Here is a 260,050-nt window from a genome sequence, read left to right as displayed (position 1 = left end):
AGCCACTGAGATAAAAAAAAATTTATACCTGTCACCACCAAACACCATAAACTATTTTACGATCCATGGCAGCCCCCACCCCCGAGCCGTCCACACCGGACTATCCAGATTTCGGCGACCCTGCGGACCCAGCAACTTGGCTCGTTCGTGAGGGTGTTTCTCTTAGTGGTCTCGTCAGTAAACTAGCATTGACACCGAAGTCAGTGATGTCCTTGCACGGCCGTGTCGACCCTACATGTGTATACACCGCGGTTCCCAGCCCCCGGGGATTGACAAAATCCAAGTTCGAGGCGCAAATCGAAAGTAAATATCTTGAGTGGCTTGAGGCGAAGATAAGAACTGTTTCAGGTCTAGAGAAATTTCTCTCTGAATCAACTACTGATCCTAGTGAGAGATCTGACCTTGGGACGCAACAATTCCTTCTGAACCTGTTGAGTGCGGCACTGACCGTACAGGCGAATGGCATCTTCCTCTTGGCGCTGAGATCGGTGGGCCTTCGCTATGAGGCTGATATCTTTGCGGATCGCCTCGATCGCTTGGATTATTCTTGCCGGAAGGAAATCTGGAGCAAGGTGCAAGAACATCGTGAGCGCATGGACTTTCCTCTTAACCTGCTCCACGGTAAGCTTGTACAGGAGGATTCTTCCGCTGGCATTAGAGACTACCTCCAAACACGTTTTCCCGACCTATACAAGACCCCAGAACGAGACCAAGACGATGATGACTGTCCTATCTGCAGCTGCGACCTGGACACAATCCAGGCCATTATGCCTGTCACTCGTTACCTTGAGCCCGATCGGAGTATAGTGGTCTGGGAACTTGAGGATCTGGCGCACCGGGCAGTTGCCCTCGAGGGACCCTTAGACACCCAAACTGGCGCTTCCAGACTGGCCACGATCCTCCGAGAGAAGTCCAAGAAAATCGCGACAAATTGTTGGAAGTTTGCCCAGAGCTTCTCCGTCTGCGCCCAAATTGCAGGTTCGACCAAGTCACTACGGTCGGCGCAGGGATGGGGATCACTCGTCACATCTTTCAACACCGCCCAACTTCAAGCTCCACCGGCTCCGACATTGCAAGGAACCATCAAAGTTCCTCAGCAGGTCGTGTCCTGCGGAACCTGCAAGAAAGGCTTTCACAGCGAATGCCTCGGCTCATGGCTTGCAACTGGAGGTAACAGCTGCCCACATTGTCGCGCAGATATGACCCGTGACTCGTTCAGATCCTGGTTGAAGCTTACCAACACCCTTTGCGCGGCTGCGAGGAGACAAAGGGAAAGTGCATACGTGAAGGTGCTGAGGGAGCATGGAGACTTTTGAGATGATGATCGATTGATCAAGTTAATACAAGGTAAGTTGGACCGTTGCTCATGGGAGAATCACATCGCCATTCAGTCATAGAAGACATAACCTTGACCACAGTGGTCAGTACTACCAGTAAGTGTCAGCAGAGGTAAGTCGAGAAGACCAAGCAAGGTAAGAAAAGTATTCAATGATTAAACCCACTCCTTCCATCCCCTTCCCAACCGAGAACCCATGCCATTCCCCTCGAAAAAGGAACCCAGCAGCAGTCGTCGTGAGGCCAAAGCTTCATGATGCCTAAATATAGCGCCGGGACCATTGATGAACACTTGAACTCCATAACTTACGGCCTACTCTTACGAATAAATAGACATAGCAATCTTTTGATAAAGAAATACCCTATCTAGATTGCCTTACCCCTCCAAATTTAATATTCCAAGGTCCCAATGTATCCAATCAAGAGAAACTCCCAGAAACTCCCAATCACAAAATAAGCATAAAAATGACTAATCCCTCCAGCTTGACGTCACCTCAGCTGGAGAAGGGAAGTACATACATTTGGTAAATAACGTCCAATATCCAATATCCAGTATCTAGACAACCAAGAACAGCACATCATCTATACATTTCCATTTTTATGTCATATCCTTATACCATCCAGGTCCAGTAAGCCCTAAACCGCCCCCCCGAGAATGCCTCCAAAACCCTACGCCATCATCGCGGGCGTTGGCGCCGGCACTGGCGCAGCAGTCGCGAAACGTTTCGCAAAGGCATATTCAGTGGTACTACTATCTCGAAGTACTGACAGTTTCTCGGCATTGGAAAAAGAGATTAATGATTCGGGAGGTGATGCGGTTGGAATTGCGACTGATGTTGTAGATGAGAATGGAGTTGCGAATGCGTTGAAGATTGTGGATGAGAGGTTTGGGAGGGATGCGATTTGTACGGTGAGTTAGTATCTACCTCCTTTTATTCCTTCATACATCTAGATTCGATCCAGTTACTGTATATGTCTACCCTACCATGTTCTGTTCCTTTCTGCTAGACCAGTGTGTGGACCATACTCATTGACACCCCTCTGATACTATCTATAGGCCGCGATATTCAATGCTGCTGGCAAGCTTGCTGTCAAGCCCTTCCTCGAATTAACGACTGATGCTTTTCTCGCTCCTCTGGATGTTAATGTGTGAGTTACGATTTGTTCCGTTATGTGTCTCTTCCTTCAGAACATGCATCTTCCACACCTTAATCCCCCCGCCGTAACTAACCAATCTTGAATTCCCTTTCCACACAGTAAAGGTGGTTTTCACTTCTCGCAGGCCATCCTCCCACGCCTGCTCAGAACGGCCGAGTCCTCCAAAACAACAACCTACCCACCGACTTTGATCTTCACCGGCGCCACAGCGTCGCTTAAAGCATCGGCGAATTTCTCCTCTTTTGCCGTCAGCAAATTCGCTACACGTGCACTGGTCCAATCGCTGGCGCGCGAGTTTGGTCCAAAAGGTGTCCATGTTAGTCATGCGATCATCGACGGTATCATAGACACTCCGGCGACCAAGGACTATATGAAGGACGCTGGGCCGGATGCCAAGATTGATCCGGAGACGGTGAGTGTTTTTCCAATAGTGTGGTAATTAACCTTGCTGACAAGGGGTTTCAAGATCGCCGAGACGTACTGGTATCTACACACCCAGCCAAAGTCGGGATTCACACATGAATTGGAAATCAGACCTAGCAGTGAGAGGTGGTAGGAGTTTCGTCCATTGATCGAACGTGCGGTCCAGAACAACGATCAAGGCAGGATATCATGAAGGCGTCTAGCTTGTGACATGGAGCGAAGGGCTTGGAACTGTCAGAAGTGGTGACATTTCTACCATATCCAGGATCTTGGTGGCGATATTTTGCTGATAGGAGAATTGACTGCTTGATGTTCAATATGGTCTGTATCTTCCTTCTGTGTGTTTCTTTGATTTGGAAGTTTTGGATGGCGTAGACGAAGAAGCATCACCTTCAGAGGCACGGAATGCGGCAACTTGGCCATCCTCTCCGGCAGTGAAGACGACACCGGTCTGTAACAAGTCAGGGCTGTTTGAAACAATCGCGACAATGGCAATGGAATTATACCTGTTCATCCACATAGATGGATCGCACTATTTCTCCACCGTGGGCGCCGTGGAGGACGACTCGTCGGGTGAGGTCAAGCCCAATGCCACGTCTTACCTTGACCAGGTCGACCTGTGAATGACTAGTAGCATATGGTGAGTGGAGAAACCTCTCGTGCGGGAATACTCGGCATACCTGTGAGAGCCACAAGCCGTCACATAGTCTGGACCACTAGGAAAGACGTCAATGACGTATTCACATGGCACCTTGGGCCTAAGATCGCCTAATTGATCTGAGGCCGGCTTGTCAAGGTCCGAGTCGTCGAGGGTAAGAGAATGCAAGGCTAGATTCTGGTCTGAGCTTAGTGCGTATAATTCGTCTGGACCGAGAAATCCGGCCTTGTGAATAGGACCATGGTTGACTGCCTGGAGAAGACTATCATCTTCTTCGGTAATGAGGGTGTCGAAGATGCTGACTAGACCGTCGTCGCCTCCACTGAGTAGAATGTTGTTGCGAAGGGGGTGAAAGTCGAGTGCTGTGATTTCGTCGTTGTTCTCGGTATTTTGCCAACGGGGTTTAGATTGTCTTCGATCCCTTTTGGGAGAATGATCAGCATGAATGATAATTGAGAGAATTGTGGATGCCGAGGCGAGGCTCACCAGACTGAAACAACGGTTTCACTCCCCACCGCCAGATCGTTTCCTCGACACGCCAAGACATTGATAGGTTTACCTGAAGCCGGCAGTCAATATCAACTGGATCGTTTTGAGAATGAGGTAAAGATCTCGGTTGAGGTACCTGTTTGAAATTGACCGATTTGGGCTCGGGTGCGCACGTCAAAGATTGACACTAGGCCATCGACGCCTCCACATATGGCGGAACAACCATCATCAGCAACGACAAGAGAGGTTAGGTTCTTGGGGAGATTCTTGGGTGTGACGGCATGACTGGTTTGCAGGGTTGTGCTGTCCAAGAGGTAAAGGTGGTTGTTGGAGGTGATGGCAACGATGCCACGGTCGGCAGTTGGAAGAATGGTGAAGATGTAAACATCCGAGGCAGCAGGAGGACAACAACTAGCGACTTGACGATAGCTTAGTGACATGGTTGTAAAATCAGGTGGAGGCAACAGGATCAGGCTGCGGGGATAGGGTCAATGCCACCACGGGCCGCAAGAGAGACCAGTTAGATCAGAGATAGAGGCGGTGAGCCAATGTGTGTTTCAACGCAGGAGAAAGGAAGAGGTTCGTGTAGATGGTGCAACATCAGTACAGAGTCGAGTCACCGGGTTGTATGTTGTCATGTGTTTGGCAGTGTGGTCTACTGCAAGATGGAAAGGCTGTCGTGGGTGTCGACATTGAAGATTTGTGGGCCGAGCGGCGCAGAGAGTGCGTGAGTGTGGCAGTCTGCCAAGCCGGAGATGGGTTGAAGCTTAGACGTAGGTTGTGTTTTACCGTAGCACAAGTTAGGCACCTAAGCCGGCACTGGCCGGGCATGACATGGGGGCAGAGGGGCATGGCATGGGTTTGCTAGGGAAGAAGCACCCTACCCGTCTGCTGACCAACTGCACTTAAGTTAGGCGAGTACAAGGGCATGAAGGGCACCCGGGAATGGAAACGTCCGCGACCCAGATTGCTGGGACACTGCAGGCTGCAAGTTGGCTGCCTGTAGGCAGTTGGCTGTACACGTTGACCAGCCTGCAGGCCCAAGGATTGGAGAGGTTGTAACCCAGAGTACTGCCTGGTGCCCGTTCGGTTTTCTATAATGGTTCTCCAAGGGCTGTTAAAGAACTGGATGCAGCCATCCTCGTATCTTGTGTCGATCACCACTACCAAACACGATGCACATGGCCTGGGGAAAGTGATGGGCTTGATGCCGTGCAAATTCCGCGTAAATCCCCCATCGTTCCACTGGACTCAACCGAATTGTGACAGTTGCAGATGGTTCTTGCAGATCGCGACCTGAAACCACCACTTGCAGATTCCTACGTACTTAGTATATGCTGTATGCAACTTCCTATTGTCGCTTATCGGTTCTCGTCCGGGATACGGTCGGAAATTGACAGTTACCCTGCAGACATGTAAGTGGAAGTTGAATCGAGGGAGTGAAGTGAGGCCCTGCAACTAGTCAACGACCCAACACAGTACCAAGTACCTCCTATTTGGGTGTCCAACACCTAACCATCCTGTTGAATCAAACTTGTTGCATGTTAGAGGATGGGTCTGGTTGCCTCTTGTTCTCGCCAAGCCTGGATGATGTCGTCGTTTGCGGTTTCGTTTCGTGGCAATCCTAATCATGGCAACCACATGTTCAAACTTCAAAGTCAACATGCCTGCTTACAGTCATGGCTGCACACGTGGGGCCCTGGGGCGTAAGAGGGTCCAGCGCCAGTTTTTCTACTGGGAACTTTCCTTGGAGGTTTGGCATTTTGATTAATGAATCCATACCTTCCATGACTCGAATTCTGCAAATGCCTTTATCTGGAGGATTGGCTACTGCAGAGTGTTCGGACTGACATACGGAAAGTACCATGCGCAGGTCACTGCTACTGACTAAAAGATCATGCACGAAGTACTACAGACTCCAGGATCATGCTACTGCACATATACACACCAAAATTTAGGTACCTACGAAGGAGTACTTCCTGCAGCAGGCCTGAGATTAAACATCCTGCCCGTCCCGGTATTCTGGTCATGGCGTATTCAAGCTAATGGCACGGACCTTAAGCTTGGTCACCACCATCCAGTGGCATCCACCTAACTCCGTACTTGAACCGTAAACCTTGCCAACTAGTGACGATCTAGGGGAGTTATTGGATTGCCCTAACCGAACTAACACATCGAAGCGTTGATGCCTGTACGTATGCGTAGACGAGTTCGGGATTTTCACGCTCTCGTGTCAAGCGTTGGTTTTGTCTGTTGAAGCTTGTTCAACAACAGGCCTCGGAACCATCATCTCCCGAAGCTGTTATCGTCCACGGAGCAGCTGGATGACTTTCTAGTGTCGGTGGAGTGTCCAACAGTCGAGGTGATGGTTTGGGATAGGGATACTTTGGTGTGCTTGGGCTCTCGTGATTCCCAAACCCAAAGAGATGGCGGGGCCGACAGATTCTGTACTAATTACAGGCCCCCTCGGCCCTTCGGCCCACCTAAAAGATGTCAACTTAGTTAAGAAAACCATGCAAAAACATCTTTTTCAAGGTGTCAAATGCTTTGATTGGTGATACTGTAATTGTAGAACTCGCTGTATGCAACCTGGAACACGAGCCGCTAGCTAATTTTGTAGATCTTCAGCCTCTGCATTCGAGAGTGAGGCAGGCCGCAGCCTCAAGAATATCAGCCATTCAGGTTAGGTACCTGGCTACCTACCTACCTACATACCTTACCTACCTGGTACTTGACCATGCGTGTTACGTACATATCCAAGATGCAATGAATCATGCCAATGCCAATGCTACAGCAATAGAACAGTGTGCACCGAACGTGCTAAACTTGGGCATGCACAGGACGGAAGGTAACTACGGTAGTTGTGCTTGCACGTGTTGCATCGGTTGTGTAACTCTGCTTTTCTGTCGGCAAAAGTCCTTGTGTCAATCCTGTAGAATGCCACAATTGGCACAAATTAATCCTGACCAACCATGCACATGGCACGAGGTCTCGATCCAGGCCCGTTTGCTGTCACCCAAGTTGTTGGTAAATTGAACTCTGGAAGCAAGGATTGCAGGCTGCAGTCATCCGAAAGCAGTGTCTCTAGCCCAACAACTTGCAAGTTCAAACGGAGTGTGGGTGGCCTAGAGCCCCTCGGGCCTTTGGGCTTACGGAGTACTGGGTGCTTTACTACTACTTATTGCCGTGATTTAGGTTTGTCGCACGATCCCGCGCCCAGTAGAGAGCCTGTAACTCAACTCTCCGGGCATGGCGGGGCATCAGCAGTGGAAAGCAGTGGAACGAACAAGGTTAACCTAGTTGGTGTTGGCACGGGTCGTCCAGAGTCCCGACCCCTTTTTAGTCAACCAACTACTTGAACTCACCACCTGCAGACAAGGAATAGCGGACTCGCTTGCCTTCGGGACTTACGGAGTAGGGTTAAACTGAACCAGAGTTGGCCATGCCCACTGCTTGGAACCCAGTACTCTGTACCGTCAGTCTCCTTTGGCCCCAAGCCCAACCCCTCGGTTCTTAGGCTCAGGCTCAGGTGCCCCTCCCACCCTAACAATGCCCCTAATGCCAAATCCCGCCAGCCTTTCTGGGCGTTCGATGCCTCCACTTGCCGTGCACGATTAACATTGCACTATTGTTGTTGCATCGTTGTTTCCGCTATTTGGGCGACCCAAGGGTCTGGGGACTGCCTGTAGATTGTAAAAAGTAAGTTTCTAGGTATGAAGGTAAGGACGACCAAGTCTATGGCAGCCAATGCCCCAACTGCCCCCATTGCCACAACTAGTGAACGGCAGTAGCGAACTCCCACTGTCCATCCACCGTCTCCCTCCTCTTCCTCCCAACTTCGGTCCCCAGTAAAAAAGACGTGCATCTCAACTGCGGACGCCCATGATCTCTCACGCCGTCGCCTGACGTCGCATAAGCTTTGAATTTTCCTCCACTCACAACCCCTCGCACAGTGTCAAAATATATCCATACTTCCTGGCGTCCTTTTCCCAATGCAAAGCCCACTCACTTACTATTACCAGGCTCTCGTCTGTGTCTGTCTTTGACACGCCAACAGCTCCAGCGTCCATCTCCATTTTTCAGTCTCCGTTTTCAATTGTCCATTTGTCCATTGTCCATTTCGAGATTTTTGTGTCATTGCAAAAAGTCCTTTTCCGCTTTTCCTTATCTCCCTCGTTCTGCTATCGGCTGGCCGCACAATGGCCGTCTGTTGTTGTTGCTACTAGCAAACAAGAACCCACTTGACTTGACCGCTTCGCGTCCTGGTTCTGGCTAAGCAACTGGATATGCCTGACCACCTCACTAAAGCATAGTGGGACGAACTGAGTGGACTGCCGATCCGTGCTAACCGCACACGACCGTCCCGACGAACCAGGAAGGATCAATGTCGACATCGCCGGCGCATCAGACTCGCCTTGTCAAGAGTTCCTCCAGCTCTCCCGACATTTCTTTGTCTTCCATCCCAACTTCTATGCCTATGGCGGGAGCCTTCGTCGCCGGCACGGACACCGTCCGCGAGTATGGCAGAGAGTATGGCACCTTTAGAAGGTCCGCACTCCCCCTCCCACGTGCCCTCGTCCTGCTGACCTGGCAAACAGAGAACAATACATGATGCCTCACGATGACCGTGAACGAGATCGTCTAGACATTATGCACACCATGCTCAAGGTCATTAGACCCCCAGCCACCAGACTGACTTCATGCCCGACCGAAATGCTCGAACAGCCGGCGGATGGCCCTTTTGGTACTTCTCCACGAGTCCTCGATCTCGGCTGCGGCACTGGCATCTGGATGATTGATATGGCCAAGTTATTTCCTCAAGCTGAATTTGTCGGCGTCGATCTCCAACACATGGGACCTCCTAGTCTGCCTCCCAACGTCTCGGTGCGGGCCCATTGGGATTATGAGACCATCTGGTTGCTGGGAGAGCGGAGCTGGCATCTCATTCACCTTCAACTCAGTCTGGGCAGCGTTAGCGATTTGCTTGGTCTGTACCAGAAGATCCATCGCCACCTTATCCCCCGCGTCGGATGGTTCGAACACGTCGAGATCGATTTCCAACCCCGCTGTGACGATGGCACCCTCCAACCTGGCAGATTGACCGAGTGGTGGGATCTTTACATCAAGCCTGTCTACGAAGAAGGCAAGCGCCCCATTCACTATGACGAGGCTCGTATCCGCAACTCCTTCCACGCCGCTGGTTTCATCGATATCCAGCATGAAGAATACCGTCTTCCCCTCCGGGGTTGGACGAATCACCCGGACGAACAAAGGGCAAAAGCCGAGCAACGCGCAGGCTTATGGTGGAATATAGCTCAATCCTCCGGTCCTCAGAACACAAGTGGCGTTGGCATGGAAGCCATGAGTCTCGCACCGCTTTGTCGTTATGGTGGTGGTTGGACCGAAGAAACGGTTCGTCGACTATGCGACGAAGCCCAGCAGCAAGCCTCCGATCCAAATGTTCACGCCTACAATGTTGTCCATATCTGGAGAGGACGAGCCCCTTGAAACCGCTTGCGTGTGTGGGAAAAGTTAGTTTTGGCGGTACTTTGTTTACAACGGATGGGCATGGGCGGCATTTTCCATACAAAGTTCCACTCATAGCATGCCTACCGGTCTGGAAGACTGCGGAGCCTGCTCAACGTACCTGCCTTGGCGGATATGTGCTGGCGAAGACCTTGGAGGGCAGTGTCAATGCTCAAGCCAAGGCCTTGATCTTGCCGCCACATTACCAAGTCCATTGTCGACATAATTGGCCTTTCCGTTGCAATGTAAGGCCTGAGCCTCAGTCGATCGAAGAAAGACCTAGAGCACAATGATTGGACGAGAAGTAATGAGGATTGACCTCCTTGGGTGGGCAATTGGACAGTCTCCATGGACTTGGGCACCCGCAGAAAGGCTGGACCGGGTGCGCAGTTCATCCGCTTCGTCAATAAACCCAGAAGACCGGTCTGCACGATTCGTTACTGATCGAAGAAGACAGACACGTGTCCTAACATGTCCCAACACCAACATGGAGAACTCTCCCATGCTGTGACCGAGGAATGCCCTATGAAGGTGCAAACTCGAATAAGATAGCGAGGTCAGGCCAGGGAACCCCGTCAATTTGTCCCAACGGTCAAACGACCACCCGCACAAGGTTTATCCTCAACTCAGACACGCTGATCAAGACCACCATGTCAAGCACGCAAATCTCACTTATCCAATCTTTCTCGTATCAAGGAACGAAATTTAGTCCGCAGAATTGGCTACAAGGGATTTGGATGGGTTGGATTGAGTGGTCTCACCACATGACATATAGGAGTAGCCTTCTGCAGATGAGTAGCCAACTACCCCTGATCGAGGGTACGGTCAATCACTCCTTCGCTCGCAAAAAAAAAAATAGGAGCCACGATCTATGCAGGATTTCTTTCTTTAATGAGTCAAAATCAATTTCATTGATGATCATCTTGTCTGAATCCTGAGTTGATTGACTTGACTGACTGCTTGCATTGCATGATCTTAGCCGTGTGGTGGAGTACCTCTTCCTTGCTGGATCACCAGGTTAAGTGTACTTCATTTGCCTCGCATCGCATCCCCTTTTCTATCGTGAAACCTCTCTCTCCATCCACCCATCCATCCTCATTTCACCATCCAACATCCGCAAGATGTCAGATATTAAATCAGGTCAGGACAGACCCGATCAGATGAGATCAGATCAGACCATGGACACATGCTTCTTTCTTCAAGTCATTGTCAATTCACCCACTTTGGCCACCACCAATTTTCACACTCAGTCAACGACACCATCACACCAGTCCCAGTCACAAGTCACAACTGGCCAGATACCAAGGATTATTATCCATTTCTCGTCTTTTAAGCAAAGGTGCTGGGTCGGACAGGCGTGAACAGCTTCTTGTTGCTGGTGACACGGTGAGGAAGAGGGAATTTGAGGTTCTTGGAGATCAACTGCTTGATGTATGGTCGCTTGACATCGTTTTCCGAGGCGAGTTCGACAACCTTGAGGATCTGTTACAAATAGTCTTGTTAGTTCATGTCATTGGCCATAGCTGTGCGAATAGTTTTCTCCAAGAAAACAATCCATCCTTTTGTTTGTAGTTGACTTTAACTCCTCCTCCTCTTCCTCGACACATTGCGCAGCAACAAAGAAAAGAGAAAAAAATCATCTGATCTGGATCAACTTACGTGGACACTCCTGAATCGAGCACGATGTCTGGCGGCCATGTCCTGATACAAAGCCTCGACGGCATCGGTACGGCTGAGTTCTCGGTACTCCTTGTACATGTTGTGGGTGCCGGAGCGGGAATCATAACGAAGCCAGATACCAAAGTTCTTGACCTTGAGAGGGCGTTTCTCGTGGATGACGTTCAACGACACAATCTCGCCGGTGGTCTTCTTGACCTTTCGCAGCTTTTGCAGGAAATACCAGAATCGAGATTTGGCGACAACTTCATTGGGAGCGAAGATTCTCATCCGGTACAGTTTAGGGGTGGGGTTGCTGTCGGTGGGCAGGTGGCGGCCAATGACCTGGTATTCTTGGAAGCGACCTATAAGAAAAGAAAGGTGTTGTTAGTTTTCGTGGAAAATTGGAATGTTGTGTGCGTGACGGTAATCTCGTAGTGGTGATAGTGGTCGTCGTTTTGGTGTTGGATGTGCGATGTGAGAATTCCTCCTGGCTTCTTCTGTGGATGGGTTGTCGATGCGATAGAATTCCCTGGACACCACACCAGCAACAATAGCCTCCTCTTTTGCGGCGTAGCATCCATCGTTCCATGTCTCGTATATTCACTGATTCCTCAGGTCGATTCGCATTGCCGCACAAACCCCTTCAAAGCCTTCTCAAAGAAATCTCACATCGCACTCGGATCCAGACGAAAACGAAACAGGGATATCGGAAGGAGTGTAGCTTACCCATCTATAATCTTGTCAGCGGCTATACGAGTCATCAAATCGTAATAATCTTACCTTGACTGAATTGGTCGACCTCAAATGTGCTTGTCGTCGGAATGGTTAATCGCTTCCAAAGCGAAGGTTGTCTGCGCAAGATCAAAGATGGAGTCGCAGTTTTCGGTGCCAAGATTTTGAATTGTGTGTGCTTGGCAATCATCACTGATGCATGTTCGAGGGAAATTATGATTGGGTGATGGTTTGAGTGGGGCCCCCAGTCCTCTTCTGCGGATCAAATCATCTACATGTGCACCCAACGACATCAACTCTCTTCAACCTGGTTGGGCACATCACTGGTCCTTTCCAAAGCAGACCATCAGCATGAGACCGACTTGAACCCTTGTTCCCAATGAGTAGCATTTTCAGAGACTTCCATGAGGCCCAGCGGGTTGGAAATGGTCGTCTTCTCGCCTCGACTCTTGAACCTATCAACACAGCCCAAGACGTCGATCGCCTGGAATCGTTTGCCAACTTGTTCAACCACCAGTCCGTCACAGCGGATGTGAGACACTACCTAGTCCACGACAGAAATGCTGTCAAATTGCCCAAAGTTGAAATAAATGCATGGGTGGACATCTTCGTGGCATTCTGGAAAGCCGTCAGAGAAATCTCTGCCGGCAATGCGAGATATGACTCTCCGGATTTCTCGAAAGCTTTCGAAGCCTACAAAGAATTATGCAATCTCTTGATCCGAGGATATACCAACTTTGGCTTCCAGTCTTGGACAGTGCCATGCCTTTCAGCGGCAGGAAAGTACCTCAGAGTCATCGCCATAAAGGCGGACAGTCAGGGAAAGTCCAAAGACACCAATGGTGATGTATTTGCCAATGGGTTTTCCGACGACATTATGGGCGATACCAACAAAAACAAGAATCTGGAACAAGCAGCATGGATCATCAATCGAATGTTCACAGTCTGCCTGAGCGATCGATCAGAATTGGCCGAGTCACGGAAGTGGGGTATCTACAGCACCACGAATCTCCTCTTCAAGACGTACTTTAAGCTGAACTCGATTTCACTGACCAAGAATGTTCTGCGTGCTCTTGAAGCCACTGGTGGAGATCTCCCACCTCTGGAACTCTTCCCAAAGTCTCAAAGATGCACTTTCAAATACTATCGAGGTGTCATTGATTTTTTACAAGAGAACTACTCTGACGCGGAGGATAATTTGACCGAAGCGCTGAACTTGTGCCACCAGGATGCCTTGAAAAATCGAGAACGAATACTTACATATCTGATCCCAGCACATGTGGTGAATCATCATCAATTACCAACCAGCGAATTCCTTACACCATATCCAACACTGCAAAAGATGTTTATGCCACTGTTTGAAGCCATCAAAAAGGGCTCATTGGCCTCCTTCGATGAACACCTCGCAGCTTATGAGCCAGAACTGGTTAAGCGTCGGATATACTTGACGTTAGAGAGGACTCGAGACATCTGTTTACGAAATCTGTTTCGAAAGGTGTTTCTCGCAGCTGGGTGGGAGGAGACCAAAGACGTCTCGACCGGTGAAGTAACGAGCAAGATCAGAAGAACCAGAATCCGAATCGAAGAGTTTGAAGCTGGAATGCGAGTAGGCTACAAAGGTGCTACAGACGTCATGATTGATCGAGATGAAGTGGAGTGTTTTTTGGCGAACGCAATATACAAGGTAAGTCAATGGTTGAATTGTCTTTATGCAAGTTAGGTACAAGCCCTTGGCCTCATCACAGTCGTTGTGCCCGAAGGCAGCAGTCGCGACGATCTTGATGCCTGGTGCGGCTTCACATTCCGAACTCACCCGAAGGTTGTCAGGACGAGATGACTTATTCCATCTGCTGACACATTTCCTCTCTTTAGAACTTGATGAAGGGATACATTGCACGGGACAGGGGAATAGTGGTTCTGAGTAAAAGTGGCGCATTCCCCGGCACCAAACTTTGAACTATACCATCCTGGCATGAACAACGACTTCTCACATGACCACATGCGCTCCCATCCTCGCAGGCTAGATACATTGTAAGGCAAATACCAATTAGTGCCCAACAACAACGACGACGACTCAGCTTCGTCCCATGTCACACAATACCATCGGGACATGACAGGCATGAGAAACATATGTATGATACCTACATACTACAGCACACGTCTGTTTTATGGAGCTCAGCCGCATGTTGCCTCCCAAAACTCACCATCATACATACCAGAGCACACATGCTCGATGTTTGACACGATCTCGATCTCGATCTCGACCCGGCCTTGAGCACTAGAATTCAGTCACTGCCTGCGGACTCCTCAACATAAGCAGGCTACCATACGGAAGTAAGGCGGCATCTCGCATACAATAATACATCAGTGCACCGGCGCACAACACATGCGCAACCACAACTACAATCGTGTTCCACTGACTCATCCATGTGAGATGGTGAAGGAAGGGCTGTGGCTGAAATGATAGGTTATTATCCTCCGAACCGAGTACAGCGCTAGTAGCGAAACCCAAATTCGACACGAAGGAGAAGGAATCCCGGGGCGATAATGTACTGTAACATGGCACGCAGGGATGGACTGGCCCGGCTGGACAGTTTTTATTTTTGCCTTGCTTGGTCTATCTGCTGCTATCCATTTCTCAGTCTCAGTCTCTGGACGTGGATGTGGGTGTCCGGGTATCACACTCCAAATCGCCATTCATCATGTGCCTGACGTGCTTCTTTGCACGTGGACTAGATGCAAATCTCTACAGCCCTGGATCCCCTCTTCATTATTGACATGGATCCACATGTCAGGCCAGACTATGGAGTTTTCTTGATGTTGTGACCAGAGGAGCACACGAGTCAGCCAGTCACACACAAGACCTGGGAAGCTGGGTGAACGGGGGTGTCAAGGTCTCACCTTTCTATGATATTTCTTGTATGACGAGACATTATATAGCATACTACGGCATACTATAGGAGAATCCAAGCAATCCTTACTCTTCTTTCCTTTCAGGGACCTACTACCCTACCAATCAACCAGTGACAGGGTTCAGGCCACAGTGCTTTCTTTCGCCTTCGCCTTCGCCTTCGGTTTCTTGCTCCTCCCCCCCAGACCCACACACCTCTACACATATGTACTCCGTAAGGTAGGTATGTATGTATGTATGTACTCCGTACACCCGCGAGTACTCCCACACCACTTTCCGGTCCTGACAATCGTGCCATTTACTTAGTGTCCACGCCAGGCATACAAGCATCCAAGCCAGGCATCACGGTCGCAATGATGAAGCAGGCACCCAGCATGTACTGTAAAATATGTACTCGTGCATTACTTAGGTGCCTACCGTGCCTACCGTGCCTACCGTGCCTACCGTGCCTACCGTGCCTACTCAGTCCGTTCAGCCTTTTCTTGCCGTCTCTTCCGCTGCCGTGATACGTCTACTTACAGTTACTACTTACTTTGACCCTATCTACCCCATTATTCAGGTAGACAAGGATTCGAGACCATCCCTCATGAAATTGGTTGGTTGGCATTGACTGTCAAGATTACCTTTCCAAACTAGTGCCACTTTAAGTCTCTCTCCTGCCTGGCTCCGTCCTGTCCGGCGTCCGACTCATGGCTTAACGGCCTAGACAGACGAGAGCCACCGGGGAGGGGGAAGGGGGGGAGGGTGCCTACGATGGCTTGAGGGTGGGACGCAGCTCTTAGGTCGGGTAGAGGTGAAAACGACTCGTACCCAGATCGGATTTGTTACAGGGTGTGTAGCGCCTGGTCAGGTGCTCTGCTGCCTATCTCCAAACATGGCAGCTGACTATCCTGTAAGTAGTGTTATCATGTACTTATGTACTTATTAGGCTAACGACTGGCTGGCTCCAATACAAAGAACGGACTCTACGACCTTGGCAATTTCGTATGATATTGAGAAATAGGAATATACATATCTAGCAACAGGTATCATGATATCCAGGACGCCTTCCTATTCCCTTGAGACGTATCCAGATGACAAAGAAACAACCCGAAAGGTGGTTTACATTCTGTAATATAGCAGTACAAACCAATCAAGAGGCACGATGTGATGCCTTTGCCATGGAGCAGGTATGCCACGGCCAATCCCATGACAAGCTTTGGAGTCATGGGTGGGAAGGCGGATTCTCCCCGAGGTGAGTAGTGATACAAGCAAAAAGAGTCAGAGATCCAGTTTTGGACCCCGGTCCGCCATTGCGAAGAGTATGAGTAGATAGGTGAGAGTGAGGAGTTGAGGACATTGGGGACACTCCAGTGTAAAGGATTTCAAGCTCCACAAGCTAGATGTTGGCCTTGAACAAGGTGGTCTAGCGGGTGAATGGTGAGGTGAATGGTGATCGAACAGTTCGTAGATCGTCCTTGGCAAGTCAGTATCAATGTTCGAGTTTAAGATACGCAGAGAACAATAAACTTACAATATGGTTGCACATGGCCACAAACAGGTCAAAGAACATAGTTCCTCCTTGCTCCATTTCGAGTTTCATGGTCCCGCTCTTCTTAAAATTGTTGCGAGAACGGATTATGAGGGTGAGATATTGGGCTCGAAGTTTGGAATCCGTGTCCGGGGTATTCTGATATGCCCAGCGAGCAGAAGCAAGAATGGTTGAGATCTGCATGCCGTGTCGCAAGCCTTGTTTGCGGAGGGCTAGACGTTGGAGTTCTTCGAGGCCGTAGCGTTGGGCGGAGCAGCTGGGAGGGAGTCAGTGAAATGAACATAGATGAACATTAAGGGGGGTGCATACTAGATGAAGGTATCCTTCAAGACAGTCTGTTTAGTGGCATGGTGGTAGATGGTACTTTTTGGATCTTTCCCTTCGTCTTCAATCTCCCAGATGTCCCTCCTTTTATTGTGAAGCAGCTTGGGATAATAGTCTCCCTTGTATAGATACTCGAGAACCGCAGAGAGAACTTCTGGATGTTCGTCGGGTAGGGTGATTCTTCGTGTGTTGCCCTGGAAGAACTGCTCTCGGCATGCAGCTTCAAAGAATGGGGATCGAGTTATGATATCTTGATGGCCGGCAAAGAGTCGTTGCTCGTGACCAACGCAGATGGTGACAATGGGAGAGGTGAGGGAGCTTGACAATGAATCCATTAGCCATGGGAGTCTCGAGAGGGATAGCAGCACTTACTCGCTCACAGGAGGACCTGTGGTTGAATGATCTCCTCGTCTGGTTGACTCGGCAGAGTCAGATCGACGCAGGCCACGAGAGATAGAGTGCTCTCGATATGAAGATGGCGGTTTTCTGGACTTGCCAGCGCCATAGCGAGATGAGAAGCTGTCGGATGGACGATGGTTTCTGCTGGTACTGAACATAATGCAGAGATTGGGTCAGGTCGATCCAACAACTTTGGCTGTAGTTCAGTTGTCTACAGAAGAACGGTCGACCCTATATGTTAGTATCAAAAAGGAAGGGAAGCAGATCACAGCATCGAATGAGTTGGTTAAAAAGCCAAAAAACTGAAACTCAAAGGAAGCAACGTTGCCTGGCTAATGATGTTGGCCAGTCAATGTCAAATCACAACACAGAGAGAAGGCGAACGGCCACAGAGAGAGAGAGAGAGAGAGGAGAAAATGAAAGAAACAGGGAGAGCTCCTGGACGGGACATGGCAGCAGCCAGCAGTCGACGGACATGGGCATTTTGGCTGGCATCATTAGGCTGTAGGAGAGCTAAAATGTAACAGCTCCAACAGGACCAAAAAAGAGAACCGGATTGGGTTGGGATGAAGCCGGAAGACTGGGACGCGCCTCCCGCGTTGCCTTGAGACTCTCAGACTCGCGTAAGTGGTGCGTGAGCATGTGACCTTATGCAACCATTTCCGCCCCAAGGCCCCTTCGGCCCTCGTCTCCCCTCTTTACCTTGTCCTTAGCATCCAATTTCAACCCTCCATCTTGATCTGTGGACATTGTGACTGGACACATCTCCTCTTGTGAGTCAATGTTGTACCCCATGTCTCGCTGCCTAGGTCCTTGTCTTTGGACGCCAGGCATGACGGGGGTATATTTCTCTTGGTGTGCTTGGGCCCCCTCGGCCGATCATTTTGTAGCTCTTTCCCCTGCCTGGGGCCGAGAAACTACCTACTCCGTACTTAGATGAGCAAGTAGCATGTGAGGAAAGAGGAGGCACGGGAGGTTTTCTGGGTCGATCTTTCCACCTCTGACTCGTAAGTTGCTGACGCAATGCAAACTCGAGTTTGCGATTTGTGTACCTAACCATGAGTAGGTACCTAGGTAGGCAAACAGTCGTAATTGTCTACCTTTACAAGGCAACTAGAGCAGTCGTCGCATAGGCAGAAGTAACTACGACAGCAGCATTATTTTTTTGAGAGTCGTTCAAGCTAGTTGGCGAAGCGAGAGAAGATGGTGTGAAGGCCATGCATGTCAGTGGAGAAAACCAAAAGATGCAGGTACACCTTGCTGCCAATTTGGTGCCTGATGCATAGAGCTTCAATCATCGTTCGCTGTTGTAGTCTGTCATTGGGTCGTCTAAGAGGATCTCTGTGCCGTCAAATGAAAACTCCGAATGTCTTGTATAAATCTCGAATCATTGCAAGAGCTCAAGAAAACAATAAATTCAAGACAATTCAGTTGAGAGGCGAAACAGGATATAGCCATTTACTCCCACGATCAGGGCTGCCTGATATACCTGTGTCATTGCGAATGGATATCCATCTGCAAACCATCCTTAACGCCTGGCCGCCTAGATTCATCAGTCGCTAAGTTCAAATTCGCCAGGATCAGATATCTGTTCATGTAATCGGTACAAATGCCCATGGTTCCAATTGCAACTCCAATCCCATGCATTCATGTTCGTGATGAGCGCTTCAATTCTCTAGAGCAAACCATCACAAGAACACCCTTTTCGCATCCTTGGGGTGACTTTCGATTGGGCAATACGGACACTTGAACTTGGCGCCTTTGGATAGCCTTTGAAGCGACTCTTGGGCGATGACATGACAACAAGGTAACATCATCGGAGGGTTTTGGTCAGTGGTCTGTTCCTTCGATACCGGGCAGACAAAGATAGAGTGGAATCTGTAGTTTGGAGGGAGTGGTGTCTCGACTGGTAATTCGTCCTGCGATGTCCATTCCGTCCGTTTCTGCTTCTGGATGGTCTGCAGCTTCATCAGCGTGGGTAGAGCAATGGCTCCAGCCGTAGCGGCGACATAGAGAGGCGAGTCTGCCGACAATTTCAACAATGAACAAAACTCTCTGGTGAATGAGTTCGCGACATCCTTCCAATTTGTTACATTATTGAAACGCGTGTTGTACGGCGATTCTTCCAGGTTCGAGTAGAAGGGAATTGCTCCAAGTAGCTGTTGGATCTCAACCAAGTATCGCCCGCGAAAAGATTGAAAGTCGCCTTGCGCATATTCCAAAGCTCGCAGAGGGCCCGCAAAGTCATGTGTGTCTCCCTCACGCTGCTCCAGGAACAAGCTCACAAATTGTAACCGGCACAATTCAAACTCCAGATTACTGCCACGAGCCTCCAGCTCTGATGCGTTCGCCCTTGCCCATTCTATAGCGGGTTGTAAATTTCGATTCTCCTCCAGCTCTTTCAGGATGTGATACATGTTGGAGAACTGTTCCTGCCAGTGCATATTTTCTTCCGAGGTCTTGTCGAGGCCAAGTGGGTGATCCATGGGGACATCCAACCCCAGGTTTCTAGCAGCCTCTTGTTGAATGGTTTGGCGTGCCGTCGCTTCCTCGTGTAGAGTTGCGGCGACATCAAACAGACCTTCTCGGAGCAGGTGTAGGTAAATCGAACGGTTGATCAGGGTCGATTGAGAGGATAGAGCATCAATTTCGTTGCTAGGGACTTTCTCTTTGAACACCTTGTCCAATGCTCTTGTGTATTTATTATGCCCACCATGTGCATCTTTGAGGTTGGAAAACATGCCATCGAAGGACGCCTTGACTGGATTCTGAAGCGTGGCCAGAGTCATGGCTCTCGAACTTGGGTCATTGCCGATAGTATCACGCGCCTTCTGAAGCGCCTTGATAATGTCGTCAACATGTCCGATCGTCTTGTTCTGTTTACTGATGTTCCAAATCTTATCATGCTCCTTCTGGATGGCGTCCATGGTCTCGGTGCCAGCCGGAGGCGGTCAAGATATCGGATATCAACTGCAATGGCTGGTGGGGTGACTCATTCCGGCTCTCGCGAGGTAAGGGGTCCGAGTTGGCAGAAATGTTGGCTTGGATGGCTTGGTTTGGCGTTCTCGTCAAAGTCTCTCGTCCAAGATAGTCGTTGTTTAACTCTAGCTGGGTGGTTGTGGAACGAGGGGTCAATCAGAAGGTCATGCGTTGATTGATCTCGGTGGCAGGTTCAGCGTATAAGAGATTAAATGTTCACCGTATCAGCCTGACAGATGATGACGTGACATACTACGGTGAAACCTTATGCCACTAGCTGCAGGTCACCTGCCAACATCAAAGGCAACGATGGAATCACCAACATCGTGTTTGATTTGCAACTCTGCTATCTCGTCAATACTGGAAATGCATTTTGGAACATCATCTCACGCTGTATGTGCAGGCTTATGATGACTCTTTCACCTCTGTTGCATCTTTAGATTATTCCCAGCCCGCGCGTGGCTGGAAAGCCACCATGACATACTCTCCAGCAGGGCTAACTACCACATATCAACCTCCATCGTATTCATCTGCAATCCAGGAAGTCCCGACAAGAGCTAGCACTAAAGATGTTGAAGACGCACCCGACAGCGCTGCGACCAAAGAAAACAGTCCCCTCTCGGCTACGCTGAAGACCAAAGTCGGCCAAAACCGCAAGCGACTGGTTTTCCAAGATCCCGTGGCTTTCCGGTACCTGGAAGAGGATCCAGCTACAGATGTCATCGGAAGATGGAAAACTCTCCAAGGGTATGAAATGTATCTGGTAGAACAGTGGGCCTGTTCAAGGACGCATCCCACCTTTCTCATCTGTACATATACCGGTGATCCATCTCACACGATCCTGGTCAATGTCTTGTCGGCTCCAAGTGACGAAAGTTCATGGTCTCCAAGACTGCAGATATACTTCCAGGCAGTATCTCAATTCCATGCCAAGGAGAAGGATACGCCTTTGGGCACACTGATGGTCACGAACCTGAGCAATTTCCCATCCACCCTGACCGTCATTGCAATACCAGACGGAAATGTAAGGAAACATCGTGAAGATTTCATCGTCAATGAGAACTTGAAGCGGATGGGCTGTTCGGGCAGAGCTGCGATCAATGTGCAGCCACCGCAACCTAGTACGATAGCAAAGTACCATCATCTGTATCGAACGAGCGAAGCGGTGCCATTATATCAATCGGTTATGGAGTTGGTACGGATTTGCCAAACAGCATTGGTCATGTACGACAAGCTACAACCGACATATGCTGATGGCCTTCTGTGTGATGTTACAGAAAAGGCTATCAGTGATTGGTGGACTGACATTGGGACATATTTCTACAATGTCGAACCGAGCGACGGTGTGCTAGGTCCCACCACTGTAGCCGCTTTGCTCGGCTTGCTGCTTGGAGCCTACAACCGACTCAAAGTCTTTGGGTCTCCTGTGGGTAAAGAGGTCTTGGATACAGTCTCCATGAAGAGAGCGATCGGACATTTCCAAAAGGGACAAAAAGTGGAGAGGACCCGACGACTTGATCGTGAGACTCTTGACCGTTTGCATCGTGCCACAGCCAAAAGTGCAGCGGGAGAAGGGTGGAACGCGGCCAAAGCGGTAAAGTCCACCGTGGCAGAATTGTCGGGCAAGGGAGGTGAAATGGTGATGGGAATTGTGGGGTCTCGCGACAAGGTTGGGATCTCGGACGCGGAAACTATGGACATCGAGATATTTTCTCAGGTTGTGACGGGCCCAAGGATGAAATGGTTGTGGCAAGGCAAGCCAGTCAAGTCAGCCGACATGTTTAGCAAACCTACCGACGATCTAAATGGGAGGATCTTCAGCACCGACGACCAAGGTAACTTTCTTTGGACATCAAATCATCACGACTCGCTCGATGGGGGTGTTCTCGAGCGCACTGACACAAGCCTCACCACCCAAACTCAAGAGATAAAGTCGAGTCGCAACCGGATTCGAGGTGCTGTGCCCGGTCTGAAACCACATGTGCACCGCACGACCACCAATGAAGCCCATGCTGAGTGGGTTGAAAGCGCAACAGCGGCGGAACAAATGGCTCTGCGGGATCCATATTTTCACAACCGAGACCACTCTCTGCGGCCACCGTTGATCTCGCAGCCATCAGGACCCACGGCTCTCGACATGGCGCTACTCGAAGCGGAGGCAAAATCACCTAAAAAGACTCGCGAACAACTCCGACGAACGACCACCGACTATGAGAAACGTCTTCCCGGCCATCGCGAACAGCTCCGACCTGCTCTTCAAGGAGACTCGCCTCGACGGCGAAAGGTCAACAGCGAACTAGCAGACATACGCAATGAGTTCAAGGCCGACATTTACCGAAACTTCTCAGCGGATCTTCCTTACAAAGGGTTTACCAGTAAAGCACTCCGACGATCTGCCAGTGCAGTACATATACAAATGCGGCAAGGGCCCAATCCTCGAACAGAACGAATCAATCGCCAATTGTCATTCAGTCTAGTTGAGAATGCGGTGTCTGATTTTGGCGAGAAGGTGTTGGACGATAGAGTGCCAGCAGGGCCAATTGAAGGGGATTTGACCAATGCGCTGGCCGAACGGGATGCGGTGGTTGCAGGAGCAATCAGAAAAGCCAATCGCATTCAAAGGATTCAGCAAGGCCTGATCCCCTACACGGAAGATCGTGTGGCACACGTGGAACACCTAGACCACCTTGCGCATGAACATTTGAATCAACTGAACGAGATGTACTACCAGAGGCTGGATGACTACCAGGCCCATCAAGCTACGTCTTCAGATGTGGTCTCACACGAGAAATCCGGCTTGACTGAGAGTTTCCGCAGAGTTGAAATGCTTGGGGCTAAACTGGATTACGAGCTTGATGCTTTGCAGTCTCGCATGCAGGAGGCTGAGGATGGCGTGAATGATTTCGAAAGGAATGTCGTGGCGATCGAAGCCAAGATCAAGAAACTCATTGGCGATGAAAAGCCTTCTTCAGAGCCGTGGTATCAACGACTGCTCAGTTCATTGGCAACTCGAAAGGAGACCGCGACGTACGATGACAGTGAGCAAGTTATAACGGATGGATGATGAGGTGTTGGAATTGAGCATGGCGCTTGGAGTGAATTGTCTGTGTTGATTGTATCTGTGCCGACACATCTATGTACCTCAACCGCAAGCATCTTGTATGATGTTGGGAAATCAAACGAAGCGGCATTGTGGTCCTTGGTGACGAGTGTTTGTAAAATAATATACACATGGTTTTCCCAACGTCGAAAACCGGGGATAGTCCATTAACAAGACTGTCATCGAAGCTTTTTGATACCTCGTCATACAAAGACGGAATAATTTATCCATCTAGACGATTGATATTTCTCCGATATTGATTACATTCCAAACATTCCGCCGCCACCGCCACTGGCCTGGGCGCCAGCAGCAGCGTTTTGCATCTTCTCTGAAACCTTGATGTTGACCTCGAAGAACTTGGATACACAGCGGTCAAGGCAGACACTCTCGCCTTTGCTCAGGTCGGCTTCGCGATAGTCGGCGGGAACGCATTTCTGGAGGCATGATTGGGTCAATCTGATGGTGATGGATGGGTTAGTCTGAGAGCAGCAACTATGCGCTTGTATTTTTGTACCTGCTGAACATGTCTGAGACCATTTCCATCTCGGTTTCCACTGCAGCAATCTTTTCTGCTGATGATGGCTGCGGCCGTCCGCCTCCAAATAGGAACGACATGATGGGGTAGGTGGTAGATGGGAGGATGCGAGACAGGAAAGGGTGATAGCTACCCAAGAATGAATCCTAGTATATCGCAAAGACTGAGAGATAGAATGTCAATACTGTCGTCGTTGGTGATGATTGGAGCTGAGGTTGATCAACGTTGAAGTTGTGGAGAGATGAATGAAGATGAACGACGTTGGTTCTCAATTTCCATTTCCTATTTGGGAATTGACCGAAGTTACGCCGACGTTGTCCATCAATTTTTTGGAACTGCACCTCATCTCATGTTTCCATAGACACCTGAGTCTCACGTCTTTGGTCGACAAGCATTGTTCCTCGTGATCAATGTCGCATTCTCCATGTCCAGCAGGCTCATATGTCGGGCACTGCAACTCGGCCATGGCTCTCTGTGCCAAAGGTATGTCGCAGAATCTCATATCCAATCCTCCGTTCGTTACATGCATATTTTAAAATGAAGAGACAATGCAGAAGAACCGCTGCGAGTGATGCTGGTTTCGGCCTGTAATGATCACTACCACTCATATTGTCGGATACCCTCTCAATTCCTTACCATTCCAACGTTTTTGTCTGTGAGAAATTTTCAATTCACTAATACTGGAAGAACAGATCCTTGAGAGACCTCCCTTGGAAGCCTTCGAGCACAAACCCACCATGCCTTGCACAATCAAGATGTTACACGTGCACTCCACGCTTTGCAATTCCCAAATCAACTGATCAATCCCAATACTCGACCAAAGAAGTTCAGGAACGAGCTGAAGAGCTACACGCCTCTGGCAAGAACTTGTATCCTCGATATGCGCACACATCCAAGAGCAGGAGTGTCAAATCACTTGCTCTAGAAGTGGATACCGTCCCCACGAGCGATGGACCCCCACCAGTCAAAGAGGAGGATCTCATCCAAGTGTTTGGCCGAATTACCTCTATCCGAACCAGTGGATCCAAGCTTGTCTTTATTGACCTTGTTGAGGATCAAGTAAAGCTCCAAGTCATCCTCTCATATTCAGCCTTTGAGTCGCAAGGGATCTCCAAGGATGAATTCAAAAAGACCACTCACCTCGCTCGACGTGGTGATTGGATTGGTGAGCCTTCCTGCCATTGATCCCACTCTCCCATTTAAACTGATACATTCCCAGCTATCAACGCAAGTCCACCATATCGCGCCAAAAATGGCCAAGTCTCAGTCAAGGCCACCAGTCTTCCAGAGATCCAATCGCCATGTCTGAACCGATTCCCCGTCGAACAACGAGGGTTTGCGACGAGCGAAGCTGCAGAGGGACAGTTCCACCCTCGTCATCTCGAAATGCTCACCGATCCAGAAGTAATCGAGACATTCAAGCTTCGATCTCTCATCACCAAGACCATGCGCGACTTCTTTGTACAAAAGTCCTTTGTGGAAGTGCAGACACCTATCTTATCTGGCCTTGCAAGCGGAGCCGTTGCTCGACCATTCGAGACCTACGCGACCGAGTTTCCTGATCGTATCCTCAACCTCCGCATTGCACCTGAGCTCTGGCTTAAGAGGTTGATTGTAGGAGGGATGGATCGTGTCTTTGAGATTGGCCCCTCCTTTCGAAACGAAGGTCTTGACAAGACGCACAACCCTGAATTCTCAACCTGCGAATTCTACGCCGTGCGTCATGATCTGCCACAACTCATGGAATATACTCAAGATCTTCTCGCTGCAATGGCTCAGACAGTCCAATCTTCAGGATTTGTCCAGTCGCCAGAAACCCTATCTCTTCTAGGAACCATACAAGGAGAGTACCAAGTCATCGACTTCATCCCCGCCTTGAACGAAGCCCTCGACCAAACCCTCCCCGACCTCACTTCCCCCACAGCTCACGCTGAACTTCTCACTATATTCGAAACAAAATCTATTCCTCTACCATCTCATGCCAACATCCCACGCCTTCTCGACACTCTATCCTCCATCTATCTCGAACCTCGATCTCTGCACACTCCAACTTGGATCATCAATATTCCTGAATGTCTCTCCCCACTAGCCAAATCATTCAAACATCCCACCCTCTCAACCTTCACTTCGGTTGCCGCTCGTGCCGAACTATTCATCTCTGGAAAGGAAGTCGTCAATTGTTACGAAGAGGAGAATTCTCCGTTTGAACAGCGAAAGAAGTTCACTGATCAACAATTCTATGCTCGTCAACAACCACCCACATCACCCTCGTCCTCATCATCGCCTTCGAAAAACCCCGCTATCGACTCTGAAATAACTCCACCAGATGAATCATACCTTGAAGCTCTCGAATGGGGTCTCCCTCCGACAGGTGGATGGGGATGCGGTATCGATCGTCTCGTCATGCTGTTCTCAGGAAAACGCAGAATCGGCGATGTATTGACATTTGGGAATCTGAGAAGTGTTACTCGAGGAGCGAGTAATGTCAAGCAAGAGAAAGAGAAGAAGGGAATTGATATGACATAATCCCTTGAATACAGAACTATGTACTTTTAGCAAATGACCGAATGATGATATATACCTGATGGGCCCGGCCTGGTCTGATTTGATCTAATCTAGCCCACGATGTACTGTATTTTACGATCACCAGTTTAATTCACGGTTGAGACACTGGAATCCTCATGTGCGTGATTTCATGCATTAGATGTCATGCAATCGTATTAAGTTTACTTGAGTATCATCAATGCTCAAGTAGGTAGGTAGGTACTGTGCTCAAGGAACCATCATCCCGTAAAATGCATGCTATCCATATCGGGCTCGACACCCGCAACGTTCCATCATAACTTCATAAACATGACTTTCATAACCAAGAGAAAGGTAAAGAAAGACACCCAACTCCCACCCCCATAGGTAGTTTGTGTCAGGGTCAAGTCGTCATCCAAGTCCACCAAGTTAACCAAGAAAAAATCCCGCCAGTCAGCAAGTCGATCTCAAAGCCCGTGAGGCTGAGGATTGCTGTATGCACCCTTCCCGCTAACTCCAATGATGCCGCTCAAAGAGCACTCATCGAGAAAAGAAAGCTCTTCAAGCCAGTTCCCATCTAGCATGAAGAAATCATAAGGTCGATCAATCCAAGTTTCACCCATCCAACCATCCATCCCCAAGGTATTAAAATGTGTAAGTAGGGACATGCTGTCCAAGAAAATCCGCCCATTAGAAATAGGTCAGCTCGAAGGGTGTAAGATAGCCTGGAAGAAGTTAGAATAAGTGATAGACCCGAAGTCCAACTCCATCAATGACTTACCTTGACTTGTATGTTGTTGAAAACTATATTCTCAACCAAGATCCTCCCACTCACTCAGCCATAGTGATATGGTTTCGCACGCGCTTATCTTCGCGTCGCTCAGAACCCCAAGGGTTTGATGCGCGAGGGACTGGGGAGGGTGAATTGCCTTGAAATCTTCGTTTCTTGTCACGAACGCTCGAAACCTTTGGCGGTGGCATCGCATGTCGCAGTGGTCCTTGGGCGTACACCCCGGTTGTATCCTCGAGTCTCTTCAGAGTGAACTCGTAGATTTGGCGTTCTTTCTTGAGGAGGCGGAAACCAACCACTCGGTAGAGACCATCATATCGATAGCCTTCCGGTGGACGGAAAGGGTTGTTCTCGGGGAGTTGCGAACCTCGAAAAACCCGAACGGGACGACCAGTCGTGGATGATCGGATCATCGCTCTGGTGGAACTGGTAGGACCAGCTCCTGTGCTTGAAGCGATGACCTGACCGTCTGGGTATGTGACGGGATCCTTCACGTTGGTTGGTTCCTTGTCACAGTCCTCCCGTGGGAGGGCTGTACCCATGTAATAGATCGTAGATCCTGCGTCCCGATCTGCGTACGTATTATGTTCAGGTCCATAACACCCCATCACGATAGACCGCGCACCAATAAAGGCGGTGCCCGCGATACCTGCTACACGCGGTCCGTGGGCACCGTCGCGGTGCATTTCCGCTCGTGTTCTCCAGGTCTCGGCCGGGACTAAGTGTCCATGGCCGAAATAATCGTCACTGCGATTATGTGGCCATTCTGGATCGGTGGAGAACCCTCCATTGCCATCGTGGAGGAGGCCTCTGTTAGCTCTCACTCCAAGATCGCCAGACAGCCACTTTCGGTGGAGTCTGGTCAAGTCCTCGATGGTGGCCATCGGGACGAATCCAGTTCGTCTCTCCCTAAGGTTCTCATCGATGAGAAAGTGACCAATCTCATTGATGATGTGTGTATTGTCGAGAACCGGTTGTGTCATTTCTTTTTCTCTCATCCGATCCATTGATCGGTGTAGATTGACAAGAGCATTTCGGAGCGCTCTTGGGCTCTGGCCCGGGGCCAGTTGCACCGTGACTTTCTGGAGTAATTTTATAAATTCCACAGCGTCCGTCTCGCCGACAATCTCCTCCAGGTCTGAGGTTGTGGGAAGCCTGAGTGTAAAGGATATTTAGTGAGTGCTGTTCAAAATGGAGTAATTGAATAAAACTAACCAATGTTTGACTTTCCTGTTCTGTATGCGCATCCACTCCTGGTGTTCACGAACCAAAGAGCGGCAATCATATTGATTGTCGTTCTTTGCTGGACAAACTTTGTCGATGGGGCAAATACAGCTCCGTCGACGAAAGCTGCCCAGGTTGACCAGGGTACGGCCTTGCCTCGGCTCGAGAGCCAAGGAAGTCAATCGGGATTCGAGATTGATCTCGTCTCCCGTTGTTCCTGGTACGAACCCAGATGGTCTTGCTTCGATTGTATTCGAAGGGGAAGAGGCATCTGGGCTTGGAGCAGGAGATCGGGTTCGATCTTGCATACTCTGCTCACGTTCCCAAGAGCTGTTTCCTCCTGGCCCGCCTTGGACCTGGTCGTGACCAGGCTGATTGTGGAGGAGGATATTGTCAGCAGAGAGATAAGGCATGTCTCTGGTATTGAGAGGTATGTTGGGGTTGGAGGGCTGAAAGATAAGGAATGGAAGAGGCGGGAGGAATAGAGACCTCTGGAGATGAGGAGACCTGTGTGTATACGTTAGTTGAGGCTCTGATAGACAGAGGAAGAGTGCTCTGACTAAAGTCGACCTGGTCTCGAAAGATCAGACCAATAAGAAAAGGAATAAATGAGAGGAATTGAGACCTCTGGAGATGAGGAGAGCTGTGTGTATGTTAGTTGAGGCTCTAATAGAGAGAGGAAGGTTGCTCTGACCGAAGTCGACTGGGTCCCGAAGGATCAGACTATTGAGGAAAGGAAGAAATAAGAGCAATAGGGATCTCTAGAGATCTCTACAGATGGGGAGAGCTGTGTGTATGTTAGTTGAGGCTCTGATAGATAGAGGAAGATTGCTCTGACTTCGACCTGGTCTCGAAAGATCAGACCAGTAACGAAAGGAATGAATGAGAGCAATAGATATCTCTGGAGATGAGGAGAGCTGTGTGTATGTTAGTTGAGGCTCTAATATCGAGAGTAGGGTTGCTCTGACCGAAGTCGACTGGGTCCTGAGGGATCGAGGTCAATGCGTTGAGATCGCTGACCTGTTTGGACCGACCTTCAAGTCGCCTGCTTTATCAACAAGGCACCTTGACTTGGACTTGAATGAAGGTTGGACTGTGTATGGTAGAGGATGTAGTTGAATAGAGGAAGGAAGTGCTAAAGAATGAGGGAAGAGTGGAAGAAATGATGGACTTTGTGTGAGGGAGTTGTGAGGTGGAGGTGAAAATTTGTTTGAGAGAAGAGATGCAAAATGATCTTTTTATAGTCCAGGGATTCCGATGCCCTCAGATCTGCTTCCAGATCATAACTCCAGATCGTAACGACTCACGAGGCATATGAGTCGGTCACGTGGACCACGAGGCTGAGATATATGAGTCGATCACGTGGTGGTGGAGGATACGTGAAGCCACAGGATTCACAAAACATCCCAGACATGATGAGGAAGGGGTGTGATATATGCTGGACACAGAAACCAGGTGTTTCATTTGATTCACATAACCCTCTTGTGATGATGAGCAAAAAGCTGCAGGACTGTGATATGTTATAGACACCTGAGACATATGCCTCATTGTTCACATCATCTCCCTGTGAGGAGTGCCTCATGATGAGCAAATGGTTGTGGGGGATCGGATATATCAGCCCAATGATGATGAGAAGATGTTGTATAAGCATGATATGTGTTGGATAGTTCTTCATATGCTTCACATCATATCATGTGATGAGTATCTAATGATGAGCAGAGCCTGTGTGAGCATCATATGTGTTGGACAAGTGCTCCAGATGCTTCACATTATCTCCATGTGATGAGTGCCTGATGATGAGGAAAAGGTTGTATGAGCATGATATGTGTTGTACAAGTGCTTCATATGCTTTACAGCATCTCCATGCGATGAGTACCTAATGATGAGCAGTGGCTGTATCATCGTGATATGTGCCAGACATGAAACTCACGTGCTCCACGTGATCCATATTATCATCCAGAATGGTTGCAGGACACGTGATCTGTGAGATGTCTTCATCAGATTAGCCCGTGAGCTTTAGAAGGACTTCACCTCAACTTTATCCAACATCACTTACTTGTGGATCAGTTCACATGTAGCAAGCCAACCATCAATGCGATGCATCAAGAGATGGAGTTTCCATTCTCCATCACTATGCAGACAACTTCCATGTATCTCAGCAAGACCTGCATTGGCACCATGGCGAGTCCAGCAACCTTCAGGTCAAGGAACCATCAGCCAGAGACGGCATTTCAGCCTTGAATCCATTCCAGGTGTCTTACTGCCACCGCTGGTATTTTGTGGTCTTCTCACCTCACTCTGGACCTACAAATGTTTAATGATGGTCATCTTCCAGAACAAAATCATCTACATGCCATCGGTGCCTCCGTTTTCCCGCTCAGAAAAAGTCGAGGACTATGCCACTCAATGTGGTCCGGTCAGGTGGCAAGAGCACGACGTCAAGTCATCTGATGGCACCATCGTTAAGCTGCTGGAGGGATCAATGACGAGTGCAAGTCTGCCACTCAGTCCAGGGAAACGGCAGGTCGTAGTGTTGTATCTTCAAGGGTGAGACATAGATTACTGACCATGGTGTAATGCTGACCCATGACAGGAATGCCTCTTCACTCCCACCCAGACTGCCACATCTCTCCTCAGTCATTCGCAAGTTGTCATCGAATCGAGAAAACGACCGAGACTATCGCTTAGTGGCACTGTCATATCGTGGGTTTTGGAAATCCCAAGGAACGGCCTCCCAGCCAGGAATTGAGCTCGACGTGGACGCTGCATTCAAGTGGGTGCTGGATCGCTACGATGCCGACGCCGGTACCATTGTTGTTTGGGGCCAGTCTATAGGCGCAGGCGCCTCAACAGTTGGTGTTGACAACCTTGTTCGATCGAACCCGGACGCCATAAGGCGCATCTCTGGCCTGTTGCTTGAAACTCCATTTGTGGATCTCAAGGCTATGCTTATCGCACTGTATCCCCAGAAATTCTTGCCGTATCGATATCTTGCCCCATTTCTACGTTCGACGTGGGATAGCAAGACCGCTTTGAGCAACATTGGAAATATCAGGCCCAGGCTTCGAACGTTGATCCTGGAAGCAGGCGACGATGAGATTGTCCCAGCTGGCCAGGGTCAAATCTTGGAAGAGGTGTGTAAGGAGAAGGGACTCGAAGCCACTCGGCTGAGCGTGAGGGGCGCACTGCATACTGAAGTCACGGCCAAACCATCAGGTCGTAGTCGAATCGTGGAATTCGTTGGATCTTTTTGATAAATTGGCAGGGTCTTGGGTCAGGTCAAGGGGGGTTTGAGCACGAATACAACTTGATACAATCGGTTAGTCGTAGTGTCGTCTGGTGGCCAGCAACATTGGGCATCTGCAGCGATCAAGGCATCCAAAAACTCAGCCACCTGATGAACAACGGCCATTCGCTCAAGAGTGTCGCTTTGACGAACATCCCAGCGTGGATCCAAGATAGGATCGTGGTTTGTTCCCGATGAATAAAGGTAGCACTGCAGACGAGGCAACTGTAGCTGTTTGAGAATCCTCCTGAAATTGGCTGCACGAAAGATTTCCCATGTCGTCTGCTTGTAGCTTGAATGGATATACACAGTCCTCTCCACTGGCCGGGGATGGACCGTATTTGCGAGGGAGACAGCAGTGTGCAAATCCACTCTCTCAGCGCGCATAACCCTCGTCATCAAGCGTTGCGAAAGATGAATACTGCGCACGGCAGTACGATTGATGAGCCAACGAAGGAGAGTTTCATACGAGCACACATCAACGGCAGTAAGCTGGCCACTGAAGATATTGACCACAGCAATTTTTCTCAGATAATCAGGGTCGCACGACGCAAAAGTCAGATCGAGATCACCAGCACCATGGTCAAACAACGGACTCGACCATGCCCGGATGCCTGAAGACCCAGCATTGTCGGAGTGGCATATCGGGGCAACATTCAGAATGGCCTGTGAATAGAAGATGGGCGCTGCATGGCGGTAGACTTGCCTACTGACCAGGAACAGATTGGGGATTCCTGATGGTCGCTGGGCGTGTGAAAAGGAAGGATCCTTGAACTTCTGAACCGCTAGGAACTGGCTTGGAAGGGCAAATTGATAGATGCGATCGAGAATCTCAGGAGGAAGGGCCAGAAGTGGCGATGTCGAAGAATCCAGTGGCCCTACATTCATGGTGGAAGTTGTCAACCAACACCGTCGTGACTGCTTCCTCTACCAGGATTGACAGTGAGCCATTACCCACGAATGAAATGATCGTGGGACTGTATGTAATCATGTACAAGGGTACCTCGCATATGGACAATGCGTCAGAATTGGGGCTGCCGCATGGCACAGTACGGTCGCCTGATGGTGGTGGCTGACGAGTGATGCTTGGGGTGTTCGTGGCCTGAAGTCTTCGTGGATGATGGCGACGAGGGACAAACGCAGTCATTAGGCCGAGTAAGGTACTGGCTACCACTTGTCAATCTTTGATCTTTTTTGCGATCATTCGTGGTTGGCTAATAAATCAATTGATGCATGACTCCTGGCCTGGGAGAAATGTCCTATCACAACAAGATGCCAAATTGTGGAAGATTCTTTCAACCAGGTAGATGTCTTGGTGATCGTAAATGATTTGTTCAGTTGGTAGTAGGCAATTGGTGCTGTGGCCTGTAGCTTTTAAGGTGCATAAGTAAGGTAGGTACCTAGGTACTTGGGCTAGGTAGGTTCCCAGTTACCCCGCCAGCCAGCAAGGCACTTGAGGTAATGGTTGCGCCTGTCATCATCAGCTACCTAAGGTACCTAGGTAGGTAGGTATCTATAGGTAAGTACCATAGTCCCTAAATGCCTAGACTCTTAGGTATCCAGATATCCCAGGTCAAGCCATTTCTTATGCTCTGATACTGCGCATCCCACGTGATGGCCGGCGTGATGCCGACACGGTGATTCCGAATCATGTGTGACAACTTTGGACGGAGAATGAGTCGGCAACTGAAGGGCACGACCGGGCATGCAAATGCAATGCAGCGGTGAGCAGGGCACTAGGCCAGATTGTTGGTGTCACTGGCCATATCTCGAGTAACATGAGATATGGTTGGTAAAGGGTGGAAACAGTGGGGGCGTGGCATTTCGGTTGGGCCCGTGGATAGGCCAAAGAGGTGTGCCCTGGATCCCTCAGGGCCCATCCTACGGGTGGACTCAGCTGCCACGGGTGCCTACCATTAGCCTGTGTGCCTGGAGCCAACATCAAACAGCCCTATCAAGTGGCGGCGCCTTTATAAATGTAGTTACACAGCCCGCCACGGCCGAGGAGCCCTGCCCATGGGATCCCTGGCATCTCTAGAATCCTTGACTCTATTCCATCAATTGACTTTGACTTGGGCACTTGACTCCAACTTCCAAGCCAGTCACGCAGTCACTTGCAGTCACTCACACAGTCACGCCGCCAGTCGTGCCAGTCTTTATTCTCCCTCCACATCGTTGTTGCCGCATGTCAGGGAGCTGCTTCCCTATCTATCAGACATTAGAATTGCTTCTGCCCGCGCCCAGTTGCTCTCATTCCAACCAACTTTACACAGTCAACTTTTGCTTGTTTCGCTTGTCACTCCTAGCGATACTTGTTCTTTCGCTCACGGTCGTCTTGTATGACCATGAGAGCACCCTCAGCCGATCCAGCAGCCCATTGTACTGCTGCTGTAGTACACCGCATCTAAAGGTGGACTTGACCCCGCCAGGAATGAGATGGATCGCAGGCCGGCCTCAGATCCGTCCTTCTGGCATTATCTGATCAAAGACCAGAGGGCGACCGAACAACTTGATCAGCTATGTCATGGTCTTGCGCAAATCATTGTAAGTCAAACTTCATCGCCTATGCCGCTGCACCGCAGTCCAGTCAACCCCTTTGGACATCTTCTCACTACCCTGATTATCCCCCGCGACACATATTGACCATGACCACTATCACAGTCCAAGCTCGAACCTGGCACAGATGGAGAATTGAGCCCCCAAAGATTGGCCAACTTTTACCGCATTGCGGGATGCAACCTTGACTCAGTCTTCCTCGACCTCTCGCACGCTACCCTGTCTTTTATGTACGCGACACTGGGTTGTTTCCACAGCCTCCAGCCCAGCCCGTCGCCGTTTAAACCCCCTCAAATTCCCTGTTTGACTCCTGCGGGGTTCTCTCGATGGATCACCATCCAAATTATGCTTGTCCCGGAGACGCATGTCGGCTTGTTACAACAGGCGGTTCGGATATGGGATGTTCCAGGCCCAAATGGCACCGTCTTCCCCAAGTACATTCCCCAAGATGTCTTCCCGAACAAACCTGATGAAGAAATGGAACAGTGGTATAATTCTACCACGGAAAAACTGAAGCAGGGCCCTCAACAGCGACGCATCAAAAATTCGCCCTACCAATCTCCTCATCTGGATCCTCAGGATCGACGGGACGGCTACTTTTCTTCCTCCCTGGCTGGTCGGCCATCGAGGCTATCGCGAAGCAGTTCACGAGATGACAAGGACCAAATGGCTGCCTTGTACCGAAGACGAAGCAGCGTGCCGGATGTCCCATCTCCCCACGGCGACAGGGGCTCACGTTGGGATGGCAGGACCCAGGAAGCATTGAACAAGAGCAGAAGCCATTCCGCTCAACGTCCGACTTTCCCACCATCTCGTCATCGGTCACATACCACCACTGGTAGTCCCACGCAATCCAGATATTCTACGAACCCTCCCCCTAAAAGCCACTCTTCTAGAAGACACCACGCTGAGCCGTCAGGTCGGCCATTCTCTGACTACAACGGTCCCCACCGTTCGCCGGCCAGAACACCCTCGACCGTTGACGAGAACACGGGGAGTGAAGCGAGTTCCGAGAATTCGCAGCTCAATCGACGCTCCAGGAGACCCGACGAAGGACGTAAAAGTCGGCGGAGTTCGTTGTGGCCCCCGTCTTTTTTGCGATCACACAAAAGACGGCATTCTTCCGACGCAGGCTATCGAGGCTCTTCGAGGTACGATCCACCTCTGCGCCCAGAATATTATGCGCTACGACCCATCGAGTCTTCTAATCAGCCTGGCTACCGTGGATCGGGCCCGCCTCACTTCCGAGAGCCTACGTGGGATAGTGATCCCGCAAGATCCAACCCAGGCACGCTGAATCAGGTGCATTCTTATGTTGACCCTCGAAGCGCATCGACGCGCTACCAAGAGCAACCTGATTTTTATTCTCTGCGCAGAGAGAGCAGTAGCGGGAGTGGAACAGAGAATCGACATCGTGCTTCTGATATGGAGAGAAACGCGCATCGCAGACCAGGGGCCACGCCGTCGAGAGTGACGACCGTGTCTGGAGTGCATGGCAGGAAGTATCCTGATGCACTGGGCCCCATTGAGAGACACCGAGGACCGGGTCCTCCTCGAAGTGGTATCGCGGCAGCGGTTTGAACGCGGGTTTGACCAACCCAGGCGGCTGAGATGAAGTCAGACCGCCATTTCACAGAAATGCTAATTGGGCTTGGCACGAGACCAAGTGCTCAGTTTATATGCCTCCCAAGGTTCGCCAGGATACGAATCAATGACCTTGATGCCCGAAAACGGAATGATGAAATATACGGGATGATGATAACGACGTCGTGAAATGAAACGATAGAAATGCAATGGTTTAAGTCATGGAAACACGTGGTGGGTGGTTGAAAAGATTTGTGTCTACTGGGCGGGTTTTTGGATGGTCGAATTGGCACCGGAAATATAGGCATGGTTGGTGTCTCTGGTGGCAGACTTGAGGGGAAACCCGGGCGGCTTTGGAGAGGCACATGGGACGGGAGAAGAGGTTGCTGGGCGTCTTTGCCAGTGTTTTACCTACCACACATAGTTTCCATGTTCAGAGACTTACGACTACAGCCGATGAAACAATGTGCCATGTCAACAGCTCATGGCGCGCATGCAGATAACTTCTCAATTCAAAGCTCTTTACAAAGCGAGATGAGTGAACACTTGATATTGATCCAAATCTTTTCCACAATTGGGACTGCCCGTGGTTAGGTCACCTACTCTGTAATGCACCAAGTTACCTTGAGGTTCCGAGGCAGTTTGATTGCGCAGATGCCTTGGGCACTCATATCGGAGGCGGCACCTCTGCCCTCTGAATGATGCCTGACAGCACCTACCATATGAAGTGAGCTACCGTAATTAACCACTTTGCTGCCTACTTACTTCAGGTAGAAAGGAAGGTGGTGAGGTAGCCAGGAGGGTACCTACCTACTCAAGAGCTGCCATCATGCCACATGAGGCACTCGCAGCTGATCAAGTTGATCACACCTGCCACTTAACGTTCTTGCCCCTATCGCAATTGCTCTTTCTCTAACTGTTGCATTGCACCTGCTCTTCCCTAAAACCCAGGCAGCCATAGTAGCCTGCCTGCTGTCAGCCCTTCCACCTCGCTTCTTGAGCAAATCTCTGTCTGCATGAATTTCATACCCGCAGAGACGATCGTGAGAGACTCTGTCTACCAACAATATCCTCTCTACCAGATATTACGACGACTCAGGGACATATCACTCTACACTCTGCACTCGACTTTCGTACTCGTACTAACTCATGTGCGGCATATGGACACCTACATGCGTATCCTCCATACCTCCACAAAGCTCCTCCCTCCACAGCTCCTCTAAGTAGGTGGTGATGATTTCCCGGCTCCGTTGCCCCGTGTCCCCAGTGCCACCGGAAAACATCGTACCAAGTCTGCGGGGTCATCGCCCGCCTAGGCCTATTTTTCCGAGCATCCCAGTACTCTACCATCTAACTACATCCCTGCTGACCTAACCAGCAGATAGAGCATGCCAGCGTCCTTTCCTGCTCGAACCGGAATGAAATTCGACAGTCTGCGACCTTCGTTGAGTCTGTACCAATAACCAAAAGAAATTGAACGTCCTTGAGACGACACTGCCTCGCCCTCCTCATGTGGACCAATAGAGGCCGGCCAAAGAGCGCTTGTACTAGCTGCAAAACCCAGAAGGTACACTCTCTGTGCCAACAGCCAATATCTTGCTTAACAAATACCTTGACAGATACGCTGTTCAGGCGATCGACCGGTTTGTTACAGATGTGCAAGATTGAGAAGAAACTGTGAATACACGCCAACAGCTGCGGCGCGGTCGTTGCGCTTCGTTTCGTCTTCAGGCAAAGCGAATAAATCTACACCAGTTGCAGTCAATGACGATGTCCCGGAAAGCAAATCCACAACCTACAGCGATGCAGAACAGCCACTTTTAAATCCACATCCTCCCATAACACCACCAGCAAGACCTCCTATACACAAAGACACTCAGTATCTTGGCATATCAGAATCTCTGGTCTATACTTTGGTGGATGTCTACTTTGAGAATGCTTACAATGCGAACCTCCTTCTGAATAAAGGTCGCTTCCTCGAATCCCTCGTCGCAGGCACTGTTGCAGACCATCTCATCTTGAGTCTCTGTGCCTACGCAGCCAAGTACTCCACTCCTCATCCATCATCCAATATGAGCAAATGCCCTGACTATTCCCTTTAGTTTCTACCGTGACCGAAATGGCGAAGCACCTCTACGAGACCACGGCTTTATGATTGAATGGGCTAAGCGTGCCGGCTCTCTTGTTTTCCGGGACGCCGAATCGCTGTGTGGAGAGAATATTGTGACCTTCTGCATTTTGGCTACCTTTTGGTATGCCCAGGGCTCCTGGCGACTGTCTTATCTACATAAAGGTACCTAGCTTTGCCCTGGTCGACTACGGCTTGTCCAGACGATATGTTGACCTTTGCAGCCAATGCATGCAACCTTCTTCAAGTTGCAGGTATCTCCTTCGTCAAACATCATGCTCAAGATTCCCTCGAATCGGAGATTCAACGGCGACGTCTTTGGTCATGTTACTTTATGCACTGTGCCCTCATGGAAAATCCTGCTTCTTTTGAGCCTATAGCCAATCTTTCAGAGTTGCCCCTGCCCTCGGCTGATCCTGACTTTGAGGCTGGCTTTGTTCGCGGGCCTTTCGCCACTTTCGAGAATGGCAGATCTGGCGCGTCGATTCTTGCTGAGTTGATTCGAGGTTTCAGATTATGGTAAGGCAGTGCAACTTCCTGAATAGGCTCTGACGCTGACCCGCTATACAGGGGCAAGGTCTTTGCACTGGTCAAGCTTCCAGAGGCCAGTGTCGCCGATAGATTCACCAAGATTTATAGTCTCGATGACTCCTTGGTGGCCTGGTGGTCGGCATTGAAACCTGACTACAGATTAACTCCAGCAACATTGCCCAGCGTGCCATCACATCAGCTACCTGGCGCACTCTTGATGAACATAACATACCACCAGTCCATGTGTGCGTTGCATGCCTCCGTCGTGCCACTCTTTTCGTGGACCCCATCGGAGAATAACTGGGCCTCCGCGAGACAGGCCTCGGCCCAAAAGACGTATGAGCATGCCGTTGCGATCTCAGACTTGATCGCCGCCACTCTCGACGCTCATCCCAAGCTCGCCATGACGCATAGCTTTATAGCATATGCTGCGTACAGCGGATGTGCAGTGCAGATTCCCTTCACATGGAGTTCGAATCCGGTCATCAAGAAACGCGCAACCACAAATGTGAGTCAGAACATGAGGATGATTCACTTGATGACTCCATACTGGAAATTTGCTGCTCTACTCGTAAGACAATTCCTGTATCCCTTCAAAGCACAATATTAACCTTTCAGCAGGAAAGGCAGTTGGGCTGTCTATTCCGCATTCACGAGAAATTCTCGGTTGACCTAGAGGATGAACCAAGAAACGTTGACATCAGAAAGTTGATTGGCTTCAAGATCAATGCTGTCGATGCGCGCAAGTCTATTTTAGGATTCACTGATATCCTGCGATCCAGAGATCACGGCTATGTAAACTCGGGGGAAGAGAATAATGATCCCACAATTCAAGATCAGCCCGATGAAGATGTGCAACAACAGATTCCAGACAATACATCTATCGACCACGAAGCTCCAAATACAGATGTAACCAGAGTTAGGGACATGGATGGACGGGAAAGAAACTTGTCACTAGACTCTATCCTTTTACATCCAGCCGAATCCATGCCTCCTCTCAACTCGAATGAATGCGGTCCCGATCATCAACCACAAGCACAGGCTCCACCTTCGAGCTATACGGATCAACCAAGCCTATCTGGAATGGAACAGCAGTCATATGATGTATGGCCGCCATTTTTCCATCCAACCATGCTGGATGTTCTCCCTGATAGTGAGATGTTGAATCTTCCGCAAGTCGACTTGAGTTCAGTTGATCTAGACTATCTCGAGCCAGAGAACTGGTTCCTGTCTACAAATTCAATTCCTTGAGATCTAGTCAGAAGGAAGGCGGTCAAGTGAATTGAATTTTGTTTGGTGTTCATCGATAGGGTAGGCATATGTGTATCAAAAGTTCAACAACAGTATTTCCAAGTATAGTCGTTCCGATTTGAAGCCATGTGCTCTAGAGCTATGGCAAGACGTGCTTTCAAATTCTCAACCACCAAATCAAACCTTTGCCTCCCCAATGTCCTCCACCATGAGGCAATGGCCTTTTGGCGCAATCAAGAAAAAGTTCTCCATCTCCATTGATTCCGGGGTGGTGAGTTTGGAAAGCCGGAGATGACGACATTCGCGAACGAACTCCGCAATCCCGTGTCTCAATTCCATATAGGCAAGATGAATGCCTAGACAAACTCTTGTCCCTCCTCCAAAGGGCGTAAAGGCGTACTTCTGGTCAGGAGTCAGGCTTTTGTGATAGAACCGATCCGGATCGAACCTAGCGATACACAACAGCGATTAGTATCTCGACAGAGAAAACTAACGGCACAAGTGAACTGAACAGGGTGATTTGGCAAAACATACCTCTCCGGATCCTTAAAAACCATCGGATCTCTGTGCATTGTATACGCCTGCGTAGTCAAAGTAACCCCGGGAGGAATTTCATACTCCCCCACCCTTATTCCATGCGACGGCGTCGTCCGCGGCAAAGCACCGGGCGCCGACCCATATAAACGAAGAACCTCCGTAACAAACGCATCGAGATATGGTAGTTTCTCCAAAATAGCATCATCAAATCCTTCCTCTAGCCCCAATATTTCATCTTCAAGTTTACGCCGCACATCCGGATATGTCAGCATCGCCCAAGTCGCATATGTCAATGTCGTAGTCGTGGTCCCTGCACCGGCAATGATCAAAGCTGATGCTTGTGATCCCAGTGCGAAATCAGTCACGACGGTTCCTTCCTGACGACTGGATTCGATCATTCCACTGAGGATGTTGTGGCGTGTGAGTTTGCCTTCTTTGGCTTTCTGGGCTGAGGCGTTGGCTTTGGCGATGACGTTGGTGAGGGATTGTTCGATAGGGCCGTATGTTTTGGGACTGATGATTTTTAATAGTTTGTAGAGCCTGGGGAATTCGCCTTGTAAAGCGAAGCTGATTTCGGCTTGTTCAAGGTCGTTGATGTAGGCGTTTTTCTGGAGGTGGACTATTAGTATCCATATTTCATCCGGTGGATGATATGAATAGGATGAGGATGGTAGTTATGATGGTTGGGTTAGATACTCAACTCACCTCTCCAGCTTCAATAAGTCCCGCCTTCTCACCAAACGCCACCTCCATAATAACATCCGAAGTCATCAAAGTCCACCACTTCATGACATCGCAGACTCCGTTACTCGCCGCTTCTTGTTTAATACTCTGCACGGCAAGCTTCGCACGTTCAGTCACCAACTCCTGAAAGTTGGTCAAGAGAGAGGTTCGACTAAAAGGTCGTGCCAACAATCTTCTTCGGGCAGCATGTTCTTGCACATTGGTCATGACAAACACATTACTCTCCATCCCCGGCGTCGCCCTGTCATACCATGGCGATTTCACGAATCCGCTGCCAATGCGGTGGACTTCTCGATATGCAGCTAGATCAGAGACTTCGACTTCTTCGGGACTGATTCGGACAACGGAGCCGTATTTATGGTGCAGAGCGTGGATATAGTGCACTCGTTGACCGCTGAACACGTTGTATTTGAGGACGATGTCCGTGAAGCGAGTGTACCATGGTCCTGGCAGAGAGCTGAGTGGGCCGCTGAAACCTTTGTAGAGAATCTATTTCGATTGTTAGTCTTGGTTTGTGAACGTGGTCATCTAGCAAGGTATTATGACCGAGCCCTGGTTTTCACTTACCCATATGATTGCTGACACGGCAGTCAGTATTGCCATTGCGGCAACCCGCTGTCCACCCTGAAGGTCGAAGGTGAGCATTTTGGCGACCTGAGATGATTGATTTTGGAGATTGGTAGCTTGTGTTCTTCTCCAAGGTAGACAAGAAGGTAGCCTTTGATCACAGAGTGAAGATGGTGTAAATAGTGGTTTCAAATCGCTCGACCACAAAAGTATCGATCCAATCTCTTCTTTTCCTCCCGAGGAGTCTGTCTATCAAGAGTCGGATCCGAAAGCTTCAACAATTCGAATCTTTCAAAGTCGGGTCAAGGTCGTCCGATTTGTAATAATAGCTCACCTACTCGCAGCTTCAACTTTTACCGAACCCTAGTCGTGACCCGACCCTGTTCAATGCAAGTTTTGGGAACATATCAAACTCTCCAACGACCGTAGCAGACCACCAAACCAAAGTCGATATTTCCAAGCATTGTCTTGCCAGATAAATAAAACCCCAAGTTACCAGCTCCAGACCCATCAAATCAGTCATGGGTAATGCCCCCATGGGCTTGGATTCCCCGCTGTCGTTCAGCCCAGACGTTCTTTTAGCGTTGGGGGGCCCCACACGGTATAAAAATGTCAGTTGCCTATTTGGGAAGGATTATACCGTAGCCGAGGGGTTGTCTCGACCTCGACGTCCACTGGTCCGTTCTTCCCATAGGTGTTGATCATGTCTGGAGAGAGGTGGGAAGGATAGACACGTCGGAATAATATTCGAGGTTTGTAATATTGGCTGGTCGCGAAAGATTTGCCTAAGTAGAGAAGGAAAAGCGGAGGGCTCGTACGTGAGTGGAGTAATTGACTGGTCGGCCAGAGACCTAATCATGAAATTTTGTACGAACGGGAGTATATGTCGATTGGAAGTGCACAAAATCAACAGTCTGGGTGTTCCATAGGTTCCATAGGTACGATTACATTCACAGAATCTTCTCTAGACCCAGACCATCGAAAGAACCAACAGCAAAGTCTACTTCTTCCTCATAACCACCAAAGTCCAAACAGAAAATGGCTTCCTGGGTGAACATCCCTGAGGATTCAGACTTCTCGCTATACAACCTTCCATATGGAGTCTTCAGCATTTCTCAATCGTCTCCACGTGTTGGCGTCGCGATTGGAGATCAAGTACTGGACTTGAAAACCCTGTCTCAAGCTGGCGTTTTCAATGATCTCGGTTTCAACACAGATAGTCTGCAACAAGCCACTTTAAATGAGTATGCTAGCCAGGGCAATGCCGTACATCGAAAGGTTCGACAGAGACTTCAGGAATTGCTCAAGCATGACACTTCGCTTGGCAATGTCCTTCGAGATGATGCCCAACTTCGTGGCCGAAGCTTAGTGCCTATCGACCAGGTGACGATGCACCTACCGATGAATATCGGCGATTACACAGATCATTTTATCGGATTGCCTCATGCTCAGACTGTAAGTACTTCGATCCATCCAAGACTCTCGTGTGGGAATCAACTTTCTTCGTCAGCTCTGGCTCACGTTTCCTCGATCTACAAATTATAGTCAGCAGAGTTTCTCAGCCCTGGCAAAACAATCGAGCAACTAATTCCAAGTTTCTGGGACGCTCCAGCAGCGTATCACGGTCGATCTTCCACGGTCGTCGTTTCAGGAACGCCTGTCCGCCGACCAAAAGGCCAAACCCGTGTTGACGGCGTAACTATCTCCGGACTCTGTCAAAAACTCGATTTCGAAGTCGAATTTGCAGCGTTCATCTCGACCGGAAATGAATTTGGCTCTTCGATCCCCGTTGATGAAGCAGAGGATCATATCTTTGGTTTTGTGCTTTTGAATGATTGGTCAGCTCGAGATTTTCAGAAGAATGAAATTGCGTCGTTTACGAGTAAGAACTTTGCGACGAGTATTTCACCATGGATTGTCCCGTTGGATGCGTTGGAGCCGTTTCGTACTGCTCCAGTAAATGGCGATGTGAGTGGCTTGTTGAGATATGATGGTATCATGCTTTGAGTACTTACTGATGGATTTACAGCGCAAACTTCCAGATTATCTAGTCCAGAAGATGAAACAGTCAGCATATGATATTCCTGTAAAGGCGACGTTGAAAGGTAGGTTATAGACTCTACTCAACCGAATACTGAGAAACACTCACGCGAAATTTCACAGTCGACGACCAGAAGTACCATATTGCCGAATGCAACACCAACAACGTGGTCTTTTCGGTCGCCCAGATGATTGCCCATCACAGTCGCGGTGGCTGTGCTCTGAGACCAGGTGATCTCCTAGCAACAGGCACCATTTCAGGACCTGCGAAGGAAAAGGAAGGTTGTTTGATGGAGTTATCCTACTCTGGAACCAAAGCTTACACCATGTCTTCAATTGAGGAACCGTCGAAAACGACTCAACGCACTTATCTTGAGGATGGAGATGAAGTGATTTTCACAGCTCAACTTGCTCGTAAGGATGGATTGGGGAAAGTTGGATTTGGGTCTTGCTCTGGGAAGATCCTGCCGGGGAATTGAGAGGTAGAAGAAGTTTGGTACACAGAAGAGGGTCAGGCTGGTAGCTACTTGACGATTAGACGCTTATTCGTAGACAGAACATCATATAGGAGTGTTCAAATTACCTGCTCCGTATCTTCCTCAGGTGTGAATGTTGTATGCTGAACCGGCTACCAGGACCTCACGACATACATGGGTCACAAACGCAACAGGGGCTACCAGGCACAGCCAGGATGTCATCTTCCCATTCCTCCTCTTCTTCTTTCTTCACCCTCTTTAGCTAGAACGATTGGACAACATCCCGAAATTGTATTCTCTATGTCTAGATCCAAGCATCCCTAGTCGATCTGGCTATTCCGGCCTAGAACCTTACTTCCTGCATGAGCCAAATCCTCATCTAATTTCTGACCATTGACAGTCAAAGGTTGAATATCCTGCAAAATGAAGACAACTCTCGCCCATTCAGTCTGACTAGCATTATCCCATCTGTGCTGGGTAGCCCGCTGAACTGCGATATCACCTCGATTCATGACGGTCTCACTCCCATCATCCAGTCTCATGATCATGCTACCTTCAATGATAATACCGAAGTCGATGCTAGACGTGCGGTGCATGAAAGTCTGGCTTCCCGGTGCGAAGTCGGCAAACCGGAGTACTGTCCCTGAGGGGATGGCGATGGGTAGTTTGCCACTCCGGATCATTCGATCCGATGTCTGGAGGTCGACATCCTCGTTCAAGTCAACAGGCATTCCCTTGGTGACATATAGGTCGGTTGACCAGAAGCTGTCGTAGCTGCGAGGTTCATTTCGGCTGGTTCGCTCTATGATCGCTTGGTTCTTCTTGTTGTGACCGGTGATGTGGAGTGCCGGTTGAGGGTAGGATGACTTCTGGAGAGTGGTGCCGTTGGTGGTTGGTGCCATGGTGGATGATCTGGCGATGGATACTCGATTTGCTCAAGATGTCTAAGGTCTGTACCTGAAAGTGATTTGTTTACGACAATTTTGATGCTAATGGGATTCTCGAGCGCCAAATTTATGTTAACTCCAGGATTTATAGGAGGCATAGCGAGAAAGTGCGTCAGGGTATAAGGCATGAGGGAGGCCGAGGGGACCGCCATCTACCCAGCATTTTGATCCACCGTGCTCTTGCCAGACGGCTACCATTGTTCCTTTTTCCGAAGTGTCTTCATCAATTGGGGGAACTCTGTCATGGGATACAATACTAATCGAACGACTCGGCTCAACTGTCCGCCTTTTGGTGGATTCATTTTGCACCAAACCGTGTTCGGCAAGGGTTTGCCGTTGGTCGCCTGGCGGCCAAGATCCGCTCGGTAAATTCTCACTCCACGATTCTGACTCTGCCAATGACTGAAAGAATCGGTGGACAAGTCAAGAATGTGGTCGTACGGAAAATACTACCCCGGCCGGGGGACCATCTCCCCAGACTTGTCAAGAGACATGGGTACTGACCATTCCAATCCGTGGGGACAGACAGCTCAGCCCGCGCGGTTAATTCTCTCTCGAGGCTAGATTTTTGGAAACGAAAGGGGTTGATGGATGCATAGAATACCTCATTTCTCCTATGGCATAAGAAGGCCCTGGCCCCTCTTGTCGTACACTCACGATCCCCTCGTCCTGGTTTACATAGGCGCTGGTCTGAAGAAGCCATCGAGACAAGTGCAGAGACCTTATCTTTTCTCACCAACGACACAACATGGCACATACTTCCACCGAAAAGGGAGAGGAGCAGACTCTGGAGAGAGTTGACATAGACGAGGTCCGACCGCAACCGCCTGCTACCATGGGAAACGCTCTTGAGAAAGTTGATTCTCAAGATTCGCTACACCGCAAAAACTTCTTCACCGATGCCGAGGATCTCAAGGACACAGCGTATTGGCGGTCACCTCGATTCATCGGATCGTTGGCGGCGTCATTTCTCCTTGCGAACAGTCTGTTCTTTGCATTTGGAATGCCTATCAATCTCCTGACGGTGATCGACGCTGACATTGGACCCTCACCCAACATCTATCTCGTCACCCTGATATTCAACATCTTTCTTGGTGTGCTCCACTTGCTGGCCGGTCGACTGTCCGACATCTTAGGTCGGAGATACTTCTTGCTTGGAGGCACATTGTTCAATGTCGTTGGATCGGTCGTTTGTGCCACGGCCAACGATGTCAACACCGTGATTGGTGGCAGTGTGCTCACAGGCACAGGGGCTGCTGCGTCACTAATGTACCCGATCATCGTCCACGAAGTGCTCCCGAACAAGTATCGCCACTGGGGACACGCTGGCGTAACTTTGGCAGTTTTGCCCAGTCTGGGGTTCGGAAGCGCCATTGCCCGCAGTTTCGTGGCGTACACAGACCTGTCATGGAGGGGATCATACTGGCTCAACGTTGCCGTCTCTGGAGCTGCATTTGTCCTCTTTGCCGTGTGCTATTTTCCACCTGACTTCCGCATGATCAATAGCGAACTCACCAAATGGCAAGAAGTCAAGGAATTCGACTATGGCGGCTGCTTGCTATATTTCGCGTCTCTCCTCCTGATCATCTTGGGATTCTCATGGCCGTCAGGCACATATCCATGGAAGAGTGCCCAAGTCATCTGCGCCTTGGTAATTGGAGCGCTTCTCCTGATGGCGTTCTTTCTCTATGAGATCTACATGCCTCTGAAACAACCACTCTTCCCATTCCGTCTGATCAAGATGCGAAACATGTGGACGTGCATCATTATCGGGTCAACCATGCAAATGGTCTGGTTTGCCCTCAACGTCTTCTGGCCGATTCAGCTTGCCACACTTTACACGGATAACGACGCCACTATCGGTCTCTTGTCCAGTCTCAATGGCATTGCTCTGGTTGCTGGAGAGCTCTTTTCAGCGCCCTTCTTCAAACGGTTTGGTCATCTCAGAATCCAGTTGGTCATCGCAGGGGCTGTGACTGCTATCTTCGCCTCGCTGATGGCTGTCAACACGTACAAAACCCTGGGTCTGGGTATTGCTATCAACATAGTCACTGGATTGTCGGTCGGCTGGATTGAGTTGGTGACCATCGTCACTGTTGGTCTTGTAGCGCCACCGCACGATATCGGTGTTGCTCAAAGTTTCTTTTCTTCAACTCGACAGCTTTTCGGCACTGTTGCGAGTAAGTATTCTATCTTCTCCATCTTGAATTCCATTTCAATAGTGCAACGGTCCCACTGACTTCTGAACCAATAGTCAGCATCTACCTCGCCATCTACAGCGACAGAATAACGGCATTCCTACCCGCCGAAGTCGCATCAGCTGTCGAAAACGCTGGTCTTCCATCAAGCAGCATCTCCGATTTCTTCGCAGCGATGGCCAACGGCACCGCTGCAGCATTCGAAGCCGTACCTGGCATGAATGAGAACGTTTTGGAGGCGTTTGACATCGCCTCTAAGGTCGCTTATGGTCGCGCTTTCCGAGTTGTGTATCTATCGACCTTGGGATTCTTTGCTATGGGAATGGCTGCCTCGTTCTTCGTCAGGGATATTCCAGAGCTTCTGACCGGGTTTGTCAATAAGACTATTACCAGACCGGCTGGCTTGCAGCAGAAGAAAGAAGAGGATGTGTGAAAGCCACTATATGACTAAATAAGTACATAGTTAGGGTTTACAAACCTTTGGAAGAGGCGATCTGAAGAATACCAAGTATCGTTGTATCACTCTGTTTAAGGGTATGGCCACTACAACTTCAACTCTCTCCTAGACGTAGGTGGTCACCCATATGTCAAAACTTGTGTCAAGAAATGTCGGACACCGGTATAGCCCTGGGTTTGGTGATCGTTGAATAGCAAAGGCGTTGATATTCAGTACTTCTTGAGTAATTGAGGGAGACTCGACCTTCAACGCTCATGGCTAGGTACATTAGTTACATACAAGTCACCCACCTAAGTAGGATCTGCAGCCTACAGCCTCGTCAGGCACCGTGTTGCCCCCGGGGGGTTCACCTTAGAACCTTCATCCGTTAGGTACTGTGAACGGTAGGGACCTTGGGAGCACTGTAATAAGCGCCGGAGCCTGAAGCGCCCTAAAAACGGGTCGTGCAGTAGATCCCCCAACGGGAGTGGAGGAGATCGAGGGGCTGTTGACCTAAGAACTAGGTGCCTGAGGTAGGTAATTCAAAAGTCCCGTTGATTGTATTCTCCAATGTGCTCTCCGTATCATGGCTGTTGGATATCTGCTCCTTTGGTAGACGCTTATTTCATAGGTACTTATACTACCATGTAGCTACTAATAGTCAATGACTACAGTCGCAGATAGAACGAGTAAGTAGATAGAGGCTATGAAGCTAAAATACGAATCATATCAAATCAACTATAATCAACTCGCATCAATCATTCCAACATGACCATCGTCACATCATCACACTTCAACCAACCAACCCACCACCTCCCTCCTTACTCACCAATCTCAAATCTCCAATCTCCCTATCTGACCTACCCTTCACCTCACTTTCATCTTCACCTTCGCCCTCTTCAATAAACATAAGCCTCCTGCCCCAAACCGACTTTATCTGCAGGCTCGGCCTTCAACTCCACACCATCAGCCTCAACAATATATCTTTCTGGGTCGACCCTCATCTTGGGCTGAGCAGAGTTGAATTTCATGTCCGCCTTGCTGATACTGCGACAATTCTTGACTGGTTCGACGCGTTTCTTGAGATTATAACTTGCCACTCGCCCAGAGGCAATTGATGCGGCTGACACGAAGGTCACGCCAGTTGATGGGAGTAGTGCGCCGAACATGGGTCGTGATATAATGGGTTCGACGGTGGGGATTGATGCGTTGGGATCGCCCTTTATTCATAGAACGAGATCAGGTTAGTTGGACCACTTTTTTTCGATAGCATGGAGAGCTGAATTCAAATGGGGCGCAAGGACTTCCATAACTTACCATCATAGCACTGACAATCATACCACTCTTGACCACCATATTTGGCTTTGTGCCAAACAGTGCAGGTTTCCAAATAACCAAATCCGCCAACTTGCCCACTTCAACACTTCCAATGACATGACTCATGCCCTGAGCGATTGCCGGGTTGATGGTGTATTTACTGATATATCTCTTAACCCGGTAATTATCAGCACCGGTACCCTCATCCTCAGGCAAGTATCCACGTTGTTGTTTATTCTTGTGTGCGGTGTTCCAAGTTCGAAGAATAACCTCACCACAACGGCCCATGGCTTGGGAATCAGACGACATCATGGAAATGGCACCTAGGTCGTGGAGAACGTCTTCGGCGGCAATGGTTTCGGCGCGGATACGTGATTCGGCGAATGCGACGTCCTCAGGGATGTTCTTGGATAGATGGTGGCAAACCATTAACATATCAAGATGTTCATCCAGGGTGTTGCGAGTGTATGGCCGGGTTGGGTTAGTCGACGATGGGAGCACGTTAGAATGTTCGACCACACTGATAATATCAGGTGCGTGTCCGCCACCGGCACCTTCAGTGTGGTATGTATGGATGGTACGGTTCTTGAATGCTTGGATCGTTTGTTCCACAAACCCTGCTTCGTTCAATGTGTCGGTGTGGATCAGACATTGGATGTCATATTCGTCGCACACCGACAAGCACGCGTCAATGGCCGCGGGAGTTGAACCCCAATCTTCGTGAAGTTTCAAACCACAGGCTCCAGCTTCGCATGCTTCGCGTAGGGCTATCGGAGAGCTGTCGTTGCCTTTACCGGTGATGCCGTAGTTGATGGGGAGATGGTCGACTGCCTGGAGCATTTTTTCCATGTACCAAGAACCAGGTGTACAAGTCGTGGCGCTTGTGCCGGCGCAGGGGCCGGTTCCGCCTCCGAGATGAGTGGTGATTCCTGACGCCAGGGCTTCTTGTGCTTGCTGCGGACAGATGAAATGGATGTGAGTATCGAGTCCTCCAGCTGTGATGATTAAGCCCTCGCCGGCAATGACTTCGGTGCCATTCCCCGTGATCATGGTAGGGTCAATTCCATCCTGGATATCCGGGTTGCCTGCTTTGCCAATTCCAACAATATAACCGTTCTTGATACCGATATCCGCCTTGACAATGCCGGTCCAGTCGACGATCAAGGCATTGGTGATGACTGTATCAAGGACTTCAGTGTCGCTGCGTCCGGAAGCTTGAGCCATGCCTTCTCGAAGTGTTTTGCCACCACCAAACTTCGCTTCTTCGCCGTAAGTGGTATAGTCCTTTTCCACTTTGATCCACAGGTCGAGAGTCGCCAGTCGTACGAGGTCACCGGTAGTTGGACCGAACATGGTAGCATAATCTGATCTCGTCATGGAAAAGGAATCAATATGACCAAAATCGCCTGCTGGATCTGGAGCGTGGGAAAATCCCGCTTCCTGCAATTTCTGAATAATCTCATCGCTTCTGGACAAGTCCACTACTCCGGAAGCAAGGTTGTTTCCACCACGGATAGTCTTGTTACCGGCGATCTCGACTAGGGTGACGACTTTGGAATCGCCAGGCTCGAAACGTACCGCTGTGCCTGCAGGTATGTCCAGTCGATAACCGTATGCCTTGATGCGATCGAATTCGAGTTGAGGATTACTTTCGATGAAGTGATAATGTGAGCCGACCTAGATGACGGAGTAATTGTGAGTATAGCCAGAACATCAGTCAGACCAAGGAGCGGATGTGGTACCTGAATAGGTCTGTCGCCTTTGCTCGTAACCCTCAACTTGACCCTCTTCCTCCCTTCATTGAGAACAATCTTCCCTTCCTTGACTGGAATGACGGCGCCAGGTTGCTTCTCAATTTCATACTCACTCGGGTCTGGAAGAGCAAAAGTTTCGATCGAAGGGATGGGTAGAAAACTACCATATAAGGCCTTGGCCAAATCACCATCGTCTGAGCAGACCGGGTCATGAACCGTGACGAGATAGGTACCCGTGTGAAAGGTCCCTTCTACCTGAATGGTATGGAGTGTGCTGATGACACTGGGCAGAACGTGTCGTCGTCCAAGCATGGTCTTCCCAATAGACATGAGGTCTGCGACGGAGTGGTCGCCATCACGAATGAGCTGTTTGAATATTAGGAGATGTTCTGAATTCTGAATTCCAGATAGGCCAAACTAACCTCTTGTAGATTGTGCGAGATAAGTGCCTGGTCAAAATGTGAGAACGGGGCCAGGTCAGCATAACAATGGCGAGACAACATACACAAGCTTCAGAATGATTAAGTTTCAACCCTCTGGCAAGTCTCCTCTGCGCGAGAATCGCGAGTTGTGAGATCACGAGCTTATCGAGCTGTCATGAAGTAGTTTTCTTATCAGTTCAGGTGTAGAAATTTGTGGAGCTTTCTCCATTGATGAAGAATAACGCGTACCTCTTTCGGAACCAGCAACATGGTCAATGCTCAATGAGATGTATATGAAGAAGAGATTGACCAGATACCACAAACAAGCCTGGGCGAGGTTCACATTAAAAGTTGGGGCAAGGTTTGGTGTTCTGATATGCTTCGAATGGCCAAGATGGTTATCTCTGTCTCTTGGAGGAGGTGAGGTCCCCTGCCGGCGAATCAGATCAAGTCATGACGCCTAGTTCCGTTGATGCGGGGCATGCATCACAAAAGCTTGGATTGGGGCTCGAGAAGCAGTAACCAGACACGACTTGTACTCTTTTCACCCGAATACAAGTCTTCACCTTCTCAAGTGGTTATAGTCACTTGCAAGTCTACGTTGTAAAGGAATGAAATCATATCATATCAACATTTGTTTGCATGGTATACTCAAGTGGAATAAGCACCTCCATCCCACTCCCGACCGACACGCCGCGACAGGATGTTAACTCGATATTGATCAGTCGTAACCCAACCGGAAACAAAGCTCTGGTTTAGCAAGAACTAGCACATCAACTCGAAAGAACCCTGAATGAGGAGGTACAGTGACCCCTTGCCCTTAACCATTCCCATGCCTTCCAAGTAGACTCGTAATCATGTACAATTACAACATCAAGCATTCACTTTTTGGACTTTCTCTTAGTCTTGTCGGTCTTGGACACTGATGCTGGGGCAGGTGACGATTCCTTTTTACCCTTCTTGGACTTCTTTTCTGGCGATTTGGCGTCAGCCTTGGGTGTTGGCTTGCTGGGGGTGGCGTCCTTGGTCTTGCGACGCTTGGACTTTGGTGGGGAGGGCTCTTTAGCTGGTTCAGGGGATGAATCAGATGATTGAGCGGCAACTTCTTCTTCCGTCTCGGCTTCGGCATCGAGACCAGCAATGTGCTCAGGAGCCTTACCAGCTTCAACCAGTCTCGCAGCCTCATCATCACTGGGCACTGGTTGACCGGCCTTATAAGCGGCCATCTTGACACGATATGCGGCCAAGTTTCGTTGGTACTTGTCATCCCAGACCTGAGACATGTCAGTGAAAGACCATACTGCACCTAGGTGGGACACTTACGCTCTTCTCAGCTGGGCTCATCTCAGTCCACCGTCGAGTACCTTCATCAGCAACCTCCTTGGGCTTGGCTGAGTCACCAAGTTCTTTGGCGATAGTGGCACGAGCACTCTGCATGTAGAGGAAGTAGGGAGTGAGGGCGCGTTTGGGGGCATTGGGATCGTGAGGAGTTCGCTTGCGCTTCTTCTTGCCATCGCCTTCAAGGTCAAGGCCAGCTGCAGGTGCACCTTCGCCAGGTCGGCCTGCCAACAAACCAGACTCGGTAAGAATGCTGGTGAGGTTGCTGTCAATAGCGGACAAGCCATGCTTTCCTGGGGTCAAAACGGTGTTGGCATGCTGGATGTAGGCTCGCGAGAGATCCTGGACACTGGACTGAAGGGTTGCAAGTGCAACAATGACCTGTTAGGTGTGTTAGTCGCGCTGTGCTGATGGAATTGTGTTTGTGGTAGGGGCGTGCAATCAGGCTCTAGTGCATTTCAAACAAACGCGGTAGAGATAGGATTGTAGCAGGTCATGATTGTTGATGGGCAGCAATTACTAGACGTGTGGTGACGCGTAGTTGAATGGGAGTGATGATCGTGCATGGAAAAATTGATGACCTGCACAAGGTGGGGGATCAAGTGCAAAGTGCAGTCGCGTGGCTGCAACTGCGGCTGTAGTGCAGTTGATGTTGCGTGTGATCAACCAGGCGTGGGAAGTGTAAACAATGACGCAAAGTGCAGGGGAGCTTGGAGGCGCGGTGCAGGTCGATGAGGCGTCTAACTTACTGAGTCGCGGGTGCGCTGGAAGTCGGCGATGTTAACTTGAGTGGTGGCCGATTCGGCGTCAGCGGGTTGGGCAGTCTTCTTTGCCATTGTGGTGTGTTGGAGCGACAAGGTTTCGCAACGGTAGGAATAAGTGGTTGTAATGGGAGGCGAATGGGGAGACGCCGGTGGTGACGAGGCTTTGGATATTAGTTGAAGCAAGCCTAGGGCGCCGATGAGATAGGCAACAAGCGGGTGGATAAGAGTGTGGAGAGAGAGGCACAACAAGCGAAAAAGGTTGCGCCGACCAGCTTAAAAGATTGGTGTGGAAGAGGAGGTGGTCAGAGGTGTGGGAAAGAGGAGAAGAAAAAAATCGGGAGGTCAGCTGCAGGCGAGGGGGGCATGGGCGGTATAAGTGGCAGGGCGGCGAAAAGTTGGGTGCCTCAGATCAACCCAAGGCCTGAGAAGGAACCTGCAGAGACTTTCTGATCAAATCAAAAATGGGCATCACCTTCACCTGCAACTCCAATAATCCTGTGCATGGTCCTCGGCCTACTTGAGCAGTCCCCACCACACCTACCACGCTAAGTGTCTTTAGGCACCTCCAATTGGCTTTGGTCACTGCTTCTTGCTGCACTCTTCCGCCAGAACTGCCTTGAGAACCCGACCATTTTGGGGGTTGTTTACCTTCAACCCTGCCCATTGCAGCAAGCTAAAACACTCTAAGCCTGATATCCTGGAACTCCCCTCTATTTCTGGCGCTTCAAGCTCCCTCGGCCCTCCCCCCTCCTTCCGCAGCCTCCTTGACAGACCACTGATTTTCCTCCTCTACGGAGTAGGTACAATTGTCTATGGAGGTGAGCTTCGAGAATTTCAACATGCAGATACCCCTCCGCACCGTACGATTACTGTGATTTGCTCTGCCTTTGGCGTAGTATTATGCTTGGATATCTATATGTTGTCTGCAAATTCAGCATTGGATTGACGTGTTTGTGAAGTTTGCAAGCTTGAATTATGGCGACAGCATTCCTAAGACCAAGCATATACAGTGGTAATTCTGATGGTGCTTGTGCCACTGAAGGAAGAGAGAAAACAGAGCCTACAATTGATTACCCGCATGGCGGGAGTTTGGGAGTTGACAGGGAAATTGCGAGTGCCACAGCCGCCTGAAGCGTAATGCTAGTGAGCCTCTAAAAGGATGGCTGAGGACAACGGCCAGAGCGGACATTGAATCCACCAAGCAGCACAGCAAAAACAGAAAGTTGAACGAGAAAGAAAAACTTGGAGGGGGGTCCGCGGGGCCACCACTTGATCCCGGCAGGCAAGAACGGGACATTGGGGACTGAATGGGTTGCTGGAGCTTGTCAAACCCGTGAGTCAGACCACCATCATCACCCAAATGCATCACCCAAGGACAACGCCTTGAGTTGCGCCCCACGAGAACATTGCATAAGCGCCTCTGGGCATTGCCTAGCTTTTTCATTGTGTCAGATTTGTCCAGCTTGGGGGGAGGGGGGGTGCCGCCACGGACCAGTCAGGGACGCCGATCAGGGACACCTGGGAATTGAAGAGCTGCGAGGAGGGAGAGGTGGCAGAGGTGGCAGAGGCTTCCCACCAGAGGGGGGAGGGAGAGGAGAAAGCCGCCGATCCGTCTGGTGGTCGGGTCCAGCGCCACTGCCAGGACTTGGACTTGCCTCGACCCTTGATTCTTAGGCATGCCCATGGGTCTTCTGCCCATGGGTGGTGACAGTGATGATGGTGGTCGTGGCACAAAGGTCCGTTGTCGGCGTCACCTGTCCATTTTCGGCCAGGGATATCCTCAACATGCTCCCACCTCCTACCCAGAGTGGAGGTCTCGGTCAAGGATCAAGTCTCCCTCCTAGGCAGCCAGCTCCCTTGAGGTGTGCTGGAGACTGCCTTTGAAGGCGCTGTGATAACCCACCCACACCACAGGACTGCCTACCATCAACATCCTCTGTGAATTCTGTGTCCCTGTCAAGCTTCTATTTCAGGCCTGGACTCCCCTGAGGGCTTAGCAAGTACAGTAAGCGCCCACTTTGTGCTGCACCTTGCACCAGAAGTAGCATTAGCATTTGGTGATGCGTAATGCGTACTACCTACTGTAGGCGGACGTGTGGGTGCCTTTGTGTTGGTGTGTACGTGTTCTTGTCATTATTGTTGTTGGGCAGTCGTGGCAGTCAGTCCCACCTCTGCTTCCAGTCCTTCTGAAGAGAGCTCCATAAGGCCTCGAGCTGCTGCTCTCTGGTCTGGATGTCTAGGCTCCTGCCAGTGATCCTCTAAATTACTACCTACTTCATCATTGACCTCCTTGAAGCTCCTGCCGAAGAACCTCTTGCTCTCGTAACCCTGGGTTGGAGACCTCTTGCCAATTAATCGCCCTTATGACATTTTATGTCTCCCTCTTGTGCACTCGGGCCTTCCACCTCAGTGCCACGGATTTGTTGAGCTGTTAAGCCCTGTCTTCACACCCTGCGTGCCTGTCGGATAGGGCTATTTTAGGTACCTCAACTCCTCTCTTTGACCTCAGTGCCTAAGTTAGAGACAGAGCATCTATCGTTGTTGCCTTCTCACATCGTCCCATACTTCAAGACAACCTTTCGTCGCCCAACTATTGACTTACTTAGACTTTGGTATGAGTGCTCTCTGATCAGGACCGTCCCTAGATACTTAGTACCGACCTCAGGTACCTAGTATTCATCTACTTGCTTCTTAGTTATATTAGGTCGTCATGTCACCAACAGCTATCATAAAAATCCCAACCTCACTCTTACCCGGACCTTTCCTCCACTGTAAAGAGGCATAATAACTCTTAGACCCCAAGTCGTGACCCTTCTACTCTGCGTGGCCACATCCCCGCCCGCGTCTAAACACGGCAGCCCCGAAGACATCGACAAGGGCAAGTACCTGCTCTAAAAGTACCTAGTAATTCCAGATTGTATCTGTTTCGGGTATCTCAACTCCAGGACTACAATCTGTCTTCACGGTTCCCGCGGCCTCGCGGCTCGACGTCTAACCCATGCCCACCCGTTAACACTCACCGGGTAGCTCAACTCTGATGACCATCTTGCCGTGATCGAGCTTCAATGGGTAGATTCCACGTTTCCCAGTGTTGTTATCCTCCACCACCGCTGGCCTGCCGTCCAAACTTTACTCTTGGTAGATCACTGATCAAGGATATCGATATCGACATCAATATCAATGTCAAGCAGGTGCACCATGCCATTTAATCAGTTTCTTGTACTTCTCAAAAAAAAAAAGGCCAATTGAAGTTACTCCTAAGCTCGACGCCCAATGGTGGCGTTATCACAGCATGAATACGATGATTATCAAGAGCTATATCATAATACGAACAATTCTCCAGGCGTACCATTCAGACATATTTCTGTAGTGTCTACTTAGGTGATATGTTGACCTGAACTCTTTAACCCCATGTTTCATGCCTAAAGATCATTCCGGAGTATTTTTTCGTTCAGACTACTAAGTGCCCTATATCCGATGCTTTGTGCGTTTGCTGCTTGGGACGCGACGAGGCTCTGCAGTCACCCCCCACATTGAGCCTCACATCCGCAACTAGCTGGCTGGGTCTTAGCGTGCACGGCGGCGTGTCAGGCCTGGCGTGAACAAGGCTGTGGATTAGGTGCTTAAGTAACTCATGTCGATTACAATTTACTACAATGCAGCAATGCTTAACAAGTTGTTTTTTCTGAGTTTTCTACATTGTAAATATTGCCTGATCGCATCCTAATGACTTATTCTTGTGGTTCCGACAGGAAATCTCGACTAGATATCGACGAGTCGCCATCTCACGAGGAGCTAGCTAGAAATCGTTTACGTCACATTTATATTCTTCCAAAAATACTACTAATACAAGGTCTGAAGTCGGGCAGTCCACAACGTGACACTGTCTATTGTCTGTTGTCTTGGAGATATATAAGTATAACTACTATACATTCGGTCTTTTGTCTACAGGGACAACTTCCTCTCGCCTGGTTTTTCTTGTCCTTCTCTAGCAACACAACACGCGATTCTATGTATCGGTGTTGCACGTCTAAAATTTAAAGACTTGCTCTTTTGTATAGCCCAACTCTTTCAAAATGCCGCTCAAGTCGCCCTGATCGGTAGGAGAGACTTTAGGGCCGCTGATGGCCTTGTACAAGCCTGGGGGTCCACAGACAAAGACCTTGATGTTCTTGCTGTTGGGGTCGGGAATCACGGTCTTTAGCAACTCCTTGGTGATGACTCCGGATCCATGTTTCCAGCCAGAGGGAGGGGTATTGAGAGTGTAAAAGGCACGGAATCGATCGGGGAAATCTTTCTCGAGCTGAGCCAGCTCCTCTTTCAATAGAACATCCTTTTCCGTCAGGTTGCCAAATACCAGAGACACCTTTGTCTTGTCTTCAGGGTTCTTAAAGATGGCGCGAATCAGCTGCCACATGGGTGTGATACCGGTGCCACCGGCGATCAAAGTGATGTGGTCGTGCTTGTTGGCAGCCCAGGGATATTTGGGGATAGGTCCTTTGAAGGAGAGAGTTTGGCCCGGTTTCAAGGAGAAGATGTGGTTGGACATGGCGCCGTTGGGGTAGACCTTGACGAGGAGGTCGAGATGGCCCTTGGAGTCTGAGAATAGTCAAGGTTAGTTAAGAATTTCAACGGGGGTTTGGTAGGGAAGAACTTGCCTTCATCGTTGATGGGAGTATAAGGTCTGATAGTGGGCTTTTCGTCGGTGGGACCCTTGAACTTGGTGATGATGGCAGCTATGTGAGAGAAGCGTGATTAGTTGCCTCCTTCGTTTGCACAAGGGAGGTCGAAATCAACTTACAGGCAACATTTAGACCTGAGACCTGATCTGGTTCTGGGAGCTCAAAGACAAATTTCTTGGTGTTGTCGTTGTAATCCAAGACCTCTTTGAGCTTTAAGTCGACGAAACCCTGATCACCACCGGTAAAGGCCTTTGAGGCTGCAGCAGCTGGAGTAGCAGATTTGGCGTCACCAGCTGGCTTTGGAGCATCTGCCTTGTTGCCCAGAAAGGAGTAGCCTAATGCGCCTGCGGCGAGGGCGCCGGCTCCGACAACGTAGGGTGTTGAAGAGGATGAGGACTTGGGGGCTTCAGTGGCGTAGGTACGGAAGTTCTACCAAAGGCGAGACTGTCAGTCTGGGGGTGTTGAGGAGGGCTTGACGGGAGAAAAAGCGGCATAGCAGCTTACCTGGCGTAGAGGGGCGCAAGACCTCAGCATTGATCGAGCGAGCATTGTGAAATAAGTTTAGGGAAGGTATTTAGAAGGAATAGAACCGGGGCTGGATGGATGAGAAGACGATACAATGATGTTGATGTACAACTTCCTTGAATATGATGTCGAGGCCTTGCAAGAAACTTGTCTGATCCCCGAATTAATAAGTCGAACTAGAGATTGTTGATCTCCAAACCGATGGCGTCAATGCGAGGACAGCTCCGGTGACGAGGGACAAGGTGCTGGTGCAGGCCAAGCATGGTAGTGGGTGGGTGGTGGGTGGTGGGCGCCTCGGGCTTCTGCCAATTGAGAGGCGTGAGAGGTTACCTAGTTACTGAGGCTTGAGACGAGGAGGAGCTGGAGCCTGAGTCCCAGACATGCAACCAAATCGGTTCGGTTGAAACGAGTGCCCGAGAGAACAGCAAGAACTCTACGCTTATGTCCGAGGGTGGCTCCTTCCATCGACCCAGGTACTCTTGGCACTGGTAATGATGATGGTATCGCAGCCGCGTCTCACCGAAACGCGACATCGCGGCCAGTTGGTACGCAGAAACATTGGTCTATATGTTGTGATGGGTGTCTTTCATTTTCTCGTTACTTTCAGGGTATCATATATGTTAATATTACAAGGCTCATTCGCTGACTTCCTTCTTCCAGGCTTTTTTCGTTCGAGTCAGATTACTCACAGTTCCAGCTCGTCTTGATCATCGTGTGATCGACCAGCACTTCTCAAAGGATACCAGTTCCATTCAGAGTCGTCCTGACCTTTCAAACACTGCTTCGCTGCCTTGTAAGCTCCTATTCTGGCAGACTTGCGATTGTCCTCCGCCTCTCCATCGAAAACCGACGTGTCAACCGAACAGTCTTCCTCCGAATCGTCCTCAATGATGATCACATCAGAGTTGGAATTGATTCGACGAAATGCACTCTGAACTTTACTGATCTCGACCACATATCCTGGTAGGGAGTTGACATCGGATTGACCCGTTGTCAATGAAGGCTGAGTGCTTGGCTTGTCTCGATCCTTCTTGCTGTCCGTCTCTCTTTCGGCCTCCGTCACCGCACTGATATACTCGACGTCCTCGTCAGAACTCATCTTTGACACTGTTTCCTGGCTGTCACCAAGATCTCTCTTTCTCTTTTTGTTGCCAGTCGACGATGCTAATGCTTGGACCTCCTCTGCCCTCCGACGAATTGACTCATCATAGAAAAATGTCTTGTCGGAGCACAAATCCCCAAACAGTGCTTCCATACTTAGATCTTCACACCAAGAACTCTCGTCGACCGTACATGGACAGATATCCTTGGGCCGAAACTTGCCAACCAAATCGCGTAGTTCATTGTACGACGAATGGCGAGAGTAGGGAAAGTGTATTGTGGTGTTCGTCCCTGACAATGTTCCTGTTTTTGTGGGAGCGGGTGGGCCACCCGCTTGCTTACCAAAACCCATCAGAGCTTCTTTCATCTCCTTGAGAGGCAATACCAGCTCATCGCCCGTCAATACATTTTCTAGTCCTTGGAGAAACAATGTAAAGTTGCGCAGTTTCCAAGCCTGCGCCAGTGCCTCCTCAACGACAGTCATCTGTTCCTTGTTGTCCAGATGCAGTTGCATGAATGCTTTGATCTGATCCAAAGAAATACCACTATCCAGGTTGAGGCCTGATTTGGAATGCAGGTCGCCCCAACCACCTCCTGCACCTAATTCGCCGACTTCTGTTCCATCATTCAATCTGGAAATGATGGGGGTGATCCAGATGACATTCTTCTTTCTGGACAGCTCACGATGACAGGGCAATCCAGGCTCACAGCTATGAATGCGTGTGGCATTGTCTTGAGAAAGACAGCCTTGATGCCAGACGTTACCTAGCTGGTATCCTGTCAGCGAAGGACCCTCTGAAAAGCCAGAGTCACCACGACAGGATTTGTCGCTCAATAGTCGACATGCGTACTCATCCACATGAATCTTGGATTGAAGGAGATCTGAAAGGACGATCCAGACGTTCTCGTAGCCCAATGTCCATGCCCTGAAATAGAAGAGACTATCAGGTGGACAAATTGACACTTTCAGCATCAGCTCCTTGAGGCCGTCAGCCTTTGTGGGGAAATCACGGTACGGTTCCTCATGGGTTGCAAATGTTGTGTCGAGGTACAAGCAATCGAGGATTTTGACGCCAGCGGAGTAGGGTAATAATGAGGGACTTTGCCCAATGGAATTGACCCACCATGGCTCTGCTCTGACATCGCCGGTGTACAGGATAGCCCTGTCATTACCCTCGATCAGGAACATGACAGCTCCTGGACAGTGATTGGCATCGAACAAGGTGACTCGGATGGTAGATTTGGGACTTAGCTCAAGTTCGGTAGGAGTCTGCAGGGGAAGGATTCGTAACACGCTTTTTAGATGACGATATGTCTGAATACGACGCTCGAGAATCCCCTTTGCGAGATTGATTCGATGAGGGTATTTCTCCATATTCAACAACATATTTGCTGTCGTGGCCGAGCAGTAGACAAAGGCCGACCTCACCGACTCCAGTCCCATGAGATGATCACTGTGCACATGACTGAGGAAATATGCGGCCGTATGTTTGTCCTTGTGCTTCCAGAAATAGTCTATTTGGATAGTGGGGAATTCCTTGACTATTCCGTCAAAGGTAGACATGGTGCAGGTGGTCGGCCAGGGTACTAGATGCGTTGGGTCTCATGGGAGTGATCCTTTGACGCAAGGCTGAGGCCAACAATATCGGAAGTTCGGAAGCGATGCCCCAATGAAGTGGGCGAGGATGTAGGGGCGACGGTACCCATACAAGGAATGAGGCCAGGCTAGAAAATAGCGGCCTAGGATGCGTTTGCATAGGGCGAGGGACAGAAGAAGCTATGTAGAGAGTGGTCGAGTCATGGTAGGATGTGTCGCAGGGTTACGCCTGACCAGCAAGTGGGACGTCCGCCTGGAGACGCTAGCGGCAGCGACGATAGGAGAGTCTGTACAAGTAGACGGGTCGATTACTTGAGCCCGTGGGGAAAAGAACAGGAGTAAAGTCGGCTTTTGGATTGGCTAAGGACTTTTCAAGAGTTGATTCGTTCAAAGTCTTGGGGCTTCCGGAGAGCTGAGCAGTAGGCCGAGGGGCGATCTGTGATAAGCGGCGAGAGGCCTGCAGGCTGCAGGGTGCAGGTTTGTAGAGTGCAGCGTGCAGGTTGCAGGTCGCAGGTGAGGTTGTGAGAGGCCGAGGGGCTGCGATCTGGGCGACAACACATATCGCTGCTGTTGCTGGTGACCTTATCATCGTTAGGTCGTCTACAGAAGTCATGCGTCGATACTCGGGTGCTTGGGTGCCTGGCTAGTGGCGGACGTTTTAACTGGAAAACGTTGATGAAGCCCGGGGCAGGGGCTAACGGGCGGTTGAGCCGAGGAAACTCTGGGCCGACCTGCGCCTCATGCCTAGACCAGGACAGGTTTGGCGGGCCAAATCCAACAACGCAACAGGCCCAAGCAAAAGGTCGCGATCGAGGCCAGCATTCAATGTGCTGGCCACGGGACCGTGTCAGATGAATTCCCAATTCATATCTGGTTGGTGCAAGGAGAGGCTGATGATGTGGCAGGTAGAATAACAAGAATGAAAATGAACGAGATAGAAACCAACTCCTTCTCTTCAAGTTGACTATCTACACCAAGTACACACTTGGGTACTTCAGACTGCCCTGCCCAACTTGCAGGTTGGTAGAGCGCTGCATACCTTACGTATGTCCATACGCACCCAAGTGCTTCCATTTAGATATCCGACATTAAGCGATTCCTCACCATCACTCGCGTCACCATCCTTCAACTCCAACGGAGGTGCCAGCCAGTGTCATCCTCACCACCTCTCATCATTCCTGACTCCCCGACAACTGACAGTTGAACTGCTTGACTCATGGTGGTACGTTGACACCAGACCAACTTTCACTTTTGTTCGTTGCTGACATCTCAACCGGCCTTTCAGACCTGTTTGACATCCTCCTCCTTGTCCACATTGTTCCAGTCTCCGATGTCTCTCTCAATTTCCCCATACTCGAACTTGAAACATCCACAAACGCCATCATCATCTTGACACCACGTCTGTCTCCTCGTCTCCGAAAGGCACACAGGCCTGCATTCTTCCCGCCTTGCGGCGTCTGGAACTTCCATCCGCTTCCCTACCCAGACGCCAAAGCTCCATCCCCTAGTCCATATCGGTAGGTGGTCCATTCTTCTTTTACCTTTTCATTCATTGAGGGCGCCTATTTTGGGTTCCGGTCATGCTCCCAAAACTCTGCCTCGAGTGCTTCCAGTTACCCACTGACTATTCGTAGGTTGCATCTTGAAAGAACCTCTTACCACCTCTTCCCGCGGCCGTCATAACCGACCAAAAATCTGGGTCTCTTGCTTGCAGGTGACTGGCCGAAATCCCTTCCATCCAATTCTCCTACTTCCAGCCCTGGAACCCTTAATTGACCGAAACCATACTTCCACTACTTACTGCAGTAGGCCACATTCTCACTTGCTCAAACAGCTTCATCTCATGCCAGCCTCCCAACATTAACCCTCTCAGCAATCCCGCAACAACCCCCCTTCCTTGCACCACTCAAACCGCACCCGCATCCTCAATTCTGGTCGCCAACGCATTGATCAAACGACGCCCGAGCCCTAGCCCGCTCACAACTGCATAAGGGCGTCTTGCCCTCAACCTCACATCCTGATCCTCTTCTCCCCGTCCAACGCAGAGGAGCAAGCCTGAATTGCTTGCTCGCCGACCAAAATCCCTCGACCGACCCCTCATTTCCCAGCAGGATGCTGAAACCATCCATTCACGAGTTGGTATACCGCAAGACCTTTCCCAGACCCAAGCAAGGCGATCCTACATCCTTTTACACTCATATCCAGAGACACATTGTCGGCGAGGTTCGGATTGAGGTTCAGATATACTATGGAGCATTGGATACTCTAGAGGCACAATACCCTGGTTATGATTATACATATCCCCCTCACCGCCGACGCATGTCGAGGTATCCATGGCACCGACGCCTTTTCCGCGTTTTCGACGAACTAGGCCTGACAAATTCTGAGATCCTGGAATTGTGTCAATGGGAAGGCACCAGAGCTGCCAAGGAGAAATACGAGCGAGAGGCCCAGACCGAGGTGAGGAGTACCACGCTGGATCTTGTGGTAGCGGCCCCTAGAGGCACTGGTCCTAGGGCAGTATTCGAAAATTGGTCTGGAGATGGCCCAACAGAATCTTCAAACGACTCTGAATTAACTTCGTGTCAGAAAGAGGATGAAGTGGCTGAGCCAAACCACGACCAACAGCCCTCCGAGCCGACTGCCCCTGCGTCAACGTCGAACATTCTTGATCTGTTGAGAACAGCAGTTCAGGCACGGTCCGACCTAGAGGCATCGGTGGCGACGACTCAAGCCTGGGAACAGTGGTTGAAGGAAGCTCTTGAGCGACATGAAATGGACATTGACACACTTATGGCCGAGATCCAGAATATCGACGCCGAAAGAAGTCGATCCGTGAACGAGCTGGAACGCGACCTTGGATTGTTCTTGACACCATCGTCGCCAGCTTCTAACCACACCTATGATCAGCTTCACGACATGTTAGATCAACTGCAGTCGGATAACACACGACTGGCCGTTGACAATGCTGCCTTGGCATCGTATCTTCGTCGATCACAGACAGAAGCAGCACGATGAGTGACCGGAGGACAGAGGGGAAGGATACTCGGTGGATGTTCTTCATGCGAACACCTTGATCGGCGACTGAGAGCATTGCTGGGATCTGATTCAAACAAAAAGTACACGGGCGTTCAACACAAAGTGACGCGGGTATGGATTCATGGTTTTCTAGCGTGGGCGTTATATGGGATTTGGGATTAGGACTGGGACTATGAATGGGAACGGGATTTGTGGTCTGCAAAGATTGAATGGATTCATGCAAAGCCGGCTTTGCTTTTGTGCGGCAGAAACAATTTTCGAGACGAGGTCAGCCTCTGGTGAGGGCAGGACGCACATGTCAGTGTCACATCTTTCGCCGGTATCAGGCGCATGCTTTCCTGAGACGAATGTGTGTTCAGAGGTCGTGACATTACAGTACGATCGATCAATGAGTATAATCAGGCATGAAGCCTGCTTTTGTTAGGACTCCTGTTTCATTCTGAGCGTGTGTGAACGATCTTCTTCTGTCGTGAACCCGGACTTCATGACTTGATACCCAGTATCCTCGTCAGCAAGACTCAAGACTCAACTCTCCACTCGTCTGCGTCGTTCAACTCGCAATCGGCGCAATTGTCCCCGTCGTCGTATTCTTCTTAACCACGCCCCTCGCAAACTCCCCAAACGTCAACCCCGTATCCAAATCCACAACATCAGCTAGGTTAGGCTGTGTAAAAACAGCCAGTGTATTTCTCGCAATCCTTCTCTTTTTGTTTTCAACAAGATTCTTTGCCTCGACACCCTTGACAAAATGCGGCACTGCCTTAAATTTGCCCTTGGTCATCAATTGCAGTGTCTCGCCGGTTTGGAACGCTAGACTGTCGCGGGGAATCGCGACTTTGACGATATCCCCGTTTCGACTGTGAATGTAAAGTCCTGACGTTGGGTCTGGTGATGTGGGTAGCTCGGGGAGGGGCGAAAGAAGTGATGATGCGGTTGAAGTGGAAGTCGGTGATGATGGCGTTGAAGATGACGAAGAGGACAATTGATATTCCTCCGAATTTTCATCCAAAAACATCGCCGAGGTCAACCCCGTCAAACATCCATGATCGAGATGTGTCGTGCACCAAGTATCATTGAATTTTTGATCTTTGCCTTCATCACCATCGATCTTATCCACCTCCGTCTCCTCCTGCCCATCACTATCATCAGGGAAATAATGCAGCAACCTCGCCTTACTCGTGCGACTACCACGGACAACTCTTTCCAAATAACCAGGTTCATAACCATCAATTTCTGCCTCTGCATATCGGTCACAAGCCCGTGCCACCAATACCGCAACATCGATGATCAAGCTGATCAATTCCTCAGCTGAATCTCTAAAGCCGGGAATATCACCTTCCGCAGGCCAGAGACTCGGTGCTGTATATTCAGGAAAATCGGGAAACTGAGTAAGATCATTTTGATGTGCGTCGTCGCTCGATTCTGTTTCAGTGTTTGTTCCATTGGACTGCCCCTTCGACGCGAACGCGCAATTAATGTAGAAACTCCCTTTCTTATCATCGACGACACCTGGTCGCAGTGTTTCCTTTCCGTGACTCCATCCGACTAGGTATTTTGCCTTTTCGTCTGTCAAGGACTCGAGTTTCTCGGGTGCGAGCGCTGCTAGTCGTGATGAGTTGGAGAGGACGGTGCTGCGCAGTTGGGGGAATGTTTTAGGTAGATCTGTTACGACGAGAATTCCTAGGGATGTTGGGCCGAAGGCTGCTTCGAGTGTAGAGAAGGGGATTGAGTCGGAGAGGAGGGAGTTTAAGGAGATGGTTGTGGGAGATGCGTGTTGGATGGTGGGCATTTTGATGGAGAGATGGGGGTGTAACAGGCTGGATGGGTGAAGGGAGGGATGACGAAGGTGGTGGTATGTTAGAGCTATAGGAATCTGTCTATCTTGTGAGAGATCGGGTTATTGTCGACCTAGATAGAAAAGCGTGATGGTGAGGGTGATGGTGACAGAGACTGTTGTAAATAGTGAGATATGATCGTTCAAGCACGCGAAGCTGTATCAATCATGAGAAGGCATCAATAAGAGAACAAATAGAAGATTGAAACAGTTCCAGACGAAAAGAAGACATTGAAGAATCTCCTCGTGTCTCTCACTCTCACCTACCACAAAACCCATGTAGTATTCATCCCATGGTTGTATTTTGCCATCCATCATGCCAAAGTCCCTGGCTGGGAGCTAAACTGCGGAATTAAAAAGTCGCGGTCCAGTTAACCAACCAGCCAACAGCCAACAGGGATGCAAGATTGTTTATCAGATGGCTCCAAGGCCTCCGTAGGGTCGACCCATCGACCCCCTCGGCCGATGGAGGGGCAAAGTAGCTGGACGTTTGTACCCCACAAGGTGGAAAGGTGACATTCAGGGCTGAGAGTCCAATGATGAGCCTGGCAAAGGCATCAAGACTTCGGGCACCTCCGATAAGGGTAGGTAGCTAGCTGTACCTATGTGGCCTTAGGGTAAGGTTGGAACCAACAATCCAATAATGATCCCTACCTACCCTTGTATGATGTGGTGGCCAAGATCACAATCCTCGAGATATGCATGTCAGAGCCTACGCCTGAGAAAACAGAGAGAATTCGAGAGTGCTGTTCACTCTATGTGTGATATCGTGGGCTTATAACATCATCATGAGTCCATCGGTCACCTCGTCTCCCCAACAACACCAACCCATCAACCCAATAATCCAAAAGCCTTTAACAATTTAGGCAAATAAGGAGTCCCCCATCCTGTCACTGCATCCCAACCTGGAGTTGCAGGGAATCCCGTTGTATTACACCCGGATGAGCTCCCGTTGGTCACATCAGTGAACAGCTTGTGTCCCTGTGCATACAACCAAGGGTTGAGGAATCCAACTGGAGGTCGCCCCTCGGTGATCAAGGCATCGTTCAGAAGAGCAAACACCGCAGCACAGATTGGAGATGAGCCAGACGTGCCGACCAGTCCATGAGTACTGCCGTTCCAAATGGTAGGAAAGACTTGACCGATGCAAGAAAGATCAGGATAGGCACGGCCTGTCATACTATGATTAGTTCGACCTCGATGGAAGGTTAGTGGGTGAAGAGACTTACCACCAGGATTGTATAACCCATCATACAATCCGTCAAGACCCTTCACATAAGACGACACCGCCTTGGCTTGATACTCAGGCCGGTCAAAATATTTGCTAAATCCTGCACCACTAGTGAAAACGCCTCCAGAGTGAAGTAATCTCCAAGCAGCAGACTCAGGATATCCCCTCGTAGCGCCCACGACAGTCACATAAGGACAACTCGCGGGGAAAGAGGGCAAGAACTGATAAGTCGTGTTGTCTTTGTTTGAATAGCAAAGATCATCATCGCCCACGCCGCTATCTCCACTTGCAAAGAACAACGTCACGCCTCTGGCGCCCAATTGAGCAAATTGGTTGCAGGTCGCTTGAGCATAGGCTCGACTGACAGTTTGTTCATCATCGCCATATGACGTCGAAATGACTTGAGGAAGATCATCCTGTTCGAGAACCCAGTTGGCCCATTCGAGGAACGGCTCATCACTGTTGTCCGGAGTTGCTAGGTCAGGCACGAAACTGGGATTCCGCCCGCCAGTATGGTAAGCAATAAGTGGTGTGGGATATCCAATACCGATCATATACTCGGCATCAAGATTGGCTTCGAGGTCCAGCATTTCATCCGCGACGTTGGTGCCATTGTCGAGCACTCCGCCATCGATTGATATAGCTTCAAACTCATACGCGTACGCCTGCGCTTCGGGTCGATAGAGACCAAGGAAGATGCTGATGTCTGATCGATTTGTGGCTTCGTCCAGATAATTGGTGTGAGCCATTTTGTTAACACCGGCTGATTTCACCTCATAATCAAGTGTTCCATAGAGCGTTCTGAGGCAATCTGGTGTCACACTGGTGAAGTTGCATGCCGTTGCCACTGTAGCATTGTCCGGTAGAGGCAAAACTGGTGCTGTGGTCCAGTCCTCTGCATCCACCAAGACGTGCTTTGATCGCTTTTGAATTTGGTTGCGCTTTTGGTGTCCTCCTAGTCTGGCCCAAGAGTTTGTCGGCTGGATAGTACTGACATGTTTGTGAAGATATCGGGGGAGCGAGTAGCCCTCAGTTCGAATCAATATTGAGCCGTCTACGTTATGTTGGTAGACGAAATACTTGGTGTCGAGCAATTCTTCCACTTTGGACAGTGGCAGCGTGATCGAAATCCAGTCTTTGGCTGGGCTGTACTTCAATTGATCCGGCTCGATGCCATGGCTATGCAGCCATTTGTGGATCTCATGCGTGGCTTCTTCTGAGGGCTTGACCAGGTCATGAACCTGCTTGGCCGTAAGGTGTTGGCCATATCTGGCGTGAAATGGGTCCGACACTGTTATTGGTAGTAAGTTCCCGTTTGGCTAGAGTGCACAAACAACGCACCCTCGTAGAGATGTTTTTCGAGTTCCTCGAATCTACTTTGAGTCAGGCCCAATGATAGACTAATCATGTGGTCGCTTGAAGGACTTCCAAGGTTGCTCCATGCTGGAGGCACTGGATGAAAGTCTTTCACAGCATAATCGGTCCGAGGTCTTACGGGGTTAGCGGACACTGATTGCAGGCAAGGAAAGGAGAAGAGCACTAGGGATAGCAGGGCTCGCTGGAGGCGAAAAACCATCGTGCTGAAGATGGCTTGCCCGAATTGGACAATTGAACAAGAGGCTAGAAAGTAAAGGCAGAAGGCAGGACTCTGGCTGATATTAGAGGTGATAAAGTGTCGTGGGAGACTTTCAAACCAATCTGTTTACAATAGATCTGTGCGTCATACAAAGACAGAGAAGAACCATCCAAAGTCACCTTCCTATATCACCTTCCATATCGAAGAAGCAGCCGACAGGACGTGGGGTAGCATCCTCTCAAGGTACAACATCTTGAGCTAAAATACCAGGGATCTATGCGAACAAAGGTCCCGCCAGAGCGGACGAATCTTAAGAGCCTGTGGGTGGTACCTTGCGAAAGCACGATGTGTCAAAGCATCACAAAGCCACTGGATTGAGATTAGTGATGTGGAGGCAGAGACAAACTTGGGTGGTAGGGTGGATACAAGCGTCGACATGATGGCTGAAGGTCGTGGTTAAGCTTCGCGGGAGGGAGGGGTCGCAGGTCTTGCCCTGGCCAAGTACTCCGTAAATAGCTTAAGCCTTGTTCCGTTAAAACTGATAGTCCTAGACTACTATTGGATGCTAGGGTGGTCTTGTTCTTTTTGCGAGTCTGTGCGCGTTGAACTGATAAGTGGAAGAATACGGAGTACGCTGGCGGCGGCGGTGAAGTTCCAAGTGAGTAATGTGGATTCCCTGCCCGGAAGAGGCTTGCAGGAATGTGTACGGAGTACGTGCTGCGAGCGTATCTCGAGAGGAAGAGAGGAAGACGCGATTCATGGTGCCTTTTCGAGATAGTACTCATTACACGAGGCTGATTCATTAATGTCGGGGTGTTTACCAACAAATTGTCGCCTAGGCCTTATCTATCGCTGCCACCTTATCAGGCGTATGCCGATCGATGTACCTGCCTGTGCCAATCAATTCAAGTCAGTAAAATGGTGATATCGGGATCCTGTGAAGCACGACTTGATTCTTGTCATCTTTGAAACTTATCTGCCACGTGCTTACCCATGACTCTAAATTCGATATGTTGCCCAACGCGTCCGCTGCCTCGAACGTCTGCCGGTGATATAGACTATATAGATGTATCCTCTACTCGCTTCTATTTCAACTCACAGGCTAGCCTTGCCTTGACTCTCAAATGGAAGGAAAATCGCCGCCAATCCAGCAGCAATGAACAAAGCTCCACTTGTATACACCGGAGCCACTGTCTCCAGATTTGCAAACATCGCCACAATTGGGGCCATGATTCCAAACACTCGGTTCGCCGAAGCACAAAGTGCTGAGCCAGATCCACGGTCGCGTGATCTGAAGATTTCTGGGGTATAGGCATATAAAACTGCATACATGATGTTGCTGGTGAAATTATATGCGCAGTTCCAGCCCAGGAGAGCGTCGGAGCTGCGGGCTGTGGTTGAACAGTAAAGGAAGACACCCGTGAGAGTCGTAGAGAGTGACAATGTTCCTTTGCGTCCGAAGCTGCGAATCTCCACCAAGAAGCCTCCAAGAATTGCGCCCGGGACACCAAGAACTGCGATAATTACTTGGTTGCGGTAAGTGATGTAGGTGGATCCATCGCCGAATTCTGCCCCACGGATGCTTTGAAGGTATGGAAGATACGCATTGTAGAGCCTGTAAAGAAAGATATAGTAAGTCACACGAACAAGAGGGCCTGGCGTCCGCGGAGACATAGCGAGAAGTGGATCAGCTGGACTCACGGATATCCCAACCCAATAAACGCCCAAATAAACATGATCATCGTCGTGCTAAAGGCGAGCTTCTTGGTCGCGAAGAGCGCACGCACATGTTCACCATTGAACGCTGCGAGTTTTCGTTTGATTGCAGCTGACGCATTAGTCTGCTGAGCCTGACCACCACCCAAAAGCTCACAAGCTTTCAAGTCCTCGATCGTTAAAGACGTAGTTTTCCCATTGCGCCGAGCCACCTCATGAACAATTCGCACTGCTTCCTCGTCCTTACCTTTACCCATGTTGTACTTGGGCGACTCGTAAATTGAAAAAACTCCAAATCGGATGATGAACATGACAAGAGTGAGTCCGCCTACGGCAAGGACGTAATATCTCCATCCCATATTAGCAGACCGTGTGCAAGTCTCGCCTTCTTGGCACGTCATGTTCCCGAGAAGTGGCCAGGCAATCAATGTCGCGATAAGTTGCGCCAGTGCCCAGTCAATAGACAGGACCGTCAGAAGATATTGATGCGATCCAGGAAGGAATTCGAGGAATATCGCACTGTCAACCGGAAGGTTGCCTCCGACGCCGAATGACCACAAGGCTGCGAAGCATCCAATCGCGGCAAAGTTAGGAGAACCTGCAGATGCAAGACCACTAGCGTAGAGAATCAGTACAAAAGAATAAGGTCCTCCCTCATAAGTGTGGCATACAAGACCGAGATGATCCCCAATGTGATGTTGAAGCCCCACTTGCGGCCAAAGATATCGCATCCAAAGCCCCAAAACATGGCTCCTGCAAGCAACCCAATATTTTGCGATAGTGTCAACAATGGCGGCCTCGATGGGTTGAACTCATTGGTGATTGGAGTGAAAATGAGCGATGTGGTTATGGGCCACAGGTTATCCATAGCCCAGCCAAAGCCAACGACAATGAATAATTGCCATTGATACCGTCTGCATCAGCAATATGTCAGTAACAGCATATCCTGGCAAATCCAGTGCTGGTAGAGAGAATTGCTGACCCCATTCCAATGTCCTGGATAGCTCGATTTAGCACTTTGGCCTTTGCCTCGTATACGGGGTCGGTCTCGCCCTTGGGAATGGCGCTGATGTCATCGATTCCCACGGCGACCTCGGAACCCAATCTGTTCCGGTAGCCGTCACCATCTTGTTCAACAATCCGCTTATCATCAGCCATGGTTGCCATTTTGTTATATGGGTATGGCTCTTGGAAAGTCGAGCCTCACCCTAGGGAAGGTAGAATTATATGTAAATGATCGCCTGGTGTGCTACGCGAGGGAAAACAATGGTGTAAATAGTGTTTTGCGCACGCAACGGATATTAGATGCGTGCGTGTGAGAACTCAAAACGCCAGCGACGTCAGTGCGCAGAAAGCATTGGAATTGCGCCATTGCCCGTAGCTCAAGCTGGAGCCTATAGGGCCATTCACCAAGAGGAAAAAGCGACGCAAATGTAACATAAATCGCCATGCTTTTGTTGGTGGATTGGGTAGTGGTCGATCACTTGGATCGACCTCTCTCAAGGCTTGGTTCAACAAGCCCGGACGAAAATACAGTATGTGGTAGGACAACAGGAACTGCTCGCAAGACAGCCTTGAGTTTTCTAAGCGTGAAAAAACACGATCCAGCGCACCACTAATCGCTTATCTTCCCCCCACAGTTGAGCCGAAGATCGCCAAACGTCTGGCCTGAAATCGTCATTTATACGGGGGTGTGTCCGCAACTCTCATTGTGAAGGTAACACAGCTGGCAATCGCATCATATCGCACCAATGAGCCTCTCGGCCTGCGGAACTAGACCTCAGCTCCGTACTCCGTACATATTAGATACGTCAGCTTCTTTGCTTGAAATCCAAGATTCTCAAGTTCCATTTCTCAAGGCAAAAGGGTAGATATTCTGCTCCATATTTCGCGAGCCAAGTCTTTATAAGGCTAAGCCACAGCTTGACTCTTGAGTCCTTGGAAGTTGCCTCGGTTGCATAGGCACAAGGCGCTTGGGCTTGTTAAGAGATCACGAAACTAGAGGTACAACAACGAGAATTGATAAGAATAACCATAATTTATGTGTCGATACCACGTGCTCTTGGTCCCACCACATTTTAAAGCCTGGAAGATCTTCCGTTGTGTGCGGGTCATGTCATCACAGGGCTTCTCGAGCGTGACTTAGCAGTACTATGCCCACCAAATACCCCGGATGCCGAATGATTTGACTAGCATTGCCATTGGATCATCTTCCACTTCACTAGGTCATGTACCTTTAGTGGCTTAAAGTGACTAAGGTAGGCCATGGCCACCGTTCCACATCCCAAGCGAACGCCTACATCTCAAACTATTTACGACCTGATTCCTCATCGCGACTGCTATGACCACTGACAGAATCAAGGTTAGTCATTACAACAGTCTTCTCTTGAGACGTTTCGAAGTTGATTGAATCATCTTGTCCTTTCTCCACCACAAAGGGCCCGGCTTCGGTACTCTTTCGTCGAGCTTCCAGATGTCTGATGACAAGCACTCCACCAAGCATAGCGATAGCAGAGGCGATGATGGCGATACTACCGGCTCTCCATGCTGGCGCTTGATCAGCTGCGTAAAACAGAATCGGCCACCAGCAGTAGAATACGACTGCTGACGTATTCATGGCGGCAAGGATGATAGCTCGCTTTGGCGCGTCGCCGAAGGTGTTCTTGCTCGCCCAAGCAAACATGACCGTCTGATTGGCATACTGAATACCATTCAGATAAAGGGCAAACATGGTCGCGGCCCTATTGGGCGGGTTGAGCATGATCGCTCCTGAGATGATGGCAGTGCAAGAGGTGATGACTCCCACGTGCCATGATCCTCCCGAGAAGTCAGAGTACCATCCTAGGACAAGTGTTCCCACGATCCCCACTGCACTGACGCCCATAGGCATGTAGTTGACCATTTGGACGGTGTAATCTTCGGTCCATTTAAGGTAGAGATTCAACACGGCGTTGGTGGAAAACATTTCACAGTTGGCACCCATGGTCCATATGAAGCAGAACTGTTTGAGTTGTGGTGTCAGTCAGGTCTGTTCTCTTTGCAAGCAATGATAGCCAGTTGGAACTCACAGCATATAGTTCCCATGTGGACAGAAGCCGCTTGAAAAGCTGTTTATTAACCTCTCCGTGTACGTGCTCAGTGGAGTGGTCACGCCGCAGCCGTGACACGGACAACTCCCTCTCGTCTTGGGTGAGATAGAAGGCCTTCGTGGTTTCAGGCGTGTCTGGAAACAGCAAAAAGACATACAAAGCAATTGGAAGTGTGACCAAGAAATCGATTATAAACATCCATCGCCAGCCATGGAGGCCCGATTTTCCATCTATCACGACGTGTTAGTACAATCTCCACGTGCCAAATGGTGTCGAGAGGCTTGAACCGAAGTGAATGGGGAAAGTGGCGACGTACTAAGGCTCGTATAGATGCTGCCCTGCATAAATCCGGAGAAGAGAGTACCCGCAAGACCACTGCTGGTGAAGATACCTGTTCTCTTTCCAAGTTCTGCTTCTTTATACCAGCTGCCGAGAAGGTAATGTGTTCCCACGAAGGTCGACCCTTCGAACAAGGCCTGAAAGGCGCGGATACACATGATGGCCTCCTTGCTGTGCACAAAGGCAGTGCCCAAGGTGCACAAACCCCATGCAATGATGCAAAAGGTCATCCAGTAGCGTGGACGGAAGTACTGCATAGCAAGGTTGTTGGGGATCTGGCCTACAACATAACCACACCAGAAGACTTCGAAATGATTAGCTTGGCTCTTTCATGCGGGAATGTCTTGTGGAGGATCTATCTGACTTACTGGTGTTGATGTAATTAAGGTCTTTGCCACCCATGTTAAGCTCCTCCTTCATGCCACTCACATAGGCATTGTTCAAATTCGATCGATCAAGGCTAGAGTTTGCAGTCAGCTACAAGCCTTGACAAGGAAATAGAGACCAAGCAAGTGCTTACTAGTTGACCCAGTACTGGAGGCAGCATGAGGACAGGATGAAGGCATCGATCTTGACGATCAATCTCCTTTCAGCCTTAGTTTCCGCCGGGGCCCCCCATACCGCGGTGCGGACTGCTCTAAGAGCACCCATGCTGGATACTGAGTAGAGGTGGCAAGGGTAGTGGAAGCAAGATCTGGATAGAAGAATGGAAGACTTGTGTACCTCGGCAGAGAGTCCTTGGTGGTGTGATGAGAAGGAAGTGATCCTGCCTCTGTGACTCACTCACGCGACACACGAGCAATATATATCTCAAGCTGCCATTAACCAAGCCCGTATGGTTGTAGAGTAGGGATTGACGCAAAGATCATATCAGACGATACCGCGTGAAGGCACGAGATAGATAATTTGGGTTTGCGGCGTGCTTGTAGAACTCTGATAGTGTTATCGAGACGTACGTCTACCGAGCCTGGGCTTCGATGTCCCCCAGACTCTCTACCACTGGGTGGATAGCTTCTGGACCAATATCAAACCAAGAAAGAACATCCATATATGGGTCATGGAGTGGAAATTTGCAAGGTGGGCGCATATTTCCGCAAGGAGCTCCACTCTTTGCGGATTTGGCCTTTCCCGCGATATATGCTTTACGGTGATCGAAATCATATATCCAGGACGGCGGGGCAAATTACAAGGCCCATAGGGCTACTTGAACGTTTGAGGATAATAGTTATCATGCAGAGTTTTAACATGCCAGATAAAATGTCGAATAGAATGCCAATACTCTTATAGTGAGCATCTTTGACGCGGGAGAGCGTTCTGAGGGCAAAGCCACGGATCCTAGACTTACAGCATGTTCAACGTCGTCGCGATAAGCCCATCATGGGTGTTTTGGGGTGTTGCCGCCCTCGTTTTGCTAGGCATCTGGATGGTATGTTCACTCCTTTTCGTATGCTTTGAAATAGTGAAGTGCTGAAGCAGTCTCAGTATGGAATGTCCTCGGATATTCCCTTTATCAAAGGGATCCCAGAGATGCCATCGTCGCTTCCATTCATCGGGCATCTTCACCTTCACGCAGGCGTATCAGGTGTCAATGATGGCGCTCTGTGGTCTTCCTGGGCTAGGAAGTTCGGCTCAGATCTTCTTCAGGTCAAATTTGGCAGAAACAGAGTTGTCATCGCCAACAGCTTCGACGCAGTCAAAGAACTTTTCGTGACAAACGGACATCTCACATCTGCAAGGCCGGAGCAATTTGTGTTTGAAAGATACATTGGTAAGTGTTTTTGTGGTGGAACTTTTGTCAACCATGTGGCCTGACTGTATAGGGTATGACCTTGGTTCTCACTCACTGGACGAGAACTTCAAGCCACAACGACTCGCAGCACTTAAAGCTGTGAAGCCACATGAATGGCCACGATTCTACCCTGGACTTGACCGAGAAGGCGACAAACTGATCATCAGTTTAGCAGAACAAGGTGATTACGGCCGGGCATCTCTCAATCCTCTCAAACTGCTACAGATCGTTGCCATGAACCTTGGGTTTCAGATTACCTTTGACAAGAAATTTGACGATGCCCATGATCCGTGGTTCCGGGAATACATCGAAAATGCTATGAAAATCACAACAGTACGTGGTGCATCCAATACTTGGGCAGACTTTGTGCCTATTCTTCGATTCACACCGAAGTTTCGTCGGCAGGCGCGTCTGGCCGAGGAAGCGTCGAAAAAGAGGTCGGCAATGATACTAGAGCTCCTTCAGGGCCTCAAGGCCCGGATCGACCAAGGAGAACACCCAGATTGTATTGCTGCATCAGTTCTGACCGACCCAGAAGCAAAACTTACCCTTCGTAAGTAATTCTCAACCTTTGAAGAGTTAGACTAGAGTTCAAGATTGACTGACTTTGGAAACAGCAAATGCGATAAAGTGTTGCACTTCAATGCTTCAAGGGGGAACTGAAAGCCTGCCGAGTCACATCTGTGCAGGACTTGGTGGCCTTGTGGCACCCGGAGGCAAAGAACTTCAAGATCGGGCATTACAGGAGATCTTGGAACACTACCCCGACGGAGATGCCAAAGTCCATGCTTTCAGCGAGGAAAAAGTACCATTTGTCGCAGCATTGTACAAGGAAATCCTTCGAAATTATGTCGTCTTGCCATTCAGTCTCCCACACGAGGCTAGCGCGGATATCACTCTGAAATCCGGTGTGACCATTCCGAAAGGGACTCGACTGTACATGAACTCCGAAGCCGCAAATCATGGTGAGTCAATCTCATTGAGCGTCTCAAGAGCGTTCACTGACAGAGGATAGATGGGGAGTACTTCGGAAAGACGGTCGACGAATTTGAGCCAGCACGCTGGCTGGATCCGGAGATGAACAAAGGAGGCATGAACTATTTCTCGTATGGCGTCGGGCCACGAATCTGCCCAGCCTGGTCAATCGCGAATCGCATCATGTACGGATTGTTGTTGCGCATCCTGCTTGCTTTTGAGCTAGAAATGGACCCGGCAGACCCACCGCCAAAGTCATGGAAGACGTTTGGTAGTACGCCGAGTGGAGTCTTGAACGCACCAAAGATGTTCAAGGTGCGATTTGTCCCTCGAAATGAGGAGCAATTGAAGCAAGAGGTGAACGAAATGAAGACGAAAATGGGGCAAAGGTAGAAACCGAGCACCCATATTGCATTGCAGGAGGGAGGACAGATCGTATAGGTTTCGTAAGGCTGAAGGGTTGGAAAAGCACTTCCAGTTTGGTGGATTGAGTCGGCTTCTTCAAGAGCTGCGATGAAGATCACAGGATGTCAAACATAGGTTTAACAGCTTTCTAGACCAATCCCATGTATAATTCCTCGTTTGACATAAGGAGATACTAACCACTCTGAACGTCACGTGGGGAGCGGGGGTATTATTTTGGTGGCGCACTTATTAAACCTGACACATATCTTCGATTAGATTTAGCAACACCATCATCTCTCTCTCTCTTGCGATAGTCCCAGATAGATGGCTTTCCCTCCACTCCCCAGGTATGTCTGCTGAAGACTGTAAAGTCTTAACTCGGTGAGTATTAATGCTCCTCTATGACTTCTGTTTCATTCAATGTTAGCAGATGGAGATTGACGTATGCTTATGTCCAGAATCTCCCGCCTCCTCGGCCGTCAACATGGCCGAGCGTCTCACACTCTCTCCAGAGACTCGGGCAGCAGCCACAAAGCGTGCGACATATGCGTGTGCTCGTTGCTACAAGTTGAAGCGTAAAGTAACCGGATCCTGCAATTCTCATTTAAGACATGGGGTCTGATCAACTATGCAGTGCGACAATGGGTCCCCAGCATGTTCCCGCTGCGTCAAAGCACATGTTGAATGTGTTGGACTCGACAGGTCAACAACACAATTTGTCCCTCGAAGGTGATTCGTCTCTCCCTCGGTGATTGGACCCGTTGTGCTAAATGCAGTGCAGCCTGGTTCAATACCTTGAGCAGCGTATAGCTACGCTCGAATCCAGTGTTGTGAACTCGGATGCAATAATTAAGCCCGTTCGACCTAGTCCTCACCTGCCTAGTGGTCTCTCGCAGGAGCCCCATTACAAAGATGCTCAGGCTCACTCTGCCGAGCAGAGACATGACGCTATCTCAGCCTGGGCCGCCAAAGAGCGACAGTACGGATGTCAAAGAACTGTTTTGGGTCTGCGAGGGTCCTCCTTCAACCCTCTCATTATGAAATGCTCGATCTTGCCCTTCACGAGCGACGTCAGCCCCGATGGATCGGAATATCTTACTCAGATTGCCCTCCAATTTGGAAGTCGCGATATCCTCTCTCTTCATGCCATCCCGACTCATGTTGCTGAAACCTTGATCAAGGTATACATCGAGAAAATTCTGCCCCAGTATCCTTTCTTCCCCGAGGAAGACCTTCAATCATATCAACTACTCGTATTCCCTCCACACGGTGCTGCGACTAGGGTTGTGTCGTCTGAAGCTGAATTCGTCGTTGCGATGATGATGGCAATTAGCACGCTTACCTCCAAGAATCCGAACCATGATCGCCTCATGTCACTCAGCACGAGTTTGTACAAATATGCCATGCAGAGATATGATCCCCTTGCCGAGCCATCGATTGTCAATCTCCAGTGCACGATGCTACTTTGCCAGTTTGCCAATTTCTGTCCTGGTATCTGCGAAATTTGGACCTTAAAAGGAATGGCGGTCAGAATGGCTGTTGCCATGGGTCTGCACAGAGAACCTGGATTCGCTCTCAAAAGTTTCGATCGAAAGAAGATGGAGCTGCGCCGGAAGATGTTTTGGACTGTAAGTGCTTTTAAGCAATGCATGAATTACCCGAAGAGGTTATTAACTGCTTCTCATCAGCTATACTCGATGGACCGATCAATTTCCATCGCTGCTCTACGTCCTATAAGCCTTGCAGATCACCTCATAAACGCGAAATTTCCATCAGAGGATTTTACTTCCGGTTCCGACCCTTCATCGTCCCGACAGAGAATGCAAATCACTAGATTCTTACGCCACGTCAAGTTTCGACAAATCCAGTCTGAAATATACTCGGTCAACTTTGGAGATAGAGAGCCTGATTCTCTTCCCTATTCTTCATGGATGAAAGCAAGAGATGAGGAGCTTCTCGAATGGCGCAAGAGTCTTGAAACACTGGAACAGACTGGCTTCGACTGGTTTGATTTCGTCATGTACACAGGGCAAATATACCTGCATACGCACTGTCCGCGGAATCCGCACCCAGATGCTCAATCAGTGATCAAGGGATTCGAAGCTGCCAGAGGCACAAACAACGGATACTTTCGAATGTACTGCAAAGGGTTTCTCAAGTTTGACTGGCACTGTGCCCACCATGTTTTGACAGCAGCAACACTTCTAATTCGCCTCATCAAACATGATTATCAAACCTTACTACGGACATACTCCAGCCGCGAAATCAATTCAGCACTCGACGAGTGCTCAGAGGTCTTTGTATGCCAAATTTCCCTTCAGAAGCAGATACATGCTGACTTTGTTGCAGACAATCCTCTCGGAAAAATGGCCAGAAGCATCAAGATGTCTCAAACAATTCGAAATCGCCAGGTCGGACTTGTTCTACGCCTTTTCGCTTTCTGCAGACATTCTCATGGGATCAACGAACCAATCATCTGTCGGGGAGCAACAACAGAGCAATTTGTCTCTTGCTCACATGCCATCCATCGTGCCAGCGGCCCCATCGCCTCCGGTAGTGCAAGAGATATCAGAACCGCTTCCCGATCTCGAGCAAGTCTTGGAGCCATCAGACCTTGAACCATGGGTACACACCATCAACATGTTCACCGATTACACTGAAAGTGACTGGGATGTCTGGGCAGGTCAAACTGAGATGCATTGGCCATTCTAACCATCGATCTTGGTGTTTCTTCAAACTATCTAAAAGACATCATCCCATAGACAATACCGGCCCCTCGTCAGAGGTACCAGGCATTCCCATCACGACCTCGGCCGTTGGACGTTGCCCTTGGACTAATTTCATGACAATGCAGAAGAGAGTCCTACTCCTCGTCTCGATTGGCCGTTCGGGATTTTCTTGACAACAGATCGCTTGTGGGGAATTAAACGTGTCTGAGAAGATTTCTTTGCGGAGGATGTTGTCATCAACAGCGACACCACTTTTGGCCAGTTTTGCAGTCAACATTCGTGCCCTGTCAAGCCGAATGGGCGACCCAGAAAGCCATGGGCGCTCATCAACATGGCGATTTTCAATCAGATGGTTGGTGTGGCAAACTATACCATCTTCGTCCGGGGAGATATAAGAGTCTCCCCGAGGAGAAAGCTCCATGCTGATTGGGCCGGTCGGGTCGGCCAGGAGAAGATGCTGAGCTGAAGCTATTCCTCCGAGAGCCTGCAAGCGCTTGATCGCCGAGGCTGTTGACGAAGCCTCCAGACACAGCCGGGCGGCAACGTGGAATGGAATTTTCGAGCTATCAGCTGGTTTCGCACGTATTGCATTCATGCAGACCCCAACGGATGAAGAGTTGAAACCAATCTTACCAACCAAACCGGCCTTGAAAGGAGATCAGCAGCCCTTCCCGGGACTCGAAATGTTGGTCTCTTACCTCATTAACCATGAAAATCTTGGGCTTGCCGGGTTGGTCGATTGACATGATAGCCACGTTGTCTTTGACTCTGGCTGTCCAATCCCAATTCTGGGCCAGGAAAACACCGTCGCTCCTGGCCCAGCCCAGGCTCGTGCAACCATCTGAGAACATTCCCAACGCAATTTCACTTCGACAATTGAGAGTCACAATGTCGAGGATGTCTAATCTAGATCCTTCAGCAATCCCTTCCATTTCTGAGTATATCTCAGGTGTGAGACGTTGTAAAGTGACGGCGTAATCTTGTGCAATGATCTTGACTGCTGCCCAGTCCATATTCGAGGTCTTTTTGAACATTGCATCATAAACGGAAATCTGACTTTTGATCTGTGACGCGAGGAGTCTTCCATGCTGAACTCCAATCTATGTGGAATACATTAGCCCCCATCACTTGTGGCCTACGCCAAATATCTACATACCTCGTGGGGGCTCCCACTCAGATCAATGCGAAGTGTCTCTGGCATTTTGACCATTGTATTGCTTGCGTAACCTACGTGGACAAGAGAAGAGTCACTTAATCGGTCAGAGCATGTATGATATCCAGAAATCAGAGTTGAACTGCAGTTGCCTTTGAAATGTACAGGAGGAGCACCACATCTCGAACCAATTGTACCATTGTCCATTGAACCGTAGCACTAAGAGCGGAACATCGGCAACGACAGAAGGACTATCAAGCCAAAAGACTGCCGAGGATCCGGACACACAATTGTAGTGGGCGGCACCTGTGATTTGCTCTCGCCCAACTCCGCACCCGTTGGACCTTGGATTTATCGGCATCTAGCTTGTCATTGAAGCGGAGAAATGCGACGTCGACAACTCCAAAGCGAATGTTTCCAGTTTCAATTCCTGCCCTAGGCCAATGCGGTTGCTCTGCTCTACAATCAACTATCACCATGGGCAAAAAGAGGGTGCTTGTGGGCTACGGCGTCGATGTCGATGCTGTCTCAAACCACATCAACACGATGGTGGGCGGCAAGCCTGACCTGATGAACATCTCACGAGGTCGGTTATTGGGACCTCCATACACATCAGGCAAAGTGTTGTGCATCTTTGCTGATTAAGGACGATTGAAAAAGGGGTCTTCGGTGCTACTCGGGGCGTCGAGCGATTGTTAGAACTTTACCGCCGCAAGAATATCAAAGCTTCATGGTAGGTCTTTTGCTGGAGCAACGGACTCGGTCATTGGAACTTACTATCGTCAAGGTACATACCGGGTCACACGATTGAGAGCTTTCCGCTGGAAATGAGTAAGATTCGTGATGCTGGTCATGAAATGTATGTTCGGGCCGGGATCCGCACCTTCCAAGTGAAAACCAGTGTATTAACCACAAGGTCGCGACCAGAGGCCTTCATGGCTATACGCACGAGTAGGTCGACTCTATGCCTATCTAAAGAGCCATATCGATTGCTGACGAGATTCTACTGCAGATTTCCTTCGGAGCTCTCAGCACAGCAGTTTGAGACCATCATGGTAAAAACCATTGATATCTTAACAAAGTTCTGTAACGGAGAAAAGCCTCAAGGATTTACGTCTCCAGCGTGGAAGAACAGCCCCGACCAGATTGGGATATTGGAGAAGCTGGGTATTGGATATGGTTCGTCTTAGACCAACACCCCTGACTCTCGCTTTGACTTTAGCTCATTATACATTATTTCTCCTCAGATCATTCATTCATGCATGACGACTTCCAAGCCTACTATATGTCGACTGGAAGAGAAGAGGTCGTGTTGACGGATTACTCAAAAGATCCCAACGAGTGGATGGTGCCGATGAAGCAAGCGGAAAAGACGAGCGTAGTGGAGATTCCTGGTGAATATACATTCCTTCCGACCTTCCGATTCAATTTGTCAACGAATTACTGACAAAACCTCTCTTTGCCTACGGTAGCTTCTTGGGCACTTGACGACTGGCCACCCCTGCAGTATATGCCGAACAGACCTAACAGTGTAAGATACCCTTGGACCACTCACTTACGATGCCAGCTTCTCTTTGTACATATGCTAATAGCAAGGACTCAACACGAACAGCAAGGCTTCATTGATCCATACAATGTGGAACGACAATGGCGAGAACAATTCGAATGGTGCTACCGAGAATACGACACATTCATCTTCCCTATGAGTATCCACCCACAAGTCAGTGGACGGCCTCACATTCTACTCATGCATGAACGGTATGTTGAGACTAGTGATTTGTCGTCCATTGCATTGAAGCATCATCTGACTTACCAGGTTAATCGACTGGATCAACGAGCACGAGGGAGTGGAGTGGTGTACATTTGCGCAGATGGCCGAGGAGTTTCGGCAAGGCAAGATATGAATTTTACTAGTGTGCAAGAAATCTGCCAGAGAGCTGTATTATCGTTCTCCGCCATGGTTTACTTTGTCAGATATGGTAAATGCATGGTTTGCTTTAAGATTACTCTTTGCATGGATTCATACTACGAGTAATGTGGACAGGCCACTCTGTCGGACGTGACATTTCGCTCGCCACTGCCAGTTGATCTGGCCTCACCCAATTTAGACCTCAGCCATTCTTCCGACTGTTAGACTTGTGTCAATTGAAATAGTGTGGAAAAGCCCGGCTGTTCGGCAGTGAAGGCAATTCAAAAGGATAAGGCTTCCCCAGAAATTGAAATCTGGGGCATGTACTCCGTACGCCCTGCGACTATGGACCGCATCCAGCGCTCCGATGGGGAACCTCGTATTTGTGCTTGCGGAGTTGTTCGCAAACAACCCGTTAGGAGGATGGTAGACGTAGACCCTTCGTATACGATAGGACGTGCCATCAAGCACTATCATATCCTAAACATGCGTACAGCTAGCGGGTTCGTGCCTATAGTGTTGGCATGCGACGCCGAGGGGCGGGACCAGCAAAGAGGGTTCAGTGCGGACTTAGGCGTCTCGTTTCGAGAGTCATTCCCGCATCCGCATGTGACGGTCCTTGTTGAAACTACACCCCAGTTGGCTTGAGAGCGAATACAATTCGTGTTTCTGGTGTTTCCAAACCACAACGTACTAGCCAGGGAAGTGATCTGTGGATAATCTTCACGTTGCGGAAGATTGACCAGCTGATAGTTCAGGAGTCGGGGTCCTCAGATAGAACAGGTGTGTACGAGGCAGGAGATAAGGATAAGCCACCATCCTTCGAAAGGATTCCCGTTGGCTATCAATCATACAAGGCCAGAGAACCGAGTTGCAGCAACAGAGATATAGCTAAGAGCGAAGAAAAACGGATTCTTGGTGTGTCCCTCGGGGCCAACGTCACAAAGTGCTTGACCTGCGGAACAACCGACAAGATGTCAATCACATCTAACCTTCCACCACCTAGATCCATCCTCCTTGTGGGCGGCGGTCAGGGGATCGGACTCGAGTCAACCCTGTATCTCCTTGCCAACTCTCCATCTAGTATTCATTTGATCGTCTTCGGACTCGACATCAATGACCAATTGCGCCGACACCGCGATACTCACAACCGGCTTCATCTGCTCCAGGGAGATGTAACCAAATCGGCAGACCGAGAGAGGGCAATTCAATTGTGTCTCGATGTCGCTGGTGCTCTCGATTGCTTGGTATACTGTGCCGGACTGATCACACCGATCCAGAGGATCGAGAACCTGGATTTGGATGCTGTGAGACTGACCTACGAGGTCAACGTCTTTGGGGTTATTGCAATGGTAAGTAGATTGTCTCGTCGCTTAATATCGCATCGCATTGCTGATCTTGATACCTCTGAAGTGTCAACTCGCCCTTCCACATCTGCTTCGCTCACGACGGCCCCATGCAATCATTCTGTCATCAGCTTGTGATTTCAGTGTCACTTATCGTGGCTGGATGACTTATTGTACAACCAAAGCGGCGTTATCCCGCTTCATCCAACTCTTTGCACACGAGAACCCGGAGCTTTGTGTGCAAGGTGTTTACCCTCGTCTCACAGATACCAAGATGCCGGCCGATGTTGTGGCGGGGAAGTATGCTGGCATTATGGCTGAAGCTGAGATTCAAAGGTTCCGTGACTTCGCAAAGGACAGCTCTACCTTTGAGCCGGCTGCATGGTGCGGCGAAGCTGTCGCTCGTCTTGCCTATGGATCTCAGATGGGAGGTAACACGGGAAAGGTTCTGTACTATGAGGAGCATGTTCCCGATTTGGTAGCGAAAAAGCCTAGAGCCCGACTATAGTAGAGAGATAGATTCATCCATCTTCTGTATCTGTGGGAGAGAATCGTGGCGTACCCTCGTTCAGACTTTGCAACATCTCACCCACTAATAGTTTTCCGTGGTTATGATCGTGGAGAAGGCGTGATAGTGTTAGGCGAAGTTCAGTGTCGGAGGCTTCGTGGCGTTTTCGAAACGACAGACACGTAATGGCTTTGAGAATTGTTTCTTCTTGTGTCCAGCCAATAAAAGGTGTAGGAGGAGGTATCATGGATTTCTCATGCCCTCTTGTGATAGATGGCGAGTCGCGACCACTCTCGTGTAATTTATTGAAGTTTTCGATCAAGGAGGCCGAAGTCGAAGCATCCTGGTCGACCACAGAACAACCTCGCGCCCTCAAAGTTGTAAATAGTTCAAAGGTTGCTTGTAGACAGTTAAATCGTCCGTACAATAAGTTTGCACTTTTGGAGCAGTCTTCTAAACCTGAGGCGCTGTAGCCGGGAGGAGAACCTGTGAGACTTTCCCAGGACTGTACCCACTGCTCAAGAGCCTCGTGGACAGGTTCGCTCCAGGCTGCAATCTCATCACTGTCGTGATGCCGGGTATCCAGCAAGTGGTGGTGTATGTTAAGTCTGATCTTGGCGAGCTCATGCAGCTTTGACGAGAAAGAGTCCTCTCGACGTTCTTCAGTCTTTTTTGCGTGGTTTGTGGGCCGCCCTAGGGCCACACAGACATCCCTAGAAAATCATTGTTAGTCAATAGTCCAATATGCAGGGATCAGATTTACCTACACTTCTAGGACGAACAGTGTGTTTCGAATTTGATTAAGGATACCATTCCGTTCACTCTTCAGCTCCAGGGTCTCGCTCAAGCAAAGGGCTTGGTCTAAAGCGGTCCAAATATTGCCTCCTTTTCGATCAAGCATCAAATATATGGAGAGTAGTGTAAGCAGTTGTAACGTGGTGACGTTGGAGCGGCTCAGGGCCTCCCGCAAGCGAGCCTCACTGATGTTGAGAAAATATGCCAGTGCGATCGATGAAAGACTGGGGTTGTAGCGTGCCATGAGTTGGAAGGAAATCGCCAGGATGAGACGAAGAATAGCAAACTCGACGCTGTTATCGTCTTGTAAAGTCTCCGACCCTGTCGACAACAAGGCACTGAGTTGCGAAAACAACTCACTCCCAATCACTGGGAAGAACACCTCAACAGATTGTTGGTAATATTCTAGTAAGTCCCTGACCAGTGACTGTGGCGGGAGATTGGCTGTAGACGTGTCAGAAGACGGTCTGTAGCTAGCGGTGATGGTCTCGAATAGTTCGTTGTGTGGTCGAAGGCCTTCTTTCTCTTCCTCGGGCTCGATGAAAGGCTTGGCAGAGATCATCGATGAAGCCGAATTGAGGAGATAGGCATATAGATTGCTAGGGCCATAGTATGAGACACCAGGATCAGTTAGACGACCTGGACTCTGGGAGGCCGCGAATATGCTGCAAGCTTCAGCATTTCCGACCCTTGGGCGGTCAAGTCGGGGAAGAGTGTCGTGAGAAGACAGCTCTGGGGCAATTCCAATTCCATTGGATGCCCCAGCTTCGCTCAATTGTTGGACATGTTGGATCAAGGACTGCAAGTATTGCCGAGGAATTTCCTCCCCCACGACATGGTCCCTAAATTGGCATCTCACATCGGCCTGAAAGCAATTTCGGCATGTTGGCAGCCGGCTATCGCATTTGATGCGCCGTCTGCGACACCGAGTACAGGCTGGCAATGAAGCCAGAGCTGCTTCGAGATCTAGAGTCAAGTCCATAGAGGCTACAAGTCACCTCGTGCGAGACACATATTTGCGAATCCGGGCTGATGTCGCCACGGAACGTGAGGAGGAATGGGTTTATTTGGAGCAGGAAGAACAGCGGGATAAGACAATCGCCAAATCGGGCCGAGATGATTGCAACAGGGCGTAATGATGAGCCCCTGCTTCGCAAACGCCTTGTTCTACTGCTTCAATGGCGTGGGAAAGATGGCTAAGGCAACGGGAGAGCAGGACAGACCCGAGGTGGGAGTGACAGATGAAGTGAAAAACATCACGTGACTGTCATGTAACCCCACCGATATCCACCCTTTTCAATATCTCCCCAGATTCCCATCATTGAAGTCTTTCCTAGTTAGTCAAGCGAGGTACACTAGCAGACATATTGATAGTAGGAAGGGCTCATCCATGGTACTTTGCCGTGCTTACTGACTGTATGTGTACTCCAACACCTAGCCTATTTCTTGTAGCACTGTCGCTCTGTATATAGGTAACCCCGTCCTCACCATTTGTTGCATGTGATGGTCATATTTACCATGCTAATCTAGGTTTCTCTAGCTTGCCATCAAGTCAAAAGATGATTCCACCATGAAAACCCTCCACAACTCTCCCTGTTCGCGATAGCCCCGCCTGCTCTAACATGTCCAAATCATCCCTCGCTGAAATGAAGCACGATCCTGCAAACACTTCTTCGCAACAACTTTCGGAGATTCTCAAGAGGGACTCCGCTCGTTCAAATCGTCCGGGTCATGTCTTGGCCCAGTGAAGGCTCTTGGCAATTTGGCTTAATCCTCCGCTCTTTCAAGGGGAGGGACACTTCTCTGCCCTTGGCGTCACTCTTGATGAGTGGAGTCGAGCATGCAGACTGTCTGGTTTCAGCGACATGTTACAGAACCATCATGTAGATGGCGCCATTGACATCCTATTGCATAGTACCAAGACTCACATCTAAAGCGCTGGCAAGTCTTGGGGCGCGGTTGAGCTTCAATGACGACGAAATGCTCACGCCAATTGAAGCTTAACCAGAAACTACCAGTGAGATCCGCAGATCCATCTCTGCTGCCGTCGTTATAGCTCAGCCGCGCTCATTGAGAGCAAATCCAACCATTTGAAACTGCAGCTCTTCCATATCACTCTCCCGCAACAGGGAAGGGTGGAGGCGCGGAGATATGTTGGGGTCATCTTTAGAATGGGTCCGCTCCAGGAAAGGTATGCGCCTCGCAGATATCATGTTTTCCAAGATTTCGATAAGAGCGAGACATCAAACGCTAAGCCAGCTTCGATGGGATAGAGCGAATGTAGCTGCGCACAATATGCTCCAGCATCGTGTGATGGAATGAGCGGGAATGGAGAGAGATAAATACCCCGTGGGTTGCCCTCTAGAATCATGAGCAACAACTTCGACAGGCACATTCCCGTCTTCAGCACCACCATCTTGACCTCATTACTTGATTAATCGTTGCAATGTTGTCCAACAATGTCGAACAGGGGCTCGACAGCTCCGAAAGGAGACCCTCGGCGATAGATCTTCCCAGCCGCAGAGGTTCAGTCGAGCATATTGGGACTGTGGAAAAGACTCTTTCCTCCAACATCATCGAAGATGCATCCAACGCCGAAGCTAGAGAACGCACCATGACCCTGATGGAAGGTATCAAGACCTATCCCAAAGCCATTGGTTGGTCTATTGTATTCTCCAGCGCCATCATCATGGAAGGCTATGATCTTACGATCCTTGGGTCTTTCTTCATCTCCCCGGTCTTCATTCAACGCTTTGGCACTCTACAGGCTGATGGATCTCGGCACATCACAGCACCCTGGCAGTCTGGTCTCGGTGTTGCCATGCAGTCTGGTCAAATCCTTGGTCTTTTCGCAACAGGCATCCTCGCAGACAAATTCGGTTACAAAAAAGTCATGGTCGGCAGCATGTTTTGGGTAATCGCCGTGGTCTTTCTTCTCTTCTTCGCCAAAAACATCGTTATGCTGTTGGTCGGTGAGCTGTTGATGGGTTTCCCTCTTGGAGTCTTTCAAACCCTCACCGTCACCTATGCTACCGAAATCTGTCCAACTGTCCTTCGGCCTTACCTGACAACATGTAAGTCGGTCCTCACGCTCTTCCTTATTTTAGCTAATTCAATACAGATGTCAATCTATGCTGGGTTCTTGGGCAGTTGCTAGCCAGCGCTGTTACCAAAGGCATGTTTGAGACTCGTAATGACGAATGGCTATACCGCATTCCCTTTGCGTTGCAGTGGGTGTGGCCCATTCCCATCATCATCGGCGTTCTTCTTGCACCAGAGTCGCCTTGGTGGCTTGTCCGTGTCGGCCGCATTGAAGAAGCCAAACGGTCTGTGGCTCGACTGGCCAGCAATAGCACCGATGCAAATGCCGATGAGGCTGTCGCCATGATGATCCATACCAATGAGTTGGAAAAAGAGATCAGCTCGGGCACATCTTACTTGGACTGCTTCCGTGGCGTCGACCTGCGACGAACAGAAATCTCTTGCCTGACATGGGCGTGCCAAAATCTGTGCGGCTCCGGTCTTATGGGTGCTTCATCATACTTCTACAACGCTGCTGGCCTATCCCCTTCGCATGCCTATACCATGGCTCTGGTCCAGTATGCCCTTGGCGCAATTGGAGTAGTGCTGGCTTGGTGGGCCATGACTCGCGTTGGCCGCCGCACACTTTACGTCTATGGGCTGGCCGCTCTTTGCATTTTGATGTTTATCACTGGTTGTATCTCACTCGCACCCAATGCCACTAATCGAAACGTGGACGAGATCAACATCGCTGCAGCATGGGCAACTGGCTCCATGCTTCTCCTGTTCACCTTCATCTACGATTTCACTATTGGTCCAATTTGCTGTAAGGCTTTTCCACTTTGGAATAGACTCGTGCTAATCTTTTGTCAGACTCCCTGGTATCCGAAATCCCTTCGACACGGCTGCGACAGAAGACTGTTGTTCTTGCTCGAAACCTCTACAACCTTTGTGGCATCGGGCTTGGATTTTTGATTCCTTATATGCGTGAGTTTTGAGCAGCTGCTTCAGAAGCTAAAGAAGCTAACAGATACAGTGAATCCCACCGCGTGGAACCTCATGGGCCGTTCTGGCTTTGTCTGGTTTGGTAGTGCCTTGCTCTGCACCGTATGGGCATACTTCCGACTCCCTGAACCAAAGGGCCGTACCTTTGCAGAGTTGGACGTTCTATTCGAGCGCAAAGTCAGCGCCAGGAAATTCCACAAAACAGATGTCAACCTTTTTGGAGAAACAGCGGTGGCTGGACACACTGTTGAGCGGAAGCAGTGAACGGAAAGGCTGTCACAGTACGTCTTGTCTAGGCAGAAATCGCACACTCTTCCTGGGGAGATCCTTGACTTGAAAAGCCTTGAGAAATAACCTGACTCCGACGATCGGGCCGCCAGCTACTTAGAGTAAATTGCCATTGGCTTTATGACTGAAGCGCAAAGTTTATATAGAGGAAAGCAAATCTTGATTTTACAGTCCAGCCTACAACCTCACACGTGCATTTGTCTTTTTCATGTCGAACCTCCAATGCGGCTGCGGCTGCTTGGTCGACGTGTGGCTGTTAAATAGCATGACATTTCTATGCACACACAATGGCCATTGGAGGAGGAAGGGTAAAATGCAAAGGTAAACATTCATTAGTCGTCACTTTCTACGTATGGAGATGAAGATGCAGTAGTGTATCAGGGAAGGAAGGTGCATAGGGACCCAGGTACTTCCTTCCCCAATTCACACCCCCGCACCTGCCCTGCGTACAGTTGCTGGTCTTGGCAGATCGCGTCGCGGTTTCCGCGGCGCGTCCGCGTCATGAGTCCGTGACCTTCATGCACCTTTCGTAACTACACCAATAACTTCATAACCATGGCTCACGACCTTCCACGTCTATTCATATTTTCGTGATAGCATGTTAGATCCATATCCCTAGCAGCTGTCTGGCCGAGGAATCTGCACAATGTCTTCTCCAGCAGCTTCGCCCTCTCCTTCGGCGTCGCCAACACTACCAGACTCGTCTGCCCTCACTCCGAGCCGCAAAGTTCAAGCCCTTCTGGCTCGCTTCGATGATACCGACTCGGATGCTGATTCAACCTTGGAACAGCCCGCGAACCGCCAGAGCCCCAATCGGGTTTCGCGCATTCCAGCAGCAGCTCGTCCGCTCTCTACCAAAGCCTCAGAACCTCCCTCCAACGAGGATGAGTTGGATGATGATGACATTCTACCTTTTGCTCCGAGATCTCGACTTGCTGCTCGCCTGCAGGGTTTGAATCCGAACCATGATGACGCGAGTGACGAGTCGGAAGACCCACCTTCGCAGATACAATCCGATTCAGTTGCCCCGAATATGTCAAACACCGAAGACATTCCAACGAAACCACGATTGAGAAGGAGGCTACTGACCAAGCGGAGAAGTAGCCCAGTGCACACCGAAGTTGATGGCGATAGGAGAATGTCCCCCTCGTCTTTGTTCTCTTCGCCACCTGCCAAATCACAGGACTTGGTTAGGCCTGGACCACAAGAGTCGGAATCAGAGGCTGAACAACCCTCGACCAGCAAAGGCAACTCTAAGTTTTTAGCCCTGGTTGCAAAGCATCGAAAGCAGAGAATGGAGAAAGAACAAGAAGAATCCGCCAAAAAGGCTGCACGTGCAGAAGAATTGAAACACCGGGAGGAAGAAATTATTCGACAACGTGGTTCGAGTCCAGCAGATGATACTGGAGAAGATAGTGATGTCTCTGGCAATGAAGCGGCCAAGAAACTCTCTACTCAATCTCGACCGGCACGCAAAGCAAGCAAAAAAGCCATCGAGGAGATCAACCGAGAAACCCAGCGAATGAGTCGAAATATGCAGCTTGCCCACCAAGCAAAGGTCAAAAAGAGAATTACTAAAGAAAGTCTCCTGGCGAGGTTCAACTTCTCATCCTCTACAACGACTGAACACTCCGCAGCGCTGCCCTCTTCAAGCAGAAGTAACTCTCGAGCAGGCTCAGACAATGAGGCTAACATCCCTGTCGATACACCACCTACGAGTCCGTTGCGAGATGAAACGACCCCTCATAAAGACCACAAAGTCGCAGAGATTGACACAACCACCGAGATACAACAGATTGACTCTGCCGTCACTTTAAACAAGGGCAAAGGGCGAGCGCACCCAGACGAGCCAAACATCCCGATCGCAGTACTCCTTGCTACAGAAAGTCTGAACCAGGTTCAACCCCAGAATTTGCCTGAAGCGACAGTTCCAGTGACCAAAACTCGCTTATTGGGTTCTGCTCGGCATCGTTCTCTTCCTTCAGATGAATCCGATTCCGAACTTGAAGTAATCACCAGCCGCGGCGATCAACGCAAATTCGCTGCCTTTGAACGCCTCCCGAAGCGCAAGGCCAAAGAAACGCAGTCCCATCTAGCTCTCCGATCCCTGGCGCACTTGGTCGGCGGCGAGGACCGTAAATCAACCATGAACGCTGCAGAGCTGGAGATGACATTAAGGAAGGCCGCACGTCTCCAGGCTAAGAGCGAACGAGATGAGAAGATTGCAGAACTTCGAGCGAGAGGCATCATGGTCCAAACTACCGAAGATCGCGAGCGGGAGCAGCAAGATGTGGAGGACCTTCTTGAGAAGGCCAGACAAGAAGCTGCGGAGATTCAGAAACGTGAAAAGGCAGCAGCCAAGAAAGAAGGGAATTACGTAAACGATGGTCTAGACGACGAGGATGAAAGTGAGGATGAAGACTTTCAAGACGATGACAACGTGGGAATCTCCGATGATTCTGAGGACGACGAGGACGATGAGGAGGCATCTGAAGACGAGAACTCCGGTTCACCAAACGCCGTCGATGCTCTTGTCGATGATCAAGCAAGTGAAATCGACTCAGACGAGTCATCCATGACGGGAGACGAATCCGAACATGCTGCCGACCATTCTGAAGCAGAGATGGAGCTGGACACCAATGTGCGCCAAACCGTTTCCCGCAGAGCTCGTACAAATCGAGTCCTGAGCGACGACGATGAAGACGACATTCCAGCTGAGAAAGACGGAAACGATAAGGTTCAGTCCCTAGGTCGCACCGGATCACCTAAATCCCCAGCGTTACCCACAACAACCAAAACGCCACAGTCAATCCTACAATCGCACAGGAAGCAAATTCCTGGGTTGCAAATGTCAGACGACTTTCCGATTGGCCTCACACAAGCATTTGCAGCGACAATGGCCGACCCAGACAGCCAAGTTGACGCAGAAGAGCAAGACAGTCTTGAGATGACCATGGACCTCCCTTCTCCCAACATCCCCATGGCACCACGACTTGCTCGTCTGGAATCTATGGACATCATCACAGACAGTCAGCCAGCATCCCAAACTCAGCCCTTGAATGTGAGCCTTTCTTTCTCACAATCATTTCCTATACCCCAATCGCCAGCAATTGGGCCGGGGATCACAAGCACTCAAGCCACTCCATCCCAAAGACACTTCGAGGCCACCCAAGATGGAGACTACATGCTAAGTCCATTTATGGGTGATCGATTCGGTACGGAAACTCCTCAGCAGCCGCAGCCGCACTCGACTATTGAGACCGAGGCTCTTCCCGAAGGAATTAATGAGAGCCCTATCTTGCAACGAAGGTCCAGACTCCGGCGAGGTCGATTGCAGACTGAGTCTGACGAAGATGAAGCTGCAAAGCAAGATGAATCAGCTTTCGAGATCATGCGTCGTGCCGCGAAAAAACCAAGTGAAGCATTCGACAAGTCCAGGTCCCACGCACGGAACGTTGTGGATGAAGCTGCAGAGGAATCCGAGGATGAATATGCAGGTCTTGGAGGGGCTAGTGACGATGATATTGACGAGGAAGAAAACGAACAAGACCGAGAGATGATTGATGAGAACACACAGATTGGCCAGGGAGACGAAGCCAAACATGCTAAATTCTTTGCTGACCGAGAGCGAGAACAAGATCAAGCAGCTGTTTCGAAACTCATGAAAGACATTACTACTGGCGCGTTGCGACGAAAACGGGGGAACGACGATCTTGACCTATCCGATGAGGAAGACGCTGCTGTCAGGAGAAGAGAAGCCAAACGACGAGAATTTGCCAAGATGCGACAAGCATTACTCAAGGACGAGGCAGTTGGCAAGATCGCCGAGGATAAGAAGAAAGAAGCATTCCTGCGAAGTATCGAGGACCGAGAAGAATTCAGTGATGACGATGTGGGCGGGTTTAACGATGGCGCAGAGCCTGAGGAAGAATCTCAAGCCGAAGAACCAGAGATCCAGTCCATGGAACCCGAACCCGAAGCTGACACTGGCAAGGAGAAACCCACTCTTGCTCAAGGCCCTACCACGCAGCCATTGATTGCTGCGCCAGCATCAAAAATGAACCAAATGCGACGTGGCACCGGCCGAGTTGCAAATCCTGCTAGTGTCAGGCCTTTGACTTTGGCTGAGATTCGGGAGTCGGTTTCGTTTCTCGTGGAAGAACCAGATTCTCAGGCTGCCATGATTGACTTGGGGCTATCTGACTCAGAGGACGAATCAGAAGCATATGTCAATCTCGACCGACACTTTAAAAGAGCGGAAGCAGACGAAAATGCCGAGGACGGGGATGATTTGGGCGACTTTATCGTCGATGATTTGGATCAAAGTCGAGACGAGGCTGCTTTCAAGAAACCGGAAGCTCCATACAGTGAAACTCGGGCACCATATTCCGAAAGACGGACCAATCGACCGAATGTGATCAACCGGTTGAACATGCTACGCCAGTCATCGTCCTCGAGCTCGAGCAGCGGATCCCGAATGGCTTTCTACAGCTCGAGCACATCAGCAAATGGAAGCTTATCGAATGTTCCCAGTCTTCTTCGGCGTGCAACGACCAATTCTAGTCGAGGAAGTATCTCCGGGCGAAATGAAACAGTATCAGCAACAGGGGTGGTGACCAATAAGCTGGAGCGAGGGTCGGCTAGCGCAGAAAAAGAATTCATTCGCAAAGGCAATGGCGGAAGTCGAAATGCAGTCAACTACAGACCGACAATCAGGGAAGAGAAGATGCAGCAGCGAGCAGGTGTCATCAAGAAGAAGACAGCGGCCAAGGCAAAAAAGAGTCAAGGCGGATTTCTGGGAGGGTTATTCGGAAACGACAGCTGGACATGATTGCGTTTAATGTGGATTAGGAATAGGTTCTAGGCTGGTTAGAATTGAATTAGGAAACATGGCATACTGTGCATGGCTGAGAGAAGTGTCCGTCTTGCGTTCGTCTAGCATGCGGCAATACATGGTGTTTCACACGCGATATCAAGCAAGTTCAAGTTGGTTAGATGAGGGGATGGAACAAAATTATGCCGATGCACGAGGCAGGATTGGATTACATATATAAGGTAACTACTCCGTATATATAGAACAATCCTTCCCGTTTTAGGCCATCCTACCCTATTCAGCGATTCTACCCGATTTGGATCTTTCACATCAAAAGGACATCACATCTATCTATCCGCCCTGAAACCCCGCTCCTAACTGCGCCTTCAAATAGCAGACTCACCTTCCTAATCTCGTATGGTAAGATCTAGCTTGAGTCTTGGTTGTTCTAGTCTTTGCATTTATCCAACTATGCGATAGCCATCTGCCTCGAGTTTGGTTTGTGCATACCTACTAATCTAGATTGACACGCCAATCGATTATAGTATTTTGTCACCATTAGAGAACCATGACTATGTATATAAGCATCGTTGGCTATCGGTCGAATGGTTACTGTTCTGACTGAGATGGAAGCATCCAAGAATATATGCCCTTTTCCACGTCGATCAATTTGAGATTCTCAGAAACGAGGAAACTTGAAGTTAACAAAACAAAATCATCATGACGACAGCTGATATCGATGCCATTATGAAGAAATGGACAGACCCCGAAACGGGCAGTATTCACGGAGCGAGTTTTGCGGCTGTAGACTCAAAGGGTATGTATGTACTAAACGGAGACAGTTGACGTATATGAGCGCTCTCAAATTGGAAGAAAAGATACCCTTCCTTCTCTCCCATTTCCCACCGATCCATGTTGTAACCCCGTTGCTTACCTCTCTATCGTCTTTTAATTCTAGGTAAAACCATCTACAATGGAGTTTCAGGAACCAGAACCGTCGATCCAACAACCAACGGCTCTACCAACGACGATCAACTCTTAACCGCCGACACATTGACATGGATTGCCAGTGAGACCAAATTGCCAACTGCTGTCAGTGTGATGCAGGTGGTTGAGCAAGGTCTGATTGGTTTGGACGATGATATTCTCAACGTGTTGCCGCAGATCAAAGACTTTAAAGTTCTTGTTGGATTTGAGAATGAGAATACGACTTGTACTCCTCCCGTCGTCGAAAGACCAATACTAGAAGATATCAAAGGTCCGATTACACTTCGGTGAGTTCAGGTTCAGGTTCCAATCCACCACCCACCTTTTCAACAACTTCGTCCTCGCTAGGTATCCTCAGGAACGCCGCTCTTCTTCTTTCTTCTTCTTCTTTCCTAGACCTTTCCTAACCTTTCCTAACCCATCCCATCCCCCTTGGTAGACAACTCCTCACCCATACCTCCGGCATGGCCTACGACGGCGCCCACCCATCATTGATCAAATGGTCAACGTACCAAAACCGAACTGAGAATTTCCTCAGCGGGACTATCCGAGGATACGAGCATCCCTTGGTCTTTCAACCTGGTACTTCATGGGCATACTCACCGGGACTTGACTGGGCAGGGAAAGTCATCGAGGCCCTGACAGGTAAAGATCTCGATACTTATCAACAAGAGAAGATCTGGGGTCCTTTGGGAGCAAAGACGACGACGTTTCATCCAACCAAGTTTTTTGGCCGGGTGGGGAATGTCCCGCTAGTTCAGGAGACGGGCTTGAGAATTCAAGATGATGGCGGTGCTGGAGTTGTAGCTGGAGCTGGACAGCAGCGGTTGATGAAAGTTCCCAGTGCGTGGAAGATGGAGGTTGAGGATGCATGTGGTGGAGGTGGGCTTTGGAGTACATTGAACGATTTCTCTTTGCTTTTGGCGGCGCTGGTGCAAGGTGGTGGGCCGTTGTTGACGAAAGATAGTGTGGATGAATTGTTTCGAGGACAACTCACTGCTCCAGGTATTGCCACGCTTCGTCAGTTCTGTATCACTGATAGTCCAGATACGAGTTTTGGGCGGATGTGGGTGGGAATGGATTCCGAGTGGCGGAATTTAGATGTGATTGACCATAGTCTGGCGGGGACGCTGGCGCCTCAGGATGTGCCTGGGAGGAGGAAGAAAGGGAGTGTGAATTGGGGTGGTATGCCGAATCAGGTGTGGTGGATTGATCGTGAGAGTGGTGTTGCGGCGGCGTTGATGACTCAGGTTTTGCCGATGGGTGATCTCCCGAGTAGGAATATGGCGCTGGAGTTGGAAGAAGCGCTGTATAGGTTGGTGAATAGTCAGGGGTAGGGTATGATGAGTATGGCAAGGAATAACGGAAGGAATTGTGAGTAGACTATGGGATTGAGTTTCTTTACGCTTTGTGGTGGTATCAGAATCCATGAGGATATGTCTATTCTCTATATTTCTATGATACTCGAAAGTTACTTGCGTACAAGATATTCTGACATCAAGGTATTGGTACACTGAGATTGTGAGGTGGATGTGGCTTATTGTCCGGTTTCATCAGCTCTCCTGACAAGTTCTTTTATTTTCTTGTCACACTCGATGGTGCGAAAGGCATGTGGACCAAGACCGTGGAGGGAATTGATCTCTTCTTTCTCCTTCCACCGCGCCGCTTGGGGATAATCCTGGAGTCGTTCGGACCATTTGGATAGACTTCGATAGGTGTTTGTCAAAACCACTCCGTTCAGCCCTTCCTTGACAAGGAGACTCTCTAATTTGACCAGTGCTGCTAGAGCTTCAACGATGTAAACCGATTGCGTCGGATCTGGATCCTCAGTTTCAACAGCGGATGCCGTATACCCCTTCTCGCACTCTTGGATTCTTTTGAAGGCCTCGAACATGGCTCTTCGTCGTTGGTCACTCTTTGCCCAAAACTCGTTCTTGGCGGGACCTAAACATGCCTCGCATTGACACATAAATCCGTAATACATCTGCAACTTGCGTTGACGAGTGACGGCGGCGTCAAAGACATTCTTTTCGTAGTTTGTACAGACTTCCTTTCCTCGGGGAATATCTCGGATGGCGTAGAACATCATGAGATTCTTGTCAAAGTTGAACGACAATTGGAGATTGGGAACGCACGAGTGATTGAAACGACTGGCAATTGCACCGACAGCAGAGCCACCTTTGCCGTCGGGTCGGAAGCTGTCGAGATTATAGCAATTGCTGTAGTAGATGGAGGTGACACGAGTCATGCGAGATTTTTGAGCATCGAAGAGTTTGAGGTAGATTTTCTGGTCGGCGTGTGACAGTCTGCTGAATTCGCGTTCAATGGCGTCCGAGTCGTTTTCTTCCTCCTTTGACAGGCGTAACAGGGGGCGTTCTGCCAACACCAGATTACCTGCCTTGATCTTGCGGCTGGCAAAGACTGCAAGTCCACGGTCGGGTGTGGAGAGAATCTCAATCAGGTCATCCTGCGGGCTGATAGAGTCGGTTTGGTCCATGACTTGGTCTTGAGCTGGTTTATGGTTGCTGTTCATGCTGGTAGAGTTGATATTACACTTGGAGATTGAGGTGGATTCAAGGGTTGCTAGGAGCTGGGCCATTGAAGGGTCATTACTAGCAATGATAGAAAGACTGTGGTTCTCCTTTTGTAAGTCGACTAGGTCGTGGTTGGTTTGTGGTGTGACAATGATATCCTGTTTGTCTGGTCAATCAAGTCGAACTCTGGCAGACGGTGGGACTGACTATACGAGTCACTGACAAGGAGAAGGGGCCGTTAGTCGTACCTGTTCTTTTTGGTCTCTACGATTATTTGCGGTTGCACTTGTCGTTATCAAGCCTCGCGGCTTCTTGCTTCGTTGCTCCTTCTTCATATTGGAAATTTCGTAGGCGGCAATTCCACAATATCTAAACTTATCAACAACTACCAGTCATGGTCTGTAAAGGTGGAACTAGCGCGGGTTAAAGAAGACAAGTATGAGACGCAGGCATCTCGGAGGCATCCATCTTGAATTGATTATCACTGCGTAGAAGCAGGCTCCTGTCTGGTATGACGGAAATGAATGTAGAGAAGTCAAATAATGACAAGGGACCTATTGACTTTAAGTATGATATGAGGTTCTAGAACTGTGCTCAGATCCGGTGACAAATGGTGGTGATGAATCATGATAAGGGATGATCGTTAGGGTCCACTTGGACGGGCATTTGACACACCTTATAGGCGCCTCTTAACGGCACAGTACTCTGTAAGTACAGTATTCATACCTTATCTTACTCCGGTGGTGGGGGCACGGGGCTGCTTAGAGCACGCGTAGGCGTTTGTGTCGGCTGCCCTTGGGAAAGGTAATTGGTGGAAGGCCTAATAAGCACATTATAAGATCTGAGCGATACTTCAGAGAATTTACAACCGGACCGCTACCTGCATGTGTAAAATACACAATAAGGCTAAATGATGACTTTTGATGAATGCTCTCGACATCATCCTCACAGTTTAGATAGTTGAATGCATCCATAAGGATCATTAAATGGCATTTTGCTATTCACCTACAATAGTAAGTAGATGAACATATACGACAGTAACATGTCTCCATAAACCATCAACTAGTACTATTTACCTACATCAATCCCCATCTCCTTCAACAATCACAATTTTTGTGACTTGGACGAATCTTACCGATGTCAGCATCATCCTGATTCGCAATGACTGGCAACTTCATACCGATTTTCGTAATATCCTTCCCATCCACTAAAGTCGTAACCTTGTCAGGATAAAAGCACAAAAACCCCGTAACCTCATAACTCTCCATGATGGGACTTGGATACCACCAGGCGATATCCTTGATCACTTTATCTCCAATAACACCATCATAATAACTTGCCTGTCCTTTATACGGACAACCAGTCTTTGTATCACTAGGCCGGAGATATGACCAGTTGATAGCAGTGCGGGGCAAATACCAACGTGCTGGAAAATTCGTTTCGAAAAGAGCACGAACACCGCCTTGATCCGTGGTGTCGGCCAACACCGTTCCCTCTACTTCGACTCGAACGTGTCTTCCGGACGGGAGGATGTCGACGCGATGGAATGGATCTTTCGGATGATATAGCACTTCGCTCTGTTCCTCGTACCACGCGTCCAGAGCCTTGGCTTCGATCTTGACATATCCGGCCAAAGGTGAGTTGAAACTATCCGGCACCAATAGTGTGGTCACCCACTTGTCGCCGACGTATAATTTCGACGTCGAGCTTTGGATTCCAGAAATCGGTTTATCGTCGACGAGTTTGGCGGTCGGGAGAATGTCTTTTCGTGGAATCCAATATGACGGGAACCACTTGACCTCCCAAACCATAAGCGCTTCTGCCGTGTCGAAGATCCATTCTCCGTTCAATACACCGCGAACACGTTTCTCAGTTGGTAGAATCTTAGGGTGGAAATCTGAGTCGGCATGGAAGAGTTTAGATGCGAGGTCCGCGAGGCTTGACTCTGGTTAGAAAAAGATGCTACTGGTAGCGAAAAGGAAAGGAAAAGGTGTAACTCACTCTGACATGTTTGCTTTTGCGCGAGAAGATGAGTATCGTAAAGTTGATAACGGCGAAGAAGAAAGAAACTGATGATTGAGCTGGAGCTGACACGGGCGGATGGAACTCAGACCAAATATAGGGATTAATATCCTTCGTCTCGACTGTAGTAGAGACGACCTCAAAACACTTGGAAGACCACAGAACATGAACTATTTTCTGAATCTGGAGTTGTTCGCCTCCAGAATTATGAATACGAAAGGCACAGAAATCGTCATAAGGTCATTCAGGCAGGCCAATTGGCATCGGAATTAGTTATATTAAAATGGTGAGAATGTCGATTAGTAAGACTACTTGCGTGCGGAACTTCCGAGAACCCGACATCAGTGCGGAGCTGAGCAACGATGATGTGATATCAGGTAGATGTTATGCGCGTCCTTTCTCAATGTTTAGGCCTTTTGGATGGTTTATTGGTAGCGTCATTAGCTATTAATTTACTCACCAAGATATCTAGTGAGTACTGAATACTTGGGATATGGAGATGTGGCCCTCCGTTCCCCCGGGATTCTACGAGTCTGAGCATGTTGATACCCCTCTTATTTAGAGCCTAATGGATTCGCAGTGTGGGAGATTGAGGATAGGCTTCACTTGTTTCATAAGCAGCACCAACTCCAATTTGGATGATGTTCATGTCATTGATTCGGTCGTCATTGCAATGAAATATACAATCAAACAGGTCTTTCATCCACCCACATAGCACAGAGCCTAACAATTCTGCAATTTTCTTGGTCTCGTCTTATTCTTCTTCGTCTTCAATCACCATGCCATCCCATCATTCCATAATCAAATGCCACCACCTCCAAAAGGCGCCGGACCAGCTTGACCACCTCTGAACTGTTGAGTATGATCATGATGATACCCACGTTTTTCGGGATCTCGATCTCCACCACCGCCAACAATACCTTGACTCGCCATGCTGGCTGTTCTAGCCACACTGCTCCGCCTTCGTTGATGTTCCTCTGTTTCTTGATAATCGATCAACACCTCACCATTCTTGCCGTATCGATGAGGTTCATGCTTGGCCACCGACACTACCTTGAACACACTAGTCGTCTTGTGGAAGATGGTGTCCATTTCTTCCAGTGATCGATATGCTGTTTCGGGGTAGAAGAAATATACCACGGGAACGATGAATGCGTTGCTGTGAGGAAGAGAGTCGAGTCAGCGTTTGTTCTTGATCCTCCTGGTTGGTAAGTAAGTGAACTTACATGACAGCGAAAATGATATATGTCTGATACCCAATCGAATCGAATGCCACTGGTGTGATCATAACAACCATGAAATTGAAGATCCAATTCGCAGATGTCGAAAGTCCGTTACTTTTCGACCTGATTCGCAGAGGGACAACTTCTGCTGGATATAGCCAGGTCATTCCCAACCAACCTAAGGAGGAGGATCCGAGTTAGTACAGCTCGAACAACAGCCACCAAGTGCTTACCAATAGCGAAAAATGTATTGAAAATGAACAAAAACGCCGCCGCAACAATCCCCGGCCCTGTCCCACCAATACTAGTCATTGCAGCAAGCATAACCATTGAAAATGACATTCCCGCGGCACCAAAAATCATCAATTTCCGACGACCGACCTTCTCAATGATGAAGACGGGGATCCAAGATGCGAGGAAATACTCGGTACCGTTGCAAGCGGCCAAGATCCGGGAAATGAATGGGCTGAGTCCAATGTTGGTTTCGTAGATGGTAGCGGCATAGTAGGTGATGAGGTTGATTCCTGTTATGGTACGAGATTGAGCTTTGATTAGCATGTATCCTGGAAAGGGGTTTCGAAATGAAAGACACTTTGAGTCCTTGTCCTTGGAAAGACTCACCGCTGATTTGCTGGAACATCTGATTCACATAGGCGAGAACGACACGATGGAAGTGACGATCTTCATCCATGGTGAACAGATCCTTGAATGTGGTTGCTTCGGCTTCGAGAACTGTGTCCTTGATAGCGTCGAATTCGGCAACGATGTATTTGTCGGTGGGCTCTTTATCGGAAAGGGCGCCGAGTACTTCGAGGGCCTCTTCTTCGTTGCCACGGAAGATGAGCCATCTTCAGTCAGGTCAGTATTTTGTGCAACCTCTTTGAATAGGGGAAGAACCCCTCGGGGTCAATCGACGCTCACCTAGGCGATTCAGGAAGTTCGAGAATAAAAGTCAGAATGATTAAAGCAAATAATAGTTGGAACCCAATTGGAAATCGCCATGAGACATCGGAGTCGATGAATGAAAATGCAAAATCGACCCAATAACTGATCATGATTCCTGCCAGACAATCAGCAACGGCTCTTTGTTGGCCAACTGGACGGCACCCAGATGAGAACAAGAGATTAACTTACCACAAGTAATCAAGGCCCCCTCAACCATAACCAATTGTCCTCTCCGATGCGACTTCGAACATTCCGACTGCCACATCGGCACCGTCGAAGTATTCAACCCATTACCCAAGCCCGTGATTATCCGTCCCACAATGAAATGCGGCAGACTGAAAGCCGATGTCTGTAGAGTAGCTCCCACAACCATGATCGATGAACCCAGGAAGATAGTCTTTCGTCGACCCAATATATCTCCAATCCAGATACATGATATGGCGCCGAAGAAACAGCCCACATTGTATGATGCGACGGAAATACCCTGAATGGTTGATCTTTGCGATGCTTCTGAAGGGCTCAGTCCAGCTGTGCCGGCAGGTGTAGTGTCGATTTCGGGGAATGTTGCCGTGAAACTGGGGAGGGTTAATAGTCCGCCCATGACGCCTTGGTCGTAGCCGAATAGTCTGTCCCAGATTCCATGGTTAGTTTTACATGTGTGAAATGTAGCTTGAGATGAAAAACAGAAGGAATCGGATTTGCCTGTTGGGACTCACAAGAAATCAAGCCCAGCAATGATTCCCACGGCGACATTGAGTCTGGTGCCTCGAAGGCCCAAGTACCTCTTGCCGAACAACTTCATGCTTGTTAGAGAAGGATTATTCGACTTGTTGGTGTATTCTGAATAGCCGAACTCCAATCTTCCTTAGTTAGAACGCCACAAAGTCTTCAATATATATCAATTTCTGTCTGTACTCCGTTGTGCTTCATGGTACTCCATCGGCAAATCTCATCGAGGCAACGATCGCCTCCTGCCCACCTGGGTATTCCCACAATGTGGAGTCGTCATTCCGGCCTCAAGACTCCAGAAGAAGAGCTTAGGCTCCTTGTTCATGCTTGAAAGTCCAACTTTGCTTGTCGGCAAGCCGATTTAGGAAAGTTCATTGGCTCACATATCTCCACTCCACTTCGTCACACGTTGCAATGATGGAGAAGGTTTGCAAAGCCTTTGTGGGGAGCAAGGATCTTCACGTCAGCCAAGATGCTCCTCTTGCTGGCGACTTGCTTTCAATTGGGTTTTGGTAGTGTCAAACAACTTCACGCTCTGTCGGGTTGCCTAATTTGGCAGTTCCATGACGGCAGTTCGCTAGAAGGGAGGCGGACATACGGGAGGCGGATGGCTTCTCCAGGCACGCCAGGATGGAATACAGCTAATGAGACACGAGGGTTAAAGGGACTGCTAGACATAATTAGACTTCATGCGGATGTCGGTGTTGGTCTGTTCGCTGCATCTATCTAGATGACTACTCAAAATTAGAGTGCTGTGTTGTGAGTCTCGAACATCAGGCATTCCATGTGCTCATTGTTGCCATCAGACTCGAGGGTCATTCAACCGACGTGGGCGAATCACAAAACACTCATCAATGCCGTCTTAGCTAGAAGTGGCATGTTGTAGAAGTAACCACTCGACAACCAGACCAATATCTTCGGTAGTGGTTAGAACTTGCAACACCCTCGCCTCGAGACTACTGTCGGTAGAAGGGCCTAGGCCAACACCACTGAGACTCTTGATCTCAAGGGTTCCGCCCAGGCATACATTAAAGGACAACAAGATGAATGGGCTTCGCTTGCGCTGCGCTTGAGCGCCATGGAGTGGTATTATCACGTCGACACGAGCTTTTGACGGATCAGAGATGATGTCCAAAGTAACATCGACTGACAAAAGGTCAGAGGAAGCAACGCCATTCGTGGATGAGCCAAGCTGTTCCAGCTCCGGCTTTGGGACGTTGCTTCGTACAAGTGGACGGGGATGGGTCATCTGGTCCTGATCTTTAGAGCCATTCTTGGCCGATGTACTCTTGTCTGGGCCGGAAGCATGATGTTCAACCAAACTCAGTAAGATGGTCCAGAGCAAAGCATACTGGCGGAGAACGGGTAGGGCAGTGGTCAGTTGCCGCGGATGAGTGAATTTCAATGACTTGACAGGATAACACCATAAGAAGGTTCCGTTTTGAGGAGATCTGAGACCATATGAATGAGTTCGAGGAACGCCGTCTGCGTCTGACTGGATCATAGGGAAGGTTCGAGACCATCTCATTTCTGCAAGATGGTCCTTGTTGTCTGGGAGTGTTCCAACGGTGTTCTTCTGGAGGGCCTTCTCGTATGTGATTGCGTGCGCTTGTTGGATGTCAAGCATTGGAACTCCAACATTGAGCCCAGCTGCTACGTTGAGCGGAAGGTGTATCACCGGTGAGAGCCAACAGACAAAATGCATATTGCAGAAAGACACAGACGACTGCGTTGGCTTGTCCATATCCACATCGTTGTCGTCGGCTTTGGTGCCATTATCGGCTTGCGTAGCTCCGGTGGCTGGGTCCTGCCAGTCCGGCATGAGGGCATCAGCATCGGCATCCAATAGAGAATCTGCACGGGCTTGTATCGAGAGGACTTGACTTGAAACCCAGTCGGCAGTCAGAGCCGTGGCAGGATCACCTGCTTCACAAGAAATCCGAGCCGTGAAAAGATCGCCTTCATTCTCCAGCAAATCTTGCTCATTTTCAGAGGCACTGGCTGGAAGACGATGACCGTGACACCAGAAGTCAAGTGAGATACCGAGGTGAGGGGGACGGTCGATTGATGGCCTTCCCACCGAGCCCCGTCTGATATGGTGAGATGTGCTGTGTAGACTCAGCTTATCTGTTTCAGCATCCCAAACTTTCTGGAAAGCATTGAAAAGATCAGTGACCGCAGCGAAGCAAGTAACTCCGCCTTTGAGTTTGATCTTGTCAAGCGAACCGAGATAGCGCAAGTTGGAGTTGAAATCAGTCAGGTCATTCCATTGAACGACGCCATCCCGGGACTTTGAGGGGGCCAGGCTACTCTGTAGGATGGCAGTGCCTTGAGGCTGACTCTGAGGATCATCGGTTTCGGTGATCAAGAGTTTGAGGCTGACGATCTTGACCAAGTCGCTATTGAGCGAGTCAAATGTTATTTCAAGGTCTACCGTATTTCCAGCCACAGTGAGCACATTGTTCTCCCACAGAGCCTCCAGACCATGGAGCTGCGCTGTTCGCTCTACGCCCTGACGCGTGATACCCCTCCCAGCAATGCGAGTCCTGAGGAGGTCGGCGATGAGGTGGGCCCTGGCAAGACGTTCTGTCTCTGGGCTGAGGGGCATATCAGACATGGTGTGGGCTGCTCCGTTCATGCTTGCAGTGATACCGAGACCATCTGCATTTGCTCCAAGCGGGGTCAAGCCTGATGGCCCAAAGCTGGACATGAGCGCTGCCGCCGGGGAGTTGAGGGCGAGGAGGTCGTCATGGATTGCGGCTGCCGCGAGAGGAGTGGATGAGGGCTGAGAGGAGACACTGACGTGATGGACATGGCCTTGAGTGGAGGCAGGCGTCTTGACAGCGGGAGATTTATGGGCCAAGGGACGGTTTGAAGCAGGGGCAGAAGCGGTTCCGGGGCGTGGAGAGGCCATAAGTCTGCTTGGGGTAGAGAGGTGGGCTTTTGGAGTTGAGATGTTCTGTGATCTGGTGGGAGTGGCCATGGTTCAGAGGTGACGAGGCTGAGGTGGAGACAAACAGGAATGGACGCCTAAAAAGGCGTGGGCTAGGGAAATTGAGGGTTGTTCATGGTTTGGTCAAGCGATGCTGTTGCTCGAAATGAGGAGAATGGAGACAAGGAAGAAATGGACTACCTTCTCAGAATCAACGCAGTGATCGAGGCAGCCATCGGCCGAATATGCCGATCATGAATCCATGTCTTCTGGTGTGAGCACTGCAAGGGGATATCTTTCCATGTTGTGAATATTGTCCAAGATGTCTTCTGGCGCAGATGAAGTTTAAGATGCGATGTCACAAAAATCGAGTGATAAAAAAGGCAAGTCTGCCGACGCGTCACCAACAGGAACAAAGGCAGGTACGGCGGTGTGATTATTGGTAGGAAGGTGTGGTTAGAGGCTTGCGGGGTACAAGAGGCGGGGAAGGATAAGGGGACGGATAGGCTTATAGAATCGCCCAGCGATAGTAAGTTGATAGGCGGATCGGTGCATCAAAGCCCCCCATTCGCTAGTCAGGTTAGGCAGCTGTTCAGGTAGAGCGCCCGCGCCCGCTCACCCAGGCATAGAGGCATACCTCTATCAACAGTTGTCCCATTACTTCACCCCATATAACAAAATGTCCACGAACATCACCTGTGAATTGTGTAGATCACTCGACTTAATCTGCGAATTGTCATTGCGGTAGATTCATCTTAGTATATATCATACTCTATCATGTCATCAGGTCTCCTTGATTGAGACGTAAGCTGTTCAAGTCCGCTTCTCGAGACGACTCCATTCCTCGAAGCGTCCCTAATGAAACTCAGCCAATATATCAGCCATTGTCTTGCCCACCGGCTTTCTCAACGGTCGAGCCTGTGATCCAGCTCTTTTCGGTGGAGGTGATGCACTCTCGTGCGAATACATCCCGCTGTTCCTCGACCGCTTGACTTGATCATCGCCGGTACTCTTCGCCTTTGCCTTTGCCTGTGTCTCTTCCCAGCTCTTAGTTTTTATATTTTCAAAAAAAATAGTCCGCGTCGAAGGAAAGTCCTCAACAATATGAGTCCAGGGCCGTGGCGATCCAATCCAAGTCTCAAGTATCGGAACACTCTCGGTCAGATCTGGCCGTCGTGGGTTGGCCAGGCTTTCATATAACCCCATGCTTTCGTAGTAACATCCAGATATAGCGCCCGGGCCAAATTCTTTTTCGCCCACGATAGGCCGTAGACTCTTAGCGCTAGGTTTGGCGTGTTTCGCCTCCCACCCTCTGGGTTTGGATGATGGTTCCCATTCAGGACGGTTTCTCTGGTGCATTCCTGGACAGTCGGTCACAATGATATAACAAAGTGACGGGAATTGATTGACGTATCGAAAGATCCAGTCAGAAAGATCCTCCTGCCATCCGAATAACATAACCCTCAGATGTTGGAAAGCCTGCTTGGCGGCGGCAAGCTCCGCCCATGTTCGCATGACCCTTTCGTCGAAACATGACACATTAGAGCCGATGGTGACTTGGCCATCGGAAAGATCGAGTATGGCTAGGTTGCTGATTTGGTGGATGGCTACGAGATCGCTCTTGGCCAGCTGCTTGGGGGATATTCGAAGGCAAGTTAACCATTTCAGGTCCCAAGAAGTGATGGAGGAGAAGTAATCAGAGACTGCCAACTGGGGTTGTCGGATGTCTAGCAGATATCGATATTCTCGCTGTCCAAATTCGTCTGCGTGCGGAAAGGCTGATGCCAGTGTCCTCCACGCATGGAAGCTTTCAGTTCGTCTAGTGAAGAACACATGAGCGGGCTGGCCGTCATAGAGCAGACGATGAGATAACCAAAACCATACCTATCAAGGATATCGTGCCAGATTTCCTCCGCCATTGCCCAGGGAATCATGTAAAAGTGGTCTGGCGTCAAATCTCGCATCTGCGCAGCCACTCTACTTTGAGCTATCGAGGCCAAAGAACGAGCACCTTTGCCGTCATTGGCTCGGTCGGCTCTCCTCGCCAACGAGGGCGTTCGGTAGTCCCTGATCCAGTCCGAGTTCTTGTTTCTGCTCAAACGGACTTCATAGTCAACAAAAATCTGCCCCGAATCCCGGCTGTAGCCCAACCCAAGTTCGGTTCTACCGGGAGTCTCGCTTGGAGGCTGCCTGCTGGGCGCGATTTCAGTCCATGGCCGCAAAGGCTTGGTCAGGTGTTTGGGTCTTTGGTGGTTGTAAAAGGGATCTGGATTGCGAGTCATGGTGAAATCCCGCGATCCGAGCAATTGAGATGTCGGATTACTCGGGTCCTTCACGCAATCCTGAGAAGCTTCGTCATGGTGATCAAGGATTCCTTTTCCATTGTCAAAGAGGTGCTGGATAAAGGTTTTGCTTTACATCAGGAAATTTTGATTGTACTTGGAGCGAGTCCACATATTATGAAACCCAATTGAGTTGTTTTCATCAAGAAATCGGATCAAGAAGCAACGTTGAAAGAAGAAGTGTCGTTCATCTAAGGCGACTTTTTCGAGAGAGGCGAACCTGATACAATCTCTTGGCGTCGCCAAGCCCCAGACACGTGGAAGGTGCAAGTCTCGAATGTATGGGAATGGATTCGTAAATTATCACCAAATCTCGATGTTCGAATCCTTTTATCAACAGTGTCAGCGCTCAAAAACAATTCGATTGATCACAACCCTCAGACTATGCCGCTTTTGTTGCTACACACACAGAAGTTCTCTTGCCGCTCAATGGTCGTGTCTCATGAACCTTTTGAATACCAATCCACCGCCGCCACCCCTCCAAACCCCCCCCAAGCCAGCCCTGCCCCGTCACCAAAACCCATTGTGTCGTACAAATCGTTCTTGATGTTCCTTGAGGCTGGCCCAATGCGTCAGTTCCTCGTCTTCGATTTCTTCTGGTGTCCGGAACACGCCGCCAAGTTCTCCATCCGGTCCACCTCGGAACCGCCCTGGTCCCAATCGTTCCAGTTTTGATAGTATACCGAGGAACACATGAAGGTAACTGTTGACGCTCTCCGAATCTAGTGTTGGCATCACGCTCATCCGTGCTCGTTTGGTTTCCAGTAGCGTGGATGCTACGGTTCGAATCTTGTTGCACTATCACCTGGTTAGTTCTCCAACTCTCCAATTCAGCTTTTGGACATGACTCACAAAACTCATTCCGTTGGGCTCCATATTGACTTGGTTAACACTCTTCAAGAGCAAGGCCATATCGCGCACAATGTCTTCTCTTTCCACTGCCATCATCTGCTCTCCAGAGTCCATCATACTGTCGCTCGGTGTCCGCCCCGTTGCCTGACGGTAACTGTGCTCCATCCCGGTAGCCATGATGCCTGCTGTGGGGGACGAGCTAGTCCCCGCCTTTTCAGTTAGTGCCGTGGGAAATTGCTTGTTGTCCCGATCCACAATCTCGTAAAGATTCCAGAATCGTTCCACAAGGTAAGATCTCGACGACAGTTGGGTGCCGTAGATGTTAGCTTTCTGGATTTCAAACTGGATAGCTCTTTTGGAATATGGTGGGAGTGAGAATGACCCTCGACCCGTGCTTGGAGTGGGCTGCTGCTCTGAGTCTTGGGCTTCCCTGTCATTGAACAAGTGAGAGTAGGCCGAGATGTCGGCCTGTGTCGGTGGCCACTCGCCGAAGCCGTTGGCCGGGTTGAGCTGCAGCTCTTTGGGCGCGTTTTGCGTGGCGTCCTTGACGTTTTGTAGAGCGCGACGGATGAATTGACGTTGCCGATCCCAGTCATAGACCGTGTTGGCCCCAAACGCCATTTCGAGTGCCGCCAGAAAATGAAATGCGCGGAACACTTTGACATTGAGGTTAAAACCAGCCAGCTCCGAAACTATGCCCCGAGGTTGTGGATATACTTGAGACTCGGTGATGTATTCATCGTCAACTTCCAGTGGCAATGGCGGCAGCATCTCGGCATGGGAGACGGGGGGCATCAAAAGGTCCCCTTCTGCTTCATCCAGCTGGCGTGCAGACATTGCACCTACAAAAAGAAGCCAAAAGAGCCGGCGGCCGGATTCTTGATATACATGGTCGATGGGGGGAGGGCGCTGAGGGTCTATCGGTTGGTAAGTTCCTCCTGGTGTCGCAGCGGGTCGATAGATCTCTGGCCGTTGGAAGCCGAGTTCTCGTATGATGATGGTGCATTCTCCGAGATAGAGTCGCATTCGAGAAATGTCCAAGGTGTAGCCAGCTGCCAGCCCGACCAAATAGCTCGCAATGGCATCGTACAGTGTCATTTGTCGATCGATGTATCCTAATCCACGAGCATCCACAAAAACCTGGTGACATCTGTCAATCAAAGCCCCAGCATTGGGGAACGTGGCTCTCGCCACATCAGAAGTAAACAGTTGGCGAGGTCGCCTTGGAAAGGAAGCAACCAGGCACTCGACCATGGCCGCGATCAAAGATAAAAATTTATGGTTAGTTCGATCTTCTCGTGCCTCAAAAGCCCTTCGAAAAGTCGGCTCATGTGGCACAGGTATCAGAGGGTGGATGTACGTAAAGTAATCATCCAGCAATATTTTCAAGGTGGATAAATCACATATCGATTCAGCCGAGAGTTGCGCAGGTGCTGCAAGAGCCGCCAGACTGTAAGCGGCGTCATGGGTCGGAGAACCTCGAGATCCTTCAAAAGCGCCGCCTTCAAGCTTTTGTCTCTTAATGGCTTCTGCATGTCGATTGGGAGGCCCGCGCCGACGGCTCGGCCGGTCAAAGGTGCAAGGAATTTCAAGCGCGGCGCACGACTTGCATGGAGGGCCAGATTCGTCGCACTTGAAAGAATCATGTCAGTCTCGATCAGGAAAAGGCGGGACCAGGCGGAGAGAGGGAGGCGGTGGCTTACCTTAACTTTCCGCACACTGCAACTGTCGCAGGCCTTGCGCAGGCGGTTTTTCGGCTCGGAAGATGTGTTTGGGGTTGTTTTTGAATTGTCCTTTGTCGCCGACTCGAACTCTGATCGTTCTAGAGGCAAGGCAACATCGAATTGGCCGGCATAGCCTTGGGTAAGGTGATATGTATTGTCTTCGTACTTGTATGCGCCAGCTCCATCTTGAGGCTGGGCCGCGGTTGAGTAGGAAGCGGTTGGCGAAATGGACGACATGGTGTCTCAGTAGGCTCCGGGACAACTCGATTCGAAGTGTACGGGAGGGAAGCGGTACATAGTCAGATAAATGTGATAGAAGCGAATGTGAGTGGCCGCGCGAGTACTCGAGCAGAAAGGACCTGGCGGGCGAACGATATTCTCAGTTGACTCTTGTGATATTTGTCTTCAGCCCTCAGGTCAGAGTCGGTAATCAGTGTTGGGTCCACGCAAATGCTCTTGCCGGCAAGAGGAGCCACGTGCGCAAGCGGATGAGGTGAGTTTGAGGTTGGTGGGAATTGTGTGAATGGCTGGGGGAGCTTCCGATTCAACGTGGTGTGAAGGACCAAGTACGACGCTATGCAGGGTGGATGGATCTGGGGTAGGATGGAAGATGTGGGTCCATTGGATTCAAGGACTTCAAGGACGGCGACAGCGAGAATGAAGGTGAGGTGGAAGACGCGGATGAAGAGGAAGATGAGGGTATTGGCGACAGTGTTTGTTAGAGAAACCAAGGAAGTGTCGATGCCGGCCGAAAGAGAGGTTTGGGAGTGTGGTGGATGTTTTGAGAGTTCAAGGGCACAAGGGATGGTTGAGGCCTAAAGGCTAACGGTCCGGAGGCAGACCAGAGTTGCAGGGTATGCGTAGCAGGCGTAGGCAAGGCTAAGACGAGTTTTCTTGGTTCTTCTTCTGTAGCTCGTGGTGGCGTTGGAGGTCGAGTGGAGTGAGGGAGAGAGGATGATGAGTGGTGACTGGTAGCTTGTTGGGTCCACCGAAAAGCTGGCCAGTCGAGTGCTAAGGATTCGATCTGATGAATCTTCAGTGAATTGTAAGAGTCAAGTGAAGAATGAATAAAGGTTCAGAAACGCCTTCTAGCCATGCAGTGAGTCAGTCAATCCTTCACTCTCCAGACCCAACATGGTGGAAGATTACGAGAAGTGAAAAAATGGTGGGTGCTCCTTTGGTGCTCCTTTCGCTCGTAGAGTGGATTGCTTTCGAGATGCAGGTGTTTTCAGATGGCACATACTCTTTCAGTTAGACTCAGTTATAAGCTACCAGGTACCCCGACTAGTCTAAACTTCCGCGTATAGGACAAGGACATGGCCGTTGGCTTGTTGGCCTTCCAATGGTGCCTCTGCTAAGATAGCCTGTGGATAGCCCGAGGACCTAATATTCAGCATCGCTGCTTCATACTGCAATTGGGGGCGCACTGGGCGTCCCCAGGCGACTGATGACTTTGGGGGGAGGAGAAGGGAAGGAGGGCCGAGGGGCCGAGGGCCTGAGGGGGCGAAAGTAGGGGAAGAGGGGGCACTGGGGGCACTGGGGTCGTTACTGGGGGCGTGGATTTGGTCATTGATTCTGTTTTGCCTCTTGTGGATGGCGTGTCTATGGTACGCATACTGGGTTGGTCGAGGGGGTGTGAGTGCACGCTGTGTCACCGAAAAATCTGGGGTTTCCTCAGGGCTTCACCACGGAGGAGACCGACCGCACGTTGTGCCAAGGTTCTTCCCCCCTCATCCCCTCCAGGCTTCAAACTCCAGGCTCCAGGATCCCATATCCCTCTACCCTCCTTGTCGATGGCGAGTGTCCCTACAAGGAAACTATACGGTAACTAAAAGGGCTGTTAGCCTTCGAGTCGACGTTGCCCTAACCACAGCCGCAGATCTATCCCCTGGAAATCTTCAAGGAAACTTCGGCTTCCGTGCATCGACTTGGACCCTTCGCCTAACACCCTTTAATCCTTCAAGCCTTTCTGGTCTATACGTGGCTCCCCAATTCCAATTAGCACAAGCATAAATAAAAATGTTCTGATCTGACAATGCATGAGACAAGGGTCCAAGGCATTATTGTTGCAACTTGTCTGTTTGTATACGGAGGCTGCAAGGACATGCCTCTTACAGGAAAAACCATGCGTGCATATCCTGAGGTTGTCCTCTACCCACCATCTCAGTGGCAATCTCAATAGTCTCTACGGTACCATACGCGCCGGTGCTTGTCGTAACTTGATCTTTTGCTGCAAACTTCTGTACACCCCAGTTACTGCCTAGCCGCCAGACGTGGCTGCACTTAAGCGACCTTTGACACCGCACGAATAGCCAGCTAGTATGATCTAGACCGGCATTAACACCAGTGACCCTCTCTGGCCGCAAAAATCTCTGCCGCTTCACCCGAATTGATTGTATAAAGAGTCAACCATTCGATCATACCAGTCTGAGAACATGGAGTGAGGTGATATGGGGTGGTCAATTGTAACAAAATCTCGCAAATGTATCATTTCTAGAGAAACTATATATGGGGGAAATCGTAATACATCACATGGCAGAATTCTCGAGGCAGAATTTTGGGAAATCTTCCTTCTGGCTAGGTGCGTCAGGAGACTCTCGCTTACCTGGAGACAGGCTTCCACCCTGGTCGTTGGCCATGTCTTTGGGCGGCGCAATCTGTATCATCAGTCACTCCTCCAAAGACAAAAAGTCGGTGCAGAGTTTTTCACTCATGGTTTCCGAGAAACCCTAGACATCTTCGAGAGTATGAATGATGACACTTATTACATCACGCGGTAGGCCTGCAGGACTTTTAGGGCGTACTCTCGCCTTCAGGATTCCTTCCCCTTAGACCCTTTGCATCTCGCCAGTCGGTCGGGAAGGCATATCCTCCTCGGAAGTGAGCAAGCGACCGCAGCTAAAGCGTAGTTAGCTGTACGGGCCAAGGCTCACGCAGCCCGGTAGTCCAACGAGTCGTTACATCAACAGATGCAAAACCTCGGTCTTTCATACAGGCTCGTGTTGCGATTCGCTCTGAGGGTATTTTGTAATGCATGGCGCGCATCAGATCAGTCAATCATGAAGAGAAAAGACATGTTCAGCAATCAAGAATATTTCCAGAGACTCCACAATCCGCAAGGAGCGGCAGGAGACTCCGGGGTAAGTGAGCCAATGAGTTCCTCTATCCTTCTGATTTCCCCTCCAGCAATCATTTGCGCTGTGAGCAGCGTCATTGACAGAGTGAATACAGAGGATGTTTCAGTTTAAAGAAGAGGAAAAGAAGTCGACGATCAAGGTGGACGGAGAGTTTTGGAATTTAAAGGCTGTGGATTGGCGCAACAGCCAAGCATTTTTTGATTGGTGGGATTCCTGCCTGCGTCATCGCTACTGTCTTTGAGGAGCCGCGAGGGTCGTCCCTTCCCTCTTTGCCTGCAGCCTCCATGGAACCTGCAGCCTGCGTATCACTGCCTGCGTCAATCAGCAGTGGTTCTTCCAGACAGCCACAACCAGGTGATGGTTCTTGACAGAGGTGAGATAGGGACAGGAGTTTCAGTTCATCACCCCAATCATCCCAGATCGAGGTCAACATGATTCGCAACCTAACGGGTGCCACATGGCTCTATCCCTTGAAGGTGGGTAGTTTCGTCCCCTACACCCCAGATTCGAGATATCTGACAATGTTCGTTTTGACAGGGCATCTACTACTTCTTCCGACACCCCTATCTCTGGCCACTATTCCGTGCTCGCCTCGTTCCACTCCTCCTCCTCTCCGCATTCATCTACGTCAATCTCTTCGTCTGGGCATTTCTTCCTCAAGTCGCCTTCCTAGCCATCTTCCATGGACCCGGTGCCTTCTTAAGTGGCTTGTTTCTGGTGTTGGGCGAAGGTGCAGCCATCGTTGCAATCCTGTTCGAAGCCTTCTTTGTGGATGAGACACTGGTCGACACTTTTGATGCCGTCCTCATAGACCAGGGATTGGCTGACTTGGTCGGTGAGGCGCGGTTATTGAATTCTGATGCCGACAACTCAGTCAAAATGCTAGGGAAGCCTTCGGTCACAGCCATTTACAGTCCGTTCAGTCTCCGGCAGATCGTGGAGTTTGTTATTCTGCTGCCTATCAATTTCATCCCTTTCGTTGGGGTGCCCATTTTCCTTGTCCTGACCGGCTATCGAGCTGGGCCTTTCCACCATTGGAGGTATTTTCAATTCATTGGCTTGTCCAAGAAGGAACGCAAAGAATATGTCCGCAAGCGCCAGATGAAATACACGTGGTTCGGGATCGTGGCCCTGACCCTGCAACTTTGTCCCGTCCTGAGCATGTTCTTTTTACTCACCACAGCCGCGGGCAGTGGCCTCTGGGCGGCGAAAATGGAGCACGCTAGGAGATCGCGAGACTTGAACTCGACGACTCCAAACGGGCGATATACAGACGAGCCAGTATAGCGTATAGCCACACTCTTATAATACAAATCGCTTGAGGTATCTTTTGCTCATTTTCTGGCGTGGTTCTCCACGGCGTCGGCGACTTGTCCCAGATCTCTGACAACCACAGTTGGACCTTGGCCAAGTCTGTCCTGCCATCCATTACCCGCTCGATCAACCCATGCAGCTTGCATGCCAATCGCTCGCGCACCTACTACGTCGAACGGATTGCCTGACACCAGCCACAGATCAGACTCCTGTCCAACCTTACCGACCTTTTCAGCTAGATATTTGTACACCTCCGGTGCTGGCTTGAATTGTTCAATGGCGTCCACGGTGATGAGATCTTTGAAGGCAGAAGAGCGGAGACTGCCTGACTTGTTGACCGAATTGGACACCATTATGTTTGTGCCGTTAGAAAAGACCACACACTCAATGTTTGGATTCTCAGCCAGCCGGTCGAGAGCAGGGTTCACATCAGGAAAAGTCGACAGCTGATCGTAGGACTGCATCAGTTTCTGGGTCTGAGCATCATCCAACTTCAGATTGTGGTCGCCCAAGGCATGGTGAAGAGATTTCTGAGTGACCTCGGAGAAGTGTTCATACTTTTCTATTCAATACATTGGACCATAAGTGCATGCATCTCTGGTGGGCATGTCAGGTCACTTACTCATGCTATTGAGTCTCCAGGTATATTCGAGTTGGTACCTCCTCCATAATGCAGCAATGGACTTGGCCTTGTCTTCACCAAAGTGTGATGCCAAGGCAACTGCGATGCTTTCGGTGGACAACAAAGTGCCATACAAATCAAATGCTACTACAATTTTACCCATCGTGAATGCTGGATTGTTCTAGCAGAGGCGAGGAGGCAGTACTTTTGCAGAGGTCTTGCGATGTCAGGTTGGACAGAGATCTCCATTTGAATGATTAGTGAATGTCCCCCCGCCTTGAATCACATTCGAGTGTGCACCAATGAACAACCAGTGTTGCATCGGTGGGTAGCCCGAACGGCCTTCTTGTCAACTCGTACAACCAGTATGACACCATGTCTGGGGAAACATGGTCTTTCTGATTGTCTCCGTTGAGAAGTCCTCTGGGGTTCACTTAGCTAGATCTCCCCCGTTATGCTGCAAAGACACGTTGTCTCCTGGAGAAGGGCTTAATGAACAGCAAAGATCTGGGGTAGTTTTGTACCAAATTGCTGGGTCTTTAGGTGTGCTCCCCTCCTAATAATTAGTGCCTCCAATGCCCGGAGTAGTGTCCGCCTTTGCCTAATCATGCTTACTCATATGCTCTTCCTTACAGGTTCGGGAAGCCGGCAGACTATAGCCAAGCGTTCATTGGTGAATGGCTCAAAGGCTCCAGTAAATAAGGCTATCATCAGGTGAGGTTCGTGCTTTTATTATGATGATGATTATTGAATAATAGTCCACAGGCAGAGTACATGTCTTCCTGATGCATCGTGTTCCAGCGCAATATAACCATAGGTCAGTCAGAGTGACCTCAATAATGCACTTTACACATGATTAGCACTTGTCCTTGCAGCTGCAGCCAACAATTAAGATTGCAATTGTAGATACGCGTGATACGATACGCATAAGACACAGGAATACCCCGCCATTCATCACTACGCAGCGGCCGAGGGGGCATCCCTAACCACCCGTGCCACCCTAACCCTCCGCCCTCACCACTGCCTCTACCCAACGACGTTCTTCTTCTGTTTCCCCACATCGTCGGCATCATTTATTTATCTTTCCTGCCTCATCTGACCACTGCCCGTGAGGCCCCAGCTCAGTCTGTTGACCTATCCTTCAACATACCACACGGCTGATCCTGTCGCCATGGCCGCACCTGGGAGGGATCCTCCTGTTGGTTCCCCCCCTTCGAACGCTGTTTCCTCTCGCTCTAGCTTCGACTCACAATCACCATCCTCCCGACCACAAAGCCTACGAATTCCCTCTATGCCTAGCGCCGCTGCTCAACATCGACAGAGCTTCAATGAACTCAGAGGGCATCCCCCTTCTCCAAGATCCCAAAGACAACCCTCAATGTCTCAATTGGCTGTTCAAGATTTGATCGATAACCCTCCAGTACGGGCAAATCCAGACCCAAAGTTCGCGGGCAGAGATTGGCAAACGGTCAAGGTCAATGAGTTGACAAACCCCGAAGATCTAAGATTTGTTGACATTGACACTGGTGTTGAGGCTGCTACCAAGGTTGGTTCTTCCTGTCACACCTCTCGCCTTCTGACACTGACTCATTGAAGCTCCTGATCGAATCCGGCGCCCCGGTTGTCCTCATACGAGAACGCGAAGGTTCGCCAGTCATCGGCACATTCGATGCCAGAGACCTCAATGCCTACCTACTCCTTGTCGTTGGCCTTTCCCATCCTGACGACGAACATGCGCACGATTTTCTTGAACTCGCTAAACGGGCACGGGAGGGCAAACCAATTCCCCTTCGAGAAATCCAAGACTTGAGCAAGAAGGAGCCCTTGACGTTCCTGGACGAAGATGCCGACTTGGTCAAAGCCATTGAGACTTTCGGCAAAGGAGTCCATCGTGCTGTCGTTAGAAATCCTGAAACCCAACAAGTTACTGGTGTGCTCAGTCAGACTCGCCTCATCCGTTTCCTGTGGGAAAACGGTAGAAGCTTCCCGGTGTTGGATCAACTCTACAGCCAGCATTTGAGAGATCTCAAAATCGGGTCAAATAATGTCATCTCTATCAAGTAAGTCCTTTTCTCCCCACCCACATTGTACACTCTTTCATAACAAATTACAGTGGTGATCGTCCACTCGCCGAAGCCCTAACCCTTCTTCTGAATGAAGGCGTCTCCTCCTTGGCTGTGGTAGACCACAACCACAACGTCGTGGGCAATATCTCGAATGTGGATGTCAAACTCTTGACAAAGTCCTCGTCTCTCCCTCTCCTCCGAAACACCTGTATCCACTTCATCACCGTCATCCTTTCCACCCGAGGCATGTACGAAGGAAAGGATTCCTTCCCCGTGTTCCACGTCACTCCGCTCTCGACGCTTGCCCACACGGTCGCCAAACTCGTCGCCACAAAATCCCACCGTATGTGGATTACCGAGCCAGTCTCCCCCGTTTCTTCTGGCCCTCCCACCCCATCTCTCCACACGGCAACCCTCGCCCCTACGTCGAGCCACTCGTCGGCCATCTCAAGCGGCAGCGGCCAACATCCTGCGGGTGCTCCATACGCCACTTCGGCACCACCAGCACCCGATCCATTCTCGCACAGTGTGGTCGACACTTCACATAAAGCCCCAATGATTTCCCCGTCAGGGCCATCCATTTCCGCCTCAGCCCTTCCCGGAGCTCGCATCTCTGGCCGCCTCGTCGGAGTGGTGAGTCTGACAGATATTCTCATCCTTCTCGCCCGGGCTGGAGGCTTATCCAACATCGATCCGGCCGAGCTACGCAATCGAAGACGGAGAAGCAGTTCGAGTAGTATGCGACGAAGCTTCGACCTAACACAACGTCCTTCAGCCAGTCAGCTGGCAAACAGTGCCGAACTGAACCGGAAGCCGAGCCAGTCGGGCAGCTTGCGCGAGAAATAGAACGAGGTAGCTGCCAGTTGGCCATCGGTAAAAAACAAACAAATCAGCAGATTCCCTCAGCCATGGATGGGTACACTGGTTTCACTTTGTCGAGCCCGATTTTCTGGTCGGTTCAACGTTTTGGCGGATTGAAACGTATTGCGTCGCGGCAGCGGCATTGTCAAGTGAGACAGGGTCCCAGATACATTTCTTTGGTCGCCGAGTTTTGTTCCAGCGGTGTCGTACTGTGTCAAACCACCATGCGGAGAATCACCCAAGGGTGCGGAACTTGATGGGAGGCTTGACATCTTGATGGCTTAGCCATTCTCCTCGTCCGCTTTCTTCTCTCTCCTTTCACTCTACGGCCGACTCTTTGGGGATTGCGTTCTGGGTATGGAGTACCAAGACACAGGTGTGCATGGGTACAAAATGCAGCCACCAAAGTCCTATCGCGCAGGATATGGCTGGTGGTATGGATAAGGTGATTCCAAATTCTGGGACAGGGTAGAAAGGCACGTATTAGAATAAGATCTATTTAGTGATAAGCTTCTTTTTTGGTTTGACTCGTGGTGAGAGATGACATTTGCCCTCATGAATACATACTATGAATTAGAATTAGGTCGTAATCACGTAGGCAGATGGCCAACGTAAAAAGATTACTGTTTAAGAAAAAAATCAAAAATGGGGAAAAAAGAGGAGTGATTTTATTTCTCAACTCATCTCGATTTCGAGATAGAGATGAAGAGTAACTAGGTACCTGCCCGATACATGAGACTGGCTCAGATTTATTCCAATGGTATGATGCGCGCAAGGCGCAACTCCACCAGAATCCAGAATCAAATCATAGACCATCATATGACCATGTCCTTTCGCAATGAACATTTCTGCACATGCAAGCTCGGTACAGGTCGTACAAGACATCAGGACATCAGGACATACAGCTCGACATCGAAACTCCAAAAACCCTTTTTTGAATTTTATATTCCACCGGCCAATATACCGACCCATGCATGAATAACATGGGTATCTCCTTCATTCAAGAAAACAAAGTCCCCGGGTGTTGGGATGTGGTGGTCAGATTGCAGGTTCCCTGGGATGCAGACGGTGTCTCCATGATCTCGGGACACTTGACCGATTAAGTAGAGAAATTACCGTAAGCCAGTTCAGATAGACAAGTCGTTTGTGGTTGGTGGCCAAACGCCGGCGTCCCAAATCGAATAGCATCGTGTCTCGTTGCTGGGTGAGAAAAACTACAGTGACGAAAAGTCAAATGTCCGCTATGGGACGGGTGTTCCCTTTGAAGAGATTCAAAGTCCGAAAAAATAACTGGACTGTTGGTCTGTCGAAATCTCGCTGGAGGTTAAGACGCGCCGTTGTCATCGCACGTGTTCAGTGATGAAAGTGATGAATGTGAATTGTGTTTGGTTTTTAAATGGCAGGCACATCAACGCTGTGGTCAGAATTTGCACCACCGCCTCCAGTAATGTTATGGTCGTCGTCCCAGGAGCCATCGATGACGAAATTGTCCCAGAAACCTTCACCTGCAGGAGTGGCTTGACCAGACTTTGAAAAGCCTTGGAAGCTATTCTCTCGCGACATATCAAAATTCAAGGGCTTTGAATCTTGACTAAAATTGAAGTCAATGCCAGTTGAAGGGGGAAGAGTGGTCTCTGGAGATGTTGATGTAGAGACATGATTGGCAGGCATTCCATGCTCAGTTTTAGCCTGCTGGGGTACCCCCGAGGTCATGGCATTTTGATCCAGCACGGCAGGAGCCAGGGTAGCCGACATGCCTTGCCATGCTGATGGATGAACGGGCATACCCTTGACACCTCCGCCACCATGTTGCATATCCGGCCAAGGATAGAATGGTGAAGAGGTAAATTGGTCAGAGCCTTGCATCAGCATGGCATAGGAAGGGTCGTTATGATCCAATTGAGGGGCATAAGCCAACATCTGCTGGGTCTCAGGAGGAAGAGACGTAGTGAATGGACCCATATCCTGCCAGAGAGGTGGGAATTGTCCATTCTGTGAGGGATGCCCAGGCTCTGTTTTGATGCCGTCTGCGTTTCCAGAAGAGCCATCCACGGTGGGAATTGCTGGTGTCGACATTCGCCGGGGATCAGTGGGTGAAGGATGGTGAGGAAGAGGAGGAGACATTGGGTTCTGGGAATGGTTCGGTAATGAAGCCATTGAATAAGCTCTTTGGTGTGATTGACGGAAGCCGGGTTGATGAGGCGAGGGATATGGTGCGGAGCGGAAGGAAGTTGTAGGAGAATGTGTCATCGGGTTTGACTGTTGAGGCATCATGGGGGATTGGTACATGTTGGGAGCGGCTTGCTGATAGGGTGTGCTGGGGAACTGTGCATATGGATTCTGGGCCATTTGTCCCATCATGCTGCGAACTGCGACTTGCTGTGTCAAGTAGGCAGCCAGCCTTCGGTTGAAGTCGGCAGAACCAGTCTGAAGATGTGCTGTAAGTCGTCGATAGTGCATGGGCAGGTCATCGTCCTCCTCCTCATACATCTCCTCGTTGATAACATCCTGTTCAGTGACACGGAGCGAGCGGCCGGTTCTGCGTTTATGGATTTCAGACGCTCGACGAGCGGACTCAACACGAGCCTCTAGACTTCGGTCACTCCTTCTTGAGGCAGCAATATATGCTCTAAGTGGTATTAGCTAGTGTATATTAGGACGAGAGATGCAGGAGAGTTTACCTCTCTTGGTTTTCCTCGTGAGTGCGCTCGGTTTTGATGGCCTTTGCCGGCGGAGTGGTTCGCATCGGAGGCATTATAGCGCCTCAGGTAATATAAATGAATACAATGAGACAAAGTGCCCGTTTTGACAGTGTTTGTGGTCCGGAATTTGGGTCGAACTCGAAACAAAGGATCTCACAGGAAGACAAGTCGAAGTGGCGATATGGATATATGCCGTAGTACAAGGCGATATGACAAGAAACGGTGATAACAGACCACAATGAGAGATCAGAGTGGCTTATGGAGAGAACATGGCGACTGTTGAAGAACAGTCGAGGACGTAGAAAGATTGTGTGAAGAGGAACAACAGAGGTGGCGACAGGTCCAACAAGGGCTATGGCAAGGGAAATAGGGTCGGAATTCAACGCCAGAGGAGGGGAGGAGGTGGTACGAATTGGGCCAAGAGCGAGCAAGATTGAAAACAGTGGAAACGAACGTGGGAAAGGAGGATACGAGATCTGAGCGGTTCAAGCACGGGTGGATCTAAAGGTAGAGGGAAATGTCATTGGGGAGGGAGGAATAGCGTCGATCGCCGGGTATGGGTTACAAGGTGATCCCAGATCTGTCCAAGTGGGCAGTGGAGTGGCATGGATGGTGGTGGTGGATGGTGGATTGGATCATGGGAGGAGGACAGGTGAGAGGTGGAAGAGAGGATGGAAGGCAAAGACAGTTGGAGTTCTGGTGGGATTGGGACCAACGACCGATTGGTGGGAAACTGAGGTCTTTGAGGCCTTAGGAGCTTGGTTCGGCCGCGTACGAGTTCCATCGAATCGGAGAAAGACGAGGGAGTAGAATGTAGAAAGCAACAGAGCTGCCAGGTGTGTTTGAAGGCTTTGAGCCGGCACGCGTCAAACGCCAGGTGCCAAAACGCCCAGGTGCTGCTGCTGATGGTTAAACACAAGCACAACGGGTGGAAGAGCAACCTTCTAACCTTCCAACCTTCCAACCTTGCCTGCCTAAGGCACTTGCCTTGGGACTAGGGCCGAGGGGCCACAGTGGCCGCGTTTGTTTGGTCCCTACCTAGTTAGGCTGACAGTAGTAGTGGATGTGCTTGCTGGCTGAATGGCTCATCCGTTGAGCCCCGAGTCAGTCCATCTTCTGTTCAATACCTTAATTCAGTAGGTAGGTACCTCCCAATGCAGAGATGAAAAGGTTAAAATTGGGGATGCCTGGAAAAGACCAAGCTTACGCCAGTCTTGAACGGGAAGGAGGCCAGCGATTAGGTTAGGGCTGCATGTAGGCGAGGCATGGGTTGTGACGATCGCGAAGCAGAGCCTACTCGCGCATGTTTCGGGGGGGACCAATAACCCGTGGCAAGCAGAGATGTCTGCCTACAGCGTTTTGACACAGCCTCCATGCCTCCTCAATCATTCCAAATGCCAATTGGCGATCATGCTCATCTTCACCTTCAACCATGCCCTTGCGAGTCAACTTTTTTTAAGTCACAAGTCATCCCTGAATACCCTGGCCAGAATAGGTACTCCGTAGGTTCTGAAGCACTCGGATGGTACTATTTCCTCTCCACTTTCCCAGAGCTACCATATCTTCGTTCCTCGGTACGACGAAGGTACCCAAAACTACGCACTATCTAACCATTATATGTTGACAACTGAAACGCCTTGACCTTTCTATACCAGTGTTTTTCGGTACTATCGCCGATCACGAACGATCGATCAAGAACACCCAGAGAATTGGGATTGAAATTGGGATACAGTCAGTCCTAGAAAACGCCGCCGAGTGATTTCTCCATTTCGGCTTTCCTGGGCGTTTGTTGCGGCGGTGTTCCAAAGTCTGTCTACCTGCCAACTCAAACTCAATCCCTGACCTGTCAAGTATGGTCGAGGGTCTGTGCGTTTGCGGGATCTGGTTCACATGTCCATCTTGACTGTTTTGGTTTTAGTGTCAGATTTTAGTGTGGATCGGTTATCGAGCCGGTCAACGGCTGTACGGAGTATTTGGAGTTCAATTCAGACCGGCGACCATACCACGACCACGCTACCTTTCCACTCCTCAACCCCTTATGCGGCGCTGCTGAATAATAAGTTTAAATCCATAGATCGGTACTTAGTATGACGTTAAACTTGTGCCTCAATTAATTGTGGCGCACATTTGTCTTAGTCGAATATACCTGACGATCGATCGCTAATCGCATGCACACCACACGAGGGCAGCACACGAGAATCCCCGGAAGAACAATATGCATGCCATAGCCGAAAAAGTCAGTCCTGTCAAATTGCATGAGCGCAAAGGACAACTGTTGCAATTTAGTTTGTACAAAAGCACGGTTCGTACGAATGAAAGGTAATTAATTACACTCAGCGTAGAACACGTGCATGAACCTGGGATGATGTATGGTAAAGCAGGTAGCAAGGAAGTGAGAAAAGAGACTTTGGATTGTTATTTTTGTTACTAGTCAGGTTCCAGGTAAAAATTTAGGGTTTGTTAAGGTCTGGGTCTCATGTTCTGGAAGCCGTGAATGGGATCATGAAGGTTGCGAACTTGCATGAGGAAGGGTATGGTAGAGGGGTACATACCTATACCTTCGCAAGGAAAGGAAAGGTATGGACTTGAATTTCCTCAGTCATACTGTGGTCCAGATTGGATCTCTGCCTAATGCCCCTATACAAGGTAGCCTACAGAACCATAGGAGGACCTATACCTTCAGAGCAACAGTGCCTTAGGCACCATCTCCAAGGTAAGTACCCACAATGACACAAGTGTCGCGCACTGTTCATCATCTACCACGTCCGCACAATATCCAAAGTTTCGAGTTGTCTTGTCAGTGACAATCAAATTGCCCACCGTGCCAACCATGCTATGGGAATTGGGGTAGCATCTAGCAAAGCTCCTTGAAGCCAGGAGAGGCTCATTTGGAATTACCATGATGACGAAGCAGCGTCATCCCCATTGTCAATGCCATCCCCATCACTTGAGCCGCTGAAGGCTCGTTTCAAGATGCCCATCCTTCCATCGCCATCACTCTGTCTCATCTCCTCTCCCCCCAGAACGGATGCCTCCACCCTAGCATCAATGTCCCCTGTCCCCTGTCCCCGTCTCCGCATCATCGTATTCACCACCCGCATGGACGGTTTGCCTCTCGTCCTATGTCCACGGATATATGTTCCTGAATTCCTTCCTCTCCACAATGCCGTAAGGTATGTACGTAGACTATTTCGTCAACTGTCGATACATGGGTCTTGCTTTTTTTATCACAGCATGACCATGGAGATCTGCCAACACATATATGAATTAGGGAGGTACTCAAGAAGAGATATGGATCTCCCTGCGTTGCCACCTCAACCCTTGGGACCGCCGATCTCACGGATCTACTTGCCGGAGATCGATCGATCTTGACAGAACGTTGCTCTCCTATCCGAGAGTCTTTCCGAACAAATCACCATCGAATATCTGAGCAGATCCTCTTGGGGTTTGAGGCTAAAAGATCTTATGTTGTGTGGTAAGGTTGTGGAGGAGAATTCCTCAGAGGTTGCTAAATGATGTGTCATTGGGATTCAAGCTGATTTGCTGTTGCTTTCGTCGTACGTGTTTCTGCTCCTTCCTCTTGTCATTTTCTAATGCCATGGCCCCTTCCACGCTTGGGAGAAGTCGCATCTTGCCGTCTGTATCATCTGCATGACCAACTTTGCCTCTTCCAGGCTCGTCATCAGGTTTCTTTTATCGTTCAGGATGTCACAAGAGGTTGATGGTATGCCCCTGCCCTGTCGGCGTCACGTTATGATTCCCCCATTATAACACGCAGAATTCGTGTCATCAACCCCATTCATTTTATCAATCGTGACGCCAATTCATCATCGACCCGAATTTGCTCTATTACACGCATCTTCAAGGTCCATCTATCACGGGGAACAGCACTAGCTTGATACACAAATGCTCATATCTCATTGAATCTCCAGCGACGGTACAGTTCCCTGTTCCTCTTGAGGAAACCCGTTCAACTCATATGACACCTTGAACCTCATCTTGACCACATTGCCTTTACCCTCTGGCACTCCGTTGAGGATGATATCCTGCTGCACTGCGTTTTGTGACTTGGGTGGCAACTCTCGTCCGCTCTGAGGCTTCAATTGAAGCGTATACGCTTTCTCCACAGCAACCTGGAAATGCAATCCCGTGATCCGTTGATGTGTCGTATTGCCAAATCGTGCGGTGATCTGGATCACATTTTGACCTGGTACTCGACGTGGCTCAAACTCGATCTTGATAGACGAACTATGCACTTGAATGGTTCTCGTTGGCGGTAACGCAGATTCAAACTGCCACTCATCTTCTGTCGCTGCAGGCGCTGTAACGGTCTGTCTGGCCGCTGCAGATTGCGCCCCGGGCTGTGGAGTTCCGGCCAAGCGAGGCGTTGCAGGACGAGAACTGGATGACACTAGAGCCGCAAACGGGTCAATGTGCGACTGCGTTGCTGGCCGCTGCTGTGGCGGCTGTGTTGTTGGGGGCGGTCCAGGGGTTGCTGGCTTTGACGAAGGAAGGGCACTCGTCAGTGACGCAAAGGCGTCGTAGTTTGGCTTGGGTGAGGCTTGACTTGCTGGAGCTGGCGAATATGACGGTGGCGGCGCGGCTTTAGGTGTGCTTGCAAAGATCGAACCAGCTGCGAACCCTGAGCCTGTGCTTGGTCCGAGGGAGATGGTGCCGAGAGGACCCGACGATGTGTCGTCAAGGGACAGTCCGAGCAAGTCATCTTGGACCGTGGTTGTTTTGGCAGCAGCCGTTGAGGAATCTGTGCTATCCAGAAGCGAGCCGCCATTAGTGTTAGAGGTGGACGACGTGGCCACTGGCGGCTCTGGGTCAAAATCGATGAGTGAGAGCTCGTTTGCGGCATTCTTCCCAACTCCAGTCTTGGTCCCAAGGGTTCCTTTCTCGATTCTGTTGGCGCCATCCACGTCACCAGCCTTCATCAACTTGTACCTCTCGATCGTTCGGTGTATACTGTCATTGATTTCGAGCAATTTATTCACAGCTTCTGCATCGTCGGATTCCTCCTCGCACATCTTTTGAATCTTGGGATGCGCACTAGACAGTGCCGCTGCGAGTTCCTGTGTGACATGTTAGCATAACTGCAGTGTCCCCTCGCCATGCGCAACGGTGGCCTACCCCGAAAACATCGCCATCCTCGATCTTGTCCCCAGGCCTCTGATTTTGCAGCATTTCCTCGAGGATTTTAGCCTTTTGCTGGACTTTGGCCACCTCTTCTGCGGCTTTGGCTCGGTAGTCGGTCTTGTGCCTTGTATCGTAACCTGCCATGACTTTCATTAATCTGTTGGCTTCTTGAAGATCTTGAGGACGACCGCGCCGAATCAGCTCTTGTAGTTTTGCCGACTGCGCCGCCCGGTCTTCCTCCTCCATCTCTTCCGCAGACTGAAGATTCTAGGCAATGTCAGCAAGCGCCGAGGCAGGCTGTGAACAGCACACATACATCACTGGGGTTGAGGACAGCAGCATCCTCCCTGCGAACCTCGGGAAACATGTAACCTTTGTAAAGCAACAGTCTGTGCATGTCTCTGATAAAGCCGAGATCTTCCTTATACCTCGATGTCTGGCAAATCGTTTGGCGCCATTCTTCGATCGCCTCCAAAATCTTTGCCTGAACCCGACTCGGACGGATGGGCGGGCGCTCTGGGAAACGACGAACAAGTTCATTGAGGAACTCCTTGGTGCTGATCTGTAGGTGGAAAGGATAGCCGCAGTTCTTGACACAGATGTCGAGGAGAGCTAAGGCCAAGAGGGAGACGTTGGGATTTCGGTGGTTGATAAGTTGGACAATGGTGACTGCGGCCTCGCGAGGGGCGTTGCCTTTTTTCGAGTTTATCAGGTCGACAATCTCGAGGTTTATTGCGAGATTCGGCTCCAAATTAGCCATTGGGTCGCAGGCATTGTATATGAACCTCTGCAGGTTCGATCGAGGCGGGGCAAACCCGTCGAATTGATTCCGGGAGGCCATCCTCGCCGATGCTGCCTCCATGACATGTGTGAGGGGGCAAGGTAGGTGGAGGGGTCTTCGAGGGTATCAGCAGTGTAGCCGCAGGTTGGCTTGGGTAAGACGACGTGTCCGGAGGATATCTGAGAGTGGATGTCGGACGACCAGGCTTCCGCCTCTTATTGACCACCGCACACCAGATTTTGGGAGGGAGAAGGTTGATGGCTTTGTGGTGTTAGCAGATACGAGTGGTAAGTAGTGGGACACTAGCTGGATGCTCAGTGCAGTTGAGTTGGTTAGGGTGTAAGGCTAGCAAGATGCTCGTACCCGGCACAGTGACTCTGCATACTGTGTACAAACGCAGATTCATGGGAATGGGAATCGGTGGTCGCTGCGCCGCCCAGACCAATTCTTCCTAGGGAGTCACTCCAGGCAGGCACATAACATGCAAATCGTGGCTGGTGTGGCTGATGGGGGGTAAATTGTTACGCCTAAAGAGAGAAGGAAGGGTCTCGCTGGCCTTGGCGATGGAATGGTCCTGCCTGCAACGACATGAATACAACAACCACAATGGTTCCTTCCCATGTAGGTACTCAGAGACATTTATTGTTGCTGCCTTGAGATTGTCCCATTCACACCTGATAACTCGCAGTCAGTCCACTCACTCACTCACTCACTCCCTCCTCCCATAGCCCGTCCATACCCGCTACTGTATATCTTCTTTCTGCTCCGAGTTCCACCATAAAAGGAAATGTAGATATAAACGCTTCGGCGTGAAACGAAAAGCGTTCTGACCAGGGCTTCACACTCCAAAGGAAAATAGATCGTATCAAGAGAGCCTTGGATCACACTTTCATCGCTGCCAAAAGAATTGTGACTTTACTTCTTGTCCATCTACTGTACGCTCAATCTCCAAAATGCCTGCATGAATCAAACGCCAGAATATGTGCATATTGGTACGCCGTCAACAACGCCATGCGTATGCTAGCCCTGTCATTTTCAGTCAAGCACTTCTAGTCAGCCGCAATCACCATCCTCAATAGTCCTATTCCACACTTAATCTCCGCAACATCACCGGTGTCGATGGGGACTTGCGAAGCCTCCACCACTTCTCAAAGCTGGTGGCACCGGTAGCTCCTTCAGGGGAGGCGCCGGTAGAGGCCCGGTGGGAGGAGGCTGCCGAATCGCAAGTGCGGGACTTATCAACGGATTTCGGTTGCTCGCTATCGAGTTACTTGAACTCGTGCGTGGTGGAAACATTGGCCGTTGCGAAGGCTCAATTGCCGACGCAGGTTCGGGGATGTTGTCCCTGTTGTCGTATCCGAGTCGATTTGAACGTGGTCCAAGAGGATTAGGAGAGTCCCGAGTCTCCAGAGACAGGTGCTGGAGTGAGAGAGGAGGTGGCGGTGATCTTTCAACAATCCCAGTAGGCGTGAACTGAGATGTCGTGGTCATGGCAAACTGAGGCCCAGCCACGGGAATGTTGCCCGACGTGGGACTGGTGTATTTCCTCGCTGTTACTGGCGTGCCGCGAACGTCACCCGTGAAAGAGGGTGTCGATGTGGCAGATGTCGCATACGAGGAATCCGATGTCGTCCCGTCACTTTTGAGCGACTTAGGCGCTGGGGGTGCGAGGTATGACTTCCGGTTATGACGATCCATCATTGACACAGCCCATTCTTGTAAATCGACCGGTGTTCGCTTCGCTGCCTGCAAGAAGTTGTCTTGGTCGTATAGCTCTCGGGGCGTTGGTCGTTCGTCGGGGCTCTTTAACAAGCATTTGGCCACAAAGTCTTCCAAGATGCTTGGGAATGCTTCGCTCTTGGGCAGCTTCGGCGCCGGCTCATGTACAATTTGTTGGAGAAGGTCAAGGATGCCCATTGGACCAGCACTCGCTCGGTCTCCAGCAGCAGAATCGTTGGAATCAAAAGGAAATCTTCCAATGGCAAGTTCCATGACAGTCAATCCAACACTCCACACATCTGACTTGATCGAATATGCACCGCCCTGAATCCGTTCGGGGGCCATGTAGGTGGATGTCCCAACAAACGTGTTGGCAACCGAGTTGACGGTTTCGGTGGCAACACCAAAGTCACACAGTTTGATGCTACCTCTCGAGTTGACCAGGACATTGGATGGTTTGATATCTCGATGCATGATACGGTGGGCTTCGTAGAGATAGACCAGACCTCCCAGAATGGATTCCGTGATTTTTCCAAGAACGTCCACGCGGATGGGCCCGAAGTCCCTCGATATCCGGTCCAAAGATCTGTCGACACATCAGTCATGCCAGACGAAGTCCAGTTTCGGCCAACTTACCCGCAGTCCATGTATTCCATACAAAGCACAATGTCACGAGCCTCGTTCTGGAAAGCTCCGTAGAACGTAATGACGTACGGGGACGAGCAATCATGTCCCACTTGCAGTTCTCTCACAATCTGTTTCCGGACATTCTCTTTGGCATCTACTCTGATGATCTGCCATACCTTAGTCAAGCTGGTCATCACATGGATCCGGGTTGCTTACCTTCCGTGCCATGATCACCTTCGTGGAGGCATGCATGACCTTACTAACTGTTCCTCCATTTCCTGCACCCAGTTCTTTGAGCACCACAAGATCTTCACTTCTCAGGTCGAGTTTGAATTCCAACCCGATCTCCAAGGTATCCGTACGATCACTCTCGGTGTTCCCCAAGGCTCCAGGAATTTGGGAATCGCCATCTGAAGGAGCAGCTCGGGGAGCTGGGGCATTCAGGGCCAAGCCTTTGACATTCTTCCTCTTCAGGGTGCGGGCCTTGAAAGGGTCGGACATGGTAAAGGAGGTGGCAAGGGAGGAGGAGGTTGGAAGTTGGACAGCCAATTTAGAAGTGCAACAAAAAGATGCACCACAATAGCTATAGAAGGATTGTGTCAGGATATCGTTGGGACAAAGGCAACGTAAAAAGGGCGGCTAATTCAGGCCACTGATGCTGTGAAGGTGCAATCCATCAGGCGCCGGAGAGGCGTTACGATGGCAAGCGATGGAAGGCGACAGGCTGCGGACGCAGGCGAGGAATGACGGGTATACCTAGGAAGGGGGGTGGTGATGGCAATGGTATTTTGGCTGTTGTTGGAGAAAAGCTGCGGTGCCACGATGAGGAGGATCTTTATCGAAGCAGGAGCATGCAAGCGGTGGCTAGACGAACGGGTAGGTATTGAAGGTGCTAGTAGGGTGTCCTCTGAGACTGAGTCAAGTTGTTGGAGATTGTGGATTGTGAAACTGGAGGGGAATGTTTGAGGCGCCAGATAGGGGCCAAGTATGGAGTACCAGTGGTTCGCATGTAGCATGTAACAGGGCTTCAGCACTGCTCAAGACTGCGTTGTTTGAATGTGAAAGCACAGCAACAGCCTCCGGTAATTCGTCAAAGATGGATCCAGGTTTATTGCATCAGGCAATGATTCAACCCCAATTCACCAATCCATGAGAGGCTGGTCCAAGTGAAAGCGCCTAATGGAATATTCTTTGTCGCTGAGTGAATGAGATGCCTGGCCTAGACGCCGTAGTACGACGCACTCCGTTCTGGGAAAGGTATGGAAAGTTGGAGGCAAGAGCAAGGGTGGGGGCCCAACGCGTCCATCACGTGAATGAACATACTCCGTAAATATGTATCGTATATCGTACAGAGTAGCTGTGAAGCCTCGGATGTGGATTAACTCTAATCCGAGAGATGAAGATTTAGGTCGGATCATTGTGGGATTTCATGTAAGTTACGGTGGAGTAGTACACGTGTTTGTCCGACATGCATTCTCGCGCCGAATCCAGAAACTTTGGCGAATTTCGAGTTGGACTCTCATACAACAATTGTCCTGCCAGATCAAGTGTTTCCTTTCTGTCCCTGCGCCTCTCCCTCCTTCAACCTCTCGCCATCTCCTCCTATCCCTTGGTTCCTCGTGGTTGGATTCACAGTACTCGATCCATCATCACTCCAAGAACCGGTCCTCTACTCTCCCCCAGACCGTCAACATGTCTCGAAATTTCATAGAGGACACAGCCGAAGTGGATGATGATGAAAACGAAGATTCCTTCGATGAAGAAACTGGCGAAGTGCGCGAACATTCCAACAGAGACAGGAAACACTTTGATGATTCCTCAGAAGACGACGATGACGATGACGACGAGGAGGCAGCTGCAGAGGTACAGTTTTCCTCAGCCCTTATCCTCTTTGTCTATCTCTCGCTAACGTGTACCAGGTCGCCGAAGGCTTCATTGTCGACGAAGACGAAGACGAAGACGATGTTGCCAGGCGCGAGAGAAAACGCGAACGCCGGAAACGACGACGAGAAGAACGTGATCGAGAAGACGAAAACCTCGACGAAGAAGATCTCGAACTCATCGGTCTAAAACCCGCCGAAGATACGACAGAGCCCAAATTCAAGCGCCTCAAGCGAGGTCCAAGAGAAGATCGTGAGACAAAACGCTCATATGGCCTCAATGATATGTTCCGCGACAATTCAGACGAAGAGGACGATGTCATCGAGTACAGACGCGCCGAGAGAACCGACCGAAGAGGCGCTCAGGACGAATTCGATGATTTCATCGAAGAAGATGTTTTCTCGGACGACGAACATCAACGCCAGCGCGAGGATGAAGAGGTCGCCCGATCCACACGACGTGGCCTTCCCGATCTAGGCATCGCCGATGCTGCCGGCCTTGACGAAGCCGCCCTCGAAGACTTCCGAGCCGCTTTTGGTGACGGCACCGACTACGACTTCGCTCTCGAGAAGGAATTAGAAGCTGATGAAGAGGAGGCTCAGAAGGACAAACATCTCGACCTGAAAGACGTCTTCGAGCCCTCTCAGCTCGCAGAGCGCTTGTTGACGGATGAGGACAACCTCATCAGGTTTACCGACGAACCGGAGCGCCATCAGATTGCCCGCAAACCTTACAAGCACGTCGAGCTCACGGATGAAGAATTCAAGGAAGAGTCCTCCTGGATCTCGAAGCTCATGCTGCCTGCGAAACAATTCCCATCGGAGCTCCATGAACCATTTAAACAAGCTGTGGCACAGGTTTTGGAATTCATGGTCAGAGATGATTTCGAACCACCATTCATCCTGTCAAACCGCAAAGATTATCTACTCCATGTCGTTCAGAGAGTGGTTGGCAGAGATGATGATCGCCGCACCACATCCGAGGCCACCAGACTCCTCCAGCAACGGGATCTTTGGCAGATATTTGAACAAGACCTCAAATTTCGAGCCCTAATCGAAAAGCGACAAGCCATGAGAAAACTCTATGGAGACCTGCGATCCGCAAATGTACAGGAAGATCAGACCTTTGAAGAGATGTTGCCTTTGGCGGCGACCATGGAAGAATTGCAGGATCTACAAGACTACCTGCATTTCCAGTATGGATCCCAGCTTAAAGATCTCGCATTGACCTCGAATGGCGAGACCAACGGGATCAACATGTCTCAAAAGAAAGCATCCACTCGGTCTGTCTTTGAGGAGATCCGGGCTGCAAAGGCCTATGGGCTTGTTCGCGGGTTTGGAATTACAGCAGACGCTTTTGCGCAGAATGCTTCCCGTGAAGGCGTGAGGACGTATACGGAAGATCCCACCGACAATCCCGAGAGCATGGCAGACTCCATGGTCGACGACGAATTCTCCACAGGAACTCAAGTGCTCAAAGCTGGACGGTCGATGTTCATCGAAGAACTCGTCACCAGCCCCAGATTCCGAGGCCTCATCAGAAAGAATGTCTACATTCAAGGCGTCATTGACTGCCATCGTACGGAAAAGGGCCTGAGAAAAATTGATGAGCAGCACCCATACTACGAATTCAAATACTTACGGAACCAGGACTTTGGAAGCTTTTTCCAGCAGCCAGAACTTTTCCTGAAAATGCTCAAAGCCGAGGAAGAGGGCCTGATCGAGATCCGAGTTCGACTCCAGGCGATTGATACATACAAGAAGCAGCTGTATAAGCACATTGAGACAGACAACTATTCCACCATCGCAGACGCTTGGAATGCTGAACGCCGAGACGCCGTTTCAATTGCCGTCGACCGCGTCATGAAACTCATGGCACGATTGGTCAAAGAAAATCTCAAGGAGCAATGTGAAAATAACATTGGTAATGAATGCCGGGAAGAGTTCAACCAACGTCTTGACCAGGCTCCGTATCAACCACGCGGGATGAAGAAGGGTACCACACCTCGTGTGCTAACTCTAAGCAATGGAGGTGGCACACCGGGGCGCGACTATGTCTTCTGGGCGTACGTTAATGACGATGGCAGAGTCTTAGAACATGGTCGATACAAAGACCTTAGTCCCGGGGATAGTGAAAAGGGCATTGCCGATGGCAAAAATGTTGCGGAACTCGTCGAAGTCATCCGCCGCCGAGAGCCTGAAATTATTGGAGTGTCAGGCTGGTGTCCCGATGTCCGCAAGCTTCACTCCAACATCGTGGCCTTGGTCAAGAACCATGATCTCCGTGGACCTGTCTACACCACTGAGGACGACCGCGACGAGAGTGATTTGCTCGAAGTCCTCATTGTCAATGACGAGGTTGCGCGAATGTACCAGAACAGCGACCGAGCCAAAACCGATCACCCAGGGTTTCCAACACTAGCGCTATACTGCGTTGCTCTGGCTCGATACATACAAGATCCACTCAAGGAGTATGCCGCTGTTGGTCGCGACCTTGTTTCTGTCAACTTCCACCCTGGGCAGAACCTCCTTCCCCAAGAGAAACTTTGGAGAAAGCTAGAGATGGCCTTGGTTGACAATGTCAACATGGTTGGTGTTGATGTTAATGAAGCAACAAGTGATCCAGCCATTGCTAACCTCCTGCCCTACGTCTGTGGCCTAGGTCCACGTAAAGCCTCCCATCTGTTGAAGGTCATGAACCTCAATGGTGGATCAATCTCCACCAGAGAAGATCTACTAGGCCTCAACGATGCTCACCAGGCGATGGGGTTGAAGGTATGGAACAACGCCGCGGCTACGCTCTATATCGAATTCGACAAGCAAGAGCCCACATCAGAATACCTTGACGGAACACGTATCCATCCTGAAGACTACGATATTGCACGGAAAATGGCTGCTGATGCGCTGGAGTTGGACGAGGAGGACATTGAGGCGGAACGCCAGGAGGGCGGGTCGGCTGCAATTGTTCGCCGCTTGATCAATGAGGATGCACAAGATCGCGTCAACGATCTTGTTCTGGAGGAATATGCCGAACAGTTGGAGACCAACTTGAATTCCAAGAAGAGGTCGACGCTCGAAACAATCCGCGCTGAACTCATCGAACCCTACGAAGAACTTCGAAACTCATTCCGCAGCAATCTTGGGGAGTCTGAAATCTTTACGATGCTCACGGGCGAAACCCGGGATTCTCTCCAACGAGGAATGAACGTCCCTGTGGTTCTCAAACGAGTGACTGATAATTTTGTGGAGGGCAAGCTGGACTCTGGCCTGGATGCCGTCATCGACACGGAGCAGTTTGTGGAAAGTGGCATATCGCCCAAGCAACTGTACACGATTCACCAAGCGGTACAGGGACATATCACGTCTATCAACCGAAAGGACTTTAGCGTCATGGTGAGCTTACGAGAAGATGACATCAAGACGCCCTTCCAAAGATCCAACCACCATGAACGCAACTACGATGAATGGGACGACCGCGAGGAGGCGGCGGATAAGAAACTGCTCCAGGAAAAGAGTGAGTCAGGCAACCGAGTTACGCGGGTGATCAAACATCGATTCTTCCGACCATTCAACTCCAAGCAGGCCGAGGAGTATCTGGGCAGTCAGAATCGGGGTGATGTGGTAATTCGACCATCGTCCAAAGGTTCAGATCACTTGGCTGTGACATGGAAAGTGGCGGACGGCATCTTCCAGCATATCGACGTGCTCGAGCTGGACAAGGAGAACGAGTTTGCTCTAGGCAAGACGTTGCGAGTTGGAGGCCGTTACAATTACTCGGATCTCGATGAGTTGATCGCTCTACACGTGGAGAATATGGCGAAAAAGGTGGATGAAATGACTGGTCACGAAAAGTTCCAGGACAAGTCGAAATCAGCGCTCGGTAAGTGAACACCAGAGGAGGACGTGAGGTCTCGAACTTTGCTAACATTGTGTTTTAGAGGAGTGGCTGACCACGTACACCAACGCCAATCCCAAGCGATCCATGTACCAATTCTGCCTCAACCGCGAACGACCAGGCTCATTCCACCTGGTTTTCAAAGCTGGCCAAAATGCGAAGCTGCAAGACTGGCCAGTCAAGGTGATTCCATCAGGATTTGAACTGATGAGACAACCATACCCTACAATGCGGGATCTATGTAATGGTTTCAAGTTGATTTTCCAAAACATGCAACAGTCGCATGCCATCACTAGTCGCGGTGGTAGGAGATGAAAAGGAGAGGGCATAGGGCCAAACCACCATGTACTCTTAGTTTGAGGCAGACCAGACCGTTTACATTCTACGTTTTCGGTATCAAGGTCATGAAGAATTGGATTGATAACACAGACAATTTAGTCTCAATGGGAAATATGGTGATGAGTAGTCTTATGGTCGCCTGTGCATGTCTCGAGTACCATGCCCATCACTACACAATGAGCCGGTCATGACACACGATGTAGAAGGAAAGATATATCATTCTTATATCTATACTAGGTATAATCTGATATGTTTTGGATGCTTGGCAAGATATGATGCTGTGCTATTTTTAGGCGACCAAGATTACATTGACAACAAGGATCATAGTGACCGCATGTCAGCTAACATAACCCAACACATCAACTCACTTTGTCTTCGTCTCGTCGTCAGAATAACATACCAGAGACATTCAGCAGTGAAGAGTCTCGACAGATGTTAATATCACCGTTCATCTAGGTACCAAGACACAAGAATCTCGTCAAGGAGGACTCCCTAGAATTTGAGTGGGTATCCTCCTCGGATTCCAACCAGACCTCAAACATGTCAACCCCAGATCCAACGCTGGGCCTCCCTCGGATCCTAGCAATCCATGGAGGAGGGGTCAACTCAGCAATATTCAAAGCCCAATTACGAGCCTTTCTCAACCACGACAAACTCAAAAACCGATTTCGATTTGTTTTCGTCGACGCGCCATTCTTCTGCCACGAGGGAGTCGGTGTACATCCCGTATACTCAGACTGGGGCCCATTCAGACGCTGGTTTCGATGGCTTGAGTCACACGCCGAGATCGACGCTGCAGCATGCTCATACGAGCTAGAGTACACCATTGAGCGATGTATGGAAAGCGACCCTGGAACTGGCGAATGGGTCGGGCTATTGGGATTCAGCCAGGGCGCCAAGCTAGCAGCCAGCATGCTGTACGAGCAACAGTTACAAGAAAAGGACGGACCATGGCGATTCGCAGTCATTTTGGCCGGACGGGCGCCCATGGTCAGTCTCAATCCAGAGTCGGAGCAGTTTCCTTGGATGCAGTCGGCGGGTGGCTTGCCGGACGCGGCAGACCTCGACAGTATCTATGAGCGTCCAGATATGAAATTGAAGATTCCTACGTTACATGTCCATGGTCTCAAGGATGAGGGTTTACATTTGCATCGCCGGTTGGTGGAGGATTATTGTGCAGCGGGGACTGCGACTCTAGTGGAATGGGATGGGCCTCATCGGATTCCTATTAAGAAAAGCGATGTGGATAGAATAGTTTCCGCTTGGACTGATCTGGCCGATGAATATGGGATTTAGTTGACAATGGCGGATGTTCTGTTCATCGTAAGCGAGGAGACTAGGGTCAGAGTATGTATCGTATTCTATGCGCAAGTCGATAGTCAAGACAACTAGCAAGGAGTCTTGTCGTTAGGGAGAATATTCTACTGGCTGAATATTGGAATTCTTTCCATGTGCCTATTCGACCATAGGAACCCTCCCTACGCTGGTTGCACACGGTTTTTCATCGCCATATTCAGGCTGAGACATTCCAATCCAATTGTCTCTGGTCGGCGCGTGACAAGGCGCAGCACGACCCAGTTCCAACTTCTTCTAAGCTCCATGTCAGCAGATCATGGAAGGGAAATGAGGGATGAAAGAGCCTGTTAGGTCTCCGCTATTGGCTGGGCAGTGGAGTGAGGTGAGCCGTGGCCAAGAATGTAACCTTTTGAGAAACAGAATGCTTTGGGTTCGTGAAGATTTTATGGTTCATACATTGGCTATGGAGTAAGTGAAGATGGTGATTCGACTTGAACAGATATCCATGTATACCTACATCGATAGATCGTGAGTTAGGGGAATTAGGATAGAGGCATGAAGTGGTAACATTCACTGACCCCGTGCCGAGAAATGATTCGATAACCGAAAATCCCCTCCTAGTCTTTTATAGATCAGATCTCTAGATCGATCTCCCGTCTCGATCCACAACCCCATGCATATCGTACAGCCAGATCTCTGAAAGAAGACGATCGATCCATCAGTCAGGGGCTCGACCAAATGGATTGCAACTCGAGTCCCAAACAAGATATCGCCAAGCAAACATGTCCGTATTGAGAAATTGCCAAAGTCGGCAGGTGGCTCCTTCCCTCCCGTGTCTCCTTCCCCAGAAGTCGATCAATGCCAAGACTCGACAAGGCTTTGAAGACATTTTTCCTCCGACGTCGAAGCTTTGGACGGAGATTGTCTGTGATTCTCATCCACTGTTCCACCAAGATCTTGAGATTCACACCTGTGCGTATAGTGCGTACGCTCACCCAGTCTAGAACGTGTGTGTTCGAATAGCGGAACCAGCAGAATCAATGTCTCGCTCGAGGTAAGGTAGGCGGGTGATGGTCATTTTTGAATTCACTCGAGGAGAGATTCCCCAGACAGCCATTACCAATGAATCCTGCTTTTTGTATCTGTTGACTGCCCAAGAGCAACATCAGAACACCCCCAGACCAGATCTTGTTGACAGCGATCGCCCTTGCCGTCATCGGACCATCAGATCTGCACAGCTCGAGCCGGGGATCGTCAGCCCAGCACGAATGTGGAGGTGTTAAATCACGCATGAACCCTAATTCGGACAGCATGACAGCCACTTGGATCTCCAGTCTCTAGGATAAATTCTCCGGGATGACTCTGGAGACTCTTGACCTCTGGGCAAACAGCGGCTGGGAAAATGCCATCGCTGCCAAACAACATCCCCTCTGCTGTCTATGGCAATCTTGCGAATGCTTGTCTTGAGAAACCACCATCTGATCGACTGTATCGGGACTCGCTGATCTCATTTGAGGAAGGGTATCCCAGTCTCTTCGTCCGCTTATGGCTCTTTGGTGACATCCCAAGCCTAGTGGCATTTTGGATGATCATCTTTTCCAATCACCCATACGATTATTCTCTCCCGGAGGGAGTTTGACAGCTCGAAGGAGGAAGTTTGGTCAAGGTAGGAGAATATCTATATAAATCACTGCAAGTTCCCAGTCTTTTGCCAGAGATTCTTCTTGCAAGCAATTACTTCCAACAACATCCATATTTCTGGGTCTCAGTCACTCGTTTGAATCCCAGACACTTTATTTCATTCCATTCCAAGTTTTCATTCAATCCCACTCCCTTCCCATCAATATGAAGACCACTACCATTCTTGCCGCTGCGGCATGCACCTTCGCCGGCTTCGCTGCCGCCACCCCTGTTGCCGAACCTCAAGGACGCCCTAGTTGGTGGTTCAAGCGACCTGGATTCAGCAAGCCAACTCCCGCTCCCGTCCCAGCACCAGACAACGGTGGCTCCACGCCTGATGACAACACTCCCGCCCCCGTCAGCCCACCCAAGGATGACTGCCCCACCACTGGCGGTGGTGGCGGCAGCAGTGGCGGCGCAAAGGACAACTTCCCTTTCGTCTTCACATCGACCTACTCGGTGATCGCCACTCCCGACCAAGTCATCAACGGCACCCAAGTCACACCAGGCGAGCCCGGCGCCCGAGGTATCTACAACTACGGCATCAACACGATCCTCGATGTCATCTGCTACGTAAGTATTCACAACACCACTCCCCTTCATCATCAATACTCCTTTAAACCTTGTCCCTCCCAAACTAACCACCATATTTTTCCTCATGCAGAACATCACCTTAACCGGCGTCACCGGCGACTATCAATCCGCCGCCCTGACCGCCACACACATCCACGAAGGACCCAAGGGAGCCGCCGGCCCACCTCGATTGGCATTCCCCAACCCTACACCCATCAGCAATGACCGCAACGTGGTTCGTCGATCAGTTGGTTGCTTGACAGGACCGTTCCGCACGGGAATCAACAATGATGCTGGTGTCGATACGGGTTCTGCTTCGGGATTTACTTTGTCGCAGATCGAGGCAAATCCAGCTGGATTCTTTACTGATTCACATACTGCGAACTATGTGCCCGGTGTGGTGCGTGGACAGTTGGCTTAATTGGATTGGATTGGATCGGATGGATTAGGATCTAATCGGATGAGATAGCAATGAATGGATAGCCTCTTGGCTGAATCAGGAATGTAATAATAAGAGAACTTGGTTATGAACTAAAGTACACCTCTATACACTTTGATCAAGCTCTACTACAAGTACTCCTCCTGCTGCTCTAGTATCATCCCAATGGAAGCACTCTTGTTGTAATCATAGTCAAATTATTGAATGTGCGATGGTCAAGTCCTATGTCACGGGTTGTATCCAAGAATTCAGATGTTGTCTTTGACTCGACTAATGATATCGTTTTGACGCTGCATTATAGACAACCCAGAATCGTTACGTTACACGGCTAGATAAAGTATGAAACCAGATATTGTGTTTGGCACACGAAGCAACCTGAACAGGACCCCTGCGCCTCCCTGGACAGCTGACATTAATCTTGACCAGCTAGCAAGATACACCAAGACCTCAAACCGATATTGATCCATATAGTAACGGGCTCAGAAGAATGCAATGGTACGGATCTCGATACTCTCCCGGATAGGGGCATTTGGAGGCGAAGTAGGATCTTCAAAAGCCGAATGACCGACGAAACGAGCTCGACCTGACGTGTCAGACTCATAAGTCTTGAGGAGAATGACTTGTTCGGGCGTGATCTTGGGAAAATACCACCACTTGTGGGATGGCGAGTGGCGCATCACATAGTTTTCGCCGTTCCGGTCGCGGTAGCGAAGGTGAAGCTTGAAGAAGTCGGATGAGGGCGAGGAAGAGACATCGCACATGGCCAGAGGCCGTTCTTCGACAATGTTGTGGAGAGGTTTCCAGACGTTATAGAAGGCGACGCGGCGTGACAGTAGATCATCGGCCTCGTCTGGAAGTAATTGGCGAACCCGCAGAGGACCTGACTCGGCGGTGTAGTCGCAGTGAACTAGCATCACAGGAGCTCGCTGTGATGTATTGGTTTCCTGGGTCAACTTCTTGGCCTGGTTTTTCTGCGTGCGGATCGTGTGGTCAAACACCAAGACCCGCGTGGCACCTGTTGTCTTTTTGAGAAAGTCGACTACCTCTGGATAAAATTGAGATCGCACAGCATCTTCATCCTCCCACTCCTCGAATCCTGTATGGAAATTTCCAAGGGCAAACCCCTCTTTCTCAGTCGAAAAGGAATCGGCCCGATGCCAGCCATCCATCACCGTCATCTCGTGCGGGTCGTCACCGGGCTCGTGGGTGTCTTTGGCGGCATCGGTCTCGTAGAAGTAGATCTCGGTCAACTTTGGGTCAACGTCCTTGGTGTAGTTGAAATTAGCCTTGACCCCTTTGGCCGACCCAGTGCCATTGGTGGCTGGCTTACCTGGCAGTAGCGCTTTGTCCACTGCACCTTGTGTCTTTTGCCAGCTAGGTACCTTGTCCATGTCGGCTAACCAGCGTTTGAGATTGGGGTATTTATCTAGAGGGAGCTGTTGGGCGGCGTGCAGATGTGCGGGGGCTGCGACGGCAAAGTCGGCAATAGTAATATGGTCACCAACAAGGTACTTTGTCTTGCTAAGTTGGGTGTCGAGAATGCCAGCGAGTCTGTTGAAACGCTCCGACTCGGCATCGATTACGGCTGGGTCAGGCTCAGCCTTCAACAAGGGCTTGACGACATATTCCACCAGGTAGACATAGCAGCTCTGGAACCAACAAGAGGCCTCCCAGAGCAACCAAGTGTTGATTTGTGCCCGGAGTTTGCGGTCTGAGGGGTAAGCCTCTTCGTTTCCTTCAGCAATGTATAGCAAGATGGAGTTGGACTGGGTGAGGTGTAGGTCTCCATCGACGGCGGCAGGCACAGTGGCATTAGGGTTTATTTTCATGTACTCAGGGCTCTTGTGTTCACCTATGAAATAGTTGACATGGTGGAAGTTGTATTTCGTGCCTAGGTAGTCCAGGGCGGCCAACACCTTGTGGCTGTTGACGGTGCATGGGTCACAGTAGACTTCGAGAACCATTATGGCTCGGTGGATGAGAGGACTTGGTATTGACAGGGTTCGCAGCGACGGGTGGTGCTCAAGCTATAACTGTTGGAAAAGAGGAACTCCAGCTGAGGCAGGGGCCATGATGTCCTTGATATATGCTCCCGGGCTCTCGGACAGACGCATGATGACCCCTCGGACCCCGCCTTTGAAAGATCCACAAGAATTGGCTTGCGGAGCACAACGATCAAAACCACCCGGTCGATCGGATTCGCTCAAAGAAGGCCTTGGCCCATACCAGACGGTTATCCTTCAGACAATAGATCCAGCCTGTGGGTACGTGTACCAATGGTCTGGTCATGAGGGGATCTGCAGAGTAGACATTTTGTCCTGGACAAGAGCCCGTAATTCGGTGGATGAATAGATTCTAGGCTTTTCGGAAGCAGCCATCGGTTGTGCATTGTCAAGGCATCCAATGTGAACAAGCATGTTGAACAACTTGGCAGGAAATATTATGAATCGAGTGTATCGAGTGATCGAAACCGAGTCAGCGATGTACTAGTGTGTCCAGTTAGCTGGTGATCGACCCCGAGGTTTGCAGGAGATCTCGGTAGGCAATGAATAGACTGACGTGGATATGGTTGACTAAGGTGCGTGGAGGGTGTGTGGTTAGGCACAGGGCCCTCGAGCGTACCGTCTGGTGGATGTAAGCGAGATCTGACGGTGTGAAGCGCAGGCAAATCTGCGATGTGTTCTTGTGCTTAATTGGTTAGCGAGTCAGATTGGCGATTCCCGTGGCCGAGGGCTGGCAAGAGCGATGGGGGCCGAGGGCCGGGGAAGTTGGTGGTTGCCAGTTCAAGTGCCACTTCAGTTGGCAGCTGCGTGCAGCTGCTGGGGCAAGTGCAAGGGTGCAAATGGTGCCTGAGACAGACCCCGCCATGTCATGTCAGCTTCACTTCACTTGGGTTTCCTAAACATCTCGTACTCCGTATAGACCCCGCACTTTACGTACCTGTTAAAGATGGATGAGGACAACATAGTATGTATTATTGCTAGACACAAGCTCTGCTCTGGCAAAAGTATAGATCAAAGCAAGAGCTTGCATGATTTGTGGTCACGTAGTTGCCCGGTGGAAATTGTCATGTCTTCCATTGGTTCTTCTCCTCAACCGCGACTTACCCATTTCTCGAGGGTGACTACGCGTCGTGGTGGTTACTGCTCTTCTGAACTAGCCTTCTACAGCAGTTCTGAAGGTCCTCAGTTGGCTATCCTTGGATCCTTGACCTCTCAGTGACAGCGACTCGTCCTTCTTCCAGCGGCCTGGCTGCAAGTGCTTGGTCGTAGACAGTGAGCGTTGATCGGAAACACTTCCCAGGACAACCAGGTATACTTCTGAGTGTTTTATGACTCTGGGAAAGTCGCCATCTGGGTCTCAAGACCCTTGACCAGCATATGGCCTGACATTGCAGGCTTGGAGGTGTTTTCATACCTCAAGACCCTCGAGCATGATTTGGCCTGGTTCTCTTGTTCGTGCGAACTGTATCAAGTACGCAGCACGACACCCTCTCATTCAGCAGCAGGCTTTTGTCCTCGTAGAAAATGACAGTAGACATAGAGACAAGAGCGATCATTCTGGAACTCCTTTCGGACTTTGGCAATAAAGACCAGGGTTTCTTCACGAGTCCAGCCCAGAACACGGGTGAAATATGCCATGGACACAGGTTCAACCGAGTCAAGCATCTGTGCTTGAAGGTACATGCCCGTCTCCCGGAGTTTGCGGTCCTTGGGCCATCTTCCAATTGGGACTTTAAATATTTCATGTGTGACATTTTCAAAGCTAACGCCTCCAAATGCGGTCAAGACCTCGTCGAAGCAATTGAGACGCTTGCCAAATTGAGAGCTTGCCTGGTCCAGCAGGGTCTGCCATTTCATGATGTGAGATTCCTCGCTCAGCGGCTCGGCCTGGGCGTGAAACCAGACGTCAAATTCCTGTGCCTCGTACCACCCGCCAGGAGCGAGGTGGTCGAATGCCTGCTGGAATAATCGTGGCCAGTTGGCGATGCTGCCGACCATGTTGCGTTGGTGGATCAGGTCAAACCGTTTCGAGGCGGGGTAGGCCCAGGGGCTTTCAACGTCGTCGACGACAAAGCGGCAGTTGGGTGCGGTCCAACTAGGTTGGATCGGCGATAAGTCGTTACCCAGAACCTGGGCTTCGGGGTATTCGTCCGCGAAATCGAGAGCCCAGATGCCAGTACCGGTGCCAATGTCGAGCACATTATGTGGGCTGGATATCGGCGACTTGTGGAGGGCGCCACCGATCACGAGTCCAAAGATATGGTGTAACATGTCGAGCCGTTCCTGTTCCTGGTCGTCGTTGGGTAGTGCGTATGAGCCCTCGCGGTACTTGTGGTATCGTCTGCCATTCTGTGTTTGTCAGTCGGGCGCAGGCAGGCCATCGTGGCCCGACGGGGGAAAAACAGGCGCGTCTGTGCTGACCTCGTAGACATAATCAAAGACGCTGGACGCCAGGGACGTGGTGGTTGTGCTGCCACCCTCATCGCTGCCACCAAATGTCGAATCCTGGTCGGAGCCGACCTCGATGTTGAGATGGAATTCCGCCATGGCCGCGTTGCTGGGATCGTTGGGGGAGGAGTGATCGCTGCCTTCGGCCGGGGAGCGTGAGTGAGATTCTTTCACAGCAGCTGTCGGATCGTGGTCTGCCATTGTCGCCACTGCGTCTGTGCGTCCTTAGGACGATACGCATGCAATCAATAATATGACCTAGCAGACTCCCGACTTCGGATTCAAATTGTAAAGTCGTGGGTAACCATCAACCGTACCGAAAAACAAACGACATATTTGCCCTGTCTTGGAGCTGTGTGTTGATGAGAAATGGGAGAGTGGATGGACAGGGCTTGGACCCGGGAAAAGGGCTTCGTGTTGGGTCCCGAAGACGGTTGACATCCTGGCAGATGCTGACACGGTTGGGTTGTACAGCGAGTGTGTGGCACCCTGTGTGGAGTGTCGCGTGTGTCTAACGTCGGTCTCGGGTGGGAGTGGAAAACATCCTGTCGTCTGGACGCCCTGGCTGCATGATAGGTTGCGATGCCATGAGATGGGGAGAATTTTAACGGTCAGATTCAGGTTGTTGGTTGCTAATGGAAATTCACTAACAGGAAAGTTTGAATGGACTCAAAGCCTGACGGCGCGGCAAAGAGTAATAACTTGAGGAGAGCAGGGTTGGATGCACATACTACTCCGTATAACATGATCCATGCCATTCCATGCACATCAACTGTTGGATGAAATTACCAGCTTAGACTGACCTTGCAGCAGTAGATGCAGATGCAGACGCAGTCCCAAGACTAGGAGAAGCTGCAAGCAAACACCATTACGAGCCCGTTGAGCATCTTAAGGATGACGAAGTCCTGATGTTTGTATTGATGCCATCAATGTGATCAGTATGATTTGTCGTCTAGATGGATCTCAATTACACACTGGCTGTGTTTCCCTAGAGTCCGTCATAATGTAAATCGTGATTCGTACTGCATAAGATGATTGATGCCAGGCTCGATTAGAAGCTCCAGATCAGTCGGGGGCGCATCAGGGGCTTCTCTCCTGCCACTGCATATTGCAAAGCGACCTTGGCTAGGGACTTTTAGGTAAGAATCCGGCAAGCTCTGGACCCCTCCGCCCTTGAAGCACCCACAGCACACGCCCAACCTTGGATGGAAACGGGTTAGAATGTACTTAGAGGCGTTCCGTAGGCTGGTATTTTGTACCTGTGGAAGGACCGAAGTACGCCAAGTTAGGGACTGTACATGCTCATGTACCTAGGTAGGTAGGTATACCTGGCTTGCCCGCAGGAGCCTGCAGATGCCCTGGCGCCATCACTTGACAGCACACACTTCCAGACCCTCAGCAGACTGCGACATTGGCTACAACAGTACCAATGCATACCTAGGCTGGCGCATCAGGTCAGCATTTAAAACATGTGCTGGTGAACCCTGATTCTACCCCAAGCCATCATCCATTCCATTCTCGGCGAGCTAAAGCCTAGACATCCTTCACTCGCACCCTCAAGCCCTTGCTTTCCTTTCGGTTGAGTGGTGTGATTCCGTCACCCACAATTTCGATATCTCGCTCAAACTGGGTGTCGTACAACTCTAGGAGGCCCCGATCTCCGTCCATCTGCACATCGGCGCTGCCGTAGCATCGAAACACAAGCGCCAAAGTTATATACAACTCCGCGTACGCCAATTCCATGCCAATGCATTGCCTTGAACCTCGCCCAAACGGAACAAGGTATTTTTCCAGCCCCGGATTTTCAAGCCACCGTTCAGGCCGGAAGGCAAATGGCTCTTGAAAGTAGTTGGGGTCGGTGTGAATCAGCATCCCCGTCAAGGAGATGGGAGTACCGGGAGGAAGGATATACGTCTTTCCATTGTGCTTTGTTTGATCTGTAAAGTATATGGGCTTGTCCGGGTCAATCCGCTGCAATCGAGAACTGACCCCGTTGCTGAGCCGGAGAGATTCTTTGATGCACGATCGGAGGTAAGGGAGTTGTTCAAGGCTGGCCAATGGTGGAAGTCGGTCAACATTTGGGATGGCATCTCTCAACTCGTCTCGAAGGTGCTTGAGGGTTTGGGGTTGGGTGAGGAGGCTGTAAGTCGCGTATGAGAGGGCAGATGCTGTTGTCAGTGTCCCGGCGATGACTGTGACTTGGCCATCTTGCCAGAGTCGAGACGGAGATTTTTCCGAATCGGGGAGGTTGCTGTTGAGGATTTCATGAAAGATGGTCTGGTGGGCAGCAGCTTTGTACATGTCACTATTCCGGTTACTTTGGATGACTTGAATTTGGGCTTTGATATCCTATAACCAAGCCTGTCAGCAGAGAACGCCCCACTGGTCGGCACCGAGCATACTCTTTGCAGCTTCACATAGGAAGCCATGTTAGGGTCCATCATGACCGCCACCGAGTCCGGAAGCACTTGCATGAGATGCAGGATCCAGGGCATCTGTTTGGTCAGATGACCCATGGTGCTTCCTGCGACCGAGGCGTCGTGAAAGCTAGGATCAAAGTCTTTTGCCTCAATTCGATTGTCATTACGTCCCAGAGCATACATTTCGGCCACGTCTTGTAAGGGTCAGTCAGTCCAGATGTGGTGGTGGCAAGAAAACGTACCATTTGTCAGGGCGGCGTAGGCCAATGACAGAGTCATGTGCTCGGCATCGTGTTTGAATTCCTCGAAACGAGAGAGAAGTTGTTGGGCAACTTGTTGAATCAGAGGCTGTAGACTGCGCACCTTGGCTTTAGAGAAGAAGGGGTTGAGTGCAGCTCGACGCATGCGGTGGACATCGTGCTTGACCGTGGCAAAGGCGGAATCAGGAATACCAAACTGGTCGCAGAACCACGCCCACTTGTCACGCTTCTGGGAGGCACCAGTGAAGACAATGTCGTAGAAGTCGGGGTCGGCAACGTGAACTTCTTCTGGGTTGATGCGGATGATAGGGCCATACTGGTCATGCAGTTGTCTGATTTTGAAGGTGTACTGGCCAGTCAGGACGACATCGTAGTAGAACTCGTACCAAAAGGTAATCTTCGCGAGGATGGGCCCGGGGATGTGGGCGACGGGGCTGAAATAGAGCCGATAGATGGCCAGACAGGCGAAATAGAGCAGGGCAGCGAGGGCAGACCCGAGAATGAGGTTTGCTTGAGACATTGTGTGACCTGTCAGATGGAGGCAATAAATGAGGGCAACAAATTGACAGGTCTTGTACAAGTTGCCCACAATGTCGCATCGATTTATCCCAGCGAACTGTTTCCTGGTGACACGAGCGCGTGGGGGACTTGGGGGGACTTGGGGGGACTTGGGGGGTTCTTTAGTGGCCGAAGCCTTCACCAGAACCGTTTTGGCGCCTTGCAGCGTGACGAGCCGGCGGTGATGGCGGAGATGGCGTTTCCGGCAATTAAAGCGCCGCGAATGCAAATCATCAGTAACAGTTTCTAGGCTGTGACTTTGATTGGTGGGTGGTTGATAGGGTCGTTCTTGCTGTTGATTCTGTCATGGCTGCATTGGCAATTGCTCTGTACGGAGTGGTTTGGGGGCGTGGCTTCCACCTGCATCTTCAGTTACTGTAAGTGCAGGTGCAGGTGCAGGTGCAGGTGCAGGTGCAGGTGCAGGTGCAGGTGCAGGTGCAGGTGCAGGTGCAGGTGCAGGTGCAGGTGGTCCAGATGCATCCACCTCAGTCTCCAGCCACGTGTAGCTTTGATACATCCCAGGTAGCAGATAGCATACAAGGACTGCCGACACCGCATGACCTGCAAATTGTAGATAGCAGACTGCAAGCCATGGCTGCTGGATCTCTGGAGGCACCTCAGATAAAGATAAACTCAAACCGTGGACACGCACATCCAACATCCGCCCGTCCTACCATCCACCCACCAACGAGGTCTGATTCTCTTCCTCATTTTTTTGGTTCGCTCTAAGACATTACCAGTAACATGACAGCCAAAAAAAAGCACTCAGACAGATCTCTCATTGAGTAGTAGAGGGTACTCAACATCGTGTCAGTCATATCCCATCCAATTTTGGGAGAACTCCTGCTTGCAAACTGGGCGTCGACCATCTCCAGGCAATCACCATCAACACTCCTGCCTGCCATCTCAAATCTACCACCTTCCTCCCTTTTGCCCACTTTTCATTTCTTCTCTTTCGATTCTTCCACCTTCAACCTCTCCACCACCTTTTGCCGTAGAAAATCACTTAATCCCAATATCCCATCGTTGGTGACAATCCTATAAGTCCCACTCTGCTGGTAGTTACCCGTGCCATCTGTAAATGAACCATCTCCTTCCACCTCGACGCTCCCAAAGATGTCTTCGGGGTCTGCAATCCGTCCAAAGTCCGGAATTTTCCTCGAGTCCGAAATATGAACCCACCCGCCTCGTCCTGCGCTGCCGTGACCACCTTGGTCTGACGCACCCGAAGATCCAGTCTTCTGCCTGCGCACCGGTTGGAACAGAGATGCGCCAGATGAGGATATCATCACTGCAGCTTGTGATTGCACCCCGGGGTCTAGATGTGCATTCTCAGCAATGACAGAGTGTACAATAGGTAGGAAGCGAGGGTTTTCAGTAAAGGAGTCTGGGTTAGGGGGATTTCGCCTCGACGTGCCAATGGCCAGGCTGGGGTTTGGTGGTGCGGTCGGTAATAAGGAGAGAATGTGACTGTCGCGGCTCAAAGGGTCAGGGAAGATGTACTGTCAGGCGTCTGTTAGATACTTGGGATAGGTCACTGTCAAGAATGGAGCTCACAATGTGTGGATTGTTGCTCAAAGTCGACACGCCGCGAAGCTGAAGGCTCAGGCGACACGCCTGACGCACCGTTCTCAACCCTACTGATAAAGGTCTCATTTCGACACGCAGGGAGAGTGACTGGGTTGTTTCCTGTACTGTGGTGGCTATAACTGCACCATCGACGATTTGATGAGCTTGTCCGCAGTCTTAAATTCGCACCCTTACAGTCCCCGCGTTGATGATGAAAAGATTAAAGATTATTACCAAGATTCAAATGACGTCATTGTAAACATCCAAATCCAACTGCGCCAGATGAATTGATCGTCCTTCCATCTGCCCAATGTGCGTAGAGCCAATATTAATTGAATTACCTTCTTCCGCCTTTTCACTGCTACATCTGCTCATGGGATTGTCCCCAACCATCAAGTTTCTCCATAAAGCCTGCGAATCCCATTCAGATCATCCAGCTGAAGTCGACGTTTAGTGGCATTGTCTGCGACCGTGGGAGCCATGATTGCATTATGATCATTAGAATGAAGAAGTCCCAGAGTATGGCCAATCTCATGCAATGCCACCGTCTCAATATCAAACCCATTAGGGAACGCACCGTCCACCCAGACATGCTCTTCATCGTCAAAATGAATTGGGAGGGGAGGTTTTCCATTTTTCACAATAATGCTCGCGGCCCCTGGGAAGTCGGCGTGCGCTAGAGTACCTCCAACCATACCTTGACTGTCGATGCGAAGAAGATCCGGATCGCGAGCATCACGCCAGTCGACGTACAAATCAGGATTTCCATCAAGTGCCACCTCAGCAAAAGTCAGGCCGACTCCCGCTTCCTGCCAGGTAGCAAACGCCCGCACCACTGCCGCCTTGCACTCGTCCTCGGAGATGTCGTTGGACAGAGGGCCCCATGCGTAAGTCAAGTCTTTCTTGTCCCATTTGCTGATGACGTTTGCCGCCAGTGGGTTGGCGCGGCTGTGGGCACAACGTGGCTGTGTCAAGGCTGCCTTGGTAGGTCCATCCAGAGTTCCAGTCGGTTTCAGGTTGAACCAAGATTGGAATTTCAATAGAGCCACACGGGTTTCCTCGTCAAAGTCATCGTTGATGGAGAATGTCTGGGACTCGGCATAGTCGTAGTGTTTGAGATATCTCTTCACCTCACATACCCCCGCGTGCGTGTCGCCGGGCTTGATGTTGTATGGCAACTTGCAAATCGCCTGGCGGTTGAACTGAGTGACTTGCTGAATGGGGTCTTGAGCCATGATGGAAGTGGATAGTATTTATCGATCGACTGAACTCTCTTTTTTCCTGGAAATAAGGTATTCAAAGTGATGGCTCTTGTTCAAAAGAATTTCTTTTTCTCTCCCCGAGGGGAAAGGCTCGCCATATATGCATCCCAGATTCTTTCTATCTCACACGCATCGTCATCTCACAGGCAGAACCCATATTCCCAACTAGGATACCTGAATATTCACCTCGTAGTTTCAGCTTCGTGTTCATCTTCGGTCAGGGATTTTCAAATAAATCCCCAGTCTGCCTTGGACAAAAAACGCGACAGACCAGTCTACAACTTGTTTATTCCACCTTGGCACGGCTTGGTATGACAATCATGACCATTCTGATCACCAGGATCGACCAAGACAGAGAAAGCCCCTTGGCAACCTGCAACACCACTAAAACCTGACCTGACACGGTAGTTCTAGTGGTGCCTGGGATGAGAACACGAGTACTTCCGTGTTTACCTATGTACCTGCTCGTGTCCTTGGCCCATATATCGTCATAGCTGGAAAACGAAAAAGAAATTCCACAACCATCAGGTCCGTCCTTGTAAGTTGGGGAGCTGAAGTGGCGGTCAACCCCAGATTTACATTGTTATTGGATCGGGGATGAGACCTGCCTCGTGTACCTGGGCTGCTTTTTACCGTAATTAGAATTAATTGATAGACATCTTCTCAGCTCCCATTCAGCCCCCTTGGCGATCCTGTTCTTCCCCTAATGAGTTTGACCCTAACTGTGTTCCAAGGTCAGGATGGCGTCACTTGGTGAAATATGGCACTGGAAATATCGTGCAAAGTTCTCTACTGGGAATGAGTGCAATGCACAAAGAATAAGACATGGAAACATGAACGAGATGTGAAGGTCTTGCAACAGTGCAATATCAGCATTTCTGTTACGATGGAGTCTTAAGTCCAATCGGTGGCCAGTAGACAAAGTCGCCGACCCTGCACATAACGAACCTAGTGTTCGATATCAAATTGGACGGTTTTGCACTGATCGATCTATTGTTCGATATCAAGCTGACGTCCTTCCACTGATCGAACTACTCCCTGGTATCAAACTGGACGATTCTTGTACTTATCAAACCATTGTCTGATGTCAAGCGGACGTCCTTCCACCGATCAAACCTGCTGGCCGATGTCATAACAATCGCCCTTGAATGCATTAAACCTGCTGTCCAACGCGTCAAACCGCTAAACTTCAGGCATATGCTAAGCATGCATCAAGGGTGAGGTGTCATGTCTTTCACATTTTCCGTGACAACACGTCGTCCAACCTGTGTCCCCGAGGCCGACCCTAATGACAAATCACAACAACGCCCGATGATCAATCACTCAGAGTCCGTTGGGTTCATTTTCGTGCCCTCTTGGCCGGTCGCCCCTCTGCCTGCCCTCCTTCCGTTGCTGTTGCCGAATCAATTGGCTCGAGGCTTTGCTCATCGATTGGATTCATTGCTTTCCTCGGTGTTTGCCATGTCATTTGGTCTGTTATTTGGCATATCTTCCTGTTCGCCGCTTGGCTCACTGGTTGACTTCTTCTTTTTCTCAACTGGTTTCTTCTTTGGGAACTTCTTTGGGTACAGGTGCTTTGCTCGGGCTAGGTCTTCTGGGGATTCGAGCCCGTGGACCAGTTTGAAATGCCGAACGAACGAAGTAAAGACTAGAATACCGGGTTTTCCAGGACAACCATCGCAATAGTATAGTGTGTCTCCAGGAATCAATTGCGCAGGACCCGCAAGGGGGGGAAGCGGTTTTGACTTCTTTGGCTGCGTTGGTGCCTTTGGCTTCTTTGGCGGCTTTGACGGCTTCGGGTCGCTTTCCGTAGTGGTTACAGTTGGTTGGGCAGGCTCTGACACTGAAGGAATGCTCGGTGACGGAGGTGGTCGCGTGGTGTGAATGTCTGGGCCTTGTTCTTGTGTATGTGTGTCATGTGGCAGTGGCCGATCGTGAGGTGAGTCTTGTTTCATTGACTCATCAGGCTCCGAGGGGGTGCCGACCACTGAGTCAAAGAACAACTTGTATTCTTCTTCCTTGATTCTCTCCTGCACAATGAGGGCGCCTTGTTGAAGAAAGTCGATAGTGCCTGCCTGTGCAGCCGGATCATCACGATCCACCAATCTCATTTCAGCCTCAGCAAGCGCCCGTTGAGTGACTTCGTTGAGCGTATCGTCAGTCAAGGCACTCGTCAAGAGGGATGGTTGCTGGCCTCCAGCGGTGGCGGTATCGAGTTGGTCAAGTTGTCGGTGCCAAATCTCTGTGAAAAGTGCCATATCTGCATCTCGCAGAGATACCGAAAGAAGCTGCATGTTGCAGACAACAGTCATGCGAAAGTTCTCATTGAACGGTGGGAGGACCCTGGGTCCGACGAGTCCCGGGAGGGCGTCATCGATGAGTTTCAGGAGGGCGACATCGTAGTCAGCACGGTGCACAGCAGAGATCACAGAGTCATCTCGAGCACTGGACAATAAAGCAACAATGCCATCTTCATACGCCTTGCGACCAACGGTGACAGAGATGATGTTGTTGACCTTCATCAGGGTGTCCAGACATGCCATTGCTCCATCACAGAGGAACTTCTCTGTGGTGGAAACGGCGGCCATTGTCAAATGAGTCTCCGTGCGAATGAAGAGGGAAAGAGTGGAAACATCAGGAGAGGAACAGAATATTTATGTCTTGAAGAAACGGAGTCACCAGGACCTCAGTGAAGACGTCTGTCTCAGCTTCATTGATTTAGGAGTAGCAAAAGTCGACAATGCCTGAAATTCACCCAAAACCATTGAATCGGTGAAGAATGAGGCGAGCTAGGAATGATCAGTGAATAGACTGTAGTGAAGGTTATGCAAGGATGCTGCGATGATGCTGCGATCACATGGAGCGCGGACGAGCTGCCCAGCTTCAGCGAGAGGGATTAGAGTGACAACGGAGGCATGGGAAAGATCTGAGCTGACGAGAAGCCTCACTGAGTTGGAACTAGCTTTGATCACTGTGAAGGAAGATCTTGATTCAAAATCATGAAAAGAGTGCAGAATCATATTGTAGGGCCGATCAGGTCTTTTTCCACCTCACCTTGCCAATCCATTGTGCCCATTTTTGGACGTCATCCCTCTCGCAAATGAGATCTAGGGAGTAAAAGCCCTTAGCAAGGTCTTCGTTGGAAGCCATTCGATGGACAAAGGTGTGACAGGCACGACAAAGCCAGGCGACACTGTTCAATTGCTTTTCGTCATGCCAGCCTCTCTTGAGCACCTTTGCATGAACTTGCCTGGGAATTAAATGGTGATAGGTCAAAGGTACCCAGTCGCGGTCACAGATTTCACAGGCGTTCTTCTTCGTATCGATCCATTTCGGGGGCGGAACTGTGACACTGGGTATATATGCTGAGAGAAGAGCGGACATGAAGGTTTGTAGGTCGGACTTGGGTGGCTCTATGAGCCCATATGCCACAAGACTGTCAGTGACAGTGCCTGAGATGTGGATACAAATCTCTTCGATGGTAGACAGGGTCAATGGCAAAGACCACTTATCAGACAGAATGCTGTCTTCTTGGAGTGAGTCGTATGACAAAGCCTTCAGATCGACAGGCAAGTCGGAGAAGATCTCGGTGGCAAGATAGCTAGAGAAGTCGCCCAGTTCTTCTGGGTTGGTCTGATTATTTTCGAGTGTTGAGATATGACCAGAAAGCCTGATAGCAGCAGGGAACACATTCTTTTTCTTGCCTCCGTTATCCCTCCTGGTTGGTTTTCTGCGAGGGACAGAGGACTTGTCGACAACTGTCGTGAAGACACAATCTCTGAAAGCATCGTAGTTACCAGAATTGTCTGTGTCCATGTCTCCAGCTGCGATTGCATAGCAAGACGATCATTGAGCTGACTGCTGTTGTGTGTAGTTGGTGGGTGAGGAAGTAGTAGAGTAGGACGGTGTGGACACGGCCATGACTTTGTGCATTGATGTGATCTGTCTTCCTACCACCCACCTAACTATTCGATTGTTGAATTCACGCGTAAGGCCAAATGAATGCTATGTATCCATCAGCCAAGATGGTGAATTCAAGCCTCAAGTTTCATTTCAGCAGAGAATCAACAGTCATGACACGTCGTCTGAGACGTTGAATGTTCATCTGCCACTCTTGTCTTTATGATCCACTGGTCTCGGCTTGGTCCCGAAAAGGAAGGCATCACGTGGGAATGCCACAGAGTGATACAAACAAATGATCCGCCGTCTTGCCTTTTCTGCTTAAATACTCCACAGTTAGACCACTAGTCCGGAATAGGAAGGATCGGGGTCGTCTCCAGTCTACTCGACCTCGGCATCTATTCATCTCATCTCGGTACCGAAGTCGGACTCCCTTTGAGTGCCCCGGTTAAGTCGACCTGTGAATTCAAGACATATAAACTCTGAAGTCCCCTTGTCTCTTGTCCGATATGGGAGCTGGCGACTTTCTTCCCTGAATTGTGCAGGTACAATGGCGGACTTTTCAGCTGAGTTGAGGCCAGCGGATCCTCAGGGTCCAGATATCCTGAACCAAGAACGCGCCAATTCCAATATTGATGCATCCCAACTCGCTCGCCATCTGCTGCACCGTAATGACTTCTTGGAAAGACAACGTAGGGTTCTAAGTGTCATTGAGCATCTACCGGTCTTTTCCAAGAGAAATCAGCTCAATATAGCACGACCAGAGAGATATCAACTTGGACTCGCACGATCTAAAGAACTTCGACGACTAACCTTGAAACATGGCTGGGATCTGGAAGATTTCAAGATGGCCGAATACCTTGTTGGTGAAGTCGGTCCCTATGCGCTCCACACCGTCATGTTCTCTACGTCTATCACAGAGCAGTGTAACGAAGAGCAGATGAGATACTGGCGCCCGAAGGTCGACAGCTGGGAAGTTATTGGTGCCTATAGCCAGACAGAGCTTGGTCATGGGAGTAATGTTAGAGGCATCGAGACCGAGGCAAGATGGAACTCTGACACTCGAGACTTTACCATCCACAGCCCGACCCTGACCGCTGCAAAATGGTGGAATGGATCGCTTGGTCGCACTGCCAACCATGCCATCATCATCGCCCAGCTCATGCTGCCCAAAAATGGAAAGTTGGTATCCTTTGGCCCCCATCAGTTCGTGGCTCAAATACGAGATATGAAGACAAACAAGCCTCTGGAAGGACTCGTCATTGGCGATATCGGCACAAAGCTGGGCTACGCTGCAATGGACAATGGATATATGCTTTTCAAGAACTTCCGGGTACCACGGTCCGCTCTGTTGGCACGTTATACTGGCGTTGATGAGAATGGAAACTATATCAAGCCCAAAAACCAGGCTTTGGTATACGGAAGTATGACTTTCGTCAGAGCAAACATCATCATGTCTGCACGCCTAACCCTCGCACGTGCATGTACTGTCGCAGTGCGCTACCTCTCCATTCGCCGCCAGTTCTCCGATCGAGACGTGAACGGTCCAGAGTTATCTGTGTTGAGTTATCCTACGGTTCAGATTCGAATCCTGCCTCTAGTTGCTGCGACCTACGCCTTACACTACACTGGCGAGGCCATGTACAACCTCTACTGGGCCACCCGCGCAGATATTGAGGGTAAAGGTGACACTTCGAGACTCGCAGAGCTTCATGCTGCATCGTCTGGTCTCAAGGCAGCTTGCACATTACTCGTGGCAGATGGAAGTGAAACATGCCGAAGAGCCATGGGAGGCCATGGATTCGGTGGTGGCAGTGGCTTGATTCCTCTGGTTACAGATCATCTTGACAAACCCACTGTCGAGGGAGACAGCTGGATGATATCACAACAAACCGCCGCCTATCTCATTAAACGCATGACTGAGACGCAGAAAGGATCTTTGGTTGAACCCATCGATCACCAATTCAAGGCCTTCTTGCAGGACAAGTCAGCCAAACGTTTCGACATTTATGGAAACGATGAAGATATTGTCAAAGCATTCAAGAACCGGGTGTCATGGCTCGCGTTGAAGGCTTACGAAAACCGAGTGGAAAAGCAACAAAGCTGGACCAGTATGATGGTGGAACTTCACAACCTTGCAATTGCCCACTCCGAGTCTCTGCTGGTGGAGAACTTTTACAATGCTGTCGTTGTTGGTGTTCCTACCCCCTCGGTCGACCCGTCGACGGTTGAGGTCTTGAAGAATTTGTTCAGATTATTTGCCCTTCACCTGATCGATGCCAAGAGTCGCGAATTCCTCTTCTCTCAAGCCCTCGACTTACAACAGCTACAGTCCATCACCACTGCGATCCAAAGGCTCCTAGGAGAAATTCGTCCTCATGCTGTCCGGCTTATGGATGCATGGGCAATTCCTGATTATGCGCTTGACAGCGCGTTGGGTCGGGAGGATGGAGATGTGTACAATGCCTTGTGGCAGAAGGCACATCTCGAGAATCCATTGAACATGGAGGTGTTCAATCCCGATTTCAAGACCCCTGAAATCATTATGGGTGAAGGAGCTGAGCAAGCCCAGGCTCGAATTGAAAAACTTGCATTGGGTACCTACGGCCATGAGCAGCGTAAGGGTGAGGCTAGGGCCAAACTGTGAGGGATGGTATTTGATCGTCATAGAACCTAGACCCCAAGTCGGATGTTTTAGATACAGTTTGGATGTCCTCAGGGCCCGAATTATAGATGTCTGCCCTTGCTGGGCTCAAAAGACTCTTCTGCGGTTGCCACGGACAGACAACTTAGACCTACTATGTGCTTAAATGAATCCTTCATCTTCGGCAACTTGCACTCGACATATGAGTCGGCTATTGCGGCAATTCCTTTATTGGTTGAAAGCCTCGGCAACCCCTCTGAGGGATCAAACTCGTGGAACGCCGAAACATCTGAATCCTGCGTGTGGGAATATACACTTCGACAAAGATCAGGAGATTAGGCCAAATCTCGACCTTGATAAGACTTTATCGTTCCCTCTGCCAACTCAGAACAATATCTGGCCGGGTGGGTGCATTGGAGACATACGAGGACATCGGAATACACAATACTATACGTTACAACCAAAAATGAAATCCAACATCCCCACCGAACTCACCACACCATGGTGTCGACAAATTCTAGAAGATCCAAAAACCGAAATATTCGACATCCCCAGCGCCGCCACCGAAACAGGCATACCAGACATTTCCAACAGCATGTTTCTGCGAACACTGTACAAACCAGACGGAATCCGAGCACAGATCAATTTCATACGACCGACATCCCAACCCGAAGCGGTGACGGGACGCGAATTTTGCTATTTGATGTATATCGGCGACGGCCTCGATGGTAAAACTGGTCGCGCTCATGGCGGGTTCAATGCTTTGGTATTGGACCATATGTGTGGGTGGGTGGCTGCGACCGCCAGTTCTTCGCGGGCACCTCTTACAGCGAGCTTGACTATTGACTACAAGGCTCCGATTCAAACGCCGGGGATTATCTTCTGTCGTGGTTGGTTGTTGGAGATGAGTGGGCGGAAGACATGGATTCAGTCGGTGATCGAGGACGAGGATGGGAACGTTCTGGCAAAAGGGAAAGCACTTTTTGTTACTGCGCGTGATGAGGTGAAGATATGAGGAATGACTGATGGATGGCTGGGGTTGATGTTTCCTTTCTACGAGGGGGAGTGGCTGCGGGCCTTCTGTCTAAAAGCAGCGCGCATAAATAGATTGGATGGTTGAGTCGATTGAAATAGACCATGTTAACAAAGGGGTATCTTGAGCGATGTTGAAGCCAATAAACATGCATAGATGCTACAGCGCATAGCCCAGACCAGTACTGACAAAACCAACCTTCACTCCATCCTGTCAAGCTCGACCGCGGATGAGCTCATCTCTCCAAGACCACGAACCGTCCTGTCGAGCGCTGTCGCCGCCAACGTTGAAAACACCGCTGATACCTTCAAATGCAGTGATTGATCCTGTCAAAGACTTTGCATCGCCGTAGTACTTCAGCCGGTACATCCCAGCCTCGGTGTGAGGTTCAATCTCCCACTCGATGGCAACCTCACTTGTTCCCAATGTTGTACTTTTCCGTTCCCATCGATAGAGCAGATGCCAATCTCGGTCAGATCGCACCTCTACCCACCGGCCATCGTTTGTGTCGAATTTCTCAACAGCAGCAAACGTACCCTCGAGACGAAAATTGCTGCGAGGGTTAGCTCCAACGAATAGAGCGTGGGCCCCTTCTCCAGGCAGGTGGACCCGGGCAGGGTCTGGTGACTCCAGTGTTTGCCCGAACCGACGGAAAAGTCCAGCATTGTCCACAACAACCGGTTGGATAAACGATAGGGAAGTATTGACATTGATGGGAGGATTTGGGCCGGGAGGGAGTCGATCCAGACCTGACGTCTCATCTTCAGATCCCAAGTATGGGAGGTACGTCAACGTCAAATTCATATATGCCGCCAAGGTGTGTGGTCCATATAGGGTGCTAGCCCCTTCATATCGCTGCACTCCATATTCCTCTTCGGTGGCAATGTAATGTCCATAAGTATTGGCCGGTCCTCCAAGAACCACTTTCGGGTGCTCAATGCCCAACACAGCTGGCGCTGCTTGAGCTATGGCTTCTCTCCATCGCCGACCTGACATGGTAGTGGCCTCGCCTGGCGCCACGATGATGATCAAGGGACCTATTCTCAAGAGTTGAATATCGACGATATTTGGGGACCAAGCATAAGGGCTTTTGGCAGCACCCACGTCGAGAAGGATCGGTTTGGGCGTTTGACAAGCAATCTGCTCGTCTGTCGGTGGATGAACGAAGCTCCGTGCGAGCTTCCACAATGGATTTTTGAGAGAAGGTGAGTCATCTGTGTCATTGGTACCCTGGGAGAAATCAAATGCTCCAGGCCCATCCGTCGTTCCACCAGCGAAGCCGTACCCCAGGGCAGCTGAGCAGGTCCGGAGCATCCGAGACCCATTGATGGGAGAGGTAAAGACAAAGGAAGAGAGGTTAGCATATGTGTGAAAGGAGGATATGGTCGAGGCCGGTAGGTATTCCAAGTCTTTGCTATGGAGCAGATCTCGGGCTGTTGCTGCTTGACGATTACCGATTTCAAAGCATGATTTAGTCCCTTGGTCGATCTCTCGAAACAAGGGTCCTCGACCGTGACAAGTCTGAGTTCGTCCACCACACGTACTGTCATTAAAAGTGCATGGGAAACCGGTATCTTCGCAATACGCGCCCAGCACGTTTGGCGAAGTATCACCAACATTGGACTGCGAGAAGCCTGCCACGAAATCGGTGTTGATGTTTCTCATGGACTCTTCGGTCAGATATGCAGCTACACCTTTGTTGTCTCCGGTGATAAGTGTGTTATTTTGATAAAGAGAAGTGCCATGTACGGCAAACCAGGTCAAGACTCCAAGGGGCTGGCCATCTGCCGCGCTTTCGAACTTTAATAGGGTCAAAATCTTGTCAACATCGCTGGAGTATCGGCTTCTCTCTGCTTCGGGGTTGCGAAGGTATGCAGATGGACTTCGATTGACATTGGCATCGTTCACTTCTTTCTGACCATATGATAGACGGCCTGGCGTAAGGCTTTGATGAGCACGCTGAATGGCGAGGACCGAGCCATTGACAATTGCTTCGTAACTGTCTTTGCTGAACCCCAAGCTCGTGATTTGGGGGAGCAAATAGTTTAACCAAGCGCCTGGGCCGCTATGACTATGCGTGCCCGTCACAGCTATAGTGTCTTTGGTGTAGGCATCGTAATCTGGACCAAGAGCTCGGAGGTTCTGCAAAATGCCATCACGAATTGCCGTATCACCAGACTGAGTGTCAAGAACAAGGTAAACGACTCTCCTTGAGGGATCTGACACACTCCCGATGATGAAAGCTCTCGTGTAAATACGTTGTCGAAGGCCGGTGCCTGATTGGGCTGTATCAGCATATCCCATCATGTTGATTTCCACCACCGGGCTGCCACAGTCAGCGGAGAGACATCATCAGTGGCATTGGCATAACACACCCTGTAATATCAGCCTTTCCCACACCCAGAAGATAATCGCCTCGGAGTGTCTGCTCGCCATTTCGGACAGTGGGGGGCAGTATGGCACTGATGGGTACTTGGGCAACAGGCAGCAACAAGACCAGTACGATTCCGAAAAGCAGGACCAGACTCAACGTGATGAGAACGTTTGCTGCCGGCTTTCGAGGCATTGTTGAACTCTGCCCGGTCTTCTGATTAGATAGCGCCTGGTGGTCCTTTGGGCTGTGGGTGGCCCAGAGTGATTCTTTTGGAGCAAGGGAGAATGTTCGTCGAGACCATATTCTTCGCCAACGTCAATCATCTGAGGAGACAGATGCTCTTCCGGATGTTTTGATCCAGGCTGTAACTGATGTGCGATCTTGTTTCTGCCCGACAAACAGGAGTCCCTTCGTTTCAGATTGTCATATGAACTTGATTTTAGGATCTTTGCCTGTGGCGTCATCGCTTTTGATAGACGAACCGCAAGAAGCCGCAGGCTGCAGCCACAGAGTCGCACCTGCCCTGATAGAACCAGAGACGCCACATATCCCAGCCACATTTCAGCCACATTATATCTATCACGTGATGATGCCATATATCTTGGCAAATATCAAATAAATCTCGACGTGAACGGGACTCAATTTTATTACCGTCGACAACCGACTTCGACGACCACCCTGTGCCAATCTAGGCCCAGTCGAGACATGCCTCTGATTCTAGAGTCTCAGGGCTCTCTGCCATGTAAGTGGAGCTCAAACATTGACATCGGGAAGTGCTGACCAAATCTAGACATTGACGGCGACCTCTCTCCCCATGAACGCTCTACCGCCCTGAATCTCATCAACAGAGAATTACCCGATGACCATCTCTCCAAAGCCCACCCCTCGCTCGCACCCCTCCCCGAAGTCCAATTCTCCGAGGCGTTCTCCACCGAGATAGAAAGGGCAGGTGCGAAACAACCGATGCAAGGCGGTATTGATGTTTCTCGCTACGAAGCACAAGAAGACCCCGCAGCTGATACCGATGAGGATGCATGGCGCCAACATCTGCGGAGTGCATACATCTCCAGCATGTACCTTTTAGGCAGACAGGCCAACCTGGACCTCTTAGACGAGTACGGTAAAAATGCCTGGCTTGTTTCAAACTCTCAGATGGAATACATCCTACAGGATCTAGAGCAAGAACTGGATCGCGTCAAGAACGAGGTTGTGACGGTGAACAAGGCTCGAAAGCAGGCCCAGGAGCAGTCTAGGGGTGAGCTTCTGGCCCTTGAGGAGACTTGGAAAAGTGGGATTGGCAAGATCCTCGAAATTCAGGTTGCTACGGATAACCTGCGGCAGTTGATTTTGGAAAGCCGACGCAACCTGGGCCAGGCACCTCGCTGACTTGAACCCGAAATGGAAGCTAGCATGCCTTACATTGCAGCAGTATTATTTTCTTCTGGCTACCGTGGGCGAGCATGGCATGACATGGCACGGTGATTACCCACTGGTGGCTTCTCAGACCGTCAGCCAACCGAGCACTCGGCAATGTCCACCGTGCTTGTCTCAGCCAATGCGCACACAGGATCTCCAGTCCATAGTGACGACTTGGAGCTTCCCCTTTTTGTGCACTGGCATCAAAGCCTTTGATCATATGCTATCCCGCCAATTCTGCTGGGCGAGAAAGACTTGAAGCAGTTTTTTTGCTTGGGGTTTTCGCGGCTCCGCCGGGAAACCGGCTGACAGCCACGACAGCCACCAGAATACTGAGACCTGGTAGTCCTCGATTGGGCGGTGAATCCCACAAAAGGTCTTACAGAAGTACGTCAGCAGAAAGAGGGGTTGCTCAAGTATTCAGGGCAAAACTGCGTTGGTCCGGACGACGCATGAGGTACCTCCTCATACCGTGGCCATTGGCATTGGATCAATACCAATCAATGTGACTCTCATGATCCTGAGGAGCTCCCCCGCAGACAGGGGACCCCCACACACAACGAGTACGTGTGGAGCGAGTATCAACTCCCCATGTCAGGAATACGCATGATTGTTGATCGGGATGTGCTCAATTTCAGAATCAATTAGCCTGTAACCCCCACAGGTGGAGAAATGGCATCGATGTTGTCGGGGAAGGTCTTGGTGTGCGGCGAATGTTCGATACGACACCCTTGACTCAACCGGTACTGGATTCGTACCACTCTACTCGCTGTCGAATAACCGCTCTGGTCAAAGTCGACTTCCCCGCGTTTCTTGATCAACGGCTGTCTCGGTTGTGGAAGTTGCTTACGTGGGGCTGTGTACGGAATCCGCATTCCGTTAGTGGCCGCCATGGTTCGCAACCGTTGCTTGGCTGACATGGGCCCAAACAAAGGCTGGTGACATACCGACGCTAGCAGGGAAACTATCTCCAGACGTCGTGGTATGCCACTCGCAACATGCAAAAGAACGGCTTGACTGAGTTTTGTTCGCGTGTCGAGCAGAAAAGGCTATTGAGGTGGATGAGAATCTTCACCAAATCTGGAAGGACAGGGTTTCGAATTGGCTGACTGCAGCTCATCTCCGCTATATGTCTCCACTCAAGAAACACTTGCCTATTGACAACCTTGGCTACGCTTTGCTTCAAAAGGTTCATGGGTTACCTCACTGGCCATTCGTGGTCTATACCAAGGATGATCCAGACCTCTTGGTCTGACGTATCACATACTCATGCCTGATGCACCTCGCTGTCTATCGACAAATTCTGCATTCATCAGCGAACTCTGCCGTGCTACATGTATCTGTTCCCCCGCATTTGCAACCATACCGTCTCTTACACTCTCGTCTGGTGACTTGTACGAGCGACGATCGATCTCAATGGCTTCAAGACTCCTCACTTTGAAGCGGATCCCAAGGGCTCAGCCTGCATTCAACCCCTCTCTCTCCTCTCTCCTCATTTCGAAGGTGGAGAGAATCTGGGGCTCCTCGTAGAAGTATAACAGTGACCATGAAGCTTCTCATTTCACCTCTTCTCTTTTTCCAGCCAGCTCCAGGTCGAGCAACATTGGTTTTGGTTCTTACTTTTATTCATATCGGTTTGTGTCAATCTACATCATCATGACTGTCCCCGACGAGGTAGATATCATTGTGTGTGGAGGTGGTAGTTCAGGATGTGTGCCAGCTGGACGTAAGTGCCTCCTTTTCTCTACAATGCTCTGGAGAGACATGCTGTCTATGGGATGGCATTTCACATACGCTTCCACTGGCACAAACTTCGAGTCCATCCCCTAGCCCAGCATTCAAGCTTCAAGATAAGAACGAAGATCGCCCGTCAAGACAACCTTTGTTCCTTGTTTAGGTTGGGAGGGCGCCAACGATGCATATTAAAGCATGTTGTGTTCTTGTCGAATGGGCTCCACGTCCATATTTCTTGGTTGAAGTGTTGGAACTGGAGCGACTGTTCAAGCCAGAGGTCTTTGCTTTGGATGGAAATGAAGCACTCCCGTTGAAATGATTCGAGAAGCTAACAGTGTCTGCTACTAGGTCTGGCCAATCTCGACCACAATCTGCAGGTCCTCCTCATTGAAGCAGGAGAGAGTAACCTGAATAATCCATGGGTCTACCGACCTGGCATCTACCCCCGAAACATGAAACTGGACTCAAAGACTGCTACGTTCTACTACTCAAGGCCCTCTTCGTGGCTAGATGGACGTAGGGCCGTTGTGCCTTGTGCTCATGTTTTGGGTGGAGGCAGTTCGATCAACTTCATGATGTATGGTGATTCTGCATGGATGTAGCATCATTAACTGACTGACCTCCCCTCAGGTACACTCGAGCTTCAGCAAGTGACTATGGTAATTCGTCAACCCTAACCCTAGCCACAACCCTAACCCTGATCTGACCAATTTTTCCAGATGACTTCCAGGCAAAGGGGTGGACTACTAAAGAGCTTATCCCTCTAATGAGGAAGCATGAGACCTACCAGCGAGCTTGCAACAACCGTGACATCCATGGCTTCGAAGGTCCCATTAAGGTCTCTTTTGGCAACTATACCTATCCAATCATGCAAGACTTCCTCCGAGCAGCTGAGAGTCAAGGTTTCCCTATCACAGACGACCTCCAGGACTTAACAACTGGGCATGGGGCGGAGCACTGGCTCAAGTGGATCAATAGAGACACTGGCAGACGCTCTGATGCTGCCCATGCCTATATTCACGCCACCCGTGCCAAATATCAGAACCTACACCTACAATGCAACACCAAGATCGATCGTGTTGTTATCGAGAACGGCAAGGCTGTTGGTGTGTTAACGGTGCCCACCAAGCCTGTTGGTGGTGCCAACCCAGAACGAAAGTTCTGGAAAGCCCGCAAGCTGGTCATTGTCAGCTGTGGTACCCTGTCATCACCACTTGTCCTTCAACGATCTGGTATCGGTGACCCCGAGAAGCTCAGAAAGGCTGGCGTCAAGCCCGTCGTCGACCTGCCTGGTGTGGGCTTGAATTTCCAGGACCACTACCTCACCTTCTCCACATATCGAGCTAAGCCTGATACCGAGTCATTCGATGACTTTGTCCGTGGTGTGCCTGAGGTTCAGAAGGCTGTCTTTGACGAATGGAACATCAAGGGCACAGGCCCACTTGCTACCAACGGCATTGAAGCTGGTGTCAAGGCCCGCCCCACCGAACAAGAGCTTGAAGAAATGAAGAGCTGGCCCACGCCAGACTTCAGTCCTAGTGGATGGGAGAGTTACTTCAAGAACAAGCCAGACAAGCCAGTGATGCATTACAGCGTGATTGCTGGATGGTTCGGCGACCATTTGGATATGCCCCCTGGCAAGTTCTTCACCATGTTCCACTTCTTGGAGTACCCCTTCTCTCGGGGTTTCACCCATATCGTGTCACCAGATCCATACGAAGCACCCGACTTTGATGCTGGCTTCATGAACGACAAGCGTGACATGGCCCCCATGGTCTGGGGCTACATCAAGTCTCGAGAGACGGCCCGCCGTATGCAGGCATTCGCCGGTGAGGTCACAGGCATGCACCCTCACTTTGCCTTTGACTCTCCAGCCCGTACTGGCGACATGGATGTGGCTACTCGCAATGCCTATGGCGGTCCCAACCATCTCACCTCCAATATCATCCACGGCAGCTGGACCAACCCCGTGGATGCTGGCACACCAGCCAATACTGCCTTCCTCAACTCGAATTGCCAGCCCTTCCGAGCCGAGCTCAAGTACTCCAAGGAAGATAGTAAGTCGTTCATTCTCTGAAGCCCTTGCCCTTCACCTTCATCACAGTTCACTGACATTGGATTCTAGTTGCCCATATTGAGAAGTGGGTACAACGCCACGTTGAGACCACATGGCACTCGCTCGGTACATGCAGCATTGCTCCACGTGAAGGCAACAGCATCGTGAAGCATGGTGTCTTGGACGAGAGACTGAATGTGCACGGCGTCAAGAACTTGAAGGTCTCTGATCTTTCAGTTTGCCCCGACAATGTTGGCTGCAACACCTTCTCGGTAAGATAACACCCCAGTCCTCCCCATCACCAACACCTAGTTCAATTACTGACAAAACATAGACCGCCCTCCTCATCGGTGAGAAGTGTGCTGTCCTCTCTGCCGAGGACCTTGGCTACAGCGGTGCTGCCTTAGACATGAAGATCCCCACGTATCATGCTCCTGGTGAAACCATCAGCCTCAACCGCTTGTGAGTGGGTCGGGTGGAAGCTTCTGATCTGAAATGAAAGAAATGAAGAACTGAACCTGAATTCATGTGGACATGAAAAGGAATGGGGAAAAAACTGGCCAAAATTGTCACCAAATTGAGATCTGACCTACGCGTCCATTTAGCTGAATTACCCACCTTAGGCAAGGACCTGGATCCATTTAGTCGACTAGCTAAAAAGAACAATACGACACGCTTGCCCGCTCAAGGGCTCGTTCTTCTGAAAACGTAACTTGCTTCTGTTTTGAAATACTGGGTGATTTGATTGTGTCTTGATGAGTGACTTTGTGAGACTCGACAGCTCTTTCTCCAGTGAAGGAAGAGGTAAGAAACTAGATCGCGTCAAAGCATAAAGCACGTACATAAGGTATGGCATCTCCCGGCGTCCTCGTGTAGAGTGTGCCCCTGGTCTGTTGATAACGACGCCCTCCTCATCGACAACGAGGAGGGACGAACAACTTGAAACCTTTCACCTTCAATCCGACAAGAGAAGGTAAACGTAACACTCTGATAGGAGAATGGACATTCATCATCGTATCGTAGTCTTTGAGTTTACTGTTTTGATTTATTCATACTAGGTAGTAGTATAAGGCTATGGCCGTGCGTCGGTCACAATTTTGGTGTTTTGTTGTCCAATCTTCGTTTACTGCGCAATAAATACACTCCATAGGAGGTATGTACCATGGAACATCACGTTTGTCGACCCAGAGCTGCAGTAGCCTCCGTTATACACTGCCATGCATCTTCGTCGGTGACATTACCAGGTCCAAGGTAGACATTGCGAGCTGGGTACTTGCAGTGTTTTCGTGTGAAGATAGGAGTTCCAGGAGGAGGTCCAGGGGGTCCAGGTACTCCAGCTGGTGGAGGAGGAAGACTATAGCCTCTGATGAATTCTGGTGCGGTTCCATTTTCCACCCAGTTCATAACCGCCAGGAGAACATTATCTTCAGCTGACTGCGGCCGTGGGTTGGAACTCTGTCCAATATCAGCTGCACCTATGCCACCTCCACAATGACTCATGCCGGAAATCCGGAAATATCGATAAAACTCATCGAGACTAGACGGTGGCAGGCCCATGGTCGTGGCCAGATGAGTGTAATATCTCGCTGAATTGTCGCTACTGATCAAAGGGTCCACAAGACCGTGATAAGTCAAGAGTTTGGATCCCCTAGCAGAAAATTCACTCAGATTGCCCGACCAAGTGCTGATGCCAAAGGGGTCCAACTTCTCCGCATAAGCAACATCTTCGAGGCTGGTGGTTTTGGGGTCGAAGGTCGAGTCGTTGTACACGACATAGCGCATCCAGTCGGTCGCATAAGGGAATGGGTTGCCTGCGTAGAGGATTGGATATGCTGCGAGTTCGGCTCCTGGCTGCATGCGAGGATAGACTAAGGTCCCGTTTAGGCCGTAGAACGGGGAGAGAATGGCATTCACACGTTCTAGTTGTCCTGAGTTGAGACAAGTGCTGGTATTGGTGGCGTTGGGTGAACACAGTAGAGACGTGAACGTTGGGTAACACAGGTCGGGATCTTCGAGGATACCATCTTCTGCTCCGTCGAGAGCGTCACATTGCGAAAGCACAGACTGAGCCACTAGCGCCCAATGACCCACAGTGACAAAGCTTGAGGAGTTAGTGTCGTAGCCGGCGACTTGAGTGAGATATTGGCTCCAGGATTGCAGTCCGTTGAAGTCAAAGGCAGGAGCTCCTGCCACAATGCCATCTGCAAGTTGTCAGTCCAGTGCGTTCTAGCAAGCGCAACAGAATAAAGTACTTAGGTACTACTAGGTACCTAGCATGGGAGTGTTCGGCAGAATGCTCCTGCTCGATAGACATGACTTACCAAAAGTGTCGGGGTAGCTCTGGGCCATCTTCATGCCTTGTCGACCACCAGTAGAGCATCCAAGATAATATGAGTAACTTGGATCCTCTCCATAGAAACTGGAGGTGATATTCTTTCCCAACACAGTGCCTGTATAGACGGATCGCCAGGCAAAGTCTTCTACGACCCCAGAACTCTCTGCAAATGCTGTTCCTCCGGTGCCGTTATGACCATTGTTTGCTCCGACCGCTGCAAAACCGAACGAGTTTGCATATGCTATATCTCCGTACTGGATACATCCTGATATACCTCCGTTGCCAGTGCTGAGGAACCGTCCATTCCACTGAGCAGCAGGGGGAAGCCAGGCCTCGAGCGTAATTCGAGAGCTGTCGCTAGTGTTGACCGTCATGGCCAACCGACATATGTCGCCGCCATAGATGATAGTATATGCTTGGCCACATGTAACGTTCTAGAAATGATGTCAGTCCTTGCTCTATGGGTTGGACTGCTCTGTGTGGTGGGACTCACATTGTAAGGGAATGTCAAATTTGTGCCATTGGGGACGAACTCGGCAATATCGACAGAGACATTTGGTAGGTCTAATGATCGACCAAACGATGCGCAGTCGTCACTGGTGGAATTGTCAGAAGAAGTTTGCGCAAAGACTCCCTTCAGTGCATTCAGGGAGAAAATAAGCAGTAAACTTGCTGTGGCGCCTTCAATGCGGACCATGATGAGAGAGCAAAGATATCCTGGCTGGCGGCGACTCCATACTGCGAACCGAGCAGAGTATAGCCAGGATTAAGTATGGTCTCTGCCATCGCCATCATGGTCACGAGGACTGCTCTTTCGATCTCGTGGTCAATGTGCCGTTGAGCCTTGTGAATGTACGGCTTCAGAATTCGGCATATGAATTTCGAAGGCCCAGAAGATCTCTGCACAAGGATGATGGGGGAATATCTGGCTATGACGTGGAGAAATCGAAGAGGTGCGGTGGCTAGGTGGAGCTAGAAGTTGAGGAAAGTCAACGGCAGAATTCGCTTGGGTGACTCAGTACACATGCTTAACCAGAAGAAGGTCGCACATGCATGACCGACGAGGCAACTTGGGGAAGCCTGTGGTTAAGCCTATAGGGATGGTTCTTAGATGTTCTTACTAGGGAAAATCAAGTCATTGATCCACCTAACTTAGCGAAGCAAAAAAGAGGAGGCTCACCCCGTGTCGGTCCAAAAGTAAGTCCTGGAAGGGTCTCACGGTGTATGGCCCATGTACCTACCTACCTACCTACCTAGTAAAGTACCTATCGACTCCATAGATCGACCGTTGGTAGTATTCCCCGCATTCTCGGATCAGGCACTTTTCTAAACTTGATCGAAGTAGCGATTGCTAGCTTCGATCGGCAGTTGAAGGACTTTCAAGGTCAGGTAGTACTTAGGTACCTGACTTACTTACTACCTAGTAGTACTAAAGCTACTAGTAGCTAGTACTCTACCTAGGTAGTTCTATTGTTTTGGAAGCACAAGTCCTGTCGCACTTTCCAGAATGACTTGTGACTAGGTACCAAACATACTTATCCAGGAATAAAAGGCACCTCGGGACTTATTTGCCGACATGCAGTTGTTGTCCCCTCTATGGCGCCCATACTTTACTCGGCACTACAGGAGGTCTTAGTTGTACCTACTACCTAAGTACTTTACTTACTAGGTAGGTAGGTACTAGAGTTACTGACTTGTGGACATCGCTGACGGTATGAAAAAGATAGAAGCTGGCTGAGAAATGAAGCCTGTATACTTTTTTTACCTACCTACTTACCTACTTAGTACTTACTTACTTAATACTTACTTACTTTAATTATTGAATGATGTAGTAAAAAAGGAGTAGGTACTTGTAGTATCCAAATAGTAAATCAGGCTTGGTATCAGCAAGTAGCGTGAGTACTACTGTAAGTAGGTACTAGGTAAGTACCTGCCAACTTACCAAGGGTATCGTCTGCCTGAACAATCCCACGACGTAAAGCATCGTGGGCACCTTGCACCTGCTGCTAAGTACCTAGTACCTATTAGTATGGGTACTTCCTACGTACCATGTACAGTGTCCATGTCCCTGCCTGTACCTGGTACCTAGCTAAAGTACCTAGGGTCTCTCCATCCTGTGAAGACTCTCTCGGAACGCACAGTTCAAAGGAAACTCAACCCAGTCACGCTCGCATAAGCACACCCACGGAAGCCTGCTCCTTACTTTCCTCGGTAAGTACCTTAGGTACCTAGGTACCTAGGTACCTACAGCCTGACTTCTGAATGTGCGCTGAAAAGGAAGAAAAAAGCTCCGGCCTGGGTCGCTTTCAGCCCATTCTATTCAACCCAGGCAGGAACCGGTTCTAAACCGAGTCAACTTCTATCTATAAGCTGTGGCAGCTTTTATAGTAGTACCTGCTAGTACCTCCAGCGATGCACCAAGTACTACCTAGGTAGGTACCTTAGTACTGTACTGCTGCTCATAAAACAGGTCCAAAGCGCGTCCAAGCCGAGAGATCCAAATCGAGCTCAAACGGATCTCAACTCGATTTCCACTTTTGGTTCAAATCATGCCTCAGTAGAGGTTCAGTTCTCATGTGCCGGCCGACACACACCCCTCTTCCACCCATCATACCCAGAGACTTTGGGTAACGAACCACGTCCTTCTCTGGATCAGTTTAGCACGCCAAGTTACCTTTACCCACTTACAACCCTTGAGGCTTGTGTAGGGGCTCAAAGTTTAGTGGAGAAGCCCAGACTCCACTGCCCACACTGCCTTCATCTTAAACCACTCCTCAGTAGTGAGTGGTACAGCTGTTCCGGCTTCGAACTTAGGTGTCACCAGGATCTCTGCTGCTTCGAAACTGTGCCAAATGCGGTTGCGGTTTCTTAAATGCGTCCTGGAGACGATGAAATTCGGCTAAAGTGGTTTCTGAGGAGCATGCTGGGTCATAAGGGAGGGGCAAAAATATAACATTTGTAACTGTTGTAATATACCAGTAACATACTAGTCTAAAAACAGCTAGCGCACAATCCAAGTTCAAAAGACAAAAACAATCAACAGCCAGGATTCCCAAATGGTCACCCACTTTAGTACTAACTGACCGGCATATGGCTTAAGTATGGCTGAGCGAACGGGAAGCCCTGTTTTCCATATCCTATGGTCGATTGCGAAAGGAATTTGTCACACCAAAATTATAATTAGCGTATTTTTAATCTCGCTTGAACAGCTCATACACATGGGTGTCTCTGTATTGCCCCACCCCCCCTAACTTTGACTCATGTTCCAGGCACCACCCAAGGGCACCTAGGGATCTAGTCACATCTCCTGCCTATTCACCACCCCAAGATAGGAGTCCTCTCCATCCACTCCAAACAATGGGATCCCCAAGTACTCACATCATTGATACCGGCAATACTACTACGTGAGGTCTTAATACCTAGTATATACTATTATTTCTTGACGGCCAGCTCCCATCTCTAAGCATAGGTACCTCTTTTACTGTACCTCGGAGAGCATCAAGTACCTACCTACCTATAGAACGATGTATTCGACATAGGGTTTTGCCCGAGGTTCTTCTACTGTGTATCTGAGTGTCCGTAGTAACCTTCGGTACGTTCCATTCCCTAGAGAAACTCCACTAATTGCCATCGACCTACGGAAGTCCGAAGGTCTGAACGTGGAGACAAGGGAGTCATCGAGTACCGAACAAAAAAGGTTTACACCCTATGCTTTAGGAAAAGAATTAGATTCCTTGTACTTTTGTAAAGTACCTACTTCTATTGATCATCCTCCAACTTCGAAATTCCCTTCAGTAATCACCACATCTACAGAACCGACCATCATATTGCTCAGCAAGGAAGACCGCAATACTACTGTACCTACCAATCCAGGCACTCAGACACGTTCCTCGCGATGCCTCACACCGCCAGACCCCGACCTCACGACAACTTACCATCAGAGCGCTATCAAGGTCGCGCTTCTGTTGGACAGCCGCCTTCAAAAGAAAAACGAAAGGAGTTTGCGGATGATACACTATCGAGAATTCCCAGCGTCCTCAAAATCATGGGTTTACCCGAGCTACCAGAATCGGCTTTCTTCTCATCACAGCTTAAAGAACTTGACAGTAACGTCAGCCAGGGATACCCGACACCCAAGGTCAAGGTTCGCTATGGTGACACCTTCTGTCTGGCTCGAGACCTGCTCAAGTCCCGACCCGACTACACCGGCAAAGTGGCTGTACTGAATTGCGCCTCTGACACTGAACTTGCTGGAGGTTGGCGGCATCGGTTTGGAACAACTCAAGAGGATGCCCTCTGTTATTCTTCCACACTTTGGCCAACCCTTGATAAATGGAATAGCGTCTATCCCTGGCGCACGACAGTTCAAAGAGACGGAAATCCAGGAGGATGTGCGGGGATATTCCACCCCAACGTGGTCATATTTCGGGACGAGTTGGCCAAAGACTGCCGCGTCCTCGAACGGAAGGCCTGGTCAATTGTGAGCGTTATCAGTGTTGCAGCTTTAGCTTGTCCTCCTCTGGTACCAGCACACAAGTCCAGAGGCAACCAGGACATGCAATTGAAGCTCGAAAAGGATGTACATACGCTCAAAGAAAGGTACAGAATGATCCTACGGATGGCCGCGAGACACGATAAGAGTGTGTTGTTGTTGGCCGCAATTGGCTGTGGGGTATGGAAATGTCCTCCAAGGCAAATGGCGGAGCTCCTCAAGGATTGTCTAGAGGAGGGGGAGTTCCAGGGATGGTTTGAGGATGTCTGCATCGGAATCGATGACAAAAAAGTCCATGATATTTGGCGAGAGGTGTTGGATTCTGGAACTTCGTAATAGAAAGGTACACAATCAGCCCGTGACTAGACAAAGATCTAATCACACCAATGAGATGGTGAATGCTCCAAAGTGTCTCTCTGGCTTCTTGTACGTAAGTTGTCCCAAGTGAGACCATATCAACCTGCGTACGATTCATCTTTTAGCAATTAAGTCTAGTCTTCAACGAAGGAGGTACGTACATGGTTATACTATTGCCTGATGCTTGAATTGGTACCTACTCAGCACGACTGGAATAGTAAGGTCCATCTCATCTCTGGCACCAAGGTTGCTGCAGTACTACTTCTCCCTTCCCTCAACCATTTGACACTTTGGTGCTTTTTGGTTGATCATGCTACCTCAACTTGTTTCGCTCCGCCGCCCTTTGTTGTCTCCAGTTCCGTCACCTCGATTGTTGATGCTAAGCCCTTTGCCTTGACCTCAGCGTTGGCAATATCGGCAACATCGACCGTGTCACCGTCAAAGAACTTGGCAATTTCTTCCATGGGCGTGTATCTAGTCTCCACGATGAAGAAGTAGACGATGATGACTTCAAAACCAAGGAACACACAGTAGAACAGGTAGTACTTCCAGGCAAGAGCGTCCAGGGCGATAGCATTGATGTACTCTAGATCTCTGGTTAGTTGAGGTGGCCTAAGGAAGAGAGAGCTGTGAGCTGGGGAAAAGAAAGGGGAAGAACTCACGGTTAAAGAAGAGAGCGGCACAAACGCAAAAGTTCAACCATGTGAAACCTTTGGCTCGGAGACCATAGGGGAGGATTTCAGTCTGTCGAAATAGGTTAGTCACACACGATCTTCCTCTCCATAGCCCGTCCATATATGTATGTCGGGTGACGAGATACACTTACTGTATAGTTAGCCATAAGACCAGACTTGAAGTCGTAGAACCATCCGTAGGCGAAGATCATGAAGACAAATCCAATGCCTAGACTTTTGTTGGGTGTATAAGCGTATCTAGCAGAGATAATTGTCCAGATGTTGAAACAGACCAAGGTTCCAATGGTAGAGATGAGATAGATCGGCCGTCTTCCAATCTTGTCAATGAAGAATGAGAAGAAGAAGTTGAAGACCAGGCCTTGAGTTTTCAAGCCACCGTTGATTCCGAGCTGTGTGTTGGGATTTGTAATTCCGACTTCGTCCATGACTCGTTTGAGGTAGTACGAGATGAGGCCATTGCCACTCCACTGTGAGAAAAAGCCAATGGCCGTAATAATACCAATTCGTCTTCGATTGCCTGGAGTTCGAAGGAAGTCAACCCAAGAATTTTGACCGGTTTCCTTGTCCAGCTCAATGGCGGCTCGGATTTCAGCATATTCAAGTTGAATGAACTCGTCCTCATAATTTCCCTCTGCATGATACTTGGCTAATATTCCTAGGGCTTTCTCATGTTTATCTTTCATCATCAACCAACGAGGAGACTCGGGCATGAACCAGATCATTGCGAGGATGATTAGCGTGCAAATTGCTTGGAGCAGGCTGGGGAGTCTCCAGCTCCAGTCACTCTGTGTGAAGAGTCAGCAAACCAGGTATTACCCAGAAGAGTATTTTTCAGGGAGAGAAAATCATGCTTACCTGGATCTGAAGAGTTCCGTACGTGACCCAGCTAGCAATAAAAGCCCCAGAGTGATAGGAAGCGCCTGACAAGGTGACCAAGATTGCACGATCCTGGGGATGAGAGATCTCGGCGATCAACAGGGGTGCGGAACCAAGGACGATGGTGTCTCCAAATCCCAAGATCAATCTTGCAGCAATGAACATGCCAAAATTTTGAGCGCCGGACTGGAGTGCTACAGCAACCAGCATGATGATGCAACCGATGACAATGCCGGACTTTCGACCAAGCCAATCGATAATGTATGGATTGAAGAACAGGCCGCAGAGAGAACCAAGACTCATCGAGGCATTGAAGAGACCAAGGGTGGAGCCCTTGGGATGGTTGAAGAACTCCTGCCAATAGACCAAGCTCTGCATACCGTTCATCATGCTACCATCGAAGCCATTTGCAGTGTTTGTCATGATGAGAACGATGATGTAAATGTAAAGGGTTCGCATGTTCTTGAGCCTCCACCATGGCAGGCGAGGGAAGGTCCGGCCTGCAAAGAAAAAGTGGCCCTTGGGAGGCTTCTGGGGGATCACTGTTTGCGTACGCTTCAAGGTACGGGGGCGAAGCGAGAACCCCATGGTGACGGTCTGATGAGAATTGTGGTATTATGGCAAGGAATGAAACGAGAATGGCTTGCCTTTCGAGGCATTATTTCTGGCTGTTCCTCGAAGTCTTATATCAACGAATGGTCTGCCGCCCCAAGAATCCCGCTCGAGCAACAATGGTCACACTCCGCGGTCTCTGGGGTAAAGTTGTGGAGAATTGGAGCCTCGGCAGACTGCACATATTGGATGTCTCCACCGACAGACGTTATTTGCCTGATATTGAAGGCCTTGGGCTTGGGGATATCAAGATAAGGAGAGGGCATATAGTGCACTTTTAGCCAGAGTCACGACCCTCGAACGATCAAACCCTCGAATCCTTGACGGGCGAGTGGAAGCGCCATTCTGGACCGACTGCTGGATCCAGTTCGGAACGGCGGTGGAGAGCGCTTGGAGGCTTGAAGTGACCATTTGAACCTTCCCGATATCGCAGAGATGCGGTGTGACCACCATATTTCCGTGTCTGAACCTGGACAAATCCCCGGCGGTCATCCTTGTGGCTGAAGGAATTGGAGGCTTGCAGCTCGTCTCGAAACGAGCGATCAAGCGATAGGTCGGATCTTGAACGGGCCCTAGGCGCCAAGCTGTCGATCTGACGGGCTTTCAACGCCTTGAGTTCTGCTTGGATGGCTATCCCCAAGCTTGAATTCAGACCCCTGGGGTACTCTGTACAACTACCGAATATTTCAATGGATTCCTTGACCTTGCATACCAGTCTTGGGACGATTTTGAATTCAGGATTTAGGCAGAAATGCACAGACCTGCTGTAGTCGGCATTTGTCTCCAACGACTTAGATAATCCTACATCGATGATCCAGGGTTTACCGACGTTTGACAACTCTAGTCCACCGTTGTTGGAAATATTCGGCAGTGAGCAAATCGCCTGTTTCAATCAATTTTAAGCTATGGTCCCTGAGAACCACCATGGTAGAGGCACTTGGTACAGAGCTAGGAGCTATCCCTGTTCAGTCTATTTTCAAGGTCGAGAACTCGACCTCGACAGAACCACTGCTTGCCACCGTAAATATACCGACCACTGGTCCCACGAAGTCAGGATCAGTCATTTCTAAAGTGTCCAGATGCATGACCTGCTTCCAAGCGCCTCTGTCTCGATAAGACAGGCGATATTCGGTCTCGGCATATGTGATCTGGAACTCGATCACTCCAACGGGCTCCGTGAGCTCGCTCTGAATCACCCGGTGCAATTCCTTGGCCTTGTTCTTCTTTTCCGCCATCACAGCCTTTTTGGATGAGTCGTAAAAAATCCTGATGTAGCGGTGTTCATCTTTATAGACCACCAGCCCTGCTTGATAATCCAGTGTTTGGTCGTCAAGTCTAAGGCTCACCGAACTGGCACCGTCTAACTGTCGTTGCCGCTTCCCAACGAACGTCGGCGAGTCGGTAGGGTGGGAAAGGTCAATATTTGTCGCAGTGAGCTTTATGGTCCCTTTAGAGTCATCATAAATGTATAGGCTCAAGTCAACATCGCGGATGTAAAGATAGTCCACGTTTGATTTCGAGGTGATATGTTCAGGGCTCGGCGTCCTCGACAGTGTGGTTGGGTCAGATTTGACGCGGTCTAGCGACGGCCACTGCCCAACTGGCCACGATCCATGAGTCAAGAATGTCTCTCTGCCCATGATGAACCTCTTGCCTTGGTCTTTTCTGACCCCGAGACATACACCCCACCATTCACCTTTCTGGTCCTGGAAAACATCCGAGTGGCCAGTGTACTGGATATATTCGTCTGTACCCTTTGCGGTCAAAATGGGGTTCCGTTCGTACTCCTCGTATGGTCCCCAGATATCGCTTGATCTCGCGGCAGTAATCATGTGGTCTCCATGAGTGCCTCCCTCTGATATTAGAAGGTAATACCAGTCGTCTCGCTTGTAAATGTGGGGCCCTTCAGGGTAAATACCGCCTGTGCCATCCCAGATTTTCTTCTCCGCGGATATTTTCTTCCCTGTGGCCAGATTGATCTCGAAAAGATGGATCTTGGTCATGGGGCCAGGAGCGGCAGAACCATGTATGTATGCTTTGCCATCTTGGTCGAAAAAGAGGCTGGGGTCAATCCCCTGGAATTCGAAATAGACAGGATCAGACCACTCGTCAGACCAGATGTCGTGAGTGGACACAATGAAATTTTCGGTGACATCTTTTGTCGAGCCCTCATTGTGAATGACATTAGTACAGACAACGTAGACTATGCCATTATGCTGTCTAATGGTGGGAGCATATAGTCCACCGGTTGCAAGCATAACTTCGCCAAGATCTTCCAGGGGGACGAGTGAAGTATCAGACAAACGGAGGCTCAGCTGAGCTCTTCGATTGATGGCATTTCCAATCTGCCTCCAGGATATGAGGTCCTTCGAGGCGTATATTGGAAGGCCTGGAAACATGTGAAAGGTGGAATTGACGAGGAAGAATGTGTCGTCTATCAAGACGACTGATGGATCTGGGGCAAAGCCCGGGATGATTGGATTAACTGTTGTTTGGGGCATTGTTGTAACTGTGTAGTGCGAACACTACAAGGCTGTGTCGATTAGGGGTGCTGCTCTACTTCAGCTAGGGCGAGGAAAAGTGGTGACACACGGCAAGGGCAAGATATACTGGACCACTCGTCCGGGTAAATTGTGATTTATCCCATGGGACTGCCCACCGGCCGGTGGACCATATTTGACCTATTTTTAATGAGTTAACCGTATAGGGAGAGGGTTAAGCCGGAGGACTATGATCCTACAGGTTCGGGAGAAAGGCGATTACATTCTCTTATTGACGATGAACAGGTGACTTCATAGGAAGGATGATATCCAGTTCTGTCACGTGTTGCAACACGTGATTGAAGAAGTACCAAAACTACTAAGCAGTCCGCCGTACTGATTCTATGGCACATCTTTCGGCGCAGACTGCAACTCTGGATGCTTGGCACAGGGTTTCCTTCGTTCCTTCCTTCTTTCCTCCCTTCCAAATGCCCACAAAATTCTCTGAGCGGAAAAATTTGTTCCCTCTTCTTTCATTCATGATTGATGTACTATAAACTACGTTTTATCTCTCAGCGGAAGTATCGTGCTTGCAAAATGCCCTGTCCTAGACGATGGCCTGAGCAGGCACAGCAGGCGTAGGAGAGTAACGCTCACCGCCGCACGATCCACCCTAGCGCGGCGGGTGTCCCCATCCCCAGCTCCGTGCCACGAACCATTGGATCGACATCCATTGTCCAGGCCTGCCCAAGTCTCCCAAGCTCCAATTGATGTCATCCTCAACATCCACTAATTACCAGCCGTCTCAGAATCTGAACGACGTCAATCTGCAGGTCTCAGACATCACGAATCGACGATAACAACGCTCCATCACCTATCAACATGGGCTCCCCGAGCCTGGTATCCTGGCCTGGGACCACAATTCCTCCCGCTTACCACTTGCTCGCGGTCACTCCATCCCAAAACCTGGCCACGGTGAGCTCATTGATGATCTCCATCAATTACTGCCCGTTTGGAGCTGAACGGCTCTGATTTCCCTCATGGCTTGATGCTTTGTTTGTTGGTCATGAAGCCATTCCAAACCCCGTCTCTTGAATGCTTCAACTTGACCAAGCAACGATTCATTCAACGTCAATTGTTTTGATCTTTGTTTTCTTGATAATATCTCTAACCCTCTGCAGCGGCATGCATCTTGCTTGTGAATACTTCCCAGCCCTTTGATTTTCGCCACCCTCGATCAATGGCCTCTCTGATTTGCTAGACGTCGAATTCCACCCCAAGGCGAAGCCGCCCCAGATGGAGTCCACCAGTCACATCCCAGCACGCTCAACTTCCGTCACCCCAGGTCTCACTTGTGTCTCTCCACGCCCTCTAAAAGAGCATCGGACTGAAAAAGGTCCGTCTTCATCGCCGGTGTCAGACTCTAATCAGCAGTGTCACGACGAACAAATCCGCCGCAATTCTGCATTTCTCGAAGTTGGACTTGGTGGTAACGATGCTATTGTCGACGCAAAATTGAGACGAGCCTCACGTCCAAAACTGCAGGTTCGCTTTCGAAGCAAAGTCGACATTGTCGAACCTGAGGATACCGACCAGTTCGACCCAGATCCAACTGCCTCGTGTGCTCCAGAGGCAATGCCCGCTTTTTTTCCGACCTTGCCTAGGCTCCTGTTCCTGGTTCTTGCTATCGTCCTCATCATCCCTAGCCTTCACACCTCTCCATTATTAAAAGTCGACGCAAATCCCGTCTCCTCTACGTTTGGCCTAAATGACGGGCTGCGACAGATATCAGGTCGGAAGGAAGCACTTCTACCTAAAATAGAAGAGAGACAAGACACCTCAACGACGGTCTGTAAGAGATGGGCTGCACAGAGCGCTTTGGTAAATGGAACTCTGTACTATTATGGAGGCCGATCCACAAGCTCCTCCTCGCAGACGTCAGATACCTGGAGTCAGTACATCTTTGCTCGAGGTAATTCTCGCTACTAATTCGTTTACAGACAATGACTTCCTGAGCCTCGATCTTACCACGTCCTGGCAGATTTCCACTCCTGCTCTAACAGCTTTACCTCGCCCAAGGGGGCCTCCCGCTGTCTCCCTCGGCTATCTCTGGCATTCATACGATGCATTATACCTTTATGGTGGACAGTTTTCTGACAATCCTGTCGCTGAACCGGATCCGTTTTCCACCTGGATGTGGGATATCGCGACATCATCCTGGTCGGAACTGGACGAGCCACGTACAGCTGAAGGTGAACATTCCGAGCCCGCCAACCAGCCGGTCCAGCGATCTGCCGAAGGTGCGGGGGCTTCTGTGCCTGGCCTTGGTCGTGGTTTCTATTTTGGTGGTCACCTCGACGGCTATACAACGCCTGGCTGGTCACAATCCATCGCACGTGTGTATCTGCGAGGGTTGCTCGAGTACACTTTTCCAGGCTATCGCAATCCATCAGTAAGTAGCGGCGCCGCGGCAGGGGCTGATGGCATCTATCGAAACATCACCCAAGGAGGGATTCAGGACTCGGATGGATTTCCTGAACGTGCCGATGGCATTCTTGTTTACGTGCCTGGATACGGCGACTCAGGTGTGCTCTTGGGACTGGCTGGGGGCACCAACGCAACCTTTACGCAAATGAATGTGATTGATATCTACGACATTGCATCCTCGACCTGGTATAAGCAGGCAACATCAGGACCCACACCCGACATCCGTGTGAATCCATGTGCCGTGGCCGTTTCAGCCGCTGACGGCAGCTCAACCCAAGTTTACATGTACGGTGGTCAGAACCTCATCCCCTATGGTGAGCAGATTCAGTATGACGACGTGTGGATCTTGACCATCCCATCATTTACTTGGATCGAGGTGGATACCTCGGATCAGTCTACACCTCCAGCTCGTGCAGGACATTCGTGCGAAGTATGGAATTCGCAGATGATCGTTGTAGGTGGGTACGTGGGACAGGATCTCTCGTGCGATAGTCCCGGCATCTACGTGTTCAACACCAGTTCCCTAAGTTGGCAGAATACTTACAATGCATTGGAGACCGAGGATGATTTGAATCGGCCTGAGAGCCAACGGGATGATCCTCTCGCACTTCAGGGATCATATGGATATGCCGTTCCCCAACAGGTTCAATCAGTTATCGGAGGAAATGCTGTTGGGGCGGCCACAGTGACATCACCTGCCCAGACGGCAACGGATGGACCGATGGCCACGGGTGCACCACGAACATACACAGTGACTAACAGCGATGGATCTGTGGCAACCCAGACATCGGCATCGAATGGAGGATCAGGAGAAGGCGGAAATGAAACTTCTTCGAGCGGGCCCAACACTGGAGCCATAGTTGCGGGGGTTATTGCTGGATGTCTGGCGATCCTGGCAGGATATCTGGGATTCTGCGTGTGGGTGTATCGACGGCAGTTGCAGATCTACAAGAACCACAGCACCATGTCCCAGCAGCAACAATCGGATCCCCGGTGGGCTGGGGGAGGTTTTGCGGCTGGCGGTCAGCTAAGCAAGGAGGAGAAGAGCCAGTCGAGTGGAAGTCGGACGAGCGCCGACAACCGCAGCGGTCACGAGACTAATTCGACGGGGGCGAGAGCGAATCCTCTGGCAAGCAACAACCCTTACAGAACTGTGCCGGGTGGTACAGGCTCGGCAACAGCAGCCAGTAGCACCGAGAATCTTATGGCTGGACAAGAGCCGAGTTTCCTAGGAGTGTTCTTGAACCCTCGTCGAAGTTTGCGGGTGGTGAATCGGGACTGAGACTGTATGAAATTGTGGATGAAGAAATGAAGAGCCCTCTCAACAGGCTGGGAGGGCACTCGGACGAGAAAAATGCGATTTTAGGAAGTCTGCGAGAAGACTAGGCCCTGGTCTCTGGCAGACTCAGCTCGCTGGTAAACAGGGATTTTTGATGAATTTTGGATATACCCAAATAGTTAGTCACGGCGAGCGTATTGATTGGCGACGCCATTGCAAGGAGTTATATAATGGCAGGACGGATCTCCTAGTAGGTCGACAAGGCAGTCAATACGAAATGGGATTTTTTCACGCGCATGGTATATTTTATACTGGCAGTTTGTCCTCGAGTTCCACACCTAGTAGCGCTGCAACTCCTGCTAGGCCACATGAAGTGGATCCATCTCGACCGTCGACGAAGAAATGGACATCACGCTTGACCTGATCCATAGACTCGGACAAGTCCTCTGTTTCTCGTTGAATATAGACGGTCTTGAAGCCAACGTCCTTTGCAGCACGCAGATCATAGGCATGGGCAGCCACCATAAGAGTCTCATGTGGACGGGCTGCAACGAGGTCGAGGGCCCGCAGATAGAAATTTGGATCTGGTTTGGTGAGGCCAAGCAGTTGGCTGGAGAAAAGCATATCGAAATGCAAGTTAGATGAGCGGGCCAAGTCGACCTGGAGGCGAGTGGTGCCGTTGGCAACGACATAGACCTCGTACTTGGCTCTGAGATGCTGCAAAGTCATCGATATATCAGGCCAGGCCCGCATCGCATGCCATGAGCGAACAGCAGCAGCTTGTTCAGCTTCGCTCAACGACCAGTCTCCAAACTCATGCTCGAGTAGTTGTGCGAGGAGTCGTGCGTGAGTGCGGTCAATATCCTCTGGTGGCAGTCCCTTCTCGAACCGAGAGTGGATATCGGCGAAGAAACTCTCCCGCCATGCTAGCGAAAGCTGTGTCCTTGTCGACAGAGGAATTCGGTCAGGAAACGATGCCGTTACCCCAGTATGCCAGTCAAGACATGTTCCCATAAAGTCAAAGAAGATGGTAGTGATGCCTTGGAGCGACGGGTCCATCATAGCCATAGCGGCATAGTATGTGGGTTTTTTTGTTCTCACCGCTGCCAGATTAATAGAGTTGTCATATCACATATAGTCCAAGTAACGTCTGGCATATGGTATTGAGCTCAAACATACTTACAGTGTGATGGGAGACTGGTTGTCAGAGTCTTGCGAATGGAGGCAGTGGTTCAATACACGTGACTAGAAGCGGACCTTACCGCTATTCGAGGACGATCACACCATCGAGGGTTCAGGTGAGGATCCTCCTCCACGATTCAAGGTGGGGGGACATGGAGTCAACAAAGGAGAATTCAAGCAGGTCTTGATGTAGTTTTTGGCTGCAAATTCACAGTGTCTATCACCTACCAACGAAAGATGCTTATGATTGAAGCTTCTCACTACCACGATTGACGAAATGAAAACTTAGCCCCAAGGATCTCGACATTGTCATTGTGAAAGATCGTCAAGACTTTGGAGGTTGTGAAATCATGCTGACACGGGGACACTGTGACATGGGGAAGTCAAGACAAGGAATGCTTTTCTCTAAATCGTACGTAGCATTATGAGAGCCTGGACTCTAAGGGCCGAGAGGCCCCTCGGCCACCATTGGGCATTGACACCGAGGACAGATGCCAATTGGATTGGGTGGTCGGTGACCCAAGACACCCCAAGACTCAGATCCTGAAAAATGCCGAGGTCCATAGACATTCCTGGCGATCTCTCGTACATCACACACTGCCAAATTGAGAGCAGAGGCCGTCTCAGGTATAGCGGTGCGAAGAAGTGCTTGCGTATTCTGCCCCAACCCCGCAACCAAAAGGACAAGTTTTCCAGGTGGGATGCTCATTAACAATCATTCTTGAGCACCTTGACTTTAGGCAGATTTTGTTGGATCGCGGGCCTTGGGCGCAGGGTTTGCAGGTGGCAGCGGCGGTCCCATCTGCACCACTGTAGCCACACTGTCACAGGAGGATGCGTACCCATGCTTGCAGATAGCCCAGAGTATAGCTATTGATTTATTCCCTGATTGAACATTGCGGAGATAAGAAGTCCCCGGCCCAAGATGCACCTGCGTTGGAACTACAGTAGATGACTCGATGCTGCTCTCGTGAGTGGAAGATATTCCCATCGGCGTCCTTTCTCGTCAACGCGACCTCAAGAAAACATCAAAAAAGGCGATGTGAACGAAAATCATAACTCAACGCCATCTAAGTTTGCCACAAAGTGCCCTTAACCGGCAGTTACATCAACAAAAATACAAGCGTCGTTGGAGTGGTAGTAGCTTGCCGGCGTCAACCACCGAGGCCGAGGGCTAAGTTAGTAGTCGAGAAATTCTACTTAGACTGGGACCAAAGTGGACTCGACTCGAACCTGACTGGCCGGCACGGCACCAGATCCGATCACAAAACCCATGTAGCAAGCATTTTCCTCATGGCCCAAGATTCCATAGACCGACCACCTTACTCTCGGGATTTCTCCCTCTTGTTAGGTTTATTTGTCCTGTAAATCCTGCCTCGTCGCCGCTTCATCTCCAGTACATATATACAAACACTCATGTGTATGAGTATATAAGTGAGAAAAAAGCATCGAGACCCTGACATATACACATACAATCCTTCCCCAAACCTATGGGCGCCATTCGCTCGTTCCGGACCCCAACCCCGACAGTCTCCTCCCTGCATCGGTGTCACCAAACGCCTATCGTTCTCCCCTACCCTCCCCTGGCTAGCCTATAGAATGGCCGACCCTACCAATCCTCCTCCTCCAGCTGTAAGCACACAGATACAGTCGAGCAATCCACAGGTCCGATTAGAGCCTCCAACACCTATTCAAGATGGCCAACAAGCCCCACGTCTCACATCCGATAAGGAATACTACACCACTACCACCAACTCGCCCACGTCGACAGTTGCGCGATCCGACTCAGATCATGAAGATCGACCTTTGACACTTATTCCAACCCGCAACTCGAGGTTAGAGGCCACCAGAACCGTCACGCGCCTCAGCACCGCAGGCACCACTTTTACCGCCGACCCCAACTTCGAAGTCGACTTTGAAGGAGACGACTCAGAAAACCCTCGCAATTGGCCACTGTACTACAAATCATGGGTACTGTTCTGCGTGTCCATCAGTACTCTACTCGTTGTCGCCAACAGCACTGCCTACACGGCCGCCATGGGCGACATGATGATTGAATTCGGTGTCAGCGACAAGGCCATTGCCACCCTAGGAGTTACCACCTATCTGTTTGGTTTGGCCATTGGGTCCTTACTCCTTGCTCCCATCGCCGAGACATACGGCCGAAGACCTGTATATGGCATCTGCATGTTTTTGTTCGTGATTTTTGTGATCCCAGGTTCACTCTTGTCGAATTTTGGAGGAATCATTACGGTGCGATTCGTTGCCGCGCTTTTCGGTAGCGCGATGATCGCCAACGCTCCGGGTACCATCGCCGACATGGTCGCAGACGAATATCGCGCTGTGGCATTCTCAGTTTGGAGTATCGGTCCCATGAACGGCCCTGTCATCGGCCCCGTCTTCTCCGGCTACAGCACTGAGGCGTTGTCGTGGCGCTGGACCAACTGGATCATCGTCATCTGGGGTGGGGTATCCTGGGTCCTGATGGCCACGCTCAAAGAGTCGTACAGTCCTGTGCTCTTGCAGAAGAGAGCCGCCAAGATGCGCAAAGAAAACGACGACCCTCGCTATTGGAGCCGTTTCGACGTCAAGGTCGGCTTCCTCGAGCTGATGAAAATCAACCTGAGTCGGCCTTTCATTATGGCCGTAACAGAACCCATCTGTATCTTCTGGAACGGCTACATCTCCCTCATTTACGGCATTCTGTATCTATGCTTCGTCGCCTACCCGATTGTGTTCCGTGAGGAGCGTGGCTGGTCACTCGGTCAAACAGGCCTATCATTCATTGGCATCGGCATCGGCAGCATGATTGGAATTTCAATGGTAAAACCCATCACCAAGATGATCAACAGCCATCGACGCGACGAGCATGGCATGGTCCCGCCAGAAGCCATGATGAGCATCGTGTGCATCGGGTCGATCCTGTGTCCACTGGGCCAGTTGTGGTTTGCTTGGACCTGCTATCCGACCAGTATCCATTGGGCACTGCCCATTGCTGCGGGAATTCCGTTTGGAGCTGGTAACTGCTTTGTCTTCATCTACGCGGGCAACTATCTGGCGTACAGCTACGGCATCTACGCGTCTAGTGCTATGGCCGGCAACGCCGTTCTGCGGTCCTTACTGGGCGGCACCTTACCCCTCGCAGGACCCCCGATGTACCGGGCCATGGGCCCCAACTGGGCCGGCACGTTGCTCGGTCTGCTTGAGGTCGCCATCATCCCCATTCCCTTCCTCTTCTACAAGTACGGCCACCGAATCCGCCAGAAATCTAGCATGATCCGCGGCCTGCGTGAGAACGAGATGCGGCAAGAGCGGAAGCGCAGGGCTGCAGAGGAGAGACTGAACATCGCTGTCCTCAGTGGCGACGATATGGAGAAGCAGGATGCTCAGCTCAATCTCTGCCGCATCAGAAGTCGTGTCGACGAGGCCAGAGATATTGAGGAACATGGCCAGGAAATTTTGAATCGAAACCAGGGTTACGGAAGCGAAAAGGTGTAATGACCGCGGATCGATCGGCCGACTGCGCGATGAACACAATGAAATGACGATGTATGAGAAGACACTAGGTCGAGGCTCATGACCAAGGTGGTTGACGCAGGGACTGGTCGATCACTATGATTTGAACATATCACATTGCAAGCGTGGAGTTTAGGAAAGGAACATGCATGGTCTGGAAATGGAACTTGATAGACGGGTGCGAGCGAGCAAGAAGACGCATTGTGATTTATGTAGTGGGCAACCAATTTAAAAGATACCCAGGTATCCAATACTATAATATGTGTGCTAGAAATTTTCCATATAGCCACTGGCTATGTAATCGTGAAGCTGAGGTCGTGTCATAATGAGCGTTCATTTGAACAAAATCTCCAAATTCGGTCTTTGTCGCCCGAGAGGGTATCGAGATTCCCAACGGCGCTCAGCCGTGCTCTCTTGCGTCTGGTTTTGTTCCAGCTGACAACGAGGTCGGAGGCCCGACGAGCAGGGATGGCTGTGGCGACCATTGAGTGTCCTGGATGCGCGGCAGCCGGGGTCATTGTGCCTTGGGTTGCCCTGTGCGTAGCGCTTGGTGTTGAGTATATTCTCACAGCTTGCACTAGACGAAAGATGTGCCCCGTCTAAGCTGTGAGGAAAACCAATAGAGGGCATGCCGCATGTTGGGATGATATCGGACCTCGGGTAGACCTGGTCGGATTGATTGGTGAAAGCATATGTATCATGATATTTCTCATCTCTTCCAAACCCCGTTCTCGTCCTTTCTCCATCTCGATCCGATGGGCGTATGTAGTCGCTGAGGTCGGGGTCTAAGAGAAGCAGCTGGGGACATGGGCTCGGTGACCATCGTCACAGTGACACCGTCCTTGTCTATCACTTCTTTCGAAACAAGTCGGAACTCTTGACCATCCTCGCTCACGGAGGTGGAGGTGGACGACCCATGCATGGAACTGATGTCCAATGCCTCACCTTCCAACACCTGCATCATCTCTATGCCTGGTGATTGATGGGCTCGCCATTCGTTTCTCATTTTCTCCCAGTGATCCGGCTCGTCGGCTTCGTCACCGCTGACAATCCGCGCCAGGGCCGGCATGTCGGCCTCTACGCATCGTACGGCGGTTACTGACGGAGGCCCCGAGTGCGGATGCCGCAATTGTTGCTCCATGGCCGTCAAATGGCTAGACTTCTGTGTGCCCGTCATCAAAGGCGCACAGGGAGCCTTCTGCCTCACTTTTTGTATATGGGGGTCATTGGCCAGTTTGGCCTTGACCGCAGCAGCGTGTCGTGAGGTGATGACGATGCGCTCCACGTCTTTTTTTTCCTTCTTCTTGTCGCCCTTGTTCCTTCCAAACAATTTACTTAGCCCACTGGTTGACTTGGTCGAGGTGCTGGATGACCGGCTCGTGACCGAGTTTGTGCGGCTACGGTCCTCGCCGCTTCTGGACGTCATCCAGGCAGGCTCCGACTTGTGAGACGTAATGGATGAAATGCTATTCCTTCGTGAACTTGCTGGAGAGGATAGCGAAGAACGTCCGGTTTCTGTTAAATATTGACGCTCACGGCTTAGAGGAAAGAAAAGCGTTGTAGTCATAATGGATATTGGTGGGCTGTCGCCTCTGTGACTTTGTGGCAAATGGATTGGGCACAGATCGACTCTGGCTCGGTCACACCGGGAAGGGAAAATGGGGAGTGACAAAGGAATTGTAGAAGCGAAAGGGGTGAGAAGAAACGTCAGATCTTCTTCCTCCTATGTACTGAGGCAGTTAATAATTACGCATCAGTATTTGACCGAGATCTATCCACCAGGGACAAAGGTACTCCGTAGACAGGGTCATGGCTATCAGGTACTTAATCTTCAGATAAAGATACGACGTTCATCGATGGGTACCCGCGACCCCTGATGGGTCGCGGGTACTGGGTTGGCAATGTCCCACCCAAAAAGAACGAGTTTCGTTTGAGGCGCAAAGCTTGGGGACTGGGTCATGATTGTCCTCTGTCGAGAGAGCACGCAGAGATTTCACGCCTGAATCTGAATTCAATATAATGGAGCAGAAGCCACAATGTGACGCTTTGATAACCACGGGCCAGGTTTGGGTGGTTGGGGACGTTCGAAGAGTTGGGCTTCAACAACCGAAACAAAACTCCGAGAAAAGTGGGTCGAAGCAAGGAGAGGCTCTGATCCAGTAGTAGCGGTCTACGAGTACTCCGTAGGCATCCCCGCGCGGACCCTTAACACCTAATGCTACTACCCATAACTTAACAGTAGAAGCCCCTCGGCCGAATCTATGAGCAAGGTAGGCGCCTCTGGGTGCTAGGCGAGGCCGAGGAGCCCGGACTGCCGCCGGAGTATTCTTCCAACTTCATTATAGGCCAGAGGCGCCTAACTGACTCTGGGAAAGTCGCCTCAAGACCAACGAACTCGCTTATCTTAAACTTCTCCTAGGTGCTTCCCAGTGCGGAAGCGGCTGAACATCAGGCATAATGGGCGGTCCGACAAAACATGGCATCAGCCTATCAACCCAAACCCATCTCCCCCAGTCAGCTCGACCGATGCTTCCTTTTCTAGGACAGGTCATCGATCAATTACCAGTCGTGGGTGAACGTGGTTGGGATTTTGTCAGGTGCCACACTCTAACATGCTCTGTATATCCGGGGGATTGATAGAAAGCAACAGTTATAACTTCGTCTCTAGTTCTGGCCACAGCACTTCTGAGATACCAAGGAAATGCAATCGCATCGTATTGGGCAAGCTTTCGATTTCCGCTGCCTCGACCATACCAATGCAAGCACTTCCGCGAAGTCAACAAGTCAGTGAATGCACATGGGCTACTCTAAGCAGAATGCCCCGGCAACGTATTTCAAACACCCCACAGACCAAATCCGAGATTCGTAGCCATGAGACACTCAAGTCCAGACACCTGTGCACACTTGGACCAAGTCACAGCGGCAGCCCTTTCAGGGCACTTGGCCGAGCCGTTGGGTCTGACCATCACAGTGTACTCCGTACTCCGTATGAGTAAATAATGGACCCCCACTTCTTTACTGTGTACTTGTGTATTCCTCATTCGGGCGGTGCTTGTTGCCTACACTTGGACCAAGCGTAAGCTAGCTCCACTTCTTGAAATTAGTCTACTGGCTATGTCACGGTTGAGCCTTGCTCTGGAATACTCCGAATGCCTCGAAGAACCGTGCTTTATCGCCTCTCCTTGCTCTGAGCCATGTTCAGTCGTCTCCGCAAGTTGGCATTGATCGGACTGTCATATATTCGTGTAACTTATAAGGCCTGCGAATTTAACATCCTGCCGAGACCGCAATGGGTTCACCACCGCTAATGGTGACATCTTCGTGGCAATCATAGTATCTAAACAGCTCATGTTAGGATAATGAATGACAAGACAGCAATGCCCAGTGCCCTTACAGCAGTACTGACTGCCAGGGGGCTAACTTCAGATGATTGGATCAGCTCTGGCACACCTTTCGTGGCAACTGAATCCACTAAGCATCTTGTCTGGCCATTAGTCTCATCCGGCACATTGCCCAAGTTGAAGACTGTCTCAATCCATTGTACGCCGACATAGACCTCTCGATTGAGCCTCATCCTGCCAGAGAAACTTTGCCCGTTACTCCATAGGTTGAGCATCAACTGGCTGGGCTCAGTCGGGGTGCTGTTAGTCGTCTGGAACAGCAGCTCGTCGTCCATATACCAAAAACTCCTTCCCTCCAACCAGTCAAGTCGATAATCAACCCATTCGGTCCAGTTTTTGCCACCTGGGATCTGGAATTTCCGCGAAACCCCCGGAGTGGTCGGAGATGCTGGCTGGTTGGCGAATGAGACCGTGTCCATTGGATCTCTGGTCAAGATCTCAATGTCGCTTTCCTGGGTGTCTGATGCATACGTGAAGAATCCCAGCACAGCACCTGTAGCGACATTGCCATTGTCCATGTCGTCAGGGATGATCTTCATCCGGGCACGCATGCTGGCGTACAGAATATTTTCATCACGGCTGGCTAGCTGTACCACGCTCTGGAAATCTTGTAGCCTGGTAGTTCGCAGAGTCAAGTAGGTCTGTGTGCCGCCCGAGTCCGGATCAGTCGATAGGTATGCGTTCTGAGCCGAGTAGATCATCGGCACCTCAGATTCTGGGTTCCTGATCCCGTTTCGGATTTTCCATGCATCTGAGAATGCAGCCTGAGAAAAATAGTGTGATGTCACATTTTCCATCCCCTCATCTTGGTCTGGTGTAATGGACGGTGGCTCACTAGTGACATAGTCGCCAAGGTCGCGAAAATCCCAGAAGCGATGATTCTCGAAGGGGTCAGCATCGTGTCCAGAGACAATGTACAGATCGCAATTCGAGTCTGATCGAGATGCAAGAGGTGCGGGCAATTCTGGAGCAAACGACGCCTCGGTCCGCAAGTCCACGAAAGCCAGCGCTACTATCGTCAAGCCTAACATATTGACTGTGACGAGAGGACGAAAACTTCGAGAAACGAAACGAAGCGAACGAAAGGACAGCGGTGGTGTGAGCCGCTACCTCGAGGATCCCTTCTGGACCCCTCCATGCCCTTGTCGTCATCCGTTTCTGCCAATAAATGATATCGAAATGATGAATCCTGTCGGAAGATGAGGCCGTGCGCGCTTCTGACGTGAGGTGCAACGAACGATCTACCAGTCGAGAAGCCTTGGAAAGCCTCACATCTGAGAGGGCCAAGCACTGAGGCCTGTCCGACTAAATGAGCGATGGCAGGTCGTTCAATTTGCTTTTCTGGCGTATTGAAGAATAGCTTCCTCGGTTACAGCTGTGCGTCTGTGCACGAACCCTTGGTTGGGGGTCGGGGTCAAAATGGTATCCGTGCCTCATTCGCGTGGACGCCAACGACCACTGGCACCGTCCATCTTTATGTAAAACCCTTCAGTTGGCAGGCTGGGATTCTTTTCTTAGTACTGACAACCACAGTATTGAGAGAGAACAGACCCAAGGACAACCATTCATCTCAAGGCACCTACCACGTCTCGAACGTTCCTGCGGGACCATCCACACTTATGTACGGAGTATGCAGACATATCCTGCCCCTCCATCCGCTAATGCTCTCTGTTGACAACGAGCCCACAATGCTTGTTAGTCAGCCATTGCTATGAGCATTTCGATCCAGGTACGTCGGTAGTTCGTTGACGATAGACCCTGCCAGGAGTTAGTCCTAGGCTTACCAAGGAGGCACAGGCCACTTCATACCCCGAGTTCTCTTCAAACGGCTCTTGGGACTCACCTTGGTAGATCCTTTGCACATGCTTGGACCACTACCACCCATACGCCGCCCCAGAAGGCGCAAAGGGCAAACCGAAACCCTGGTGACCGATTGTAGCATCCTGGTCTAGCCCCACACGCTGACGGAGGCCATGCCAACAATGGTTCGTATTATTGATTGATCTATCTGGCTCAACTATATACTATCTCAATCGCTTGCGCTGTCTCAGCGAAGTGTCATGTTTGCCACCAGGATTTTCTATGCCTATACCCTTTAATCAGAACCTAACGCTGGGATGATCGACCCGTTTCAACTTCACCCGCCTTCACCTTCACCATCAGCATGAAACGATACCAATTTGCCAGATGTCGGTGACCAACGCTACGCAAATGCAACAGGTGCACGATGGAGTCGCCGTAGTCGACTGGCAACAGTGGTTGGACCTTGAAGACGGCTCTGTGAATGGAAAGCAGAGGAGATTGCGAATTGCAAGTCCAGAGCCACGTGGCGATGCCTCTTCAAGGAGATCGTGGCCGCTTCCATCACCAACATCACCGCTAGCCGCTCCCGAAAATGCAGTCCTAGCCAATGAGGACCGAGTTCTACCTATCCAGCGCCCGCGAGCGAATTCCCTGGCTATCTCTTCAGCCGACTCTCTGGAAAAAGTACAACTGCCAGATGTCCGCAATGTCACAGTCACACCAAGTCCGTTTGCAGACCAAACGACCTACCCTAGGAACGAGCCTCAGATTGCCACTCTCATCGGCGAGCGAGTTGTCGAGGAACCAGACCCGGAACTTGGACGACCACGAGCTCCCAGTCGAGGAAGCATAGAGAGCTTGGAGAGACTGTACAAGTCGAAACGCCACAGCAGCAAAAGGGGCAAGTTTGCCCAAATATTCTTCCGATACTCGATGTATCTGTTGTTAGTGTGCTTTATCTACTTTGTCATGGTGGGAGTTCCCTTGTGGAGGGGGGTGGTTTGGTATTTATGGTATTGATTTCATATTTCCACTTCTGAGGTTCCTGTCACTGACAAGAATGACTCAGGTTTACTTTGAAATACAAACGCGTTTTACGGGGAGGCTGTGCCATCCTTGTCAGTATTGCATTTGCGTAAGTTAGCCACTCTGCACAATCTGAATCTAGAAGTATCATTGACACACGTGCTTTTGCAGTTATGCCATAGGTACTTTGCTCGTGAGATACGAGCCTGACCCGGCACCTATACCCCCCGAAGAGGCCCAAGCCTATATTGAGCGCAACAGCAGTACAGCTCTCATTGTGCCTTGCTACAAATCTGCTGAGATCATCGGACGTACCCTCGAAGCAGCCCTGCAAATATTCCCACCGGAGAACATCTTTGTGGTTGCCAACGGCAACAGTCCCACACCTCTCGACAACACCGAAGAAGTATGTCGACCCTACGGCGTCAACCATATTTGGGTTCCTGTGGGTTCAAAGATTGTCGCTCAATTTGTTGGGGTCTATGCTGCACACAAGTTCCAACATGTCCTCATGATTGACGACGACTGTGCCCTTCCTGCAGGGTTTCCCATCGTAGCAGATCGGATCCAACCTGGCAAAAAGAAAGGCCTGATCAAATGCGTTGGATATACCATCAAAGCTGTTGGTCCCAATGGCACCAAAGGTACCATTGTCCAACAACTCCAAGATATGGAGTATAAGCTATCCGGAATGGCTAGGAAGTGGCAGGCAACATGGGGCTCTGCGACTTTCGCCCATGGCGCCATCGCGCTCTGGGAGCGGGATTTCATTCTCAAATGTTTTCGACATCACCCTGGATTCAAAATCTCCGAAGACTGGTTTTTCGGTATGGTCTGTCGAAACATGGGAGGCCGCATTGTCATGTGTTCGGCTGTCTTGGTGGAAACCGAAGTCCCTTCAGGATTGTTCGTGGGCGCTGGCGCCAGAGGAGGTTTTGGGGAGATGACGGTTTACAAACAACGGTTCTATCGCTGGAACTTTTTCTTTGTCTTTCGCATCTGGCACAATGTGAAGCACATTCTCTTCAGCTGGAACCTGGGCATCTATTCGATCGGCGACAAGGTTTACACTTTTCAAGAGGTAAGAGCCCTGCCACCAGAGATGTGGGAGTTACAGTATTGACCTTTACCGACGTCCACAGCTCCTGGGGACACTCTTCTTCCTTGGTGGTCCTATTCTCCTACCACTGGCCTTCATTGTGGAACCAAGGTTCGCTGGTATTATGACCGGCGCTGTCATTGGCATGTACTTTATCATTGTCAACCTGTTTAATGAGGTAAGCCCTGCGCCGTTCCTCCTGCACATGCTTCCAAAGTTTTCGCTAATCATTCTGAAGATTATATTACGTCAAAAGAGGGAGATGGTCTCCCGAAAAGTTGTCATCTTCTGCTACATCCCGTACAAATTTGTACTACGAATTATGAACATTTTCTCAGTGTGAGTATTCATGACGACGTCTCCCTTGGATTTTTCTTTCACTGACAAGGCAACAGATATTACGCCGTTTTTACATACCCACGATATTTCGCCGTGCGGCATTTGTCGATTGTTGAGGACCAACAAGTGGTCGAGCTTGTGATACAGTCAAAGGGAAACGAAGCCGGGCAAAACCCCGAAAAACAAGTTGCTCGACCTGAGTGCGCCGCCCTCTCCGAGCGTGTCGTTTAGCCAAGGAATCGTCTGCCCATTGGCCTTAATCAAATACATTGAATCTCCTGCCTCATCGTGGCCAGGATGCTGAATAACAGAGCCAGTTGAAAATTTCGTATCAGGGGCTGATTAAGGTCTGGTGCTAAACTCACGTGGGCAACCAGGGCAATAAGAAATGCACGACATCCAGTCGGCCCGATACAATCGGCTATGGACATGCAGTGAGGGAGACCTAGGAACTGACGGCGCGGTTGGCCGTTGCTCTTAACAAAGGCCTGAGTTGGCCGTCACGTTGGCCTTAAACATTGGCCAACGGGTCAACTGTACCCAGTAGAATTGCCCTAAGGCTGCCCCGGTTTTGGTCAAGAGTGGCGGGCAGGCCTCTCGTAGGCCGAAGCGGCTATGCTCCCTCTCAGATAAGAGAGAGTTCTGACGTCTTCTTGGCGGGTGATCTTCGTTTAGCCTTGTGCTTATCGGCATAAAAAATGGTGGACGTTCAGATCGGTAATTGGAAACGACGAATGAATTTCGTCGCTCCAGGTCAATCCGGGATCAAAAAAGCAGAGTTCTTCTTGGCAAGTATCAGCGTGCAACGTTGTGCTCGCCGCTATCGCGTCAACAAATGCGCGGCCAACAAGAAGTCATCGCCCTTCTGACCACGTGAACAGCGAGCGGCGTCGTCAGTTGTTATATATTCGCTGTCGTGTCTAGATGTAGACCTGATCATCATCAACATCAACATCACCTCATCGCTCACAGACCAGAAAATCAGACTGTACACACAATCAACACAATGGACAGCGAAATGTCTCAAGACAAGAAAGTCATTTCGGAGCGGGGCACCTCGGAAGCTGGACCAGGTGAAGTCCTGGAACTCGACCGGGAGGTGAGAAACATGATCCCACGACGAGATAAGATCCATACTCACGCATTTATCTAGATGGAGAAACGAATCGTGCGCAAAATTGACTGGCACATTCTGCCCTGGGTTTGCGTGTCTTATCTCATCAACTACCTCGATCGAGTCAACCTGGGAAATGCGCGAACTCTGAATAACGATACGCCGGAAGACAATATCGTTCAACAGCTTGATCTACGTGGTATCCGATACAGTACTGCTGTGGCCGTCTTCTTCGTTCCCTATGTCTTGATGGAATTTCCTAGCAACATTTTGCTCAAGTACTTCACCCCAAGAGTCTGGATTGGCCGAATTATGATCAGCTGGGGCATTGTGACTCTCTGCACTGCTGCAGTCTCAACATACGCTGGGTTGTTGGTGGCTCGATTCTTCCTAGGTCTCGCTGAGGCAGGATTCTATCCTGGTGTGATCATGTATGTTCTTTTCCGGTGATGATTCTCTCCATCCATCTAATCCCATACAGGTATCTTTGCTTTTGGTACAAGCCCAACGAAAGAGCCACGCGCATGGCCATTTTTGCTGGGTCTGTTGCCGTGGCTGGCGCATTCAGCGGCCTTCTCGCGACTGGCATCTCGTTCATGAACGGCAAGGCAGGTCTAAGCGGTTGGCAGTGGCTATTCATCCTTGAAGGCATTCCCGCAGTTCTTTTCGGCATTGCAGTCTGGTTTTTGATGCCCAACTATCCAAATGATGCAAAGTTTTTGACCGAAGAAGAACGGGCTTTTGCCGTTGCTCGAATGGGTCCTTTTGCTCCAAGCGCCAACGACAAGCATTTCGACAAGGACATCGCCAAAAAGACACTAATGGAACCTCTTTTCTGGCTCTTCGCGGTTCAGTACTTCCTCATGACCAATTCCTTGAATGCTTTCGGCTATTTTGCCCCCACAATCGTGGCCTCTCTCGGTTTCGAAGGCTACGTTGGACAACTTTTGACAGTGCCTCCCAACTTTTTCGCATTGATTATCATCGTCAGCAACTGCATGCACTCGGACTTTACCAAAGAACGAACCCGGCACGTTATTGCCGGTCTGATATTTGTTGGGCTGGGTTACTTGCTTTTGGCAGTCTTGACGAATTGGATTGGGAGATATGTTGCTGTGTTCTTGATTGCTTGCACAAACGCTGCGGTCCTCCCCTTCCTAGCGGTAAGCAACATGTCCTATCTGTAGGATGGTATCCGTGAGCTATCACTGACACAATTGACAGCACCGTACTGCAACCGTGTCAGGCTCTACCGCCACAGCTCTTGCAACTGGTGGTATCATCGCTCTGGCCAATTGTGGTGGTATCTCGGCGCCATTCCTCTTTCCGGCATCTGACGGACCAAGATATCAGATGGGGAATGTGAGTATTCTTGGTTGGAGATATCCCAAAAAGCGTGTTGCTAACAACTTGATTGCAGTGGACCGTCTTTGCCTTTCTATTTGTCTCAATCTTCATCACTATCTACCTCGGCTGGAGGTTGGGCACTGGGTCTGAGTATCGTGATATCAAACAGGTGGCCGGCGAGACCTTGAACAGCGAAGAGTTGGAGAGACGCAGCAGCGCCATTACCCAAGAAGCTCAACGCGTCGCGGCCTCGCAGACAAAGGTCTGAGAGCGAGACACTTCGACAACTCGGGTTCGATACATTGAGTTTTGTTGATCGGTCTGATTTGCGGACAGAGATACCCTCATGCAGAGAGATGCTTATGGTCTCGGGTCAGATGCGACTCTAGATCTTCACGACAAGAACGATATTCTCCAAAAGTCTTAGGTACTAGGTAGCGGCTATTGAGATTTTTACTTGAAGATATGGGTTACTTTCACGTTGCAGAAGCCGAGTAGTCCCGTTTTCCCCCATTCGCCGCCCAGCCCGCTCTCCTTATGGCCGCTGAATACCGCTTTGGGCGTAATTGACTCAGCACTGTTGATGAAGACACTTCCAGCCTCAATTCGACTGGCGATACGAGTCGCACGATCAATATCCGAGGACCAGACGCAAGCGGCAAGTCCAGTGTTGGAGTTGTTCGCCTCGTGAATCACATCTTCTTCGTCCGACCAGGGCAACACCGGAACAATAGGACCTTTTCATGATCAGATATGCACTCGACGGCAACCAAGGTGTGCGCTCATACCAAATTGTTCTTCTTGCACGATTCGAGAATCTGCTGGTGGGCTATCAACAATAGTAGGGTTGATAAAATACCCTGTCGAATCCTTCACAAGCCCGCCAGTGGCGAATCTGAACCCATTTTGCAAGCAGTCATCGAAATAGTCTCTTACTTTCAAATACTGCATCTCGTTCTGCAATGGACCAAGCTTAACATCGTCATCCAAATCACTTGAGCCAACCTTCAAAGTTTGAGCATGCTTGACCATGGCAACCACAAAATCTGGATAGATGGATTCGTGTACATAGATTCGCTTGGTTGCTGTGCAGACCTACGATAGTCAGCGTTGGCCTTCAAACGGGCTGGGACATCAGAGGAGATGAAATCTTAGTTACCTGGCCGGAATTCCTGAATGCACCATCAGTCACTTTTGGAGCGACCTTTGCGATATCTACATCGGGGCAGATAATTGAAGCATCATTCCCACCACTTTCGTTCCATTAATCCGACGGGAGCCATTCAAAAGGGGTCTCATTTCATTAGGTACTTACAGTTCGAGGGTCAGTCGTTTTAGCGTCCTCGAGCATGCTTGCATCACCTTCTTCCCCGTCGCAGTCGAACCAGTGAAGGAAATTTTCTGAATGCCGGGATGTTCAGTCAACCAGGGCCCCAGGGAATCGTCCCCACCCAGAACCTGCAGTACTCCAGGAGGAAAGACTTGCTGAGCAAGTTCCACAAGTTTGAGAAGTCCGTACGGTGTGAAGGGCCTCAAGGTGTAGAATACTGTTAGTTGTCGTGTCCACATGGATGTCTGCAATTAATACTTACGATGGCTTTGCAATCACGCAGTTCCCCGAAACCAACGCTGGTGCAATCTTTCCAAGAACTTTATCCCAATGTTATCTCATGATACTGGTACGCGATAAGTCAGTCGGGAGGACTCACCCAGACCGACAGGAACTAGATTCCAGGTTTGGTTAGAATTCTCTTTCATCTACACAGAACTCAAGAATGAAGACTCACAATTCCAGGGACATATAGCAGCCACCACGCCTTGGGAGAATTAGTGGATAGGTCCGACGCCTAATCAGTTACTTGTACAAACCCATCGGCACGTATTGGGTAATCATCACTCGCTGCTCATCTTCAATCCTCTCTTCGGGCAAATCTAGGCCGACTAATTGAAATCAGGATTAATATCTGTTAAATGGATCAGTATGCTGCTACTTGCCATGATGCATGTATACATTGTAGCCTGCAATGGCCTCCATGTTATTTTTCTGTCGCAAAGGTCTTACGTCAGATCTGGTAAAAGGCCAGTTGCTAAATTGTTGTAACTCACTGGCTTCCCACATTCCTTTCTAATGAGAAAATCGAAATCTTGCATATGACTTTGGTAAAGCTGCCCAAACTTGGAACAAATCTCTTTGCGTTTGGCTATCGGAGTGGTTGACCACGACTTGAAAGCCTCCTGAGCTGCTTGGACGGCATCGTCGACGTCTTGCCGTGTTGCCACAGGAACATCCCAGAGTTTCTGTCTTGTGGTAGGATCGATGCCTTGATAGACAGCATTCCCGCCTCTCGCTTCGCCGTTGACAATGTTTGAAAATTGGGTGAAATCCATCACCATCTTCGAGGGCGACATACCTAATTCTTGGTTTCTCTCCGTTGGCTGGACCGCAATCAAGGCTTCTGATCATAGCAGAAGACCTTTTGTCTTCCATATCTATCATGACAGGGTGATGTCAGGCTTTTGCAAGCTCTCCAAACATTACCTAAGCACCGAGCCTGGCATCTCGGAGGTATCCTGGACCCGTTGGAACCAGGCTCGGTAAATTTTCATGTAATTCGCCGAACCTATATCACAGTAATGTCACGTCTGGAGTAGCCGCACCTAAATCGTTGATTGCGCCCAGTCAGCTAGTAGATCGGTTCCCCGATGGAACACGAGTATGCTCATGAAACGCCGACTGACGCCTTGGCTCAACTTCGAGGGGAGGGCAATTCTCAAGCACAGGAGAAGGTTTTAAGTTACTGTGACCGAGTCTTTGAGATGCTTTTCCATACTGACAGAACACATGTCCAAGTGAAGCTGTTGCTATACTGGAGTGCTATCTCGCTGTCTGTCGCAATTTGAACAAATATGCCCTCTCAACAGCCAACATGGACGTATGTCACGATCACATCGCCCAGCGAAGCCACCGGTGTACACGTCATCACGATGAACAAACCTCCCGAGAATCGTATTGATGTGAAATTCGCAAACGAAATCATTTCGGCTCTTCGCTACATTGAAAAGGACTTGCTAGGCCCCAATACTTCTGGTGCAGTCATTCTCACGAGCTCCAGTCAGAAGTTCTGGTGCACAGGGGTTGATCTCGAAGAGGCCACAACAGATCCTAACTCGTCAGCTGAAGGATTCTTCCCTTTATTGGCAACCATACTTGACTACACGTTCCCGATCATCGCTCTGATCACGGGACATACATTTGGCGGGGCATGCCCTATATCTCTCGCGTGTGATTATCGGATAATGAACAAAGACAGAGGATTCTACTGTTTGCCACCTGTAGACCTTGGGCTACACTTTGATGGCATGGGTTCTCTTCCCAGATTGAAGCTGCAGGCTCGAATCGCAAGGAAGATGCTGTTACAAGCACATCGATGGACGGCAGATGAAGCAGTGGCTGACGGTGTGATTGACGAAGCTGTGGAGCCAAGTCAGATGCTTACCAGAGCTATTCAAGTTGCGAAGGCTCACGCACCCAGGGCTAAGGCAGGTGTATATGGCCTTCTGAGAAATGAACTGTTCGGTGAAGCTACTCGCCAGATACAGCTTTTGGCTCACCGTCACCATCGGCCTAGTAGTCTTCCACCTCGAGCAAACATCTAGTCAGACTATGGTCCCAACAACGATGAATAGGTATAGTTGTTGACCTGAGTAGCACAGTCACCGGTGTACGTGTCAGAATCAGAAGTGAAATGGTTGATTGTCCCTCCTCATAGTCCTGGCTTCTCACAGCCGAACTTCTGATCTTTGCATGCTTTCCCAGTCCTTTCGCGTAAAGGGGATATACCCTTGAGAGTCACCCGGACACCAGAGTATTCGAGCATTAGCATCTACTTTCGCCGGATTGATCCCCTCTTCCCTTAGAGGCACTTTGTTTTGTTTGTTGTTGTGACTGTGTGATAGAGTATTAGCAAGCCGTATGAAGATAGGAACTGCGTATCGTGGTAGTCGATTCCGTGAGAAGTTGTGAAGTTCCACAAAGTCGAAGTTGTCCTCAAAGGCCGGATCAATAACTATCGCAGCGCAACCTGCACGACCCTCGTGTTGAGGGACCTCAACTCCGTAGACATTGGCTTCTAGGACTCCAGGAAATTGACCCAAAATTTCGCCGACTTCGGCTGTGCTGACATTCTCACTCTTCCAGCGGTACGTGTCGCCCAGTCGATCTAAGAAAAACCAACGTCCATCGCTAGTTCGACGAAGTGCATCTCCAGTTCGGTACCACAGGTCGCCTTTGGTGAAGACGTCTCGAGCGAACTTTTGAGAGGTGGCAACAGGATTGTTGTAGTAACCGGGAAAACCTTGTTCACTCGCCATTCGGACTAGAATCTCGCCACCTTGATCATACGGCTGGCGTTCGACAAAACCTGTTTTGGACGATCGCTGTAGTTCACCGTTTGTCGCGTCGACCGCAACCGGTACAATTGTGTTGTGTAGGATTTGGCGTCTCATCAAACCATGGTGCCCGACACACCCGACCAGGTAGTCTCCTGGTAAGCCCGGTCAGCACCCTTATTAAATGATGGAGCATAGGTGCATAAGATTGGGAAAGTACAATGGTACTCAGTGGTTTTACCTTGGCTCTTGTTTCTTAATGCAAAAACCCCCTCTGAACTGCCAAAGAATTCCACGATTGTAGAAACACCAAACCGATCACGAAACTTGGTCCAGACATCAGGCCTCAAGCCATTGCCGAACATAGTCGTCACGCGATGATTTTTGTCATCCGGGCCGGGAGCGGCAGCGAGCAGGTAACGAGCCGTTTCGCCAACATATGTAAAGCAAGTTGCATTGGACTCGCGAATCTCATTCCAGAACTGCGAGGCACTGAACTTCTTGCCTAGACATAATGTAATGCCACCCATAAGACATATAATGCTCACCATTCCGCCTGTACCGTGATAGAGCGGCATGCACTGGTACCAACGATGATTTGAGCCCACCTCTAAGCCATGAAACCCAGTGATTCCGTAGAGATAAGCATGATGAACTGTATGGGGCACACCTTTAGGCTTCCCAGATGTTCCACTTGAGTAATGGCACTGTTAGCCAGTTCTGAACGTGAAACTCTGGCTAGAGATTCGTTGGATCTGATTTACCTTGTGAAGATGAGAGCCTGGTTGTCACTACCTTTTACCTTCGCTCGAAACGAGTCATCCGGCCTTGTTGGACGCAGTGCTCCAATTTCAGCCTTGAGATTATCATCGAGCACCACGATACCCATACCAGGGAGCTCCTTTTCTGAGCTCTGCAGGGCTTCAAATCGGTCACTTAGATCGGGATCAACTATTGCGAGCAGGGATCCTGAATTCCTCAAAACATGCAAGAGAATTTCTCCTTCGAGATTGTGATTGATCAATGCAGGCGCGCATCCAATTGCCCAAAGAGCAACCCACATGAACAGAAACTCTGGGCAGTTTTGGTGGTACAGCGCTACCCATTGTCCCGGTTGAACACCCAGCGTAAGAAACCACTGTGCATAGCGACAGGTGTGATGGTACACTTGGATTCGGGTGTAGCATGCTGACTTGGACCAGATGCTGTCGCTATTGGGCTCTCGGTGCACTTGAGCCTCGAAAAGATACCACGGCGAGACCTTGTTATCCTTGACTACGACTCAAGTGAGTGTTTAGTCCACTGGACCACCAAGGAAAGGAGAAAGCACGGTACCCACCCGCGTTTTGATATTTCTTCTCTGCCCAATTTTGCATTCTTATTGCTTTGAGGTCTTTACTGATATGAGATCTCGCGTCCAAGTAAGCCACTGCCGCAGCTGTTGCCCCAATGACAGGAAAGACTGAAGTTTGACTCAACAATGTTGTCGCAAAGGGGTGATTGATGACAACTCACATGAAAACATTGCCGACATGCTTCCGTTTGCTTGGGACGCATTGATCAGCCTCAATAAGATATAAACGGAAGGTGTCATTCTTATGGACTATTTGCCCTGAAGTAGATACCGAGTTAAGTACCGAGTGTCCGCACCTCGGACAAGAGATTTTGCCGAGCTGGGAAATCTAGAATTCATCACTAGTGGAAGCATATCACTCCTCCAATTATCAAGTAGGTGATGCTTCTCTTTGTAGAGCTCTCAAAAACGGTGCCGATGCTGAAATCAAGACATGGGCCTACTAGTCAGCAACAAAAGAGTACGCCACCGTGATATCAACGAGGATGCTACGTGAACTTGAATTCGGAGAAGATTCCTGAGGCCCTGAGAGATATGCCTTATCTTAGATACTCCTCCGTTGGTCCTTGACGTTCTTTCCAGACATCATAAATCCTGGCACCGAGCCACCTTATGTGTTCATTGGACGAGGATCAGCCGACCTGTTACCTTCCCTCCTTTCAGCATCAATAAAGCCTCATTCGCACGGTCTTTCTGCATCAACGTGACTGGAACAGGCGCCAGTTTACCGAGCTTTGCCAGCTCTGTGATTCGTTCAAGGTGCTTTATAGTGCCGGTGCTGTTGCCTATTACTGTCGCGGCTTTTGCTACCAGACCAACCAGTGACATGTTGAGTTCACCACCGATCAAGCCAACCTGGACCATTTTGCCACCCTTACACAAAAGTGAAAAGGCCAAAGCTGCTGTTTCAGAGTTATTGACGAGGTCCATGACCGAGCTAATAGGTCCACCAGCAACGTCCACCAGCTTTTGGCGGGCATCTCCTGATTTTGGATCAATCGCTGCCGTGGCACCAGCTTGGAGAGCCGCTTCTCGACTTTGAGGCTGAGGATCTACACTGATCAACTTGGAAAATCCGAGTGCTTTCAGCAGAGATACTGCAGCGAGGCCCAGCCCCCCAGCACCTATCAGCACAATCGGAGCGTCAGGTGCCATGGGGTACATCTTCTCTATTGCGCTCATCACTGTGACTCCCGAGCAGCCAAAAGTCGCTGCGACTGCAGGATCGAGTTCTCCCGGATCGACGAGGTATTTAGGGTGCTTGACCAGGACATAATCCGCCATGCCGCCGTTCTGTAGGATGCCGATGCTTTGTGGCTTGTCACACAAATTCTCGTCTCCAGTCTCGCACCGCCAGCAATCGCCGCATCCTATCCAAGGAAACGCTATTCGACGATCTCCCAGAGCAACTCCCTGGGCTTGCGGTCCTAGCTGTGCGACTATGCCGAGTATTTCGTGTCCCATAGCGCAAGGAAGCTTACAGCCACGATCAGTCATATGGAACTTCTTGCCCCCTCCGAGATCGTAAAACCCTTCCCAGAAGTGTAGGTCAGTGTGACAGATGCCAGAATGGGTGACTTGAATTAAAACTTCAGAACCTTGGGGCTCCGGCCTTGGGAGCCGAATTTTTTGCAAAGGTTTCCCATTTTCAACGACAGCCCAGGCTTCCATGGCGACGTTTGTTCATCCAAAGAATGTCTTGTTTTGCTTTCATGTACGCATCCCCTCTGAGTGGGATAGCTAGCAATATAGAGGTCGATTTGTGGAGATGGCTTGATTATCAACCACTAATAGGCGAGCTTCTCGTTGGAAATCCGGGGCCGAGGGTGTAGCTCTGTGAGTGAAAACAACCCCAGTCGGAGATTTCGGTGATATTTGAGGAACTGTTCGCCCGTGGGAAAATTGAAGATACCGCCGTAGGCCTTGGCCTTTCGCTGCTTGGCAACTATAACAGCATTTGCAGAGGTACTGAACGTCAAACGGCCGGAAAATGTCTACGACGTTATGTAATTGCGCCTTTTTGGCCATAAAAGCTACTCGATGTAGTCCATGGGACAGGGTTGGAAGATTTCATCTGGCCAGAGCCAATCTCCCATGGTGTCTGAAATCCCAAAAGTTGGATCTCTCCAAGACGTGGGTACCAGAGTCTCTATGTCTAGAATATCTTCATTCGCTGGAATGCCCATAGTGAATTGTTGACCTGGGCTCGGAGGAGCAGAAGACCTCGTATAAGTCGTTGCTGGAGGCTGGGAACTATTACTTTGTTTGTCCATGGTCGAACCGTTATCGACCGCGGCTTCGACTATGGAGGTCCAAAGATTGCATCTTTGTCGGTCGAAACCTTCGAACAAAAGCGTATCTTGCACGTTGGAAATAGATCGGAGTCCTTGAGGAGCTGAAATGTTGAGGTGTTTTTCTCCGAGAATCTGATACTGTTTGAGAGCACTTATAGACGTAGGCCATCGTTTGGACATGGCAACCAGTGATTTCTCAAAAATCTGCATATTACCATGGACGATTTCGCGAATGGCTTCGTACTTGTGGGCAATCAAGTGTGGGATTGCCGCAGCCAGTATGTAAAAGCTTGTAATCGCAGGAAGCCGTGAAAACTCGTTCCTTGCAAGAAAGCCTTCCATGAGATAGACCATGTATGATGAAGCGATCAGGGCCACCGGCGACACAGATTCGCGAGGCAACTCTGTCTTACAGAGCAGAGAGACTGTGGCGAGATAGATGGCATAGATCTGCCTCACCACGAAATTGTTCCCCGATTCCTTTTCCGCGGTCCTGGTACTGAAGTATTGCATTTCGGAAGGCAATTCTTTCAGCCACCAAAAAAGTCGATTCCTAATGTCTGTTCCCACGGAGGGTGTGAACTGTCGTTGTTGATATGACTCGCAAAGATCGCCCAGGATCAGGCAAATCTTAACATAAGCAACAAATGGTCGAGCAGTTGTGTCGTGAAGCTCAAAGTCTTCGGTGGATATTAGCCGCCTTGAGCAATATTTGAGGTTGAATATCCGTGGGCGGCCTGTGCCGGATGCAACCTGACAGTCTCTTGCCTGTCGGGTAATATTTCAGTCCATGTTTTGACATAGATTGGACGAACTTACTACCAATGTCCACCATACCCTTCGCTTGTAGGATGCGTGGGTTTCGCCGTTGAGCTCTTGGTGCAAACTGATCTGGTAGGCTAAATCTGAGGCAAAATGGAGCCACGAACGACTAGAGTCATGCACTACTGTCCACGTATCTGTTTGGTTATACCACCCAAGCAGACAAGCAGCGACGATGTTGATCATCGGGTTCTTCTCGTACTGAAGATAGATGAGAGTTTTAAGAGAGGCGTAGTACTCCTTGCAAGGAAATGACGACGAGGCATCTGTGGCACGGGCTCCTGCCAGCAGGACAGCTTTCAACAATACGATGGGAACCTGATATCCCTCCCTCGCAATGAGCCAGCGAGGTTGAACGATGGGCATCAAAGGGTGGACATAGTTCTTCCAGTCTTCAAGTAGTGATGTCATCCAGACTCTCGAAGGAACCTCGAATGCGTTGTATAGGCGGAGAACCTTCATATCTACCTCGGAAAGGCGGCTGTGGTGAGCTTGTATGGAAGTGGCAGGGAACTCGTGCGAAAAATACTTCTCAAAGTCGACTTTTGCGGAGCTCCATGGCACTTCTCCTAGCGACGGGCTTGTGACAACGACTTCTGCCTCAGTCGTCTGCTCAATGTCATTCAACAGCAAATTCGACTCCGTTGCCTCAACAGGCGGAGCTGAAAGAGGTGCTTCTTCTTGATCTTCTTGATTAGTAGAGTGTGAGGCCTGTAAACTCGAATCTGCCACTGGTACTGCGTGTGTGTGTACTATACTGTCCCGGCGCCCCTCTTGAGGCTCTTGGGCTGGTGCCGTATGTCCATGCTTACGCTTCCTCGTTCGTGGTCTGGTAGAACCAGTCAGCGAAACTGTTGCCAGGTTAATAGATAGGTAAGGATTCACATGCACGGACTACCATGAAGCTCACAGTTTGAGCAGATTGTCCTAGTCAAGTCGAGATTACAGCGAACCTTAAGTGACGGTCAGCTCTCGCATAATGTGGCAGTCCCAGCTAGAAACTGAACCTTTCGTCTATGGCATGCCGTGCAAGCACGCGCTAGACCTGTCAGTCGATATTCGCCCGACATGTTCTCACTACTCCGGATATAAAGTGTTATCAGTGAGCCAAAGGTTTCGCGTACGAATATCAGAAGCTGAATGAGGCTAGCGGGGGACGTTGACTTGGTTCCCAGGAGTGAGGAATACTCTCCTACGGAGGAGATGATTGTAGAAGTGGTTCACTTCCTCAGATTAACGGAATTTTGGACAAAATCGCCGAAATGTCCGCGGGAAATTTCTGGGAAATGCTCCCTCGATCCCTCGGCCCCATCCAGAGGGAGGGTCCACATCCATGCACCCCGCACTACCCCCGCGAACTACGTACACGAGATGATTGTCAAAGATTGAGGCGGATGAGTTGCCTGGGCTTCGTTGTTCCTCCGGGGGAGGCCCATCAGTCTATAGCCAAAGGTACGGCTCTACAGTGTACAGGAGGCTGGGAGATGTTACCAACCATTATGTAATCATGTTGGGTTGGCATCTGACATTGATGCATACACTTGTGCTTGACTGATTCTCAACGGCTTGACTGGCGTTCACCACATTTTAGGCTAATCTGCAAGACAACATTCACCGACCCATATAAAATCGACTAAGATCCTAAGCACGGACGCAAGTAAATGGTGTTGACATCGGGGAAGTTGACAGTTGAGAGTGTTCTGACGATCTATGTAGGCTCTATGTCATCATTTGAACGAAACTCTAGAGTCTAGCTTGTCCAGACTTCCACGTCTGAATATCGGGGTGACCAGTTTCGAAGAGCTCCTTCTTCAGCAAAACCTTGGGTATTTTGAGAGTTGCAGTCTTTTGGAGCTCAGGGACCACACGCATGATGGTAGGCAACTTGTATGTCGATAGTTTTGTTTTGAGGTCGTCTCTTAGTTCTCGAAGTGACAGCGAATCAAATTGCTGCACATTGTGGTTAGTATCTGCTTTCATCGAAATCAACTCCATAGACAACCTACCTCCTTGAGCACTATCGCGGTGGCGATTCGTTGTCCATACTCTGGATCATCAACACCCACTACAATTGCCTCTGACACCTTAGGATGGTCCATGATTTCTCGTTCGATGTCTAGAGCAGAAATCTTGAAACCGCCAGACTTGAGAACTAGAAAATGGTTAAGTAGATGGGATGCAACAGAGGAGGGGGGAACTTACTATCGATAGATTTCCGACCTTTGATGAAGTAATGGTCTCCCACCCTTTTGGCAATGTCCCCTGTCCGGTAGAAGCCGTCACTTGTGAGGGCAGCCCTTGTGGACTCCACGTCATTGACATATCTTGTCGTGCAGTCAGCATCTCCATTTTTTTAACGGATACTATCATCATACTTGGAGAACAAAAATGGCGATCTAACATGGACTTCCCCTTCGTCTCCGTTATCTAGATAGAATTCGATGCCGGGGTTCGCTCGACCTGCGGATCCCTAGACGTAGAGCGTCAGTAGTCTTCATAACACTGAATCTTGTGGTGTGAGACAATACCACGATGTATTCCGATCCAGGGTAGTTCATGAAAGGTCCCACGAACTCTGTGCCACCATATCTCTCGGTGATCCTTGTGCCTTGAAATACTTCCGTCCACCTTTCAGACACTTTGCGTGGCAAAGCGGCAGACCCGCAATGAAATTGACGAATCTTACACATTTCCATCAGATGTCTTTGTTTCTCTTGCTCGGAATATCTAGAAACCACATCATCCCAATGTTGAAGTAATCGGACGAATATTGTAGGCACGGCTGAGATCGAAGTTATTCCGCCTTCCTGAATCCTCTTCCATATTGCTGCAGCATCAAATTTGGGCCTGGTGATTTCGACACAACCTCCTCCAATGAGAACGGGGATTGTGTTCAAAACCAAGCCAGTGGCATGATGGGTTGGTAGCATCTGCAACATGACGAAGCCTGGTTTGATTTCATTCTTCCACACCTGCATCAAAGCTATTGTGACCAAGTTGTACCGGCGCATCGCCGCACCCTTTGGCTTCCCTGTTGTACCAGAAGTGAAGATGACGAGACCAGGCTTGTTCGGATCTCGGACTTTCCCTGAAAAGAATTTGACCTCGCGAGGATCAATCGCATCCTCACTCAGTGGTCGTATGGGCACGCATCCATAGCCGTTAACGGCCGTGAGTCTATGGCTTAAGCTTAGTGCCAACTCTTCGAAGCGCTGAGAGTAGACTGCTACTTGAGCATTACATGTCTTTGCAATATGCTCAACTTCTTCGATCGTGATTTGCGGACCTTCGCCTTGGGCATTAGCAGGTTTAGTGGCTCTTGGGGCCATGATAGACACGTACTGGTGGGAACAGAGATTCCTCCGATTGCTAGTATCGCAAAGAAAGCGACAATGAACTCGTAGCCTCGAGCCAAAACCACAAAAGACACCTCTTTATCTGCCTGGAGACTCCCCTTTACTGTGTCATCGAGATTCTCGAGCAGTCGAGACTTCAAGTGAAGAATGTCGCTAAGCAGCTGTCGATAACTAAAATCAAGACCCAGGTCATTGTCTTTCACGGCTATGGCATCTCGGTGGCAAGCCAAATAATGCAGTCTGTGAAAGACGAGATCATGAGGCAAATTCTGCGGGGCCTCGTTCACCTGTACTAGATCCGTACGATCGAAAGAGGAGGGGTCAAGTTTTTGTGGTTTCATTGTCGATGAGCAGACGGCGTGGGGAGCAAAAGTAAATTATGAGGCCATGAGCGAGACATTCATGATACTAAGGCCAGTATATAAGGCTGATTCCGTTTTATTGACGCGTCTCAGCGCATCATCCAAGCACCATTTGATTACCGCGGAGCCCCAGCCGCCCTGCAATAGAAAGCGCCGAGATCCGGCCCTGACTTTTATGCTCTCTATCAACAAATGGCGTCGCAACCAGAGACTTAGTTTTACAATTAGGTTTATAGCTTAGCCGCTTCTTTACCAAGTATGCCCCGGGGTTTTGTGGACTGTGGGTAGCTTTGACCACCTGCCCTGCCTCCACCGTTAACTCTCCACGCACCGCCATCCACGTCGATACATGTTCCATTGACAAAATTTCCCGTATCTCCAAAGAGGAAGACGGTGGCGTCAGCAATGTCCTTCACTAGTCCTAGTCGTTGTACGGGGATTGCACGGCTCATCTCCTGCAGCTCTCCAGGCGGCATCAAACGACTCAGACCTTCTGTAGCATCTATAGGTCCAGGAGCGATGATATTGGAAGTCATTCCTCTTGGACCGTACTCAAGGGACAAGACATCAGAGATGGCATTAACGCCTGCCTTTGCCGCACAGACATGGGCTTGGGCGACTCTCGCAGCACGGTAGTTGGTAGAGCTGACAAAAATGATTCGGCCACCGGTGCCACGGGAGGCTGCAATTGTGGTTGATATTAGCATCTTGAGATGTTTCGAAAGGCTACACAGGATGATGCGATTTGTGTTCAACAGTTTTGCGAACCAGAGAGTGTATTGCTTACTTGATTTGCCATCATTGCGATGAACTTCAGCCGACTTCAAGAGATGTGGTAACGTCGCTTTGACTGTGATCCAAGAGCCGATGAGATCGATATCAATCACAGCTTTGAAAGCATTAAGTGATAGATCTTCAATGGTGGCTAGAAAATTGCCTGCTGCTCCGGCTCTTCTCACATCGAATCAGCTAAATTGCCAGGGAGACCGTTCTCCGGGTAGCTCACATGACGAAGTCGATCGAACCAAGGTGTTGGACACATCTTTCAACCGCTTGATTCATTTTGATGGGATCCCGGACATCGACATCTCCAATGCCTAAGACCTTACTTCCAGGTCTCAACGACGATATCTCGGTGGCGACCTTCTCAACCTTGGGCCGATTCCGTCCGACGATGCAGGCATTTGCACCAAGAATAACCATAGCCCGTACTTGGCCAGAGCATATGGTTCCAGATCCGCCTGTGCAGAAAACCACTTTACCTTCTTTTCGTGGCGGACAAATCAGTGATCAGCGGTCGATGGAAAGGCTAATGGAGCACATACTGAAAGTGTCCTCTTTCCATGCAGGGCTAAGTATCAAACTGTGGGAAGACATGATGAAGTGACCACCTACCCACGAGACTCACGGTTGATGACTTCAGGAAATGCACGATGTCATTAAAGGGTTCTGACGGATACTGATGAAAGAATGCACCGTGCGGGGGGCCGAGGGGCACCCAGGGTTCAGTCGTAGGTATCCTTAAAATTGGAGCATAAATTCTTGCCTCTTCTCTCGGCCCACGGTGGTCGATACTCGGTCGGGCTGGAAAACTCGGAGAGGCATGTGTCCGTTCGCATGGACCAAGGATCTTCATCGGCGGACAGGATGCCCCTCAGTCAATACCTCGAGGCGAAGGACCGCTGTCGTCAAAAACAACTTGCAAAACCTTAAAACCTCCGAGCTCATCGGCGAGTTGGCATTTCTGACAGCGGGAAGATACAAAGCACCGAGACCTAGCCCAAAGAAGTATTCTCATTCTGGGGAAATTTCATCTTGGCTCGTCAAAGACCGCCCTTCCCCAGATTTTCCCATCACATGTGACTTTGTCTGGTTTATCCATGCGGGAAGCTCATTATAATTTCATTTCTGGACACCTGGTATACACAAAGTTCAAGGATGTTTTCACCGAGCGGAGTTGCTCGGTGCACTTCTCCTCTATAAAAGGTGATTTACTTCTGTTGCCAACAAACCCTCCCTGATAGACTCTGAATACGCGAGACTTCAAGCTTTGATCGAGAAAGAATTTAGCATCTCTCATATCAGTTTTCCTAGATACCAACAGTCCACAATGTCGGCAACCAAAGAGGAAGTTGTTTTCTCCAAGGACGAGTCATCACTTGAGATTGAAAATGTCAAGGCGACGGTTCCTCCCCCACCATCTTGGGAGGCCATTATCGATTCTTTCTCTGCCCAGGAGACGAAGAAGTTGATATTCAAGATCGACATGCGCCTGGTCCTACCACTAGGTTTCATGTACTGCGTCAGTCTCATGGACCGCAATAATCTAGGCAACGCCGCAATCGTGGGCATGAGCAGAGACCTGGAACTTGTCGGCAACCGTTACAGCCTAATTGTCATGTTGTTCTTTATCACTTATGTCGGAATCCAGCCGATTGCTGTCCCTCTTGTCCGGAAGATCGGTCCCCTAGCCTTCATACCGACTATCTGTCTTCTTTGGGGGCTAGTGACAATTGGCTTTGGTTTCGTTCAGCATTGGTACCAACTACTACCCTTAAGAGTCCTTTTGGGTGCTCTGGAAGCCGGATATCTTCCCAGCTGCGTGTACCTCATGTCTACTTGGTACGTTCGATATGAGCTCCAACTACGGAATGCTCTTTTCTACGCAACTGGTATTTTGGCAACTGCTTTCTCTGGAATCCTGTCGTATGGCTTCGCACAGATGAGTGGCCTTGGCCGAGGTGCCTCTTGGATGGGTGAACATCATGGCCCGGCGCGACAAGATCCCGACGCCGCCGTATACACAGGTCCTGGCCTAGCGGGTTGGCGGTGGATCTTTATCATGCAAGGAATACTTACCATTGCTGTAGCCATCATCGGCTACATCTTTGTCGTCGATTTCCCAGAACTGACCATGAAACATCGGTATTGGATTCCGTTCCTAACTCAACGAGAAGTTGATTTCATGGTCGCCAGAGTGGAGAAAGATCGACAGGATGTTGTGGCTGAGCCGTAAGTCCTGCAAATTTGGTACTACCGAGTAGTATGTTGATATTCTAACTTCGGTTTTAGGTTCGAATTGGGGGCATACCTGAAAAACGCACTGGACTTGAAACTATGGGGCTTCGCACTCATCGCGATGGTCTCTGTTGGGCCGGCTTATGCGATAGCTCTATTCTTACCAATCATCCTCCGTGAAGATATGGGATTCAATCTTGCGCAGTCTTTATGCTTAACGGCGCCACCTCAGATTGCGGCGGTGATCGTTATTATGGTCTCTGCCCACTTCAGCGACAAGTGGCAGGTTCGGTCTCCCTTTATACTCTTCAACGGGGCCATTTGTTTGCTGGGCACAGGCTTATTGGGATGGACCAGCAACATCGGGGTCCGATACTTCGGCGCCTTCCTGATCGCAATTGGGGTCAATGCCAACGTTCCATCCAATCTGACCTGGCAAGCCAACAATGTGCGAGGGCAATGGAAACGCGCTTTTGTGTCTGCGCTCAACGTCATGTTCGCGGGATGTGGCGGCATTATGGGTGGCACTGTGTTTCGAGGCCAAGACGCACCTACTTATCTTCCAGGTATCATAGCCTGCATGGTCTGTGGTGCGCTCATTATCGTGGTGACTACTGTCATGACCTGGTATTTCCACAGGTGTAACAAATTGGCTGACCAAGGCAAGATGGTGATTGAAGGGCTGGAGGGCTTCAGATACAGTCTGTGAGATGCATGGAACTACAGTAGATAGTCTGTCAATGTCTGTACAGAGTCCAACGCTTAAAGGTCCCTTAAGTTGATAAAGTGTAACGGGCTTCTCGTTTGTGGATTCTTTTACGTCTTCTTCGGCTTAATCGATCGTAGTAACTGATTCAGTCACTCGAAGGCCATTAATTAATTAAATGGAATATATGCCTTCGGATGTGTCTGTCGAGTATATTTGAAGTCAGTCTGATTGAGTCATCTGCGACCAGTTCTATGGTTGGTCAGAAACTCCAAAAGTCCCACGGATGTTGAAATTGTAGAAGCATCGGCGTTTACATTGCTGCCTCGGTCCGCGGGGTTATTTTCGCAAAACTTCAGCACTCTGATTATCGACATTGTCATTGGTTTATGTAATCGTGGGACCGCACTGACATGATATAACCTGCCTATTCACACAGTGTTGCTCCTTCGGATATCGCATTCACACCTTATTGATTGCACCAGTTCTGATGGCTGACATCGAACCCTCTCCGACAGTTGTCCCCTTCTCGCAGTCACGAAGCTTGCCACTGATCAGCTATGGCATGCCATATGACGAAGCTTGTCGTTACCACGTGGATACCACCTACAACTTCTCTCGTGTGTACTTGGTGGTTTCATCGACTCTGGCAAGGACCAGCGACATCTGCGATCGCTTCCAACAGGCCCTGGGGAAGAAACTTGTTGGAACTAGGCTAGGCATGAAACCTCACACGTATTGGTCAGAAGTGCTTGAAATCGTCAATGATGCTCGACCTCTAAACATTGATTGCATTATCACCGCTGGAGCGGGTAGTTTGACGGACGGCGCAAAAGTGATCGCCTGGGCACTTGCCAACGATGTCACTACCACGGAAAGTTTGGCCATGCTGGCTGACTCTAAAGCACCTGGATATCAACATCTGAAGCCTCCGATGGTCAAGCACATTGCTGTGCCAACAACTCTCTCTGGTGGAGAGTATACGCCATTTGCAGGGGCTACGAATGATAAAACCAAGGCCAAAGTCATGTTCTCACCTCCAGGGCAGAATCCGGCCCTCGTAATTCTCGATCCCAGGCTCGCTAGGACGACCCCAAGTCGGATGTTTCTGGGCTCGGGCGTCAGAGCATTCGACCATTGCGTAGAGGCTCTCTGCTCGCTTCAATCGAACGAAAAGGCTGATGCAGCTGCGAGGGAGGGGCTAAGGTTACTTATTCCATCACTCCTACGATGCAAAATGGATCCCACAGATCTTGAAGCCACAACCCAGGCTCAGTTAGGGTCTGCTGATGCCATCAAGCCTTCGCTGTACGGGGTCAAAATGGGTGGTAGCCATGCTATCGGACACCAGCTAGGACCGCTAGGCGTCGCTCACGGAGAGACCAGCTGCATCATGCTCCCTGCAGTGTGCAAATTCAACGCATCCAGGAAAGCAAACCTAGAGCGCCAGCAAGCTGTCGTCCAAGAGCTGCTCCAATTCGCCGAGGTGAAGGCGATTGTCCCAGCAGAGACGAAAGACCTCGCATCCATATTGGACGCCTTTGTTAGGGCGTTGGGCCTTCCGCGAACACTGAAAGAGGTCGGCGTTGGAAGGGACCAACTTGAAACTTTGGCAGAGAACACTCTAACCGATGCATGGGCCGTAACGAATCCGGTACCTTTGGTCCATAAAGATGATGTACTCGAAATTCTGGAAATGGTGGCGGAATGAGAACGTCAGTGAGTACTGATCTCGTCGGACTGAACTAGATAGAGTAGGATTGATACAGATAGTCTCTGTCACGAGCTACAAACCTTGTGAGCTTCAAGTCGATCATGCAAGTCCGAGCCCAGTGGCCAAGAAGCATTTGGTGATCAAGGAACCTCCATAATGATGCGCAGTAGGATGGTGTACTCTGGTTGATACTTCTGGACACAAATTAGCTATCATGAAATTCGTGCTCAGGAGCATCCGCTAGTATGTGCATCTGACTGAACAATTAAGTAGGTAACATTTTCCAGGGTTTTGCTGTTTGCCGTCATCTCGACAAGCGCGTTGTTGCCCCTGTGGACTGAGACACTAGTAACAAGGACAAAAGACCAGGGGATGGAATTGTATAAGCTATGTGAGATGTTATAAAGACTAAGCTAAAGGGAGAGGAGTTGGTGTTGGAGGGGATCCTTGCAAGGAGGGTGAAAAGGAGAAGGATTTCTTCCCTGGCTCCACCGCGTCGTGGGGACTTGGTGCCCCACGAGCGATCGTGCCCCGTCGGCCCCCTCGGCCCCGTTGACGGAAGCCTTGGGTTCCCCACGCGGAGATCCCTAGCCAGCCGATTTTCTGGGCCACCGACCTGGCCATTTCATGCTGAGAACATGTACAAAATTGTCAGGCATCGCCGCTATTTCTGAACGTGAACGTCATCTTCGTAATCACAGTCTGTTGGTTTAGTTCAAATACTCGTTAAAATGTCTGCAGCGGACGAAAAATTTACGGTTGGCGGGATCGAGGTACTGCAGAAGAAGATCTCCGGGATTGACCACCCTCAGGCCAACTACAATGGGTTCAATCCTTCAACGACAAACCTACCTGAGGGCTATAGAAAAGACCCTGGCCGTCGTGCCTTTTCAGTAGCCACCACCTTGGAGCGAGATATCGAGATTCCAATGAGAGATGGAATCATTCTGCGAGCCGACGTGTTTCGCCCAGCTGGATTGGCCAAAGTCCCAGCTTTGGTCTCTTGGAGCCCTTATGGTAAAACTGGAACTGGTACCGAAAGTCCTTCTTGTTATTAAGCTTCAATTGACATCTAGTAGGTCCTCTCAGCCTTGATGTTGCTCCAGGTCGTGTTGGTATTCCGTTGCGCATGACCTCGGGGTTCGAGGATTTTGAAGGGCCTGATCCGGCCGAGTGGACATCGCATGGCTACGCTGTCATCAATATTGATGTTAGAGGAGTTTTTAAATCCCAAGGAAATCTCAGGTAAAGATCGTAAATTCAAAGAGTATGGGTGTTTTATTTAAACTCTATGTGTTTAGGAGCAATGGAGCCGCTGAAGGAAGAGACGGCCATGATGCCATCGAACACCTTGCTACCCTTTCCTGGTGCAATGGCCGCGTTGCCCTCATTGGAAATTCCTGGCTGGCCATGGCTCAATGGTACATTGCTGCTGAACGACCGCCCCACTTGACTTGCATTCTGCCTCTCGAAGGGTGCTCTGACATCTATCGCGAGACTCTTTGTCGAGGCGGGGTGCCTTCCCTTCCCTTCTGGAGGTGGTGGAGAGACCACGCCGTACATGGTGAGACGATTCACTTTTCCCAGGCCAGCAGGCTGGAGTCACCATGCTAAATATCACACCCCCGTACGATAGGTGAGAACATGCAAGAAGATATGATTGCCATGTTGGAAAAGTACCCCTTCATGAACGCCTACTGGGAAGACAAGCGAGCCAAACCTGAACTCATCAATATACCTACATACGTTCTTGCGAGTATGTCTACCGGCTTACATACTGTGGGATCTATTCGATGTTTTGAAGACATCACCCATGATAAAAAATGGTACGCTCACCTCTCAATCTTGTCCTCACTACGACTAACGCTACTTCCTCAGGCTCCGCATTCATCCCACTCAAGAGTGGCATGATCTATACCAGCCGACTACCGTTGCCGATCTGAGAAAGTTCTTAGACTATTATACCAAGGATGTTAAAAATGACTGGGAGAGCACCCCCAAAGTTCGGATCGCAGCCATTCGATATAACCTGGTATGATATAAACCCAAGCATGAAGCGCCTGAAGTTAACCGAGATGTTCTCACTCCGTAGCCTCCGACGAGTTATTACTCTTTCTCCAACTGGCCGATACCTGAGGCCCGAATCGAGACTTTGTGGCTATCGGACAAAGAAAAGCTCCAGGCGAATGAACAGTCTGTGTCGGCTGGCACCGCATCGTACCAATCAGACGCTCCAGCCGATCAGACCGACAATGAGCAAGACTACGTCGAGTTCTCCTACACATTTAGTGAACGAAGTACCTTGATTGGGCCTTCCAAAGCGGTTCTCTTCATGTCCTGCCAAGATCACAACGATATGGACGTCTTCGTCATCATCCGCAAAGCGGACAAGGATGGCAAGATCCTCCGCAACGTCAATATTCCTTTGAAAGAACTTGAGCTCACCGGCGATGACCAAGTCGAGAGGATCAACATACTCCAGTACATCGGCCCTTCCGGCATCTTGCGCGCCAGCCATCGCGCCATCGACCCAAAGCTCTCGAAGCCACATTGGCCAGCACATGACCACACTTGCGAAGATAAAGTTTCACCTGGGACAGTTGTTAAAATGGAAATTGGAATTTGGCCCGCGGCGATACAATTTGAAGCTGGCGAAAGACTAGTTCTCCGAGTTGCAGGACACCAAATGACATTGGCAGAATTCGTTCCCTTACGAGGCGAATTTCTCACGGGGAATAAGGGCACGCATAACGTTCATTATGGTGGCCAGCATCAGAGTTATCTCAATATTCCTCTAGTCCAGGTATAAAAAGTACCCAACGGATACTTCGAAACAGGGAATCCTTGTAGTTGAGATGGATAATGGTCTCCACTGAGATCTGTCCAGAGCGGTATTAAGGATCTGGAAATTGGCTAGTTGTCCGGATGCCCGAGTTGTAAGCACCTTATTGCTAGTAACAGGAATTTGGAATCTTGTCAGAGACCATATGAAACTCGATTCGCACTGCGAGAACGTTACCAAACAGTTTGATTGGCCAGGAATGACCGCGCCGCTTGGACTTGGACACCCGCAGAGCGACCTTCTGACGCTGAAAGGCCACCTAGTAGCATCGAACATAGCCCTAGCCTTCACTGGGCTCGCTCCTAATGAAGCTGTATATTAGAATCACTATAGTGCATGCTCCCAGGTGAGCGGAAGCGGCAAACGGCGCAAAGCTTCGACATGGCTCACATATCAACATTGCCTGGTGTCCCTCTTCGAATCGCTGGTAAAGATGTTCTTACAGAACGCCGATTCCAGACGATAAACCCTGCCACTAACGAGGCTCTCGCAGAGGTCTCAGGCGCCTTCATACCAGAAGCTGAAGAGGCTGTGGCCGTGGCCCAGGCAGCGTTTCGTGACTGGTCTAGAACAAAGACTGAAAGGAGACGAAATGTATTCCTGAAAGCGGCTGACATATTGGAACGTCGTCGTTCAGAACTTTGCAGATATATGCAACAAGAGACTGGTGCAACGGACGCTTGGTGCGGGTTCAATGTCCACACTTCATCAGAGCTACTGAGAGACATTGCCGGACGCATTGCAACAATTCAAGGCACTATTCCGGAGACGGCCGATGAAGGCCGGACTGCATTGGTATACAAAGAACCACTTGGTGTGATTCTCGCCATTGCGCCATGGTTAGTATGATCTCCATCTTGCCAATGGAGCCTTTTAACGACGATGACAGGAACGCACCATATATCCTTGGGCTTCGTAGCGTTGCTTACGCCCTAGCTGTAGGAAACACATGTGTTTTGAAGGGTTCCGAACTGGCTCCGCGCTGCTTCTGGGCTATTGAGTCGATATTCGAAGAGGCTGGACTACCAGCGGGCTGCCTCAATGTGATTTATCACCAACCCCAAGATGCGCCCGATGTGACGCGGGTTTTGATTGAACATCCTGGGATCAAGAAAATCAACTTCACCGGCAGTACGGCCGTTGGCCGTATCATTGCCGGCCTAGCAGGGAACAACGTCAAGCCAGTCTTGATGGAACTTGGAGGAAAAGCAAGTACTATCATCTTCGAAAGCGCAGATCTACGACAAGGTGCACTCGCCTGTGCACGCGGGGCCTTCCTTCATGCCGGCCAGATCTGTATGGCTTGCGAAAGGATCGTGGTTCACTCTAGTATCGCGAGTGCATTTGCTGCCGAGCTGAAAAATGCTATCGATGAGGTTTTTGGTTCGGGGAACGACAGCCATCTTATGGTGTCAACTGCTGGTGCTCAAAAAACCAAGCACCTTGTTCAAAAAGCTCTTCAAGCAGGAGCAGTTCCATTGATCGGAAGTGAGCCTACTAGTGATACAACGGCTAGAATGAACCCGATTGTCTTGGATGGTGTGAAAAAGGACATGGAAATCTATTACACGGAAAGTTTCGGACCTACTGCCTCTTTCATCACGGTCGACAGTGAAGATGAAGCGATCGCCGTCGCAAATGATACAGAGTATGGCCTGTCAGCTGCAGTGTTCACCAACGATCTGCAGCAAGGCTTGCGTGTTGCTAGGCAGATAGAAAGCGGGTAAGGCATCGCACTTCCTCCCCATCACTAGCGGAACTGGCTGAGACTTTGTACAGGGCAATTCATATCAATAGTATGACCATCCACGATGAGTCCCGGCTACCGCATGGTGGGGTGAAGAACAGCGGTTTCGGGAGATTCGGGGGCAACTTTGGCCTTGAAGAGTTTCTCCAGACCAAGACAGTAACGTTTCAAAATTGAGCTCGATGGCAGTCAGAACGCCGAAATCAGAAAATCAAGAAAGGAGCCGAGGAACAGAGATAAGGGCTCATCATTTAACAACGTAGATTTGTTTAATCTGAGGCTATATTATGTCCAGACTATTACTGGTTTCATGACTCTTCCGTGCAGCAAATCTTCGACGGCAGTATTTATCTCTGAAGGTTTGTATCGCTTTTGCAGTCGATCGATGGGAAACCGACCCTGCATATACAGGTCTGCGAGGAAAGGCAAGAACTGAAGTTGAAATCTCGTATTAGTTGTGGAGTCTCAACATGGTTTTGAACGTGGCTTCTCTGCTTACCTTTCTGGAGTAGCTATTCCCTTGGTGTGAGCCTCGATACGTCTTGCAACTATTGACAAAGTCAAACACTTGAATTTCCATCTCAGCCGTGCTGGACGGAACTCCAACCGTGACCGCGATACCGCCTGCACCCAAGGCTTTGATCATAGCGTTTATGACGGGCACTGCCCCTGTGCAATCGACCGCAGCATCAACACCGTCACCCTTCGTGATACGGTGGATCTCCTCAATGGTTTCGACGGGATTAGTTGACTGAATTGTATGGGTAGCTCCCAGTTTAGCGGCAAGATCAAGCCGGTCTCGTTGTAGGTCGACTGCGATGATTGTTGTGAGAAGATTCGGATTGTCGTGGTGTATCGCCTTTGCTGCCATAAGGGCCGCACTGCCCACACCACCAATTCCAAAGATAGCCACAGATCGAGTGCTGTTTTCAACCGGCTTGACAACATTGAAGATCGACCCTGCACCAGTCTGAGCTCCGCATCCTAGCGGAGCCAAAATGTCGAGCGGCATCTCCGTATTGATAACTACACAGCTTTCCTCTTGGACGATTGCGGGATTTGAGAACGAAGATTGACCAAAGAAACACCCTTGAACATTCTGCCCATCCAATTTCATGGGATGCGTCCCATCCGGCCTGAGTCCTCCGAAATTGCGTTCAAACATGCTCGTGCATTGATACGTTTGCTCCCTTTTGCAATTGTGGCATTCTCCACAGTGCGAATATGAGAGCAGAACATGATCGCCAACTGCAACATCCTGAACGGCGCTTCCAATTTCTCTTACTATCCCAGCACCTGAACAGAATGACAATTAGTTCGTCTGAGTAGCGTAAGTGTAATGAATTTATCTCCTTGCCTTCGTGTCCAAGTACCGTCGGGTACTTTCCGGGTAGTTTCCCTTGCTGGACAGCAGTATCAGTATGACAGACTCCAGTAGCCTTGAGTTCTACCAAGACTTCGGTTGGTCGTAGTGGTGCAAGCTCGACAAAAGACGTTTTGAACGGCGCACCAACTTCGTCTACGATCAAGGCGGCCGAAGATATCATGTTCAGCCGAGAAGATGAATCGTTAATCGCTGAGGAGGTTCGACAACAGTCCGATGCTCAATGTATTGTGTATTACCTTTTCACTTGTTCATGTCCTCGGAAGTATACTTAGTATCGAACAGGCCTGGTCTAGATTGCCTATGAAGAGATCCGGGGTTTAGACGCACTGACCTTCTCGTAGTCATGCGGCGGAGAGTCCGCCGCCCAATCAAATATAGGGCCTGACAACAGGAACGCCACCTATATAACCTTAGCATCGGAAAGGGACCGGTATCCGTATTTGGCACCCGAGGCAACGACACACTGTTCACAAACTTGGTTGTGTCTTCAGACCAGAGGCCAGTTTCGACGATTGTCCAAATTGCTGTATGTCCTTCAAACAATTCTTCAACATCGCCGACTTCTTCACCACTTTTCGGAAATCCATGGATATCGTCGTTGTTGGCGCAGGGCTGGGAGGGCTCGCCGCCGCTCTTGCAGTCAGAACGGCCAGCGCTGCACATAAAGTGTTGGTTCTTGAAGCCGCACCACAATTAGCAGAGGTAAGATTAACTCCCAAAGTCGTCATTACTGGCTTTATCATAGCAGCAGCTCACTCGAGGGGCGTTCCTTTAGGTCGGAGCAGGGCTCCAGCTAACGCCTAATTCGACCAAACTCCTCGGTCGCTGGGGGCTTGAGGATACGCTCACAAACCTGGCCACACGCCCACAGGTCTTCACTATCTCTCGCTACACTGGCACGAAAGTACTCGGTCGGCGAGATGGCTTTGACAGAGAAATGGTATCCAAATATGGATCCCCGTTCTGCGACATTCACCGTGCCGATCTTCAACTAGCCATGTTCGAAAGAGCCAAGCAGCTGGGAGTTCAGTTCATGTTTAATGCAACGGTACAGCAGTATGATCTCGAGTCTCCTAGTGTGACTCTTCTAGATGGGACGCGCATCGAAGGAGATTTGATCGTTGCCGCAGATGGTATGTTGATCATGCTCCTTTCTACTGTTCCAATGCCTAGATCCTCACAAGTGACAGGTCTGTGGTCGAAAGCTCGATCCGAGTTCCTGGCGACCAACGATCCACCGGTTCCCACTGGGGACTTGGCTTACCGCATCGTCCTGAATACCGATATGATCATCGATCAAGATATGAAAGAGTTTGTCTCGAAGCCTCGAGTTCATCTGTGGGCTGGACCCCAGTGCCATGCTATCTACTACCCTCTTCGCAACAACACCATGATCAACATTGTCCTATTGGTGCCAGATAACCTGCCCGAGAATGTTGCGAAAGCTAGTGGAGATCTCGAGGAGATGAAAGAACTCTTTCGTGATTGGGACCCTTTGTGAGTGACATACTTTCCCTCCGTCATTGACAAAAATGTCTGCTGAAATCTCTTCTCCTTCTTGCGATAGATTGCAACGATTCCTTGCCCTTGTCCCAGCCGTATTCAAGTGGCGATTAATGAATAGTGAGTATCTACTTCGGAAAGGGCATTGCATTGCTAGATTCATTTGCTGACGTGGTTGGTACTTGGAATGTAGATGCCGAGATGGAAAATTGGTGTAATGAAAAAGGAACTATCGCCTTCCTTGGTGACTCCTGGTACTGTCTGGCATCAATGCTCCAAATTCGCAGTACTAACGATCTTAAAGCCACCCCATGTTACCATACATGGCGCAGGGAGCCAACTCGGCGCTGGAAGACGGGGCGGTTCTGGGAGGCATTCTATCTATGGTCCAGAGCAAATCAGAACTGCCTTCTGCGCTCAAGATTTATCAAGATCTTCGCAAACCACGCAGCTGGGCCATGGTGAAAGGGAGTCTAAAACAGGTCTGCACGACAATGTGATGTTGCTGTATCGTGCAAATTCGCTGATCCCCGTCACAGAGATACTGGAACCACCTCCCTGATGGACCAGAGCAAGAAGACCGTGACAAGCTGCTCCAGGAACAGTTTGATGAGCCACAGCCGGGCTATCCATTCTACTGGTATGTTAACGATTCTGAGCCCGGCGAAGCACAATATGTAGCGACCACTGATAGCCCTTAGGTTGGACCCATCGCTGCAATCAATCGTGTATTCCTATGATGCGGACGAAGAGGTGTGTTGCTTCTAATCGTGTCTTCCTTTGCAAAACTGACAAATCCCTCCGTCGATAGGTCAAAGCAGCGTGGGGTCGTTATAGCCAAAAGCGGTGATATAGGATTGAAAATTGATACGGCGGAAGGCTGAATCTCTCACGGTTCGCTCTTTCGGGTATTGAAAGCCATGTTTCATTGAAGCGTGAACCACATGTCAAGTATTCGCGTCGATGTCGATAAATGCCTCCGACAACGCCACCAACGTGCACTGCCCATCTGATCAGTTCACGTGACAAACACCTCTTTCTAATACAAATACAAAGGCTTTGTCGTGGTCATCTTTTCATGAGATCACAAGGCCTCCTGGTCATTCAGAATGTTCATCCAGCTCTCGAATGGCCGCGTATGCATGCCGGACTTAACAAAGTCGTTCCACAACTCGTCGTCGACCGAAAAGTCCAGCTCAGTCCCACTGAACGTCAGATCTGGACACGACGCCGCAGAGAATTCATCCGTGGCGCTTTCGATGATACCATATTGAGCTTCTTTTGTCGGAACTTGTGTTGCTACCTGTTGCGATGCCAGTGCAGGGTCGCTAGGTCCGAATTCAGGCTGTGATGGCTCGGGTGCCCGCTGTTCAGGTATCCCCTCACTGGTCTGCTGCTTTTGTCGGCTGTTGAGAACACTCACCACGAGCTCTGCGCAGCGCTGTGCCACCTTGAGTTCGATTTGCTTGAAGATCACGATACTGAGGTGGCATTTGGCGACAATGCTCCTGTTTTGCTCAGCTAGTGGCTCATCCACGAGCTTGATCAAGAGAACAAGCGTGGCTTGAAGGCAGTAGTAGCAGTAGTACCTCCACCGCCTGAGATTAGGCGCTACCTGGAAGAGACCATGGATGTGGAGTATGATCGCCCCTGCTGCATCTATACAGAATGATTGAGATGTTCTTGTCAGGTCCTCAGATGGTGAGATTTCGGGGCTCATCAAGGAGAACCTGTGCAGGACGACAAGGGCGAGGTTATAGTCTGTGACTGGTTAGGAAAGTCCTGGATGAAATCGGGATCTACAGCAACTGAACTCACGGACAAGCAAGCTACTCCGATGTCGAGAAGTCCAGCTATTGGGCAGGACTAAATCTTCATCGAGGCCGCCATCTTCAAACTTGATCTCGATCGGCAGTTGACTCCGCCATTGGACCAGCAAATGATGAAACTTGTGTATTTTTGCCTCCCATGAGGGATCTGCGCCCACGGGACGTGTTGAGGTGACCACCTGAGCGAGGTCAGGAATGCCTTTGCTGACGTTTGAAGCCCCATGAATTCCGTCACTTACAAACTTGAGAATATCTCGCGTGATTTGGGCCACCCCTGCAAGGTGTCGAATGAAATCAGACATCTGGTATTGGGGAGGCTGTGACTGGGTCTCAGCGGAGTGATCAGTACACCGTTGCCCTCAACAGCAAGCTCATGGGGCCCAAGAAAAAGTCAACTCACCTGAAGTTCGGATGGATATTGCACTAAAATATCACTCTTTCTAATGGACATAGGGCGTCCAGAGTCCACGCTTAGCTCCACTTCTTCAATGAAGAGCATCCACCAAGTCCGTCTGCCCTCTTCTCCGTCCCAATTATGTGAAGCAAGTGTTGGGTCGAGGTTTAGACCGATCGAAAATGCCATTCTGGTCGCAGTGCCAGCCAAATTATATGCCACTGTCAAGATCAGCTACTGTCCTAATCAGGGTCCAATAGTACCAAATCTTACAATTCGGTTTGAGCGCGTGCTGGGCATAGGCTCCCTATTTCGACGTTAACTGAGTCCACAGAACGCTGCATTGCGCTAGATACCATGAACATTGCTGCTTGCACCAACTGCAGATTGACCGCGTCATACAAGCGACCCAAAAGCTCTTGTGCTTCAGAAAAATACCAACTTGCCCACGATGAGCTGTCTTCATCAGCAGCATATAAGGCACCAAGGGCGAGAACAGCGTAGAGCAGACACAGGGATTGTTGTTGCCCTTGGCTGTCTCCATTCGGGGCATGCAGCAAGTTGGAACCAAAAAGCTCTCTAAGTCGGGAGTATTTCGCGCGAAAGGCAGAAACATCGAAAACGGGCAAATAAACGTGGATGGTAGCGAAGAAGTTGTCCAAGTGACGATCTGCGACGTCTTGTTGGAGGCTTCGATAACGACGGACCGGTGTGTTCAGTGGCATTACATAGTCGTAAGCATCGAGCAGTGTCTGTAGCCCAGGCACGCCTATGGACGGTCTTCTGTCTTCTGTCAATGGGCCCTGTTCTGGATTATTCACACGTGAAGCAGAGACTGAAGAGTCATCTTCATTGAGGCGGTTCAATCTTTTGCCCAGCGAACTAGCAACAACAAAGCTCGAAGTTTCACCTAGAAGATATTAGCTCGACTTTTAAATATTAAAGATCCCCAGTGTAGGGAGACTGACCATAGTACTCGAAGCACCCAGTCTGGCGGTTGAACTCTGTGACTGATGAGACAGTTCGCTTTATGGGGGCTACTCCAGGTCGACCTCTTGAGCATCAGTTTGTCGTTTGGGCATTGGGCTGGCGAGCAGTTGTGCTTACCCTCTATCCCTACTGACGGTGTGCCTTGACCTTGCTGCTGGATAAAATCCTCGACGCGACGTAGCCGTGAGAGCACTTGATTCATAACTCTAGGGACCAGGTTTAAGTTGGAGCAAAGATATGTATCAAGAATGGGGCAGCCTCTTACTCCGTCAATTCCACAGGGTCGTCATGCAATGCCGGTCTTAAACTGCATTCATAGCCCTTGGAGCAACAGCTATCGCACGGCCAGTGTCCATTGCACTGTGATCATGGCTTAGTGACGCGACAGGTATTTGAACTGGCAGAGTTGACAACCTTGATCCTTTTTTCGCGGCATTTCTGACACGCCTCCAAAGTTTTCTTCCTCACCTTGCTTACCACCGGACTATGCTGGCGATTTGGCAAAGGTGCTAACTGTACCTTTGGGCGTTTAGATGGAACAGAGTCCTCTTGGTGGCCCGTCATGATAGCGAGCCTCTTCTTCATGTTGGGGACCAATCATGAATTCCTGTAAGAGCAAAGGAGAGGCCGAACACAGATTTGTTCGGTACCCCGCAAGCTCTGACACCCTTTCACGCTTCGTCGTTTAGTCAGCACCACGGATGAGGGAGTCTCGGGCCCTTGGCCAGATGAGGAACAGTGAAATTGACCTTCGGGATCCCCGCGGACCAATCAGAGCTTTCCATTCAGCCAAAAGGGGGCATTCTTGAGATTCGCATCGTAATGGTCTCACAGGCCTGGGTGTATCTATATGCCATAAACCAAACCGCTGAGCTGAAACTCCTCGCGATGCCTCTGTACCAAGTCGAACTAGATCATGTCTCCTGCCATTGCAGTTTTCGGCGTGCTGCTGGTGCTCCTGATCTTGCGTGGGCGCTCAAGGCGCCGCAAGCTACCGCCAGGATGTAAGCCAATACCTGGGCCTCCAGGCCTTCCTGTGATTGGAAACTTGCATCAAATTCCATCCGACTATCCCTGGCGAAAGTTCAAAGAATGGTCAGACATCTATGGGCCGATCATGGAGGTAAAATTAGGCAGTGAAAGTCTGATTGTCTTGTCTGACGACAACACGGCGAGAGAGATATTGGAAAGACGAGGTCAAAAGTACCATTGCTCTTGCAAGGTGTCGGAAAACTTTGAACTGACTGTTATCAGCTACTCCTCTCGTCCTCAGACGTACATGGCATGCGAGGTTTTGTCGGGAAATCTACGGCCGTTGTTGTTGCCGTACGGCGGTATGTCATCGAATAGATAAGACGCATGGAGGACAGTTGTTGACATTTACAGACCGGTGGCGGAGAGTCCGCAAGTTCATCCATCAGATGACAATGCCGACCAAAGCCGTCAGCTACCAACCCCTCCAGGATCGCCAATCCAGAAAATTGCTATATGATCTGTTGAGAGAACCAAATGACTTTGCAAGACACTACTATCGCTATGCCAGCGGGTTGATCATGGGACTCACGTACGACAAGCCCGTAGTGACAGGGAAAGAAGATTATGTTAAAAATGTGATGCAGGTCAATGATACCCTTGAACAGTAGGTTGGCTCGGAAGATCTTCATCTCATGATCATGCCCCTTTTAACCCATTTCTTCATCCAGTATCGCCAAGCCGGGAGCATTTCTCGTCGACTCGCTACCAATCCTCAAGTTGCTACCTACCTCTCTTGCCCCTTTCAAACGCCTGGGAAAAGCTGCTCACGAGTTCGAGTACAACCTATTCATGGCATTGTTGCGAGAGGTGAAGACCAAGCTCGATGATGGATTCTCGGTCACGGACTGCTTCGCGAAAAACTTCCTGGAAAGCAAAGAGAGCCGAGAGTTGACCGAAGAAGAAGGTGCCTATTCCTGCGGAACCATCTTTGAAGCCGGCAGTGGTACAACGTCCGGTGCTCTTGAGGTCCTGACCATGGCGCTCTTGTTGTTTCCAGAGGTTCAGGTCGAGGCTCAAAAAGAGTTAGATGCTGTCTGCGGTGATCGCATGCCTGAGTTCGAAGATGCAGACAATCTACCATACATCAAGGCTTTGTCAAAGGAGGCACTTCGGTGGCGGCCTATCGTCACCCAGGGCATCGTCCACATGTCGGTGAAAGACGATCAATACGGTGACTACTTCATTCCTGCTAATACTAGTGTCCTTGGAAACCACTGGTAAAGCTCCTTGACCTTAGATGCAGGAGACGTTCATCAAATGGCTAATATACATGCGTGTTTCATACAGGGCAATACATATGGATCCTGCCGTCTATCCCGAACCAGATGTCTTCAACCCAAACCGGTTTTTAGACCCGGCTTATCCAACGGCGCGTTCCACAGAAGGTGTCGAATATGGTGCCAGTCGCGGCCACTGGGCTTTTGGGTTTGGTCGTCGGGCTTGTCCAGGTCAACACATTGGGGAACGCAGCATGTACATCCTCTCAGCACGTCTTTTATGGGCTTTCAGTTTCAGCAAAGCACTTGATTCAGCTGGTCAACCTATCACTCCCGACTCTCTGGACTTTTCCACAGGTGAGATGGCCCGCCAACCGTAAACTGGCCAAAATTGCTGGTTGGGAAGCTGCAAGAACTGGCTAACATCGAGGTCTGAATATAGGCTTCAATTCAAAACCAAATGATTTCCCCGCAAAGATAACTCCACGCAGCGAGAAGCGTACTAAGGTGGTGAAAGAGGCATATGCTAGTCACTGGGGCAAGTGAAGCTAGGGTGATCATGACCCAGGACCTCCCACATTTGCCTTGCATGGAATAGCTTGGACCAGTGATTGCCAACAAGAGTCGTTTTCTGATCAGCGGGAGAGGCAACACTGTCAGCCAGACTATCCTTGGTAGGTAGGGATTACTTCAGTAGCAAGTAGTGTTAGAACTAAAAGACCACCAAATCTGCTAATGGCAACTGTAGAACGATGGACATGGGGAGCATGGACAGACCAGTGAGGCAATCCAAAACGTGGAGAGACATCTAAAACCGAAATATCCGGCTATGTCCAATGGACCATATCCTTTTCAATATGTAGAGGCATAGACTCGGGATGACCGCGGACCACTGAGAATGGAGCATCAAGGAGTCGTGAAAGCCCTGCGATACGAGCAACGGAGATGATGCCAACCACCCGCCCACCTCCTAGCAGATATAATGCACCATTACCCCATGATCCCCGGGCTGGGAAAGTCTATCTCCGGTCTTTGGTGTTATTGATTCCCCGTGTGGCATCTCACACGGAGTTCCGGTTGTTGGGCTCCTTTATGTCGATTGGCCTGCGGTGATCCCAGTTTTTCAGGAGAGGGGGCCCCACTCAACATCATGTCGAGATTTCTCTCCACCAATGGGATGTGGAGGCTCATATACGCATATGATATTGAATAGTAGAACGGGGCTTTCGGACTATGCTCTCCACGTGGAACAGGTCATCGGATCGAGGCACTTGCATGGCCCGGGGTCGAGACCTCTCCAGGACTTAAAGCCGTGACTTGAATCCCCAGATCTGCACCTCGGACTATCGACTCCATCTGTTGAGGCACAATTGCTCTGCAGGCCTATTGTATAGTGTCGAAATGACTAGCACTCACATCGAGACTTCCACGGGTGAGGAAGCCAACGCACACTTCCACGCTAAAACGATTCTCCTCATAGTGGTACGTCCTGGAGATGATAAAATCAGTCATTAAAGAGGACGTTACTAATTGATACAGGCCGTCAACTGCGTCTATGTTGCACAATCACTCAATGTGGTCGCTTCCGGCTCCCTTGGTCTGAGCATCACAGCTGTGGTTGGAGGCAGCTCCAACATGGTCTGGCTGACCTCGGTGCTAACAATTCTCACCGTCGTGCTGAGTCCGCCTGTCAGTCAAGCAGCCGACTACTGGGGAAGAAAATGGTTCATTGTCTTCTTATCGGCCATGGGCTTTGTCGGCTGTATCATCGTTTCACGCGCAGACTCGATCGGAATGGCGATTGGGGGTCTAACAGTGAGCGGCTTCTCATATGGATGTCAGCCTCTGATCCACGCCGTTGTCTCTGAGGTGTTGCCTCGTAAATACCGCTCCTATGCTCAGGCTACAACCAACATGTCTATCGCTCTTGGTGCCATATTGACACTGCTTATCGGCGGGGCCTTGACGAGGAATTACAACGCAGTCGGCTTCCGGACCTTCTACTACATCGTAGCCGCTGTCTATGCTGTCACTACCATAGGTGTCGGGCTGCTCTACAACCCTCCTCCTCGTGAGCTGCAGATCAAGCTCAGTTTTCACGAAAAGATCCGTCGACTAGATTGGATTGGCTTTGTGTTGCTCACGATCGGCTTGGTTCTCTTTTGCCTAGGCCTTTCATGGGCCCAGAACCCCTATCCCTGGTCATCTGCCCATGTGTTGGCGAACTTCCTGATTGGCGTTGCCGTGACAGCGGGCTTGATTGTCTACGAGTGGCGATTCAAGCGCGATGGCATGTTCCATCATGGTCTGTTTCGTGACAGAAACTTTCCCATTGCTTTGCTCTGTGTCTTTTGTGAAGGGATCGCCTTCTTCTGTGCCAACAACTACTTTGCCTTCGAGGTCGCCACCTTTTATACGACAGACTCCTTGATGGTTGGGCTACACTACACTGTCGCATTTTATGCCTTCTTCATCTCTGCGGTTTTCGCCGGATGGTATTGCTGGAAGACCAAATCTCTTCGGCTGCCAACCTGTTTCGCTTTTGTTCTCTTCCTCATCTTCTACATCCTGATGGCAACGGCCAATAAGAACACGCCCGAAGCCAACATCTGGGCATATCCCTTGTTTCTGGGCTCAGGTCTAGGCATAGCTCTGACGGCGCTGATGGTCGCTGCTCAGTTCTCCACGTTGCCAGAGCTCATCGCCATCGCATCTGGCCTGATGATCTCGGTGCGCTCCCTTGGCGGTACTGTTGGCCTCGCTATATACAATGCCATCTTCAACAGTGCCATGTCCCAGCATGTGGCCTCGAACATTGCCGCTGCAACCTTGCCTCTCGGTCTCCCAGAGACATCTCTAGGGGCGCTTATTGGAGCACTCGTGGCCCACAATGCCACTGCACTTGCCGAGATTCCTGGCGCAGACCTCGACATCATTGAGGCAGGCAACGAGGCACTATTAGATGCTTTTACCGTTGCATTCCGCCATGTCTGGATCGCTGCAGGCGCGTTTGCATTATTGGCCGTCATTGGTGAGTACTACTCAAAGCACCGTCCCATGTGTTGCGTTCATCTCAAACTAATCACAATTAGCCTCGATCTTCATGATCGACCCACGGTCTGACTTCAACGCACACATTGATGCACCCGTCGAGATTGACGAGCCTGTTGATGACGATGTAGCAGAGGTGGGGCAGAGTGACAGTGCGAGCAAAACCAAAGTCTAGCAAAGTAGATTAGGTGAAATGAAAGTTGGAGATGAGCAAGGCACAGAAAATATGGGTGGGATCTTGACGTATGTATGGCTGGTCGTACTCTCTTTTCGTGAAGTTGTGAGATGTTCTGTGAGATAAATCGTCGGTTCAATTGACGATTGCCCCCAAAGCTTGAAGGCCAGAGTCTACCGGGAAAACTAATGATATAAGGAATGTCAGCATGACGACTGCCGTCATTTCGAAGGCTTCTACTAAGAATGCTGTGGATGACTGACGAGACGTTTGTATGGTAGCTGCTGGTAATATACAGGATGTACCCTCCTTTCCCATCTCAACACTGGCAACCAAGCAACGATTGCGACTCTAAATCAAGACCTGGTAGTAACGCTCTTCGAATGCCTATCAATTGTCTCCTCCATTGTGACGGCTATCGCTGAGCCACTGTCTCACCCTTTCCTACCCGGCCACCTTGACAAGCCGCCACGGGTCTTCTGACTGTGCACATAATTTTCGTCCAGGTTATCCAAAGCTCTTGCTGTATTGAATCAAAGAAGCTTCAGATCTTTGATTGACTTGTAGACACACGTTTAGGCTGCCAACCTAGTGACCGCCGTTGAACCAGGTCCAAGCACCGCCTCTCTTGACTTTGTGTCCGCCGTTGAACCAAGTCCAAGCACCGCCTCTCTTGACTTTGTGTCCGCCGTTGAACCAAGTCCAAGCACCACCTCTCTTGGTCTTATGTCCGCCGTTGAACCAGGTCCAGGCACCTCCTCTCTTCATTTTGTGTCCACCATTGAACCACGTCCATGCACCGCCCGGAGCAGGAGAGCGTGCTTCGAGATCGAGGCCGTCCAGGGGCTCGGGCTCTGCTTCTCGGGCAACAAGGCCTGTGGCTCCGTCGTCTCGAATGTAAAGCGTGGCTGGCTCGATGATAGGATCTGGGTTGGCGGCTGGGATTGGGTTGGCAACGGGCAGAGCGGAAGCTAGGAAGACCAAGGCCAAGACAAGGAGAAGGGACAAGGAGCGATGCATTGCAATAGCCTGAGATTCTTTCGCTGACTCTAGAAGTGTTGTTGGAGATGTTGATAATTGTTTCTGGGTTTGGAGACTGAAAGATGACTTTTGTATGAGTGCCGATACTCCAAAGGTTTGATTTCAACGATGGATATAGATACGAGAAGGAAACTTGTGATGTATGCCGATGACTGATGAGTTGGTGACAATTGGTAGCAGAATTACTCACGTTCTTATACTTGATAGCTTCGATGAGGTCGCTTTGACAGCTCAACAAGATGGAGAATGACACCATCACTCAAGCGCGCAGGCTTGTCGATAATTGAGCACGTACGCGGTGAGGCAAGGCACGACACGCAGGCTCTATCCAATGGTGTGAGTTGAGGCATGCAGCTGAAACACTTTATGGTCAATAGTTTTGGCTCCTAAGAGGATTTGAGCGTGATGGCCTCTTTCCTGACCCTATCTTTATCATTAATGGGGAGTAGACCCTCGTTCTTGCTTGCCGAGTTTAGGATCCTAGCAGGGCGAGAATGCTCCATGAGCCTGTTGAGGGTGTGAAGGCATGTCTGATCACATAGGTGGACCTCCTTTGTAGTACAGGACTCACGATAGTTGAGTCCCGTGCTGTCGGTACTCCATATACGGGCCGCAGACAAGCGACCTGTTTGGCGGGGTGGCCAAGTAAGGGATTTGATTCGACTGTGAGGCTTCGAAGCAGGACCTGACAGACCGACAGGGTTCGTGTAAGCGCCGTCGCTGAGAGTCGCATAAAACTAGCCACCGCTCGGCACATTTTTATATCATCACGTGATCTGGCATAGGTCGGTGGAAGTATTTGGTAGTCACATGGGTTATTATCTTTACAAAAAAAAAGCAGGGCCGTGATTGGGCCCAGACACGCGGTGGACGTGTCGCTTTGTGCACCTGAGACACCGCTAAGCATCGGACTGCAACTGTGATTGAATTAGAGAGACATGAACGTCACTTTAGGTCAAAAATGTAAGCGCCAGGGGATGGAACAACTTGTTGGCTCATTCACGTGGCGGACGTCAGCTGAGCAAGGCTCGAGGGGCTACGCCTATGCTGTAGGGCCATGCTAAACTGCTCGTGTCATACGGAAATGTCGAGCATTATTGTGCTGGCAAAAGACATGGCATCATTGAGATGGATGCACAGGATAGGGAGGGAAGGGAGGGGGATTTCAAGATGCTATCTGAGACTGCTGGGTGCCATGTTGCAACCTAATGACAAGAGAGACCAACTTTCTCTGTGTCTGCATATTCAATCCCCTATGCTCATTGTTCCAACGTGTTGGCTATCCTCAGCACTACTCCTCAGTCTCTTATTCTTCATCCTCGTCTTCTTGATCATCCAACCCTAGCCGTCGTTGTCTTTCCGCCTCTGCTCTCTTTGCACATCGGATCCTCAACCAGCAGTTCATGATCAAAGCCTGCTCCGTTGTCTTGCCCTGCTCAGCCATTCCAATGACAAACTTGAGACTGCGGTATGTGAAGGACACAGGGATAGGAAGAGGGAGGCCATTCGTGTCGAAGGTTGCTCTGCGCTCGTCGTTCACACCGTCCATGTCCAACACTGCATACCCATGGACTGAAGGCGCAACTCCATTGGTTGCTTCTGGGTCGATGATCAAAACGTCGTCCAAGTCGTTGCGGTATTCGCCATTGCAGCGCAATGTGTAGGTCTGCTTGGTGGTTGGAGACGCATTTACACAGTTGGAAAGACGGACTTGTTCCAGGTCTAGGACATCGTTGTCATAGCGCAGAGGGTCAACAATCATCTGCTGACGGATTTCGTTGAAGCGGTCCTCAGCAGCCTTGTCCATGAGCTCAATCGCAGTAGGGGAGATGACAATGGTGTCTGGATCAGGAGACCGGGCGCAGCCAGACATGTGTTCGTAGGCGATTCTAGGAAACGCCTTCTCTGCCTTGGGTGCCCATGCATTTTGCGGCTTAGGAGAGATGATCTGGGTGGCAATGACCGCAGCCTCACGCTCCGCCTTACTGCTCAAGACAGGGGAATGAATGAGATGGATCACGCGTCGAAGTTCTTGTAGCGCAGCCTCATCATAAGTGGGTCTGCCGTCGCTGCTATGACTTTGGCCAAGTCAGGAGGGCTTCAGATAAACAGTTTTGAAGGAAATGAGCACATCCAAAAAAGGGGAAATATGAGATCGTTCAAGAGAGGACTCACCTGGTGGAATGATGTTTGTCGCAAATCTTGAATGAGACCATCGTCTTGCCGTTGCAGAAGCGTTGTTCATGGCCACGAACACAATCAGGGCACACTTCAAACACATTGGTACTCCAGTGGTACTTGATTGACTCAGCCATGAGATCGTTGAGCTGGATTGTGGTGACCATCTTGCTTTGAATGAGGGGAGGGACAGGAGATTGAAGAAGAAGAAAGAGCCCTGATCGGCGTCTGTAAATTATCTGAGAGATGAACACAAGGGCCGAGTGAGTGATTGAGAGATGAGCTAGGGATGATTGTCTGTTCAAGTGATGAAAACTTGAAAGAGAAGTGGGAGCGGCAGATATTTATATAAGATCGTAGGTAGCGGTGCGAGGAGGAGCGCAAGAGCAGGAACGGCGAAAGTCTGGTACTGTCTGCACAGCTAAATAGGAGGATTGGAGAGATGGAGAGACGGCATGTGCTGCGATCATGAAACCCTTTCTTCACTTGAATGGGTGCCTTCACTTGAAAATGGTGCGAGCGAAGCTCTGAGTGGCTGTATATGCTGCGATTAAGTAACTTTTGTCTATATGAGACAATCGATCTGATCGATGAGTCGCAGAGTGTGACTGGAGAATGGCAAGAGTAGTCATAAATAGGTCTGTCACTGTATTCGCACCGCTGAATCTGAATCTGAATCTGAGTCATGGTATGTGCCGTGTTCATGTAACTGTTTCTTCATTTGACGAGAGATGCGTCTTCGCCTTGATATGAGATCTGGTCGTGAAGCGTGAAAAAACGCACCCACTAAGGCTAGACTAGCCTCCTTGGGTTCATCGCTGTCTGCTACCTCAGAAATGTCCATAGAATTTCCCCCGAAAAGATATGGCAATGTGATCTGGAGGAGGTTAAGGACGGATCATAGCCATGATTGAGCTCGTGTTCGCTTGGCCCTGCACACCAGACGTGGACTGGACCGGTTGGCAACCAAAACGACAACATCAAGATGGCGAAGGAGATGCCTTTTCAACAGAGACCTTGTCGACAGTAAGTCTCTCACTCTTCTTCTGCTCCTGGGGTTTTGTGGAGATGGCATAAGATATCAGTGTTCCGATGATGAGCACCAAACAAACCAGATCAACAACATGAACCGCCCACCAGATCTTGACATTTAAACCACACATACAAATGTCAAAGTCCCATTCGCCTTTTTCGAAATCGAACCAGGCACTAAATAAGCCAGCATTTCCACCGTAATCGCCCATCATGCTGCGAAGCGTGATCTCCCGGACACCGGTATGAGCTTCAGTCAAGTTTGCTGTATGCCAACGCGAGACCTGCCACTGCGTTTTCTGAGCATCATCGCCCTTGTCTTTATCTGAGTCAGGTACTGGCCATACAGTACCATTGGGGACAAAGTGCCAGGTGTCGCAACCTTCATGATCATGGCCATTCAGAATAACTCCCCTTCGACCTGTACCACGTGAAGGAGCATGCAAATTGCCTGACATGCCGAATACAGCTTCTAGGGTGCCTTGACGACTAGCATATTCGCTGAGATGGTTCTGCTCCTTGAGAGATCGAGGGCCATAATTGTCGCCTCCATCGTCGTTGCCCCAATAATCGAAATGGGGGGCATCCACACAGATTCCTGCTTGTTTGTGCAGAGGTAGGTGGGTCAATAAAAGGGTAAAAGAAGTCCGATCTTCCACTGGACGCAGCCTGTGGGAGATCAGGCCATTCAGATAATCATATGTTTGCGTCTGGATATCTTTGACCATGGCCGGGCCATCTAGGACAAGGCTGTTCAAGACAATGAGATGGAGAGAAGGAAGGGGACCAGCTGAGGGTTCAGAGATGTTGTCTTGCTTATACTCTAAGCGAACATCCCAGTTTGCTGTGCCAAACATCTTTTCAAACCGGTTGATACGGGCGTGCGAGATATCTCCGGCATATCCTACGTCGTGATTGCCTGCGATGTTGATGATTTTGGTGGCCCACCGAGGGTCAGACATGGACACGGTAGTTTGTTGTTTGGGATCGTGCGATATGGTAATTTGATCTTCTGCCCGATGGCCATTACTGAAGACGCGGTTCCAATATCGCCATCCTCTCCATTCAAACTCTTCATCCGTCACCCACTGGCTACCAATGAGGTCGCCCAGAACGGTAACATGGGTTGGCCTGGACCACCAATGCAAGGTGCGGTAGATGTGGCCAAGGTAATAATCATTCCCAAAGAGATCCAACTGTTTCCGCAGTGTTTGAAATGCTTCAGGAAGATCTTTGAGCCAGATTTGACGCGCTGTGTCTGCCAGCAAAGGGTACAATGGTTCATCTTGTTTTTGGGTAATGGATACCCAGTGTCGGGTCAGCTTTGCGAGCAGGGCATTCTCAGGGGGTGGGAGTGAGCTGTCTCCTTCGAGCTGAGGGTCTGCTAGGACAAGCAGTCGAAAGGGAACACGGTCGGAGTCTCCAGAAGTGGATGACGAGGAAGGATTCCAATGGGTGCCCAAGGCCTGGGACCAGCCCGTTATGTAGGAGGCATCTTTAGGGGGAAACACACATCCGTGGAAGACGGGGTAGAGATAGAGATAAATTGTCAAGCAAAGAGCAAGAGGAAGACCGCAACTCAGCAGCCGCACTGCCGATGAAAATATGTACATTGAGCCATCAAGGAGAATTAAATTCGCGACAAGGAGACAAATTCCCCATGTTTACAGTAGTAATAAGAGATGGGGACTAAGATGGCACTACGCGCACCTTATGCACAGTACGGATATGCATGAACTATACCTACTAGAGTCTGCCTAATGCACACGAGAAGCAGCAAAGCTTGGCCTAAAGACAGTCTAGAAGACTAAAGGCTTAGGGCTGAAGAATGTGGCCAAGGGGGCCGAGGGCCCTCGGGCTTCTTCTAGGGGCTATGGGACCTGAGAGCACAAGCCCCAGACCTAAATCAACGCTTGCAATTCGGCCCAAGGACCTTTCCTTTAACTAAAATAGTGCCCGAAGAGTAACACTAAACGTGACTAAGTACCTATCGCCAGCATCATAGTCCATTGCATCCAACATGGACCGAATCTTTGTGTACATTTATCTGCTTCGGTTGAAATAGTCTGTATACCATCCCTCTGTGAAGAATCGTCATTACATTATCGGGTCAGAGAAGCAACCGTCTTTATATGTGTGAGATGTGTTTTCCTCGGCCAGTCTTCGCCCTACGATCCAGCTTTCCCTTGTTCGTCTGCCTGCCCGTCCAGTGGACCAATGCTCACTCGAGTTGGGTCCAGCCGCAAATCGATCTTGGAGTCATCAAATTCGAGTCCCTGGATGTTGAGGCCCGTTTCATCTTGTTTGGTGTCCGATTGTTTGATGTCGTCGCCGAGAGGAGGCTTCTCGGTCAACTCAGAGAGCTCTGGCGTCGCTTCGGGCGTCGCCTCGGGCGTTTCAGTGCCTTTCAAGGCCGGTGGTCTTTCCTTTCGAGCTCTTGCCTTGGCTAAGCTGATGGTCTTTTGTCGATTTGTCGTCTCATAACTTGACAGGTCATGCTCGATGGTCGCTTTCATGATCTCGCCCATCCATTTCCGCCCCTGCGTGATGTTGTCTACTTGAAAGTAATATACAGTCGGCCTGGTGAATTGCACAGCACGGGATGAACCTGCCTTGGGTGGCACGAGTTTGAAATAGAACGGAGATCCCCCACTGGAAGAACGTGTCATGTCGGGGGACATGTCAGCAGGAGATCCGTTGACTCCCATAGTCGGTGACAGTGACGTGGAAGCCCCTGTGAGCGTCGCATGCAAAGCAATAATGGGGTCAGAATTGGCCACGAGGACCTTGTGGCCCGAAATATCAATGATGCCACGTTCCTCCGTATCTGTTTCCGCGTAGTAGTACGACAACCGCCGTCCTCGCAGGATGAACAGTCGTGGTTTCCACGTGGCCATCAGTCCCGATGATTTCTTCTTCATCCAGCCGTGGTAGTCACAATGTTGACGCGCTTCAGCAGGGGACAGGTGCAACAGTCCGCGTTTATACGCACTCGTTTGTTGCTTGGTCTTGGGCTTGGTTCGTGTGGGAGCTTTGGTGTGAAGGAGAGGTCCGGCCGCAGCGAGGTGCTCCAGCGTCCCCTTGGACGAGTTATCGGTATTTTCGACTTCGAGACTCCGAGAAGTGACTGAGGGCGTTTGGGAGCCGCTGGGAGACGCGACAGGCGATTCCACCAGGGGATCGGAGATAACTTTGGAAGCATGGGCAGCGTCCTTTTCGTTCCCGGTAACGGCCTCTGACGCGGCTCGCATACCCAGAAACTTTCTAGCCATTTGGGTGGTGGTTGATGCCCTCGGAGGCGGCATGGCTGGCGATGTACCTCCACTTTTGATCCTAGGCGACGAGAGCCCCGAGGTGGTCTCATCTTCAAGATTGGTGACTGTGGGTGACTGCACCATGGGAGACTGTTGTAAACTAAGGCTTTTAGAGCTCGCTGAGCGCACTCTTCCTTTGTACGTTCTGCTATGGTAGGCCTTGGCCGCAGGAGTCAACCCTGGCGTGATCCTGTCCCGGGAAGAGTCGACACTGCTGATACGAGAGTGTCGCGTGGCCGGGAGCTTGGCCGACTCATCCATGAGGGAAGACTGGCGTGAGTGATCGGCACTGTCTGGGCCCTCGCGCCTGCGCAAGTAACTGCGAATCTTGCGATTGTCCACCTCATTGCCACTGAAATAGCCTCGATCCAATTCAATGCCAGAGCCTTCTGGTTCAAGAGGAGATTCAGGGGCCAGGTCGACACTGTGCTGTTTCGTGCCGGTGTGAAGTCGCAGAGAAGGGGTGCTCGTTCCCGGACCGGCAGTCGTGGCATTGCTCAAAGACCAGTCTCGATCAAGGGAGGGAATTTTCTGATGGGCCGGACCTGCTGGGGCGGGAGATAAGTCTGAGGTGATGTTCTTGGCAAAGTCGATAGATGAATGGCGGCGGGAATGAGTCAACTCTCGAACCAGGGCAGCCGAGGGCCGGGAGGAATGATCAGCAGCCATTGACGCCCTGAAAGGAGAGGGAGGGGTGCCAGTTACCACGTTGGCACGAGACAGCGAGTTGGGCGACAAGGGGGCCTCGAGAGGAGATGGGGGTACTGGAGTGGCGTGGTGGGAATATGATGGTGGAGGATGCTGACTCTGTCGGAGGGACAGTCCAGGCTCTTGCATCAAATTGGGGATTTTGGGGAGGATGGTTGTGTTGGAGGGGGCTCTGGTGTGAACAGGAGGCTGATCTTGGTAGGAAGGATTTCGATGGACGCTAGGTTTCCGTGAGTCGGTTGTGCCGCGAACCTCGAGCTGCAAGTCACGAATCTTGTGCCAGGTCTTGAGTCTTCGACCCATCAGACCGAAGTCGTACTCTTTCATGTTGATGAAGGACTGGTCCATTTCTAATAGCACATCGCCGGTGATCTCCTGCTCTTCAAAAATGTCACAGTGCCTGGCATCCACGCCGAGAGACCTCAGATGGTCTGCCGTTTCTCTGGGGTTCCATCGTTTGACGTCTGCCTCTGTGAGGGTGGTGGTGGTGTCCTCGGTGTCGGTCTCGGGGCCGACAATGTAGGCATGGGTGGTGTGATCGAGATGACTGCTGTAATCGCTCTCCGAGTCCTCAGTGTTTAGGCGGGGAGCAGCAGAACTCTGGCGGGGGGTACTCAGATCAGTGATGTGCTCATCGATGACGCTTAGTGTTTCGTTCATGACGGGGGAGTCCTGTCGACCATCGGCATGGGCGAGAGTTTGGCCGATGCTCCGTTGAATTGGTTGAGTGAAAGAGGTTGGGGTGGGGGGAAGCGCAGGGCGGACGTTTGAGGTGGACGTCGGTGAAGAAGTTGCCTGTCGATGGATGGTTTGATCGGTCATGGGTGAAGAGGGTAGAGGACGGTCATTCGCAAGACTTTGGTCTGGACGAGGGGCATATGGAAATGACGGGGACGCCGGATAGGTGGCTCCAACCGGGGTGAAGTTTGGAGGAAGTTTTGCGGTGTAGACTGGTGAGCAGTTAGTGCTGGAGTTGGAGAGTTGACAGAGCAAAGGTGATGGAGAAGAGATACCTCCAGGAAACAAGCCAGTGGTACCGAGACGAAGGTGTCTTCCCAGATACCAGCCATCTCCAAAGCCATCGTCGAGTTCCATGAGCTGAATGCGGTCGGCTTTCCTGAGATTCAACTCATCATCACCTCGAGCGTCGAAATCGTGGATGACGACGAGAATATCACCGGGGGCCAGTTGAGGCCTTTGGTGAGACATTGGTGCAGACATGTTGTCGGAGAATGTGGCACCGATGGCAAGAGCAGAAGTTGTGGCATGAGAAGAGCGTTCTACATGTGGGAAAACGGCGCAAGAGGAGAAGCAGGAATAGTGGAGAGGATCTGCATGATAGTGGCAGGAGGAAAAAATCGAGGCGAGAGTGCGAGGGTAAGAAAGATTTGAGTAGGAGTTGAGGGTGTGACACGGCAGTGGGCGCAGTGGTGATTGTAAAAGAGTTGAGGTGGTGCGAAGTGATCTCAGAGCTATGATGTTGTGTAAGGATGAGGACCTGGGGTGGTAGATGACATGGAATCGGGTTAGGTTGGGATAGAAGGATGGCGGTAGGTGAGGGAGTGCGAGGTGCGAGAAGGCTGTAGATGGTGTGAAGGGGCGTTGGTAAAGATAGAGCGAATATAATGGATGAGTATAAGGTTGGATGGAAGAGAGAGAGAGAGCGAGAGAGGAAGACGCAAGTATCGCCGACCTGACGGCGACAGCAAGAGTGAGGAAGATGAGAACGATACAAATCTGGGACTTTGGAAGGTCAGGTGTAGTACCACTAGTTGCACACACTAACGCGGTTTAGGGAGAGTTCAATCTGCGTGGTAGACTTGTTATTATTTTATATAAGACTGCAGATTAAAAAAGTTAAAAAGGAGAGACCAGCGGCCAAGGTTGGAGAAAGAAAATCACAAGACAAGTAGAAGGACAGTGTTTGGAGAACCAGGAAGAACAGAAGACAGACCATACAATCAACAACCACTCACGGATGGATTGTCCGACGAAAGAAAGACAGAGGGAGAAGACGGAGGGAGAAGACGGAGGGAGAAGACGAAGAGGCAGAGGCAGATTCAGAGGCGAAAATCAGCTGGGGCCTGTAGCCTGTAGTGTGTAGCCCTGGAGTCCGGACCTCAAAGCCAGTCCAGGTGGCTAGTGACCCTCCCTCTCGTGCCTCTCAACGTACCTGCATCTGGCAAGTTCACTTTAGCCTCGACTCTCTACCCCAGGCAATAGTCAAAGCCACTCAGGAACGAGGTGCATCATGGCTGGAAGCCCCCTCGGCACCCCGAGGGACCATCACTCCAGGGCCGAGGGGGCCCATCAGGCCCTGATGATGAAGTATTGGGTGGTTTGGTTGAGGCTTGGGCGCAAACTCTACGGAGTAAGCAATCAAGACTCATCAGGCCTTGGTGGAACTCCAAGAGACTCAAATCCGCTAGCCTGGCTGTCACACCTGTCAATTATTATTGGTGGCCATCTGTGGCGCACCTCGTTCAGTGATAGCAGACCATGGTGCCCTACCACATGTCAAATACTAGGTAGTGTGCTAGTGACTGATGTTAATTCTCAAGGGCTTTGGCCATCTGTTACGTCTTCACATGCTGAGGAACACATAGAATCTGATTTCGGTTTATTTTTAGACCCGGCTTTTAAAATTTATGTAGGAGCTGGGGCTGCAATTACTCGATGTAGACCTCGAGGCTACTTGTATATGATATTCGTACTTAGGTACCCAGGTACCTAGGTGCCTTAGGTAGGTACGTAGGTAAAGGAAGTACCGTGAATAGGGTATCTACACCTACGGAGTACCTCAGTACGGACTAACTTTAGAGAGGGTCTTTGCCACTGGGCCCTAGGATGGACTATAGGCGGGATCATCACCACCAACGGTGTCATGCCCATACGTCACTCACTATACCTACTGGGGAGGCATCATTTATGAACTTCATCATACCTCACACTGGACGATGTTGATATATACACGATGTCATTTTGGATCCATCTCCTGGTAAAACATTACACACTATCCTGAGACAGGTGCTCTCATGCCTTTGCTTAGCAGTAGGTAGAATCATACTAAGCGAGCGCCTGCTCCTGCCACTAACCACGAGCGTGAGCGTGCACGCGCCTTCCTCTCATGCATTTCTTTTTTCTCCGCATTTTGTCCATCAACATCCACCTGCGCCTGCCTCCACCTCAACCTCACCTCACACCTTGTCTGCATCTGCGCTTTCTGCGCTTCACATATTCACAAAAGCGTTTCCATCATGATGTACCATTGTCCTCCAACAAATCTGTGACAAAGTACACAGATTGCAAGACGAGATAAGTTGTTGACACTTCCCCTCAAGGCCTTTATCTGATGTGTACCTGCACCAAATACCTAGTACCTTTCCAATCTACAACAACTTTGTCTATCTCTAAACCTCCCTACACACTCAACCCCTCCTCCTGCTACAAATTTACACAGGAGATATATCACCCTAGAGGAAATCTACGACCTCAGGGCAACACTTAAATACACCTGCAACTCCCGGCCACGGCTATTCGTTCTTCTTGACCCCCCCTCATCCGACTTGTTCATACCAAGTCCAACCTGACTCTCTCGCGAGCCTGTCACAGCAAAGACCGTCCCATTAAGCTCACCACGTACTCACGGCTTTGACATCTTCCAATACTTGACCACGATCCAGTCAACAGAAGCTAACGCATGTCTCACTCTTCTGACTCGCCATGCCTGTCTATTCACTTCAATCTAGCCAGCCTTACGCAACCCCTCCTCCGTTGCGGATCACCCTTGATCCTGATTCAACCCTACGTCGTCTCTCCTGTCTGGCTATATATACATCAGACGACCCTTCCACTCTCTACCCTGGGATATGTCGCAGAGACATCGCCAGCCACCAGTGGCTGACAACCCTATCGCCAATTCCAACTCTACCAGCAGCTACTTTCTTGCTGGCCAGTCACGACCTTGGATGGGCATCTCAAATCATACCATCTCTCGCCCTTTCCCACCACCCAACCTGTCTGCCAGTTCGCGAGCGCCCTCAAGAAATACATCCTCTCCCTTCCAACTGACGCCAATAACAAGGCCGTCTGATGATTCTGCTCCTCTCGCTGAACAGCAGAACCAAACCCTCAACCCACAAAGCCCCCAACAATCTTCCACACAACCAGTACCACACTCATCACATCTGCCCACCTTCACTATCCCAGCTGACCTTGATCCCCTGCCATCCTCTCAAGCCGCAGCTCCTCAACTGGAAGACTCTTCCGATCATCTGCCCGCCGACCCATCCTTTGTGAACACCTTTCCACCTTCGCTCCCAGCGCCCTCATCTAGCCAGACAGATGCCGCTGAAGGTCCAGTGATCTCATCCACCAACACTGCCTTCTGGACTCCCACAGCCAATCCTCCCATGCACATTTCTTCAAACATGGGCCCAGCTCGCCAACCGACTCAGGGACATGTTCCACCAATGACATCCGCTTCTCAAGCCGTGTCGCCCATACCTACAACCCAATTGCCCACCCCCAATAGTTCACCTGTCACGTATCTCGAAACCTCCTACACCAGTGCCCTGGAATCTGCCCTCAACACGTTGAAGCGGGCGGGTATGTGGGGAACCGCACAAGATACTGCATTGGATTCCATGAGAGTCAGACTGCTTCAAGAGGCCTGCAGCCAAGACGACGTCTTCTACCTCACCCTACACTCCATCTACCTGATGAGCACCTGCTCTCAAGACACAGATCAGTCTCTCGCCTTGGATGCGACCCACGAGCAGGGTTTCCTCATTGTCCAGGCTCTCCTCGGCTCCAATCGCCTCTTGTCCCCCCATATCCAACAACTTTTTCTCAACTTCCGTCCCGCACACCTTCTCCGTCATCCCATTCCCTTGCTACCCGACATAAAAGTCTTCCTCGCTCAATTACCTGATTGCTTTTCTCTTCTGAGAGACCAAGCCAAGGCACGCGGCTCACCACCAAGCCCATCCGAGCTAAAATATCGTCTACGAATCACATCCACCGTCCTGGTGAAGGCGGTTTTCCTCTCCATCCTCCGAGACTGGCCATTTGATCTCGAGTGGGAGATCCGAGCCGAGTGGTTGCTCGCATATTGGTCTGATCCCGCCCGTGTGCCTCAGACCCCCACTTCACTCAGCCAGGCGCAGGCCATTTCCTTGGAATTCACGAAACACTACCAGCAAATCCGTATCCAATACCATCATGATAGGAATCGCCCTATCCAGAACCAACCACATCCAGACAACCAATCAGCCCAGATGCCACCTCATCACCCTCAGACCGTACCACAGCCCCGACCACGGTCCCGACCACAGCGAGCCATCGCACCAACTTTACCTCAAACTTCGCCAGCCGCCCAGGTTCTTCAACATCGCCTGACTGGAATCAGTACCACGACAAATTCTCCGGACCCGCGCCCTGCGCGCACTGTTTCTTATGGCCATGCTCGACCCAGCCAACCCCAACCCGCCCACCAATCTCGATTGAATGCCTCTTCTCACATTTACCCTGTGCATGGATCCCAGGAACAGGGTCCTTCTGAGCGTTTCTTCCCTAGCAATGACGCCTTCCGACTGCCAATTTCCTTCCAACCACGTCCTCATGAGACAGCCGCTCATCAAGCGCTCTCCAGCAGCCCCAAATACAATATCACAGAGCTTGATGGTATTTCCACACCCCCAGAACGCTTGTATCGCTATGTCGAGGATATCATAATGCTACCTCAAACCTTCGTCAAGGATACGCCCTTGGTCCGTTGCCAGGTGACCATTCCCCCTCCCCTGCTGTTTACCAAGGTCATGCCTCCAAGGCTCGTCGGTAGCTTTCTCTCGCCCGAGTCCGATGTCATGTGTGGTTCAACCCAGTTTCGACTCAAATGCATGAAGCAAGATCTTAATAGCGCTTCAGATCCGGCCTTCCTGCCCACCTTCTGGCCCGCTTTGATCTCGATCTCCGTCAATGGTACTTTTAACCTCGACATCCGACGAAAGGCCCATCACGGAATTGACCAAAGCATGGATATAACGCACCTACTACAGGATGGTGAAAATGAGATTGTCGTCGGCATCAGCTTTGCTCCTCGAGAAGCCAATCTAACATTTCTCGTCGGAATCGAAGTCATTCGCATCAAGAGCCCCGCATCCGTAGCGGCCATGCCCCAGCATCTCCCCTCAGTCCACGTCAAAGCCTCAATCGCAGCTGCAATCGCAGCAAATGGAGACAGCGATGACGATGATCTTGTTGTGGCCGATACTGGTATCAGCATTTTCCTCCTTGACCCAATCACCTCCCATATGTGTGTCACACCTGTGCGTTCTCGGAAGTGCCAACACCGCGAGTGTTTCGATCTGAATGCATTTCTGCTCAGTCGCACAAGTCGCGTCAAAGGCGGGGCATTGACTGACCCAGTCCAATGGAAATGTCCGATATGCAACCAAGATGCACGTCCCCAAAATCTCATCATCGACGACTTTCTGATCCAAGTTCGCGAAAGCTTGGAGAAACAAGGTCTCTTGGGAACCAGGACGATTTTGGTGAAGGGAAATGGCGACTGGGAAGTCCGAGGGGGCAATGCCTCGGCCGGCAACTCCATCAAGAGCCACGCATCGCGGGTGAAGACTGACGAAATGGAGTCGACATTGCCATTAGATGATAGGAATGTGCCTTCATCTGTAGACGACGGGCCTGAAATCATTACCATCAACGATGATTGAAGAAAGGTGGCCATGAACCATCTGAGCGTTGAGGTTTCTGCTGGAGCAATTGGGAAGGTAATTTGAGGCAATGTCTATCACTAATGGCTATGGACAGATGCATCATCATACTCCTGCACACGCTTCAGATAGTATCGATGCAGTCTGGTCTCAATTTGTAGTGATAATCCTTCTTTGTTTTTGTTGGGGTTCTTCAACATGGTTTTGAACTGGGGAGGCTCTGGTCATGGCCTTAGCTAGATAGCTCACATTGCCCTCCAGATCTAATCTCAAGGTCAATGTGATTGTAGTCTTGCACAATGAGACACAATTTCCAAGACATGACTGCGGCCTGATCTCTAGTTTATCAAGTTTGTCGAGCTTATTATTCTGTGCTAATGTGATATACCTATTCCGCTATGCTTTCTCATGCCTCGCTATGCTTTCTCAGACCTCGCTATGCTTTCTCAGACCTCGCTATGCTTTCTCAGACCTCGCTATGCTTTCTCAGACCTCGCTATGCTAAATACATTCCCCATACTTTATACACTGTGGATCATATACGTGATGCCCTCATATTTTCATCCCATTCTTTATTTCAACCGTCATGATTCTGGTGTACATTTAGGTGTAGAGTCTTAATCCCAGCGCCTTGCCATTTGTTGATTCGTGACTCTGGGTGCCCAACCCATATCAGGTGTAGGAGAAGTCCACGATGTGAAGGGGTCGTCGGGAGTTGGCGGCCCAGAAGGCGTCGATACCATGCCTGAAGCCTGAGAAGACGGTGCTGAAGCTTGATTTCCAGGAGAGTTTGACGGCGTTCTGCGTATACCAAACATCCATTGAAGGCAGGGTGGTATTTTCGAGCGCGGTGTTGGTATGCGTTTAGGTCGGGTTCCGTATGTCCCGAAGGTGTGTTGAAAGAGTGTATCGGTGATGCGTCGGCGTGGACTGATGTATGGGGCCGGCGGCTCTTCCTCCTCCGTCATTTCGGAGTCTTGTTGGTCCTGGACAGGCATGCTTTCATCGTCAGAGGAGAAGGGTGAGCATGAGAAGTCGTCGTCTCGTTCGGCGGCTTCTTTTAGACGTCTCTGTCGTCCGGCTTCGACAACTTGTTCGACGTGGTCCAACATCTCCAGGTTGAGTAATTCGGCCGTCGTTTCGGCAACAGCGCACGATTGTGTGGGACTCAAGGGGATGTCGTCGGGAGAAACAAGTTTTGGTCTGGGGTTCCAGTCAATGGAGTCGAAACTCGTCGTTGGTGGAAACCCTGCCTCCCAGTACTCAATCACCTCTGATTCTTTATCTAGATGAGCGATGGACAGCGGGTTGTTGTGATAAAAGTCCGACTCGTTTTTATATTCGGGGTTGTTCTTGTCGAAGGTCACAATCCAAGCCTTAAAGCACTCGGTGCAGAGGACATCGGCCTCGCGATATTCCAATTCCTCCCAGCAGAGAGGACGTTCCATCTTGTTGATGCCCTTGTCCCATGGGTAGACAGTCTTGCCGGAGAAGCGGTGGCAGGGTTTGACTTCGATCTTGGGAAGCGATCCACATATATGTGGATCGCACAGTAGGAAAGACCAGTCGAGGAGTCGGCACATGCTGTCTGTTGTCTGTTGTTCTTCGGTGTATGTGTGTGTAAATATGATGAGAATGACGACGAAGAGAAAGAGCGCACGCTAAAAGCACTGAAAAGATGTCGAGACGTTGCACTACGCAGCTTTCTGTGACAGCGAGAGGGGAGAAGAGTGACTCGAGACAGAAGGGATATATGATCATTCAAACGGGGCTCTATGGATATCAAGTCAAATACGCTCAGTGAGGACCTACCGGGTGGGTTGTGGGGGGGGGACTTCCTTTGTCTGGCCATTGAGGATACATGGCTATGTGACTGGCTGTGCGGCATATAATAGGATTCGAACAATGGTAAAGTCTGATTGTAGGAACCATAGGAGAAGAATGCGATGGATAATGGGGACATAGGTTAGGATTTATGTCTTTGTGAAAACCGAAGGCCTTTGACTTTGTTTGACCAATGAGGCAGGTTGTGGGGTCATCCATTCTTTAGTGAAAGAATGATGGAGCCCTTGAGGGTGAGGGATCGTGGAGGGGGTGGAGAGGGAACGTGTTGACATGACGCCTGTCACTCAGGACTTGGTGGTGACTGGTCCAGGCTTTGTGCGCTTGTTTGTTTTTACCATAGTAGTGCTTGCGTAGTACTGCTGAGACTTTCTCATAAGTTTTGGCTACCAAACAAAATGGACATTCGAGGTGTCTCGGAAGAGAATCGAAATCCACATGTGAAGAAGAGGAAGAGGAAGAAGAGAGACGAAGACCGAAGTCGCGTTCCAAGATTAGGTTCGTGTTTGAGTCACGTGTTCTCGCGTCGGACTCGTGACTTGTGACTCGCGGACTTTTTTCCAGGCCCAGGTACATAGGTACATTAGTACAGTACTAAGTTCACGAGGGTTCCTTGTCTCTGTCATTGTCCTTCATGGTTCTGCAAATGAGGGACTATAGATGACCACGATGCCTTGAGCAGTACTGTCCGAGTCGGCCCAGCATAAAGTTATCAGTCTTGGTGTCCAAAGTCCCGCCAGTCTACTATCGCTATTCCCAAATCTGCAAGAGTTGATCTGCCAGCCCCAGGATTATCCATCTAACAGTCTCCCTATGGCCATGTATGGAGTACTAAGTTACTGTACGGAGTATGTCCCTCGATCTCCTCCGCCCCTGTCAACCTCGGCCTCGGGGTACAAAAGACTTCTTCTAAGTTCTTCGTAGGCTTCGGGAAGACTCGCAAATGACGAAACCTCCACCTTCCCCGCTAAACAAGCTAGAACGCACAGACGAACGCACGGCAAAAGCCCCGACTCGTCCACCTGTCAGATGATCCTAGTTCCCCAAGCACCCAAGATGAGCAAAAAGTAAACACAACTGAAAAAGGCCCATCCGGATCCCGAGCGCCCCTCGGCTCCCAGGTAGTGATTATTTTGATCCAAGCATCACAGTCGAGCACTGCCATGGAGACTGTGGTCTGCCCTCTGTGCTGCCAGCCTATAGCCTGTCGATGCCTGTAGCATTACGCATCCATCCCAGTGGCCTTTCCCTTGTCCTTGTCCTTGTCCTTGCTTCCACAGCCTGGTCGGTCTCGGTTATAGTCCTGGTCAACTTGTATTCTTCTTCTCCACAACATCATCGTTCAAGTCCATCTGCACTTTTCAACTTTTCTCGCACTTGCACATTAACGACGTTGTAAATTTGGTGGTCGTGCTTTCCTCGAACCACACCTATCCGCTCGCTCTTTCCCTCAGTCGCTCCTTCCTCTGTTTGTTTTCCAACACCAGCACCTTCCGTGTGTAGCGTACCTCGGTGCCACCTTCCCAACAACTTCAACGACAATTTCGACTTCGACTTCAGCTTCACTTTAGTCCATTCAGTCTCTCGTTTCCTCCTCACTTCCCGCCATTCCTTAGCAAGTCGACCGCATTTCAAAGCTTCACGATTCGATACTCGAACACATTCCTTTGCAAAGACTGCAACGTATAACCAATACCTTCCTGCTCGTTGACCGAGACTTGGAACGGCCCTGTAATCAAACTTCTCCCACGAACTCAATCAACCTCAACCCCCTCCTCGAAGTCCTATTGTTATGCAGTGCCCTGATCGGTCCACACTGTCCGTAGTTGCGCCTGTCGCTTCGGCCAGGCCGCTACAATAATGGAAAACACCCACCCCCACGCCCATCCACCCTCATCTCTGGACAATGTCCATACCCGTTCACGCTCCATCACCTCCCTCCCTCTGCGCGACTATCCCCCCAAGAATTCAGCCTCTACGCCCAAGTCGGTTCCTCATAGCAAACAACAGCGCCTACTTCACTCCCGTCACGCCAGATTCTCCGCTCAGAATCTCTCCTTCAACGGCCTGACCTTTCCTCAAGTCACCAGACACGGCGATGTCGAAAACTCTCATGTCTCCTCAACCAGGTATACCAAGCAAGACGATCTTACTCGTAACTCGGACAACTCCAGCGACCTGACCGGCCCTTCACCTTCGTCCACAATCTTGAACGAGATCGCTCACTTCGCCGCTTCCAAGCATCGTTCGTCCCATCCTCGTGCTCCAATACCTGTCTTTCAAGACTCACCGTCCGCACGTTCCCCGCCACCAGAACAAGATATTTACAGTCAAATTCCCGATAGTACTCCCGATTCGATTCCCGGCTCTCGTGAAAGCATGGGCCTAAAGGAGCTTTCTGTCAACGTCCAGCGGCCATCATCCAAAGTTGGCTCATCATATTATACCTCCCCACGAACTTCACTGCGTCGCCGCAAGTCTTCTCACCCCAAACCACGCTTCAATTCCGAGGAATACATCCAACACATTGAGAACGAACTCCAATTAGCCAAGGAAGCCTTATATTCACCAAAGTCTCATTTAGCCTGGTCCGAAAAGCTGAAGAAAGCCAAGGAGGAAAATGAGCAACTCAAGAAGGAGCTAGACAATACCAAGCGCTCCTTTGAATATGAACTGCGAGAAACCGTCGAGCGTCTAACTGCAAATGAACTCGGATTGAAACGCAAGATTAGAGACCTCGAAGAGGACATTGACCACAAACAAAACATCATCCATGCCCTCGAATACGAGCACCATGAGAAACGCCTCGACATGGCCACCTTGGAAACACTCAAGGCTCGCATTGAAAAGCTCGAGGAGGAACGCATCAGCTTAGAGCTTGCGAATAACGACATGACCAAACGCAACGAGGTCCTGACTCAATTGCTCGCTCTCTCCCCCACCAAAGCCCACCACAGTGTGGACCTTCCAACTCCCAGGACAAAGAGTGCCCGTCCGATGTCGATGATTATCCCTCGCGTTCCATCATCTCCACTGGATAGAACTCCCCTCAGTCGGCCACAGTCCGTCCTTATCTCTCCGTCACATCAGTCCACCGACTACTTTGCCCGATACGCCTCCTCTTCCCCCCTAGCCTCCAGCCCCGATGTGCAGCGTCCTGTCAACGACCCGAGCAATGATGATGTCCAATCACTCGACTCGGGACTAGGCGAGTCATGCGCCAACCCTCCGACTAATGCCACTTCGAGACGGTCAACCATCGCGTCAAATGTATCCAGTAGCCCGGACCTGCCTTCCTCCCGTCATGCCCACGGAGAAAGACCCAATCCACTCCTCAGGCAACCCTCAAGGAGAAGAGCACGGAAGTTCATGCCTGGATCCACACAATTGAAACCATTACTACTTCCCGCTTTCACCGCAGATAGTGGTAATCTACCGTCCGCTTCTCCCTTGACCTCTCCCAGTCGCCCCGTCTCGATGCTGGTAAGCCCGACTCCACATTGGCAGAGTGTCCACAGTCAGATGGGCGCCGACGTGGCAGAAGATGTCGTCCCAAGTTCATCCAGCTCAAACATCGGTGCACCTGGTCCTTCTTTCCAAAGCTTAGACGAAGTCTTCACTAAAATGGGAGAATCCTTGGAGACTCACGACTCTCCACAACTTCCCCCGACCGTCCATGAGTCTTCAAAGAGTCAAAGCTTCGACCAAGTCATAGATGGAGTACCTCCTCAGAGGCCTGAGCCACGTCCGCGCATTACTTCTTGGGTTTTGAAGACAATGCATGAATGCCCTGAACAAGATGATATCGCCGACTCCCGTCAATCTGCACAGCCTCTCAGACACATTCTTCATGAATCAAAATCAACCAAACCCTACGCACGACATCATTCGATCCAATCGAGTGGGTCGGAAATCTCGTCTGTCGAAATTCCTCGCCCGCTTTTTTCGAGAGATGCTCCCTTCCCGACGTGTTACGATGATTGGAAAGACAACTTGCCGATTGATCCGCCTCGACATATTCCACGAAAGCGACACAAAGCCGACTCACACAGTGATCTAAGCTTCGCCGGCATTGAAGAAGAAGGTAGTGAGCCTACTCCCCGCCCTCCTCTCGATCGCGGCCCCCTTGAGAAAGGAGTTGGCCGCGTCGACAAGAGGTCACGGCCCTCAAGCCTGGTATTGAGGCAAGGGAAGCCTCCAATTCGTGGCCCCTTGGAAATGCTACAACAAGGAGGCATTGGTGCAAAACCACTGGCTGCCATCACCATTCACGCGGTTTATGCGACCTTGTCTAGGTACACTTCATACATTCAAGGATTCAAGAAAGACCCTCTGGCTTTAGCGCGTCGCATTATCGCAAATGCATGGCGTTCGAATTGGGCCATGTTTGGAAGGATGAGCTGGTGGGTCCTCGGCCTTTTTATCGGATTCCGCCGGCCTGCGACCAGAAGTGAAGACTTTGATTGGGAACGATATGATGGTGAAAGCATTGCCTATCGATATTGTTCCCTGAATAGAGACGACGGCAGCTTGCTTCAAGATAATCATGACGATTGTATCCGTCAAGCCCAACACCCTCAAGCTCAAACATCCAATCCACCGCCAACAGCTGCTGAGATGGCAGCCAAAGACCCGGGTCCAGGATGGGGCAAATCTGTCTTTCTCTGGGGAAAATTTAGTGTTGCGATTATGCTTGCCATTGGCGGAGCAATAATCAAAGGCCCCGGAGAAATGCTAAGAGACATCGACGAACGTGCGAGATCTCGTCGCAACAGTACAACGGGCGCAAGTCTAAATTCAACGTCGCCCATGACATCTTTCCGACACTTTGATCAAGCATACTTGGTGGACGAGATGCCACTTTCGTCACATGGCATCGTCATGAAGAATGATCAAGGCTCAGGTGTTGTCCGGAAAGTCCGAAGCTTCAGCTCTCCAGCCCCTTCTTCTCGGTACCACGACCCTGATGTGGTGGCTCAGGCACCACAAAAGCAGACGAGGGTACTTCCAGAACCTTCGAGCATCGAACCTGAGCCAATCATGGAACCAGCTGTCCAAGTCTTGGAAGAAAGCTCAACCTCGTTTGACACGTTAAGACCTCGACGAGCGCCACGAAGAAAAGTTGATTCTTTCTTTGAACATTGGCATGGTGCTGGAGAGGGCGAGCTATGAAAAGAACGACGTTACAATTACAGGAACGAGTTAATTTAATGACAATTAATGTGCCTTGAAGAGGATCAGTGAAAGCATTCATGGCAGGCAAAACACGGGATGCTGTATGATGACGATGTGAAAAGAATGAGGAGACTCGATGGGTCGATGATACCAGCAAGCAAGACGGAGATGAAGGGATGAGGGTATGGAGGGTAGTCAATCATGAAGCATGTGAGAATTGTACTGAGTAATGACATGACGATAGCCAATAGCTGATAGCCGTTGCACTGAATGCAAGATGTAATATGACATGTCCTTGCACAGAGATTATACACATTAACATTGCCAAGTGCTTGAATAATATGTGTGGGCACAATTTGTGAGATGTATGAGGACGATATTGTGAACTCCACACCTATCTAAGGTATCTCAAAGAATCAGTCCTTAATATTTAGAGATCCAGGGGTCGTCAGCCTTGCGCTTAAAATTACAGGCCAAGTGACTTGAGATGCCCAGCCATTGGCTGAAACTCCCGAGTGTATGTCACCTACCAACCATTATTGTTCTTATACGTTCATAGGGATCTGTATAAATACTAGGTAGGTAGGTAGGTAGGTAGGTACTTTTACATACACCAGCCACAATCCTTCGTGACCAATCTTCTCTGCTTAGTACAGTATGAGTATGACAGGAGGGAGACTAAGAATTAGAGGGGTTTGAAGAATCTGAATCACTGACTCAAGGAACCTCGTTTACACATGGACAGTACACCAATGCAATGTCAAACGATTTGCCAAAAACATGGAACAAAATATATCAAATACTAGTACCTAGGTACCTAGGTAGGTAGGTACTGTACTTGGGTTTCATTGAAACTTTACGGGGGACAGAGTCAGGTTATCTCTATATCTCAGTTTCACTTGCTCGATCGCGTGCTGTTCACTATCTTGTTTGCTCTGTCTGTCTGTCTGTCTGTCTGTTCGTAGAGTGACCAGTGTGAACAATGTGAACAATGTGAACAATGTCGTTTGTTCGTCTTGATTGAAGGTGTTTCGACAAGACCAAGATCAAGACTATTTATTTCAACTTCTCTTGCATGGTCTTATTTGTAGAGAGTAATATGCACGTCTCCTTCATCTGGGTTTATATATCGTCCAGACGACTACGACTACTACGAGAAACCTCTGAAAAACCAAGACAGAGGCAGATATTGAGGTTCTCATTCGCACTCCATTTGTGGACCTGGACAGAGTATCTTGACTGATGGTACACCAATTGTTCCATTTCATCCACTTCATACACGCTTCCATCCATATCTGGTAACCATGTGCCAGCTCATTCTGCGATATTATCAACACTGCGGCCACGTTGATGTCATCTTTGATGACCAGCGTTGCACAGACGAGGAAAAGAGGGTCTGTGGTCCTGAACCTTGGCGACACAATCAGCCTTGGGGTCAGAGTCATTCAATTGCAGCCCAATGCATCATCTGCTTCAGTACTTCGCTTCGACTCTTGGCTCAAGAAGTCAATGCACCGTGTTTCCCACCCGTGTTGTGGCGTATCGAGGACCTCACGCTGCCCTGGAGTAAAGAGCAATATGAATTTGAGAGGCTGTTTGGTCGTCTGCCCTTTCCAGCCCAAGTCGAGGAATGCACACGTTGGGCAGGCAACCATGACCGCTGCTTGGATCATCTGGATGCGACGGCGGCCGTACCGGGTGAGCCACGGAGGATTGATCACATTACAAGGATGCAACGAGAGTATCTCCAGGTGCGATGTCGGCCGAATCATACGGCCAAAGCACCATGGGAAGTCGATGACCTGCGGCGATTTCTGGATTACCTAGAAAAGCCGCCCCTTGAGGAGCCTCATGTAGCAACAGCTAATTGTGGCCTGACTATAATCAGATTTGCTTCTTGTGGGCATTTCAACTCCGTGCTTGTTGAAAAACTTGATGAGATCACCGGCAAGGCTGCATGCGGATGTGAGAGGTTTGGCCGTGATATGATGGTTGCCTCCGCTGAGAGTGTGATTTACCGCAACAAATACTTCCCCGCTGAGGGTAGGGTCAAATGCGGCTACGCTGAGAGTCTGAGCCGCTGCTTCATATGCAACGACCACGACCCAGTGAAGGACAGAGAGCTGAAGGATCGATATTGGAAGCTTGTGAAATTTGACAAGGTAGACAGAGAATTCCAGCCCGTTACTTGGTTGTGGCGCTGAAGCAAAGCGCTTATTCGACACCGGACCTGTGCTGGGATGGAGTGCTTCATATCTTGATGGTTTGTCCTGGCCCGAATAGTGTAGATGGGTATTCTGTCTCATGATGACATCAAATGGAAGTATGCCTTTCTCATTCTAGGAGCATTTGTCGAGGCGCTTGGATCAGCTTCGATCTAGTCTGGTGATATGGCAGGCGGCCCAGATTCGTCTGATGATCTCAGTCTTTGTCGTCGTCTTCGTCCTTTGAAGGGTTCAATTTTCCTTCGGCACGCAGCCTTCGTTTCTCACCGACATCCCAGTTATGTACTCTGGCTACAGCGACCTCCAAAGTGGTGATTTGTATCCTCAAGAATTCCAGATCCTCCTCGGCAGCCTTGAGGCTTTCCTTAGCCTTGTCAAGTTTTGCCTGCAGCAGCTCTTCGGCCTCGTCAAGGGGATATGCAACCATGACGTTTGCGCCTAGCCACAAGTAGACTTCATCCACTTGGGCAGGTTTAATATTGGCCTTTGCGTAGAGGGTATCTTGCAAGCTGAAGGTGGTTTCGATGACATCAGATGGACGACTTTTGGTGTCTGGATCATCGTCGAGATCGTCGGCATTTGGGCTCGAATCCGTAGCATCTGCAATATCTTTTCTTTTCTTCTTGAGAAACTTGACTACCTCTAGAGTTCGCTTCATCTCTGGCAGTTTTTCTCTCAAGCCGGCGCCACGACGCTCAACATTTTGCTGCATGAATGTGTACTTGGAGACCATTTCTTGGAATCTCTGTAGAGTAGGTTCCACCTCTTCTATCGACTTGACATAGTCTGAGACATTGGACATGAAGGGGAAGACGGGAATGCCCCGCGGATTGGTAGTTGCGGCTTCCATTGCTTCCAACGATTGCGATTTGCGGGACACACAAAATGTGTGAATTCAAACTGGGTTTCAGGGGGTTCAGGGTCGGATGGACGGCGATCTAGAGGGAGAGGATTCGATGGAATGCAGTCGAGACGCTGTAGTATGTGAGATGCAGCAAAAACAATACTAGGACCCTGTATATTTGTCGACAGTCTAAGCAAGAGCGAGACAAGATTTGGTGGTGATAGTTTTTGGTTCCTGGCCGGACTTTCTCTTCTTCCGAGATGTTGGAGCGACTGTAAAAAGGCAGGTGCGGGCAGATGGGCCCAAGATGATAAACACGTGACCAGCATCAACAGTATCAGATTACGACCCCTCGACAACGTTCAACTCGCAAAATGGTATAGAGTGGCCGATCTCTGCACATCACATCCACACGAAATTGCAATGAATGGACAATTTATCATTGACTACGTCTGATATGTTTGTGTCGTTGTTATTGTTTTAACCCGGACCTTGCGGTCACCAGTCTGATAACCAAACACTCGAGTTTAGGCTTCTCTGGTCAAAACCTCATAACCATTCATCTTCCCCCTGACCCATGTTTCACCAGCTCGTGGGAGCTCTTCCGGCACGCATGTAGGCTTCTGCCTCGACGCGGCTGGGTCCGAGCACGTTTGGTGCTCTCATGGTACTTCATTGTTGTAATCATTAAACATTCGCTGATGCGGCTTTTCCCAATGCCCAATATGCGGTAGCAGTAGCCGCTCATTTCTAGTACGCCTGAAAGTTCAAATTTCTCCCTTACACTTCATGCAGCAAACTCCATTTGTGTGCCTTGACTCGCTGATTTGTGGTGAGCTTCCCATTCCTGACGCCGTGCCCTCATGGTATCGGCATCAAAGGCCGGTGTTTGTTCTGGGCTTTGTCCATCGTTTCGACTCACGGGGCGAGACTTGGCACTGTCCGCAACACTGGTGGTCGATCTCATTCTCCGCAGGCTTCGCTTCATCCTCAGTCCCCGGTCTTTGGCCGGGGGCGGAGGAGGCTGTTCTGACCGGTCAACCGGGACCGCGTCAGATGCATTCGACACGGCTCGCGGTCGTGATTGTTCCTCCTTGACATTGTTCCTACTCTTAATCCGTCGAAGTTCCCGAGCGATCCTCTCTAATGTAGAGCCGGCAGGCTTCTGAGGCAAACTCATGTTGTCATCATCCTTGGGTGGAGGGAGTGGTTTATCAAGTAGCTTGTCTCGTGAATGCTGGCGACTGTGACCCTGAGCGTGGCTCCCAGTACTGAAGCTGCTGCTGGTGCTTGGTCGAGTTGCATGGCTCTGACCCGAGTTGCGGTTAGAAGACGTGCCAGACCCAAATGAGATGGCCGAGTCGATCTTGCGTCGACCGTCGTCGTCATATTCGAGTACCGAGTTGAAGGATGATGCAGTGGGCGAGTAGTCCCTCCCGGTGATTTCGTAACACTCTTCAATGACACTGTTGGCCATTCGGACATAGTTCTCCAGCGTTCTGCGTAAAGTGGGCCAGCCGGTTGTCTCATCTTCACCCTTGTGTTGATCCATAAGATTGCTGAGAACGGAAGTGCCCACCTTCTCGACTGAGGTGATGTATCGGAAGAAAGCCTCGCGTTGGGATTTGAGTATCTGAGGGGTGAGCTGAGCGGTAGGTTGAACGAAAGGAACGCCCTTGATGACGGGTGGGTACAAGGTGTTGAGCATGGCAACGCAGTTGGCTTTGTTGAAAGGGGTCAAAGACAGTTCATTGATCATAGTCCATCGCCTTAGTCCCACGAAAACCTGAGTGTACAAGGCCTCGACTTGACGCTCCTTGGTCTCGATGTCCATGACCCACCGTAACACGCCAGGGTACTTGAGAGCGATCTTCTCCTTGTGGGTGATGTCGTCTCGGTCGATGCCCAGTTTGTCCAAAGCGGCGACAACCTCTCTTCGTCTTCGAATCTCCAGGTCTTTGAGATAGTCCATGGCGGTCAAAGCTTGGGGAAAGTCGACTTGATCAAGTTCAGGAGGGAAGCATTGCCGAACAAATTTGCTGATGAGTTTGGGTGACAGTGAGGTTGGCTGTGAGGGTAAGCGGGAGATGTGCACCAAGAGATTGGCGCGTAGTTGTGCAGCAGCTGTGATGGGAGTCACATTGGGTTGGTCCTCGTGTGTCGAGCTCGACTTGCGAGGGAAGGCGTTTCCGGGCACGGTTGGAGAGACGGGTGTACTTGGTGACTGCTGAGGATTCTGTGTGGTGGCATTGAGGATGTACATGGTGCGGAGAGGAATTTCGTAGGTGCCTGGATAGGAAAGCAAATGCTCGAGAACCCACGGAAATGCAGCACCTTGTGAGGCAGTCTCACCATCCGCCATCGTGGTCTCCATGTTGGATTGAATTTTCTTGATTTATTTCTTTTGTACGGTGCGACCAGTGGGTGAGTCACTATGTGTGTGAAGGTTCAATTGAGCGAGACTCTGGTCGTTCAAAGATGAAGAGGTGGGGTTGATCGGAGGGAAGGGAGATGTCGGAGGAACGAGGGTACAAGACTTGTATGAGTTACTTTGATTGTGAGTTGCGACTGTCAGGTGATTGCTGTCTTCGCGTCAGTTGTTGACGAGGCTCGCGATATTTGTCAACAAGGACCCAAAGTGGTGACACGATCGCGATGTCGAGTCGGTGCGGCGCGGATTAGACCAGTATGTGGACCGTGCGTTTCCCCAGAAAACGTGTGACGGTTAGGATTGTGTCTGTGTCGAGGTGGTCTGGGTGGACGCGTGAAGTGATGTCAATGAGCTCAGAGAGAGAGAGGGAGAGAGAGAGCAGTGAAATGAACTGGGTTGCGAATCTCAAAGGAAAGCTAAGGAGGGACAATTGACAGATGTCAAAGCTTGTTCGAGGCAACTTGTCGAACAGCAGAAGGTGGGAGAAGGAGAGTCGAAGGCCAGAGGTAACGGGTTTGAGGTTTCAAGAGGCACAAATGATCGAGGTATGAGAATGACTGGAGAAACAAGACATCAACACGAACATCAGGGAGGACGTCTCAGAAGATGTAACAAGTGTGAGAAGATGGTAAGGTGGGATGTATATCGGGAAAAGGTGAATCTTGGAGGGATGAATTCCGAATCTGAGGATGTGTAGCCAAATGCCAGGTGATGAGGTCGGTAGCTACTAGGGACAGTCCATACGAGGCAAGTCAGTGGGTGGGGAGCGCAGGTACGCAAAAACGGCACCCATACCCATGTTCATACCCAGAGGGCCATTGGGCTGGGACCTTATGAACATGGGTACGGGTGCCACTTCCAGGGTATGAGTTAACTAGCGTGTGCCTAGAAGCCAGGGTGTCTGGGTGTCAGTGCCCAGGGTGTTGGGATGCCAGGGCGGGAACAAGCCCAGCGCCAGGGGTACCCGTCCTACGGAGTAGGTCCGAAGCTTGGAGGCCGAGGGGCGGCGGGTACGCTACTACGGAGTATACATTAAACCTCGTTAGGACGAGGATCCAACGGAGAATTTCTTTTCCACTATCCTCGATGCGTAACTAGAATGAGGTCTCGTGGAAGCCAAAACAAGTACTTTTACTCTGTCGAGGGTTTCCACAGGCTACGATATTGTGGACTATGATCCCTCGAGTCCTCGACATGTGTGCTACTGGGTAAGACATTAGAATATTGTCTGCATCTTCGGCACACGTACCGTGCGAATCACTGGCATGGTGGAAGCTGTAGATTTGACCAAAGATCAATAGGAATCATCCTCAAAATTGATCACCATGGTGATGACAGTGTAATTGTCTATAGTCAATAAGTAATGGTGATGTGTTAGGTTCCGACATCACACCAGTTGACTCAGACCCAGAAGATTGACCACCATATGATTCTGATTGAGATGATGTAAAATCTTCGTTCTAATCAAGGCTGCATATGCATATGCATACAGTACGAATACACACAATTTGAAGTGATGAGATTGGCTAAAGTTCGCTTCAAAACCTTCTCTCTTGCACAAGAGTTTGAGCCTACGATGCTGGATTCTGCCACCAAAGTTAGAGAATTAGAGAGTGAAGTGCTAAATACCTACTAGGTACCTACTCCGTAGTACCACAGGGGATTTCGGTTAGGAAACTGCCACAAATCTCACCCTCACGCGCTCATCCACCCAGAATTCTTCTTAATAATGATGAACGCATACTGGGACCGACTGCATGTTGGACGCACTCTTTGTCCTCGACATGGATCTGTCCAAGACTCCAGAAAAAGAAGAAGAATGAGATCAGATCGCCGCCCTCCCTCTTGGAGATAGTATGTATGCGTAGAACTGGAGCCTTCAGCTTAGAACGAGAGGCAGCCACGCCACCTCACCTCTAATAGAAGGCAACGGAAGGAACGCGTGCACTTGGGTTAAGGTATCTATGGGTACCTGCCTTTCTCACCTACAGCCCAAAGCCCACCCTGCGCCTGCCTACGGAGCACTCTACTATCGTCTTGTACAGTGGTGCCTGCCTCAACACCCTGATGGACAACTTGGCATCCTGCAAGCCACTCTGTGCGAAACTCGCCTCAACACGTCTGACTTAGCAACCTGACCTTCTCAAGCCACAATCACAGTATGCTTGTCGTGACTTGGACCAGTCTCACTCTCTCGCTTTTTCTTGCAGAAGCCAGTCGTGCC

General features: G+C 50.1%; 80 protein-coding genes and 1 non-coding gene across 85 annotated transcripts; 30 read left to right on the top strand and 51 right to left on the bottom strand.

Moving 5' to 3' along the window:
• Positions 1-65: 65 nt before the first annotated feature.
• Positions 66-1,230, top strand: PV10_00698 (uncharacterized protein; the record flags this gene model as incomplete). Its single annotated transcript, XM_016364809.1, has 2 exons — positions 66-1,170; positions 1,220-1,230. The coding sequence occupies 2 exons, from the start codon at positions 66-68 to the stop codon at positions 1,228-1,230; spliced, it is 1,116 nt and encodes a 371-aa protein (XP_016228458.1).
• A 640-nt stretch (positions 1,231-1,870) lies between these two features.
• PV10_00697 (uncharacterized protein) lies at positions 1,871-3,416 on the top strand. The gene is made up of 4 exons (XM_016364808.1): positions 1,871-2,245; positions 2,393-2,484; positions 2,593-2,905; positions 2,960-3,416. Exons 1-4 carry the CDS (start codon positions 1,991-1,993, stop codon positions 3,047-3,049), a joined length of 750 nt encoding a protein of 249 aa, XP_016228457.1. The 5' UTR covers positions 1,871-1,990; the 3' UTR covers positions 3,050-3,416.
• Positions 2,524-4,704, bottom strand: PV10_00696 (uncharacterized protein). The gene is made up of 5 exons (XM_016364807.1): positions 4,200-4,704; positions 4,061-4,133; positions 3,597-3,995; positions 3,423-3,543; positions 2,524-3,367 (listed from the first exon to the last, which is right to left on the bottom strand). Exons 1-5 carry the CDS (start codon positions 4,501-4,503, stop codon positions 3,230-3,232), a joined length of 1,035 nt encoding a protein of 344 aa, XP_016228456.1. The 5' UTR covers positions 4,504-4,704; the 3' UTR covers positions 2,524-3,229.
• A 3,348-nt stretch (positions 4,705-8,052) lies between these two features.
• Positions 8,053-10,500, top strand: PV10_00695 (uncharacterized protein). Its single transcript, XM_016364806.1, has 2 exons — positions 8,053-8,611; positions 8,662-10,500. The coding sequence occupies exons 1-2, from the start codon at positions 8,448-8,450 to the stop codon at positions 9,569-9,571; spliced, it is 1,074 nt and encodes a 357-aa protein (XP_016228455.1). The 5' UTR covers positions 8,053-8,447; the 3' UTR covers positions 9,572-10,500.
• PV10_00694 (60S ribosomal protein L20-A) lies at positions 10,417-12,098 on the bottom strand. The gene is made up of 4 exons (XM_016364805.1): positions 12,029-12,098; positions 11,975-11,978; positions 11,249-11,610; positions 10,417-11,071 (listed from the first exon to the last, which is right to left on the bottom strand). The coding sequence occupies exons 2-4, from the start codon at positions 11,976-11,978 to the stop codon at positions 10,919-10,921; spliced, it is 519 nt and encodes a 172-aa protein (XP_016228454.1). The 5' UTR covers positions 12,029-12,098; the 3' UTR covers positions 10,417-10,918.
• A 203-nt stretch (positions 12,099-12,301) lies between these two features.
• On the top strand, positions 12,302-14,951 carry PV10_00693 (uncharacterized protein). The gene is made up of 2 exons (XM_016364804.1): positions 12,302-13,664; positions 13,853-14,951. Exons 1-2 carry the CDS (start codon positions 12,360-12,362, stop codon positions 13,934-13,936), a joined length of 1,389 nt encoding a protein of 462 aa, XP_016228453.1. The 5' UTR covers positions 12,302-12,359; the 3' UTR covers positions 13,937-14,951.
• A 1,345-nt stretch (positions 14,952-16,296) lies between these two features.
• Positions 16,297-17,303, bottom strand: PV10_00692 (uncharacterized protein; the record flags this gene model as incomplete). Its single annotated transcript, XM_016364803.1, has 4 exons — positions 16,297-16,347; positions 16,405-16,678; positions 16,732-17,064; positions 17,119-17,303. 4 exons carry the CDS (start codon positions 17,301-17,303, stop codon positions 16,297-16,299), a joined length of 843 nt encoding a protein of 280 aa, XP_016228452.1.
• A 1,530-nt stretch (positions 17,304-18,833) lies between these two features.
• Positions 18,834-20,072, bottom strand: PV10_00691 (uncharacterized protein; the record flags this gene model as incomplete). Its single annotated transcript, XM_016364802.1, has 1 exon — positions 18,834-20,072. One exon carries the CDS (start codon positions 20,070-20,072, stop codon positions 18,834-18,836), a length of 1,239 nt encoding a protein of 412 aa, XP_016228451.1.
• Positions 20,073-20,467: 395 nt separating this feature from the next.
• On the top strand, positions 20,468-23,381 carry PV10_00690 (uncharacterized protein). The gene has a single exon (XM_016364801.1). It carries the CDS (start codon positions 20,600-20,602, stop codon positions 23,186-23,188), a length of 2,589 nt encoding a protein of 862 aa, XP_016228450.1. The 5' UTR covers positions 20,468-20,599; the 3' UTR covers positions 23,189-23,381.
• Positions 23,173-23,990, bottom strand: PV10_00689 (mitochondrial import inner membrane translocase subunit tim10). Its single transcript, XM_016364800.1, has 2 exons — positions 23,739-23,990; positions 23,173-23,680 (listed from the first exon to the last, which is right to left on the bottom strand). Exons 1-2 carry the CDS (start codon positions 23,837-23,839, stop codon positions 23,485-23,487), a joined length of 297 nt encoding a protein of 98 aa, XP_016228449.1. The 5' UTR covers positions 23,840-23,990; the 3' UTR covers positions 23,173-23,484.
• Positions 23,991-24,132: 142 nt separating this feature from the next.
• On the top strand, positions 24,133-26,390 carry PV10_00688 (lysine-tRNA ligase). Its single transcript, XM_016364799.1, has 3 exons — positions 24,133-24,242; positions 24,452-24,924; positions 24,979-26,390. The coding sequence occupies exons 1-3, from the start codon at positions 24,184-24,186 to the stop codon at positions 26,283-26,285; spliced, it is 1,839 nt and encodes a 612-aa protein (XP_016228448.1). The 5' UTR covers positions 24,133-24,183; the 3' UTR covers positions 26,286-26,390.
• A 115-nt stretch (positions 26,391-26,505) lies between these two features.
• On the bottom strand, positions 26,506-29,083 carry PV10_00687 (uncharacterized protein). Its single transcript, XM_016364798.1, has 5 exons — positions 28,991-29,083; positions 28,857-28,939; positions 28,288-28,803; positions 27,064-28,227; positions 26,506-27,007 (listed from the first exon to the last, which is right to left on the bottom strand). Exons 3-4 carry the CDS (start codon positions 28,707-28,709, stop codon positions 27,114-27,116), a joined length of 1,536 nt encoding a protein of 511 aa, XP_016228447.1. The 5' UTR covers positions 28,710-28,803; positions 28,857-28,939; positions 28,991-29,083; the 3' UTR covers positions 26,506-27,007; positions 27,064-27,113.
• Positions 29,084-30,347: 1,264 nt separating this feature from the next.
• PV10_00686 (uncharacterized protein) lies at positions 30,348-31,838 on the top strand. The gene is made up of 2 exons (XM_016364797.1): positions 30,348-30,843; positions 30,890-31,838. The coding sequence occupies exons 1-2, from the start codon at positions 30,389-30,391 to the stop codon at positions 31,548-31,550; spliced, it is 1,116 nt and encodes a 371-aa protein (XP_016228446.1). The 5' UTR covers positions 30,348-30,388; the 3' UTR covers positions 31,551-31,838.
• A 120-nt stretch (positions 31,839-31,958) lies between these two features.
• On the bottom strand, positions 31,959-32,470 carry PV10_00685 (uncharacterized protein; the record flags this gene model as incomplete). Its single annotated transcript, XM_016364796.1, has 2 exons — positions 31,959-32,003; positions 32,060-32,470. 2 exons carry the CDS (start codon positions 32,468-32,470, stop codon positions 31,959-31,961), a joined length of 456 nt encoding a protein of 151 aa, XP_016228445.1.
• Positions 32,471-33,623: 1,153 nt separating this feature from the next.
• Positions 33,624-36,230, top strand: PV10_00684 (uncharacterized protein). Its single transcript, XM_016364795.1, has 2 exons — positions 33,624-34,126; positions 34,244-36,230. Exons 1-2 carry the CDS (start codon positions 34,019-34,021, stop codon positions 35,717-35,719), a joined length of 1,584 nt encoding a protein of 527 aa, XP_016228444.1. The 5' UTR covers positions 33,624-34,018; the 3' UTR covers positions 35,720-36,230.
• A 408-nt stretch (positions 36,231-36,638) lies between these two features.
• Positions 36,639-39,696, top strand: PV10_00683 (uncharacterized protein). The gene is made up of 7 exons (XM_016364794.1): positions 36,639-36,945; positions 37,104-37,289; positions 37,342-37,766; positions 37,825-38,015; positions 38,075-38,369; positions 38,421-38,952; positions 39,003-39,696. Exons 2-7 carry the CDS (start codon positions 37,233-37,235, stop codon positions 39,630-39,632), a joined length of 2,130 nt encoding a protein of 709 aa, XP_016228443.1. The 5' UTR covers positions 36,639-36,945; positions 37,104-37,232; the 3' UTR covers positions 39,633-39,696.
• Positions 39,697-48,184: 8,488 nt separating this feature from the next.
• PV10_00682 (urease) lies at positions 48,185-51,447 on the bottom strand. The gene is made up of 6 exons (XM_016364793.1): positions 51,320-51,447; positions 51,154-51,240; positions 51,071-51,097; positions 50,637-51,014; positions 48,895-50,571; positions 48,185-48,797 (listed from the first exon to the last, which is right to left on the bottom strand). The coding sequence occupies exons 1-6, from the start codon at positions 51,338-51,340 to the stop codon at positions 48,477-48,479; spliced, it is 2,511 nt and encodes an 836-aa protein (XP_016228442.1). The 5' UTR covers positions 51,341-51,447; the 3' UTR covers positions 48,185-48,476.
• Positions 51,448-51,682: 235 nt separating this feature from the next.
• PV10_00681 (uncharacterized protein) lies at positions 51,683-53,495 on the bottom strand. Its single transcript, XM_016364792.1, has 3 exons — positions 53,158-53,495; positions 52,394-52,789; positions 51,683-52,344 (listed from the first exon to the last, which is right to left on the bottom strand). The coding sequence occupies exons 1-3, from the start codon at positions 53,242-53,244 to the stop codon at positions 51,952-51,954; spliced, it is 876 nt and encodes a 291-aa protein (XP_016228441.1). The 5' UTR covers positions 53,245-53,495; the 3' UTR covers positions 51,683-51,951.
• A 3,528-nt stretch (positions 53,496-57,023) lies between these two features.
• Positions 57,024-58,571, bottom strand: PV10_00680 (uncharacterized protein). The gene is made up of 4 exons (XM_016364791.1): positions 58,359-58,571; positions 57,974-58,283; positions 57,831-57,908; positions 57,024-57,771 (listed from the first exon to the last, which is right to left on the bottom strand). The coding sequence occupies exons 1-4, from the start codon at positions 58,401-58,403 to the stop codon at positions 57,203-57,205; spliced, it is 1,002 nt and encodes a 333-aa protein (XP_016228440.1). The 5' UTR covers positions 58,404-58,571; the 3' UTR covers positions 57,024-57,202.
• A 378-nt stretch (positions 58,572-58,949) lies between these two features.
• On the bottom strand, positions 58,950-61,395 carry PV10_00679. 2 transcript variants are annotated; one of them, XM_016364790.1, is made up of 2 exons: positions 60,605-61,395; positions 58,950-60,459 (listed from the first exon to the last, which is right to left on the bottom strand). In XM_016364790.1, the coding sequence occupies exons 1-2, from the start codon at positions 60,605-60,607 to the stop codon at positions 59,065-59,067; spliced, it is 1,398 nt and encodes a 465-aa protein (XP_016228439.1). In that variant the 5' UTR covers positions 60,608-61,395; the 3' UTR covers positions 58,950-59,064. The 2 variants fall into 2 exon arrangements, with proteins under 2 accessions (XP_016228439.1, XP_016228438.1); XM_016364789.1 differs by having other exon boundaries at positions 58,950-61,395.
• A 656-nt stretch (positions 61,396-62,051) lies between these two features.
• Positions 62,052-64,542, top strand: PV10_00678 (uncharacterized protein). The gene is made up of 3 exons (XM_016364788.1): positions 62,052-62,299; positions 62,363-62,594; positions 62,712-64,542. The coding sequence occupies exon 3, from the start codon at positions 63,190-63,192 to the stop codon at positions 64,093-64,095; it is 906 nt and encodes a 301-aa protein (XP_016228437.1). The 5' UTR covers positions 62,052-62,299; positions 62,363-62,594; positions 62,712-63,189; the 3' UTR covers positions 64,096-64,542.
• Positions 64,316-66,228, bottom strand: PV10_00677 (uncharacterized protein). Its single transcript, XM_016364787.1, has one exon. It carries the CDS (start codon positions 65,903-65,905, stop codon positions 64,667-64,669), a length of 1,239 nt encoding a protein of 412 aa, XP_016228436.1. The 5' UTR covers positions 65,906-66,228; the 3' UTR covers positions 64,316-64,666.
• A 492-nt stretch (positions 66,229-66,720) lies between these two features.
• PV10_00676 (uncharacterized protein) lies at positions 66,721-68,883 on the bottom strand. Its single transcript, XM_016364786.1, has 3 exons — positions 68,523-68,883; positions 67,180-68,472; positions 66,721-67,122 (listed from the first exon to the last, which is right to left on the bottom strand). Exons 1-3 carry the CDS (start codon positions 68,755-68,757, stop codon positions 66,782-66,784), a joined length of 1,869 nt encoding a protein of 622 aa, XP_016228435.1. The 5' UTR covers positions 68,758-68,883; the 3' UTR covers positions 66,721-66,781.
• A 969-nt stretch (positions 68,884-69,852) lies between these two features.
• Positions 69,853-71,631, bottom strand: PV10_00675 (uncharacterized protein; the record flags this gene model as incomplete). The annotated part of the gene is made up of 4 exons (XM_016364785.1): positions 69,853-70,372; positions 70,459-71,088; positions 71,145-71,387; positions 71,456-71,631. The coding sequence occupies 4 exons, from the start codon at positions 71,629-71,631 to the stop codon at positions 69,853-69,855; spliced, it is 1,569 nt and encodes a 522-aa protein (XP_016228434.1).
• A 1,150-nt stretch (positions 71,632-72,781) lies between these two features.
• Positions 72,782-74,570, bottom strand: PV10_00674 (uncharacterized protein; the record flags this gene model as incomplete). Its single annotated transcript, XM_016364784.1, has 5 exons — positions 74,422-74,570; positions 74,270-74,361; positions 73,879-74,205; positions 73,542-73,792; positions 72,782-73,474 (listed from the first exon to the last, which is right to left on the bottom strand). The coding sequence occupies exons 1-5, from the start codon at positions 74,550-74,552 to the stop codon at positions 72,782-72,784; spliced, it is 1,494 nt and encodes a 497-aa protein (XP_016228433.1). The 5' UTR covers positions 74,553-74,570.
• Positions 74,571-75,249: 679 nt separating this feature from the next.
• On the top strand, positions 75,250-77,058 carry PV10_00673 (uncharacterized protein; the record flags this gene model as incomplete). Its single annotated transcript, XM_016364783.1, has 5 exons — positions 75,250-75,327; positions 75,384-75,669; positions 75,722-76,243; positions 76,308-76,655; positions 76,706-77,058. 5 exons carry the CDS (start codon positions 75,250-75,252, stop codon positions 77,056-77,058), a joined length of 1,587 nt encoding a protein of 528 aa, XP_016228432.1.
• Positions 77,059-77,383: 325 nt separating this feature from the next.
• PV10_00672 (uncharacterized protein) lies at positions 77,384-80,108 on the top strand. The gene is made up of 6 exons (XM_016364782.1): positions 77,384-77,451; positions 77,529-77,650; positions 77,705-77,799; positions 77,852-78,698; positions 78,759-79,370; positions 79,420-80,108. Exons 2-6 carry the CDS (start codon positions 77,555-77,557, stop codon positions 79,780-79,782), a joined length of 2,013 nt encoding a protein of 670 aa, XP_016228431.1. The 5' UTR covers positions 77,384-77,451; positions 77,529-77,554; the 3' UTR covers positions 79,783-80,108.
• On the bottom strand, positions 79,822-81,000 carry PV10_00671 (uncharacterized protein; the record flags this gene model as incomplete). The annotated part of the gene is made up of 3 exons (XM_016364781.1): positions 79,822-80,445; positions 80,498-80,899; positions 80,956-81,000. 3 exons carry the CDS (start codon positions 80,998-81,000, stop codon positions 79,822-79,824), a joined length of 1,071 nt encoding a protein of 356 aa, XP_016228430.1.
• Positions 81,001-81,404: 404 nt separating this feature from the next.
• PV10_00670 lies at positions 81,405-82,910 on the top strand. 2 transcript variants are annotated; one of them, XM_016364779.1, is made up of 9 exons: positions 81,405-81,538; positions 81,613-81,685; positions 81,740-81,811; positions 81,880-81,903; positions 81,965-82,131; positions 82,200-82,346; positions 82,425-82,483; positions 82,565-82,710; positions 82,769-82,910. In XM_016364779.1, the coding sequence occupies exons 1-9, from the start codon at positions 81,430-81,432 to the stop codon at positions 82,854-82,856; spliced, it is 885 nt and encodes a 294-aa protein (XP_016228428.1). In that variant the 5' UTR covers positions 81,405-81,429; the 3' UTR covers positions 82,857-82,910. The 2 variants fall into 2 exon arrangements, with proteins under 2 accessions (XP_016228428.1, XP_016228429.1); XM_016364780.1 differs by lacking the exon at positions 81,405-81,538 and having other exon boundaries at positions 81,579-81,685.
• Positions 82,911-83,835: 925 nt separating this feature from the next.
• On the top strand, positions 83,836-84,715 carry PV10_00669 (uncharacterized protein; the record flags this gene model as incomplete). The annotated part of the gene is made up of 2 exons (XM_016364778.1): positions 83,836-84,213; positions 84,275-84,715. The coding sequence occupies 2 exons, from the start codon at positions 83,836-83,838 to the stop codon at positions 84,713-84,715; spliced, it is 819 nt and encodes a 272-aa protein (XP_016228427.1).
• Positions 84,716-85,478: 763 nt separating this feature from the next.
• Positions 85,479-86,492, bottom strand: PV10_00668 (uncharacterized protein; the record flags this gene model as incomplete). The annotated part of the gene is made up of 1 exon (XM_016364777.1): positions 85,479-86,492. One exon carries the CDS (start codon positions 86,490-86,492, stop codon positions 85,479-85,481), a length of 1,014 nt encoding a protein of 337 aa, XP_016228426.1.
• A 3,978-nt stretch (positions 86,493-90,470) lies between these two features.
• Positions 90,471-94,732, top strand: PV10_00667 (uncharacterized protein; the record flags this gene model as incomplete). Its single annotated transcript, XM_016364776.1, has 1 exon — positions 90,471-94,732. The coding sequence occupies one exon, from the start codon at positions 90,471-90,473 to the stop codon at positions 94,653-94,655; it is 4,185 nt and encodes a 1,394-aa protein (XP_016228425.1). The 3' UTR covers positions 94,656-94,732.
• Positions 94,733-97,117: 2,385 nt separating this feature from the next.
• On the bottom strand, positions 97,118-98,667 carry PV10_00666 (uncharacterized protein). Its single transcript, XM_016364775.1, has 2 exons — positions 98,407-98,667; positions 97,118-98,316 (listed from the first exon to the last, which is right to left on the bottom strand). The coding sequence occupies exons 1-2, from the start codon at positions 98,491-98,493 to the stop codon at positions 97,162-97,164; spliced, it is 1,242 nt and encodes a 413-aa protein (XP_016228424.1). The 5' UTR covers positions 98,494-98,667; the 3' UTR covers positions 97,118-97,161.
• A 435-nt stretch (positions 98,668-99,102) lies between these two features.
• Positions 99,103-100,422, bottom strand: PV10_00665. Of its 2 annotated transcripts, XM_016364774.1 has the most exons (3): positions 100,160-100,422; positions 99,339-100,096; positions 99,103-99,288 (listed from the first exon to the last, which is right to left on the bottom strand). In XM_016364774.1, the coding sequence occupies exons 1-3, from the start codon at positions 100,345-100,347 to the stop codon at positions 99,263-99,265; spliced, it is 972 nt and encodes a 323-aa protein (XP_016228423.1). In that variant the 5' UTR covers positions 100,348-100,422; the 3' UTR covers positions 99,103-99,262. The 2 variants fall into 2 exon arrangements, with proteins under 2 accessions (XP_016228423.1, XP_016228422.1); XM_016364773.1 differs by having other exon boundaries at positions 99,103-100,096.
• A 454-nt stretch (positions 100,423-100,876) lies between these two features.
• PV10_00664 (uncharacterized protein) lies at positions 100,877-103,150 on the bottom strand (the record flags this gene model as incomplete). Its single annotated transcript, XM_016364772.1, has 7 exons — positions 100,877-101,339; positions 101,407-101,581; positions 101,637-101,927; positions 102,025-102,251; positions 102,325-102,463; positions 102,538-102,974; positions 103,065-103,150. 7 exons carry the CDS (start codon positions 103,148-103,150, stop codon positions 100,982-100,984), a joined length of 1,713 nt encoding a protein of 570 aa, XP_016228421.1. The 3' UTR covers positions 100,877-100,981.
• A 596-nt stretch (positions 103,151-103,746) lies between these two features.
• PV10_00663 (uncharacterized protein) lies at positions 103,747-106,307 on the bottom strand. Its single transcript, XM_016364771.1, has one exon. It carries the CDS (start codon positions 106,058-106,060, stop codon positions 103,940-103,942), a length of 2,121 nt encoding a protein of 706 aa, XP_016228420.1. The 5' UTR covers positions 106,061-106,307; the 3' UTR covers positions 103,747-103,939.
• A 417-nt stretch (positions 106,308-106,724) lies between these two features.
• PV10_00662 (uncharacterized protein) lies at positions 106,725-108,491 on the bottom strand. The gene is made up of 2 exons (XM_016364770.1): positions 107,894-108,491; positions 106,725-107,828 (listed from the first exon to the last, which is right to left on the bottom strand). Exons 1-2 carry the CDS (start codon positions 108,289-108,291, stop codon positions 106,865-106,867), a joined length of 1,362 nt encoding a protein of 453 aa, XP_016228419.1. The 5' UTR covers positions 108,292-108,491; the 3' UTR covers positions 106,725-106,864.
• A 166-nt stretch (positions 108,492-108,657) lies between these two features.
• PV10_00661 (uncharacterized protein) lies at positions 108,658-111,781 on the bottom strand. Its single transcript, XM_016364769.1, has 3 exons — positions 110,907-111,781; positions 109,204-110,835; positions 108,658-109,149 (listed from the first exon to the last, which is right to left on the bottom strand). The coding sequence occupies exons 1-3, from the start codon at positions 111,162-111,164 to the stop codon at positions 108,862-108,864; spliced, it is 2,178 nt and encodes a 725-aa protein (XP_016228418.1). The 5' UTR covers positions 111,165-111,781; the 3' UTR covers positions 108,658-108,861.
• A 2,429-nt stretch (positions 111,782-114,210) lies between these two features.
• Positions 114,211-116,505, bottom strand: PV10_00659 (haloacid dehalogenase, type II). Its single transcript, XM_016364767.1, has 2 exons — positions 116,001-116,505; positions 114,211-115,940 (listed from the first exon to the last, which is right to left on the bottom strand). The coding sequence occupies exons 1-2, from the start codon at positions 116,161-116,163 to the stop codon at positions 115,399-115,401; spliced, it is 705 nt and encodes a 234-aa protein (XP_016228416.1). The 5' UTR covers positions 116,164-116,505; the 3' UTR covers positions 114,211-115,398.
• Positions 114,351-115,307, top strand: PV10_00660 (uncharacterized protein; the record flags this gene model as incomplete). Its single annotated transcript, XM_016364768.1, has 2 exons — positions 114,351-114,540; positions 114,602-115,307. Coding segments are annotated over exons 1-2 (750 nt in total), but the record flags the coding sequence as incomplete, so codon positions are not given.
• Positions 116,506-116,800: 295 nt separating the features above from the next.
• Positions 116,801-119,511, top strand: PV10_00658 (uncharacterized protein). Its single transcript, XM_016364766.1, has 3 exons — positions 116,801-117,546; positions 117,597-118,060; positions 118,114-119,511. The coding sequence occupies exons 1-3, from the start codon at positions 117,172-117,174 to the stop codon at positions 118,910-118,912; spliced, it is 1,638 nt and encodes a 545-aa protein (XP_016228415.1). The 5' UTR covers positions 116,801-117,171; the 3' UTR covers positions 118,913-119,511.
• Positions 119,512-119,573: 62 nt separating this feature from the next.
• Positions 119,574-122,368, bottom strand: PV10_00657 (uncharacterized protein). Its single transcript, XM_016364765.1, has 2 exons — positions 121,609-122,368; positions 119,574-121,556 (listed from the first exon to the last, which is right to left on the bottom strand). The coding sequence occupies exons 1-2, from the start codon at positions 121,680-121,682 to the stop codon at positions 120,320-120,322; spliced, it is 1,311 nt and encodes a 436-aa protein (XP_016228414.1). The 5' UTR covers positions 121,683-122,368; the 3' UTR covers positions 119,574-120,319.
• Positions 122,369-125,232: 2,864 nt separating this feature from the next.
• Positions 125,233-128,024, bottom strand: PV10_00656 (uncharacterized protein). Its single transcript, XM_016364764.1, has 3 exons — positions 127,088-128,024; positions 126,766-127,038; positions 125,233-126,707 (listed from the first exon to the last, which is right to left on the bottom strand). The coding sequence occupies exons 1-3, from the start codon at positions 127,631-127,633 to the stop codon at positions 125,547-125,549; spliced, it is 1,980 nt and encodes a 659-aa protein (XP_016228413.1). The 5' UTR covers positions 127,634-128,024; the 3' UTR covers positions 125,233-125,546.
• An 11-nt stretch (positions 128,025-128,035) lies between these two features.
• Positions 128,036-131,102, bottom strand: PV10_00655 (uncharacterized protein). Its single transcript, XM_016364763.1, has 3 exons — positions 130,115-131,102; positions 129,908-130,065; positions 128,036-129,857 (listed from the first exon to the last, which is right to left on the bottom strand). Exons 1-3 carry the CDS (start codon positions 130,397-130,399, stop codon positions 128,660-128,662), a joined length of 1,641 nt encoding a protein of 546 aa, XP_016228412.1. The 5' UTR covers positions 130,400-131,102; the 3' UTR covers positions 128,036-128,659.
• A 349-nt stretch (positions 131,103-131,451) lies between these two features.
• Positions 131,452-136,245, top strand: PV10_00654 (uncharacterized protein). The gene is made up of 3 exons (XM_016364762.1): positions 131,452-131,761; positions 131,818-135,658; positions 135,717-136,245. The coding sequence occupies exons 1-3, from the start codon at positions 131,591-131,593 to the stop codon at positions 135,986-135,988; spliced, it is 4,284 nt and encodes a 1,427-aa protein (XP_016228411.1). The 5' UTR covers positions 131,452-131,590; the 3' UTR covers positions 135,989-136,245.
• A 97-nt stretch (positions 136,246-136,342) lies between these two features.
• PV10_00653 (uncharacterized protein) lies at positions 136,343-137,438 on the top strand. Its single transcript, XM_016364761.1, has one exon. The coding sequence runs from the start codon at positions 136,553-136,555 to the stop codon at positions 137,306-137,308; it is 756 nt and encodes a 251-aa protein (XP_016228410.1). The 5' UTR covers positions 136,343-136,552; the 3' UTR covers positions 137,309-137,438.
• Positions 137,439-139,153: 1,715 nt separating this feature from the next.
• On the top strand, positions 139,154-139,984 carry PV10_00652 (uncharacterized protein; the record flags this gene model as incomplete). The annotated part of the gene is made up of 2 exons (XM_016364760.1): positions 139,154-139,561; positions 139,653-139,984. 2 exons carry the CDS (start codon positions 139,154-139,156, stop codon positions 139,980-139,982), a joined length of 738 nt encoding a protein of 245 aa, XP_016228409.1. The 3' UTR covers positions 139,983-139,984.
• Positions 139,985-140,228: 244 nt separating this feature from the next.
• On the bottom strand, positions 140,229-142,859 carry PV10_00651 (uncharacterized protein). The gene is made up of 2 exons (XM_016364759.1): positions 142,560-142,859; positions 140,229-142,486 (listed from the first exon to the last, which is right to left on the bottom strand). Exon 2 carries the CDS (start codon positions 141,962-141,964, stop codon positions 140,480-140,482), a length of 1,485 nt encoding a protein of 494 aa, XP_016228408.1. The 5' UTR covers positions 141,965-142,486; positions 142,560-142,859; the 3' UTR covers positions 140,229-140,479.
• An 85-nt stretch (positions 142,860-142,944) lies between these two features.
• Positions 142,945-145,057, bottom strand: PV10_00650 (uncharacterized protein). The gene is made up of 2 exons (XM_016364758.1): positions 144,425-145,057; positions 142,945-144,352 (listed from the first exon to the last, which is right to left on the bottom strand). The coding sequence occupies exons 1-2, from the start codon at positions 144,650-144,652 to the stop codon at positions 143,495-143,497; spliced, it is 1,086 nt and encodes a 361-aa protein (XP_016228407.1). The 5' UTR covers positions 144,653-145,057; the 3' UTR covers positions 142,945-143,494.
• Positions 145,058-145,666: 609 nt separating this feature from the next.
• On the bottom strand, positions 145,667-147,755 carry PV10_00649 (uncharacterized protein). Its single transcript, XM_016364757.1, has 3 exons — positions 147,114-147,755; positions 146,854-147,065; positions 145,667-146,800 (listed from the first exon to the last, which is right to left on the bottom strand). Exons 1-3 carry the CDS (start codon positions 147,649-147,651, stop codon positions 145,985-145,987), a joined length of 1,566 nt encoding a protein of 521 aa, XP_016228406.1. The 5' UTR covers positions 147,652-147,755; the 3' UTR covers positions 145,667-145,984.
• A 626-nt stretch (positions 147,756-148,381) lies between these two features.
• On the bottom strand, positions 148,382-149,440 carry PV10_00648 (uncharacterized protein). The gene is made up of 2 exons (XM_016364756.1): positions 149,247-149,440; positions 148,382-149,191 (listed from the first exon to the last, which is right to left on the bottom strand). Exons 1-2 carry the CDS (start codon positions 149,343-149,345, stop codon positions 148,631-148,633), a joined length of 660 nt encoding a protein of 219 aa, XP_016228405.1. The 5' UTR covers positions 149,346-149,440; the 3' UTR covers positions 148,382-148,630.
• Positions 149,441-151,944: 2,504 nt separating this feature from the next.
• Positions 151,945-153,108, bottom strand: PV10_00647 (uncharacterized protein; the record flags this gene model as incomplete). Its single annotated transcript, XM_016364755.1, has 1 exon — positions 151,945-153,108. The coding sequence occupies one exon, from the start codon at positions 153,106-153,108 to the stop codon at positions 151,945-151,947; it is 1,164 nt and encodes a 387-aa protein (XP_016228404.1).
• Positions 153,109-153,528: 420 nt separating this feature from the next.
• PV10_00646 (uncharacterized protein) lies at positions 153,529-154,559 on the bottom strand. The gene has a single exon (XM_016364754.1). It carries the CDS (start codon positions 154,334-154,336, stop codon positions 153,554-153,556), a length of 783 nt encoding a protein of 260 aa, XP_016228403.1. The 5' UTR covers positions 154,337-154,559; the 3' UTR covers positions 153,529-153,553.
• A 411-nt stretch (positions 154,560-154,970) lies between these two features.
• PV10_00645 (uncharacterized protein) lies at positions 154,971-157,067 on the top strand (the record flags this gene model as incomplete). The annotated part of the gene is made up of 1 exon (XM_016364753.1): positions 154,971-157,067. One exon carries the CDS (start codon positions 154,971-154,973, stop codon positions 157,065-157,067), a length of 2,097 nt encoding a protein of 698 aa, XP_016228402.1.
• A 404-nt stretch (positions 157,068-157,471) lies between these two features.
• Positions 157,472-158,159, top strand: PV10_00644 (uncharacterized protein). Its single transcript, XM_016364752.1, has one exon. The coding sequence runs from the start codon at positions 157,531-157,533 to the stop codon at positions 158,077-158,079; it is 549 nt and encodes a 182-aa protein (XP_016228401.1). The 5' UTR covers positions 157,472-157,530; the 3' UTR covers positions 158,080-158,159.
• A 20-nt stretch (positions 158,160-158,179) lies between these two features.
• On the bottom strand, positions 158,180-160,943 carry PV10_00643 (uncharacterized protein). The gene is made up of 2 exons (XM_016364751.1): positions 160,473-160,943; positions 158,180-160,423 (listed from the first exon to the last, which is right to left on the bottom strand). The coding sequence occupies exons 1-2, from the start codon at positions 160,661-160,663 to the stop codon at positions 158,311-158,313; spliced, it is 2,304 nt and encodes a 767-aa protein (XP_016228400.1). The 5' UTR covers positions 160,664-160,943; the 3' UTR covers positions 158,180-158,310.
• Positions 160,944-161,176: 233 nt separating this feature from the next.
• On the top strand, positions 161,177-161,857 carry PV10_00642 (uncharacterized protein; the record flags this gene model as incomplete). Its single annotated transcript, XM_016364750.1, has 2 exons — positions 161,177-161,213; positions 161,262-161,857. 2 exons carry the CDS (start codon positions 161,177-161,179, stop codon positions 161,855-161,857), a joined length of 633 nt encoding a protein of 210 aa, XP_016228399.1.
• Positions 161,858-163,543: 1,686 nt separating this feature from the next.
• PV10_00641 (uncharacterized protein) lies at positions 163,544-166,143 on the top strand (the record flags this gene model as incomplete). Its single annotated transcript, XM_016364749.1, has 6 exons — positions 163,544-163,613; positions 163,970-164,198; positions 164,252-164,280; positions 164,341-165,678; positions 165,747-165,949; positions 166,012-166,143. 6 exons carry the CDS (start codon positions 163,544-163,546, stop codon positions 166,141-166,143), a joined length of 2,001 nt encoding a protein of 666 aa, XP_016228398.1.
• A 696-nt stretch (positions 166,144-166,839) lies between these two features.
• Positions 166,840-168,877, bottom strand: PV10_00640 (uncharacterized protein). Its single transcript, XM_016364748.1, has 4 exons — positions 168,686-168,877; positions 168,506-168,608; positions 167,999-168,446; positions 166,840-167,878 (listed from the first exon to the last, which is right to left on the bottom strand). The coding sequence occupies exons 1-4, from the start codon at positions 168,805-168,807 to the stop codon at positions 166,848-166,850; spliced, it is 1,704 nt and encodes a 567-aa protein (XP_016228397.1). The 5' UTR covers positions 168,808-168,877; the 3' UTR covers positions 166,840-166,847.
• A 2,166-nt stretch (positions 168,878-171,043) lies between these two features.
• PV10_00639 lies at positions 171,044-171,159 on the bottom strand. The gene has a single exon (XR_001622109.1). It is a non-coding gene; the product is annotated as a 5S ribosomal RNA (ribosomal RNA).
• A 4,189-nt stretch (positions 171,160-175,348) lies between these two features.
• On the bottom strand, positions 175,349-175,970 carry PV10_00638 (uncharacterized protein; the record flags this gene model as incomplete). The annotated part of the gene is made up of 2 exons (XM_016364747.1): positions 175,349-175,845; positions 175,874-175,970. The coding sequence occupies 2 exons, from the start codon at positions 175,968-175,970 to the stop codon at positions 175,349-175,351; spliced, it is 594 nt and encodes a 197-aa protein (XP_016228396.1).
• A 39-nt stretch (positions 175,971-176,009) lies between these two features.
• On the bottom strand, positions 176,010-177,545 carry PV10_00637 (uncharacterized protein; the record flags this gene model as incomplete). The annotated part of the gene is made up of 1 exon (XM_016364746.1): positions 176,010-177,545. The coding sequence occupies one exon, from the start codon at positions 177,543-177,545 to the stop codon at positions 176,010-176,012; it is 1,536 nt and encodes a 511-aa protein (XP_016228395.1).
• Positions 177,546-178,786: 1,241 nt separating this feature from the next.
• PV10_00636 (uncharacterized protein) lies at positions 178,787-181,586 on the top strand. The gene is made up of 2 exons (XM_016364745.1): positions 178,787-179,475; positions 179,525-181,586. The coding sequence occupies exons 1-2, from the start codon at positions 178,821-178,823 to the stop codon at positions 181,291-181,293; spliced, it is 2,424 nt and encodes an 807-aa protein (XP_016228394.1). The 5' UTR covers positions 178,787-178,820; the 3' UTR covers positions 181,294-181,586.
• A 10-nt stretch (positions 181,587-181,596) lies between these two features.
• On the bottom strand, positions 181,597-182,358 carry PV10_00635 (haloacid dehalogenase, type II; the record flags this gene model as incomplete). The annotated part of the gene is made up of 1 exon (XM_016364744.1): positions 181,597-182,358. One exon carries the CDS (start codon positions 182,356-182,358, stop codon positions 181,597-181,599), a length of 762 nt encoding a protein of 253 aa, XP_016228393.1.
• Positions 182,359-183,836: 1,478 nt separating this feature from the next.
• Positions 183,837-186,262, top strand: PV10_00634 (uncharacterized protein). The gene has a single exon (XM_016364743.1). It carries the CDS (start codon positions 184,072-184,074, stop codon positions 185,968-185,970), a length of 1,899 nt encoding a protein of 632 aa, XP_016228392.1. The 5' UTR covers positions 183,837-184,071; the 3' UTR covers positions 185,971-186,262.
• Positions 186,168-187,875, bottom strand: PV10_00633 (uncharacterized protein). The gene has a single exon (XM_016364742.1). It carries the CDS (start codon positions 187,553-187,555, stop codon positions 186,698-186,700), a length of 858 nt encoding a protein of 285 aa, XP_016228391.1. The 5' UTR covers positions 187,556-187,875; the 3' UTR covers positions 186,168-186,697.
• Positions 187,876-189,334: 1,459 nt separating this feature from the next.
• PV10_00632 (uncharacterized protein) lies at positions 189,335-190,420 on the bottom strand (the record flags this gene model as incomplete). Its single annotated transcript, XM_016364741.1, has 1 exon — positions 189,335-190,420. The coding sequence occupies one exon, from the start codon at positions 190,418-190,420 to the stop codon at positions 189,335-189,337; it is 1,086 nt and encodes a 361-aa protein (XP_016228390.1).
• A 981-nt stretch (positions 190,421-191,401) lies between these two features.
• Positions 191,402-193,887, top strand: PV10_00631 (uncharacterized protein; the record flags this gene model as incomplete). Its single annotated transcript, XM_016364740.1, has 6 exons — positions 191,402-192,205; positions 192,262-192,327; positions 192,390-193,299; positions 193,361-193,495; positions 193,556-193,656; positions 193,713-193,887. The coding sequence occupies exons 1-6, from the start codon at positions 191,577-191,579 to the stop codon at positions 193,885-193,887; spliced, it is 2,016 nt and encodes a 671-aa protein (XP_016228389.1). The 5' UTR covers positions 191,402-191,576.
• Positions 193,888-194,309: 422 nt separating this feature from the next.
• PV10_00630 (uncharacterized protein) lies at positions 194,310-196,587 on the top strand. Its single transcript, XM_016364739.1, has 5 exons — positions 194,310-194,755; positions 194,810-195,201; positions 195,252-195,933; positions 195,995-196,132; positions 196,191-196,587. Exons 1-5 carry the CDS (start codon positions 194,663-194,665, stop codon positions 196,383-196,385), a joined length of 1,500 nt encoding a protein of 499 aa, XP_016228388.1. The 5' UTR covers positions 194,310-194,662; the 3' UTR covers positions 196,386-196,587.
• On the bottom strand, positions 196,571-198,511 carry PV10_00629 (uncharacterized protein; the record flags this gene model as incomplete). Its single annotated transcript, XM_016364738.1, has 8 exons — positions 196,571-196,854; positions 196,906-197,212; positions 197,277-197,370; positions 197,433-197,648; positions 197,710-197,767; positions 197,887-197,934; positions 197,987-198,033; positions 198,180-198,511. 8 exons carry the CDS (start codon positions 198,509-198,511, stop codon positions 196,571-196,573), a joined length of 1,386 nt encoding a protein of 461 aa, XP_016228387.1.
• Positions 198,512-203,893: 5,382 nt separating this feature from the next.
• Positions 203,894-206,046, bottom strand: PV10_00628 (uncharacterized protein; the record flags this gene model as incomplete). Its single annotated transcript, XM_016364737.1, has 4 exons — positions 203,894-204,922; positions 204,974-205,827; positions 205,887-205,929; positions 205,984-206,046. The coding sequence occupies 4 exons, from the start codon at positions 206,044-206,046 to the stop codon at positions 203,894-203,896; spliced, it is 1,989 nt and encodes a 662-aa protein (XP_016228386.1).
• A 12,960-nt stretch (positions 206,047-219,006) lies between these two features.
• PV10_00627 (uncharacterized protein) lies at positions 219,007-219,886 on the bottom strand (the record flags this gene model as incomplete). Its single annotated transcript, XM_016364736.1, has 2 exons — positions 219,007-219,153; positions 219,221-219,886. 2 exons carry the CDS (start codon positions 219,884-219,886, stop codon positions 219,007-219,009), a joined length of 813 nt encoding a protein of 270 aa, XP_016228385.1.
• Positions 219,887-220,636: 750 nt separating this feature from the next.
• PV10_00626 (uncharacterized protein) lies at positions 220,637-222,461 on the top strand (the record flags this gene model as incomplete). The annotated part of the gene is made up of 9 exons (XM_016364735.1): positions 220,637-220,810; positions 220,884-221,241; positions 221,299-221,605; positions 221,676-221,731; positions 221,805-221,865; positions 221,916-222,093; positions 222,151-222,251; positions 222,313-222,364; positions 222,423-222,461. 9 exons carry the CDS (start codon positions 220,637-220,639, stop codon positions 222,459-222,461), a joined length of 1,326 nt encoding a protein of 441 aa, XP_016228384.1.
• PV10_00625 (uncharacterized protein) lies at positions 222,336-225,426 on the bottom strand. Its single transcript, XM_016364734.1, has 10 exons — positions 225,239-225,426; positions 225,090-225,184; positions 224,942-225,030; positions 224,803-224,886; positions 224,191-224,744; positions 224,108-224,141; positions 223,841-224,055; positions 223,680-223,763; positions 223,430-223,619; positions 222,336-223,372 (listed from the first exon to the last, which is right to left on the bottom strand). Exons 1-10 carry the CDS (start codon positions 225,407-225,409, stop codon positions 222,696-222,698), a joined length of 2,193 nt encoding a protein of 730 aa, XP_016228383.1. The 5' UTR covers positions 225,410-225,426; the 3' UTR covers positions 222,336-222,695.
• Positions 225,427-232,578: 7,152 nt separating this feature from the next.
• PV10_00624 (uncharacterized protein) lies at positions 232,579-233,952 on the bottom strand. The gene is made up of 2 exons (XM_016364733.1): positions 233,519-233,952; positions 232,579-233,421 (listed from the first exon to the last, which is right to left on the bottom strand). The coding sequence occupies exons 1-2, from the start codon at positions 233,686-233,688 to the stop codon at positions 232,650-232,652; spliced, it is 942 nt and encodes a 313-aa protein (XP_016228382.1). The 5' UTR covers positions 233,689-233,952; the 3' UTR covers positions 232,579-232,649.
• Positions 233,953-234,117: 165 nt separating this feature from the next.
• Positions 234,118-236,166, bottom strand: PV10_00623 (uncharacterized protein; the record flags this gene model as incomplete). Its single annotated transcript, XM_016364732.1, has 1 exon — positions 234,118-236,166. The coding sequence occupies one exon, from the start codon at positions 236,164-236,166 to the stop codon at positions 234,502-234,504; it is 1,665 nt and encodes a 554-aa protein (XP_016228381.1). The 3' UTR covers positions 234,118-234,501.
• Positions 236,167-236,422: 256 nt separating this feature from the next.
• Positions 236,423-240,277, bottom strand: PV10_00622. Of its 2 annotated transcripts, XM_016364731.1 has the most exons (2): positions 239,589-240,277; positions 236,423-239,525 (listed from the first exon to the last, which is right to left on the bottom strand). In XM_016364731.1, the coding sequence occupies exons 1-2, from the start codon at positions 239,794-239,796 to the stop codon at positions 236,722-236,724; spliced, it is 3,012 nt and encodes a 1,003-aa protein (XP_016228380.1). In that variant the 5' UTR covers positions 239,797-240,277; the 3' UTR covers positions 236,423-236,721. The 2 variants fall into 2 exon arrangements, with proteins under 2 accessions (XP_016228380.1, XP_016228379.1); XM_016364730.1 differs by having other exon boundaries at positions 236,423-240,277.
• Positions 240,278-245,858: 5,581 nt separating this feature from the next.
• PV10_00621 (uncharacterized protein) lies at positions 245,859-246,892 on the bottom strand (the record flags this gene model as incomplete). The annotated part of the gene is made up of 1 exon (XM_016364729.1): positions 245,859-246,892. The coding sequence occupies one exon, from the start codon at positions 246,890-246,892 to the stop codon at positions 245,927-245,929; it is 966 nt and encodes a 321-aa protein (XP_016228378.1). The 3' UTR covers positions 245,859-245,926.
• Positions 246,893-248,883: 1,991 nt separating this feature from the next.
• PV10_00620 (uncharacterized protein) lies at positions 248,884-252,618 on the top strand. The gene has a single exon (XM_016364728.1). It carries the CDS (start codon positions 249,012-249,014, stop codon positions 252,321-252,323), a length of 3,312 nt encoding a protein of 1,103 aa, XP_016228377.1. The 5' UTR covers positions 248,884-249,011; the 3' UTR covers positions 252,324-252,618.
• Positions 252,619-253,345: 727 nt separating this feature from the next.
• Positions 253,346-255,576, bottom strand: PV10_00619 (uncharacterized protein). Its single transcript, XM_016364727.1, has one exon. It carries the CDS (start codon positions 255,399-255,401, stop codon positions 254,748-254,750), a length of 654 nt encoding a protein of 217 aa, XP_016228376.1. The 5' UTR covers positions 255,402-255,576; the 3' UTR covers positions 253,346-254,747.
• Positions 255,577-255,819: 243 nt separating this feature from the next.
• Positions 255,820-258,487, bottom strand: PV10_00618 (uncharacterized protein). Its single transcript, XM_016364726.1, has one exon. The coding sequence runs from the start codon at positions 257,767-257,769 to the stop codon at positions 256,183-256,185; it is 1,587 nt and encodes a 528-aa protein (XP_016228375.1). The 5' UTR covers positions 257,770-258,487; the 3' UTR covers positions 255,820-256,182.
• Between the last annotated feature and the right edge of the window lie 1,563 nt (positions 258,488-260,050).

This window comes from Exophiala mesophila (assembly GCF_000836275.1).
Source record: "Exophiala mesophila strain CBS 40295 unplaced genomic scaffold supercont1.1, whole genome shotgun sequence".
NCBI lineage: Eukaryota > Fungi > Ascomycota > Eurotiomycetes > Chaetothyriales > Herpotrichiellaceae > Exophiala > Exophiala mesophila.
This window is presented reverse-complemented; position numbering and strand designations above follow the sequence as displayed.

Coding starts and splice junctions, on each gene's coding strand:
- PV10_00697 (XM_016364808.1), top strand. CDS start 1,991: ATGCCTCCAAAACCCTACGCCATCATCGCGGGCGTTGGCGCCGGCACT. Junction 2,246..2,392: donor GGAGGGATGCGATTTGTACG/GTGAGTTAGTAT, acceptor TACTATCTATAG/GCCGCGATATTCAATGCTGC. Junction 2,485..2,592: donor GCTCCTCTGGATGTTAATGT/GTGAGTTACGAT, acceptor CTTTCCACACAG/TAAAGGTGGTTTTCACTTCT.
- PV10_00696 (XM_016364807.1), bottom strand. CDS start 4,503: ATGTCACTAAGCTATCGTCAAGTCGCTAGTTGTTGTCCTCCTGCTGCC. Junction 3,996..4,060: donor GAAACCGTTGTTTCAGTCTG/GTGAGCCTCGCC, acceptor TTCTCCCAAAAG/GGATCGAAGACAATCTAAAC. Junction 3,368..3,422: donor CCATCTATGTGGATGAACAG/GTATAATTCCAT, acceptor GACTTGTTACAG/ACCGGTGTCGTCTTCACTGC.
- PV10_00695 (XM_016364806.1), top strand. CDS start 8,448: ATGTCGACATCGCCGGCGCATCAGACTCGCCTTGTCAAGAGTTCCTCC. Junction 8,612..8,661: donor GAGTATGGCACCTTTAGAAG/GTCCGCACTCCC, acceptor CCTGGCAAACAG/AGAACAATACATGATGCCTC.
- PV10_00694 (XM_016364805.1), bottom strand. Junction 11,072..11,248: donor CTCGATTCAGGAGTGTCCAC/GTAAGTTGATCC, acceptor TATTTGTAACAG/ATCCTCAAGGTTGTCGAACT.
- PV10_00693 (XM_016364804.1), top strand. CDS start 12,360: ATGAGTAGCATTTTCAGAGACTTCCATGAGGCCCAGCGGGTTGGAAAT. Junction 13,665..13,852: donor TGGCGAACGCAATATACAAG/GTAAGTCAATGG, acceptor TCCTCTCTTTAG/AACTTGATGAAGGGATACAT.
- PV10_00690 (XM_016364801.1), top strand. CDS start 20,600: ATGACATACTCTCCAGCAGGGCTAACTACCACATATCAACCTCCATCG.
- PV10_00689 (XM_016364800.1), bottom strand. CDS start 23,839: ATGTCGTTCCTATTTGGAGGCGGACGGCCGCAGCCATCATCAGCAGAA. Junction 23,681..23,738: donor GTCTCAGACATGTTCAGCAG/GTACAAAAATAC, acceptor CATCACCATCAG/ATTGACCCAATCATGCCTCC.
- PV10_00688 (XM_016364799.1), top strand. CDS start 24,184: ATGTCCAGCAGGCTCATATGTCGGGCACTGCAACTCGGCCATGGCTCT. Junction 24,243..24,451: donor CATGGCTCTCTGTGCCAAAG/GTATGTCGCAGA, acceptor CTGGAAGAACAG/ATCCTTGAGAGACCTCCCTT. Junction 24,925..24,978: donor TCGACGTGGTGATTGGATTG/GTGAGCCTTCCT, acceptor ATACATTCCCAG/CTATCAACGCAAGTCCACCA.
- PV10_00687 (XM_016364798.1), bottom strand. CDS start 28,709: ATGCCTTATCTCTCTGCTGACAATATCCTCCTCCACAATCAGCCTGGT. Junction 28,228..28,287: donor AACAGGAAAGTCAAACATTG/GTTAGTTTTATT, acceptor CTTTACACTCAG/GCTTCCCACAACCTCAGACC.
- PV10_00686 (XM_016364797.1), top strand. CDS start 30,389: ATGCGATGCATCAAGAGATGGAGTTTCCATTCTCCATCACTATGCAGA. Junction 30,844..30,889: donor GTAGTGTTGTATCTTCAAGG/GTGAGACATAGA, acceptor GACCCATGACAG/GAATGCCTCTTCACTCCCAC.
- PV10_00684 (XM_016364795.1), top strand. CDS start 34,019: ATGGATCGCAGGCCGGCCTCAGATCCGTCCTTCTGGCATTATCTGATC. Junction 34,127..34,243: donor ATGGTCTTGCGCAAATCATT/GTAAGTCAAACT, acceptor CCACTATCACAG/TCCAAGCTCGAACCTGGCAC.
- PV10_00683 (XM_016364794.1), top strand. CDS start 37,233: ATGTGGACCAATAGAGGCCGGCCAAAGAGCGCTTGTACTAGCTGCAAA. Junction 38,016..38,074: donor ACTGTCTTATCTACATAAAG/GTACCTAGCTTT, acceptor TGACCTTTGCAG/CCAATGCATGCAACCTTCTT. Junction 38,370..38,420: donor ATTCGAGGTTTCAGATTATG/GTAAGGCAGTGC, acceptor CCCGCTATACAG/GGGCAAGGTCTTTGCACTGG.
- PV10_00682 (XM_016364793.1), bottom strand. CDS start 51,340: ATGTTGCTGGTTCCGAAAGAG. Junction 51,015..51,070: donor TCTCGCACAATCTACAAGAG/GTTAGTTTGGCC, acceptor ATATTCAAACAG/CTCATTCGTGATGGCGACCA. Junction 48,798..48,894: donor TGATTGTCAGTGCTATGATG/GTAAGTTATGGA, acceptor CTATGAATAAAG/GGCGATCCCAACGCATCAAT.
- PV10_00681 (XM_016364792.1), bottom strand. CDS start 53,244: ATGGCAAAGAAGACTGCCCAACCCGCTGACGCCGAATCGGCCACCACT. Junction 52,790..53,157: donor TCCAGCGCACCCGCGACTCA/GTAAGTTAGACG, acceptor CACACCTAACAG/GTCATTGTTGCACTTGCAAC. Junction 52,345..52,393: donor TGAGCCCAGCTGAGAAGAGC/GTAAGTGTCCCA, acceptor GACATGTCTCAG/GTCTGGGATGACAAGTACCA.
- PV10_00680 (XM_016364791.1), bottom strand. CDS start 58,403: ATGCTCGCTCGATCAATGCTGAGGTCTTGCGCCCCTCTACGCCAG. Junction 58,284..58,358: donor CTTGCGCCCCTCTACGCCAG/GTAAGCTGCTAT, acceptor CGCCTTTGGTAG/AACTTCCGTACCTACGCCAC. Junction 57,772..57,830: donor TACTCCCATCAACGATGAAG/GCAAGTTCTTCC, acceptor GACTATTCTCAG/ACTCCAAGGGCCATCTCGAC.
- PV10_00679 (XM_016364789.1), bottom strand. CDS start 61,044: ATGTCTACCTTTGACGGAATAGTCAAGGAATTCCCCACTATCCAAATA.
- PV10_00678 (XM_016364788.1), top strand. CDS start 63,190: ATGCTGAAACCATCCATTCACGAGTTGGTATACCGCAAGACCTTTCCC.
- PV10_00677 (XM_016364787.1), bottom strand. CDS start 65,905: ATGCCCACCATCCAACACGCATCTCCCACAACCATCTCCTTAAACTCC.
- PV10_00676 (XM_016364786.1), bottom strand. CDS start 68,757: ATGGTTTTTCGCCTCCAGCGAGCCCTGCTATCCCTAGTGCTCTTCTCC. Junction 68,473..68,522: donor CGAAAAACATCTCTACGAGG/GTGCGTTGTTTG, acceptor TACCAATAACAG/TGTCGGACCCATTTCACGCC. Junction 67,123..67,179: donor TGGGTTATACAATCCTGGTG/GTAAGTCTCTTC, acceptor ATAGTATGACAG/GCCGTGCCTATCCTGATCTT.
- PV10_00672 (XM_016364782.1), top strand. CDS start 77,555: ATGGCCGAGCGTCTCACACTCTCTCCAGAGACTCGGGCAGCAGCCACA. Junction 77,651..77,704: donor GCTACAAGTTGAAGCGTAAA/GTAACCGGATCC, acceptor TCAACTATGCAG/TGCGACAATGGGTCCCCAGC. Junction 78,699..78,758: donor GCCGGAAGATGTTTTGGACT/GTAAGTGCTTTT, acceptor GCTTCTCATCAG/CTATACTCGATGGACCGATC.
- PV10_00670 (XM_016364779.1), top strand. CDS start 81,430: ATGGGCAAAAAGAGGGTGCTTGTGGGCTACGGCGTCGATGTCGATGCT. Junction 81,904..81,964: donor CTTCATGGCTATACGCACGA/GTAGGTCGACTC, acceptor ATTCTACTGCAG/ATTTCCTTCGGAGCTCTCAG. Junction 82,711..82,768: donor ATTCTACTCATGCATGAACG/GTATGTTGAGAC, acceptor CTGACTTACCAG/GTTAATCGACTGGATCAACG.
- PV10_00666 (XM_016364775.1), bottom strand. CDS start 98,493: ATGAAGAAGGAGCAACGAAGCAAGAAGCCGCGAGGCTTGATAACGACA. Junction 98,317..98,406: donor GTAGAGACCAAAAAGAACAG/GTACGACTAACG, acceptor CCAGACAAACAG/GATATCATTGTCACACCACA.
- PV10_00665 (XM_016364773.1), bottom strand. CDS start 100,347: ATGTTCTGTGGTCTTCCAAGTGTTTTGAGGTCGTCTCTACTACAGTCG. Junction 100,097..100,159: donor GCAAAAGCAAACATGTCAGA/GTGAGTTACACC, acceptor ACCAGAGTCAAG/CCTCGCGGACCTCGCATCTA.
- PV10_00663 (XM_016364771.1), bottom strand. CDS start 106,060: ATGGCCACTCCCACCAGATCACAGAACATCTCAACTCCAAAAGCCCAC.
- PV10_00662 (XM_016364770.1), bottom strand. CDS start 108,291: ATGACTCGCAATCCAGATCCCTTTTACAACCACCAAAGACCCAAACAC. Junction 107,829..107,893: donor TGGCACGATATCCTTGATAG/GTATGGTTTTGG, acceptor GTTCTTCACTAG/ACGAACTGAAAGCTTCCATG.
- PV10_00661 (XM_016364769.1), bottom strand. CDS start 111,164: ATGTCGTCCATTTCGCCAACCGCTTCCTACTCAACCGCGGCCCAGCCT. Junction 110,836..110,906: donor GCAGTGTGCGGAAAGTTAAG/GTAAGCCACCGC, acceptor GATTCTTTCAAG/TGCGACGAATCTGGCCCTCC. Junction 109,150..109,203: donor AGCCCAACGGAATGAGTTTT/GTGAGTCATGTC, acceptor ACCAGGTGATAG/TGCAACAAGATTCGAACCGT.
- PV10_00659 (XM_016364767.1), bottom strand. CDS start 116,163: ATGGGTAAAATTGTAGTAGCATTTGATTTGTATGGCACTTTGTTGTCC. Junction 115,941..116,000: donor CTGGAGACTCAATAGCATGA/GTAAGTGACCTG, acceptor TGTATTGAATAG/AAAAGTATGAACACTTCTCC.
- PV10_00658 (XM_016364766.1), top strand. CDS start 117,172: ATGGCCGCACCTGGGAGGGATCCTCCTGTTGGTTCCCCCCCTTCGAAC. Junction 117,547..117,596: donor GTGTTGAGGCTGCTACCAAG/GTTGGTTCTTCC, acceptor GACTCATTGAAG/CTCCTGATCGAATCCGGCGC. Junction 118,061..118,113: donor AATAATGTCATCTCTATCAA/GTAAGTCCTTTT, acceptor AACAAATTACAG/TGGTGATCGTCCACTCGCCG.
- PV10_00657 (XM_016364765.1), bottom strand. CDS start 121,682: ATGCCTCCGATGCGAACCACTCCGCCGGCAAAGGCCATCAAAACCGAG. Junction 121,557..121,608: donor CACGAGGAAAACCAAGAGAG/GTAAACTCTCCT, acceptor AATACCACTTAG/AGCATATATTGCTGCCTCAA.
- PV10_00656 (XM_016364764.1), bottom strand. CDS start 127,633: ATGGAGGCAGCATCGGCGAGGATGGCCTCCCGGAATCAATTCGACGGG. Junction 127,039..127,087: donor CTGTCCTCAACCCCAGTGAT/GTATGTGTGCTG, acceptor GACATTGCCTAG/AATCTTCAGTCTGCGGAAGA. Junction 126,708..126,765: donor AGGATGGCGATGTTTTCGGG/GTAGGCCACCGT, acceptor CATGTCACACAG/GAACTCGCAGCGGCACTGTC.
- PV10_00655 (XM_016364763.1), bottom strand. CDS start 130,399: ATGTCCGACCCTTTCAAGGCCCGCACCCTGAAGAGGAAGAATGTCAAA. Junction 130,066..130,114: donor AGGTGATCATGGCACGGAAG/GTAAGCAACCCG, acceptor AAGGTATGGCAG/ATCATCAGAGTAGATGCCAA. Junction 129,858..129,907: donor ATGGAATACATGGACTGCGG/GTAAGTTGGCCG, acceptor ATGTGTCGACAG/ATCTTTGGACCGGATATCGA.
- PV10_00654 (XM_016364762.1), top strand. CDS start 131,591: ATGTCTCGAAATTTCATAGAGGACACAGCCGAAGTGGATGATGATGAA. Junction 131,762..131,817: donor ACGAGGAGGCAGCTGCAGAG/GTACAGTTTTCC, acceptor AACGTGTACCAG/GTCGCCGAAGGCTTCATTGT. Junction 135,659..135,716: donor CAAGTCGAAATCAGCGCTCG/GTAAGTGAACAC, acceptor ATTGTGTTTTAG/AGGAGTGGCTGACCACGTAC.
- PV10_00653 (XM_016364761.1), top strand. CDS start 136,553: ATGTCAACCCCAGATCCAACGCTGGGCCTCCCTCGGATCCTAGCAATC.
- PV10_00651 (XM_016364759.1), bottom strand. CDS start 141,964: ATGGTTCTCGAAGTCTACTGTGACCCATGCACCGTCAACAGCCACAAG.
- PV10_00650 (XM_016364758.1), bottom strand. CDS start 144,652: ATGGCAGACCACGATCCGACAGCTGCTGTGAAAGAATCTCACTCACGC. Junction 144,353..144,424: donor TCTTTGATTATGTCTACGAG/GTCAGCACAGAC, acceptor TGACAAACACAG/AATGGCAGACGATACCACAA.
- PV10_00649 (XM_016364757.1), bottom strand. CDS start 147,651: ATGTCTCAAGCAAACCTCATTCTCGGGTCTGCCCTCGCTGCCCTGCTC. Junction 147,066..147,113: donor CTACGCCGCCCTGACAAATG/GTACGTTTTCTT, acceptor GACCCTTACAAG/ACGTGGCCGAAATGTATGCT. Junction 146,801..146,853: donor CCTATGTGAAGCTGCAAAGA/GTATGCTCGGTG, acceptor GCTTGGTTATAG/GATATCAAAGCCCAAATTCA.
- PV10_00648 (XM_016364756.1), bottom strand. CDS start 149,345: ATGAGACCTTTATCAGTAGGGTTGAGAACGGTGCGTCAGGCGTGTCGC. Junction 149,192..149,246: donor TGAGCAACAATCCACACATT/GTGAGCTCCATT, acceptor GACGCCTGACAG/TACATCTTCCCTGACCCTTT.
- PV10_00646 (XM_016364754.1), bottom strand. CDS start 154,336: ATGGACACAGACAATTCTGGTAACTACGATGCTTTCAGAGATTGTGTC.
- PV10_00644 (XM_016364752.1), top strand. CDS start 157,531: ATGAAATCCAACATCCCCACCGAACTCACCACACCATGGTGTCGACAA.
- PV10_00643 (XM_016364751.1), bottom strand. CDS start 160,663: ATGCCTCGAAAGCCGGCAGCAAACGTTCTCATCACGTTGAGTCTGGTC. Junction 160,424..160,472: donor GGAAAGGCTGATATTACAGG/GTGTGTTATGCC, acceptor TGACTGTGGCAG/CCCGGTGGTGGAAATCAACA.
- PV10_00640 (XM_016364748.1), bottom strand. CDS start 168,807: ATGATGGCGATGGCAGAGACCATACTTAATCCTGGCTATACTCTGCTC. Junction 168,609..168,685: donor TCCGCATTGAAGGCGCCACA/GCAAGTTTACTG, acceptor CAATTCCACCAG/TGACGACTGCGCATCGTTTG. Junction 167,879..167,998: donor GAGCTACCCCGACACTTTTG/GTAAGTCATGTC, acceptor GACAACTTGCAG/ATGGCATTGTGGCAGGAGCT.
- PV10_00636 (XM_016364745.1), top strand. CDS start 178,821: ATGGAGTCCACCAGTCACATCCCAGCACGCTCAACTTCCGTCACCCCA. Junction 179,476..179,524: donor GCAGACGTCAGATACCTGGA/GTCAGTACATCT, acceptor ATTCGTTTACAG/ACAATGACTTCCTGAGCCTC.
- PV10_00634 (XM_016364743.1), top strand. CDS start 184,072: ATGGCCGACCCTACCAATCCTCCTCCTCCAGCTGTAAGCACACAGATA.
- PV10_00633 (XM_016364742.1), bottom strand. CDS start 187,555: ATGACTACAACGCTTTTCTTTCCTCTAAGCCGTGAGCGTCAATATTTA.
- PV10_00630 (XM_016364739.1), top strand. CDS start 194,663: ATGGACAGCGAAATGTCTCAAGACAAGAAAGTCATTTCGGAGCGGGGC. Junction 194,756..194,809: donor TCCTGGAACTCGACCGGGAG/GTGAGAAACATG, acceptor GCATTTATCTAG/ATGGAGAAACGAATCGTGCG. Junction 195,934..195,994: donor CGGTCCTCCCCTTCCTAGCG/GTAAGCAACATG, acceptor CACAATTGACAG/CACCGTACTGCAACCGTGTC.
- PV10_00625 (XM_016364734.1), bottom strand. CDS start 225,409: ATGAAGAAGAGGCTCGCTATCATGACGGGCCACCAAGAGGACTCTGTT. Junction 225,031..225,089: donor GACCCTGTGGAATTGACGGA/GTAAGAGGCTGC, acceptor CCTGGTCCCTAG/AGTTATGAATCAAGTGCTCT. Junction 224,142..224,190: donor TGCAAGCAGCAATGTTCATG/GTATCTAGCGCA, acceptor ACGTCGAAATAG/GGAGCCTATGCCCAGCACGC.
- PV10_00624 (XM_016364733.1), bottom strand. CDS start 233,688: ATGGTCACCACAATCCAGCTCAACGATCTCATGGCTGAGTCAATCAAG. Junction 233,422..233,518: donor GACAAACATCATTCCACCAG/GTGAGTCCTCTC, acceptor ACTTGGCCAAAG/TCATAGCAGCGACGGCAGAC.
- PV10_00622 (XM_016364730.1), bottom strand. CDS start 239,796: ATGTCTGCACCAATGTCTCACCAAAGGCCTCAACTGGCCCCCGGTGAT.
- PV10_00620 (XM_016364728.1), top strand. CDS start 249,012: ATGGAAAACACCCACCCCCACGCCCATCCACCCTCATCTCTGGACAAT.
- PV10_00619 (XM_016364727.1), bottom strand. CDS start 255,401: ATGGAAGCCGCAACTACCAATCCGCGGGGCATTCCCGTCTTCCCCTTC.
- PV10_00618 (XM_016364726.1), bottom strand. CDS start 257,769: ATGGAGACCACGATGGCGGATGGTGAGACTGCCTCACAAGGTGCTGCA.